Below are 238,258 nucleotides of genomic sequence, written 5' to 3'. Positions count from 1 at the left end.
GGCCGCAAACTGAGAGAGAGGAAGGTTTAATGAAACCTGGGGGTCCTGGTGCACTAGTTGCTGAAAGTAAGCACACAGGTGCAGCAAGCTTGCCATCATAGTGAGAGGATTTAAGTATAGGAACAGAGATGTCTTGCTGCAATTGTACAGGGCTTTGGTGAGATCTGGAATATTATGTTTGGTTTTGGTCTCATTATCAGAGGAAGGAAGTTCTTGCTATAGGGGGAGTACAGCAAAGACCTTCCAGATTAGTTCCTGGGATGGCAGGGACTGACATCAGAGGAGAGTCTGAGTTGATTAGATTGTATTCACTGGAGTTTGGAAGAATGAGGAGGATTTCATAGAAATCTATAAAATTCGAACAGGATTGTGTGTGCAAAATCATGTCTCAGTAACTTGATTGAGTTTTTTGAAGAAGTAACAAAGAGGATTATTGACAGCAGAGTGGTGGGTGTGATCTATATGCATTTCAGTGAGGCATTCGACAAAGTTCCTCATAATAGACTGATTAGCAAGATTTGATCACATGGAATACAGGGACAACTAGCCATTTGAATACAGAACTGTCTCAAAGGTAGGAGATGGGGGTGGTGATGGAGGGTTACTTTTCAGACTGGAGGCCAACAACCACTGGTGTGCCATGACAATCGGTGCTGGGTCCTCTACTTTTTGTCATTTATATAAATGATTTGGATGCGATCATAAGAGGTACAGTTAGTAAGTTTGCTGATGACATCAAAATTGGAGGTGTAGTGGACAGCGAAGAGGGTTACCTCAGATTACAACAGGATCTGGACCAGATGGGCCAATAGGCTGAGAAGTGGCAGATGGAGTTTAATTCAGATAAATGCGAGGTGCTGCATTTTGGGAAAGCAAATCTTAGCAGGACTTATACACTTAATGGTAAGGTCCTAGGGAGTGTTGCTGAACAAAGAGACCTTGGAGTGCAGGTTCATAGCTCCTTGAAAGAGGAGTTGCAGGTAGATAGGATAGTGAAGAAGGTGTTTGGTATGCTTTCCTTTATTGGTCAGAGTATTGAGTACAGGAGTTGGGACAAAATTTTGCAGCTGTACAGGCCACTTTTGGAATACTGTGTACAACTCTGGTCTCCCTGCTATCAAAAGGGTATTGTGAAACTTTAAAGGGTTCAGAAAAGATTTACGAGGATGTTGCCAGGGTTGGAGGATTTGAGCTACAGTGAGAGGCTGAATAGGGTGGGATTGTTTTCCCTGGAGCGTCAGAGGCTGAGGGGTGACCTTATAGAGGTTTACAAAATTATGAGAGGCATGGATAGGATAAATAGACAAAGTCATTTCCCTGAGGTGGGGAGTCCAGAACTAGAGGGCATAGGTTTAGGGTGAGAGGGGAAAGATATGAAAGGGGCAACTTTTTCACACAGAGGGTGGTACGTGTATGGAATGAGCTGCCAGAGGATGTAGTGGAGGCTGGTACAATTACAACATTTAAGAGGCATTTGGATGTGTATATGAATAGGAAGGGTTTGGAGGGATAGGGGCCGGGTGCTGGCAGGTGGGACTAGATTGAGTTGGGATATCTGGTCAACATGGACAGGTTGGACCATCTCTATGACTCTCTGACTCTATCTCTGGGACACTCGCACCAATCACCTCCCCCCCCACCCCCCCGTCCCATGGCTGAACATTTCAATTCCCCCTCCCATTCTGCCAAGGATGTGCAGATCTTGGGCCTCCTCCACTGCCACTCCCTCACCACCCGACGCCTCGAGGAAGAACGCCTCATCTTCTGCTCGGGACCTTCCAACCCCAGGGCATCAATGTGGACTTCACCAGTTTCCTCATTCCCACCCACCCCCCCCCCCCCCCCCCACACCTTATCCCAGATCCATACTTCCAACTCAGCACCGCCCTCATGACCTGTCCTACCTGTCCATCTTCCTTCCCACCTATCCACTCCACTTTCCTCTCCAACCTATCACCTTTACACCCACCTCCATACACCTATCTCATTCACAGCTACCTTCTCCCCAGTCCCACCTCCCTCCCATTTATCTCTCCATCCACCGAGGCTCCCAGCCTCATTCCTGATGAAGGGCTTTTGCCCAAAACATTGATTGTCATGTCCTGCTCCTCTGACGCTGCCTGACCTGCTGTGCTTTGTCTTGACTCTGATCTCCAGCATCTGCATCACCCACTTTCATCCCAGATGATGATGGTACTGAGCTGTCTGTAAGGTTATTGTACTTTCCTGAGATCTGGGCAACAAGACCTGACTGATCCCAGTTTAGACAGAGCTGCATTGGCTGGGAAATGCTGGGCATTTCCTGAAATTGTGAAATGCAACTCCGACATGTTTGTGAGGTGTTCTGTCTGTGATGTGAGCTCTGTAACACTCATCATCCACCAAGATTCTAAAAAAACAAGATTCTACAAAACATTTTAATGCATTCTTAGGTTCCTTCTCTGCTAAAATAAAATTACTTTGCAGCATAGGATCTCAAAAGAGATCGACTGCAGATAGTATGTTGAATCACAGAAAATCTAACAGTAAGAGCAGGGGGATGGATAGGTTGTCTTATTGGACAGATAATCCAAAAAGCAGAGAGCAGACATAGAAAACCTGACTGTGGATGTGTTACATGGGCAGGAAAGGTAAAGGGGTAAAAACAATGACTGCAGATGCTGGAAACCAGATTCTGGATTAGTGGTGCTGGAAGAGCACAGCAGTTCAGGCAGCATCCAAGTAGCTTCGAAATCAACGTTTCAGGCAAAAGCCCTTCATCAGGAATAAAGGCAGTGAGCCTGAAGGGTGGAGAGATAAGCTAGAGGAGGGTGGGGGTGGGGAGAAAGTAGCATAGAGTACAATGGGTGAGTTGGGGAGGGGATGAAGGTGATAGGTCAAGGAGGAGAGGGTGGAGTGGATAGGTGGAAAAGGAGATAGGCAGGTAGGACAAGTCCGGACAAGTTATGGGGACAGTTACTGAGCTGGAAGTTTAGAACTAGGGTGAGGTGGGGGAAGGGGAAATGAGGAAACTGTTGAAGTCCACATTGATGCCCTGGGGTTGAAGTGTTCCGAGGCGGAAGATGAGGCGTTCTTCCTCCAGGCGTCTGGTGATGAGGGAGCGGCGGTGAAGGAGGCCCAGGACCTCCATGTCCTCGGCAGAGTGGGAGGGGGAGTTGAAATGTTGGGCCACGGGGCGGTGTGGTTGATTGGTGCGGGTGTCCCAGAGATGATCCCTAAAGCGCTCTGCTAGGAGGCATCCAGTCTCCCCAATGTAGAGGAGACTGCATCAGGAGCAACGGATACAATAAATGATATTAGTGGATGTGCAGGTAAAACTTTGATGGATGTGGAAGGCTCCTTTAGGGCCTTGGATAGAGGTGATGGAGGAGGTGTGGGCACAGGTTTTACAGTTCCTGCGGTGGCAGGGGAAGGTGCCAGGGTTGGAGGGTGGGTCGTAGGGGGGTGTGGACCTGACCAGGTAGTCATGGAGGGAACAGTCTTTGCGGAAGGTGGAAAGGGGTGGGGAGGGAAATATATTCCTGGTGGTGGGGTCTTTTTGGAGGTGGCGGAAATGTCGGTGGATGATTTGGTTGATGCGAAGGTTTGTAGGGTGGAAGGTAAGCACCAGGGGCGTTCTGTCCTTGTTACGGTTGGAGGGGTGGGGTCTGAGGGCGGAGGTGCGGGATGTGGACGAGATGTGTTGGAGGGCATCTTTAACCACGTGGGAAGGGAAATTGCGGTCTCTAAAGAAGGAGGCTATCTGGTGGTGTGTTCATCCTCTCCCCCACTCACCCATTGTACTCTATGCTACTCTCTCCCCACCCCCACCCTTCTCTAGCTTATCTCTCCACGCTTCAGGCTCTCTGCCTTTATTCCTGATGAAGGGCTTTTGCCCGAAACGTCGATTTCGCTGCTCGTTGGATGCTGCCTGAACTGCTGTGATCTTCCAGCACCACTAATCCAGGAAAAGCAAAGGGCTCACTAACTGTGATCAGGCAGCGATTCTGCAGCTGGCACCTAGTCAGGGCTGTCAGGTGAGAGTCACTCAGGGCTGTCGGTGTTCTTCTCAGAGGAACCAGAGAATGTCTGCCCAGCCACAATATGCACAAACTGAGAAATAGTGGATAAATAGCAAGGAGAATCTTAATTTGTCCACAAAGTGGCAGCAGTTCTCAAAAGTAAGTAGTTAATCATTCCCACAGGCATTTGAGGATCAGTCTCTTATGACAATAACAAATCCTTTAATTACTTCCTCAAACATTTATACCTCCCATTTTCACACAGCTGACTTTCTTTGGGATACAGTTCCTGAAGAGGCTGACTCTCCCCGGTGCGATCTATATTGCACAGTGCAGTGGCTGGCGGAAGGATTTGGGAAACATTTAAGGACGAACAAAGGGTGCGGCGCTCCCTCAGCACTGACCCTCTGACAGTGCAGCACTCCCTCAGTACTGACCCTCCGACAGTGCAGCACTGCCTCAGCGCTGACCCTCCGACAGTGCGGTGCTCCCTCAGCACTGACCCTCTGACAGTGCGATGCTCCCTCAGCACTGACCCTCGACAGTGCGGCACTCCCTCAGTACTGACCCTCCGACAGTGCAGCACTCCCTCAGCGCTGATCCTCCGACAGTGCGGTGCTCCCTAAGCACTGACCCTCCGACAGTGCGGCACTCCCTCAGCACTGACCCTCTGACAGTGCAGCACTCCCTCAGCACTGACCACCTGACAGTGCGACACTCCCTCAGCACTGACCCTCTGACAGTGCGACACTCCCTCAGCACTGACCCTCTGACAGTGAGGTGCTACCTCAACTCTGACCCTCCGACAGTGCGGCACTCCCTCAGCGCTGACCCTCCAACAGTGCGGCACTCCATCAGCACTGACCCTCTGACAGTGCAGCACTCTCTCAGCGCTGACCCTCTGACAGTGCAGCACTCCCTCAGTACTGATCCTCCGACAGTGCGGCACTCCCTCAGCACTGACCCTCTGACAGGACAGCACTCCCTCAGCACTTACCCTCTGACAGTGCGGCACTCCCTCAGCGCTGACCCTCTGACAGTGCGGCGCACCCTCAGCATGATCCTCCGACAGTGCGGCACTCCCTCAGCACTGACCCTCGGACAGTGCGGTGCTCCCTAAGCACTGACCCTCCGACAGTGCGGCACTCCCTCATCACTGACCCTCCGACAGTGCAGCACTACCTCAGCACTGACCCTCTGACTGTGCGGCAGTCCCTCAGCGCTGACCCTCCGACAGTGCGGCACTCCCTCAGCACTGACACTCCGACAGTGCCTCACTCCCTCAGCACTGACCCTCTGACAGGACAGCACTCCCTCAGCACTGATCCTCCAACAGTGCGGCACTCCCTCAGCACTGATCCTCCAACAGTGCGATACTCCCTCAGCGCTGACCCTCTAACAGTGCAGCACTGCCTCAGCACTGACCCTCTGACAGTGCGGCACTCCCTCAGTGCTGACCCTCTGACAGTGCAGCACTCTCTCAGCGCTGACCCTCTGACAGTGCGGCACTCCCTCAGCACTGACCCTCCGACAGTGCAGCACTCCCTCAGCACTGATCCTCCGACAGTGCGGCACTCCCTCAGCGCTGACCATCCGACAGTGCAGCACTCCCTCAGCACTGACCCTCCGACAGTGCAGCACTCCCTCAGTACTGACCCTCTAACAGTGCGGCACTCCCTCAGCGCTGACCCTCTGACAAGGCGGCACTCCCTCAGCACTGACCCTCTGACAGGGCGGACTCACTCAGCGCTGACCCTCCGACAGTGCGGCACTCCATCAGCGCTGACCGTCTGACAGTGCGGCACTCCCTCAGCACTGACCCTCCGACAGTGCGGCACTCCCTCAGCACTGACCCTCTGACATGGCGGCACTCGCTCAGCACTGACCTTCTGACAGTGAGGTGCTACCTCAACTCTGACCCTCCGACAGTGCAGCACTCCCTCAGCACTGACCCTCTGACAGTGCGACACTCCCTCAGCACTGACCCTCTGACAGTGAGGTGCTACCTCAACTCTGACCCTCCGACAGTGCGGCACTCCCTCAGCGCTGACCCTCCAACAGTGCGGCACTCCATCAGCACTGACCCTCTGACAGTGCAGCACTCTCTGAGCGCTGACCCTCTGACAGTGCGGCACTCCCTCAGTACTGATCCTCCGACAGTGCGGCACTCCCTCAGCACTGACCCTCTGACAGGACAGCACTCCCTCAGCACTTACCCTCTGACAGTGCGGCACTCCCTCAGCGCTGACCCTCTGACAGTGCGGCGCACCCTCAGCATGATCCTCCGACAGTGCGGCACTCCCTCAGCACTGACCCTCGGACAGTGCGGTGCTCCCTAAGCACTGACCCTCCGACAGTGCGGCACTCCCTCATCACTGACCCTCCGACAGTGCAGCACTACCTCAGCACTGACCCTCTGACTGTGCGGCAGTCCCTCAGCGCTGACCCTCCGACAGTGCGGCACTCCCTCAGCACTGACACTCCGACAGTGCGGCACTCCCTCAGCACTGACCCTCTGACAGGACAGCACTCCCTCAGCACTGATCCTCCAACAGTGCGGCACTCCCTCAGCACTGATCCTCCAACAGTGCGATACTCCCTCAGCGCTGACCCTCTAACAGTGCAGCACTGCCTCAGCACTGACCCTCTGACAGTGCGGCACTCCCTCAGTGCTGACCCTCTGACAGTGCAGCACTCTCTCAGCGCTGACCCTCTGACAGTGCGGCACTCCCTCAGCACTGACCCTCCGACAGTGCAGCACTCCCTCAGCACTGATCCTCCGACAGTGCGGCACTCCCTCAGCGCTGACCATCCGACAGTGCAGCACTCCCTCAGCACTGACCCTCCGACAGTGCAGCACTCCCTCAGTACTGACCCTCTAACAGTGCGGCACTCCCTCAGCGCTGACCCTCTGACAAGGCGGCACTCCCTCAGCACTGACCCTCTGACAGGGCGGACTCACTCAGCGCTGACCCTCCGACAGTGCGGCACTCCCTCAGCACTGACCCTCTGACATGGCGGCACTCGCTCAGCACTGACCTTCTGACAGTGCAGCACTCCCTCAGCACTGACCCTCTGACAGTGCGGCAGTCCCTCAGCACTGACCCTCTGACCCTCAGCACAGACCCTCCGACAGTGCGGCACTCCCTCAGCACTGACCCTCTAACAGTGCGGCACTCCCTCAGCGCTGACCCTCTGACAGTGCGGCACTCCCTCAGCACTGACTCTCTGACAGTGCGGCACTCCCTCAGCACTGACCCTCTGACAGTGTGTCACTCCCTCAGCGCTGACCCTCTGACAGTGCGGCGCTCCCTCAGCACTGACTCTCTGACAGTGCGACACTCCCTAAGCACTGACCCTCCAACAGTGCGGCACTCCCTCAGCACTGACTCTCTGACAGTGCGACACTCCCTAAGCACTGAACCTCCAACAGTGCGATACTCCCTCAGCACTGACTCTCTGACAGTGCGACACTCCCTCAGCACTGACCCTCTGACAGTGAGGTGCTGCCTCAACTCTGACCCTCCGACAGTGCGGCACTCCCTCAGCGCTGACCCTCCAACAGTGCGGCATTCCATCAGCACTGACCCTCTGACAGTGCAGCACTCTCTCAGCACTGACCCTCTGACAGTGCGGCACTCCCTCAGCGCTGACCCTCCGACAGTGCAGCACTCCCTCAGCACTGATCCTCCAACAGTGCGATACTCCCTCAGCGCTGACCCTCTAACAGTGCAGCACTCCCTCAGCACTGACCCTCTGACAGTGCGGCACTCCCTCAGCGCTGACCCTCTGACACTGCAGCACTCCCTCAGCACTGACACTCTGACAGTGCGGCACTCCCTCAGCGCTGACCCTCCGACAGTGCAGCACTCCCTCAGCACTGATCCTCCAACAGTGCGATACTCCCTCAGCGCTGACCCTCTAACAGTGCAGCACTCCCTCAGCACTGACCCTCTGACAGTGCGGCACTCCCTCAGCGCTGACCCTCTGACACTGCAGCACTCCCTCAGCACTGACACTCTGACAGTGCGGCACTCCCTCAGCGCTTACCGTCCGACAGTGCGGCACTCCCTCAGCGCTGACCCTACAACAGTGCGGCGCTCCCTCAGCGCTGACCCTCTGACAGTGCAGCACTCCCTCAGCGCTGACCCTCTGACAGTGCGGTGCTCCCTAAGCACTGACCCTCCGACAGTGCAGCACTCCATCAGCATTGACCCTCCGACAGTGCGGCGCTCCGTCAGCGCTGACCCTCTGACACTGCAGCACTCCCTCAGCACTGACCCTCTGACAGTGCGGCACTCCCTCAGCGCTTACCCACCGACAGTGCGGCACTCCCTCAGCGCTGACCCTACAACAGTGCGGCGCTCCCTCAGCGCTGACCCTCTGACAGTGCAGCACTCCCTCAGCGCTGACCCTCTGACAGTGCGGTGCTCCCTAAGCACTGACCCTCCGACAGTGCAGCAATCCTTCAGCACTGACCCTCTGACAGTGCGGCACTCGCTCAGCGCTGACCCTACAACAGTGCGACGCTCCCTCAGCGCTGACCCTCTGACAGGGTAGCACTCCCTCAGCACTGACCCTCCGACAGTGCGGCACTCCCTCAGCGCTGACCCTCTGACAGTGCAGCACTCCCTCAGCACTGACCCTCCGACAGTGCAGCACTCCCTCAGCACTGACCTTCTGACAGTGCGGCACTCCATCAGCGCTGACCCTCCGACAGTGCGATACACCCTCAGCGCTGACCCTCCGACAGTGCAGCACTCCTTCAGCACTGACCCTCTGACAGTGCGCTGCTCCCCCAGCGCTGACTCTCCGACAGTGCAGCACTCCTTCAGCACTGACTCTCTGACTGTGTGGCCCTCCCTCAGCACTGACCCTCTGACAGTGCGACACTCCCTCAGCACTGACCCTCTGACAGTGAGGTGCTGCCTCAACTCTGACCCTCTGACAGTGAGGTGCTGCCTCAACTCTGACCCTCCGACAGTGCGGCACTCCCTCAGCGCTGACCCTCCAACAGTGCGGCACTCCATCAGCACTGATCCTCCGACAGTGCGGCACTCCCTCAGCGCTGACCCTCCAACAGTGCCCACTCCCTCAGCACTGACCCTCTGACAGTGCGGCCCTCCCTCAGCAGTGACCCTCCGACAGTGCAGCACTCCCTCAGCACTGACCCTCTGAGAGTGCGGCACTCCCTCAGCGCTGACGCTCCGACAGTGCAGCACTCCCTCAGCGCTGACCCTCTGACAGTGCAGCACTCCCTCAGCGCTGACCCTACAACAGTGCGGCACTCCCTCAGCACTGACCCTCTGACAGTGCGGCACTCCCACAGCACTGACCCTCCAACAGTGCGGCGCTCCCTCAGCACTGACCCTCCGACAGTGTGATACTCCCTCAGCGCTGACCCTCTAACAGTGCGGCGCTCCCTCAGCGCTGACCCTCTGACAGTCCGGCACTCCCACAGCACTGACCCTCCAACAGTGCGGCGCTCCCTCAGCACTGACCCTCTGACAGTGCGGCACTCCCTCAGCACTGACCCTCTGACCCTCAGCACTGACCCTCCGACAGTGCGGTACTCCCTCAGCGCAGACCCTCTGACAGTACAGCACTCCCTCAGCCCTGACCCTCTGACAGGACAGCACTCCCTCAGCACTGACCCTCCGACAGTGCAGCACTCCCTCAGCGCTGACCTTCTGACAGTGCGGCACTCCATCAGCGCTGACCCTCTGACAGTGCGACACTCCCTCAGCACTGACTCTCTGACAGTGAGGTGCTGCCTCAACTCTGACCCTCCGACAGTGCGCCAGTCCCTCAGCGCTGACCCTCCAACAGGACAGCACTCCCTCAGCACTGACCCTCTGACAGGACAGCACTCCCTCAGCACTGACCCTCTGACAGTGCGGCACTCCCTCAGCGCTGACCCTCTGACAGTGCGGCGCACCCTCAGCATGATCCTCCGAAAGTGCGGCGCTCCCTCAGCATGATCCTCCGACAGTGCGGCACTCCCTCAGCACTGACCCTCTGACAGTGCGATGCTCCCTAAGCACTGACCCTCCGGCAGTGCAGCACTCCCTCAGCACTGACCCTCTGACAGTGCGGCACTCCCTCAGCACTGACCCTCTGACAGTGCGACACTCCCTCAGCACTGACCCTCTGACAGTGAGGTGCTGCCTCAACTCTGACCCTCCGACAGTGCGGCATGCCCTCAGCGCTGACCCTCTGACAGTGCAGCCGTCCCTCAGCAGTGACCCTCCGACAGTGCAGCACTCCCTCAGCACTGACCCTCTGACAGTGCCCACTCCCTCAGCACTGACCCTCCGACAGTGCAGCACTCCCTCAGCACTGACCCTCTGACAGTGCGGTGCTCCCTCAGCACTGACCCTCTGACAGTGCGATGCTCCCTCAGCACTGACCCTCGACAGTTCGGCACTCCCTCAGTACTGACCCTCCGACAGTGCAGCACTCCCTCAGCGCTGATCCTCCGACAGTGCGGTGCTCCCTAAGCACTGACCCTCCGACAGTGCGGCACTCCCTCAGCACTGACCCTCTGACAGTGCAGCACTCCCTCAGCACTGACCACCTGACAGTGCGACACTCCCTCAGCACTGACCATCTGACAGTGCGACACTCCCTCAGCACTGACCCTCTGACAGTGAGGTGCTACCTCAACTCTGACCCTCCGACAGTGCGGCACTCCCTCAGCGCTGACCCTCCAACAGTGCGGCACTCCATCAGCACTGACCCTCTGACAGTGCAGCACTCTCTCAGCGCTGACCCTCTGACAGTGCGGCACTCCCTCAGCACTGACCCTCCGACAGTGCAGCACTCCCTCAGCACTGATCCTCCGACAGTGCGGCACTCCCTCAGCACTGACCCTCTGACAGGACAGCACTCCCTCAGCACTTACCCTCTGACAGTGCGGCACTCCCTCAGCGCTGACCCTCTGACAGTGCGGCGCACCCTCAGCATGATCCTCCGACAGTGCGGCACTCCCTCAGCACTGACCCTCGGACAGTGCGGTGCTCCCTAAGCACTGACCCTCCGACAGTGCGGCACTCCCTCATCACTGACCCTCCGACAGTGCAGCACTACCTCAGCGCTGACCCTCTGACAGTGCAGCACTCCCTCAGCGCTGACCCTCTGACAGTGCAGTGCTCCCTAAGCACTGACCCTCCGACAGTGCAGCAATCCTTCAGCACTGACCCTCCGACAGTGCGGCACTCCCTCAGCACTGACCACCTGACAGTGCGGCACTCCCTCAGTACTGACCCTCCGACAGTGCGGCAGTCCCTCAGCACTGACCATCTGACAGTGCGACACTCCCTCAGCACTGACCCTCTGACAGTGAGGTGCTACCTCAACTCTGACCCTCCGACAGTGCGGCACTCCCTCAGCGCTGACCCTCCAACAGTGCGGCACTCCATCAGCACTGACCCTCTGACAGTGCAGCACTCTCTCAGCGCTGACCCTCTGACAGTGCGGCACTCCCTCAGCACTGACCCTCCGACAGTGCAGCACTCCCTCAGCACTGATCCTCCGACAGTGCGGCACTCCCTCAGCACTGACCCTCTGACAGGACAGCACTCCCTCAGCACTTACCCTCTGACAGTGCGGCACTCCCTCAGTGCTGACCCTCTGACAGTGCGGCGCACCCTCAGCATGATCCTCCGACAGTGCGGCACTCCCTCAGCACTGACCCTCGGACAGTGCGGTGCTCCCTAAGCACTGACCCTCCGACAGTGCGGCACTCCCTCATCACTGACCCTCCGACAGTGCAGCACTACCTCAGCACTGACCCTCTGACTGTGCGGCAGTCCCTCAGCGCTGACCCTCCGACAGTGCGGCACTCCCTCAGCACTGACACTCCGACAGTGCCTCACTCCCTCAGCACTGACCCTCTGACAGGACAGCACTCCCTCAGCACTGATCCTCCAACAGTGCGGCACTCCCTCAGCACTGATCCTCCAACAGTGCGATACTCCCTCAGCGCTGACCCTCTAACAGTGCAGCACTGCCTCAGCACTGACCCTCTGACAGTGCGGCACTCCCTCAGCACTGACCCTCCGACAGTGCAGCACTCCCTCAGCACTGATCCTCCGACAGTGCGGCACTCCCTCAGCGCTGACCTTCCAACAGTGCGGCACTCCATCAGCACTGACTCTCTAACAGGACAGCACTCCCTCAGCACTGACCCTCTGACAGGACAGCACTCCCTCAGCACTGACCCTCTGACAGTGCGGCGCACCCTCAGCATGATCCTCCGACAGTGCGGCGCTCCCTCAGCATGATCCTCCGACAGTGCGGCACTCCCTCAGGGCTGGCCCTCTGACAGTGCGATGCTCCCTAAGCACTGACCCTCCGACAGTGCAGCACTCCCTCAGCACTGACCCTCTGACAGTGCGGCACTCCCTCAGCACTGACCATCTGACAGTGCGACACTCCCTCAGCACTGACCCTCTGACAGTGAGGTGCTGCCTCAACTCTGACCCTCTGACAGTGCGGCACGCCCTCAGCAGTGACCCTCCGACAGTGCAGCACTCCCTCAGCACTGACCCTCTGACAGTGCCCACTCCCTCAGCACTGATCCTCCAACAGTGCAGCACTCCCTCAGCACTGACCCTCTGACAGTGCGGCACGCCCTCAGCGCTGACCCTCCGACAGTGCAGCACTCCCTCAGCGCTGACCCTCTGACAGTGCAGCACTCCCTCAGCGCTGACCCTACAACAGTGCGGCACTCCCTCAGCACTGACCCTCTGACAGTGCGGCACGCCCTCAGCGCTGACCCTCTGACAGTGCAGCCCTCCCTCAGCAGTGACCCTCCGACAGTGCAGCACTCCCTCAGCACTGACCCTATGACAGTGCCCACTCCCTCAGCACTGACCCTCCGACAGTGCGGCGCTCCCTCAGCACTGACCCTCCGACAGTGCGGCGCTCCCTCAACACTGACCCTCTGACAGTGCGGCAGTCCCTCAGCACTGACCCTCTGACCCTCAGCACAGACCCTCCGACAGTGCGGCACTCCCTCAGCGCAGACCCTCTGACAAGGCGGCACTCCCTCAGCACTGACCCTCTAACAGTGCGGCACTCCCTCAGCGCTGACCCTCTGACAGTGCGGCACTCCCTCAGCACTGACTCTCTGACAGTGCGGCACTCCCTCAGCGCTGACCCTCCGACAGTGCAGCACTCCCTCAGCGCTGACCCTCTGACAGTGCGGCGCTCCCTCAGCACTGACTCTCTGACAGTGCGACACTCCCTCAGCACTGACCCTCCAACAGTGCGGCACTCCCTCAGCACTGACTCTCTGACAGTGCGACACTCCCTCAGCGCTGACCCTCCGACAGTGCGGTGCTCCCTCAGCACTGACCCTCTGACAGTGCGATGCTCCCTCAGCACTGACCCTCGACAGTGCGGCACTCCCTCAGTACTGACCCTCCGACAGTGCAGCACTCCCTCAGCGCTGATCCTCCGACAGTGCGGTGCTCCCTAAGCACTGACCCTCCGACAGTGCGGCACTCCCTCAGCACTGACCCTCTGACAGTGCAGCACTCCCTCAGCACTGACCACCTGACAGTGCGACACTCCCTCAGCACTGACCCTCTGACAGTGCGACACTCCCTCAGCACTGACCCTCTGACAGTGAGGTGCTACCTCAACTCTGACCCTCTGACAGTGCGGCACTCCCTCAGCGCTTACCCTCCGACAGTGCGGCACTCCCTCAGCGCTGACCCTACAACAGTGCGGCGCTCCCTCAGCGCTGACCCTCTGACAGTGCAGCACTCCCTCAGCGCTGACCCTCTGACAGTGCGGTGCTCCCTAAGCACTGACCCTCCGACAGTGCGGCACTCCCTCAGCACTGACCCTCCGACAGTGCGACAATCCTTCAGCACTGACCCTCTGACAGTGCAGCAATCCTTCAGCACTGACCCTCCGACAGTGCAGCAATCCTTCAGCACTGACCCTCTGACAGTGCAGCAATCCTTCAGCACTGACCCTCCGACAGTGCAGCACTCGCTCAGCGCTGACCCTACAACAGTGCGACGCTCCCTCAGCGCTGACCCTCTGACAGGGTAGCACTCCCTCAGCACTGACCCTCCGACAGTGCGGCACTCCCTCAGCGCTGACCCTCTGACAGTGCAGCACTCCCTCAGCACTGACCTTCTGACAGTGCGGCACTCCATCAGCGCTGACCCTCCGACAGTGCGATACACCCTCAGCGCTGACCCTCCGACAGTGCAGCACTCCTTCAGCACTGACCCTCTGACAGTGCGCTGCTCCCCCAGCGCTGACTCTCCGACAGTGCAGCACTCCTTCAGCACTGACTCTCTGACAGTGCGGCACTCGCTCAGCACTGACCCTCTGACAGTGCGACACTCCCTCAGCACTGACCCTCTGACAGTGAGGTGCTGCCTCAACTCTGACCCTCTGACAGTGAGGTGCTGCCTCAACTCTGACCCTCCGACAGTGCGGCACTCCCTCAGCGCTGACCTTCCAACAGTGCGGCACTCCATCAGCACTGATCCTCCGACAGTGCGGCACTCCCTCAGCGCTGACCCTCCAACAGTGCCCACTCCCTCAGCACTGACCTTCTGACAGTGCAGCACTCCCTCAGCACTGACCCTCTGACAGTGCGGCACTCCCTCAGCACTGACCCTCTGACAGTGCGACACTCCCTCAGCACTGACCCTCTGACAGTGAGGTGCTGCCTCAACTCTGACCCTCCGACAGTGCGGCATGCCCTCAGCGCTGACCCTCTGACAGTGCAGCCGTCCCTCAGCAGTGACCCACCGACAGTGCAGCACTCCCTCAGCACTGACCCTCTGACAGTGAGGTGCTACCTCAACTCTGACCCTCCGACAGTGCGGCACTCCCTCAGCGCTGACCCTCCAACAGTGCGGCACTCCATCAGCACTGACCCTCTGACAGTGCAGCACTCTCTCAGCGCTGACCCTCTGACAGTGCGGCACTCCCTCAGCACTGACCCTCCGACAGTGCAGCACTCCCTCAGCACTGATCCTCCGACAGTGCGGCACTCCCTCAGCACTGACCCTCTGACAGGACAGCACTCCCTCAGCACTTACCCTCTGACAGTGCGGCACTCCCTCAGTGCTGACCCTCTGACAGTGCGGCGCACCCTCAGCATGATCCTCCGACAGTGCGGCACTCCCTCAGCACTGACCCTCGGACAGTGCGGTGCTCCCTAAGCACTGACCCTCCGACAGTGCGGCACTCCCTCATCACTGACCCTCCGACAGTGCAGCACTACCTCAGCACTGACCCTCTGACTGTGCGGCAGTCCCTCAGCGCTGACCCTCCGACAGTGCGGCACTCCCTCAGCACTGACACTCCGACAGTGCCTCACTCCCTCAGCACTGACCCTCTGACAGGACAGCACTCCCTCAGCACTGATCCTCCAACAGTGCGGCACTCCCTCAGCACTGATCCTCCAACAGTGCGATACTCCCTCAGCGCTGACCCTCTAACAGTGCAGCACTGCCTCAGCACTGACCCTCTGACAGTGCGGCACTCCCTCAGCACTGACCCTCCGACAGTGCAGCACTCCCTCAGCACTGATCCTCCGACAGTGCGGCACTCCCTCAGCGCTGACCTTCCAACAGTGCGGCACTCCATCAGCACTGACTCTCTAACAGGACAGCACTCCCTCAGCACTGACCCTCTGACAGGACAGCACTCCCTCAGCACTGACCCTCTGACAGTGCGGCGCACCCTCAGCATGATCCTCCGACAGTGCGGCGCTCCCTCAGCATGATCCTCCGACAGTGCGGCACTCCCTCAGGGCTGGCCCTCTGACAGTGCGATGCTCCCTAAGCACTGACCCTCCGACAGTGCAGCACTCCCTCAGCACTGACCCTCTGACAGTGCGGCACTCCCTCAGCACTGACCATCTGACAGTGCGACACTCCCTCAGCACTGACCCTCTGACAGTGAGGTGCTGCCTCAACTCTGACCCTCTGACAGTGCGGCACGCCCTCAGCGCTGACCCTCTGACAGTGCGGCCCTCCCTCAGCAGTGACCCTCCGACAGTGCAGCACTCCCTCAGCACTGACCCTCTGACAGTGCCCACTCCCTCAGCACTGACCCTCCGACAGTGCAGCACTCCTCAGCACTGACCCTCTGACAGTGCGGCACGCCCTCAGCGCTGACCCTCCGACAGTGCAGCACTCCCTCAGCGCTGACCCTCTGACAGTGCAGCACTCCCTCAGCGCTGACCCTACAACAGTGCGGCACTCCCTCAGCACTGACCCTCTGACAGTGCGGCACGCCCTCAGCGCTGACCCTCTGACAGTGCGGCCCTCCCTCAGCAGTGACCCTCCGACAGTGCAGCACTCCCTCAGCACTGACCCTCTGACAGTGCCCACTCCCTCAGCACTGACCCTCCGACAGTGCGGCGCTCCCTCAGCACTGACCCTCCGACAGTGCGGCGCTCCCTCAACACTGACCCTCTGACAGTGCGGCAGTCCCTCAGCACTGACCCTCTGACCCTCAGCACAGACCCTCCGACAGTGCGGCACTCCCTCAGCGCAGACCCTCTGACAAGGCGGCACTCCCTCAGCACTGACCCTCTAACAGTGCGGCACTCCCTCAGCGCTGACCCTCTGACAGTGCGGCACTCCCTCAGCACTGACTCTCTGACAGTGCGGCACTCCCTCAGCGCTGACCCTCCGACAGTGCAGCACTCCCTCAGCGCTGACCCTCTGACAGTGCGGCGCTCCCTCAGCACTGACTCTCTGACAGTGCGACACTCCCTCAGCACTGACCCTCCAACAGTGCGGCACTCCCTCAGCACTGACTCTCTGACAGTGCGACACTCCCTCAGCGCTGACCCTCCGACAGTGCGGTGCTCCCTCAGCACTGACCCTCTGACAGTGCGATGCTCCCTCAGCACTGACCCTCGACAGTGCGGCACTCCCTCAGTACTGACCCTCCGACAGTGCAGCACTCCCTCAGCGCTGATCCTCCGACAGTGCGGTGCTCCCTAAGCACTGACCCTCCGACAGTGCGGCACTCCCTCAGCACTGACCCTCTGACAGTGCAGCACTCCCTCAGCACTGACCACCTGACAGTGCGACACTCCCTCAGCACTGACCCTCTGACAGTGCGACACTCCCTCAGCACTGACCCTCTGACAGTGAGGTGCTACCTCAACTCTGACCCTCTGACAGTGCGGCACTCCCTCAGCGCTTACCCTCCGACAGTGCGGCACTCCCTCCGCGCTGACCCTACAACAGTGCGGCGCTCCCTCAGCGCTGACCCTCTGACAGTGCAGCACTCCCTCAGCGCTGACCCTCTGACAGTGCGGTGCTCCCTAAGCACTGACCCTCCGACAGTGCGGCACTCCCTCAGCATTGACCCTCTGACAGTGCGGCGCTCCGTCAGCGCTGACCCTCTGACACTGCAGCACTCCCTCAGCACTGACCCTCTGACAGTGCGGCACTCCCTCAGCGCTTACCCACCGACAGTGCGGCACTCCCTCAGCGCTGACCCTACAACAGTGCGGCGCTCCCTCAGCGCTGACCCTCTGACAGTGCAGCACTCCCTCAGCGCTGACCCTCTGACAGTGCGGTGCTCCCTAAGCACTGACCCTCCGACAGTGCAGCAATCCTTCAGCACTGACCCTCCGACAGTGCAGCAATCCTTCAGCACTGACCCTCCGACAGTGCAGCACTCGCTCAGCGCTGACCCTACAACAGTGCGACGCTCCCTCAGCGCTGACCCTCTGACAGGGTAGCACTCCCTCAGCACTGACCCTCCGACAGTGCGGCACTCCCTCAGCGCTGACCCTCTGACAGTGCAGCACTCCCTCAGCACTGACCTTCTGACAGTGCGGCACTCCATCAGCGCTGACCCTCCGACAGTGCGATACACCCTCAGCGCTGACCCTCCGACAGTGCAGCACTCCTTCAGCACTGACTCTCTGACAGTGCGGCACTCGCTCAGCACTGACCCTCTGACAGTGCGACACTCCCTCAGCACTGACCCTCTGACAGTGAGGTGCTGCCTCAACTCTGACCCTCCGACAGTGCGGCACTCCCTCAGCGCTGACCTTCCAACAGTGCGGCACTCCATCAGCACTGATCCTCCGACAGTGCGGCACTCCCTCAGCACTGACCCTCCAACAGTGCCCACTCCCTCAGCACTGACCTTCTGACAGTGCAGCACTCCCTCAGCACTGACCCTCTGACAGTGCGGCACTCCCTCAGCACTGACCCTCTGACAGTGCGACACTCCCTCAGCACTGACCCTCTGACAGTGAGGTGCTGCCTCAACTCTGACCCTCCGACAGTGCGGCATGCCCTCAGCGCTGACCCTCTGACAGTGCAGCCGTCCCTCAGCAGTGACCCACCGACAGTGCAGCACTCCCTCAGCACTGACCCTCTGACAGTGCCCACTCCCTCAGCACTGACCCTCCGACAGTGCAGCACTCCCTCAGCACTGACCCTCTGACAGTGCGGCACGCCCTCAGCACTGACCCTCCGACAGTGCGGCACTCCCTCAGCACTGACCCTCCGACAGTGCAGCACTCCCTCAGCACTGACCCTCTGAGAGTGCGGCACTCCCTCAGCGCTGACCCTCCGACAGTGCAGCACTCCCTCAGCGCTGACCCTCCGACAGTGCAGAACTCCCTCAGCGCTGACCCTACAACAGTGCGGCACTCCCTCAGCACTGACCCTCTGACAGTGCGGCACTCCCACAGCACTGACCCTCCAACAGTGCGGCGCTCCCTCAGCACTGACCCTCCGACAATGTGATACTCCCTCAGCGCTGACCCTCTAACAGTGCGGCGCTCCCTCAGCGCTGACCCTCTGACAGTGCGGCACTCCCACAGCACTGACCCTCCAACAGTGCGGCACTCCCTCAGCACTGACCCTCCGACTGTGCGGCACTCCCTCAGCGCAGACCCTCTGACAAGGCGGCACTCCCTCAGCACTGACCCTCTAACAGTGCGGCACTCCCTCAGCGCTGACCCTCTGACAAGGCGGCACTCCCTCAGCACTGACCCTCTAACAGGGCGGACTCACTCAGCGCTGACCCTCCGACAGTGCGGCACTCCATCAGCACTGACCCTCTGACAGTGCGACACATCCCTCAGCGCTGACCCTCTGACAGTGCGGCACTCCCTCAGCACTGACCCTCCGACAGTGCGGCACTCCCTCAGTGCTGACCCTCCGACAGTGCAGCACTCCCTCAGCACTGACCTTCTGACAGTGCAGCACTCCCTCAGCACTGATCCTCTGACAGTGCGGCCCTCCCTCAGCAGTGACCCTCCGACAGTGCAGCACTCCCTCAGCACTGACCCTCTGACAGTGCGGCGCTCCCTCAGCAGTGACCCTCCAACAGTTCGGCGCTCCCTCAGCGCTGACCCTCCAACAGTGCGGCACTCCCTCAGCACTGGCCCTCCGACAGTGCGGCACTCCCTCAGCACTGACACTCCGACAGTGCGGCACTCCCTCAGCACTGACACTCTGACAGGACAGCACTCCCTCAGCACTTACCCTCTGACAGTGCGGCACTCCCTCAGCGCTGACCCTCTGACAGTGCGGCGCACCCTCAGCATGATCCTCCGACAGTGCTGCACTCCCTCAGCACTGACCCTCGGACAGTGCGATACTCCCTCAGCGCTGACCCTCTAACAGTGCAGCACTGCCTCAGCACTGACCCTCTGACAGTGCGGCACTCCCTCAGTGCTGACCCTCTGACAGTGACGCACTCCCTCAGCGCTGACCCTCTGACAGTGCGGCACTCCCTCAGCACTGACCCTCTGACAGGGCGGCACTCGCTCAGCACTGACCTTCTGACAGTGAGGTGCTACCTCAACTCTGACCCTCCGACAGTGCGGCACTCCCTCAGCGCTGACCCTCCAACAGTGCGGCACTCCCTCAGCACTGACCCTCTGACAGTGCGGCACTCCCTCAGCACTGACCCTACAACAGTGCGGCGCTCCCTCAGCGCTGACCCTCTGACAGTGCAGCACTCCCTCAGCGCTGACCCTCTGACAGTGCAGTGCTCCCTAAGCACTGACCCTCCGACAGTGCAGCAATCCTTCAGCACTGACCCTCCAACAGTGCGGCACTCCATCAGCACTGACCCTCTGACAGTGCAGCACTCTCTCAGCGCTGACCCTCTGACAGTGCGGCACTCCCTCAGCACTGACCCTCCGACAGTGCAGCACTCCCTCAGCACTGATCCTCCGACAGTGCGGCACTCCCTCAGCACTGACCCTCTGACAGGACAGCACTCCCTCAGCACTTACCCTCTGACAGTGCGGCACTCCCTCAGCGCTGACCCTCTGACAGTGCGGCGCACCCTCAGCATGATCCTCCGACAGTGCGGCACTCCCTCAGCACTGACCCTCGGACAGTGCGGTGCTCCCTAAGCACTGACCCTCCGACAGTGCGGCACTCCCTCATCACTGACCCTCCGACAGTGCAGCACGACCTCAGCACTGACTCTCTGACTGTGCGGCAGTCCCTCAGCGCTGACCCTCCGACAGTGCGGCACTCCCTCAGCACTGACACTCCGACAGTGCGGCACTCCCTCAGCACTGACCCTCTGACAGGACAGCACTCCCTCAGCACTGATCCTCCAACAGTGCGGCACTCCCTCAGCGCTGACCCTCCGACAGTGCGGCACTCCCTCAGCACTGACACTCCGACAGTGCAGCACTCTCTCAGCGCTGACCCTCTGACAGTGCGGCACTCCCTCAGCACTGACCCTCTGACAGGACAGCACTCCCTCAGCACTGATCCTCCAACAGTGCGATACTCCCTCAGCGCTGACCCTCTAACAGTGCAGCACTGCCTCAGCACTGACCCTCTGACAGTGCGGCACTCCCTCAGTGCTGACCCTCTGACAGTGCAGCACTCTCTCAGCGCTGACCCTCTGACAGTGCGGCACTCCCTCAGCACTGACCCTCCGACAGTGCAGCACTCCCTCAGTACTGATCCTCCGACAGTGCGGCACTCCCTCAGCACTGATCCTCCGACAGTGCGGCACTCCCTCAGCGCTGACCATCCGACAGTGCAGCACTCCCTCAGCACTGACCCTCCGACAGTGCAGCACTCCCTCAGTACTGACCCTCTAACAGTGCGGCACTCCCTCAGCACTGATCCTCCGACAGTGCGGCACTCCCTCAGCGCTGACCATCCGACAGTGCAGCACTCCCTCAGCACTGACCCTCCGACAGTGCAGCACTCCCTCAGTACTGACCCTCTGACAGTGCAGCACTCTCTCAGCGCTGACCCTCTGACAGTGCGGCACTCCCTCAGCACTGATCCTCCGACAGTGCGGCACTCCCTCAGCGCTGACCATCCGACAGTGCAGCACTCCCTCAGTACTGACCCTCTAACAGTGCGGCACTCCCTCAGCGCTGACCCTCTGACAAGGCGGCACTCCCTCAGCACTGACCCTCTGACAGGGCGGACTCACTCAGCGCTGACCCTCCGACAGTGCGGCACTCCATCAGCACTGACCCTCTGACAGTGCGGCACTCCCTCAGCACTGACCCTCTGACAGTGCGGCACTCCCTCAGCACTGACCCTCTGAGAGTGCGGCACTCCCTCAGCGCTGACCCTCCGACAGTGCAGCACTCCCTCAGCGCTGACCCTCCGACAGTGCAGAACTCCCTCAGCGCTGACCCTACAACAGTGCAGAACTCCCTCAGCGCTGACCCTACAACAGTGCGGCACTCCCTCAGCACTGACCCTCTGACAGTGCGGCACTCCCACAGCACTGACCCTCCAACAGTGCGGCGCTCCCTCAGCACTGACCCTCCGACAATGTGATACTCCCTCAGCGCTGACCCTCTAACAGTGCGGCGCTCCCTCAGCGCTGACCCTCTGACAGTGCGGCACTCCCACAGCACTGACCCTCCAACAGTGCGGCACTCCCTCAGCACTGACCCTCCGACTGTGCGGCACTCCCTCAGCGCAGACCCTCTGACAAGGCGGCACTCCCTCAGCACTGACCCTCTAACAGTGCGGCACTCCCTCAGCGCTGACCCTCTGACAAGGCGGCACTCCCTCAGCACTGACCCTCTAACAGGGCGGACTCACTCAGCGCTGACCCTCCGACAGTGCGGCACTCCATCAGCACTGACCCTCTGACAGTGCGACACATCCCTCAGCGCTGACCCTCTGACAGTGCGGCACTCCCTCAGCACTGACCCTCCGACAGTGCGGCACTCCCTCAGTGCTGACCCTCCGACAGTGCAGCACTCCCTCAGCACTGACCTTCTGACAGTGCAGCACTCCCTCAGCACTGATCCTCTGACAGTGCGGCCCTCCCTCAGCAGTGACCCTCCGACAGTGCAGCACTCCCTCAGCACTGACCCTCTGACAGTGCGGCGCTCCCTCAGCAGTGACCCTCCAACAGTTCGGCGCTCCCTCAGCGCTGACCCTCCAACAGTGCGGCACTCCCTCAGCACTGGCCCTCCGACAGTGCGGCACTCCCTCAGCACTGACACTCCGACAGTGCGGCACTCCCTCAGCACTGACACTCTGACAGGACAGCACTCCCTCAGCACTTACCCTCTGACAGTGCGGCACTCCCTCAGCGCTGACCCTCTGACAGTGCGGCGCACCCTCAGCATGATCCTCCGACAGTGCTGCACTCCCTCAGCACTGACCCTCGGACAGTGCGATACTCCCTCAGCGCTGACCCTCTAACAGTGCAGCACTGCCTCAGCACTGACCCTCTGACAGTGCGGCACTCCCTCAGTGCTGACCCTCTGACAGTGACGCACTCCCTCAGCGCTGACCCTCTGACAGTGCGGCACTCCCTCAGCACTGACCCTCTGACAGGGCGGCACTCGCTCAGCACTGACCTTCTGACAGTGAGGTGCTACCTCAACTCTGACCCTCCGACAGTGCGGCACTCCCTCAGCGCTGACCCTCCAACAGTGCGGCACTCCCTCAGCACTGACCCTCTGACAGTGCGGCACTCCCTCAGCACTGACCCTACAACAGTGCGGCGCTCCCTCAGCGCTGACCCTCTGACAGTGCAGCACTCCCTCAGCGCTGACCCTCTGACAGTGCAGTGCTCCCTAAGCACTGACCCTCCGACAGTGCAGCAATCCTTCAGCACTGACCCTCCGACAGTGCAGCACTCCCTCAGCGCTGACCCTCTGACAGTGCGGTGCTCCCTAAGCACTGACCCTCTGACAGTGCAGCAATCCTTCAGCACTGACCCTCCGACAGTGCGGCACTCCCTCAGCACTGACCCTCCGACAGTGCGGCACTCCCTCAGTACTGACCCTCCGACAGTGCGGCAGTCACTCAGCACTGACCATCTGACAGTGCGACACTCCCTCAGCACTGACCCTCTGACAGTGAGGTGCTACCTCAACTCTGACCCTCCGACAGTGCGGCACTCCCTCAGCGCTGACCCTCCAACAGTGCGGCACTCCATCAGCACTGACCCTCTGACAGTGCAGCACTCTCTCAGCGCTGACCCTCTGACAGTGCGGCACTCCCTCAGCACTGACCCTCCGACAGTGCAGCACTCCCTCAGCACTGATCCTCCGACAGTGCGGCACTCCCTCAGCACTGACACTCTGACAGGACAGCACTCCCTCAGCACTTACCCTCTGACAGTGCGGCACTCCCTCAGCGCTGACCCTCTGACAGTGCGGCGCACCCTCAGCATGATCCTCCGACAGTGCGGCACTCCCTCAGCACTGACCCTCGGACAGTGCGGTGCTCCCTAAGCACTGACCCTCCGACAGTGCGGCACTCCCTCATCACTGACCCTCCGACAGTGCAGCACGACCTCAGCACTGACTCTCTGACTGTGCGGCAGTCCCTCAGCGCTGACCCTCCGACAGTGCGGCACTCCCTCAGCACTGACACTCCGACAGTGCGGCACTCCCTCAGCACTGACCCTCTGACAGGACAGCACTCCCTCAGCACTGATCCTCCAACAGTGCGGCACTCCCTCAGCGCTGACCCTCCGACAGTGCGGCACTCCCTCAGCACTGACACTCCGACAGTGCAGCACTCTCTCAGCGCTGACCCTCTGACAGTGCGGCACTCCCTCAGCACTGACCCTCTGACAGGACAGCACTCCCTCAGCACTGATCCTCCAACAGTGCGATACTCCCTCAGCGCTGACCCTCTAACAGTGCAGCACTGCCTCAGCACTGACCCTCTGACAGTGCGGCACTCCCTCAGTGCTGACCCTCTGACAGTGCAGCACTCTCTCAGCGCTGACCCTCTGACAGTGCGGCACTCCCTCAGCACTGACCCTCCGACAGTGCAGCACTCCCTCAGTACTGATCCTCCGACAGTGCGGCACTCCCTCAGCACTGATCCTCCGACAGTGCGGCACTCCCTCAGCGCTGACCATCCGACAGTGCAGCACTCCCTCAGCACTGACCCTCCGACAGTGCAGCACTCCCTCAGTACTGACCCTCTAACAGTGCGGCACTCCCTCAGCACTGATCCTCCGACAGTGCGGCACTCCCTCAGCGCTGACCATCCGACAGTGCAGCACTCCCTCAGCACTGACCCTCCGACAGTGCAGCACTCCCTCAGTACTGACCCTCTGACAGTGCAGCACTCTCTCAGCGCTGACCCTCTGACAGTGCGGCACTCCCTCAGCACTGATCCTCCGACAGTGCGGCACTCCCTCAGCGCTGACCATCCGACAGTGCAGCACTCCCTCAGTACTGACCCTCTAACAGTGCGGCACTCCCTCAGCGCTGACCCTCTGACAAGGCGGCACTCCCTCAGCACTGACCCTCTGACAGGGCGGACTCACTCAGCGCTGACCCTCCGACAGTGCGGCACTCCATCAGCACTGACCCTCTGACAGTGCGGCACTCCCTCAGCACTGACCCTCTGACAGTGCGGCACTCCCTCAGCACTGACCCTCTGACATGGCGGCACTCGCTCAGCACTGACCTTCTGACAGTGAGGTGCTACCTCAACTCTGACCCTCCGACAGTGCGGCACTCCCTCAGCGCTTACCCTCCGACAGTGCGGCACTCCCTCAGCGCTGACCCTACAACATTGCGGCACTCCCTCAGCGCTGACCCTGTGACAGTGCAGCACTCCCTCAGCACTGACCCTCCGACAGTGCGGCACTCCCTCAGCACTGACCCTCCAACAGTGCAGCAATCCTTCAGCACTGACCCTCTGACAGTGCGGTGCTCCCTAAGCACTGACCCTCTGACAGTGCAGCAATCCTTCAGCATTGACCCTCCGACAGTGCGGCACTCCCTCAGCACTGACCCTCCGACAGTGCGGCACTCCCTCAGTACTGACCCTCCGACAGTGCGGCAGTCCCTCAGCACTGACCATCTGACAGTGCGACACTCCCTCAGCACTGACCCTCTGACAGTGAGGTGCTACCTCAACTCTGACCCTCCGACAGTGCGGCACTCCCTCAGCGCCGACCCTCCAACAGTGCGGCACTCCATCAGCACTGACCCTCTGACAGTGCAGCACTCTCTCAGCACTGACCCTCTGACAGTGCGGCACTCCCTCAGCACTGACCCTCCGACAGTGCGGCACTCCCTCAGCACTGACCCTCTGACAGTGCGGCACTCCCTTAGCACTGACCCTCTGACAGTGCGGCACTCCCTCAGCACTGACCCTCTGACAGTGCGGCACTTCCTCAGCGCTGACCCTCCGAGAGTGCGGCGCTCCCTCAGCACTGACCCTCTGACAGTGCGGCGCTCCCTTAGCGCTGACCCTCCAACAGTGCGGCACTCCCTCAGCACTGACCCTCCGATAGTGCAACACCCCCGCAGCACTGACCCTCCAACAGTGCAGCACTCCCTCAGCACTGACCCTCTGACAGTGCGACACATCCCTCAGCGCTGACCCTCTGACAGTGCAGCTCTCCCTCAACACTGACCCTCTGACAGTGCGGCACTCCCTCAGCACTGACCCTCTGACAAGGCGGCAGTCGCTCAGCACTGACCCTCTGACAGTGCGACACTCCCTCAGCCCTGACCCTCTGACAGTGCGACACTCCCTCAGCACTGACCCTCTGTCAGTGCGGCACTCCCCCAGCACTGACCTTCCAATAGTGCAGCACTTCCTCAGCACTGATCCTCCAACGGAGTGGCTCTCCCACAGCACTGACCCTCTGACACTGCGGTGCTCCCTGAGCACTGACCCTCCGACAGTGCAGCACTCCCTCAGCTCTGACCCTCTTACAGTGCGGCACTCCCTCAGCACTAACCCTCCTACAGTGCCCACTCCCTCAGCACTGACCTTCTGACAGTGCAGCACTCCCTCAGCACTGACCCTCCGACAGTGCGGCGCTCCCTCAGCAGTGACCCTCCAACAGTTCGGCGCTCCCTCAGCGCTGACCCTCTGACAGTGCGGCACTCCCTCAGCACTGACCCTCTGACAGTGCGGCACTCCCTCAGCACTGACACTCCAACAGTGCGGCACTCCCTCAGCGCTGACCCTCTGACAGTACAGCACTCCCTCAGCACTGACCCTCTGTCCGTGTGGCACTCCCTCAGCGCTGACCCTCCGATAGTGCTGCACTCCCTCATTACTGTGTCACATTGCTAAACATTGCTGAATGAACCTGAGATCTCTAAATTGTTCCACAACTTTCTGGTGATATTGCGAGGACCTGGGAGAAGGAGGATTTGGGACTATGAGGAGTTTGCTATGAAGGACAAAAGTTGAGTTGTATAGCGCTTATGTTTACCTTTGGATGTTCCAAAACAGTTTACAGATAAGACTGACTGTGATGATGCAAGAATTTGTGCACAGTAAGATCCCACAAACACCATGTGTAATTAAGCAATGGTCTATTTTTATTCTCTTGTTTGAGGGATAATTGCTTTATAACTTTGATCTTGGGACCTGGGTGTCACTCAGTTGTCATCCTCAGTTGCCCTTTGGAAGGTGGTATTGAGCTGTATTCTTGAACTGCTGTAAACCTTGTAGACAATACACACTGCTGTTCCTGAGCATCGGTGGTGGAGGGTGTGGGATGTTTGTGGAAATGGTGCCAATGGATATGACGGGACTACCTTACACTGAAAGACTGGAGCGACTGGGCTTGTATACGCTTGAGTTTAGAAGACTGAGAGGGGATCTGATTGAGACGTATAAGATTATTAAAGGATTGGACATTCTGGAGGCAGGAAACATGTTTCCGCTGATGGGTGAGTGCCGAACCAGAGGACACAGCTTAAAAATACAGGGTAGACCATTTAGGACAGAGATGAGGAGAAACTTCTTCACCCAGAGAGTGGTGGCTGTGTGGAATGCTCTGTCCCAGAGGGCAGTGGAGGCCCAGTCTCTGGATTCATTTAAGAAAGAGTTGGATAGAGCTCTCAAGGATAGTGGAGTCAAGGGTTATGGAGATAAGGCAGGAACAGGATACTGATTAAGGATGATCAGCCATGATCATATTGAATGGTGGTGCAGGCTCGAAGGGCAGAATGGCCTACTCCTGCACCTATTGTCTATTGTCTATCAAGCAGCTGCTTTGCCCTGGATGGTGTCGAGCTTCTTGAATGTTGTTGGAGCTGCACCTGTCCTGGCAAGTGGGGAGTATTCCATCTGATTTCTGACTCATGCCTTTGTAGTTTTGTTCATTAACCAGCTGGGTCAGGGTGTCATTCTTGCCTTGTTTCCCAGTTTCTTCTATTGGATTTATCAAAGGATTGCTCAGAGGGCCCAAATCTCAGGCCGGGGCAGGAGCTGACCGTCCATTCTGGCCCAGATTGTGTTGGGGCACTGAGGGGTGGGTAGCTGGGAGAGCTGTGACCACAGGAACATTTCCAGTTCCTTTGACTCAGGTAGTCGGGCAGAATTCCAAGCTATCAGGGTGACATCTGAATCGACATTGTTGGAGCTGGACAGACCACATTCCACAGTTAATGTTTCCATTCTGCTGTCACTATTGGAGCCGTGTTGTTCGGAACAGTCTGTGATTATATCTGCTCTCTCTTTATTACATTCTGTACCAGTCCTTTTGTCCAAGGTTGCTCCTTTCAGTAGTTTCTTTTGTTCCTTGCTGCCCCCTGGAGTTTCAGACATCTCCCCAGTGCCATTGCTTCTTCCCGTCCTGCTACTGACCACACAGACACCACTTTTCAGCGTACTATTTGACTCTAAGAGGCATCATTGCTGTATCTGATGTTGGGCCCTCACCAAATCTATACCAGTCCTTTGTAGGAAGGGAGTGTACACCCACTGGGAGCAGGAGCCTTGCAGTAAACTATTTGACGCTAACAGCCCCATTGTCTCACGCATCGCATAGAGTGTTAATGAATGTCGTGTTATGACCCATCTCTGAGCAATTTCCCCCAATTCCCTATATTCTAGATGCCCCAAATTGGTAAACTCTGGGCTGAGGAGGAATGAACCGGTTCCCCCTCTTTACTGACATCGCCCTGTTTGGCTGGTCACAGTGAGGCTCATTTAAAGACAGATTCCTTTCCTTCTGTTTACATTTCTCCCAAATCCAAATAAACTTGTGCTCAAAAAGGACCTGAGTTCACAAAAAAAGGGAGTTTACTAATTACTAAATGCAAGGAGTAATTGAATTGCACGTAAACCCAGACTGGAAACAAGCGTATAAAAAGTATATAAAAAGAAATATAAAAAGTAAAACAGAAACTGTACAGATCAGTTTCTGAATTGCTCATGAAGTTAAAATACAAAGACATCACAACTATTTGTGAAAACGCCAGCAGAGTTCAGGTTGCCAGTTGATCATGTGATCTCAAGATTCTTGGTTTGTTCGACTGATTGAAATTTTTTTGTCCCAATTCCTTCTGAACCAGCTGGCAGCAATTCGAGTGTGCAGCTTCCTCACCATCTGTTTTCCCTGCAATCCAAGGGTGTTTAAATGGCTGACACACTGGGGTGTCTGGCCATTAACACACACTGATTAATGCTGCAGTCAGTTTTTAACCCCAGTCCTATCTATTGTTGGAGAGTAAAGCAGATGTGTGCGAGAGGTGCATGTCTGCTGAGTGGCCAGGGACATTGGCAGAAGTGGGGACTGGAGATGCTGGAGATCAGAGTTGAGAGTGTGGTGCTGAAAAAGCACAGCAGGTCAGGCAGCATCTGAGGAGCAGGAAAAAAATCGACGTTTTGGGCAAAAGCCCTTCATCAGGAAGATTCAGATGCTGCCTGAACCTGCTGTGCTTTTCCAGCAACAGTCTAATCTTGGCCAGGGACATAGTCTGCCCCTCAATATCTGTTCTTATTAGACCTTTCCCTGTGTCACTGACCTTTCACAGATGTTACATTCCAAAGTGTCACATGCAATTTTTTCCAGACTGTCGCTGACTTTACTGGTGCAGGATTTCTCCTGTCATTGTTCTCTTTTAAAAAGACACACAGTTTAGGAATTAAAAGAGGGAAAAAAATGTCTATAAATACCTCAGGGTTCTGATACATCTTTGCAACCGTAGCTTTTGGCAGCATCAAAGAGTGTTTTTGTACAATCTCATTGGTTTGATATTTCCTTCAAAAAGGAAACAATTGCTGGGCCACGACAACAAATTGGAAAGCTCTTTCAGAGGGAGCCACAGGTTCAATGGGCTGAATGGCCCCCTGCTATGTTAAGTCATTGTTGAGCTGGTTATCCTGCGTCATCAAATGCTAATGTTCTTACTGAAATTTTCATCAACTCTACCCAAACCAGATCTTAGATTTGCTACACAATATGTAAATCACCACAGCTCCACTCTCTCTATGTAAATCTCCCAGCACGGTGGCTCAGTGGTTAGCACTGCTGCCTCACCGTACCAGGGACCCGAGTTCGATTCCAGCCTCAGGTGACTGTCTGTGTGGAGTTTGCACATTCTCCCAGTGTCTGAGTGGGTTTCTTCCGGGTGCTCCGGTTTCCTCCCACAATCCAAAGATGTGCAGGTTAGGGTGGATTTCTCATAGTGTTAAGAGATGAGTAGGTTAGGTGCATTAGTCAGGGGTAAATGTAGAGTAATAAGGTAGGGAAAAGGGTCTGGATGGGATACTCTTCAGAGAGTCAGTGTGGACTGGTTGGGGTGAGGGGCCTGTTTCCACACTGTAGAGATTCTATGATTCTTCACTGTCCCCGTGTAACTCTCACAGCTTCACTCTCCCCGTGTAATGTTCCCAGCTTTATTCTCCCCATGTAACTCTCATAGTTCAAAGATACAGACCTTTGAATTTGTCCATTCTCTTAAAATGATGGACTGAATGGCCTTTTCATGCACTGTAACAATTCTGAGATTATAAAACTATTAAACTATTAATTATATGACCAAAAGATTAGTCAGAAAATAGGTTTTCAGGGTCTCCCAAAGGTCGAAAGTAAGGGGAGAGGGGAGAGATGGAACAGGGAAGGGAGGGGAAGAGGGAGAGGGGGTGGGGGCAAGTAAGATGGGGAGAGGTGGAGAGAGAGAGAAGATGGAGGAAGGAGAAGATGGAGGGGTTGAATGGGAGGGTGAAGAGGGGGAGAGAAATGGAGAGAGTGAGAGGGAGAGGTGGAGGGAGGGAATTCCAGTGGTTGGAGCTGGGACAGTGGCCAAAGCTCCATCGATTGTGGGGGGAGACTCAAGAGGGAGGATACTCAAGAGGGCAGAAAATAAGGATTGTAGATATCTCAGAGGGCTATGGGGTTAAACAACTTACAACGATTGGGAGAGATTGTAAACAAAGATCAGAATTTTAAAATCAACACATTTTCTGACTGAGATTAGATTAAAGAGCACAGAGAGTGAGGGGAGGGGAAGGGACGGTAGAGTGAGAAGAGAGTTAGGGAGAGTGAGGAGAGGGCAGGGTGAGGTGAGGAATCTGTGAAGGAGGGTGAAAGGAGGATGAGAGGAGAGGACATTTTCAGTGGGTTTTGGGTTGTCTCTAGTTTGCGGAGTGTTGACTGTGGGATGGTGGCCAAACCTACAGGGAAGTTATTGTGTGGGAAAGAGTTTGAGGCATGTTCAGTGGGTGACTGTAGCTGGTCTGAGTAACAGTGTGAAAATAAGGTCAGAACCTCAGCTTGGGTTCGAATGTGACACTGTGATTATGTACAGTGTTCCTTTACCTCACCCTACAGACAGGGAGAATGAGGTAGCCAATAGTTAGATAACAGAGTGTTTATAATTCTCTGCTTCGTTTTGAGATCTCTGCCTGAGATCTCCCTGTCATTGTCACCAACGCCTGTAGCCCCAAGCTAGCATTCATTACCCATCTCCAATTGCCCAGAGGGCAATGAAGAGTGGGTCTGGAGTCACATGTAGGTAAAAACAATGACTGCAGATGCTGAAAACCAAATACTGGATTAGTGGTGCTGGAAGAGCACAGCAGTTCAGGCAGCATCCAACGAGCAGTGAAATCGATGTTTCGGGCAAAAGCCCTTCATCCTGATGAAGGGCTTTTGCCCGAAACGTCGATTTCGCTGCTCGTTGGATGCTGCCTGAACTGCTGTGCTCTTCCAGCACCACTAATCCAGTATGGAGTCACATGTAGGCCAGACCAGATAAGGATGGCAGATTCCCTTTCCTAAAGGACATTTGTGAACCAGATGGGTTTTTCTGACAATTGGTAGTGTTTTCTCAGCCATCGTTTCTCCCCCCAAATTTTTACTGAATTCAGATTTCACCAGTTGCTACAGTGGGGTTCAATCCCACTTTCCCAGTCCTTTAGTGTGGGTCGTAGATTACTATTCCAGCGAAGTTAACAAACAGCCACTATCTTCACACTGAGAAAAAAACTATTTTCTAATCAACCTGTTCAGAGATGTTATTATACATTGCAGAAGTAGGTGGGACTTAAACCCAGGCCTCCTGGCTTAGAGGTAGGGACATTACCATTGCACCAGAGGAGCCCACTGAATCATGGACCAAGGAAGAGAAATGTAATTTGGGTGCAAATCAGTCACTGTCCAATGACTGACAGAACCAACTCAGGAGGCAGACCGACCTCTGTCAGTTCCAGGAACGTTCCTCAGTAATTACACAGGAAATGATCACCACAGTATTCTCTGGAGTGGAATTCCCTCTCTGCTGAGAGGACGTGAACTGTAACTGGCTTTATTCCTGATGAAGGGCTTTTGCCCGAAACGTCGATTTCGAAGCTCCTTGGACACTGCCTGAACTGCTGTGCTCTTCCAGCACCACCAATCCAGAATCTGGTTTCCAGCATCTGCAGTCATTGTTTTTACCTCGTGAACTGTAACTCCCTGACAACCTGCTTTCAACAAAACAAATTCCTCCAGCACCTTGGCCAGAGGCTTAGAGTGAAAGAAACTGGATAGGCCCAGAATAGCACACTCAGGTACTTACAACCATGACACATCATTATTTGAATTTCAAAGCTGTCCTTTCTGACTGGAATACAAGCTCACAGCTAAACAGACACTGAGTACAGCACGGAGCCAACGGTACTGAATGAGGAGTTCTGTAAACTACATTATTTCACTTGGACAGGGGATTATGGTCTTGCTCAGTGGGACAATAAAACTGGAGAGGAAATGAGTACAATTGGCAAGGACACACTCATTTTAAACTGCATGTATCATCCTGTTCCCATCAAACACTCCCAACGCAGGGATAGTACGGGGTTACATACAGAGTAAAGCTCTCTCTACATTGTCCCCATCAAACAGTCCCAGGACAGGGACAGCGCAGGGTTAGATACAGAGTAAATCTCTCTCTACACTGTCTCCCATCAAACACTCCCAGGACAGGGACAGCATAGGGTTAGATACAGAGTAAAGTTCCCTCTACACTGTCCCCATCAAACACTCCCAGGGTAGGGACAGCACAGGGTTAGACACAGAGTAAAGCTCTCTCTACACTGTTCTCCATCAAACACTCCCAGGACAGGGACAGCATGGGGTTAGAACATAGAACATAGAACAGTACAGCACAGAACAGGTCCTTCAGCCCACGATGTGGTGCCAACCATTGATCCTCATGTAAAGTAAACCTAATGTACAAACCCTCAAATTTCTGTGACCATATGCATGTCCAACAGTCTCTTAAATGTCCCCAATGACCTTGTCTCCACAACTGCTGCTGGCAACGCATTGCATGCTCTCACAACTCTCTGTGTAAAGAACCCGCCTCTGACATCCCCTCTATACTTTCCTCCAACCAGCTCAAAACTATGACCCCTTGTGTTAGCCATATCTGCCCTGGGAAATAGTCTCTGGCTATCGACTCTATCTATGCCTCTCATTATCTTGTATACCTCAATTAGGTCCCCTCTCCTCCTCCTTTTCTCCAATGAAAAAAGTCCGAGCTCAGTCAACCTCTCCTCATAAGATAAGCCCTCCATTCCAGGCAGCATCCTGGTAAACCTCCTCTGAACCCTCTCCAAAGCATCCACATCTTTCCTATAATAGGGCGACCAGAACTGGACACAGTATTCCAAGTGTGGTCTAACCAAAGTTTTATAGAGCTGCAACAAGATCTCACAACTCTTAAACTCAATCTCCCTGTTAATGAAAGCCAAAACACCAAATGCTTTCTTAACAACCCTGTCCACTTGGTTGGCCATTTTAAGGGATCTATGTACCTGCACACCAAGATCCTGCTGTTCCTCCACACTGCCAAGAATCCTATCCTTAATCCTGTACTCAGCTTTCAAATTTGACCTTCCAAAATGCATCACCTCGCATTTATCCCAGGACAGAGACAGCATGGGGTTAGATACAATGTAAAGCTCTCTCTACACTATCCTCCATCAAACACTCCCAGGACAGGGACAGCACGGGGTTAGATACAGAGTAAAGCTCTCTCTACACTGTCCTCCATCAAACACTCGCAGGACAGGGACAGCATGGGATTAGATACAGAGTAAAGCTCCATCTACACTGTCCTCCATCACTTGCAGGACAGGGACAGCACGGGGTTATATACAGAGTAAAGCTACCTCTGCACTGTCCCCATCAAACACTCCCAGGACAGGGACAGTACGGGGTTAGATACAGAGTAAAGCTCCCTCTGCACTGTCCCCATCAAACACTCCCAGGACAGGGACAGTACGGGGTTAGATACAGAGTGAAGCTCCCTCTGCACTGTCCCCATCAAGCACTCCATGCATAGGGACAACATGGGATTAGATACAGAGTAAAGCTCTCTCTACACTGTCCTCCATCAAACACTTGCAGGACAGGGCCAGCACGGGGTTAGATACAGAGTAAAGCTTCCTCTACACTGTCCCCACCAAACACTCCCAAGACAGGGACAGCATTGGGTTAGATACAGGTAAAGCTCTCTCTACACTGTCCTCCATCAAACACTTCCAAGACAGGGACAGCATTGGGTTAGATACAGGTAAAGCTCTCTCTACACTGTCCCCAACAAACACTCCCAGGACAGGAACAGCACGGGGTTAGATACAGAGTAAAGCTCTCTCTACACTGTCCTCCATCAAACACTTCCAAGACAGGGACAGCATTGGGTTAGATACAGAGTAAAGCTCTCTCTACACTGTCCTCATCAAACACTCCCAGGACGGGGTTAGATACAGAGTGAAGCTATCTCTATACTATGCTGTCAGAGCTAGTACACATTGGGTGACCGGAGTTGTTAATTGGACTGTACTAACAATCACCATGTACTGTGTGGGCTGATGCCTCACTCCAGACAACATCACCAGAAAGTCTGTCTTCAGCTGGAGCTACCCGAACTGATGCATGGTGACAACTCCATCCTGAACCTTTCCCTGTGAGATACCTGTAAACACTGACATTGGGCTGGTTTGGGGATGAGCAGGGAAAATTCTGCCTGAAACATTTCTCCCTCAACATTCACATAAATGTACAATTCCTTTCAGTCTGTCATTGTAGAATCTTGCTTTGCACAGATTAGTTGGCCCAGTTCGTTATATTACAGCTATGACCACACTTTATAATGTCTAGGAGAGGCTGCAAGTACATTATGGAGTTTTGGTTTAATGGAAGTCACTAAATAAAGCATCCCAGGAGATACTCTGGGAAAGACCCTGTTCGGTGGGCAGACCATGGGAATGGGGTAGATTCTGGAGGAGGGGCAGATTCTGGGGAGGGGCAGATTCTGGGGGAGGGGCAGATTCTGGGAATGGAGTAGTTCCTGGGAATGGGGTAGACTCTGGAAATGGGGTAGACTCTCGGAATGGGGTCGATCCTGGGAATGGGGTCGATCCTGGGAATGGGGTAGACTCTCGGAATGGGGTCGATCCTGGGAATGGGGTCGATCCTGGGAATGGGGTAGACTCTGGTAATGGGGTCGATCCTGGGAATGGGGTCGATCCTGGGAATGGGGTAGACTCTGGGAATGTGGTCGATCCTGGGAATGGGGTCGATCCTGGGAATGGGGTAGACTCTCGGAATGGGGTCGATCCTGGGAATGGGGTCGATCCTGTTCCCAGTTGATTGATTCCAGAACAAGGCTTCAGTTTCAGGATAAGATTACAGCCGGATCACGGGATGACTGGGTGCTGATTGGTGGATTTACTGAGGTTGGGATCTGGGGGGGGATCTGGGGGGGATCAGTCGCCGATCTTTGATGAATGTTTGCTCTGTCCTGGGGATCTGGTCTCTCCGCCTGTGATTGGTTGTTTGACGGGGAGGGGGCGGATCCCGGGCTGAGGTTTTAAAGGGATCCAGCAGCGAACCCGGCTCCAGTGGAGCGGGGATCGACCCAGAGACACAGATACGATCTACCGGGACGGGCTGACCCAGACCCCAGACCCCAGACCCCAGACCCCGGACCCCGGACCCCGGACCCCGGACCCCGGACCCCGGACCGGGCGGACAGAGCGAACCCGGCTCCAGTGGAGCGGGGCATCGACCCGGAGACAGGGATCTACCGGGACGGGCTGACCCGGACCCAGGACCCCGCGGACAGAGCGATCCGGGATCCAGAGTCGATCCCACGATGACCGACACCCTCCGGACCAGCGGCCATTCGACCAGTCCATCCGGGGACAGCAGCCATTTCCGTAAGGTCAGTGGCCCGGGGATCGGGGGGATCCCGGGGTTTCGGGATTGAATCGTCTCCAGCCACTTTCCGGTAGATTCTGACCGACCGCACGGTCACTGCAATGATCCAGTCTGCCCCTGGGGGGGCCTGTCTGTGTCTCTCTCTGGGGGGGGGGGGGGTCTGTCTGTCTCTGGGGGGGGGGGGGGTCTGTCTGTCTCTGGGGGGGGGGGGGGGTCTGTCTGTCTCTGGGGGGGGGGGGGGGTCTGTCTGTCTCTGGGGGGGGGGGGTCTGTCTGTCTCTGGGGGGGGGGGGGGGTCTGTCTGTCTCTGGGGGGGGGGGGTCTGTCTGTCTCTGGGGGGGGGGGGGTCTGTCTGTCTCTGGGGGGGGGGTCTGTCTGTCTCTGGGGGGGGGGTCTGTCTGTCTGTCTCGGGGGGGGGGTCTGTCTGTCTCTGGCTGTGTGTCTCTCGGGGGGGGGGGGGTGTATCTCTCTCTTTCTCTGTGTGTGTCTCTCTCTCTGTCTGTCTGTCTGTCTGGGGGGGGGGGGGTGTTGGGGTGAGGGCCACTGCCTGTGCATTGTGATTGTATAAATGTGAAAGGGGTTGAGGGACGGTACCAGATAGAGATCAGGCAGTAAATAGGAGAGCTGAGTACTCATGTGCTGGAGAGAATTCTGAAGCAATTTTATGTGAGATTCTGAATCACAGTGAGGAAAGCTGAGTGTTTATTTATTAATGGTACATGTGAGCAGGGAACCATTTAATGTCCATCCCTAGTTGCCCTTGAGAAGGTGGTGGTGAGGTGTTCTCTTGAACTGCTGTAGTTTATTTGGTGTAGGTAGCCATGGAGAATCAGAGAGATCTATAGCACAGAAAAAGACCCTTCAGCCCATTGTACCTGCACCAGTCAATAACAAGTCAATCACCTCACTATTCTAATCTCATTGTTCAACAGTTTACCCATAACCTTGTACACTTTGGCATCACAAGTTCACATCTAAATACTATTTCAATGTTACATAGACCCAGAAAGCTGTTAGGGAGGGAATTCCATGATTTTGATCCAGTGACAGTGAAGAAACAGTGATATATTTCCAAGTCAGAACAGTGAGTGGTTTGAAGGGGGGCTGTTCCCATGTACCTGCTGTCCTTCCCCTTCTAGATGGAAGTGGTAGTGGGTTTGGAAGGTGCTGCCTGAGGATCTTTGGTGAGTTTCTTCAGTGCATCTTGTAGATGGTACACACTGCTGCTACTGAGTGTGGGTGGTGGAGGGACTGGATGTGTTACCAACCAAGCAGGCTGCTTTGTCCTGGATGGTATCAAGCTGCTTGATTGTCTGGATGGGTGCAGCTCCAATAAGTGGGAAGTATTCCATCATACTGTTGACTTGTGCCTGATTGATGGGGGTCAGGCTTTGGAGTGCCAGGGGGTGAGTTACTCACTACAGGATTCCTAGCCTCAGACCTGCTCTTGTAGCCACTGTGTTTACGTGGTGAGTCCAGTTGAGCTTTTGGTTAATGATCACCCCCAGGATGTTGACAGTGGGGGATTCAGTGATGGTAACACCATTAAATGTTGAGAGGTGGTGCTTAGATTGTCTCTCATTGGTGATGGTCATTGCCTGGCATTCGTGTGGTATGAATGTTACTTGCCACTTGTCGGCCCAAGCCTGGATATTGTCCAGATCTTGTTGCATTTGAACATGGACTGCTTCAGTATCTGAGGAGTTGTGAATGGTGCTGAACATTGTGCAATCATTCCCACCTCCTGATGGAGGGAAGGTCATTGAAGCAGCTGAAGATGGTTGGGTCTAGGACACTACCCTGAGGAACTCCTGCAGAGATGTCCTGGAGCTGAGATGACTGACCTCCAACAACCACAACCGTCTTCCCATTTGCCAAGTATGACTCTAACCACTGGAGAGCTTGCCCCCCGATACTCATTGATTCCCATTTTGCTTGGGCTCCTTGATGCCACATTGTCAGGTAGATGCCAGTATTGTAGCTGCACTGGAACAGCTTGGCTGGGTGGAGGGGCAGCAAGTCTCGCAGCTATGTCTTTAGGACCTGACCAGCTCGCTCTAGTTCTGCTGCCAAGCCCCCCTCAGTGATGAATGTTGAAATCCCCCACCCAGAGTACATTGTGTCGTTGCCACCCTCAGTGTTTACTCATAGCAAGGTTCAACATGGAGTATTGATGCATCAACTGAGGGAGGATGATACATGGTAATGAACAGGAGGTTTCTTTGCCCACGTTTAATCTGAAGCTATGAGACTTCATAGGAAGCAGAGTCAATGTTGAGGACTCCCGGGGCAGCTCCCTCCCACTATACCACAGTGCTACTGCCACCTCTACTGGGTCTGTCCTGACAGTGGAACAGGACATATCCAGGGATGGGGATGATGGGGTCTGGGATATTGTCTGAACAGTCTGATTCAGTGGATATGACTGTCAGAATATTGCTTCCTTAGTGACAAATTTCCAGTCCTGGCAACCTCCTCAATCTCCTCTGTATCTGTATAGTTTGTTGACACCCTTTCTGTGATGAGGTGACAATTCCAGCATAACCTCCTTGCGATATATTCAAAAGGTAAAATCGCCATGGGGAGAGAGAAAGAGACCAACCGACCCCTTCATGGGATAAACAGGCGGTTGGCAATGCCCTGCATCACAAACCAGCTGTCCAGCCATTTTTTAATAATACAACAAGATTTATCTTCCAAAACATCGTCATGACCTTCCCTGTGATCCTCAGGGATCTGTGGATATTTACTCCAGTCCCCTCACTTTCTCTCTGTTCATTTTGGATTTCTCTATCTGATTTGACCTTTCCGAATGCATCACCTTGCACTACTCCCAGCTGAACTCCATCTGCCACTTTTCTGTCCACCCAATTGATATCTTCCTGCAGTCTCCAGATTCTGTCCTCATTATTGACCATGCAGCCAGTCTTTGTGTCGTCTGCAAACTTCTTGATTATGTCAAAGTTATTAATAAATAGTACAAAAGGAGCAGATGTATTACGGAGCCCCAGTGAATGCCTCTTGAACCAGCCTTGCAGTTATTAAACACCACCAACCATTGCCTTTCATTCCCTGCCACTGCACTGATTCTCTATCCAGCTTGCTACACTCCCTTCGATCCCAACCCTGTTTTATTAATCAGTCTGTCATACAGGACTTTGTCAATTGTAAAAGTTGGGTAGGCATTATAAAATTGGAGTGTTTGGACTGTGATGTTGAAACTGTCTCCTCAGTCTGATTGGTTGAGGAGGAGTCACTAATTTCAGGTTGTTGTGGAGAGTTCCGAAGGCCATGGATTTGATGCTACTGTGTTAGTCTGTGTAACACCACAGAGAGCCAGGTCCCACAAAACATTTACACAGCTACAGGATCACAGATTTACATGCTGTCTGGATTCTGTAATTATGGGTTTTACTGTACATCAGTGTCTCACTCTCACTTACAGCTGACTGACAAAACTAAAGAGAGGGGATTGATATTAGGCCATGGAGAGGGTGGGGGATGGTGTTGAATAATTTAGTAAAGGGTTTGCCTCATTAGGTGAAGCTGTCTGGTTTATAAATCAGGGGTGGCCATTTGTTGATTGCTGGGATGGGGTGAAGTGGTGAATTGTATAATTAAAATGTATCACTGTTTAACAAGAGAGTGTGCAGTGTAATAGCAACCCTGTGTACATGAACGGCAATGGGAAGGTTGGGACTGCTGAGGCTGGATTGGCCAGTATTTTATTCCTGAGCTGCTGATGTTTAAACAGGTGACTCATTAGTTATCTAGAGTCAATACAGTTACTGCTTCTGTATCTGCAATGTTTAGTTTCTTTCTGAGCTCTCTGAACTGAGGCAATCGAAGGACTTAGAGGTACCTACTCAGCATCATCCCGCTTCTCCTTATCATTCACTCTCTCCCTTGGATACCTCAGGAAATCAGCCAGGGTTCCTGCTCCTGATCACTGTCCAGTGACTGACGACCGCGAAAACCGGGACAGGGAGGAAGATTGGATGAATGAAGCTGTTTCTCCCTGTTTGTGGGGCCCACAGGATTGGCTCTCCCTCTGTGAGCCAGAGTAAATAAGTGAAGATCATCAGGTATGCCCTGATGCTCCCGGTGCAGGGCCCAGTTGCCCTGAGGGTAATGGCTTGGCTACCAAGTTTCTGGGTATAAGTGGAGTTGTTGTGATGAACTGTTTAAGTTGTGTAAAATGTGACAAGGTTTGGGAGTAGGCCATTCAGCCTGTTGAGCCTGCTCCACCATTCATTATCAGCACGGCCTCTTTCTTGTATAAACTCAGTGACTTGGCCTCCATAGCCTTCCATGGGAGAACATTCCACAGATTCACTACCCTCTGAGTGTAGTAATGTTTCCTTGTCTCAGTGCGAAATCGCTTACCCCATATCCTGAGACTCTGACACCTGGTTGTAGATCCCACACCCTGGGGGGAAACTTCCTCCCTGTATCTAGTCTGTCCAGCCCTGTTAGAACATCAGATGTTTAACTCGATCCCCCTCATCCTCCAAAACTCTAGTGAATACAGGCCCAGTTAAACCACTCTCTCCTCGTAGGACATCCCTGGGTATCAGCCCAGTAGAAGCTTCACTGCACTTCCTCTGACAAGAATATCCTCTCTCGGAGAGAGAGGCCAAAACCGCATGCAGTATTCCAGGTGTGGTCTCGGCCAAGCCCTGTCTAACTGCAGTAAGACATTCCGGATTATTGAATTCGAATCCTGTAACAATGAAGGCTAACGTACCATTTGCCTTTCTAATTGCTTGCTGCACCTGCCTGTCTGCTTTAATTGGTTTACACAGACACCAAGATCCCTTTGTACATCCACATTTCCCGATGTACACCATTTAAATAACACTCTTCCTTTGTGTTTTCCACAATGAAGGATATAACATCACATTTAGCTGCTTGCCCATTCCCTCAGCTTGTCTCAATCTCTGTGAAGTCTCCTTGCATGCTCCTCCCAATCCTGCCCAGTTTCTGTTCTCAGCAAATTGGGAAAGGCTGCATTTGGTTCCCTGACCCAGGTCATTATTGTTTATTGTGAACAGCTGAGGCTGAAACACGGCCCTCACGAGTCAATGCCTGTCACCCTCAGGGAAACCTCCCATTTATTCTCATTCTCGGTTTCCTGTCTGTTTCCAGTTCTCAATCCGTGCTCATACATTACTCCCATCCCATGGACTTTTACCTTTACCCACTTCCCTCTGATGAGAAACCTTATCAAAACTCTTCGGAAACACCACACCCTCTGGCTGTCCCTTGTCTCGGTGACTAGTTACAGCCTCAAACAACACCAGTCAGTTTGTTCATCATGATTTGCCTTTCATAAATCCACGCTGACTTTGTCCAATCCCATTAGTGCTTTTCAAATTTTGTTATCACTTCTTTTATTGTAGACTCCAGCATTGTCCCCATTGATAGGCTAACTGGTCCGTCATTCTGTGTTTTCTCTCCCTCTATGAATTTTGGGGTTGTATTTTCCACCCTCCAATCTGTAGGAATTGCTCCAGAGTCTGTAGAATTTTGGAAAACGATCAGAAATGTATCCAATATTTTCCGGGCCCCTTCCTTTAGTACTCTGGGATGTACATTATTAGGCCTTGGTGATCTGTCAGCCTTCAATCCCATTCATTTCCCCAGCACCGTTTTCTGTCTTATACTCAGTTCCTTCAATTCCACTCACTTGAAGCCTTGCTTTAGTGCCTTGGTTTGTGGTACTTGGCTAGTTCACATTGTCTTGTTCTGACTTGTTCTATTACAGTGCTGTCTGTCTCTAGGGCAGCTCAGGGTGGGTGCTGAACATTGCCCAGGCCAGTGACACCCACATTCTGAGAAAGCATTAAAAAGAAACTTCTATGAACAAAAACCAAAACACTGGTGACTGGAAATTCAAAATGGAGGAAATGAGAGAACCCCCCCATCCTCGTCCATGGACCTAAGGGATCATTTTAAATCTGGCGAAGATTTTCCTGCACGTCCATCCATCTCACCTACTGCGTCTGTTACTCTTGATGTGGTCTCCTCTACATCAGGGACGCCAACTTGTGGAGAGGTTCAAGGAACAAACTCACCAAACAACCCCCCCCGCCCTGTGGCCAACCACTTCAGGCCCCACCGCGCTCCCCCACACACTCTCCCCAACGACAGGCTTCCTTCCCCGCCGAATCAAAGCCACTCACCAATTGGAGGAAGGACACCTCGTCTTTCGCCTTGGGACCTTTCAGCCACACTGCATCAACATCGACTTCACCAGTTTCCAAATCTCCCCTCCCCCTTCCTCATCCCAAATCCAACCCTCCAATTTGGCACTGCCCTCATGGCCTGTCCTACCTGTCCATCTTCCTTCCCACCGATCTGCTCCACCCTCCTCTCTGACCTATCACCTTCACCTCCCACTGTATCTATCACCTTCCCAGCTACCCCCCAACCCACCCCACCCTCCTATTTATCTCTGTCCTCTTCCCTCCCCTCCACCTTCCTGATGAAGGGCTTTTGCTCGAAATGTTGATTCTCCTGCTCCTGAGATGCTGCCTGACCTACCCTGCTTTTCCAACTTTACACCTTTTGACGCTGGAAATTCAAAATACAAACTAGGAGAAGCCCTTGTAGGTGTGAGCACTCCATCATTTGTGAAAGCTTCAACTCCCTACCCCTCCAATGTATTCAATGCCTTTGCCTTCACTACTGTCTAGGGAAGGGAGCTCCAAAGATGAGTCACTTTGAGAGAGAAAACAGCCTCCATTGCTGTTGTGGATGGAATGCCACTGAATTTTACACTGTGCATTGTCATTCAAGTCTCCCATTTCACCATCCACCATGACAAACCCCTTGGAACCTTAGCCTTTCCCCCTTTTTAAAACTAACAAGTGCATGTTTTTAATAACTGGATAAGGTTTTTTTAGATTACTTAGTGGAAACAGGCCCTTCGGCCCAACAAGTCCACACCGACCCACCGAAGCGCAACCCACCCAGACCTTGAACACTACACTCAGGATCAAACGGTGTCCAGTGGGATTGCCCGTAGTGTTAGGTGAAGGGGCAAATGTAGGGGAATGGATCTAGGTGGGTTGCGCTTTGGCGGGTCGGTGTGGACTTGTTGGGCCGAAGGGCCTGTTTCCACACTAAGTAATCTAATCTATGAACTGGGGATTCTACTGGAGGGTTGAGAGTTGCAGAATTTGAGATCCCGATTGCTGGGTTGGGACATTCCTGCAGTGACTTCACAAAACCCCTTTGTGTTGTGTCCTGAGACTCCCTACCAGCTTGGCCAACATGGGACACTATTCACACCCAGCTTTATTGACTCATGCAGTGAACAGTGGACCATAATGACTGCTTGCCTCATTCCAGCAGCTAGACCCAGGGTTCTCTTGTTTCTTCCGACTTCTGCATGGACTCTCTGAAGAGCACCTCACCCAGATGTACCACCTTATCCCTTTTACTGTGGCTAATCCACCCCTTGACTGAGGGAGTCAATAAAACAGGCCCCAGGCTTCCAGTGGGCCCTGAGTGAATACAATCAGAGTGCAAGGATTGAAGGAAAGGCTGATGAACTCTGGGAAAGCCTTACAATGCAACTCTAACCTGTGGGAGTTACAGTTCCCTGGTATTTGCTCCAGATTGGAGCTGGTTTTGTTTACCGAATAGGCTTTGTGATGGAGCAAACTCCACCCTGATGCAGAGGGTTGACACAGGGCCACAGGGAGTCTGGTTGCATGGCAGAGGGCGAAATCTCAGGATTTCCTCATGGCAATCCTGAGAGAGAATTCAGCCATGTCCTTGATGGCCAACTGGAGGGTCAGCAAAAAGGACGATCCTTCCCTCAGCCACATCAATATCTCCCATTCCTTTAACATACTAACAACTTCCAAAGACTTTACTAGACACTGTTTGATCCTGAGGGTATTTAAGACAAATGACCAAATGGTGGTCAGAGCGTATCTGTCGAATCGAAGGTTAACTGGGAGTTCATACAGTGCTGTACAAGTAGTTCCCATCAATAGAGTGAGGGCCAGGGAAAGGGCATGAGAGAGGGAGTGCGAGAGAACGAATGCGAGGGACAGAGTTTATGTTTATGACTGCTTTGAGCTGACGGCATTAATTGCTTTATGTACACAAAGGTGTGTGAGGGAGAGAGAAGCTTCTGGAATGTATATTAATCTACAATGATAACAGATTGTTACCATGGTTACATTAATACCAGGAATGTGTGATGAGGGGATTAGGGAGAAGGGTGAATTGAGTTTTTCCCATCTCCTTTAACAATATGCAATATTTATTCAGCTCCCTGTGGGTAACCCTCACCATGTTAGTGAGGGCTGTCTCCTGCTCACGGTGGGTAAGTGTGAGAGTGTGAACAGACATGTGTGCACACGTGTAAATAAGTGTGGGTGTGTGTAGGGGAGAGTGAGAGCATGAGTGTGTGGCTTTGTGGTAATAGCAGCTGCTGTCTGGGTCCCCTGGGTGGGATTTGGGACCCAGGGGATTACTATCTGTTGACGAAACTTGCATTTTTATAACATGTTTGTGATCTCCATCACTGCTCCACTCAAAGCTGTGTCCTCTCCAATCTAGGCCCAATACTCAGGAATCCCCTCCCTAACCCTCACTCTCCTCCTCAAGACACTCCCCACAACTAACTTTTATCAAGGTCTGGGCGATCAGCCCAAATATTTTGTTTTGTAATGCAGCGTGAGGCTTTTGCTTTGTAACATTCCTGTGACACACCTTGCGGGGTTTTGATATTAATCATGCTATACTACGTGCTGTTTGATGGTGTAAGTGAGATCTTGGCTGTGTAAGAGGTGTCAGTGTGTGTATGGGGTAGGGGGAGGGTGTTGGGGGTGTGAGGGGATTTGTGTTGGGAGGTTTAGGGAGTCATACAGTACAGAAACAGACCCTTCGGCTCAACGTGTCCATGCTGACCTGTTTCCCTAAATTGAACGAGTCCCACTTGCCTGTGTTTGGCCCATAGTGCTGTAAACCCTTCCTATTCATACACCTGTCAGATGTCATTTAAATATTGTAATTGAACTTGCATCTACTCCTGCCTCTAGCAGGCTCATTCCATACACGCATCACTCTCTGCGTGTAAAAAGTTGCCCCTTAGGTCCCTTTTAAATCTTTCCCCCCTCACCCTAAACCCATGCCCTCCGGTTTTGGACACCCCCACCCCAGGGAAAAGACCTTGGAGATTGATGGTATCACTGGGTGAAGGTGCCTCTGATTACCAGTGGAGCTGGTTATGGTGACAGAGTAACCTGTGAGGAAAATTCTCTTCTCCATCCTGCTGTTCACACTCAGCCCGTTTCTATCTGAAAATCCCCCTTTCAGAGATTCACAGAATTGCACAATACCGAGGAGGCTCTTCATCCCTTTGGATTGATTCTAGTTCTTTGAAGAAACTGGCTAATTAATCTCACTCCCGTCCACGTTCCCCTGCAGGTTTTCTGTTGAAAATTGATCCAGTATTAGTGTCAAAGCCCTTGAAACATGAGCCTGGGAGCAAACATTTTAAAGAGCAAGATTCGGGTCTTAGTCCAGTTCCTCTTAGTTTTACTGAAGGTGACGGGGGGGGGGGGTGTAGACCTGCCTCTTGTTGGGAGAGAGTCAGGACGCTGCCCCTATGTGGTATCATGACATCACATTAGACTGTTGGAATGTGTGACACAGGATGGTTTACCCTTTGCTACCTGCACCCTGTCATTGCAGTGCCGCACGTCAGAGGAGACAGTGAGTCACACCTCAATTGGCTCCTCCCTGCTCCTGGATAAGCTCTTCATGTTAATGATGACATTGAAGCTGAAACCAGCACAGCTTGTTCCTCTCTAAATATAAACCTCAAAGAGCTTTCCTTTCCATAATGTCGTTCACTCCCATTGAATGTAGGACATGCAGCACCAATTTGCACACAGCAGGGTCCCACATTCTGTAGATTCATACAGCATAGGAAAGGCCCTTCGGCCCATCAAGTCTGCACCAACATAACTGCCACTAAAGATGTGCTAATTTCAATTTCCTGCACTTGTCCCATATCTTTGAAGGTAAAAACAATGACTGCAGATGCTGGAAACCAGGTTCTGGATTAGTGGTGCTGGAAGAGCACAGCAGTTCAGGCAGCATCCAAGTAGCTTCGAAATCGACGTTTCAGGCAAAAGCCCTTCATCAGGAATAAAGGCAGTGAGCCTGAAGCGTGGAGAGATAAGCTAGAGGGTGGGTGGGGGTGGGGAGAAAATAGCATAGAGTTCAATGGGTGAGTGGGGGAGGGGATGAAGGTGATAGGTCAAGAAGGAGAGGGTGGAGTGGATAGGTGGAAAAGGAGATAGGCAGGTAGGACAAGTCCGGACAAGTCATGGGGACAGTTACTGAGCTGGAAGTTTAGAACTAGGGTGAGGTGGGCGAAGGGGAAATGAGGAAACTGTTGAAGTCCACATTGATGCCCTGGGGTTGGAGTGTTCCGAGGCAGAAGATGAGGTGTTCTTCCTCCAGGCGTCTGGTGGTGAGGGAGCGGGGGTGAAGGAGGCCTCCTTTAGAGGAGGACAGGTCCTCCTGGGAACAGATCCGGCAGAGGCAGAGAAATTGGGAATACGGGATGGCATTTTTGCGAGAGGTAGGGTGGGAAGAGGTGTAATCCAGGTAGCTCTGGGAGTGGATTTGTAAAAAGTGTCGTGTCAAGTCGGTTGTCATTAATGGAGATGGAGAGGTCCAGGAAGGGGAGGGAGGTGTCAGAGATGATCCAGGTAAATTTAAGGTCAGGGTGTTGGTGAAGTTGATGAATTGCTCAACTTCCTCGCTGGAGCACGAGGTGGCGCCAATGCAGTCATCAATGTAGCGGAGGAAGAGGTGGGGAGTGGTGCCGGTGTAATTACGGAAGATCAACTGCTCTACGTCGCCAACAAAGAGGCAGGCATAGAGCTGGGGGCCATACGCTGATTGATGATGTCACCCCCATGCTGATTGATGATGTCACTTCCGCCCCCATCATGGCCACTCCCACAACCACTTCCACCCCTCAATTCCTCACGCATCACACCTGACATCACTTCTGCCCCTCACATCATCGCTGATGCCACATGCTCAGTGATTCCCACCACCCCTCCTGCCGTGGTCACCACCACGTCCGCCCCCACCAGCGCCACTCACCTGCATTCTGCTGACATGCCCCCCACAGACCCCACTGTCACTATCCCCACCCCCCAGAACCCAGAGGGGAACACTACCCCCTGCTCATGACTCCACCCCCATTCCCCCCACCATCACACCCACTCCAGTTACAGGTTCCGCCCCCATTCCCAGCTCCACACCCACACCAGATCCCAGCTCTGCCAAGTTTTCACTATCCCCCCAGACCTCCCACTCACTGAGGACGAACGATCAGTCCTCAGCAAAGGACTCCCCTTCATCCCCCTCCGTCCACGCATCAATGAATTTAATACACGACGTGACATCGAACAATTCTTCCGTCGCCTCCGCCTCCGAGCTTTCACAATCAGGACTCCCGCCCACCTTCTGAGGACCCCTTCGCCCACCTCCAACACACTGCATCCACCTGGACACCCTGCGCTGGCCTATTACCTGCCCTCGACCTCTTCATTTCCAACTGCCGCCGAGACATTAACCGCCTCAACCTGTCGTCCCCCCTCCCCCACTCCAACCTCTCACCCTCACAACGCGCAGCCCTCCAATCCCTCTGCTCCAATCCCAACCTCACCATCAAGCCAGCGGATAAAGGGGGCGCAGTGGTCATCTGGCGCACTGACCTCTACACCGCTGAAGCCAAACGCCAACTCGAGGACACCTCTTCCAACTGCCCCCTCGACCATGACCCCCCCCCCATCACCAAACCATCATCTCCCAGACCATACAGAACCTCATCACCTCAGGAGATCTCCCACCCACAGCTTCCAACCTCATAGTCCGGGAACCCCGCACTGCCCGGTTCTACCTCCTTCCCAAGATCCACAAGCCTGACCACCCTGGCCGACCCATTGTCTCAGCATGCTCCTGCCCCACTGAACTCATCTCTACCTACCTCGACACTGTCCTAGCCCCCTAGTCCAGGAACTCCCCACATACGTTCGAGACACCACCCACACCCTCCACCTCCTCCAAGACTTCCGTTTTCCCTGGCCCCCAACGCCTTATCTTCACCATGGATATCCAATCCCTCTACACCTCCATCCGCCATGACCAGGGCCTCCAAGCCCTCAGTTTTTTCCTCTCCAGACGTCCCCAACAGTACCCTTCCACCGACACTCATTCATTTGGCCGAACTGGTCCTTACCGTTAACAATTTCTCCTTTGAATCCTCCCACTTCCTCCAGACCAAAGGTGTAGCCATGGGCACACGTATGGGCCCCAGCTATGCCTGTCTCTTTGTTGGCTATGTAGAGCAGTTGATCTTCCGTAATTACACCGGCACCACTCTCCACCTCTTCCTCCGCTACATTGACGACTGCATTGGCGCCACCTCGTGCACCCGTGAGGAGGTTGAGCAATTCATCAACTTCAACACATTCCACCCTGACCTTAAATTTACCTGGACCATCTCTGACACCTCCCTCCCCTTCCTAGACCTCTCCATCTCCATTAATGACGACCGACTTGACACTGACATTTTTTTACAAACCCACCAACTCCCACAGCTACCTGGATTACACCTCTTCCCACCCTACCTCTTGCAAAAATGCCATCCCGTATTCCCAATTCCTCCGCCTCTGCCAGATCTGCTCCCAGGAGGACCAGTTCCACCATAGGACACACCAGATGGCCTCCTTCTTTAGAGACCGCAATTTCCCTTCCCACCTGGTTAAAGATGCCCTCCAATGCATCTCATCTACATCCCGCACCTCCGCCCTCAGACCCCACCCCTCCAACTGTAACAAGGACAGAACGCCCCTGGTGCTCACCTTCCACCCTACCAATCTTCGCATAAACCAAATCATCCGCCGACATTTCCGCCACCTCCAAACAGACCCCACTACCAGGGATATATTTCCCTCCCCACCCCTTTCCGCCTTCCACAAAGACCGTTCCCTCCGTGACTACCTGGTCAGGTCCACGCCCCCAAACAACCCACCCTCCCATCCTGGCACATTCCCCTGCCACCGCAGGAACTGTAAAACCTGTGCCCACACCTCCTCCCTCTCCTCTATCCAAGGCCCTAAAGGAGCCTTCCACATCCATCAAAGTTTTACTTGCACATCCACTAATATCATTTATTGTGTCCGTTGCTCCCGATGCGGTCTCCTCTACATTGGGGAGACTGGGCGCCTCCTAGCAGAGCGCTCTTGGGAACATCTCCGGGACACCCGCACCAATCAACCAAACCGCCCCATGGCCCAACATTTCAACTCCCCCTCCCACTCTGCCGAGGACATGGAGGTCCTGGGCCTCCTTCACCCCCGCTCCCTCACCACCAGATGCCTGGAGGAAGAACGCCTCATTTTCTGCCTCGGAACACTTCAACCCCAGGGCATCAATGTGGACTTCAACAGCTTCCTCATTTCCCCTTCCCCCACCTCACCCTAGTTCTAAACTTCCAGCTCAGTAACTGTCCCCATAACTTGTCCGGACTTGTCCTACCTGCCTATCTTCTTTTCCACCTATCCACTCCACCCTCTCCTCCTTGACCTATCACCTTCATCTCTTTTTTCCCCCCCCCCCCCTCCCCCACTCACCCATTGAACTCTATGCTATTTTCTCCCCACCCCCACCCTCCTCTAGCTTATCTCTCCACGCTTCAGGCTCACTGCCTTTATTCCTGATGAAGGGCTTTTGCCCGAAACGTCGATTTCGAAGCTACTTGGATGCTGCCTGAACTGCTGTGCTCTTCCAGCACCACTAATCCAGAACCATATCTTTGAATGTTATGATATTTGAAATCCGAAGTCTGGTTGTAGTCCAGCAGGTTTATTTGAAAGCACATGTTTTTGGAGCACTGCTCCTTTGTTACGTGTTACAAAAAGTAAGGACTGTAATCTGGTGTCATGTGACTTCTGACTTTGTCCACCCCAGTCCAATACCAGCACCTGAACATCACAATATTTGAAATACTCATTCAAAAGCCTTCCACCCTCTCCTACCTTCCCAGGCAGTGCATTCCAGATTCCTGCCACCTGCTGAGTGAAAAGTTTTCTCCGAATCCCCTACCCCTTATCCTAAAACTATGCCCTCTTGTGATTGACCCCTCAACCAAGGGGAACAGCTGCTCTCTATCTATCCGATCATACACATCTCAATCATGTTTCCCCCTCTGTCGCTCTGTGCTAAACAAAATAATCCAAACCAATCCAAACCCATCTCGGGTGGTCGTATAGATCAGTTTCTCCATCCCAGGTACATCTTGGTGAACAAAACCAGAAATCGCTGGAAAACTTCATGTCTGGCAGCATCTGTGGAGAGAGATCAGAGTTAATGTTTCGAGTCTAGAACGCAGAGTTCTGAGGAAGTTCGAACTTTGATTTCTCTGCAGACCTGCTGAGCTTTTTCAGCAACTTCTGTTTTTTTTTTCTGATTTACAGCATCTGCACTTATTGTTTTTAATATCCTGGTGAACCTTCTCTAACCCCCTCTAGTGCTATCACATCCTTCCTGTAGGGAGGTGACCAGAACTGAACGCTGTCCTCCAGTTGTGGCCTAACCAACACTTTGTACAACTCTAACTTTCCCGGCTCGCTGTTATATTTTAACGCCAAGGCTGATGAAAGCAAGTGTCCCGTACGCCTTCATTATCCTATTCACATGCTTTGCTGACTTCACTCTAAGCTCCCTCTGGTGTCTAAGCTACCTAGTGTCCTGCCTTTCATTAAATACACCCTCATCTTGTTCCAAAGTGTATTACCTCACATTTATCAGGATTAAATACCATCTACCATTGGTCTGTCCATCCGACCAACCCACCTGTTTCTTCCTGTAACCCACAACCACCATCTTCATTATTAACCACTCCACCAATCTTGGTGTTATTTACTAACTTAACATTCCCCCCCCCCCCGTATCATATCTGTACATAACCAACAATAAGGGTCCTGGTGCGCTGCTCCTTGTGGTACACTGCTGACCCCAGTCTCCAGTCACACAAACAGCTGCCTACCACTCCCCTTTCTGTCCTATTGTTAAGCCAGTTCCTGATCCATCTCATTAGGTTTTCCTTAATTCCATCTGCTTGAACCTTCTCAACCAGTCTCCCATGTGGAACCTTATCAAAGGCTTTGCTGAAATCTGCATAAACTGCATCAGCTGTACTTACTTCATCCACACCGTTGATCACAGTTTCAAACCATTCTAACAAACTTATTAGACATGACCTCCCTCTGACAAAGTCATGTTGACTATCCCTAACTAATCCATGCTTCTCCAAGTACTTATTAATTTGCTCCTTCAGAATGTTCTCCAATTGTTTCCCTACCACTGACATGAGACTCATCGGTCTGTAATTTCCTGGTTCATCCCTACCACCCTCCTTGAATAGTGGAACCACATTAGCCATCCTGTCGTCTTCTGACACTTGACCTGTGTTGGAGCCAATGTAATTTCTACAGTGTGTTTCTGCCATCTGTTTGAGATATTAATATCAGCTGCAATGCTGGGGAAAGTGTGCCTGTGGTTTTGTTCAGTTGAGAAATCTTCAGATTATTGTCTGAGCTGAACGGCAGTAAGGAAACCCAGTGAGGGCAGTAGGCGTGCTCGCTCTCTCTCTCGAGGCCTACTCTGGGTAAGAGGAGGCCACTCAGCTCTTCAATACTACCCACCATTCAATAAGATCATCTCATCCATTTTCTTGTCATCTCTCCTTGTCCTTTTATTTCCTTTAATATTTTTCAGAAATATATACTTGGTTCATTAACTTGTAGAGTATGTTAAATATCTGTTCAGAATTGTTGTTTGAATGCAGTGTACTGTATTTAAAGTGTGTCTTTACAATGTGTATATCCGCTTTATGTTAAACTTTTTTGGGGGTGTACAGCCTGGGGGTTTTATAGAGATTTCAGTCCATCTATCCATAGCAGTGAGCTTTCCCCATGGCCTCTCAATGGGGAATGTGAAAGTTTGCACACTCTGTTAAGGACCGCTCGTTACACTGGGTGACCAGTGAGGTACAGACAGACTAAAGAGTCTTGCACTGAGTTGATAGTCCTCCAGTTGATTGTCTAAGTGTGCGTCACGGTGTGAACACACCGTATAGCACAGAGTCCCACGTCACTGTGTGAATACATCATATAGCACAGAGTCCCGTGCTCTAATTGTGCAGACAGATCTGACTGGGAGGCCCATTTATTTCTTCATCCATGCTGCTTCATTCTAGAACATTCTAACAAGCACAATGAGGCATTCTGCTGAATAACCTGGGACAATGTATACAGGATCTCCATCGTTGCCATTTCCCTTGGGGACATTCAGTGTGGATCAGAACTGGGTAGACATGTTGAAGATGTTAGCCCACACCTCCCTGATTCCTCTCTGTCCTATTGCCCCCTGCTCACTCACCAGCATTGTCGCCTGACCAAGGAATATCTTAATTTCAAAACTCTCAACCATGTTTTCATCTCTCTCTATTATCTCACCCCCTTTGTGTCTCTATAATCTCCTCCAGTGCCATAAATCTGAGGTCTCTGCATTCCTCAAATTCCAGCCTCCAGTGTATGTTTATTAGTCCCTCTCTTTCTTTCCCCGCCCCCCCCCCCCCCCCCCCCCCACTGCCTGGTCACCCTGAGCTCTCGAATCCCCTGCCTACACCCCCTTACCTCACTCACTTCCCACAGCAACTCTTCAAATCTTTCTCTTTGACCAAGCTTTTGGTCACCTGACTTAAAAACTCTTTGTTGCTCAATGTCAGACTTTGTCTTTTATTCCTGTTCAGCACTTTCGAGAGTTTCTGTAGAGTAAAGGTAATTTATTCATTCAAAGTATTGTCTTGAGTAGACTCAAATATATTATATTCAAGTTAAGAGGCATGACCTCATGACACCATCTTGGAAACCAACATTTGAAATATTATCCCTTTTGTTTTTCATGATTTGTCACATGTTTGGGTGTTTCATTTGACACTGATACCCTTTTGTGTTTTGTTTGATGGATGTAGTTGGGAAAGGGCTGCCTGACCAGAAACAGTGGGAGAAACAAATCTCTGAAAGGTTTTGCACAAAAGGTACGAAAGATGCCACAAGGATTGGTGCTGGGTCCACTGCTTTTTGTCATTTACGTTCACATCCAAATCATTTATATAAGAGGAATGTTCAGTATTGGAGGTGTAGTGGACAGCAAAACAGTTAACTCAGATTTCAAAGGGATCTTGATCAGATGGGCCAATGGGCTGGGAATGGCAGGTGAATTTTTATTTGGATAAATGTGAGGTGCTGCATGTTGGCAAGGCAAATCAGGGCAGCACTTGTACATGTAATGGTAAGGTCTTAGAGTGTTGCTGAACAAAGAGACCTTAGAGTGCAGGTTCATAGCTCCTTGGACGTAAAGTTGCAGGTAGATAGGGCAGTGAAGGAGGTAAAAACAATGACTAGATGCTGGAAACCAGAGTCTAGATTGGAATGGTGCTGGAAAAGCACAGCAGTTCAGGCAGCATCTAAGGAGCAGTAAAATTGATGTTTCGGGCAAAAGCACTGGTGTTCAGTACACTAGCCTTCATTGGTCAGTGCATTGAGTATAGACGTTGGGAGGCATGTAGCAGCTGTACAGGATGTTGGTGAGGCTGCTTTTAGTAGACTGTATATACATTTTTATGGATGTTGCTAGGATCAGAGGGTTTGAGCTACAAGGAGTCTGAAAGGGCTGGGGCTAAATACTCTGGAGCGTTGGAGGCTGAGGGGTGATTGTATTGGTCTATGTTCTAATACAACGCAGCACAGGCCCTATGGCCTTCAATGTTCCGCTGACCTGTGAAACCAATCTAAAGCCCATCTATCCTACACCATTCCATAATCATCCATATGTTTATGCAATGCCCAATTAAATGCCCTTAAAGTTGGCGAGTCTACTGCTGCAGGTAGAGGATTCCACGCCCCTATCACTGAGTAAAGAAACTACCTCTGATACCTGTCCTAGATATATATCACCCCTCAATTTAAAGCTATGACCCCTCATGCTAGCCATCACTTTCCAAGGAAAAAGGCTTTCACTATCCACCCTATCTAATCCTCTGATTACCTTGTATGTCTCTAAGTCACTGTCCACCTTCTCTCTAACAAAAACAGGCTCAAGTCCCTCAGTCTCTCCTCATAAGGCCTTCCCTCCATCCCAGGCTTCTGTATTTTCAACAATAGCCTACCGTGGAGAACCTTATCGAATGCCTTACTGAAATCTATATATACCACATCAACCACTTTACCCTCATCCACCTGTTTGGTCACCATCTCAAAGAACTCCATAAGGTTTGTGAGGCACTACCTACCCTTCACAAAACCAAATTGATGATCCCGAATCAAATTATTCCTTTCTCAATGATAAATCCTATATCTTATCTTATAACCCTTTCCAACACTTTACCCACAACCGAATAGAAATTTATAAAATCATGACCAGCATGGATAGGGTGAATAGCCAAGGTCTTTTCCCCAGGGCAGGAGAGTCTGAAACTAGACAGTATAGGTTTAAGGTGAGAGGGGAAAGATTTTAAAAGGGACCTAAAGGGGTAAATTTTTCATGCAGAGTGTGGTGCATATATGGAATGAGCTGCCAGAGGAAGTGATGGAGGCTGGTACAATTACAACATTTAAAAGGCATCTGGGTAGGTACATGAATCAGAAGGGTCTAGAGGGATATGGGCTAACTACTGGCAAATGGACTAGGTCAGATTGGGATATCTGGTCAGAGTGCAGGGAAACCGATCCTTCAGTCCAACCTTTCCACAGAGATCCTGGGACTCTATTTGAAAACCAGAAGTTTTACAAAGGTGTGGTGAAAAGACAGGCTTCCTCAGGTTTCTAGAACTTCAGGGTAATGTTATCCCAAGAATATTATTCCAGGACATGTTCGACCATCTCTCCAAATGTCTGTTGCAGACTGCAGTGACTTCCCTTCACTCATCTTCATTCTCAATGAAGCTAATTCCTTTGTTGCTGGACCTATTGCCTTTTGATCCTCTTGTGCCCAGACATTCCCAGTGTACAAGGACATGTGGATATTCTGGCAGAGTTGTAACCAGAAGTCAGCAGCATGCTGCCTCGCAGTCTGTTAGGCTTGACTTTGAGAGGCTCTTCAGGCAGTCAGTGTTCTCTCCTGGATCTTGTAACTGATGAGAGCAGGTGCCTACCTTCAATGACAGGTTCTATCTCCATGACGTTAACCACAAATAAATCGTTTTTCCACACGTATTCCCTACGTGTTGAGATTGCTGTGTGGTTGATGGAGTTTTGAAGTCTGGTTCCTTTCCTTCCCTCACTCTGTGGGGACAGCAGTGGGAGTCTGGCCAGTCGAGTTGGGGTTGTATCTGGGGGAGATAATGGCTGGTGCTAACAGGAACGTGGCCCTTCCTGCTTTGAATAGAAGGTCTTGGAGACTGTGCTGAGGGCAGTGTGTGAGCCCAGTGTGAGCTGCTCTGTGAAGGAGCATGGTGTTGGCACAGGGATATTCAGGAGGTTCCCTGGCCTTGTTTCAATTGAGAAGTGGATGGAGAGAACACTTCCTGAATTGTGGACAGGAAGGTGAAGCTTGCGTCTTGTTCACACATCTCTTCAGAACTGGGGCCCTGCAGGATGGATTCCTGCCAGTGATCCACTCTCAGCAAGCCAGGGATCTACCTGTAGGCCAGTGATCCCACTCTTTTTGTGCCAGCAATCCAGTTGGTGATCTGGTGATCCACTCTGAGCCAGCTCTCCTGTAGAAAGATGAGGTCAGTGTTGAGCCTTGTGTGTTATTGATGGCTGCAGCTTATCTCTGTCCCATGTACACAGCCCTGATGGACCAGCTCAACGATCAAGGAATTGGGACATCGCCTTTCTCTTGGGTTGTGTTGTCTGTTTGCTGACTGTGAATGATGCTCCTATATCACCGTGGGAATGGCCTGGTTTAGGATGGACCGAGACACAGGCTGAAAACTGACAGGGAGAGGCTCTGTGTGTGTGGCTCTCTCGCTCTCCCGCTAAATGTCTTCCTCTAGAGAGTGAGGAGCCTGTGGAATTCTGTCAGAGCTGGAGGCCAAAACATTGAATATTTGTCATGGTTATATATAATTATTAGTGTTAAAGGGTATTGGGGGTGTGGGGTGGTAAGCAGCAGCAGAGGACTGAGTTAGATGGTGAACCACTAATCTAATCTAATCTAATCATATTGAAGAGTAGAGTAGGATCAAAGGGCAAAATGGCCTACTCCTGCTCCTGTTTTCTATGACTTCTTCCACTGAGTTATAGAGATGTACAGCATGGAAACAGACCCTTCGGTACAACCCGTCCATGCCGACCAGATATCCCAACCCAATCTAGTCCCACCTGCCAGCACCGAGCCCATATCCCTCCAAACCCTTCCTATTCATATATCCATCCAAATGCCTCTGAAATGTTGCAATTGTACCAGCCTCCACCACTTCCTCTGGCAGCTCATTCCATACACGTACCACCCTCTGCGCGAAAAAGTTGCTCCTTAGGTCCTTTTTAGGTCTTTCCCCTCTCACCCTAAACCTATGCCCTCTAGTTCCGGACTCCCCATCCCAAGGGAAAAGACTTGTCTATTTATCCTATCCATGCCCCTCATGATTTTATAAACCTCTAAGGTCACCCCTCAGCCTCCAACACTCCAGGGAAAACAGCCCCAGCCTGTTCAGCCTCTCCCTATAATTCAAATCCTCCAACATAAATCTTTTCTAAACCCTTGCAAGTTTCACAATATCTTTCCAATAGGAAGGAGACCAGAATTGCATGCAATATTCCAACAATGGCCTAACCAATGTCCCGTACAGCCGCAACATGACCTCCCAACTCCTGAACTCAGTACTCTGACCAATAAAGGAAAGCATACCAAACAACTTCTTCACTATCCTATCTACCTGCGATTCCACTTTCAAGGAGCTATGAACCTGCACTCCAAGGTCTCTTTGTTCAGCAACACTCCCTAGGACCTTACCATTAAGTGTATAAGTCCTGCTAAGATTTGCTTTCCCAAAATGCAGCACCTGTCATTTATCTGAATTAAACTCCATCTGCCATTTCTCAGCCCATTGGCCTGCCTGGTCCAGATCCTGTTGTGATCTGAGGTAACTCTCTTCGCTGTCCACTACACCTCCAATTTCGGTGTCATCTGCAAACTTACTAACTGTACCTCTTATGCTCACATCCAAATCATTTATGTAAATGACAAAAAGTAGTGGACCCAGCACCGATCCTGTGGCACTCCACTGGTCACAGGCCTCCAGTCTGAAAAACAACCCTCCACCACCACCCTCTGTCTTCTACCTTTGAGCCAGTTCTGTATCCATATGGCTAGTTCTCCCTGTATTCCATGAGATCTAACCTTGCTAACCAGCTTCCCATGGGGAACCTTGCTGAACACTTTACTGAAGTCTAGATTTGGCCCAAAAGGTCTGCTGTTGCTGTTTGTGATTTGGTAACCTGCTTTGTCCTTGTACTCTAACTTGATGTTGTGGAGAGGACGGTCAGTGCGTTAGATTGTGAAGTATTGGATGTGCTTTTCTTTCTGCTTCCTGATGCCCCTAACCTTGGGGCTGGGTCCATTCAGTTACCTGTATGTGACCCAGGGGGTGTGGGGCCACAAACCTTACTGTTCTCTGGCCTTGCCGTAACCACTCTCTCTTCCTTTTTAATGTACCCTTTGCTCCCTTGGCTGTGAGCCCATGTACCACCTTGCCTTGTTTCAGGGCTGCAATCCATACGCTCAGACTGGGCGCAGCAAGCTGCAGAGCCAGAGAGTGACCCTCAATCAGCAGATCATTAAAGCCATGCGACTGAGAGCTGGAGCTGAGAACCTCCTTCGGTAAGTCCACTCTGTGTGTCCGGGTCTGTCTGTGTCTATCTGTCCCTTTTTTTTTCCTCTCCTCCCCCTTCCCTGGGGTCTGTCCAGTGATGTTTTGTCCTTTGATTTTTCGAAGGTGCAGGCACTGTGCCCTCAGTGAGAACATGAACACGTAGTTCCCCAGCTGGGAGTGTTCTCCTGGCTCCTGATCAAACATATCAAGAACTCTTCAGCTGTCCTGACCTGGCATCACTGTGCCAACCAACAGCAAAGAAGTAAATGCTTGTCCCTAAACCGAGGGACAGCAGCACAAATACTGTCCCTTAAAGCAGTTCCTGCAAAGTGAGGCTTTCTAGTTTGGTTTTTATCCTCCAGCAGTTAGCTTGCTATGGGTACAGTTTCCCCCAGGGGCTGTCCCTTCTCACTCGAGAAACACAACTCCGTCTCTTTGAAAACACGAGCAGGAGTAGACTATTTAGCCCACGTCTACTCTCAATGTCATAGTTTCATACAGCACGGAAACAGACCCTTCACTCCAACCCAACCATGCCACCAGATATTCTAAATAAATCGCGTCCCATTTGCCAGCAGTTGGGTCAATCCTTCTAAACCCTTCCTATTCATCAACCCGTCCAAATGCCTTTGTAATTGTACCCTCCTTCACCACCTCCAGGGAACATAGTCCCAGCCTATTCAGCCTCTCTTTCATAACGCAAACCCTCCAACCCTGACAACCTCTTTGTAAGTTCCTGCCTCAGGCAACTGACTGTGTGGAGTTTGCACATTCTCCCTGTGTCTGCGTGGGTTTCCTCCGGGTGCTCCGGTTTCCTTCCACAGTCCAAAAATGTGCAGGTCAGGTGAATTGGCCATGCTAAATTGTCCCGTCGTGTTAGGGGCAGGCGTAAATGTAGGGGAATGGGTATGGGTGGGTTACTCTTCGGCAGGTCGGTGTGGACTTGTTGGGTTGAAGGGCCTGTTTCGACACTAAGTAATCTAATCTAATCTTAAATCTTTTCTAAACCCTGTCAAGTTTAACAACGTCCTTCCTACAGAAGGACAACCAGAACTGAATGCAGTAATCCCAAAGTGTTCTAACAATGTCCTGTACAGTTCAGCATGACCTCCTGACTCCTAGACACAATGGTCTGACCAACAAGGCGGGGGGGGGGGGGGGGTAGTGTGGTTATACAGCCTGCAGCATGGAAACAGGCCATTCAGCTCGACCATCCACCTTCAGTTGTTATTGCTCTATTGGCACCCCCTTCTGGCTTTCTCCTCTAGATCTACCAAGAAAACCTCAATTCACTTCTCTCTCATTAATTTGTCTGGTTTCTCCTCCAATCCATCTACACTATTCACTCTGTGGACAGTGTGTGGACAGCAGCCATTCCAGCATTGATCCCTGAGGAATACCACTTCTGCCTGTTCACTGTCCAGTGATCCCTGATGAGCTCTCCTGGTATTTTCTATGCCTTCCCAATGGCAGCCTCTTCCACATTGCCCGGTCATGAGCCAGTGGCGATGTTTGACCTCTTTGAGGACATCCCTAAAGTGTTTCTGCTGTTCCTCGTAGGAGCCTCCTGTTGTGACCGAAATCCATGTTGAGCAATGGCCTCAGCAGTCTGGGGGCAGGAGTAAGAGCATCATCCCTTTCTGAGGGGAGTTGGTTTTGAGTGGTTAGCAGGTCGATGCTGGGAGGTGATGATGCTGTTGTGAGACTGCCTTTCACACCACTGGATTCGAACAATGAAAAGACACCCAATGGTGGCCCTTCTCCAGAGATTCCAGATGCCAGCTGTAGGCTGTCCAACTCTCTGAAGTCTATAGGAGAATCACTGCTGGTAAACTGTGACCTCAACCCACAAGAGGAACAGGCCATTCAGCCCATCGAGTCTGCTGTGCTATTCAGTAAGATCATGGCTGATCTGATCATTCCCAACCATTCTCCAGCCTTTTCCCCCACAGCCCTTGATTCCATTCATGATTAAAAGTCTGTCAGTTTTAGCCTTGTATTTATATTTATATAGGCAGGAATGTACTAATGACCCATCCTTCTCCTTTGTCTTGCCCAATGGTAGAAAGACCAAAGAAACAGCCTGTGTCTTTGAATGTTCTGTTCTGGTGGGTCATCAGAGGATTCAGGAGGAGTGGGCTGTATTGGAAATATCTTTCCAATGATTCCTGATGAAGGGCTTTTGCCTGAAACATCGATTTTCCTTTTCCTCTGATGCTGCCTGACCTGCTGTGTTTCTCCAGCACCACTCTAATCTTGGAAATATGTCTGATTTGGATGACCCCCCCAGCCCCATAGGTCCTGGGAGACTAACGAGGGCTGATGGGCTGTGAGGGTGTGGATGGGTAATGTCTATCTCACTACATTACCTGGAGCAGGCAGAGAGTGAGACGCCTCCTGATTCTGTGTCCACAGGGCGACTGACAACAGTAAGGTGCGGGAAACAGTGCTGTTGGAACTGAGCTTTGTCAATTCAAACTTGCAGCTGCTGAAGGAGGAACTCGAAGGATTAAACAGCTCTGTCGAAGTTTATCAGAATGAAAAGTGAGTTCTCAAAACTAACCAATGGGATAGGCTTCTGGGTGTGGGTGGGATAGGCTTCGGAGGGTCATTGTGGACTCAGTGCTACTCCACATTGTAGACCTTCTATTATCACCATGACCATTCCCATCACCCTCATCCCAGCTGCCTCTGCGGTTCTCTCGATGAGACATTCCTCCCAATGACTGGGGTCTGTCTAGGTGGCCTGTCTGGGGTCGGGGCTGGGGTATATCTGGGATGGGGGATGGAGTCTGTACAGAGTGCCCTGATTGAGACTGACAGGTGGTATTTTTGTGGCTCAGGCTCAAATCATTGTTACTTTTCTGGATTATCTTTAAGTAAGAATTGATCTTGGGCCATTCAGTCCCTCTCCCTGTCCTGTCCCAATCTCCATTGAATTCCTCTTCCTTCAGCCCTTCTTGCCTGAGTTTAAAGATGTACTTGTCCCTCAATCCTGGGACTAACGAGTTTCCTCAGGGTCTAATTCCCCCCACTATTAACATTCAGAAATTGAACTGGACTCACCACATAAACAGAGGCTGGGAATCCTGCAGCAAGTAACTCACCTCCTGACTCCCCAAAGCCTGTCCACCATCTACAAGGTGCAAGTCAGGAGTGGGATGGAATACTCCCCACCTGCTTGAATGGAAGCTCCAAAAACACTCAAGAAGCTTGACACCTTCTGGATCAAAGCAACCCACATGATTGGCACCACATCCACAAACACCCACTCCCTCCACCACCGATGCTCAGTAGCAGCAGTGTGTACCATCTACAAGATACACTGCAGAAACTCACCAAAGATCCTCAGGCAGCACCTTCCAAACCCATGGCCACTTCCATCTAGAAGGACAGGGACAGCAGGTACATGGGAACACCACCCCCTGCAAGCTTCCTTCCAAGCCACACTCAATCCTGACTTGGAAATATGTTACCGTCCCTTCAGCGTCGCTGGATCAAAATCCTGGAATTCCCTCCCTAATGATATTGTGGGTCAATCCACAGCACATGCACTGAAGCGGTTCAAGAAGGCAGTCACTCCCACCTTCTCAAGGGGCAACTAGGGACAGGCAATAAATGATGGGTCAGCTGCTGACAGCAACATCCTGTAATAAATTTTTAAAAGTCCTGACTCTAAAGGGTAGTCTAACTCCAAATTGCACACCGGGCTAATCTACTGACTCTGTCCTTTGTGGAAACTGAGGTTGAGTAGTAGGGAGGGAGAGGATTTGGGAGGAAAGGGATAGGAGGGTTTGTGAAGACATGGGAGAAGGAAGGGACTGCTAATAACTGACCACCTTTATAAGTGAGGGGTATTCACCAGGGTGAGGAATAAGACCTGAAGAGAGGCCCTTTTGCTGAGTGCCCTGAACAAATAGTGTCTGTGCCAGTCTCCCTGGCACCACACAGTGGAATGTACTGGCAGGATTCACTTCATGCCCATTCAGTGTAACTCAACCTTGTTCAAATCCATCAGATACTGTGATGAAAGCCCTCATTGTGTCCTGATCTCACCAACTCTGCCTGAATTTCACTAATCTCCGCGCAGCAAGATTTTCTCTTGTTCTCTTTCTCGCTGTCTCTCTTTTCAAGGTCGCTGCAGCCAGTTCCATCTCCGATCCTTTTCAGTAAATTTGTGTTTTGCTTCTGCTTCTGAAACTTTAACACTTTAAATCCTGTCCCCAAACCCAGGGAAATGCGAGCTGTTTAATATTAAAAATCCACCTTGTACCTGTTGGGCTTGGATTTGAATTAGTCTTTTCCCTATCCCTCCCTCATTTTGACATGCTGATTAATTGTACCCATGGGGTTATTTGATGACAAACAGTATTTTCTTTTGCGATTGGATGGACAGTGTAATCCTGCCTCACTGGGATACCAGCCACAATGTGCACTGTTTGGGTCAGGATTTGATTTCAGAGATTTGTAAACTGACTGTTGTACCCACTGTCAGGATTTGCCTGAGTGTGTCTGTGATTTTTTTTTTGCAGGGCTGCACTCTGTTTTCCACTCATCCCACTGGGACTGAAGGAGACAAAGGAAGTTGACTTTGTGACGCCTTTGAGGGTAAGGCGAGAGTTGCTTTGGCTGTCAAGGAGATAGTTTCCTAGGCAACCAAACTTCTATTTATCCTGGATTTCATATTGAAACTTCAAATTGGAGCTTGCATTTCCATAGCACCTTTTACCATCTTGGGGCATTCCGAAGAACTGATGTAAGATCTCAGTAGGAGTGCAGGAAATCAAGCATGTGATGTTAGTACAGCAAGATCCCACAAACAATATCATCTGACCTTCTTTAAAAAATAACTTTGTCTGTGTCACTGTGTGTCTGGTAACAGTTTGGATGGGGGAGAGCTCCCTACCTGGGATTATTTATGGCTATCTGAGGAAATGGACACATTTTAAAATTGAAACAAAGATCCCAGTCATCATGAACTGGTACATTTTCTAGTAAAGCTGGCAAAGCTTCTAGTACGTGCCAATGACTCTGCACCTTCCCCTCATTAGAATCCGTTTTGTTTTCTCTTTCCTATGGGTTTTCCTGCAAATTATTCTTAGTGCAAGACAAAAAGTTTTTAGAAAATGTCTTTTCTCCTCAACATTCCAGTTCTATACCAAATAACTATGATAAAGGTGATATATAAATGCAGGTGGTAGATGTTGAGGAATCCTGTTACTGTTTACTAAATGTCAATACTGGGCCTTGGAGGAACAGGAGCACTGAATCCGTGGGGTATTAGGGATGCCCCCAAGGACGCCTCCTGGGGCCCACAGTGTGACAGGGACACTCCACCCCCTCCCAGGGATGTGAGGGGTGAGGGGGACCCAAGGGGTAACAAGTGAATCCCATTCCTGTGATGTGCACAAAGTATTTGCTGCTGTCACAGACACACATCCATGAGATCCCTGCTTGTGACCAATTTGATTTCCTGGTCCATTTACATAGAAACAGGACCAGGCCATTCTGCCCCTTGAGACTGTTCCACCATTCAGTGAGATCATGGCTGATCGGTGGCCTAATGCCACACACCTGCCTGTGACCCATATCCCTGAACACCTCCACTTAACAAACCTGTATCTATCCCATATTTAAAACTAATAACGAATCCAGCATTCACTGCTGTTTGTGGAAGAGAGTTCCAAACCCCTCCTTGCCTTTTGTGTGTAGAAGTGCTTCCTAACATCTCTGTATTGGTCGGACCTTCATTCTCCGACTACGGGTTAGGTTTTTAATGGCACATTTTCAAAAATCACTGACACCTGTCTCTTAACTCAGTGAATTTTGGGTGATGGATGGAATTGGAAAAGGGGTGGGGGGAGGCATTTCTGGAAGAGAATAGGAACACGATGGTGGTGAAGCCCATGTTGTCCGTAAGTCTTCTGTGACTGGTGTCCTTCCTCATTTTTCTTGGATTTCACTCATGTGAGCTTGCATTTACTCTGTCAGCTCCTTATGCCCTCTCAGTGCTTTGTTTCTCATTCCCACAGGATTTCATTGAGGAACACTACGGTGATGATCCAGCAGAATATGAGGATAAGATCCTGGATCTTATGGACCTGCGACAGGTTAGGACTCCGATCATGGGAGAATTGGGTTGGCTCTTCCACGTATAAGGGAGACCTGTGCTAACTATTCAGAGGCGAGCCAGTGGTCTGTAATGTGTAGATGTTACCCCCTAATCCCAATGGAGCTGTGTGCAGTGGAAGGAGCAGGCCAGCCATGTGCTGGGGAGGCTGTGGTGCAGTGGGCTAGTAATCAAGAATTCCAGGCTCATGTTCTGGGGCCATAGGTTCGAAACCCATCCTGGCAGATTACGAAATTTGAATCCAGTAAAATGCTAGTCTAATGATGACCATGAAACTATTATCAATTGTCTGGAAAAGCTCCTCTGGTTCATTTTATATATTATATAAATTATATATTAATGATTTGGATGAGGGAACCGGGGGAATTCTAGCGAAGTTTGCCAATGATACGAAGTTAGGTGGACAGGCAGGTAGTACTGAGGAAGTGGGGAGGCTACAGAAGGATCTAGACAGGTTGGGAGAGTGGTCCAGGAAATGGCTGATGGAATTTAACGTGAGCAAGTGCGAGGTCTTGCACTTTGGCAAAAAGAATAAAAGCATGGACTACTTTCTAAATGGTGAGAAACTTAATAAAGCCAAAGCACAAAGGGATCTGGGAGTGCTAGTCGAGGATTCTCTAAAGGTAAACATGCAGGTTGAGTCTGTGATTAAGAAAGCGAATGCAATGTTGTCTCTTAAGAGGGTTGGAATATAAAAGCAGAGATGTACTACTAAGACTTTATAAAGCTCTGGTTAGGCCCCATTTGGAGTACTGTGTCCAGTTTTGGTCCCCACACCTCAGGAAGGACATACTGGCACTGGAGCGTGTCCAGCGGAGATTCACACGGATGATCCCTGGAATGACAGGTATAGCATATGAGGAACGGCTGAGGATACTGGGATTGTATTCGTTGGAGTTTAGAAGATTAAGGGGAGATCTAATAGAGACGTACAAAATAATACATGGCTTTGAAAAGGTGGATGCTAGGAAATTGTTTCCGTTAGACGAGGAGACTAGGACCCGTGGACACAGCCTTAGAATTAGAGGGGGTCATTTCAGAACAGAAATGCGGAGACATTTCTTCAGCCAGAGAGTGGTGGGCCTGTGGAATTAATTGCCACGGAGTGCAGTGGAAGCCGGGACGCTAAATGTCTTCAAGGCCGAGATTGATAGGTTCTTGTTGTCTAGAGGAATTAAGGGCTACGGGGAGAACGCTGGCAAGTGGAGCTGAAATGCGCATCAGCCATGATTGGATGGCGGAGTGGACTCGATGGGCCGAATGGCCTTACTTCCACTCCTATGTCTTATGGTCTTATTTAGGGAAGGAAGCTTTTACATGTGACTCCAGACCACAGCAATGTTGTTGACTCGTAACTGTTGGGCATGGGCAATAGACGCTGGCCTAGCCAGTGACACCCATATCCTGAAACGGAATCAAAATATCCTGGTCATCTCCCTGGAAATGTTTTTCAGTGACAGCAGGAAAGTCAAAAACATCAGAAAGAGGAGGTCAGTCAGCCTCCGTAACGTACTCCACCTTTCAATAAGTTTGGGGCAGTTCTAGTTATAGACTCAGCCCCATTTTCCTGTGTGCCTCCATATCCCTGAACTCCCCCAGCCACCAGGAATCTGGTGCGGTGGCTTTGAATATTCTCAATAATCCAGCAGCACCACCCACCCCACCACTGCGCGCACCAACCCCCCCCCCCCCCCCCACATGCAAGAGAATTCCAAATGCCTCCTCACATTCAGCTTAAATGGGAGATTGCATTCTTTGCCAGAGTCTCCCTAGTTCTAGATTCTTCCAGCTGGGTAAACATTTTCTCTGTCTAGCCCCTCAGAATCTTGTGTTTCCAAGAAGATCACATTGTATTGTTCCAAATAATGACTATGGCACCAACTAACTTCAGCCCACGTTGTAAGATGAGTCTATATCCCAGGAGTCAGCTGAGTGAACTTGCACTGAACTGTCTCAAATGCAAGTATATCTTTCTTTAAGAAAAGAGATTAAAACTCTATATAGTACTCCAAATGTAATCTCACCAAAGGCATTTCTCGTGCATTGAAGGACAGCATTTAGTTTACCTTACTAATTACTTGCTGTGCATGCAGACTAATGTCTAGTTGTGGTATAAGAACAGGCATTAGAGGTTTGTTGATGGTGATCTGTTGGAGGTCTCTTTTTGTCACCCATGTTCAGATTGGCTAATTCAGAAAGCTGGATTTTATTAGGAATCCTCTCGATGTGTCAAGACTGCATTGACTCAGAGGTACAGCACGGAAACCGAGCTTTCAGTCCACCCTGTCCATGCTGACCAGATATCCCAACCCAATCTAGTCCCACCTGCCAGCACCCGGCCCATATCCCTCCAAACCCTTCCTATTCATATACCCATCCAGATGCCTTTTAAATGCTGTAATTGTACCAGCCTCCACCACTTCCTCTGGCAGCTCATTCCATACACATACCACCCTCTGCATGAAAAAGTTGCCCCTTCGGTCTCTTGTATATCTTTCCCCTCTCACCCTAAACCCATGCCCTCTAGTTCTGGACTCCCCCCACCCCAGGGAAAAGACTTTGTCTATTTATCCCTATCCATGCCCCTCATGATTTTATAAACCTCCTATAAGGTCAACCTTCAGCCTCTGATGCTCCAGGGAAAACAGCCCCAGCCTGTTCAGCCCCTCCCTGTAGCTCAGATCCTCCAACCCTGGCAACATCCTTGTAAATCTTTTGAGTTGATTAGTGAGGAAACTATGTTGAAAATACAAACATTTCTCGGACTCTGAACAAAACTGCAAGGGGCAGTTGTCAGTTGACACTAAAGTCAGATGTCTGACAAAGTCAGGCAAGGCAACAGCATCTTTCACTTGCTGAAGGTCATTCAGGAAGCAGTTACATTGTTAACAATACAATTCCTCCTGAGTGCAAGGCCAGATATCATCAGCTCACTTTCATGTCTAATGGAGAAAGTGTGAGATTCTCTCGATTATTGTGAAAGGGCTAGCATGTGAATGGCTGGTGGAATGGCCTCCTGCTGAGCATAAAACTGACAGAGGTCTCTCCATGTGCTGGTGAAACCAGCACTAGGGTCCTTCAGTATGTGATGGTCTCAAATAAATCCAGTTGGAAAATCAGGAGCAACATCCACCTTCCCCCCCCCCCCCCCCCCCCCCCCCCCAGGGAGCAGAGAATGTAGGGGATACACAGTGATTGTGAGAGGTGGAGGTGAGTTGCATCGACTCATTGAAAGGGGAAGCTGGACAACCACGAGAAAGCACTTAATGGGAGAATTTACTGATGATGAGAGATTGAGCAGCATGAGGAGATTCAGGTGGAGTATTGGCCCCAGCACAGATCAGACAGGCCAAATGGCTGTACCTCTATGATAACTTTCTGTGGGGACAGCTGAATGTTCCCAACACTTAGATCCAGGTATCTCAGAATTGTTACAGCACAGGAAGAGGCTTTTCAGCCCATCCTACCTGTACTGACAGAACAGCACTTCTGAGTGCAGTATTTGAGTTGGAGAGGGGCTCTGGGGCTCCCTGTACTCAGTCTGCAGCTGCCTTATCCTAGACAGTGAGCTGGTTACCAATGTGAATGAGTTTATTCACTCAGGAGGGACAGGAAAGGCTCCTGCTCACTGAATGTGCCTGTGTGATATAGCATTGCTCCTGTATTGGTGTCTGATTGAAATCTGCCCTGTGTATCTCCAGGCTGTCCGCACTCCGAGTCGGAATGTCCTGGGTGTCGACTTGCTGATATCCTACTACAATCAGCTCAGCTTCTTGGAGAGTCGTTTCCTGCAGCCTAACAAACACCTGGGTGTCTTCTTCACCTGGTAATGAACCATGGCGGTGTCTCTCTCTCTCTCTCTCAATCCCCTCCCCCACACCCACTTCATTGAACATACATGTTAAACCTGTCTTTCCAGCCAGCTCAATGCTTGTCTTTAGCTTTGTTAATGAGAGTATTAGCATTTTGGGGCAGTTCTTTAACCACTTCTACATCTGATTAAGAATGTGCATTTATATTGTGTTCCACATGTGAACACCACATTCTAAGTGCGGTGGGTCTGTTGTGCTTTTCCAGCACCCCACACTCAACCCTAATCTCCAGCATCTGCAGTCCTCACTTTTGCTTATTCTAAGTGCAGCACTGAGGGAGCACTGCGCCATGTGGGAGGGTCAGCTATCTGTGCTTGGTGGGGGGTGTCTTGATCTGTACTTATCCCTTGAATAAAAACAGCTCCTCTATTGAGGTGCATTCCAGCAGTTCAAAAGGACAGGTCACTACCACCTTAAGGGCAACTAGAGACAGTCAATAAATGCTGGCCCAGCCAGTGACACCCACCTCCCACAAATAAATTTTAAAAATGCAGTGTTTTGATTAAGTCCTCCAGAGTACTGCTGTTGAGTTACAAGAGGTTTTGTGTCAAAGTCTTGTTTCTTTGATTGCTGTAAGATTTGAATTGTTTCCCCTCCCTGTGATTGTGATTGGACTGCTCTTCTTATTCCTAGGTATGACTCCTTTACTGGTGTGCCTGTATGCCAGCAACACCTCTCTCTGGAGAAGGCCAGCATTCTGTTTAATATTGCAGGCCTGTACACTCAGATTGGCACCCGCAGTGATCGCAAGACCCAGGCTGGTCTCGACAATTCCATTGATGCCTTTCAGAAAGCAGCAGGTCAGCATTCACACTGACCCTTCCCCCAACCCCTCACTCCCACATCCCAGACCCTCTTATCCTGGCATTTTCACCCAACCCACTTCGCTACTGACTTGGTAATTACCTACTTGGTAATTTCTGTTTATTCAGCAGGGTAAGGGTCACTCACTGTGTAACTGTACAGGGTCAGTGTTTATTCAGCAGGGTAAGGGTCACTCACTGTGTAACTGTACAGGGTCAGTGTTTGTACAGCAGGGTAAGGGTCACTCACTGTGTAACTGTACAGGGTCAGTGTTTATTCAGCAGGGTAAGGGTCACTCACTGTGTAACTGTACAGGGTCAGTGTTTATTCAGCAGGGTAAGGGTCACTCACTGTGTAACTGTACAGGGTCAGTGTTTATTCAGCAGGGTAAGGGTCACTCACTGTGTAACTGTACAGGGTCAGTGTTTGTACAGCAGGGTAAGGGTCACTCACTGTGTAACTGTACAGGGTCAGTGTTTATTCAGCAGGGTAAGGGTCACTCACTGTGTAACTGTACAGGGTCAGTGTTTGTACAGCAGGGTAAGGGTCACTCACTGTGTAACTGTACAGGGTCAGTGTTTATTCAGCAGGGTAAGGGTCACTCACTGTGTAACTGTACAGGGTCAGTGTTTATTCAGCAGGGTAAGGGTCACTCACTGTGTAACTGTACAGGGTCAGTGTTTGTACAGCAGGGTAAGGGTCACTCACTGTGTAACTGTACAGGGTCAGTGTTTATTCAGCAGGGTAAGGGTCACTCACTGTGTAACTGTACAGGGTCAGTGTTTGTACAGCAGGGTAAGGGTCACTCACTGTGTAACTGTACAGGGTCAGTGTTTATTCAGCAGGGTAAGGGTCACTCACTGTGTAACTGTACAGGGTCAGTGTTTGTACAGCAGGGTAAGGGTCACTCACTGTATCTCTGGTGTGAATTACCCCCAGTGATGATAGGTTTGTGTTAGCCATGGTAACTGAAGTGCGTGTGTTTGCCATGTTTATGATCCTGGGGAAAGTGGGGCAGCTGCTGTATATGATTCACCAACAAACCGTTCCAGGAATACTGTTGGGAAGAAGTCTGGTCCGTTTGGCTGTTTGTTTATAGACACAGGGCTGCTTGCTGTTCTCATGTGAAATATGAGGCAGCTGTGTGTGTAGCACCTGGGGTGGGATGTAGACAGACAGAAGCTGCTTCCTGTGCTCTCAGCTCTCCTCCAGATTTACACCCAGGCCTCTGAACTGAATGGAACTGACCAAGGTTCCAGTTCTTGATTTCCTCCAGTGACTAAGTGGAAGTCAGCAGCATGGAATAATCTGTGATACTGCCCTGGGAGTACCTTAGCACTCCGTTAGTAATGGAAGAACAAAGGAAGCCACTCAGCAGCCTCTTCAGTGGGTTACACTATTCAAGTGGATCCCAACTGATCTGTGTCTTGATCCACCCGGGGTTACATGATCTATGATCCCCTTGCCTCACAATTCCACGTTTATCTCAGGTTGAGATTCCCCTGTGATTACTGGACATGACTGCTTTCTTGAGGAGAGTTCCAAATCCTTTGCCCCTCTTTGTAAAGTGTGTTCCAAAAGGCTTGAGTCTTTTAAAAGCTGCTTTTGTTCCTGACCCCCTTCCCTCGTAGAAATCTTCCGTTCTCCCCCCCCCCCCCCCCCCCCCCCAACTCCTTCAGCCTTGCTCAAGAATTGAAGTCCAGCTCCAGCAAGCTATTAGGCAGGTGCTGTTCGAACTGCATGGAGGTGTCCAATGTCAGTGAAAAGAACTTGCTGCAAGTCCACAGGGCCTGAGACACAGTTACTGTCTCCCCACTTGAGTTATTTGCCATGAAGTGATTATAATCAAGATTCCTGTGATGAGGGGAAGTGGAGACAGTAGAATGGGTCTGTGCTGATTTTCTTCACTCATGATGTGGACATCACTGGCTGGGCTGACAATTATTACCTGTCCCTAGTTATACCTTGACAAGGTGGGGGTGAGCTGCAGTCCATGTGCTGTAACTAGACCCACAATGCCCATGTTTGTGGATGTGGTAACAGTGAAGTGGGCTGCTTTGTCCTGGATGGTGTCACGCTTTTTGTGTTGCTGGAGATGCACCCATTTCAGGTGAGTGAGGAATATTCCATCACACTCCTAACTTTTGCCTTGTAGATGGTGGATAGGCTTTGGAGAGTCAGGAGGTGTTATTCACTGCAGTATTCTTAGCTTCGGAGTTGCTTTTGTAACCACTGTTTGTGATGAGTCCAATTCAGTTTCTGGTCAATGGTAACCCCCAGGACTTTGATAGTGGGGGATTCAGAGATGGTAATGCCATTGAATGTCAAAGGGCAGTGGGCAGATTGTCTCTTACTGGCAATGATCCTTGCCTAGCATTTGTGAGACACAGATGTTACTCACATTTAAAAGAAATGAGAGGTAATCTCTTAGAAAAGTACAACTGTTTTAAGGCACTTGCTGGGGTACAGACAGTGAAGCTGTTTCCTTGGCTGGAGGCAGTAAGGGCACAGCTTTGGGACAGCATTCAGCAGGGTAGAAACGTCTGCACTTGATGTTATGAATCTTTGGAAATCTCTAAGCTTTGAGAGGACTGTGAATGCTCAGTCCTGATTGTGTGCAAATTGAGTCTGATGGACACTGAAGTTGAAGGATATGGAAAATTCAGCAACTGTGATGTGATGGAATGGTAAAGCAGGTTATTGAGTGGTAAGACAGACTGGTGATCCTGTGTCTTACATTGGACACACCTACATGCTGTATATTCAAGAGAAGTCACAACGCAGTGAGTTCCATTAACAAGAGGCTCTGCAAAAACTCTCCATAGTTTTGTTAGCTGTTGTCTGTTCAGTTCCTCTCTCTGGGTTATGTTATTTATCTTTGAGACAGTTAGGGGATTGTGGGACTGGATGAGGAAGAAGTGAACGGGTAGTGTGAGGCTCTGTCTGTGTGCTCCCTAGATCTCACCTACAGTCTTGACATCACTGTTTTCAGGGGTGCTGAATCACCTGAAGGAAACCTTCACTCACACCCCGAGTTTCGACATGAGCCCCTCAATGCAGAACATGCTGATCCGTTTGATGTTGGCCCAGGCTCAGGAGTGTGCCTTTGAGAAAATGGTTCTGCCTGGAATCCACAACCAGTTCTTCAACCTGCTGCGGGTAGCACAAGAAGCTGCCAAGGTAGGTGGCATTGTTCAGTTTATATCATTGGACAGGTAGTTATTTCCCATTGCTCCTGAAGATGGTGGTCAGCCATCTTGAATACAACTGGCAGCTCACAAACTGAGTCAGCCACATTACTCTGGGTCTGGAGTCACATGTAGGCCAGACCAGGGAAGGATGGCAGATTTCCTTCCCTGAAGGACATTAGTGACTCAGATTTCTCAATATTCTGTCATTAAATGGTCCCCATTAGGACTACTTTTATTCCAGATTGATTTTAATAAAAGCCATTTAAATTCTCCCAACTATTACAGGGGGATTTGAACTTCTGCACTGAGGACATTAACTAGATCTTGGGATTATTATTTATTCCTTTTTTTGGGAAATGGATGCCCATCCCTAAATGCCCAGAGGGTAGTTAAGAGTTTACCATGTTGCTGTGGGTCCAGAGTCCCATCTAGGCTAGAGCAGGCAATGATGTCCCTAAAAGGACATCAGTAAGCCAGACAACATTCAATAACAACTGACATTCCCAGATTGTTGTTGTATTCAGGTAATACCATTTGCTTCGATGGGATTGGAATCAGTGCTCCCAGAATTTTAGCCTGAGCCTCTGGATTACTGCCTCGCATTGCTCGGTTAGTAATGGGACTGCACTGTTTGCCAGGCTCCTCCCTACTCGATACTGCTTGGTGCTGATTTGCTGGGATGTGGGCATCGCTGGTTAGGCTAGCATTAATTGTCCATATCTAGTTGCCTGTAGGTATGTGTGTGGGAACACCCTCACGGGTGATCAGGAGCTGGCAGCAGGTAAGTGAAAAGTGATTAGGACAAACCGATATCCCAGAGTGTTGGCAATCAATGATGCATATCTGAAACACAGTTACTGTCATTTGGGGAACACTTCAGGTGAATTGCACACAACCAGAGTGATTGCTGATTTTGCAAATGGAGGTTTTTTCACAGATGGACTCAGTTAATGTTTTTGCTCTGGATTTTCTAGGTGTCTGACGTGTACAGCACTGTTCATCAGTCCATTACACAGGCTCCAATCAAGGAGCATGTCCCTTTAGCCTGGTCATACACTGTGCAGGTCAAGCTGGAACATTACAGAGCGCTGGCCCATTACTTTGTGGCTGTAGCAATGCTGGATCATCAGTGTGAGTACTGTGCACTGTCAGCTGGATGTGGGCACTGTGGCTGCTAAGAGAAAACAGCAATCGCTAGAGAAATTAGTCTGAGAGCATCTGTGCATGCAGTTCTGAAGAAGGGTCCCTTGACTCAAAACATTGACTCTGTTTCTCTCTCCACAGGTGCTGTCAGAGCTGCTGAGTTTCTCCAGTAATTTCTGTTTTTGTTTCCGATCTCCAGCATCTGCAGTTCTTTGTTTTATTTTAGTGGCTGGAAGGAGGCCAGCTGTAAATATTCACTTTCTGCAGTCAAATAGCCCGTCCATAACAACCATCACACAGAGGCAGCAGACTGGAAATCAAGGCCCACTGTTCCCAGAATCATCCAGGGCAATCAGCAACTGTTGCCCTGTCACTCCATTAGTGAAAACTCCTGATGAAGGGCTCTTGCATAAAGCATCGATTCTCCTGCTCCTCTGATGTTGCCTGATCTGCTGTGCTTTTCCACGACCACACTCTGGTCTCTAATCTCCAACATCTGCAGTCCTCACTTTCTCCTAGTTAAAACTCCAGCCTCTTCTAAAGCCCTTGTATAAGCACATGCTGATCGAACCACAAAAACATGGGTGTACTGGGCAGAGGGAACAACAGGGAAGGTAGTTCAGCATTCCCTGTCCACAGATTACTGAGGTGATCTTTTTGCTGACTAAGGAAGCTGTCTCTCCATTTCCTTTTCAAGGTTCTTTCCCTTGTTTGCAGGAGGCACAGGGTTACTGCTTCACACTAACAAATACCTCTGATTTATTCATTAAAATCACAGTTTACAGCATATGGTGAGGGGAAATAAAATGGCTCTCCTCAGACCTGAGATGGTGTTTACTGAGGAGAAAAAAATGGCAGCTTCCCTTATTAGGGTTAGAATCTCTACAGTGTTGAAACAGGCCCTTCGGCCCAACAAGTCCACACTGACCCTCCAAAGAGTATCTCGCCCAAACCCATTTACTCATGCACATAACTTATACATCCCTGAACACTTTGGGCAGTTTAGCATGGCCAATTCACTTAAGCTGCACATTGTTGGACTGAGGGAACCCATGCAGACAGAGGGAGAATGTGCAAACTCCACACAGTCCCCGAGGCTGGAATCGAACCTGGATCCCTGGTGCTGTGAGGTAGCATGCTAACTACTGAGCCACTGTGCTGCCCTTCTGGAGGTCTGATAGTTTCTAATGAAATGTTCACACCTACAAGCCATCCAGTTGCCTGGGAGCCAATCACCGTTGTCACCATTTCACAGACCAATCAGCTCCTTGTTGCTTACTGAATCTCCCTTTGTAACACAGCCCCTTGCTCCAGCTCTGCTTTGATGGGGAAGCAGTGTAAACTGCACTAACAGTCCATGTCAGGTTCCTTTTGAAAGGTACAGCAATCCTTCAGTATTCATTGGCTTTTAAAACAGTTCTTCTACTATTTCCATTCACAATCTGTAACACAAATATGAAAAGATACTGTATGTATGTAACTGTCAGTGTCGTATTTGTGTACAGTCTTGAGAGGGTGAGAATTAATCAATGTGTATTGCAAAGGATAATCTGTAGCTGTTCATTAGCAGTAACATGTCCACTGTGTTTGTGTTCTCTATTCCATGTTGTAGTATCATGTCCACTCTTGTTCTCTCCCCGTGTAGCGGTGCTGTGTTCACTGTCTTCATGTTCTCTCCCTGTGCCTGTTGTAGTGAATTCCCAGGATGACACTGACCAACAGGAGATGCTTCTCTACCAGCTCTATGATGCAATGCCTGATGGCCTCGCACCACTTTCCATTCTGAGAAGCAAAGAGGAACGTAAACGTGTAGGTAAGAAACAGCAGCCTTTAGTTCAGATATCCGTTTCCAGCACACTGGGTTCCGCCTGTAAGAATTGCTTGTTGAGAAGCTAATGGAATGGTTTTGAGAGAGTTTCTTACAGCAACACTTTCTAGAACCAACTGGAGGGCAGGTTATGTTAGACTTGGTGTTCTATAAAGTGACAACATTAATGACCTCAAAGAGAAGGCATCCCTTCAAGTTTGAGTGAGGTGGGTTTTGAGGGAAGTGTATCAGAACCAGAATGGTCTTGACAAGGTGCTTGTGGAAAGGATGTTTCTTTTTGTGGGTCAGTCCAGTCCACGACTAGGGGGCAGTGTTTTTAAATTAGGAATCACCTTTTTAGGACCGAACTGAGGGGAATTTGAGGGTTGAGAGACTTTGGAACTTTGTCTCGAAAGGTGATAGAACATTACAGTTTAGTACAGGCCATTTGGCTCTTGATGTTGCACCAACCTGTGAAATTAATCTGATGTCCATCTAACCTATACCATTCCATTATTATCCAAATGTACGTACAATGTCCAGTGAAATACCTTTTTAACGCTGGAGAGTCTACTACTGTTGCAAGCAGGCTGTACCATGTCCTTACTACTTAGTAAAGAAACTACCTCTGATATACCCTAACTCTATCGCACCTCAATTTAAAGCTATGTCCCTCATGTTAGCCCTCACTGTCCACCCTATCTAACCCTTTGATTATCTTATACGTTTCGATCAAGTCACCTCTCAACCTCCTCTGCAATGCAAACAGCCTTATGTCCCTCAACCTTTCCTCATAAGACCTTCCTTCCATACCAGGCAATGTCCTAGTAAATCTCCTCTGCACCCTTTCCAAAGCTTCCACATCCTTCCTATAATGCGGTGACCAGAACTGTACACAGTACTCTAGGTGTGGCCGCACCAGTGTCTTGTACAGCTGAAGCATGATCTTGTGGCTCCGAAACTCAATCCCCTTACCAATAAACACCATATGCCTTCTTAACAACCCTATCGACCTGGGTGGCGACTTTCGGGGTTTATGCACCTGGGCACCGAGATCTCTCTGCTCAGCTAAACTGCCAAGAATTGTACCATTAGCCCAGAATTCTGCATTCCTGTTACTACTTCTGAAATGAACTATCTTGCACATTTTCGGTATTAAGCTCCACTTGCCACTTCTCAGCCTAGATCTGTATCTTATCTATGTCCCTCTGTAACCCACAACACCCTTCAGCACTACCCACAACTCTGCCTACCTTAGTGTCATCTGCAAATTTAGTAACCCATCCTTCTACACCCACCTCCAGATCATTTATAAAAATGACAAACAGCAGTGGCCCCAAAACTGGTAACTGAGCTGCAGATGAATATTTCCCATCAACCATCACCCTCTGTCTTATTTCAGCTAGCCAATTTCTGATCCAAACTGCTAAATCACCTTCAATCCCGAAACACTGTTTTATGCAATAGGCAACCATGTGGAACCTTATCAAATGCCTTCCTGAAGTCTATATACACCACATCAACGGCTTTACTTTCATCCACCTGTTTTGTCACCTTCTCAAAGAACTCAAAGTTAGTGAGGCATGACCTACCCTTCTCAAAACTGTTGACTATCCCTAATCAAATTCTTCCTTTCTAGATGATTATAAATCTCTTAACCTTTTCCAACACCTTAGCCACAACCAAAGTAAGGCTCACTGGTCTATAATTACCAGGGTTGTCCCGACTCCCCTCCTTAAACAAGGGAACAACATCTGCTATCCTTCAGTCTTTTGGCACTAGTCCTGTAGACAATGACAAAGATCGAAGCCAAAGGCTCTGCAATCTCCTCCCTTATCCTCCGAGGATAAATCCCATCTGGCCCTGGGGTCTTATCTACTTCATAGATCTTCCAAAATTGCTAAAACCTCCTCTTTGTCAACCTCTGTCCCATCTAATCCTGTAGCCTGTATCACTATATTCTCACTAACATTGCCCTTTTCCAATGTGAATACTGACGAAACGTATTCGTTAAGCACTTCCCTGATGTCCTCCGATTCCACACACAACTTCCCACTACTATCTTTGACTAGAGTAAGATTAGAGCCAACCTTTTATTCCTGATAAAAGGCCTTAGGATTTTCCTTGATCCTATTCGCCAATAACTTCATGTCCCTTCCTGGCTCTTCTTAGCCCTCTCTTGCAATCTTTTCTTGCTAATTTATAACTCTCAAGCCCCCTAACTGAGCCTTCACTCCTCATCCTCACATAAGCCTTCCTCTTCCTCTTGACAACAGCTTCAACTTCTTGAGTAAACCATGGCTCCTTTTCTCGACAACTACCTCCCTGCCTAATAGGTGTATACTTATCAAGGACCTGCAGTAGTTGTTCCTTTGAATAAGCTCCACATTTCACGTGTGCCTATCTTCTGCAGTTTCCTTCCCCATCCTATGCATCCTAAATCTTGCCTAATCACATCATAATTGCCTTTCCCCAGTTGTACCTCTTTCCTTGTGTTATATACCTATCCCTGCCCATTGCTTTGTAAACGCAACTGAATTGTGGTGACTATCAAAGTGCTCACCTACCTCCAAATCTAACACCTGAACATCTTACCCAGTACCGAATCCAATATAGCCTCGTTCCTTGTTGGCCTGTCTACATACTGTCAGGAAACCCTCCTGCACACATTGAATAAAAACTGACTCATCTAAACTACTTGAAATTTTGTATTTCCAGTCAATGTTGGGGAACAACTACCCTGGGGAGGCAGGTCATTTAACATAGGTTGTGTTTCGTGTTAGGTGGCTAATTGAAGGTTGTGGGAGTAGATGGGAATGTGGAATTTGAAACACAAACACATCAGCTGTGATTTTCTCGAATAGTGAAGTGGACATGATGGGCCAAATAGTCAAATCCTAATCCTAATGTGTATATTTGAATGTGCGGGGTTAGAGGAAAGAAGCAGGAGAATGAACATCTTCCTCAGAACCATTCAGTGAGCCAGTGCAGACATTGTGGGCTAAATGGCCTCCTGCTGCTGTACTGTAACAGGTCTATAATTATTATTGCAAATTGGGAATTGTATTTAGAATGCAAATTTGAGAGAAAGTGTGAAGAAAGAATAAAGAGTATCCTGCACCCCTTCTGAGAATGAAGCTGCAGATAAATACAAGATAGCCTTCAGGATAATTTCAGGAAGACCCATCAAGGAAACTGAATAATTCTGACTGTAATGCCGACCCTCACCAGAAGCAGCCAGTCCTTCGTATCACAAAAACACCAGTTAACCATTCCCTAAGGCTCTCACCTATGAACCAAACTTACTCTTGGTTCAAGGTTGGTGTAAGGATTTGTAGCTAGTGTGCCAGCTGCAGTTGTGGAACTGACAGCTAGACTTCTCCGACCACTCAGATTCATGACAGCCCATAAACAGAGCCCTGGTCAGACAATAACTCATCAGGACAAAAGACCCAATATCCATCATGTGCAGGACAAACGTGGTGTACAAGATTCCACACAGAGATTGCACAAGACACAATATAGGACAAACAGGCAGAGAACTAGTGATCCACATCCATGAACATCAACTAGCCACTAAATGTCACAACTAGCTGTTCCTAGTAGCTATACACATAGATAAGGACCACTAATTTGACTGGGACAACACAACGATCATAGGACAGCCAGAGAATTCCTAGAAGCATGGCACTCTTCCATGGACTCTATCAATAAAGACATTGACCAAGAGTTAATATACTGACCACCGCAACAAACAACTGGAAACAGTGGGAACAAAACAAAATAAGTTCCAACAACCAAAGTCAGACTCACTAGTCTATCATTACCAGGGTTGTCTCTACTCCCCTTCTTGAACAAGGGAATAACATTTGCTATCCTCTGGTCTTCTGGCCCTATTCCTGTAGACAATGACGACATAAAGATCAAAGCCAAAGGCTCGCAATCTCCTCCCTGACTTCCCAGAGAATCCTAGGATAAATCCCATCTAGCCCAGGGGAATTAACTATTTTCACACTTTCCAGAATTGCTAACACCTCCTTGTGAACCTCAATCCCATCTAGTCCAGTAGTCTGTTTCTCCGTATTCTTCTCAACAACATTCTTTTCCCAGTGTGAATACTGACAAAAAGTATTCATTTATCACTTCCCCTATCTCCTCTGACTACACGCACAACTGTCCTTGATTGGCCCTAATCTTAGTCTTGTCATTCTTTTGTCCCTTATATTCCTATAGAAAGTTTTAGAGTTTTCCCTGATCTTTTACCAATGACTTTTCATGTCCCTACCTCGCTTGTCTTAGTTCTCTCTTCTGGTCTTTCCTGGCTACCCTGTCACTTTCAATCGCCCAACGAGCCTTCACATTTCACCCTAATATAAGCCACCTTCCTCTTGACAAGAGATTCAACTTCCTTGGTAAACCATGGCTCCTGCGCTTGACAACTTCCTGCCTGCCTGACCAGTACATACTTATCAAGGACACACAATAGCTGTTGCTTGAATAAGCTCCACATTTCAAGTGTGCCTATCCCCTGCAGTTTCCTTCCTTCCTCCCCCCCCCTCCTATGCATTCTAAATCTTGTCTAATCGCATCGTAATTGTCTTTGCCCCGCCTTTAACTCCTGCCCTCTGGTGTACACCTGTCCCTTTATATCGCTAAAGTAAACCTAACCAAATTGTGGTCACCATTACCGAAGTGCTCACTGACCTCCAAATCTAACACCTGGCCATGTTCCAAATTCCCCAGTCCCAAATCTAATGTGGCCGCGCCCCTTGTTGGCCTGTCTACATGCTGTGTCAGAAAATCCTCCTGCATACAATGGACAACCTGACCCATCTAAAGACTAATAGACTGGTCTGTTACGATAAGACCATAAGACACAGGAGTGGAAGTAAGGCCATTCGGCCCATCGAGTCCACTCCGCCATTCAATCGTGACTGGGCAATTCAACATTATATATCCATGCTGTACATCTCTATGACTCTATAAAATCAAGCAAAGCCCCAAAGGTATTTTCTGAAAACACCAAAAGCAAGATAATATGATGGAAAGGATAGAGTCAGCAAACAAAAAGCTAACATTTGTAGAGGTGGATGGTGTGGGAAAGCTCACTTGGCATCTCTTTCCATACAAGAGAGAGGGTGCAGACATTTTAATCAAGGAGAAGCTAGAAGTATTGATTGGTATAGACGCACAATCAGAGCAATTGTGAAAGGGCTCATTCTCTCTGAAAGTGAAGGGTAAGCAGGCATGATTACTTGAATGGCCTACTCCTGTTCCTGTTCATTATAGTAGAAGCTGTGACTAGTTTTCCAATAATCTCTGGTTACTGGTTTGGAGAATTGCTAACGTTATAGCATTGTTTAAAAAGATGGGTAGTATGAGTAATTGTAATCTAGTCCACCTAATGTGCGAGCTGGGAAAATTTCAGAGACACGGTCATTTAGACCAACAAGGGCAGCAGTGATTGGTGAAGGGAAGGAACGTTTTGGAGAGTAGTGCTGTGCAAGTGATACGGGTAACATGGTTTCTTGAGGCTTTTGATAAAATGCCACACAACAGATTGGTCAGAAAAGTTAAAACCAATGGCATCCAAGGACCAAGACTAAGTTGGTTTGCAGTCGTTTCATTCCCTTTCTAGGTGACATCCTCATTGCTGTGGACTCTCCTGCCTTACTTCAGTTGTGGGTAAAGAGTTGGAGAAGGTTAAAACAAATAGCATTTATAATAATCTTGAAAGGAATAAGTTGATTAGGGATAGTCAGCATGGTTTGGTGAAGGGTACGTCGTTGCCTCCCACATCTTACTGAAAAGGTCTTTGAGAAGGTGATCAAACAGGGGGATGAGGGTAAAGCCATTGAGGTGTATATAGATTTCAGTAAGGCGTTTGATAAGGTTTTGCAAGGTCGGCTTCTGCACCAAATACAGAGGCATGGGATTGGGGGGCATTTAGTGGTTTGGATCAGAAATTGGCTAGCTGAAAGAAGACAGAGGGTGGTAGAAGGATGGGTTTGTGGACGAGAATGGTCAGTAGAGTTGTGGATAGTGCCAAAGGATGTTGTAGGTTATAGAAGGACGTAGGTAAGCTGCAGAGCTGGGCCGAGAGGTAGCAAATGGAGTTTAATGCAGAAAAGTGAGAGGTGAATCACTTTGGAAGGAGTAACAGGAATGCAGAGTTCTGGGCAAATGGTAAGGTTCTTGGTAGTCTAGATGAGCAGAGGGATCTCTGTGTCCAGGTACATAGATCCTTTAAAGTTGCCACCCAGGTTGATAGGGCTGTTACGAAGGCGTACGGTGTGTTAGCTTTTATTAGTAGTGGGATCAAGTTTTGGAACCATGAGGTCCTACTGCAGCTGTACAAAATTCTAGTGCGGCTGCACTTGGGAGTATCGCATGCAGTTCTGGTCACTATTATAGGAAGGATGTGGAAGCTTTGGAAAGGGTTCAAAGGAGATTTATTTAGGATGTTGCCTGGTATCGAGGAAAGGTTGAGGGACTTGAGGCTGTCTTTGTTAGAGAAGGAGGTTGAGAAGTGATTTAATTGAGACATATAAGATAATTTAAAGGGTTAAATCGGGTGGACAGGGAGAGCCTTTTTCCTTGGATGGTGATGGCTAACATGAAATATAGCTTCAAACTGAGGGGTGATAGATACAGGACAGATGTCAGAGGTAGTTTCTTTACTCGGAGTAGCAGGGGCGTGGAACACACTGCCTGTAACAGTTGTAGACCCGCCAGATTTACAGGCGTTTAAGTGGTCATTGGGTAGGCATATGGACGAGAATGGAATAGTGCAGATTAGATGGGCTCCGGATTGGTTTCACAGAGTGGAACAACATTGCCAGCTGAAGGGTCTGTACTGTGCTTTAATGTTCTGGACCCTTCGGTCCAACTCCTCCATGCCAACCAGATATCCTAAATTAATCTAGTCCCATTTGCCAGCACTTGGCCCATATCCCTCTAAGCCCTTTCTATTCATATACCATCCAAATGCCTATTAAATGCTGTAGCTGTACCTGCCTCCACCACTTCCTCATTCCATACATGAACCACCCTCTGCATGGTAAAGTTGCCTCTTGAGTCCCTTTTTAAATCTGTGCCCTCTCTTATCTGGACTTCCCCAGCCCAGGGAAAAGCCTATCTATTTACCTTATCTATGCCCTCATGATTTTATAAGCCTCCTATAAGGTCACTCCACAGCCTCTGACGCTCCAGGGAAAACAGCCCCAGCCTGTTCAGCCTCTCCCTATAATCCTCCCTCAAATCCTCCAACCCTGGCAACATCCTTGTAAATCCTTTCAAGTTTCACAACATCCTTCCTGTCACAGGGAGACCAGAATTGAATACAATATTCTAAAGGTGTCTTGGACATCTGAGTATCTAGATTCTTAGGAATGTATTTGTTCTGAAGTGTCACTAAATCCTAGACTGTCTGCTACAGCTCTGATATTTCCCTTAAAAAGGAGAGTTTTAAAATCTTGAGTATTCTGATGAATGGACTAGTGGGTTGACAAAAATCCGGTTTCAGTCAAGGTGGGCTGGGAGATTTTCCTTTGTGTCTGCATTGAGGTCTTCCTCACAGATGTTCTGTGTTTACAGGGAAAGCACACTTAAGGAAGGCCATAATAGGCCATGAGGAAGCTATGAGAGTTCAAAATCTCTGCAAATCCCTAAAGAAGATAGAGATCCTACAGGAGATCTTGAGAGTATCTCACAAACGCTCACTCACCAAGTATTCTGAACATGAACAGGAGGATGACTTTGACATGCTGAATGCCCCCAATATAATCGGTAAGGTTCTGTCATCTCCCTGTGAGTCTCTCTTGCTAATTCATTACTCAATCATTGCTCTGCCATCTCTGATGATTGTGTGGTTTTGTTTCCTTGCTGCAGCCAAAAGTGATCGAAAGATTGAAATAGTGCAGCCTCAGTTCTCCAAGGTGAAAGTGGGGGATTTTTTCCACAAGCTGGTATGTATTCAAGGCTGGAGGAGGGAGACATGGGGAAAGGGGAAGTGACTGGGATTCAAGGGGAGACTGGGGAGCCAGGGTCGGGACAGAAGAAAGAGAAGATGGCTGAAAAGAGGATTGGAGCAGGGGTTGGGAAGAGATGTGGAGCAGGAATCTGGGTGGGGAGGTGGGGTGGGTGGGGAAAATAGAGATAGAGGGCAAGAGAGCAATCAGGGATCTTTGCGGGGTAATTATCTATCTGGGAGCAGGGATTGGGGTGGCGGGGGAGGGAGAACTGGGATCAGAGGTCTGAGGGGCAGGGACCAGGGTGTGTTTTGGGTGAGGAAATTGGGTTCAGATGGGTGCAGGGGGAATCAAAGACTGGAAGCATACATGCGTGTGTAACTCCCAAACTGCGCTCCACCATATCCAATGCTGAGAACATTCCTCAGTGTGAGGAGATGTGACCCATCCTCCATGATGGCTATCCTTTGCTTCCATAATGATTGGTAAAGATGACTGACTGGAGAGGGGGTGAGGCTTACAGGCTAAGCTCAGTTTTAGCCCCACATGTAGCAACCAATCCAGTGATAACTATTGGACAGAACCCAGGATTCCTGTCTAACACCCTCTCCATGAGCACACTGCAGCCCAGCAGAGCCAAGACGAAGCCATAACTTAGTGGGAAATCAGTATTATGTGAAAAATACTGAAACAGCCATTTGGCCTGACAGTTCAGTGCTGGTTGTGATGCCGTACTTCCATCCACGTGTGTTTTCAATGCGCTCTCTGCCATTTGCTGATTGCATCTCTACCTGTGTTTAGTGTCCCACACAGGCTGCTATTGACTGAGCTCCCAAATAGTGACCTGCCTTCCACTCTTCAACGGCTACCCTTCAGTTTGTCAAAATAAACAAGACCAACATTTCAAAGAGCAGGTTGTTGCCGATCAGGAACATCAGACAATTCAATGGGGTGCAGGGCTTGTCACACTGGGTAGAGGTTTAAGGGTTCTGGAGGGAGGTAAGGGGGCAGCTGCATGTTCTGATTCAGGGAGTCTGCTGATGATTAAACCAATTCCTCTCCAATTACTCAACGTTAGTCCTGTCCTTAGACTTCTTTGGACTTTGTCTTGGATGATGAGCTTCTTCAAAGTTGTTGGAGCTGCACCCATCTAGGCTTTGACAAGGTTCATGGTTTTATGTGACTTTGTAGCAGTTTGAAGTAACTAAATGGCTTCCCAGATCATTTCAGAGGACAGTTAAGAATTGACTGCAGTATTGAGAGTCTGGAGTTGTGCAGGACAGACCAGGAGGATGAGGAAAGGAAAATACCCTAACTGGCATTAGTGAACCAGATTAGTTATTAAGATGTTCAATAGCGGTTTCATCACCATTACACCAGTTTTTAATTCAAAGTTTATACTGAATCCACATGTCATCATCTGCCAGGTTGGGACTGAATTCCATGTGCCAGGTCTTTAGCCAAGCTGTCAAGATCATGTGTCCCATAACAATAACCAGCACAAAAACCAAATTACTGGAAAAACTGATCAGGTCTGGCAGTATCTATGGAAAGAAATCACAGTTAATGTTTTGGGTTGAGTGATTCTTGTTCAGAAATCACTCTGCCTGGAGTTCTGAGGAAGGGTCACTTGACCCAAAATGTTAACTCTGATGTCACTCCACAGATGCTGCCAGACCTGCTGAGCTTTTCCAGCAATTTGTTTTTCTCTTTTATAGCACCCATAGTTCTTTCAGTTTTAGACCATAACCAGCGCTCCTGGATGAACAGCCTCTTAGCTCCCCTGGGTCCAATACCCTACCTGAAGCCAAACATCCTATAGAGTGCCACTGGCACAGCGAATCACCTGGTTAGCCGTGTAATCCTATTACCAATTCAAGTAGCGTATTCAGTCAGTTTGTTGGGCGTGGTGTTAATCTGTGGCTGATTTACGTCTCAGGGGCCGATTGGTGTGTTCTCAGCAAAACAGAAGTGGACAGCGCCTCGTAAAATCCAGTTGACAGCTGGAGACAGAGATCATGGATTCACCCTGCAAGGGGAGTCAGCTGTACAGGTTACAAGCTTGGATCCGACCAGTGACGCTGCTGTGAGTAAAGCCTCCCCTTTCTCTGCTAAAATAACGCTGCTGTGTGAGTAAAACCCAGCTGTTTGTTTCTCAATCCCATCTCTCATCTTTAACCGTACCAGATGGAGTATTTGCCAACCCTCAGGGTCTGTGCTGAGCTGTTAGACAGCTCAGCTCCACATTCTGTCCAGGGACAATGAGCATATGGCACCGAATCAGTGACCTGATCACAGCAGGAAGCCAGAACTGGGGATACTGAGCTTACTTCCCCTTATCGAGACTGAGGCTTGCTCTCACTCTAATTACACTTCAGCAAGAATGTCCACAAGTGTAAGATGCAGGAATTTGAGAATACCCAAGAATCCAGTCAGTGGGCAGAGACAGCCTGGCACAGATTTCACAGGTTGATATTCTGACTCCCTCCTTTGTGCTTCCCCAACCCCCCTCCTCCTTGCCTGAGAAAGGTGTGAGCAGCTTTTTTTTTAAGTATTTTTATTGAGAAAACAAGATTTTAATTTTTTTGACAAAATTACAAAACCGTATAACCATCTTATGACAATAACAGTAAACAAACTACTACTCTGCTCCACAAACCACTTTGGGGGTGGGGAGGGGGGGTCCTATGAAAATTACAATTCAATAAATAACTAAAACAAAACTAAATTAAACCAAGGTAAATTAAATTACATTCAGTTAAGTTACCACACTCAGCGCAATCCCACTAAAGCTTCCCACCACCGGGAGTATCAGTAGGCAAACCTGTATTTGTTCAGTATTCTTCCCCCCAAGGGCCCCTGGCCTGCCAGACATAACCCTCATGACTACACAAAGGCTCTGGTCAATATAGCTGACAAGTCTGTATGTATATAATTCAGAAAGGGCCGCCAGGTCCTATAAAACAGTTCCGTTTTCTGGTGCACCATACTCGTGAGGAAGTCCATATAACTATAACTTCAGCTCTATAACTAACCTACGCACCCTGAGAGTCCCAGGGAATTTTCCTGAAATTGGAATGTTCTTCCTCGCACAGAATGAAAGAATATTAGAGTTTCTTCCCATGCACGTCCAAAGAAAACCCAAGAGAAGGGACACTGGATCTACCTTGACCTCAGTTCCTAAGACCTCTTCCAAAACACCTGCTATGGCACCCCAATACCTAAGAAGCTCATGGCATAACCACAAGCCATAAGTAGTGGTACCAACATCTTTTTATATTTGGGGCACAGTGGGGACAGTCCTTTCTTAAATTTCGCAAGCCACTACGGTGCCAAATGAGTCCTGCGGAGTACCTTCAGTTGCATAGCCTGCATCCTTTTACAATTCAAAATCTTCCTTACATTCTCCCAAATATCCTTCCATGTTTCTGACGAGATCTCCACCCCCAGTTCTTGAGTCCAGATTCTGCACAGTCTCTCTGTCCTTCTGGGCATTGCCTCCTAACAAGTGATAGCAGGTGCTGACTGAGAGAGCGCCTGTGGACTGAAGCACACTCCTTTCCATATCCAACTTATAGGGACTAACCATCAATGTCGTCATCTTCTGTATAAAGTCCCTAACCTGAAAGTAATGAAAGAGATCCCTCCTAGGTAGCTTGTATTTCTGGCTCAGCTGCTCGAAAGACATTATGACCTCCCGTCAAATAAATCTCCCAAACAGGAGGCTCCTCTCGACTACCAGAGCTTAAAGCCAGAATCCATCAATCCCAGCCAGAACCCGAACATTCCTACTATGGGAGTGAAAGGGGAAGCTTTTTTTTGTAAATTGCCCTCACCTTGTTGCATCATTCTCCATGCTTTAATAGTGTTAAGGACAATTGGATTTCTGCAATGGTCCATAACCATCCTCACCTTGTCCATAAACAACAAATTGAGGGGGCATTTTGCCTGAGAGGCTTCTATGTCCAGCCAGATTGATCACGGGTCAGGTCCACGCCCCCAAACAACCCACCCTCCCATCCTGGTACTTTCCCCTGCCACTGCAGGAACTGTAAAACCTGTGCCCACACCTCCTCCCTCACCTCTATCCAAGGCCCTAAAGGAGCCTTCCACATCCGTCAAAGTTTTACCTGCACATCCACTAATATCATTTATTGTATCCGTTGCTCCCGATGCGGTCTCCTCTACATTGGGGAGACTGGGTGCCTCCTAGCAGAGCGCTTTAGGGAGCATCTCCGGGACACCCGCACCAATCAACCGAACCGCCCCGTGGCCCAACATTTCAACTCCCCTTCCCACTCTGCCGAGGACAAGGAGGTCCTGGGCCTCCTTCACCGCCGCTCCCTCACCACCAGACGCCTGGAGGAAGAACGCCTCATCTTCCGCCTCGGAACACTTCAACCCAGGGCATCAATGTGGACTTCAACAGCTTCCTCAACTTCCCCTTCCCCCACCTCACCCTAGTTCTAAACTTCCAGCTCAGTAACTGTCCCCATGACTTGTCCGGACTTGTCCTACCTGCCTATCTTCTTTTCCACTTATCCACTCCACCCTCTCCTCCTTGACCTATCACCTTCATCCCCTCCCCCACTCACCCATTGAACTCTATGCTACTTTCTCCCCACCCCCACCCTCTTCTAGCTTATCTCTCCATGCTTCAGGCTCACTGCCTTTATTCCTGATTAAGGGCTTTTGCCCGAAACATCGATTTCGAAGCTACTTGGATGCTGCCTGAACTGTTGTGCTCTTCCAGCACCACTAATCCAGAATCTGGTTTCCAGCATCTGCAGTCATTGTTTTTACCAGATTGATCACAGGTCCTGGCAGGCACAGTCAGCCATCTAAGAAAATAGGGAACTCAATTGATATTTCTTAAAATCGAGGACATCCAAACCTCCCATGCCCTGTGAAAGCTGCTATTTGGCCAGCTTAAGAGGCTGCCTGTGGTGCCAGATGAAAGATCTGAGCTAACTGTAAAGCCTCCGTACTGCTTGCCTTAGCAGTAAATGGAGCATTCACATTGGATAAACTAGGAAGAACATCCATTTTAACCAGAGCTATTCTACCCAACCAAGATATTGGAAGATCCTCCCAGTGCTGAAGTTCCTGTGTTATCTTCTCTAGCAACTGCACAAAGTTAGTTTTATGTAATTGATCGAAGGCCGGGTGATAAAAATGTCTAAATATAAGAAACCTCCCTGTGATCACCTGAAAGGCAATCTGATTCCACCCCCAAGACCAGATATTCTAGGAAGGCTCCCCACAGGCATGGCCTCTGACTTCATAAAATTAATTATTTTTATTAATTTATTTTAATAAATTAACAAAATGGATTAATCACTTTTATTAAACAGGGCACAGAAATCATTGGATCAGTTAAAAAGAACATCATCTGCATAGAGGGTGATCTTTATGCCTAACTGATCCTACCTCGGGGCAATTATATCAGGGCCCCTCCAGATGGCCTCTGCCATTGGCTCAATCACCAATGTAAATAATAGCAGTGAGAAGGCACCCTTGTCTGCTGCCTCTGCCGATACTAAAATTGTCTGATCTTGTACCATTAGTGAGAACCGCTGCTTTTGGGTCACTATATAACACTGCCACCCACCTGGCAAAAACCCCTCCAAGACCAAACCCCTCCAGTACATAAGAGGTACGGTCACTCCACCCAGTCAAATGCTTTCCCTGTATCCAGGGAGACTACCAAGCCCGGAATCGACCCTTGCTGGCATGCCTGAACCATGTTTAATACTCTTCTAATATTATTAGTAGACCTGCGACCCTGAATAAAACCTGTCTGGCTTTCATTTACGACAAAGGGTAAAATCCTGTCCAACCTCGATGGCAGCATTTTTGACAGAATTTTAAAATCCATGTTCAGTAGCGATATGGGCCTATACAAAGTGCAATCCTCTCGTGCTTTCCCTTTCTTGAGAATAAGAGAAATATTTGCTTCTCTCAGAGATTGGGAGATAGTCTTGACTGTGTGTGAGTAGTTGTACGTATCCAACAGAGGCCCGGCCAGTGTGTCTATAAAGTCCTTGGAAAAACTCACTTTGGAGTCCATCTGAGCTGGGTGCTTTATCACTGTCTTATGTCTTGGATTGTCAGAGGGGCATTCAAAAGAAACACCTGCTCTGAAGTTACACCCTGAAGGTCCAGGGTCTTAAATGGCTCCATCTTTGCCAATTTGTCCTCAGTCCTCTGAGCTGTACTGGTCAGAGTAGGACTTCCTAAATGCTGCATTACATATTTCTGGCATCGCAAGTGTACTAGCACTCTCTGCTGAATGTGAGACATTGGGAGGGCATTCTTCTTTTTGGCCAGGTACGCTAGATATCTACCTGGTTTATCACCATGCTTGAATAACCTCTGTTTCGCAAAGGAGATTTCCCTCCTTGCTGTTTGGGTGAGCACAGCATTCAAAGTAGCCCTGAGGGCTATAATTTGCTGCAGTTTGGTTCCAGATGGCTAAGTTGCTTAAAGTCTCCCCCTATAATTGTACGACGTGCCCCATGGGCCATCAACCTGGAAAGCACATCTGTTAAAAATGAGGGGATGTGACAGGGGCAATATACATTCAAGATCCCATACTCTCTTCCATGTATTAAAGGTTTAAGAATCATAAACCACCCATATTCATTCTTAATTTGGTCTAACAGTTGAAATTGGAGATTGAATTAAAGGATGAGAAAAAACACCTGTCTGACCCCTCCCTGCTGTAACTTCAAGTGCTCCTTATTAGTTAAATGTGTTTCTTGCAGCAAGGCTACATTGACCGTTTCTTTTCTGAGGCTTGAAAGAATCATTTTTCCTTTAATTGGTGAATGACTTCCCTTTAATATTCCAGGTGCACCATTTAAACGAATGGGTAGCCATAGCTGTCTGAAACAGCCTGTGACCACCCCCCATCAAATCAAAACTTCTAACAGCTACTTCTACAACAGACCAACATATATCACAAATGAAAGGAGACTTTCCCCTTTGCCCACAAGGGGCGCTCACACTACCCACTAAACCCTCCATAGATTCTTCTAGCTGAAGCCCCAGACAACACAAAGCAAGAAAAAGTTACACCTATCTTAAAACAAAATAAAAAGTGGGCACTCAACCCCATCTTATCCATACTTCAACCCTAGGTACTCGTGATACAAAAAAAACCCAGTGGGAAAAAGAACAATTAGGACTCCCCAACATAGAAAAGAACCCGACAACCAGGAAAACCAGGCAAACTACAGAGAAAATCAAAGTAAACATTATTGTCCATGTTATTTGAGCCAGCCAGTCTAGTTTAAGGCAGCCAGGAGGTCCTTTGCCTTTCCTGGTGAGTCAAAATTAAACACAGAACCTCTGTGGCTGAAATGTAATATTGCCGGATATCTTTTGGAATACTGGACATTCAAGTCCTTCAAGTGCCTTTTTATCTCATCAAAGGCCTTCCTCTTGCGAACCACGACTGCAGAAAAGTCTTGGAAAAGCATAATTTGTGATCCTTTGTATATCAGAGCCTGTGGATCCTTCTGTAGTGCTCTCGAGGCTTCCAGCTTCATTTCATTATCCCTGTAATGCTTGAGTCACACTAGGACCCGCGCCCTCTGGTCCGGACCAGGCGTGCGCCCTCTGGTCCGGACCAGGCGTGCGCCCTCTGGTCCGGACCAGGCGTGCGCCCTCTGGTCCGGACCAGGCGTGCGCCCTCTGGTCCGGACCAGGCGTGCGCCCTCTGGTCCGGACCAGGCGTGCGCCCTCTGGTCCGGACCAGGCGTGCGCCCTCTGGTCCGGACCAGGCGTGCGCCCTCTGGTCCGGACCAGGCGTGCGCCCTCTGGTCCGGACCAGGCGTGCGCCCTCTGGTCCGGACCAGGCGTGCGCCCTCTGGTCCGGACCAGGCGTGCGCCCTCTGGTCCGGACCAGGCGTGCGCCCTCTGGTCCGGACCAGGCGTGCGCCCTCTGGTCCGGACCAGGCGTGCGCCCTCTGGTCCGGACCAGGCGTGCGCCCTCTGGTCCGGACCAGGCGTGCGCCCTCTGGTCCGGACCAGGCGTGCGCCCTCTGGTCCGGACCAGGCGTGCGCCCTCTGGTCCGGACCAGGCGTGCGCCCTCTGGTCCGGACCAGGCGTGCGCCCTCTGGTCCGGACCAGGCGTGCGCCCTCTGGTCCGGACCAGGCGTGCGCCCTCTGGTCCGGACCAGGCGTGCGCCCTCTGGTCCGGACCAGGCGTGCGCCCTCTGGTCCGGACCAGGCGTGCGCCCAATGTGCCCATTCAATCTGCACGTGGCCTACCTCAACTGCCAGCTTCAGAAACTGCGGGAGCCATTGCTCCAAGAAACTGATGAGCTTGGCCACCTTCCTCCTGTTCAGGGAGACCCTCCAGATAGATGTTCTTCCGACAGCCTCTATTTTCGAGGTCACCAACCTGCACTCCCAAGGCCTGTACTTGCTATTCCAGGGCATGGACCCGCCCACTGAGCATTCTGCTGCAGTTCATTGCTCCACCTCCATGATGCGCTGCCCGAGAGCTAGATCTCCTGCTCATGCTTCTGCAGCATGACTGAGATCAGTTCCAGCCTGGTCAGTGTTTCCTCCATCGCTGAATCGATCTTCTCTCGGAGTGTTCACAGGGGCTGACGCTGCGGCCGTGGATGTGTCCTGTACTGCAGGGGACTGCCCTGCTTGTTGCAATCCTCGCAGTCCCTTCTCTTTAGTCAATTTTCTCATTACTATTTTAAACTAACACCCAGCAATTCTGGGGATCAAAAACTAACCATTTCTACCACAGTGGGTAATAGAGGGAGGGTGAGTGCACCAGAGGGAGGGTTCTGGTGCAGAGCTCAGCAGGGCAGACCTACTGGATCGCCAGCTTGAATCCCCCCAGTGTGAGCAGCTTAATGGATCAGTTAGTATTTTGTGAAGGAGTTCTGACTCTCTCTCTCTCTTTCTGTTTTTAAGCGGTCAGGCCTGAAGGATGGAGATATCATTGTGTCTGTTGCAGGGAAGGACTGTAAATGGAGCTCGGTGAGTGAAGTGATTCAAATGCTGAAGGAAATGCCTGAAAATGGATTAGACATTCAGGTCATCAGCCCTCAAGGCCTGGAGACTGTGCAGCTGGTGAGTGACTGTGGGACATTCACAGATTCTGCTGGGACAGTGTAGTACAGGGATGAGCAAATCTAATGCTGTTGTTACACACTGGCAGTGCTAGTTTGTTTTGTTCAATATCTGTTAGGCAGAGCAGGTCCCATGCCCCTCGCTGGCTGGTTTTACCTCAGTAAAGTTTTCTGTTTAAGGAAATCCTGACTTGGTCCTCACTCCTCATTACTCTTCTCTGACTTGGCCATGTTCTCTTTGAGGCTGATTCTCTCTGGTACGCTTGTGCAGTGTAACTAACAAGCTGGTTAGTGAGTGTAGTGTCACTGTTTCCTAGATTGAGGAGAAGGGAAGTGAGACATGATTGAACTACAGGCTTGGATCAATATCTCATCGATAATCCTCTTCACTTTGAAATCACCTCTTGGGCACCTCAAATGAGCCGAGTTCCTTTTCACCCCTTTTTCCTCTTTGTGAACCATGCAGACCCCCAACTCCAACAATGAAAATGGAATAGTTGGAGTATGGGAAAAACCTCTGGCTGAACAGCTGCTCCTTTCCTGAGGTATTTTAGGTGCTGGAGGTGATTTCCTTGAATTCCAGGAGCAGCAATTACTGTTTCACATGCTGTTGCATTGTTTTGGAACTTGAGGAAAAAAAGTCAAAACAGCAGTTTTAAAAAGTACAGACAAAGGAAGCATATGGGGAGGTCAGTGCAGGAGAGAGAGAAAGAAACTGACACCAGTGAACTGCACTGTTGCTGCCTTTGCTGTTTGAATTCATGTATCACTGGACATTGGCGTGCGTTTGGGAAAATTAACAAAGTGAAATTCACAAATTATCTTGGAGGAACCTGTTTGGGTGAAGTTCACAGCACAGAAATGGATAAGTGCATAGTTTTAAGTGTGGCCTACAGAAGGTCTGCAGTAGTGAGTAGAGTGGGTTCGTTCTTGATTGGTTTTTTGGACACATGTCTCTTGATTAAACTTAAAATATAAGTTATAACTATTACTTTAACCTAGGGCAGTTTTTTGTATAGGAATAAGACTTAGTTTTTGGGTCTGTAGACTGTGAAGGAGCAAAAATAGCCTTTAGAGTGATATGCGCTTGTCAGATGTGGGAGTTTAAGGATAGTTTGTGTTACTGCGGATTATATCTGCAGTAAATGCTGTTGATTGAGAATCCTATCAGATCGAATGGATTGGTTGGAGAGACAGTTAGAAGCAATGAGGAATTTGCAAAGCAACAATGTGATGGATGGCAGTTATAGGAAGGGGGAAAAGTTGCAGATAGTCATATAAATGGGTTAACTCCAAGAAAGGTAAGAGAGGTAGGCAGGAGTCTTCTGTGGCTATCCCCATTTCAAACAAGTATGCTGTTTTGGAAAATGTAGGGGGTAATGGATTCTCAGGGGAACTAAGCATAAACAGCCAAGTTTCTGGTATTGAGACTGGCTCTAATGCAACAAGGAGTACGTCGGGTTCCAAGAGATCAATTGTGTTAGGGGGATTCTCTAGTCCAAGGTACAGACAGACGTTTCTGTGACCAGCAGTGAAAAAGCAGAATGGTGTTGCTTCCCTGGTGCCAGGATCAAGGATGTCTCTGAGAGGGTGCAGAATGTTCTCATGGGGGAGAGGGGCCAGCAAGAGGTCATTGTCCACACTGGAACCAACGGCATAGGAAGGGAGAAGGTTGAGATTATGAAGGGAGATTAGAGAGTTAGGCAGGAATTTAAAAAGAAGGTTCTCTAGTAGTAATATCTTGATTTATTCCTGGTGCTATGAGCTAGTGAGGGTGGAATAGGAGGATATAGCAGATAAATGCATGGCTGAGAAGCTGGTATATGAGAGAAGGATCATTTCTGGATCATTGGAATCTCTTTTGGGGTAGAAGTGACCTGTACAAGAAGGACTGATTGCACCTAAATCGGAAGGGGGCTAATGTACTGGCAGGGAGATTTGCTAGAACTGCTTGGGAGGATTTAAACTAGTAAGGTGGGGGGGGTGGGATCCAGGGGGATAGTGAGGAAAGAGATCGATCGGAGACTGGTACAATTGAGAACAGAAATGAGTCAAACAGTCAGGGCAGGCAGGGACAAGGTAGAGAACAAGATAGGAGTGATAAATTAAACTGCATCTATTTAAATGCAAGGGGCTTAACAGGAAAGGCAGATGAACTCAGGGCATGGTTAGGAACATGGGAATGGAATATTATAGCAATTACAGAAATATGGCTCAGGGATGGGCAGGACTGGCAGCTTAATGCTCCAGGATACAAATGCTACAGGAAGGATAGAAAGGGAGGCGAGAGGAGGGGAAGTGGTGTTTTTGATAAGGGATAGCATTACAGCTGTACTGAGGGAGGATATTCCTGAAAATACATCCAGGGAAGGTACTAGAGGTATACAAAATTGAGGGGCATAGATAGGATAAATAGACAAAGTCTTTTCCCTGGGGTGGGGAGTCCAGAACTGGAGGGCATAGGTTTAAGGGTGAGAGGGCAAAGATGTAAAAGACTTAAGGGGCAACTTTTTCATGCAGTGGGTGGTACATGTATGGAATGACCTGCCAGAGGAAGTGGTGGAGGCTGGTACAATTGCAACATTTGAGACATTTGGTTGGTTATATGACTAGGAAGGGTTTGGAGGGATATGGGCCGGGTGCTAGCAGGTGGGACTAGATTAGGTTGGGATATCTGCTTGGCATGGACGAGTTGGACCAAAGGGTCTGTTTCTGTGCTGTACATCTCTATGACTGAGTGAGTATTTATTAATTACTCCATGGGATGCTGGCATTATTGCCTGTCTGGATTATCTGTCTTTGGGGTGTAGGATCACCCTGGTGCTGTTAGGGAAGGGTATTACTGTGGTTGATGCAATGCTGGTCTGTTGGTGAGATTAGCTGAAGGGGCAAACAAGCTAAAGGGGCAATCGATCAGCAACTCAATGGATCATGAGCAATAGCCCTCGGGCACAGTGCAGCGTGGCCAGTGTTGGGCCCCCCTCTTGGGCACGGTGCTGGGTCCCGTGTGTCTGTGTGTGAGAGAGAGAGAGAGAGATTTGGAGGAGAAGAATGTAGGTGGCCAGTGGTGCAACAGTGTGGCCCAGTGCCAGCGAGTTCCTCCTCTTCTCCCCTCCCCTCCCAATTCCAGTTTTTATTCCACTGTACATTTAGTCTTACCGTGGTGCTGTTTTGCTGACTGGGGAGAGAACATTTGGTTCTCCTGTCTAGGCAATCAGACCAGGCCAGCTGACAAGACTGGGTGGCAACGTGTGGCTGGTTAAGACTGGAATGGAAATAGGGTTGGTACTGGCCTTGCCTTTTGTGATCTCAGTCTCTGCTCAACTCCTGACCCTGATTCTGTGCCAATGTTTTCCCAAGTGTAATGTAAATGAGTTTGAGATGTGGTTACAGTGTACAGGGATCAGTTGAACATGTCCTCAGCTGCCCTGCTTGGCCTCCTGTCAATAAAAACTTTGGGATCAAGGATTCCATCAAAAACAGTCTGGGTGTTAACTCAATGATTGCTAATATAGGTAGGACAGGTTGAGAAAAATAATTGTTCCTCTGGCGATAAACTCCTATGGCCAGGCTCGTGTTCCCTATAACCTCCAACCAGCTTCATTGCCTGTAGTATAATTGCTGTTGAAATTCAAAGTATTTCCATTTATTTATTCCAACAAACCCACTTTCTCTAAAGAAAATGAGCAGCAACATTGGAAATATTAGCCCAAGGAGGGAAATGTTAAAACTTTGTTTACAGGGGTTTATTATAAGTGACTGATTTCTGTTCAGATGTAACATCATTTATTCTTGCTGTGTACATTGCCTGATGGGGCCTGGAATTGAAGTTGCCTTGAATTGGTTTGAGTGGTCTCCGAAATCTCCAAGCAGACCATTGGGAGCTCAGTTGGTGCAGTCCTCTCTCCAGGATGTGTTCTGCTGGTGGTTACTCGGCTCTTTCTCGTCAACTTTAATTATTTGACCAACAACTTCTACAACACCTCTGTGTTAGTCAAAGGAGCTTCTACTGTCAAAATATCCAATTCATTAGAGGGACACTGTATTTTCTGCTGTAGCTAATCAATACAAATATTCACCTACAGGAATTACAAACTGTGGCAAAAAAGCGAGGGGAAAGAGTCCTCTAATCCTAGGGTAAGGGAATCCAAAATTAGAGGCCATAGGTTTAAGGTTAGGGGAAGGCCAGGTCATTGAGGATATTTTAGATGGAGATAGGTTCTTGATTGTCAAGGGGATCAAATGTCATGGCGGGGGAAAGCAAGAGAATGGGTTGGGAAACTGATCAGCCATGATTGAATGAATGGTGGAGCAGACTCTATGGGCCGAATGGCCTAATTTCAGCTCCTATGTCTTCTGGGAAAGATTTAAACAGGACCTGAGAGGGAACATTTTCATGTTGGTGCATGTATGGAATAAGCTACCAGAGGTGGTGATGGAGGCTGGTACAATTATAACATTTAAAAGACATCTGGATGGAAGAGGGATATGGGTCAAATGCTAGCAAACAGGATTACATCAGATTAGGATGTCTGGTCGGTGTGGATGAATTGGATTATTGGATATGTTTCTGTGCTGTATGACTCTGACCATATGAAAGCAGGGAATGTTCAGTTTTCCTCTAAATCCAGTTGAGTTTGTAACTCTGACTTATTCTCCTGTGACTTGCCACTGTTTCATTAGACACTTGCTAATTATGCAGAAAACTGGTTTGTTTTAGCCAATGGAAATGGTTTAGCAAATAGTTAGTGTCTTTCAAGCACAGACAGTATCTTGACTGGTTTTAGCAATTTTTGGACACTTTGCTAATTTGTTCATTTCTGATCTCAGCCCAAGTGTGCGACGTACAGTGGAGGGTTACCCAAAACCTATTCGTTGACGTGCCTGACTCTGGATGATGCAAAGAGCAGGAAAGGCAAGAAAGTGGTGAAGAAACTGTCATTCCTGAACTGGGGTGGTAAGAACACAAAGAAGACAGCAAGTACAGTCAGCCTTCCCTCGGCAGTAGATGATAGTCCCCAGCAAGTTTCCAACACAGAGACGTTAGATGGGAGCTGCCTGTACTGAGGGACCCTGCCTAGTGACTGGACTCTTGATTCTAACCCCTAACACAATGTAGACATCCTACCCAGCCTCTGCTCTCACTTGCACCAGAAGCCAGAAAATGAAGGCTTCAAGAATCATTGTCTGGACAAGCATCATTTAACTCCCACAAAGTGTCATCCTAGCAGATGCAGTATGTCTCCTGCTTGATGTTCAACTGCCTTAATCCCAACTCTTGCTATGCAGCTCACTGAATTTGAGTGACCAAAAGTATAACGCTCGTACAAATTTCAACAACTGATTACTTCCCAGAATGAACTTTATCTCTGCCATCCAATGTAACAGAGGTGTCCTAGTTCTTGCATGTGTATGTGTTTCTCTTTACATCCTGCTGCACCCTGTCTGATTGAAGCTTCCACTTGACATTATAGGATTGAGAAATGAGGAAGAGAGGGCAGGACACTTTGCTAACGCACTGTCCTCAGTAGACAGAAGTTCTGGTCATTGGTCAATTAACCTCCTGCTTGGTGCAAATCCCAGAAATGGGCTCCAAAGGGCCAAGATGAATTGACATCCCCTCTATCATCAAATTCAAGTCTTTTGAAGAATGAACAAGCAGCTGATTCCATTTAGAGATTCCAGTGTTTTGGATTGCTGAGGTTGTATGGCCAATACAATGCTTTGTTAGTTTATAAATACTGTCTACAGGGTAGATTTAAAATATTACTGTTTGATACTCAAATGAAAATTGTGCCTTAATTTAATAATTAGAATATAAATCTAAAAGTCTGATTTATTTTTGGGTACATATCTTTAACTATATTTTACTCTGGTCTATGTGGGTTTAACTTCAGGAAGTATTTGTACATTGTTGTGTACAGAGCTTGTCCTATATTTAACATAATCAAGATGTCAGATTTTCTTTCCACTGAGCTCTGCCCCTCCTGTCCCACTCTGCCTGTACTGTGGGATGGGGAACTCGGATCTGACCACGTCAGCCTGTAGGATAGGATCTATCCCCCTAGGAATGGCACTTTCTACCTGGTTAAACAGAAGTGCTATTGCCTATGAAATGAGGTGGTAATAAGTAGCTCTTCCAAATGAAGATTATTGCTGCTGTCCATGACAAACTGGTACCGCTCACCAGGATGCCATTTCTATTGAAACTCTGTCCTGCTGGTACAGCAATTATACCTTGTACAACACAGACACACTTCTGCAACTCTGTCTTCCAGCCATTGTTTTGTAATTGGATTATTTATGTTGTGATTTTTAAAAATCTCATTGTACAGATGTAATGTGTAGAAATTAAAGATCAAGTGTAAAACTGCTTGCCTGAATTTCTTGACTTGTAGACCAGAATGACAATCGGTAGCAACCAGACTCCAGAGGAACCAGGAGAAGGCTGCAGCCTCCGGCAATAATTCTGACCCTACTCGTCATGTTGTTTAAGGTCAAAGTCACATGATACCAGGTTATAGCCCAACTGGTTTATCTGAAATCAAGCTTTCAGTGCTACTCAAGCTTGTAATTTCAAATAACTTTTTGGACTATAACCTGGTGACATATGACTTCTGACCTTGTCTACCCCAGTCCAATAGCAGCACCTCTGTCACATATTAGTTAGACTTGGATAGTTCTGATTTGCTGGGTTCACAAGAGGTTTGAGTAACTGCCACAGAGCAGAAGAGACATTAGTCCAGAAGCTGATAGCAATCTGCAACTTGGAAGGGGAGTTGGAGCATTTAACAGGATTACACTAGAGGAAGCCCAGTAAACACTAATCTCCAGAAACTTTCAGCCACTTCATGGTCAGTTTAGTGACCAGATTCTCTCAGGAAGTAATGGAAACAGATAGCTCTGCTTCCAGCTGGCTGCATCCTTTGAACCCAGGCCACTGTCAGCCCCACCTCTATTTTCTAGATGGGAAAGACCTATATTTAATCACTTGCTGACATGTATGCTTTATCCCTGTAGCTATAAAGATGATTGATCAATATCATCAGGATCTGGTTATACATTCTAATAGTGAAAGAATTAAAATAATCTGGCTTAATTATACAAGGTTTTGCAATCACTAAAACAAACCAAGGAAGCTGCATGTATCTCATCTCCACTATTAATTCTGCTTCTCCCCCTGAATAGTTCCTGTTTGTTAGCAATATTTTGCTAAGTGTGAGAAATGTGCCTGTTCCTTTTCTTACCTGTCTTACAACAGAGGAAATAAAAACAGTCAATCAGAACATTTGGAAATGAACATAGTGACTAGTACAGAGAGTGGTCACTGTGAGACTCCTGGCCATAGAAGGCCTTAGCAGCTATGTCACTGAATGTTAAGACAGTGACAGATTAGTTCTTGCTTTAAAAGGTTGTTTCATTCATGAGATGTGGGTGTTGTTGGCTAGAGTAGTGTTCATTGCCCATCTGTGGGTCTGGAGTCACAGAGGCCAGTACAATAGTCTCATTCCCTAAAGGGCATTAGTGAATGAGATGGGTTTTCTTTTCCAACTGACAATTGCTTTCCTAGTCATCATTAGACTTTCAATTCTAGATTTTTGTTGATTCAAATTACATAATCTGCCATGGCAGGATTCAAACCTAGGACCCCAGACCCTTTTATGTGGGTTTCTGGATTAATAGTCCAACAATAATACTACCGGGCCTTGATTAGTAAGGGGATCAGAGGTTATAAGGAGAAGGCAGGAGAATAGAGTTGAGAAACACATCCACCCTGATCAAATGGCAGAACAGACTTGATGGGCAGAATGGCCAAATTTTGCTTCTATCTCTTATGGTCCTGAATATACAACTCAATGTGTCATTTGCAAGTTTTACTAGTTTACCTTCTAGGCAGTAGTCTCTTCATTTTTAAAAAATGCTTCTTTCATGAAGTGAATGACAGAGCAGCATTTATTACCCATCCTAATTGCCCTTGGACTGAGTGCCTTGTCCAGCTACTTCAGGGGCCACTTGAGTCAAACCACAGTGGGTGAGGATGGCAGGACTCCAGGTGAGTTTTTAAACACCATCTAATTGACTATGGTTTTATAGTGACCATAACTGAGACTAGCTTTCAATTCCAGACTGATTCAAGCTGCACCAATTGCCACATGTGCCTGGAACTTTAGCCTGGGCCTCTGTCATACTAGTCCAGTGCCATCACTGCTACATCATCATTGCCCTATCAAGATATTTAACTACTCTAACAGTTACAGTAAGACTAGGAAAACCTCTTGAGTTTTGAAGCAAATAGTGTCTGATAGAAAGCTGCAAGCTCCAGTTTAATTGTATCTGACCTGATGGAGTTTTATCCACAATGACAGAGCATAGGGAGTGAGAGGCATTGGAATTATTTTTAATTTGAGAATCTTTTGCACAAATGCATTTCCCAGTCAACACACTCTGAACATCTCTCCCAGGACACAACCCCTTATCTCTAAAATACCTGAGCACTGCAGCAGCCAGAACTGGTCTAAACTGGAGCGTATTCTCTGCATTAGTTCCGGAGTTCACCATTCTCTAATCCAAGTTAGATGTTAATTCTGAGCAAGGAGCATCACTGAAATGATTACTCACAGGATGTTGCAGGAGAATCTCCTGCAGCAGCTTCCTGTGATGCTGATCAACCTGGAGTATTGTATAGTGAGTTGGTTCACAGCTGGCAATGAGAGCAGCTCTTGAGTAACTCACTGACGTTGACAGTCTGTAAAGCCCAGGCATCCATTTGCTGGTGAGAAGAACCGAGTGATCTGCTGAGCTAGTGCCTGTCCTACCACTGCTTCCAGCTCCTGCGTACTGGCAACACTCAGTTGCTGGATACTGGGGAAGTGTTGCAGCAGACTCATAGCTTTGACTTTCCCGACTCCAGGGATCTGCTGGATGCTGGCCAGGATCCTAGCATCAGACAAATGAGTGTGTGCCCTGCGCTGGAAGGGATTGCGCCCCTGCTCCTTACTCTCCTCGTGAATCTGCAAGAAGACAGTGGGTGGGATTAGTTCACAAATGAGTGACAGCAATTGTTTCAAACAGATGGACTAGAATGAAAGAACTGTCATTTCTTTTGTAACCCTTGTGTCCTCAGGGCATCTCAATGTTTGACCCAAAACAGCCACTCATTTCAACATAAACCTTCTCTCATCCATCTTTGTCTAACTCAACCAGCATAACCCTCTTTTTCCTCAATCATTGTTCCTTTACCACACTGTTAAACACAACAGAAACTGTTGTTCCAGCATTCCACCTGAACAACTTAAGGGGAATTTAATTGTCTAGTTCTCTGCTGACCACTCACTCATGACCCAAGATCAAAACAGAGGGATGGACTTGTTTTTCTGGCAGTGAGGACCCATGATGGGCAATTGATGTGTAATTTTTGCTTCTGTTTTTAATCCTGTTTTTTTGTACACTAAGATGTACCCTGGAGAATGGTGACCTTGTACACTTTTCATTGTACTCCTGTATTTGAATTCACAAGACAATAAAACCTAAATCTAAAAAATGTTTTGGCATCTTAACCAAACATTGAATGAGTGCCAACACTTCTAGGCCATTGGAGTGAAGGTCAAGATGAGATTGAATCTCAGATGGAAACCACTTTGGCAGCAAAGACAATAGACTACACACAGCTTCACTTGCTCTGGTCTACCTAACAGCAGACTACTCGGAGACATTAGACTAGAGTAGCTACCTGTACGTGCACACATTGATCCTCCTGATGTTCACAAGGAAAAATGCCCTCATTAAGAAAACACCATTGACTGTCAGTTGACGATGCACTGCTATCGACACAGAACCTCAAAACCTAGCCCCTGAGCCACACAGCACACTCCACAAACTGATGACAGCCCCACTCTCAATGGCCCAGCTCCAGGTTGACTACAAACATCCCTGACCCCAATCTTGAAACTGACCAAAGCAGTTATGTCCAGGATTTTAATCTTTCACGGAAAATCCACACAACTCTCAACCTGAGGGTATAACGTGACCACTTGCTGCACAAGAGGACATGAGAAACAGCTCAAATTTGTGACAGTGGGTGCAAATGTTAGACTATCACCACACAACTGAACACATGTTGGAGAGATCAGTTCTGGTGGCACCACAACCATTCACAGTGTGGTAGCTGAATGTCGACTGGACTGTTAACCTCGATAGCAAATTGTTTCCCATGTTACTGTGGCATAGACTTGTCTGACAATGAGGTCATTCCTGTCAAAACGTGGACAACACAATAGACAATCTGTGCACAGCAAGCTCCCATGAAATAAATTACGTTAATCTGTTTCACTTGAGTGCGATGATGCGAGTCAAAAGAGAATATCATAGAACAAGTAAAGAAACATGACAAAATGACTGCTGCACCATCATCCTGCCATCATTTTACTCTCATTTCCACTATCACAGATCTCCCCTCTGTCTCTCGCTCTCTCCTTGCTGAAAAACAGTTACATTTTGAACTGGTTCTAGAGAGTTTGTTGATTTGTCAAAGAAAATTAGGCTGGGGCACTAATGACACACCCACATCCTGTGAATCCCTGAAAAGAAAGGAAATTTTAATTTGCGCTCCCTGTCCAAGATCTGCTGAGTATTTCATAACTTTTAAGAAATATTAGGGGAGGCAACCAAAAGGCTGGTTGAAGAGCTTTTAAGGAATGTCTTAAAAAAAGTGGAAAGAGAGTTTGTGAGAGAGAGAGGTTGGATGGAATTAAGAATCTGGGTTGAAAAGTGTGGTGCTGGAAAAGCACATCAGGCCAGCAGGCATCCGAGAAGCAGGAGAGTCAACGTTTTGGGCATAAGTCCATCATCAGGATCTGCTGTGCTTTTCCAGCGCCATACTTTTCAACTCTGTCCCTCCAGCATCTGCAGTCCTACTTTCTCCTATTAAGAATCTTGGGCCTAGGCAGCAGAAGACACAAACTAGAATGGTGAGGATAAACAGGATAGGGACGAAGAAGGGAGACTGGGATTGAAGGAAGGCATTAGAACAACGTGGCAGGCAGTTCTTACCAACTGGGCGAGGAGATGTGAGGCCTCCATCTGGTTGGCCACAGGCAACACAGTCATTCCCAGCTCTAACACCACAAACCTTTGCACTGCAGGGAAGTACTGCTCACTCAGTGGGCTTTTTTCCACCACAACGATTCCATTTAAAGTACTTGCCTGGAGTTAAAGATAAGAGATGCTGATAAAAATATTGACAAAATTAAACAGACCATTTACCCCTCAAATAATGAAGAACCTCTCACTCTGAGCATCATCCTTTGAATTGATCCTTTAGATATTCAAAAACCATTTTTATTTTCACATTCTGCCTCTCCAATATCCTCCCTCTCTTGCAGCCACTAACCTCTATAGAACTAATTCTCTAGTAGCAGGGTGATGATACGGATTGCTGTCGATAACAGCAGTCCATCATCCTGCCATCATTTATTACAGCAGAACAGGTAATCCACATGTCACCAAGTGAAATTCTAATCGATTTAAATTGAATAGGAGGGAAATGAGGTGAAATTGTACTGAACTTTGGTTTATCTGCAATTGGTGGAGCATATACTGATCTGGTCACCATTTCTTGAAAATGGATAGAGGCACTGGTGAGGATATAGACCTATTCATGAGGACGATATCAGAACTGCAAGGATGTACCTATTGTGACAGACAGTCGAGCTTTTTCTTGAAAAGGAAACGTTGAAAGGTGACCAAAAGCTTTGATAGAGTTGACACAGAAGCCATTAATCAATGATCACCAAATAATTAAACTGGGAATTCAGAAGAATTTTTTTCCCAAGAGAGCGGCGAGAATTTGAACTTGTTACCAGACAGACAATCAGTCACTTAACAGGACGGAGGGGAAGCAGAACAGTGCAGTCTCAGCTAAAGCTTCATAGACCTGGATGGGCCAAAGGATATCAATGTATTTTCCAGCAAAGGAGCCACTGCTGGCCAGGTGGGTATCAGTCTCTCCAAATTCTGGAGACTCTAAACAACGAAAATCTAATCCTTGCAGTTCAAATACACCCTCAATGTTGGTTTCAGTTTCATAACATTTCATAAAGTTGTGAATGCAGTAGCCATTCTAGACCAGGGGAGTTCCACAGCCAACATTAAGATCAATAAGTTTTACAGATGTTGACTGAGGGAGTAGTGTTGGCCTGGATACAGGAGGATTTCAGTGAATTAAAAACAGTCATTTGGTAGTATAGACACTACGAATTGCTGAAATCAGACATTTTGTTGAAAAGTTTTCCTCTTTCACTCAATCAGGACAATTTGCGAGAATGCCAATTCACAGTAAAGCTAAACATTTAGATTATTGAGAGGAGAATGTATTGCCAATACCAATCAGAGTCCAACTTGCTAATCAATCAGCACGGAAACAGACCCTTCGGTCCAACCCGTCCATGCCGTCTAGATATCCCAACCCAATCCAGTCCCACCTGCCAGCACTTGCCCATATCCCTCCAAACCCTTCCTATTCATATAGTCATCCAGATGCCTTTTAAATGTTGCAATTGTACCAGCCTCCACCACTTCCTCTGGCAGCTCATTTCATACACATACCACCCTCTGCATGAAAAGGTTGCCCCTTAGGTCTCTTTTATATCTTTCCCCTCTCACCCTAAACCTATGCCCTCTAGTTCTGGACTCCCTTTCCCAAGGAAAATACTTTGTCTATTTATCCTATCAATGCTCCTTATGATTTTATAAACCTCTATAAGGTCATCCCTCAGCCTCCAATGCTCCAGAGAAAAAAGCCCCAGCCTGTTCAGTCTCTCCTTATGATAGGGAGGAGACCAGAATTACACGCAATATTCCAACAGTGGCCTAACCAATGTCCTGTACAGCCACAACATGACCTCCCAACTCCTGTACTCAATAGACTGACCAATACAGGAAAGCATACCAAATGCCTTCTTCACTATCCTGTCTACCTGCAACTCCACTTTCAAGGAGCTATGAACTTGCACTCCAAGGTCTCTTTGTTCAGCAACACTCCCTAGGACCTTACCATTAAGTGTATAAGTCCTGCTAAGATTTGCTTTCCCAAAATTAATTCTAAATTAAACTCCATCTGCCACTTCTCAGCCCATTGGCCCATCTGGTCTAGATCCTGTTGTAACCTGAGGTAACCCTCTTTGCTGTCCACTACACCTCCAATTTTGGTGTCATCTGCAAACTTACTAACTGTACCTCTTAAACTCACATCCAAATCATTTATATAAATGACAAAAAGTAGTGGACTCGTCAGAGGCCTCCAGTTTGAAAAGCAACCCTCCACCGCCACCCTCTGTCTTCTACCTTTGAGCCAGTTCTGTATCCAAATGGTCAGTTCTCCCTGTGTTCCATGAGATCTAACCTTGCTCACCAGTCTCCCATGGGGAACCTTGTCAAATGCCTTACTGCAGTCCATATAGATCACATCTACTGCTCTGCCCTCATCAATCCTCTTTGTTTCTTCTTCAAAAAACTCAATCAAGTTTGACAGACATAATTTCCCATGCACAAAGCCATGTTGACAATTTCTAATCAGTTCTTGCCTTTCCAAATACATGTACTTTTGACATCAGACTCACCGGTCTATAGTTCCCTGGCTTGTCCTTACCACCTTTCTTAAACAGTGGCACCATGTTAGCCAACCTCCAGTCTTCCGGCACCTCAACTGTGACTATCGATGACACAAATATCTCAGCAAGAGCCCCAACAACCACTTCTCTAGCTTCCCACAGAGCTCTCGGGTACACCTGATCAGCTCCTGGGGATTTATCCACTTTTAACCATTTCAAGACATCCAGCACTTCCTCCTCTGTAATATGGACATTTTTCAAGATGTCACCATGTATTTCCCTACATTCTATACCTTCCATGTCCTTTTCCACAGTAAATACTGATGCAAAATACTCATTTAGTATCTCCCCCAACTCCTGCAGCTCCACACAAAGGCCGCCTTGCTGATCTTTGAGGGGCTCTATTCTCTCCCTAGTTACCCTTTTGTCCTTAATGTATTGTAAAAACCCTTTGGATTCTCCTTAACACTATTTGCAAAAGCTATCTCATGTCCCCTTTTTACCCTGATTTCCCTCTTAAATATATTCCTACTGCCTTTATACTCTAAGGATTCACTTGATCTATCCTGTCTATACCTGACATATGCTTCCTTCTTTCTCTTAATGAAACCCTCAATGTCTTTAGTCATCTAGCATTCCCTATACCTACCAGCCTTTCCTTTCACCCTGACAGGAATATAGTTCTCTGGACTCTCGTTATCTCATTTCTGAAGGCTTCCCATTTTCCAGTTGTCGCATTACCTGTGAACATCTATGCCCAATCAGCTTTTGAAAGTTCTTGCTGAATACCATAAAAATTGGTCTTTCTCCAATTTAAAACTTTAACTTTTAAATCTGGTCTATCCTCTTCCATCACTATTTTAAAGCTAATAGAATTATGGTCGCCAGCCCCAAAGTACTCCCCCACTGATACCTCAGTCACCTACCCTGCCTTATTTCCCAAGAGTAAGTCAAGTTTTGCACCTTCTTTAGTAGGTACATCCACATACTGAATCAGAAATTTTTCTTGTACATACTTAACAAATTCCTCTACATCTAAACCCTAACACTATGGCAGTCCCAGTCGATGTTTGGAAAGTTAAAATCCTCTACCATAATCATCCTATTAACTGAGATCTCCTCACAAATTTGTTTCTCAATTTCTCTCTGACTATTAGGGGGCCAATAACACAATCCCAATAAGATGATCATCCCTTTCTTATGGATGTAGGTTTGCTCACTGAAAAGTTCATTTCCAGATGTTTCGTTACCTTACTGGGTAACATTTCAGTGAAGCACTACTGAAAATTTCTGGCTTCTATTTATACGTTTGGGTTGATGATGTCATTTCCTGTGGTGAAGTCACTTCCTGTTCCTTTTCTCAGGGGGTGGTAGATGGGGTCTAACTCCATGTGTTTGTTGATAGAGTTCCAGTTGGAATGCCATGGTCCTAGGAATTCTCATGCGTCTGTCTGTACCTCGGACTAGAGAATCCCATAACACAATTGATCGCTTGGAAGCCGACGTACCCCTCATTGCATTAGAGCCAGTCTCAATACCAGAAACTTGGCTGCTCATGCTACATACCCTTGAGTGTCCATCATAACCTACATTTTCCAAAACAGCATACTTGTTTGAAATGGGGATAGCCACAGAAGACTCCAAAATGACTTGCCTACTTCGCTTATCTTTCCTAGAGTTAATCCATCTTTGTGACTGTATCTGTGACTCTCCCACCTTCCTATAACTGCCATCCATCACATCCCCTTGCTCTTGTAAATTCCTCATTGCCTCTCCCATCGATCCATTTGATCTGATAGGATTCGCAACCAACGGCATTTATTGCAAATATAATCCTCAGTAACCCGTAAACTCTCCCTAAACTCCCACATCCGACAAGAGCAGCATAACACTCTACTAAAGGACATTTTTGCTGCTTTCAATCTACGACCCAAAACATAACACTGTCTTATTCCTCTACAAAACACAGCTCCAGGTTAAATTATTACTTATGGCTTATATTTTAAGTTTAATCAAGAGACATAGTTTAATCAAACATATAATCAAGAAAGAACCCACTCTACTCACTACTGCAGACCTATTGTAAGGCCATGCTTAAAATCCACTTATCTGCTTCTGTGCTGTGACCTCTCCAAACAGGTTCCTCTAAGATCAGTTATGAATTTCACTGTTTTTTAATTTTTCCAGATGCAATCTGATGTCCAGCGATACATGAGTCCAACAGCAAAGGCAGTAACTGCTAACTCTGTTAGTTAGCAGTGTGGGTTCTTTCTCTCTCCTGCACTGACCTCACGATGTGCTTCCTTTGTCTGCTCCTCTCCCTTTTAAAACTGCTGTTGTTTTGACTTTTTTTTCCAAAGTTCCAAAACAATGCAACAGCATATAAAACAGTAATTGCTGCTCCTGGAATTCGAGGAAATCACCTCCAGCACCTAAAATACCTCAGGAAAGGAGCAGCTGTTACAGCCAGAAATTTTTCCCATCCTCCATCTTGGATTACCCAGAATCCCTATTTGCAAGGTGAAAAGCTTTTATAAAAGGTGACTTTTTTCAGCAATACTCAAATTAAAATGACTGGTGATAAATTCCTCCAGATTCTTTGGGATGCTGTCTATTTTTGTTAAGCTCCACATTATGTCATACCTACACAGAATCAGACCATACTCCCCACCTTCTCCATCAATCATAGATTTAGATGGGGAAAAGATGGGAGGAGGCTTGCATCGAGCATAAGCACCAGCATGGACTGATGGGCAGAATGGCTTGTTTCTATACCATATGTCCTACATAATCCTGTGAGTCAATGCTAGCTTTCTGTACAGCAATCCATATAGTCCCAAATCTCCATTCTATCACCACAGTCTTACAGGTTCATTTCCATGAAGTGCCCACTCAGTTTCCTTTTGAATCAATTTATCACATCCTCTACCATCCTGGGAGACAGCAAGTTCCAGATCATTACCACTTGCTTCTTAAAAAGGCTTTGCCTCACATCTCTCTGATATCCTTTGGTGGTGGTTGGGAAGGAGGGTTAATTGAATCCATTCTTTTGAGTTATAACAATGAGACCTAGAGAAATGAAACTGAACAAGCTACAGAGGCTACAAATCAGAAACAAAAACTGAAGTTGCTGGAAAAGCTCAGCAAGTCTGGCAGCATCAGTGGAGCAAAATCAGTGATAATATTTTGGGTCCAATGACACTTCCTCAGAGAAAATGAGTTGGGGTTTCAGCATTGGTCTATTTTAGAAATAAAAGTGTTGATGGGTTGAATGCTTCCTGTTCTTGTGTAACTCCAGGTGCAATCCCTGGGACACAGAGTTCCCAATTGGGGATTATTCCTGCTTCTCAGTGCAGGCATGTTGTGGTCAATTTTTACTTTTCCACTGCAGCCTGAACTGACATGCGGTGACCTTGCACAAGCCTTCAGTCCAAACCGAGCTGCTGGAAATGCCTGGTCAGTTTGCAAGGCATGGTATAATATTGGTATCAGAAATTGTGTCGAGTGCTGGGACACATCAGGTGCCTATTAGGTAAGTATCATGGTGCTCTCTCAGAATTTCCATCATTGTTTTGAAGGGAGTGTAAAGTAACAGGAAGGTCCATCTTGCATAATATCTGGCTCCAAACTTTTATCAATAGGGTTTGAGTGTAGGCTGAGCATCTTCTGGTCACAATGTGGTATTCAAGGATAACAGCCAAAGGAAGGAACAGGTAAATTTTCTCCACTGACCCATGTCTACTTAAAAGTAATATTTTAATTTTATTTAGAAAAAAATAGGTTTGAGAAATTTGGAACCGAAGTTAAATTGAACTCAATCAGTTTCACTGTGCAGGGAAGATCCCACCTACATACTTACATTTCGAAATCGGACAAGCTTCCTTTTATATGCATTTCCAGCCACAAGGTCTGCCTCAGAAACATACAAGACACACAGACGCTTGGAGATGTGGAAATCAACCAGACCCAAACCATCTTCAAAAATAACTGTAATCCGACCTACAAAGAAAGTATATCCAAAGGATGGCTGATTAGAAACAAAAACAGAAAATGCTGGAAAAGTTCAGCAGGTCTGGCAGCATGTGTGAAGAGGAATCAAAGTTAATATTTTGGATCCAGTGATGTTTCCTCAGAACTGATGGAAGCAAGGAAAATGTTGGTTTGTATGCTGAAGATAGGGTGGGAGGAGGGAGTAAGGAGTAAATGATAGGTGGGAATACAGCTCAAACAGAGGGAAGAAAGTTGGTTGATTAGGATCTGTCGACAATCAATTTATTTTGTGTGGTTTATTGTATGTTCAAGAGAGTCAACTTAGGAACATAGGAATGGGAGTAGGTCATTCAGTCCCTTCAGTTTGATCCACCATTCAATAAGATCATGACTGATCAGTGGCCCAACTCCACATACCTACCTTTGGTCCATTTCCCTGAAAGCTTTGCTTAAAGATAATCTGATTTAAAATACAATTGCAACATTTAAAAGGCACTTGGATGGGTATATGAACAGGAAGGGTTTGAAGGGATATGGGCTGGGTGCTGGCAGGTGGGACTAGATTGGGTTGGGATATCTGGTCAGCATGGACGGGTTGGACCGAGGGTGTGTTTCCATGCTGTACATCTCTACAACTCTATGAACAACTGATCCAGCAACCATTGCTCTTTGTGAAAGAGTGTTCCAAACGTGTATCTACCCACCTTTTATTTCAAACTCCAGCAAGTTTTGTTTGGTCCAAAGAGAACAAACGGGAAGACAGTGGCATATGTGTCAAGGATTGAAATGATAGTTTCACCTCAATATTTGGTCAAGGAAATATTGACTCAGAGCTTGATGTCAAATCATTAATCTGACAGCACAAAGTGATCTGTGGGGTCCAGAGGGTCTGTGGAGAGTAGGGCTGAATATCACACTGAACTACACTATCCCTGGAAAGGAAAGAGTGTCTGGATAAGGAAAAGGTTTGAACCAGACATTGTTAAGGACGTCTAGGGTAGGAGTGCTGTGATGAAGAGCAAAGTCAAGATTAGAGATAAATTTGCTGTGGGTAGACAGGTCAGATTGCAACACTGAAATATTCTCATACAGCTGGACAAGATGGCAGGGAACAAGAAGTGACGTGAGTGGCACAGGGAATTCCCAGAGGACAGAAAAAAAATCAATGCTACAGTCCCATTCATAGAGTAATAGAGATGTACAGCACAGAAACAGACCCTTCGATCCAATCCATCCATGCTGACCAGATATCCCAACCCAATCTAGACCCACCTGCCAGCACCCAGCCCATATCTCCAAACCCTTCCTATTCATATACCCATCCAGATGCCTTTTAAATGCAGCAATTGTACTAGTCTACACCACTTCCTCTCGCAGTTCATTCCATACACGACCCTAAACCTTACACAAGAGGTTATTTATGATGTTTGCCTGGAGTGTAGCTGTATAGTGACAGATCATTAGCTGATATTATGGCACATTTGGAATGTCACTAGACTAGCAATCCAAAGACCCAGACTAATGCTCTGGGCTCATGGGCCCAAATCCCACTATGGTAGCTAGTGAAATTTAAGTTCAATCAATGCATCTGTAAATTGAGAGCTGGTGTCAGGAAACCACAATCATAAAAGTCTCTCCACTTCAATAATGCCTTTCAGGGAGGGAAATCTGTCATCCTTACTTGATCTGATCTAACTGTGATTGCAGACCACAAAGAACATGATCAACCCTTCACTGATCTCTACTACAGTTCAGCGAGCCACTAGGTTCAAGGACAATCAGGGATGGGCAAAACTGTTCACCTTGTCAGTGACATCGACATTTCATGAAACGAAAGGAAACCAGAAACTGGACTAAAGTATTTATAATCATAGCACCAAATAGAATGGAAACAGACCCTTCAGTAAAGCGCATCCGCACTGACCAAACATCCCAATCTGACCTAGTCGCATTTGCCAGCATTTGGTCTATATTCCTCTAAACTCTTCCTACTCATATATCCAGATAACTTGTAAATGTTGTAATTGTACCCACCTCCAGCATGTCCTCTGGCAGCTCAATCCATACAGACACCACCTTCTCTGCATGCAAAAGCTATCCTTTAGGTCCCTTTTAAATTTTTCCCCTCTCACCACAAACCTATGCTATCTAGTTTTAGACTTCCCTACCCTGGGAAAAAGGCCTTGTCTATTTACCCTATCTGTGCCCCTCATGATTTTATAAATTTCTCCAAGATCAACCCACAGCCTCGAACACTCCGGTGAATTTTGAAACACAAAAATGTTGAACAAGACTTATCTTGTACCAACTTACCCTGAAAACCTTGAACGAGTTCTGAACCTCTCCATTTCTCATTCACAATGACATGTCCACTGGGGACTGCATTAGCTCCAGCACGGACTGGGGTGCTTGACATACTGGAACTCATTGAAATTTCCATCACTGCTCTTGAAATCTTATAACACACATCTCACATTCTGTTTTACCTGTCTGGAAAATAACCAGAAATCAAGTTCAATAGGTTTCAAAATTGTGTAAAAGCTCAAAATCTGGATAAATGGTTGCAAATAAACCAATCCCTTTTCTTTACCAACACTACACCAGTAGTATTCTTTACGTTTATTGCGAATCAAAGAGAGAGTGTCAATCAGTGAGAGTCAAACTGTTACAAGAACTCAGGAAAACGTAAACAGTGCACCAAGTACAATTCATTTCCCATTTTGCTAGACAATGATTCATGATGGGGGATCAAAGGTTATGGGAGAAAGCAAAAGAAAGGGGTTGAAAAATCAATCAGCCATGATTGAATGGTGGAGCAGATTCAATAGGCTGAATAGCCTAATTTCTCTCCTAGGTCTTATGGTCAGCCAAAAGAAGACAGGGGTCCCATAGAAACAAAGGATAGATTTGAGGTTAGTTTGATTTATCTGATTTGATTTATTTACCACCATGTATTGTTACAATATTCAGTGAAAAGTGTTGTATAGTGTCATCACTCTCAGGCACCATCTTAAAAAACAGAAAAATAAGCTAAAACATAGAATATAAAGGTAGAAAAATAAAGAAAAAGTCCTTCTTCTTAAGCACTTCACCATGCAATCTTTCCACGTGAAAAGTTTCACCACTCAGTTGAAAAACCTCTCAACCAATCTTTGTGAGTGATCTAATCTGCCTGTACTCTCGTTGTTCCTTCCTCAGAGTCCTGGAACTTTACCCCTTTTTCAAGTATTTATCTAATTTTCATCTAAAAATTACTAACGAGGCTAATTCCATTAATCTTGAAGGTAGGGCATTCCAGAATGCAGCAACTTGCAGCACAAAATGCTTCTGAGAATGATCTGGAGTCTGTCTCTGGGTAGTCTCTGAACTTATGTCATTATTATTGTGAGCAATGTTGGAGGAGCTTCAAAAGAGCTTTACTGAATTGATAAAGAGCTTGCCGTAGGAGGACTCGGGATCTACACTTGATGAAGTTAAGAAAAGGGGCAGAAATCAGATTACAATTGACAGAATTCTGAGAGGACATGGAGAAGGTGAGAGACACGGACCCGAGGGAGCAGCCTGAGAGTGAAGGGACCACCTTTGGAACTGACACGAGGGGAGGACCTTGTTCAGCCAGAGGGTGGTGATTGTGTGAGAGACATGACTCTAGGACAGAGACAGATGGACGCTGCTGTGCTCTTCCAGCACCACTGATCCAGAGACAGATAGGCTGATGGTCAGGAAGGGCCGCAGGGGAATGGGCCTGACACACAGCAGCCATGAGCGGATGGCGGAGCAGACCCAATAGATTCTACCCCCATATTTAAAAACAAACACCTCTTCATACTGAATATGTAAAGGCTGACCGAACTTCCAAATCCGTTATGAACTCTCACCTCAGACTCAGCTCCCGCCGAGCGCACTCATTGGACAGGACCACGCGGGCAGCGATTGGCTAGAAAGCGTCTCCCGCTCGTGAGTGGGCCACTGGATAGCGCGGCCTGATTGGTCCGCAAGTCAGCGACATGCCTGGCCAATCACGTGAAACATTGGTATCACGTGACGGCTTCGGGACCGGGGGGGTGGATCATGGGGCGGGGCGTAGCTGAAGGACGGGTCACGGGGAAAGGACGTGGCTGAGCTTGGAATGGGCGGATCGGTGGAGGGGCCCGCAATGTGGGGGCGGGGTCTCAAATCCATAGGCGGGGCATCGGGGGCATGAACGGAGTCTCGGGGCCGGGGCGGGTCTCGGTTTGAGGGGGCGTGGCTCGGGTGCGTGGTCATGGTGAAGGGGGCGTGGCTCGGGTGCGTGGTCATGGTGCATGGGGCGTGGCTCGGACGCGTAGCCATGGTGAAGGGGGCGGGGCTCGCGGCTGGGGCGGGGCTCGGGAAGGGGTGGAGCCTGGCTCGGGGCGGGGCGGGGCCTAGGCACGGGCCGGGAGGCCGGGCTTGTCGGGACATGTCAAAGGGACGGCGGCAATGCCACTGGAAGAGGCTTCACCCCGGAGGGCTCTCCCCAAACTACACCAATGGTTACTCGACTACAGCAGCCGGCACCGTCTGGACTCCGTCAGCCGGAGTGAGTAAGAGAGAGGGCCCGGATACTGGTACCGTCTGGGCCCTGGTACTCCCTCAGCGCTGACCCACCGACAGTGCAGCACTCCCTCAGCACTGACCCTCCGACAGTGCGGCGCTCCCTCAGCACTGACCCTCCGACAGTGCGGCACTCCCTCAGCACTGACCCTCCGACAGTGCGGCACTCCCTCAGCACTGACCCTCTGACAGTGCAGCACTCCCTCAGCACTGACCCTCCGACAGTGCAGCACTCCCTCAGTACTGACCCTCTGACAGTGCGGCACTCCCTCAGCACTGACCCTCCGACAGTGCGGCACTCCCTCAGCACTGACCCTCCGACAGTGCGGCGCTCCCTCAGCACTGACCCTCCGACAGTGCAGCACTCCCTCAGCACTGACCCTCCGACAGTGCAGCACTCCCTCAGTACTGACTCTCCGACAGTGCGGCACGCCCTCAGCACTGACCCTCCGACAGTGCGGCACTCCCTCAGCACTGACCCTCCGACAGTGCAGCACTCCCTCAGTACTGACTCTCCGACAGTGCAGCACTCCCTCAGTACTGACTCTCCGACAGTGCGGCACTCCCTCAGTACTGACCCTCCGACAGTGCAGCACTCCCTCAGTACTGACTCTCCGACAGTGCAGCACTCCCTCAGCACTGACCCTCCGACAGTGCGGCACTCCCTCAGTACTGACCCTCCGACAGTGCAGCACTCCCTCAGTACTGACCCTCCGACAGTGCGGCACTCCCTCAGCACTGACCCTCCGACAGTGCGGCACTCCCTCAGTACTGACCCTCCGACAGTGCAGCACTCCCTCAGTACTGACTCTCCGACAGTGCAGCACTCCCTCAGTACTGACTCTCCGACAGTGCGGCACTCCCTCAGTACTGACCCTCCGACAGTGCAGCACTCCCTCAGTACTGACTCTCCGACAGTGCGGCACTCCCTCAGCACTGACCCTCTGACAGTGCGGCACTCCCTCAGCACTGACCCTCCGACAGTGCGGCACTCCCTCAGCACTGACCCTCCGACAGTGCGGCACTCCCTCAGCACTGACCCTCTGACAGTGCGGCACTCCCTCAGCACTGACCCTCCGACAGTGCCCACTCCCTCAGCACTGACCCTCCGACAGTGCGGCACTCCCTCAGCACTGACCCTCCGACAGTGCCCACTCCCTCAGCACTGACCCTCTGACAGGACAGCACTCCCTCAGCACTGACCCTCTGACAGTGCCCACTCCCTCAGCGCTGACCCTCCGACAGTGCGGCACTCCCTCAGTACTGACCCTCTGACAGTGCGACACTCCCTCAGCACTGACCCTCCGACAGTGCGGCACTCCCTCAGCACTGACCCTCTGACAGGACAGCACTCCCTCAGCACTGACCCTCTGACAGTGCGGCACTCCCTCAGCACTGACCCTCTGACAGTGCGGCACTCCCTCAGCACTGACCCTCTGACAGTGCGGCACTCCCTCAGCACTGACCCTCCGACAGTGCCCACTCCCTCAGTACTGACCCTCCGACAGTGCGGCACTCCCTCAGCACTGACCCTCCGACAGTGCGGCACTCCCTCAGCACTGACCCTCCGACAGTGCGGCACTCCCTCAGCACTGACCCTCCGACAGTGCGGCACTCCCTCAGCACTGACCCTCCGACAGTGCGGCACTCCCTCAGCACTGACCCTCCGACAGTGCGGCACTCCCTCAGCACTGACCCTCCGACAGTGCGGCACTCCCTCAGCACTGACCCTCCGACAGTGCGGCACTCCCTCAGCACTGACCCTCTGACAGTGCGGCACTCCCTCAGCACTGACCCTCCGACAGTGCCCACTCCCTCAGCGCTGACCCTCCGACAGTGCCCACTCCCTCAGCACTGACCCTCCGACAGTGCCCACTCCCTCAGCGCTGACCCTCCGACAGTGCCCACTCCCTCAGCACTGACCCTCCGACAGTGCCCACTCCCTCAGCACTGACCCTCTGACAGTGCCCACTCCCTCAGCGCTGACCCTCCGACAGTGCCCACTCCCTCAGCACTGACCCTCCGACAGTGCGGCACTCCCTCAGCACTGACCCTCCGACAGTGCCCACTCCCTCAGCACTGACCCTCCGACAGTGCCCACTCCCTCAGCGCTGACCCTCCGACAGTGCCCACTCCCTCAGCACTGACCCTCCGACAGTGCGGCACTCCCTCAGCACTGACCCTCTGACAGTGCGGCACTCCCTCAACACTGACCCTCCGACAGTGCGGCACTCCCTCAGCACTGACCCCCCGACAGTGCGGCACTCCCTCAGCACTGACCCTCCGACAGTGCGGCACTCCCTCAGCACTGACCCTCCGACAGTGCGGCACTCCCTCAGCACTGACCCTCCGAACGTGCGGCACTCCCTCAGTACTGACCCTCTGACAGTGCGACACTCTCTCAGCACTGAACCTCCGACAGTGCGGCACTCCCTCAGCACTGACCCCCCGACAGTGCGGCACTCCCTCAGCACTGAACCTCCGACAGTGCGGCACTCCCTCAGCACTGAACCTCCGACAGTGCGGCACTCCCTCAGCACTGACCCTCCGACAGTGCGGCACTCCCTCAGCACTGACCCTCCGACAGTGCGGCACTCCCTCAGCACTGACCCTCCGACAGTGCGGCACTCCCTCAGCACTGACCCTCCGACAGTGCGGCACTCCCTCAGCACTGACCCTCCGCCAGTGCCCACTCCCTCAGCACTGACCCTCCGCCAGTGCCCACTCCCTCAGCACTGACCCTCCGACAGTGCCCACTCCCTCAGCACTGACCCTCCGACAGTGCCCACTCCCTCAGCACTGACCCTCCGACAGTGCCCACTCCCTCAGCACTGACCCTCCGACAGTGCGGCACTCCCTCAGCACTGATCCTCCGACAGTGCCCACTCCCTCAGCACTGACCCTCCGACAGTGCGGCACTCCCTCAGCACTGACCCTCCGACAGTGCGGCACTCCCTCAGCACTGATCCTCCGACAGTGCGGCACTCCCTCAGCACTGACCCTCCGACAGTGCGGCACTCCCTCAGCACTGACCCTCCGACAGTGCCCACTCCCTCAGCACTGACCCTCTGACAGTGCCCACTCCGTCAGCACTGACCCTCCGACAGTGCGGCACTCCCTCAGCACTGACCCTCCGACAGTGCGGCGCTCCCTCAGCACTGACCCTCCGACAGTGCCCACTCCGTCAGCACTGACCCTCCGACAGTGCCCACTCCGTCAGCACTGACCCTCCGACAGTGCGGCACTCCCTCAGCACTGACCCTCCGACAGTGCGGCACTCCCTCAGCACTGACCCTCCGACAGTGCGGCACTCCCTCAGCACTGACCCTCCGCCAGTGCCCACTCCCTCAGCACTGACCCTCCGCCAGTGCCCACTCCCTCAGCACTGACCCTCCGACAGTGCCCACTCCCTCAGCACTGACCCTCCGACAGTGCCCACTCCCTCAGCACTGACCCTCCGACAGTGCCCACTCCCTCAGCACTGATCCTCCGACAGTGCGGCACTCCCTCAGCACTGATCCTCCGACAGTGCCCACTCCCTCAGCACTGACCCTCCGACAGTGCGGCACTCCCTCAGCACTGACCCTCCGACAGTGCGGCACTCCCTCAGCACTGACCCTCCGACAGTGCGGCACTCCCTCAGCACTGATCCTCCGACAGTGCGGCACTCCCTCAGCACTGACCCTCCGACAGTGCGGCACTCCCTCAGCACTGACCCTCCGACAGTGCCCACTCCCTCAGCACTGACCCTCTGACAGTGCCCACTCCGTCAGCACTGACCCTCCGACAGTGCGGCACTCCCTCAGCACTGACCCTCCGACAGTGCGGCGCTCCCTCAGCACTGACCCTCCGACAGTGCCCACTCCGTCAGCACTGACCCTCCGACAGTGCGGCACTCCCTCAGCACTGACCCTCCGACAGTGCGGCACTCCCTCAGCACTGACCCTCCGACAGTGCGGCACTCCCTCAGCACTGACCCTCCGACAGTGCCCACTCCCTCAGCACTGACCCTCCGACAGTGCCCACTCCGTCAGCACTGACCCTCCGACAGTGCCCACTCCCTCAGCACTGACCCTCCGACAGTGCGGCACTCCCTCAGCACTGACCCTCCGACAGTGCCCACTCCCTCAGTACTGACCCCCCGACAGTGCGGCGCTCCCTCAGCACTGACCCTCCGACAGTGCGGCACTCCCTCAGCACTGACCCTCCGACAGTGCCCACTCCCTCAGCACTGACCCTCCGACAGTGCCCACTCCCTCAGTACTGACCCCCCGACAGTGCGGCGCTCCCTCAGTACTGACCCCCCGACAGTGCGGCGCTCCCTCAGTACTGACCCCCCGACAGTGCCCACTCCCTCAGCGCTGACCCCCCGACAGTGCCCACTCCCTCAGCGCTGACCCCCCGACAGTGCGGCGCTCCCTCAGCGCTGACCCCCCGACAGTGCGGCGCTCCCTCAGCACTGACCCTCCGACAGTGCCCACTCCCTCAGTACTGACCCTCCGACAGTGCGGCGCTCCCTCAGCACTGACCCTCCGACAGTGCCCACTCCCTCAGCACTGACCCTCTGACAGTGCCCACTCCGTCAGCACTGACCCTCCGACAGTGCGGCACTCCCTCAGCACTGACCCTCCGACAGTGCGGCGCTCCCTCAGCACTGACCCTCCGACAGTGCCCACTCCGTCAGCACTGACCCTCCGACAGTGCCCACTCCGTCAGCACTGACCCTCCGACAGTGCGGCACTCCCTCAGCACTGACCCTCCGACAGTGCGGCACTCCCTCAGCACTGACCCTCCGACAGTGCGGCACTCCCTCAGCACTGACCCTCCGCCAGTGCCCACTCCCTCAGCACTGACCCTCCGCCAGTGCCCACTCCCTCAGCACTGACCCTCCGACAGTGCCCACTCCCTCAGCACTGACCCTCCGACAGTGCCCACTCCCTCAGCACTGACCCTCCGACAGTGCCCACTCCCTCAGCACTGACCCTCCGACAGTGCGGCACTCCCTCAGCACTGATCCTCCGACAGTGCCCACTCCCTCAGCACTGACCCTCCGACAGTGCGGCACTCCCTCAGCACTGACCCTCCGACAGTGCGGCACTCCCTCAGCACTGATCCTCCGACAGTGCGGCACTCCCTCAGCACTGACCCTCCGACAGTGCGGCACTCCCTCAGCACTGACCCTCCGACAGTGCCCACTCCCTCAGCACTGACCCTCTGACAGTGCCCACTCCGTCAGCACTGACCCTCCGACAGTGCGGCACTCCCTCAGCACTGACCCTCCGACAGTGCGGCGCTCCCTCAGCACTGACCCTCCGACAGTGCCCACTCCGTCAGCACTGACCCTCCGACAGTGCCCACTCCCTCAGCACTGACCCTCCGACAGTGCGGCACTCCCTCAGCACTGACCCTCCGACAGTGCGGCACTCCCTCAGCACTGACCCTCCGACAGTGCCCACTCCCTCAGCACTGACCCTCCGACAGTGCCCACTCCCTCAGCACTGACCCTCCGACAGTGCCCACTCCCTCAGCACTGACCCTCCGACAGTGCGGCACTCCCTCAGCACTGACCCTCCGACAGTGCCCACTCCCTCAGTACTGACCCCCCGACAGTGCGGCGCTCCCTCAGCACTGACCCTCCGACAGTGCGGCACTCCCTCAGCACTGACCCTCCGACAGTGCCCACTCCCTCAGCACTGACCCTCCGACAGTGCCCACTCCCTCAGTACTGACCCCCCGACAGTGCGGCGCTCCCTCAGTACTGACCCCCCGACAGTGCGGCGCTCCCTCAGTACTGACCCCCCGACAGTGCCCACTCCCTCAGCGCTGACCCCCCGACAGTGCCCACTCCCTCAGCGCTGACCCCCCGACAGTGCGGCGCTCCCTCAGCGCTGACCCCCCGACAGTGCGGCGCTCCCTCAGCACTGACCCTCCGACAGTGCCCACTCCCTCAGTACTGACCCTCCGACAGTGCGGCGCTCCCTCAGCACTGACCCTCCGACAGTGCCCACCCCCTCAGCACTGACCCTCCGACAGTGCGGCACTCCCTCAGCACTGACCCTCCGACAGTGCGGCACTCCCTCAGCACTGACCCTCCGACAGTGCCCACTCCCTCAGCACTGACCCTCCGACAGTGCGGCACTCCCTCAGCACTGACCCTCCGACAGTGTCCACTCCCTCAGCACTGACCCTCCGACAGTGCCCACTCCCTCAGCACTGACCCTCCGACAGTGCAGCACTCCCTCAGCACTGACCCTCCGACAGTGCGGCACTCCCTCAGCACTGACCCTCCGACAGTGCGGCACTCCCTCAGCACTGACCCTCCGACAGTGCGGCACTCCCTCAGCACTGACCCTCCGACAGTGCGGCACTCCCTCAGCACTGACCCTCCGACAGTGCAGCACTCCCTCAGCACTGACCCCCCGACAGTGCGGCACTCCCTCAGCACTGACCCTCCGACAGTGCGGCACTCCCTCAGCACTGACCCTCCGACAGTGCGGCACTCCCTCAGCACTGACCCTCCGACAGTGCCCACTCCCTCAGCACTGACCCTCCGACAGTGCGGCACTCCCTCAGCACTGACCCTCCGACAGTGTCCACTCCCTCAGCACTGACCCTCCGACAGTGCCCACTCCCTCAGCACTGACCCTCCGACAGTGCAGCACTCCCTCAGTACTGACCCTCCGACAGTGCGGCACTCCCTCAGCACTGACCCTCCGACAGTGCGGCACTCCCTCAGCACTGACCCTCCGACAGTGCGGCACTCCCTCAGCACTGACCCTCCGACAGTGCGGCACTCCCTCAGCACTGACCCTCCGACAGTGCAGCACTCCCTCAGCACTGACCCCCCGACAGTGCGGCACTCCCTCAGCACTGACCCTCCGACAGTGCGGCACTCCCTCAGCACTGACCCTCTGACAGTGCAGCACTCCCTCAGCACTGACCCCCCGACAGTGCGGCACTCCCTCAGCACTGACCCTCCGACAGTGCGGCACTCCCTCAGCACTGACCCTCTGACAGTGCCCACTCCCTCAGCACTGACCCTCCGACAGTGCGGCACTCCCTCAGCACTGACCCTCTGACAGTGCCCACTCCATCAGCACTGACCCTCCGACAGTGCGGCACTCCATCAGCACTGACCCTCCGACAGTGCCCACTCCCTCAGCACTGACCCTCCGACAGTGCGGTTCTCCCTCAGCGCTGACCCTCCGACAGTGCGGCGCTCCCTCAGCACTGACCCTCCGACAGTGCCCACTCCCTCAGCACTGACCCTCCGACAGTGCGGCACTCCGTCAGCACTGACCCTCCGACAGTGCCCACTCCCTCAGTACTGACCCTCCGACAGTGCGGCTCTCCCTCAGCGCTGACCCTCCGACAGTGCCCACTCCCTCAGCACGGACCCTCTGACAGTGCGGCACTCCCTCAGCACTGACCCTCCGACAGTGCCCACTCCCTCAGCACTGACCCTCCGACAGTGCCCACTCCCTCAGCACTGACCCTCCGACAGTGCGGCACTCCCTCAGCACTGACCCTCTGACAGTGCCCACTCCCTCAGCACGGACCCTCTGACAGTGCGGCACTCCCTCAGCACTGACCCTCCGACAGTGCCCACTCCCTCAGCACTGACCCTCCGACAGTGCCCACTCCCTCAGCACTGACCCTCCGACAGTGCGGCACTCCCTCAGCACTGACCCTCTGACAGTGCCCACTCCCTCAGCACTGACCCTCCGACAGTGCCCACTCCCTCAGCACTGACCCTCCGACAGTGCCCACTCCCTCAGCACTGACCCTCCGACAGTGCCCACTCCCTCAGCACTGACCCTCCGACAGTGCCCACTCCCTCAGCACTGACCCTCCGACAGTGCGGCACTCCCTCAGCACTGACCCTCCGACAGTGCGGCACTCCCACAGCACTGACCCTCTGACAGTGCGGCACTCCCTCAGCACTGACCCTCCGACAGTGCGGCACTCCCTCAGCACTGACCCTCCGACAGTGCGGCGCTCCCTCAGCACGGACCCTCCGACAGTGCGGCGCTCCCTCAGCACTGACCCTCCGACAGTGCAGCACTCCCTCAGCACTGACCCTCCGACAGTGCCCGCTCGCTCAGCACGGACCCTCCGACAGTGCGGCGCTCCCTCAGCACTGACCCTCCGACAGTGCGGGGCTCCCTCAGCACTGACCCTCCGACAGTGCGGCACTCCCTCAGCACTGACCCTCCGACAGTGCGGCACTCCCTCAGCACTGACCCTCCGACAGTGCGGCACTCCCTCAGCACTGACCCTCCGACAGTGCGGCACTCCCTCAGCACTGACCCTCCGACAGTGCGGCACTCCCTCAGCACTGACCCTCCGACAGTGCGGCTCTCCCTCAGCACTGACCCTCCGACAGTGCGGCACTCCCTCAGCACTGACCCTCCGACAGTGCCCGCTCCCTCAGTACTGACCCTCCGACAGTGCGGCACTCCCTCAGTACTGACCCTCCGACAGTGCGGCACTCCATCAGCACTGACCCTCCGACAGTGCGGCACTCCCTCAGCACTGACCCTCCGACAGTGCCCGCTCCCTCAGTACTGACCCTCCGACAGTGCGGCTCTCCCTCAGCACTGACCCTCCGACAGTGCGGCTCTCCCTCAGCACTGACCCTCCGACAGTGCGGCACTCCCTCAGCACTGACCCTCCGACAGTGCGGCACTCCCTCAGCACTGACCCTCCGACAGTGCCCGCTCCCTCAGTACTGACCCTCCGACAGTGCGGCACTCCCTCAGTACTGACCCTCCGACAGTGCGGCACTCCCTCAGCACTGACCCTCCGACAGTGCGGCACTCCCTCAGCACTGACCCTCCGACAGTGCGGCACTCCCTCAGCACTGACCCTCCGACAGTGCGGCACTCCCTCAGCACTGACCCTCCGACAGTGCGGTACTCCCTCAGCACTGACCCTCCGACAGTGCCCGCTCCCTCAGCACTGACCCTCCGACAGTGCCCGCTCCCTCAGCACTGACCCTCCGACAGTGCGGCACTCCCTCAGCACTGACCCTCCGACAGTGCGGCACTCCCTCAGCACTGACCCTCCGACAGTGTGGTACTCCCTCAGCACTGACCCTCCGACAGTGCCCGCTCCCTCAGCACTGACCCTCCGACAGTGCGGCACTCCCTCAGCACTGACCCTCCGACAGTGCGGCGCTCGTGCGGTGCTCCCTTGGCGCTGAGGATAAATTGACAAAGTATTTTCCCTGGGATCAGGGAGCCCAGAACTAGAGGGTATAGGTTTAGGGTGAGAGGGGAAAGATATAAAAGAGACCTAAGGGGTAACTTTTTCATGCAGAGGGTGGTACGTGTATGGAATGAGCTGCCAGAGGATGTGGTGGAGGCTGGTACAATTACAACATTTAAAGGGCATTTGGATGGGTATATGAATAGGAAGGGTTTGGAGGGATATGGACCAGGTGCTGGCAGGAGGGACTAGATTGGGTTGGGATAACTGGTCGGCATGGACGGGTTGGACCGAAGGGTCTGTTTCCGTGGTGTACATCTCTATGAGCCTCCAACAGCGCGGCACCCCCTCCGAGCTGACCCTGCGACACCACAGCGTGCTCTCGGCGCTGACCCTCTGATGGCACGGTGCTCCCCGGGCTTTTCTCTGGTTGAGTAATATGGGGACACTCTATCAGGATAGAGTTGAGGAATAATTCGTAAAGGGTTTGTTAATCCTGGAAGTGTCTCTGTACAGAGAGAGAGAGCTCTGATATTCCCTTGCTGCTGGCTGCATTAACCAGGTTAAGGTTGTCGTTACTGAAAATGTGTTGCTGGAAAAGCGCAGCAGGTCAGGCAGCATCCAAGAAGCAGGAGAATCGACGTTTCGGGCATCAGCCCTTCAGGAAGCCCTGAAGAAGAGCTGATGCCCAAAACGCTGATTCTCCTGCACCTTGGATGCTGCCTGACCTGCTGCGCTTTTCCAGCAACACATTTTCAGCTCTGATCTCCAGCATCTGCAGTCCTCTCTTTCTCCTCTAAGGTTTTTGTTAGTCTGGTTTGGTCCAAACTGAACCAAACAAACTGATAAAACCTTGCCTCTGCTCTTGAATGGATCGGCTTTTTGGACCTAGACTGATGTGAGGCACCCTGGGGTCAGTGAGGTAACGATTTCATCCAAGTCTAGTCACTAAAAGCTAAGAGTGTCCGACTGTTTCCTGCTAAATGAAGTCAGTCAGACATGTGCCTGTGATGTTTCTCTCTGTTCTGTCTTATTCCTGAATACCCGTAGCATTCCCTTTAACAAGAATTTTGTGGCAGGAATTATCATGCTTTTTAGTATTCAAAGTTAAGAAGATGTTTTTCCATAAACCTGTGTATTGACACAAAGCACATTATCTGCTGGGCTCTGTACTGCAGACATGAAAACTGCACAAGGAAAGTCTGAGCAAACCTGCAGCTAAGTAGATTTCCCCATCCCAGCCTCTGCAGCCTGAGTGTATTGAGCAGGCAAAATTGACGACTGCAGATGCTGGCGATCAGAGTCGAGAGTGTGGTGCTGGAAAAGCACAGCAGATCAGGCAGCATCCGAGGAGCAGGAAAATCAATGTTTCATTCCTGATGAAGGGCTTTTGCCCGAAATGTCAATTTTTCCTGCTGCGTGGATGCTGCCTGACCTGCTGTGCTTTTCCAGCACCAGACTCCTGAGTGTATTGAGTGATGAGTGAGGCTGGGTCCTAGATACCGCGATTGTAATTGTAACGATGCATATGGTTTTGAGTATGGAGAGCAAGTGACTGAGTGTTTCTGCTCTGAGTCACCCAGTACAGTGAATCCTGCTTATCAGTGAAGCTATAAACATTGTGCAGGACAAGATATCATCACCTGCGGTGACTCTTGTGATCGACTCACTTATCCACACTCTGGGTCACAGTTACATTTGATATGATGTTGAACTAACAAGAAGCAGCTTAGAATAGGAGGAAATAACTTGCTGATTTCCCACCACAGGAAGCATACTGTCTGTGTTACAGCAGAGACTGGAACCCTGGGTAGCAGGTGTATCAACAACTAGGTCCCTAGGTAACCCAGTCCCCCTGGTACCAACTTGGATGGTAATTGGAAGCTGTCTAAATGAGCAGCCTGGTTATTGAGGGTGGCCATTTATTGAGACTTTACTGAGCATTCTCCCAGGAGATGCTCTCGGTCTGTGTCTGCTTTCAGCAAACACTCAAGGGAACAGAATCTCCGTATTATCCCTATCCTGACCAGATGTAATGGATTTGAAATAACAAACTCATTTCCACTGCATTTACTACGTAACTGAAACAGAAAAATGCTGGAAATGCTCAGGCCTTCCAGCATCTGCAGAGAGAGAAGCAGAGTTAATATTTCAGGTCTGTGATCTTGCATCAGAAATGGGAACTGTGAGTGTGGTGACATATTTCATTGAGAATAGCTGCAGGGAAAATAAGAGCAAGGGAGGATCTGATTGGGCAATAGAGACACAATGGCAGAAGGGTTAATGTTGCAAGACAAAAGGAAATGGTAATCAGGGAAGTGCCGAAACAGAAAGGAAGGTCTAGGGGAGCTGTAAACAGTGATATCATTGATCCCAGGTTGGGAAACAAGTGGGAGCAACAGGAATGATGTCAAACTGTTGTCTCTGGAGGGCAGTAAAAGATCAAATTGAATGTTCCAGTGAAGGTTACTACAAACTGAGCACTAGACAATAGGTGCAGGAGTAGGCCATTCTGCCCTTCGATCCTGCACCACCATTCAATATGATCATGGCTGATCATCCTTGATCAGTATCCTGTTCCTTTATCTCCATAACCCTTGATTCCACTATCCTTGAGAGCTCTATCCAACTCTTTCTTAAATGAATCCAGAGACTGGGCCTCCACTGCCCTCTGGGGCAGAGCATTCCACACAGCCACCACTCTCTGGGTGAAGAAGTTTCTCCTCGTTTTTGTCCTAAATGGCCTACCCCTTATTTTTAAGCTGTGTCCTCCACTATACAGATCGCTGAAGGTGATGCTAACAATTTTTAATACTGTAACCTCCAACCTGCCTTTTAGAAGTGGATGTTAGTGGTGATTTTACTGTTCATGTTCATACCTCCCTTAGACCTTGCATTTAATATCTGTATTTATCCCATCACTATCTTCCTTTTAATCTCTTCCACTCTGTCCTGTCACAGAGACCAATGCAGAGCTGCCAGAACTATTGTGGAATTATTTGCTAATTGAAACATAGGGGCAGGCAGAGGCCATTCAGCTCTTTGAGCCTGCTCTGCTATTCACTACAATCATGGCTGATCATCTAAATCAATCCCCATATCCTTTGATCCCTCGAGTCCTAAAAACTATCTAACTCCCTCCTGAACACATTGTGTTTTGGCTTCGACTGCTGTCTGTGGCAGTGAATTCTACAGGCTCCCCACTCTCTGGGTGAAGACATGTCTCACCACAGTCCTAAGCAGCCTACCCTGTATCCTTAACTGTGACCCCTGGTTCTGGGATCCCTGGTCATTTGGAACATTCTTTCTGTTTTTACTGTGTCTAGTCCTGTTAGAATTTTATAGGTTGCTGTGAGATTCCCTCTCGTTCTTCTAAACTCCAATCAATATAATCCTAACAGTTACAGACTGTCCCTGTATGTCAGTCCCACCATCCCAGGAATCCGTCTAATAAACCTTTGCTGTGTCCATCACCAGAAGATAGTCAGGTGTCATGAGCTGTTCCTTTTCTCTTGCAGTTTGCCTCGAGGGAAGGGGTATTCATATCCCTGATTGTGGAGCTCTGCCTCTCCGAGTAGTCTCTGCTGCCTTATGGGACAGCGTGAGAAATGACCGCACTGAGCATTACGACAAAGTCCTGGATTTCGTGAACACCATCTGGGAACAGGCTGCAGGCCTGGTCTCTTACCGACATTACCTCAAACTCTGCATTGCGTTCAAAGCCAAGGTAGGTATGGTACTGGGCAAATTCCATTTCTTGCTGCTGGAATTATAAGGGAATGGTGGACACAAGCTGCAGATATTGCACCATATCAGGGAGGGGGTGGGGTGGGGGGGAGGTGGAGGGGAGGTGGGGAAGTGACCTTGGCTCCAAGAGACAATCACACTTCAGACCAGGTCATTTGGAATTAGGCTGTGATCAGGGACAGGCTGTGACTGTTGGTCAGAGAGGTCTGAGGACCCAGGGTAAAGTTGTCGGAGGGTCTCTGCTCCAACAATAGTCCAGCAGCTGTGAGGTTCTCTGAGATGCGCAGACTGTAGTGAGGATGAGAAAACTGACCGTGGTACTCTGGTACATGGAGCCATTTGAGCTGGGGAAGGACATAGGAATGTAGATGTGGTAGTGGGGGAGGGGGTGTGGTGTAATTTGGGGTTGTGGGTAGATGTGGGGGGTTGGTCGGTATAATTTTGGGATGGAAGGTAGACTTTGTTCTGTATAGCTGTGAGCAGGAGTCCTGGTGGCTAAACTGCCTGCCCAGTGCCATGGTTAAGGACATGTTCTTGGAGAGACAGACAGACAGATTCTGTAGACATTGTCCATGTTGGAACCAATTACATTGAGCAGAAGCACCTCTCTAAACCCCATCAAAGAATTTGAACAGCTAGGAGCTAAAGCAGAACCTCCAGAGTAATCCTCTGGATTGTGACTAAGCCAAGGGCAAACTGGCATTGGGTAAATAAAGTCAAGGAGTTAAAGATGGATGGGAAAGGAATGGGTTTCAGTTTATACGGCAGAGACACTGGAGCAGAAGACAGCAGTTCCAGTGAAGAGCTTTGTTTGAACCATACTGAGACCAGGATCCTGGTGAATCAAATAACTAGTGATGGACAGGTGATGGTCCTGAGGAGAATGCCAGGAGGGTGGCTGGTGCAGGAGAGAGGGAAAGACTAAGGAGGGAGGAACATGTAGGCTGACAAAACAAAAGGGTATGTAACACTGCAGGACATCTGAAGTGGGACAGGAAGGAACAGATTGTATATAAAACAACCTCTATTATCCAAACATCAATTATCCAAATTTATGATTATCCGAACAAGATCTCAAGGTCCTGTAAATGCTGCTTTTGTTTGCGATCAGATTAGTTATCTAAACAATCAGTTATCAGAACGAAATATACTCCACCTGTTTCATTTGGATAATCAAGGCTTTTCTGTGAACAGTGTAAAGCAGCAAATAGGGTCAAAGAAGGGAAGAATATTTAGAAGATTAACTTAATGGCTCTTTACTCAAATGCGTGTAATATCAGAACAAAATAAAGTAATTAATGGTGGTAAAACAGGTTAAATGGGTACAAGCTTAGCCATTACACAGGCACGGTTATAAGGAGGTTAGGCAGGAAGGAAACGGAGATGGGATGGAATAAGTACAGCAGCAAGAAGTGACATTGGAGCGGAAGGTGGAGAATCGATTTAGGTGAAGGCAAGGAATAACGAGAGAAGACTCTGGTGGGAGAGAGCTTGAGGAGAGGGAATAAATCCGGAGATAATGAGGATGTGCAACAAAGGCAGTACATTAATCATGGGGGACTTCCATCTTCACGATAGATTGAGATAGTCCGATTGGCAGTGGAAGTCAGCAGAATCTGTAGGGTATATTCAGGACAGTTTTGTAGAGTAGTATGGTGTGGATCCAAACAGGAATCAGGCTGTTTTGGACCTAGTGATGTGGAATGAGACAAGTATAATAAATGATCTCAAGGTAAAATATCCTGTAGAAAACAATGACCATAATATGGCAGCATTGAGTGTTTGGTTTGAGAGAGGGGGAGGTTACCAGGCTCCCTGGATGAATTGTCCCGTGATAATAGCATTAGGTTATCACCATGATGGTGGCTACCGAGGACTTAAAGCAGCAGGAGCCTTACAGCAGTACAGAATGTGCAAGGGGAAACTCCTAAAAGAAAGCAGAAGAGCAAAACGGGACATGTCTGAATAATGACAGGTAAAATAAGGGAAAGAATTTTAAGTTCAGATACAAAAAACAGGGATTGCTGGAAAAGCTCAGCGGGTCTTGTAGCAATCTATGGAGAGAAATCAGTGGTAACATTTTGGGTCAAGTGACCCTTCCTCAGAACAGACCGGCCCTGATGAAGGGTCACTGGATCTGAAACATTAACAGATTTCTCTCTCTAGATGCTGCCAGACCGGCTGAGCTCGGAATTACAGGAAAAGCTAGAATCAAAGAATCTATGATTCAAGTTTTTCCAGTAACTCCTGTTTTTGTTTGAGTTCTGGATCCACAGTGGTTTCGGTCTTTATGAAAGAACTAAATTATTTTACAATTATATTGAGGGAGAAAAGATGTTTTGGGGCAGAGGAGGGGCCATTGAGGATCACATTGGTAATTTGTGTGTGGAGCAGAGGACCTAAGTATGGTTATACATGAATACTGTGTCGGTGTTCACCAGTGAGAGGGATCTTGGTATAGAAGTCTGGGAGGAGATCATATATAATTTTTAAAAATTAGCAAAGATGGAGAGAGAGGAGCCTCTGAGTGGTATGGCAGGTATAAAGTGAGATAAATCTCCAGGACCCGAAGTAATGTATCCCGGTTATTGGGTGATATAACAGAAGAAATTAGGGCACTTGCAAAAGTGTTCTGTTCCTCTCTGATTTCAGGATGGGTGCCAGAGGACTGGAGATAGAAATGGTATTATTATAATAATCATGGGGAACTTTACAAAGGTGGACTGTGAAAATCAGGTTGGCTGTGGATCCCAGGAAAAGGAGTTTGTGGAATGTCTATGAGACGGTTTTGATGGAGCAGCTTGTGCTGGAGTCTACCAGGGAACAGGCAATTCTGGGTTTGGTGATGTGTAATGAAGGAGACTTAATTAGGGAGCTGGACAGAACCCCTGGAGGACAATGACCATAATATGATAGAATTCACTCTGCAGTTTGTGAGGGAGAAGCTGGAATCAGATGTAACGGGATTATAATTGAGTGCACGCGAGAAGCTGGCCAGAGTTGATTGGAAAGGGAGTCGAGCGGGGAAGACAATGGAGCAGCAATGGCTGGAGTTTCTGGGGGTAATTTGGGAGGCACAGCAGAAAATCATCATCCCAAGGAAGGGGAGGGGAAAACAGCCCTAAGTCTTGATCCCCATGGACACCAACGACATAGGTAGGAAGAGAGGTGGTGCGGATTTAAGGCAGAAGTTCAAGGAGCTCGGGTGGAAGCTTACAGCTCGGACAAAGTGTGTTGTTATCTCTGGTTTGTTGCCTGTGCCACATGCTAGTGAGGTCAGGAATAGGGAGAGAGAGGAGTTGAACACATGCTACAGGGATGGTGCAGGAAGGAGGGTTTCGGATACCTGGATAATTGGGGCACTTTCTGGGGTAGGTGGGCCCTCTACAAACAGCATGGTCTTTGCCTAAACCAGAGGAGTACCAATATCCTGAGGGAGGGGAGGGGAGTGTGGTGGGGGAGATCATTTGCTAATGCTCTTCGGTTGGGTTTAATCTAATTCAGCAGGGGAATGGGAACCTAAATGATGGTTTGAGTATAGAGGAGGTTGAGAGTAGGGAGGTCCAAAATAAGGTTTCAGGGTCGCAAGAGGGCACTGGCAAGCAAGACATCAGTTTGAAATGTCTGTTTCAACGCCAGGAGCATCTGGAATAAGGTGGGTGAACTTTCAGTGTGGGTTGGTACCTGGAACTTCGATATTGTGGCCCCCACTTCAGTGACATGGATAGAGCAGGGACAGGAATGGTTGTTGCAGGTTCTGGGATTTAGGTTTTTTCCGTAAGAACAGGGAAGGTGGTAAAAGAGTGTGGGGGTGGGGGTGGGAGGTGGCATTGTTAGTCAAGGACAGTATTACAGTGGCAGAAAGGACGTTTAAGGACTACTCTACTGAGGTAGTATGGGCTGAGATTAGAAACCGGAAAGAAGAGGTTTTCCTGATGGGAGTTTTTTGTAGGCCTCGGAATAGTTCCAGGGATGTAGATGTCACAAAGATGATTCTCAGTAGGAGCGAGAGTTAAAGGGTAGTTATGGCGGACTTCAACTTTCCAAATATTGACTGGGAATACCAGAATTCAAGTAGTTTAGATGGGTCCGTTTTTGTCCAATGTGTGTAGTAGGGTTTCCTGAAGAAATATAGACCAGGCAAAAACAAGGACTGCAGATGCTGGAAACCAGATTCTAGATTAGAGTGGTGCTGGAAAAGCACAGCAGGTCAGACAGCATCCGAGGAGCAGGAAAATCGACGTTTCGGGCAAAAGCCCTTCATCAGGAATCGAGACAAGCCAACAAGGGGCGAGACCACATTAGATTTGGTACTGGGTAATGAACCTGGCCAGATGTTAGATTTGGAGGCAGGTGAGCACTTTGGTGATAGTGACCACATCACTTTAGCGATGGAAAGGGACAGGTATATACTGCAGGACAAGAGCTACATCTGGAGGAAATGCAATTACGATGTGACTAGGCAAGATTTAGGATGCATAGGATGGGGAAGGAAACTGCAGGGGATGGACACAATAAAAATGTGGAGCTTATTCAAGGAAAAGCTACTGTGTGTCCCAGATAAGTATGTACCTGTCAGGCAGGGAGGAAGTTGTTGAGCATGGGAGCCGTGGTTTACTAAAGAAGTTGAATCTCTTGTCGAGAGGAAGAAGGCTTGTTAGGATAAAATGTGAAGACTCAGTTATGGTGATTGCAAGTTACAGGGTAGCCAGGAAAGACCTAAAGAGAGAGCTAAGCTGAGTGATGAGGGACATGGATAGGAAAACCCTAAAGCTTTCTATAGGTATATAAGAGACAAAAGAATGACTAGAGTAAGATTAGGGCCAATCAAGGACAGTAGTAGGAAGTTGCCTGATAAATCTGTTAGAATTCTTTCCGAAGTAATGAGCGAGTGAGATAAAGGAGAGTCAGTGGATGTGATCTATTTGGATTTCCAGAAGGCCTTTCTCAAGGTGCTGCACGGGAGGCTGCTAAATTAGAGAAGCTGACAGTCCTGTTCAAAAAGTGAGTATCTTTGCTCGGGGCTGGAAGCAAAATACATGCGTATGGCTCCAGACGGCTTTGGTGGTTCAGGGGCAGCCAGACCCCTGCTGTGATCTCTGGTCTCTGCCTGAGACTGGACAGGCATACAGTCATATACATAGAGAATCATTCCAATAGGGGACCTTTTAATCTTTGAATTCCCACTGCCTATAAACACTAGAATAAGCCAGTGAAACCGAACCTTTAACTTCCTAGGGTTCAAAAACTACATCAAAGGTCCTGGCATGGATAGAGGATCGTGTGACTGGCAGGAGGCAGAGAGTGGGGATAAAGGGGTCTTTTTCAGGATGGCAGACAATAACAGGGGTCAGTGTTGGGACCACAGCTAATCTTGATATACATTAATGATCTGGATGAAGGAACTGAGGACATTGTTGCTAAGCTTGCAGTTGGCATAAAAGGTGGAGGGACAGGAGTGTTGAGGAGGCTGCAGAAAGACATGGACAGGCTGGGAGGGTGGGCAAAGAAGTGGCACATAGAGAGTGTGAGATTATGAACTTTGGTCGGAAGAATAAAGGGATGGAATATTTTCAAAATGGGGAAAGGCTTCAGAAATCTGAAGCACAAAATCCTAGTTCAGGAATTTCTTGAGGTTAACAGGCAGGTTCATTTGGCGGTTAGGATGGCAAATGTAATGTAAATATTCATTTTGTTATGGATCAGGCCAGACCCCCTCAAAACATTTCAAGAAAGTAGCCCAGACCTTAATTCTGGTAGCTGTTTTAAGTGGATGTAACATATATACATCCCCAGGAGGGATGCAGATGGCCCAACCACTTAGTCTTAAACAAAACATAATTTATTTGCAAGATTACTGAATGAAATACAAACAAAAGAGAACAGAACATAAAATAACTTAGGTAAAAACAATGACAGCAGATGCTGGAAACCAGACTCTGGATTAGTGGTGCTAGAAGAGCACAGCAGTTCAGGCAGCATCCAAGGAGCTTCCTGATGAAGGGCTTTTGCCCGAAACGTCGATTTCGAAGCTCCTTGGATGCTGCCTGAACTGCTGTGCTCTTCCAGCACCACTAATCCAGAATATAAAATAACTTAACCTAGCTGAAACCCTGACAGATTCTTACAACTGAATGACGCTGTTCCAAATTCCTGCAACAATCCCTGTAAACACCCCTTGGCACCAAAGGTAAAATCAAACCCATTGTCTTACAGGAGAAATGTCAGGGAGATTCGGCATGGAGCTGTTTCTTTGATCAGCAGCCTCAAAACTGACTGACTGCTCTGACCAGCCAGACTGCTAAAACCCAAACCAAACCAAACCAAACCAGAGAGAAGCTGAGCTGGGAGAACTGGGCACTCCCCTTCAAATGTACAATTAAAACAAAACTTCAAAGCTTCCCCAAGACACTTTGGAGCCTGTGTCTTTACGACCATCCTAACAAAAAAATCAAGGACAACCTAACCTTATTAAAGGAGCAGCATTATCACAGTTTCGGGATATTCTGTTGAGGCTGTATAAGGGTCAGACTGCATATGGAATATTGTGAGCAATTTAGGGCCCTGTATCTAAGATGATGTGCTGGTGTTGGAGGGGATCCAGAGGAGGTTCACAAGAATGATCCTGGGAATGAAGGGCTTGTCATAATGGGAGTGGTTGAGAACTCTGGGTCTGGACGAGATAGAGTTAAGCAGAATGGGGGTGTGGGCTAGGGGCTGTGAGCTGAGTGTGTCCGACTGTAGAAAGGCTGATTGAATGGAGGGGAGATCTGCTCCAGTAATGAGCTTGTTCTGTTATTTAAATTGACTGTGCCTGAGCTATGTCCCCAGGTTAGCCTCAGTCTGAAGGGCTGGGTTGTGAAGCAGGCTGGTCTGGTGGGTTTGTCTGTTGTCTCTGTGATGAAAGACCTGCTGAGGCTTCTCTCTCCATTGCTCTCCCTGTACAGCTGCTGATGGAGATGTTTGTGAAACGACAGAGTTTGTTGGACATTCTTCAGACTCTCGAGCGATATTTCCCCAAAGTAGTTACAGCGGACCCTCAGGCAGTAAGTTGTGAATTGTTTTACACACTCGGCTGACCCTGTCCAATCCCAAGAGAATAGCCATCGATCCAGTGCAGCCTCTTGGGTGCTCTGTGTCTAGGCATTGACCTCATATTGACCACTTGCCCTTTCCCTGTGCAGACTTTACTGCTTGTTACACCAGAGGGATGGAATGGGGAGGAGGGAGTGCATGGGACAGGGAATGGATGGTGGCAAGGAATGGAGGGGGAAAGGGGGGGAGAGAGTGAGTCTGGGGGGCAGAAATGCTGATTGTGACATTATCCTGTTTCTGTTGCATTCCTGTGAAGACCTGGAGAGATATTCGGAAGGAGCGACAGTGCCGGCTGCAGTTTCGTAAACTGGTTCTACTTTTGGTCCGGGATGACGTTTACCGGGAACAGTTCCTGCAGGTACTAGCAGTAAACCAGCCTGAACTCTGACCCCTTCCCGGGGAGCAGGACAGTGGCTCGTCATTGGTGCACTCCTTGGCCCTGTCTGGACCAGGGGCTCCACTGGGGCTGAAGAACTGGAGCAGTTATGGTTTGCTCAGCTGCTTCCAGTAGAGTTTTTGTTGCATTTCTCTGGATGGTGTTCCTGCTGCCTACAATCTTCACCCTCTCCTGGTCGCTGACAGGCAGCCCCTGTTAGGGTTCGTGGCCCCTCATGGTGTGGTCATCAGTAGCTGGTTCTTTAACAGGGGACAGAGGGAGGTGCTGGCCCCTCTCATTTTCCATACACCTTCATAGTGTGGCTTCATGGCTGGTGACCGGCAATCCCAGCTTATTTCCTCTCCATAAACCGGGCCTTAACCCCATCCTCCTCACCCTCAACATATCATCACTTCACAGGATGAAACGAAAAGACTGAAGATCCATTTTAATACCTGTGTACCCACCGGTGTGTGTCCCTTTCTTGTAAATGCCTCCCACAGCATGGATTGAGCCCCCTGCCCACTGACAGTGTGGCCCTCCCTCGGTGCTGCTCTGATGTTCTCAGCTCTCCACGTCTCCCAGCTGGACACTGACTGACTGTCTAACCTGACTGCAGTGAAACAACTGCACGTGTTTTTGCAAAACTTGGATGGAGTTAGGTTGTAGGTGAAGAGGAATCCAGCACTGAATAAGGTGAAGGCTGTCAGTGAATCAACATGTATTTGTTTCACAGTTAAAGGGTGAATTTACGGGTTGGTTGTGAGGGTGGGGTGTTTGGTTAATGACCACCTCCTTGTTACAAAAATCATTCATGAACTGATCAGCTTTAGGAGGCCCGGCCCATGACACCATCACACCGCTGGGAGCTAAACAAACCGAGTGTGTCAGTTACACCTTACAATGGGAAGATGTCCCAGTCTCTAAAGGTCCCAATGGTGCTTCTGGGCCTGCTAACTTGTAGATGCATTTTGTGTCCATTCTCTGTGTGTCTGTGTTTGGGCGGCTAGGGCTGATCGGACCCCAATTAGTGATTGTTACCTGGTCTGTGCAGGATGAACTGGAGGAGGAATTTGGCAGCTTGTTCATGGCTTCGACTCGGAGACTGCTGTGGGAGTTCCTGGAGAGGTTGGAGAGCATCCTGCCTCAGCCAAGGATTGATCAGGTAATCAGGAACAGGCCGTTATTCACTCAAAGTTAAGCTGCTCAGTTTCCAACCAGTTATTTTCAGCTGCACTTCCCTAATTTTTTGTTTGATTTGGTTGTATGAATCTGTGTGGAGCAATTCTAGATAGCTGACAATGAAATATCCTCAGGCTACCCTTACACTGACACTACACACCGTTCATTCATTCTGACCTTGGGAGGGTTGTGAAGGAGTAATGTCACTGCATAACAATCCAGAGGCAAGAGTTCAAATCCCACCGCAGCAGCTCGACTGCTTCAATTCAATTAGTTAAAGAATTTGGGAATTACAAAGCTGGAGTCAGTAAGATGATCATGAAGCCACAAGATTGTCATTAAAAACTCACTTGCTTCACAACTGGCCTCTCGGGAAGGAAATCTGCCATCGTTACCTGGTCTTTTTAATCACTAGTGGAAATGTGGGCATCTCGAACGAGGGGGCACCGTTTCAGTGTAAGAGGTCTCTCAGTATGAAACTAAGGAGCAATTTCTCTCTCAAACACCATTTATGTTCAGCATTCTGGTCCTCGGCAGTGGATGGAAGCTGGTGTATCATATCAGACAGGAGAAAGTGAGGACTGCAGATGCTGGAGATCAGTCAAAATTTCTGGCACTGGAAAAGTACAGCCAATCAGGCAGCATCTGAGGAGCAGGAGAGTCGACGTTTTGAGCAGAAGCTGTTCTTCAGGAATGTTGGGGGAGGTTGGGTGTGGGTCAAGGAGGCTGAGAGATAAATTGGGAGTGGGGAAGGTAGCTGGGAATGCAATAGGTAGATTAAGGTGGTGGGTCTTGGTGATAAGTCAGACAGGAGGGTGGAGCAGATAGATGGGAAGGGAGATGGACAGTTGGACAGTTCAAGAGGGTGGTGCCAAGTTGGAGGGTTAGATCTGGGAGGGGGCGGGGGGGGAGGGGTGTGCTTTACATATTCAGCCTTGGAAATACCAGAAGTCACAGGGTATGAGGAATAGTTAGGTACAAGGTTGGGTTCAAGATCAGATCATCTGTGAATGTAATGAATGGTACACCAGGCTGCTGTTCCTTTGTCTTACCTTCACATCTCCAGTTGGTCATATTGATGTACGTGCTAGAGGGGGAGTAGCTCATCCACACAGCCCGTTGATGATAGCCCCTGGGCTATTTTTAATGCTGTCTCCTTTTCTGTTTGCCTCAACAGCTGCTGGCTGCTGGTGTCAATGTTGGAAGCCTGTCATTAACAGAACAGAGTCTCCTGTCCGTCCTGGTCAATCCCCCCACGTGTGTCTCTGATGTGCTGCTAACACTGATGCAACGACTCCAGGAACAGCGCAGCCAGAATCTAACCAGTGAGTTCTCTTTTACTATCTCCGTCCCCGCTCTCTGCAGGTGGGACAAACTCTCTTACTGGATCAATAATCCCAGGGTCATGAGTTCAAATCCCACCATGGCCAGTTGTTAGTTTGAAGATACTAGAAATAAAGATTTCACACTTTCATTCTGAAACTTAGAAAGGAACTGCTGTCCTTACCCAGTCTGGACAGGCTTGTGGTTCCAGTCTGAAAACACATGGTACACTCTTTAAATGCCCTTTGAAATGATCAAGCAGATCTCCCTGGTATATCTGTGGAGCAGCTTCCCCACCCCAACCCTGACACTTTGCACTGGAATAGAGACTCCCTACTCTCAGGTGGAAGAGCCAAAGGACCAAGAGAAAACGTTTCCCACTCCGAGTGTGATGGCTCTCTGGACTCAGTGCCTGAAACAGAGTTCTTAATATTTCAGTTGCAAATAAGGAATGAAACCAGATAGGGGACCACCTGGCATCAGTCTCAGCACTGGAAATGACAACAGCAGGAATAGCCCTGTTGACCCTGCAAAAGTCCTCTTTACTAACAATTTTAATGAGTGCCAGCAATAGGAGGCTGTTGTACAGATTAGTCAAACAACAGTCTGACATAGTCATGCTCAAGGAATCATACCTTAAGACAATGCCCCAGACACCACCATTACCATCCCTGTCTCACCAGGAGGGAGTTGGCCTTGGAGTTATCAACATTGTCTCAGACACCATGACATCTCATGGCTTCAGGTTAAACGTGGGCAATGAAACCTCTAGCTGATTACCATATAACACCCTCCCTCCGATGATGAATTGCGCCCTTTTGTATTGAACTACAGGAAGCAAGCTGGGTACACCACCACCTTCAAGTCCCCATCCAAACCACTCACCATTTTTACTTGCAAATATACTGCTGTACCCTCACTGTCACTGGGTCAAAATCCTGGAATTCCCTCCCTAATGGCACTGTGGGTCAACTCACAGCAGGTGGACAGTCGCAATTCAATAAGGCAGCTCACCACTACCTTCTCAAGTTGAAAAATGTGGTGCTGGAAAACACAGGCCAGGCAGCATTAAAGGAGCAGGAGAATCAACGTTTCGGGCATAAACCCTTCTTCAGGAATGAGGCTGGTGTGCCAAGCTGACTGAGATAAAGGATATGGGGGAGGGAATTTGGGGGAGGGGCGCTGGGAATACAATAGGTGGAAGGAGGTGAGGGTGATAGGCCGGAGAAGGGGGTGGGGGTTGGGAGAGGTCGGGAAGAAGATTACAGGTCAAGAAGGCGGTGCTGAATCTGGGGGTTGGGACTGAGAAAAGGTGGGGGGAGGGGAAATGAAGCTGGAGAAACTGTGTGGTTGGAGGGTTCCTAGGCGGAAGATGAGGCGCTCTTCCTCCATGCGTCATGTAGTCAGGGTCTGGCAATGGAGGAGGCCAAGGACCTGCATACCCTTGGAGTGGGAGGGGGAGTTAGTGTTCAGCCACGGGGCAGTTGGGTTGGTTGGTGCGGGTGTCCTAGAGGTGTTCTCTGAAACGTTCCGCAAGTAGGTGGCCTGTCTCCCCAGTATAGAGATGACCACATCGGGTGCAACGGATACAGTAAATGGTGTGTGTGGAGGTGCAGGTGAACCTTCTCGAGCAGCTAGGGACAGGCAATAAGTGGAGTCAAAATCCTGTTCTCACATTGAGAATACCCTCCATGTTGTGTGGCATGATCACAGCGAAATGCGACAGACTTCAAACAGATTTATCAACTCCCAGGCTGGGTGTCCATGAGACACTGTGGGCCATCAACAGCAGCAGAATTGTACTCCAACCCAATCTGTAACCTCATGGCCCGGCATATCCCCCATTCAACCATTACCATCAAACCAGGGGATCAACCCTGGTTCAATGCCTAAAAACGAAGTGTCAGCCTAGTGAGGCCACCAAATAGGACTACTTGCCAAACAGCATAAGCAGCAAATGATAGACAGAGCTTAGCGATTCCACAACCAATGGATCAGATCTAAGCTCTGCAGTCCTGCCACATCCAGTTGTGAATGGTGGTGAACAATTAAACAACTCACTGGAAGAGGAGGTGGCTCCAAAAATATCCCCATCCTCATTGATGGAAGAGCCCAGTACATCAGAGCAAATGATAAGGCTGAAGCTTTCACAGCAATCTTCAGCCAGATGTGCTGAGTGGATAATCCATCTCTGCCTCCTCCAGTAGTCCTCAGCATTACAGATAACAATCTTCAGCCAATTTGATTCACTCCACATTGTAGTGATTGTAATGAGGTCAGCCAGGTGGACCTCATAGCATTAGTTCTGTTATTGTTAATGTGGTCCAATAAGGGAGCCCTGGCTGACAGTGGCTTTGCTGGTAGTCTAGTGGTAAGGATTCTGTGCTTTCACCACTGTGGGTTGAGTTTGATTCCTGGTCAGGGAATGATTTAGAGGTGCTGGTGTTGGACTGGGGTGTACGTTGTTAAAAATCGCACGACAGTTTTACTTGGAAACACTAGCTTTCGGAGTGCTGTTCCTTCATCAGGGGATTGTGGAGTATAAGGTTGTAAAAACAGGAGTGTAAGTGGGCCTGGGGAGGGTAGGTCCGTACGCAGGGTAGCCAGAGAATGGATGGCTGACGACTGTCCTGCAGGAAGGCTAGTGAAGGACGATCTGATCAGTATGTGGTGTGGACGGGTGTCGGGTGTATGTTTTATAGCTGTATTGATTGCACTGTCTTGTCTGTATTTGTTACTGTTACCTTTGACTGAAAGTGGGATTTGAGGTTTGTCCTCACTTCCCTGAAAACTGGTTGAACGGTGGGGTTTGGGGTTTGGGGTTTGGCTTTTCTGCCCCTTCCCATTTTTGTGAACTGCTGTTCTCTGTTTATTGTTAATGGTATTTTGTACTGTTTAATAAAACAGGAGTGTCAGAAACCCTGTCACTCCGAGCTGGATCAGTGTCAAAGATCCTCTCCAGGTAAATAAAGGGTGACTTGGTAATGTGATACTGGCCTCAGGGGGTGTTATTTGACATGCAATATCTGGAAATGGTTGGAGGTCCTGACAACATTCTAGCAATAATACTGAAGACATACTCCAGAACTTGTTCCCATACAGTAATGCTGGAAAAGCACAGCAGGTCAGGCAGCATCCAAGGAGCAGGAGAATTGACGTTTCGGGCATGAGCCCTTCTTCAGGAATGAGGAAGGTGTGCCAAGCAGGCTAAGATAAAAGTGTAGGGAGGAGGGGTGTTGGAAATGCAATAGGTGGAAGGAGGTGAGGGTGATAGACCGGAGTGGGGGTGGGGGCGGAGAGGTCAGGAAGATGATTGCAGGTTAGGAAGGTGGTGCTGAGTTCGAGGGTTGGGACTGAGACAAGGTGGGGAGAGGGGAAATGGGGAAACTGGAGAAATTGGAGTTCATCCCTTGTGGTTGGAGGGTTCCTTGGCGGAAGGTGAGGCGCTCTTCCTCCAGCCGTCGTGTTGCTATAGTCTGGCGACATCGCCAAATGTGTTTAACAGGAACAGAGAATGCTGTGTAAATACGATGGGTCTGGCAACAAGTGACAAGAAAAAAATACAATAAATGTTGAGTCTTGTGACCCTTCGCTATGTGTCTGCAGTATTCCTTATGTTTGATTTCCAGCGTCCACACTTGTGTGCCTATTCCCACATTTGACGAGATGCAATTCGAAAACAGTGCTGACTTGATGGAACATGTTTACTGTCTTTTAGATCTCAACTGGAGTAACTGTGAGATACTGTTTGGAATTCCGATGACCAGCTCCCCATTACACAGTGTCCAGAGTACATGCCACTGCACTGAAGCAGAACAAAAACCTGGGGAAGCCCAGGAGAATGGAGAAGGAAATTCTCAGCCATCCTGTGGCAATATAAAACATCAGGAAGAGAAGGTAACAGAGCAGTGGCTGGGAATTTTACATCCTGAAATAGCAAATGAAGTTGAAGAAACTGTGAACTGGACAGAGATGAGAGGAAATCGCACTGAAGTTGGCGTGAGGTTGGACAGCCTGAGAAATGGACAAGGAGTTGCCACAGAGAGGGGGGACCACAGGAAGTGCCCTTCCCCTTTGGCTCACAGTCAAGGGCTGGTCTTCTCTGCTCTCCATTTTGACCAGTCATGTAATGAACAGTTTGAGGATTGTATGAGGAAGTTGTCCCCTCCCAACCCACTCCAATCTCAAGTTATCAGTACCAGCCCAGTCCCAGTGTGCCCCTCAATCCAGACCCAGGCCAATAAACCTCTGTCTCAACCAGTCACCTCCACAGGACTGGGGTTAAATGCTGACTTTTGTCCTGGTGCATCCGATTCCAGCACATCATCACCTTTCCAAGTACACAGTGACTACTCTCCTGATTCAGGATCACTGTCACTAAACCAGCCTGGACAAAATGGCATTGATCTGCAGGCCCTGACAGCAGCCCCAATCTCACCAGCAGTACAAGCAGCACTTTTACATTCTCCCTTGTTTCAACCCAAGATATTCCTGCTCAGACTAACCACTGACCAGAATGCCCAACCATCAGTATCCAACAGACTGAGTTCACAGGGGAACAGTTCGTATGGAGATGGGGGCCATTACCAGCTCAGTGAGGCAGATAATTGCACAGGACATAATGCACGCACCTTACCTTGGTCGCTCCGTAAAAGACCTCTGCAGACTCCTAATAATCAGATGCTGTTGTACAACAGCTTCAACAGAAGCCTACTCTTCTCTAGTGAGGAGTCATCTCAATCTGATAACAGTGACTCTGAATACCTCCCCCTATGACAGACAGATAAAACATCCAGGCAGATGGAATAGATGCCAGAAGAGAAACTCAGTCAGGCAAACAATTGGGGCCAAATAAACAGATCATTGTTTGTTTTAAAAGGTTTGTTATAAAGGGGAAGGAGTTGTGTCACAGTTGTACAAATCTTTTGAGTAATCTGTACAAGTCTGTGCACTGCACCTTGGTATGACCGTTTGGCCTTCGAAGGGGTGCAGTCAAGATTCAAGATTCCAAGCCTCTAAAAGCTAAATTCTGAGGAGGCATTATTAAACTAGTCATTTATTCCCTAGAATAGATAAGGTTAAGAGTGTTTTGACTGGAGTATTCCATTAATAGTGTAGCTAAGTAAACTGATGGGAGCCTTGGATTAAGGAATATGTCCCTAAAATCAGCATTAGCTCCTCAGGAGTGTAGTGAAGGAACATTCACCCACAGGATGAGGAAATGTGAAAGGTGCTGTTTCAGAGCAGTTGATTCTAGCTCAGCTAATTTTAAATCTGTAATTTTGCTTGTCAAGGACAATAAGGAATGTGGAGTTAATGCAGGATGATTGCAGTTAGGATACAGATCAGCTGTGATCACAATGGGCTGAGCAGATTGAATGGGTTTCTCTTGTTTGTGTCCAACTCCCCTGAAGGGTGAAAACACCAATACCTTTGTGCCTCATTTCTCTGCAGCTGGTTACTGGACCAAGCAGAAAGAAGTTGCACCCCCACTGCAGGTGTCACACTGACTGTAACACGTGTATAAATTACAACTGCAAATGTCCTGGTATCTGATTAAAATCAGTGAATCTCTCAGCCCGTTGTCTGTGCCAACTCTGAAAGAACTATTCAGTTAATCCTACTCCCTTGCTCTTTACCAAAAAATCTGCAAAATTTTCCCTTCAAGTATTTACCTAATCCCTTCAATTAATTTCCATGATGATGATGTCCATGTCCATCATAATGATGACATCACTTGTATTTAAACCTGACTTTTGAATAAGTTCAGAGTCATGTGAACAGACAAACGAGGAGTTGGCTGCTGCATTCAATAAGGTCATGGCCAATCTAATTACAGTCCTAACTATCCCTGATTAAACTTTCACCCACTTTGCTTATCGAAAATCTATCTCCTGCTATCCTAAAAATATGCAAGGATTCTGCTTCTGCCACATTTTGGAATTCACTTCCTCAAAAGACATTCGACCCTTTGAGAGAGTTTCTGTTAATTTCTGCCCTAAATGGGTGACTCCTTATTTTTAAAGAGTGATCCCTATTTCTAGATTCTCCCAAAAGAGGAAATCTCCTCCTTTTCACATGTTGCTGTACAGATACATCAATCTTTCTGTTAGCTTTCTGAACAGGGCAGCTCAGTTTATTCTAAATGAAGATGGGGACAGTATTAATCATGAGTTATTTATTGTGTTTCTGGGGTTTTCACGACAGGAACCTGTTGCCATTGTATTTATGGGTCTTGCTTTAAGAGACTGTGGACAACTATTTATTAATGGATCACAAGTCAAATACTGAGGAACTTCATCTTTTTATTCCAGTGATTGATTATGGTCTCGATGTTTGTTATAAAACTGAACTACAGTTGAAATGTTAACATTTTGTAATTGTTTTACTAAATTATTGCGTACAAAAACCTGATCAGTCTTTTGTCAACTCCATCCTTGCAACAAATTCATCCATTTAATTCTACTGCTATTACCTAAACAAGTTGTTTCACAGCTTGTACTATTTTTGGTTATTTTCCCTTTGTCCAGAACCTCCCATCCATATTAACACTGACAGATATACCCTCTCTGGTTGTTTGCTTTTACTGACACCAAAGGGCAGAGCTGAAGTAGCTCAGTCAGGACAGCATTACACTGAAGATCTAACGGCTGTTGACCTAATACTGGCCTAGACCCAGGCACTGACTGGTCATGGAATCCCAAGAGTGTGTTAGCAGGCCATCTGGACCCTCACATTCACACCAACCCTCCAAAGAACATTCTACCCAGACCCACCCCACTACCCTATCCCTGTAACCCTACATTTCCGATTGCAAATCCACCTAACCTGTGCATCTTTGGACTGTTGGAGGAAACTGGAGGAACCCGTGCAGACATTGGGAGAATATACAAATTCCACATAAATAGTTGCCAGAAGGTGAAATTGAACCTGGGGCTGGCAGTGTGAGGCAGCAGTGCTAACCACTGAGCTGCCCCAAGACTGGTAATTGAATTTAACAAGATCTCACTGATACTAGAGGGCATAGGTTTAGGGTGAGAGGGGAAAGATATAAAAGAGACCTAAGGGGCAACTATTTCACAGAGTGGTACATGTGTGGAATGAGCTGCCAGAGGAAGTGGTGGAGGCTGGTACAATTACAACATTTAAGAGGCATCTAGATGGTTATAGGAATAGGAAGGGTTTGGAGGGATATGGGCCGGGTGCTGGCAGGTGGGACTAGATTGGGTTGGGATAACTGGTCAGCATGGACGTGTTGGACTGAAGGGTCTGTTTCCATGCTGTACATCTCTATGACTCTTGGATAAAGGGTACTTGTGATGCAGTGGTAGTGCCCTATTGCTGAGGTAGGGGATTTAGGCACTCCTGCTCCAGAAATATGGCTGAGCAGGCTCATTAGAGGAAAGTGTCTTCTTCCTCAGCATGGATTTTAAGGCTCCTGTGTCAGTGGTAGTAATCTTACCTCTGACCTGGGAGCCCCAGATTCAAGACCATCCTACTGCAGTGGTATGCAATGTTACCTCTGGACAGGTTGATTAGAAAATCTCACCGATGCACAGTACAGTCTGCTGCTCCCAGACCTGTTCTCCATATCACAGCAGCCTTACAAAGAACATTATAACACAGAAACAGGCCCTTCAGCCCTCCAAGCCTGTCCAAACGAGATCCTCTATCTAAACCTGCTGCCTATTTTATAACGATCTGTATCCCTCTGCTCCCTGCCCATTCATATATTTGTCTAGATATATCTTAAATAACGCTATCGTTCCCACTCCTACCACCTCATCTGGTAACACATTCCAGGCACCCACCACCCTCTGTAAAGAACTTTCCACGCATATCTCCCCTAAACTTTTGAACTTGTGACCCCGAATAATTGAGTCCTCTACTCTGGTGGAAAAACCTTTCTTGCTATCCACCATCTATATGTCTCATGATTTCGTAAACCTCAACTTCTGTCTTTCTAATGAAAATAATCCTAATCTACTCAACCTCTCCTCATAGCTAACACCCTCCATACCAGGCAACATCCTGGTGAACCTCCTCTGCACCCTGTTCAAAGCATCCACATCCTTTTGGTAATGTGGCAACCAGAACTGTACACAGTATTCCAAATGTGGCCGAACCAAAGTCTTATACAACTGTAACATGACCTGCCAACTCTTGTACTCAATACCCCATCCAATGAAGGAAAGCATGCCATATGCCTCCTTGACCACTTTAGCGGTGTGTGTTACCACCTTCAGGGAACAATGGACCTGAACACCCAGGTCTCTTTACCTTGCCCAATGTTCATCCAGAAGTCATCACCTACACTCACACAAGAATGATGTGTTTATCCACCTCTACTGTAGAATTGTAACAGGGACGGAAGCTGTATTCTGGGAACCTGTGCCCTAGGAAAGGCATAGAATTTCACCAGTGTAAAAACAAAACAAAATTAACTTCTATAATCCAGCATTTTACAGACCTTTGTAGCCATGGCTCAGTAAACCATCAGTCAATGAAGGTAAGCATGCAGGTACAGCAGGTAGTGAAGAAGGCTAATAGCATGCTGGCCTTCATAACAAGAGGGATTGAGTATAGAAGCAAAGAGGTCCTTCTGCAGCTGTACAGGGCCCTGGTGAGACCGCACCTGGAATATTGTATGCAGTTTTGGTCTCCAAATTTGAGGAAAGACATTCTGGCTATTGAGAGAGTGCAGCGTAGGTTCACGAGGTCAATTCCTGGAATGGCGGGACTATCTTACGCTGAAAGATTGGAGCGATTGGGCTTGTATACGCTTGAGTTTAGAAGGCTGAGAGGGGATCTGAGATTGGGACGTGTAAGATTATTAAAGGGTTGGACACTCTGGAGGCAGGAAGCATGTTTCCGCTAATGGGCGAGTCCCGAGTCAGAGGACACAGTTTAAAAGTAAGGGGTAGGCCACTTAGAACAGAGTTGAGGAGAAACTTCTTCACCCAGAGAGTGGTGGGTGTGTGGAATGCTCTGCCCCAGAGGGCAGTGGAGGCCCAGTCTCTGGATACTTTCAAGAAAGAGTTGGATAGAGCTCTTAAGGATAATGGAATCAAGGGTTATGGGGATAAGGCAGGACAGGATACTGATTGTGGATGATCAGCCATGATCAAAATGAATGATGGTGCTGGCTCGATGGGCAGAATGGCCTACTCCTGCACCTGTTGTCTATAATAGAAATTCAAGCCAATATTTCCAGTGTCCACGGTACTATTAGGAGGATGTGTTTTCCTGATGTCTTGGCTAATATCTATTTCTACCATCACTAACACAGTTTACATGGTCAGGATCACATTGCTGTTGGGAGGAGCTTGCCATGTACAAATCAGTGATTGCAGTTTCAACATTATCCTTCCAAATAAGGAACTTACTTAATTATAAAGCATTTAAGATGTTGAGATTGTGAAAGCTGCTATGTAAATTTAGGCACTCTGTTCTGAATTTAGAGTTTGTTGGGAGCTCACTGTCTGGAATGAAGGTGCACATTGCAATGAAAAGCCACACCATGGAGAACCATAGAGGACAGGATTAGGGGGAGGCCATTCAAATGTGGTCAAGGCTGATCATCAAGCTCATTACCACCATTGCGCCCTCTTCTTCGCTCCCTGCACCAACACAAACAATGTCACTTCATCCCTTTTAGCCACAAAAAATATACACCTATCTCCTTGAAAACACACAGTTTTAGTCTCAACCACTTTCTGTAGAAGTGGATCCACAGGTTCACCACTCCCTGGATGAATACATTTCATTTCAGTCCTAACAGGTTTACCCTTTATCCTTAAACCATGGGCCCTCGTTCTGGATTCTCCCACCATCAGGAATATCTAACCTGTCTAGACCTGTTAGAATTTTATAGGGTTTCTGACATCCTCCTCACAACTCGTCCTTCCTTCCAGCTTTGTGACATATGCAAATTGAGTAATGATGTTTATTGTGATTAACTTGGGCCCTCGTACTGTTCCTCGCAGTACCTTGCTAGTCACTATCTGCTGTTCAGGAAAAGATACATTTATTTTGACTTTGTTTCCTGTCTGCTAACCAATTTTCTATCCATCTCAATACTACCCCAATTCCATGAGCTTTAATTTTACACACTGCTCACACACAACTGTACTCTGTACATCCTTGAAGAATTCCAGTAGATTTGTCAAGGCTGACTTCCTTTTTGTAAATCCATGCTGACTGGGTCTGTATCTACCACCATTTTCTAAGTGCTCTGCTATAAACTCCTTGATGATTAGACTCCAGCATCTTTCCCACGACTGATATCAGACGCACTGGTCTATAATTCCTTGTTTTCTCTCCACCTCCCTTTTTAAATAGTGAGGTTACATTAGTTTCCCTTCAATCTGTAGGAATTGTTAAGAGTCTAAAGAGTCTTGGAAGATGACCAACATATTCACTATTTCCAGGACTATTTCCTTATGTACTCTGGGATGTGGAGGTACCAGGCCCAGTCCCATTAATTTCCACAACACCATTTCTCTAAGGCAGATTTGCTTCCGTTTATCCCTCTCTCAACCCTGTCTTCCCCAACATTTTTGGTATGTTATTCATGTCCTCCTTTGTGAACACAGAAATGAGGTATGAATTCAATTTGTCAGCTATTGCTTTGTTGCCCCATGATAAAATTCCTCCCTTTCTGACTATAAGGGATTTTTATTAGTTTCCACCAATACACATACTTTTACATTTAGTTCTTGCATTCCCCACAAGCTTACTCTTATACTTTATTTTCTCCTTCTTAATCAATTCCATTGGTGTTTCTTTGCTGCATTTTAAATCGTTCCCAATCCTCAGGTCTGTTGTTTATTCTTGCCAATATGTATGTCTTTTTTGCACCTATTCCTACCTCTAACCTCTCTCTTAAGCTATGATTTGCCTACAGTTCTCTTTGCGTTCTTGCATCAGATTGGAATAAACAAGTTCATCCATTCACTCTTTTAATGTTTGTTGTTGTTTCTCCACTGTCATTCTTTCAGTAACTTGGTCCAAGCCATCAGAACCAACTCAGAAGTAATAGCTTCCCGTATTAATATTCTTCCTATATTGTCAGTGATGAGGGGGACTGTAGAGAAAGTCGGGTGAGGACAGTATAAGCTCACAGTCAGGCTGACAGGTACACACAGTGCGTATATTATTGTTTGATAAATTTTGTTAGAATATCCACACAGTGGAAATGGTTCTAATTTGGTTACCTCGAACTAGTATGCCAAAGTTTACATATGCCAAATTTGTCTGTCACCATCCAATTCTGTGCAGGGTTTCCAGTAATGACTGGATTTGGGGTTTGATTTTATGGTGCACTTACTTTCAGAGGTTAAAACAGAGAAACAGTCCATTTTCTCATGGCTGCCCATCAGCTGACAGTTCTCCCAGTTACCTGTGCTGCAGACAGTGTTCAGAGAAATCAATAAGAAAAATAAATTACTCTCAAAATCTTAACAGCAGTTCAACATGAGAGAAATGGAAATTTATTCAAAGTTTTGCAGAATTGCAATTTATCACACCCACAACTGGCACATGGATACAACAGTCATTTCAAACACGTTATTCCACAGAAAGACTAGTTGATGACAACTCTGTTTGATGTTTAAGACAAGTTTGTATTGTTCCTGTTGGGCTGAGTCTGGGTAACACACACAATGTTGCAGATCCTTGGATCACTTTCTTGGATCAAACCATCTCCCTTGAACAGGAGTCTGATTGGACAGGATCAAAGGATCACAGAATTCTTCCAACACAGGAGACTGCCATTCAGTCTATCATGTCTGTGCTGGCCCTCTGTGGGAGCACTTTAGGTCTTGTTATTGTCCTGCCATTACTCTGCACATTTTTACTTTTCCAAAAACAATCCAATTCTATCTTGAATTCCTTGACTGTCCCTGCCACCACCACACTCTCAGGCAGTGCATCATAGATCTGAACTGCTTTCTTCATGAGAACGTTTCGATCAGGCTGCTTTGTTCTCTGTACTCTGCTTTTGTGACTTTGCAAATGGGAGTTGGTGCTAATTTGCCAGGTTTTCTAAGTTCTTTTCTAGGGCAGTACCATGTCTAAATGTAGGACCATCTGAGACTTTGTCCACAAAGGCACAGTGAAATCTTCTGGCACCGATGCCAATATGAAGCAGCAGTGTGCTTTTTTTAAAAATTGATTTGTGGGACTTGGCTGTCGCTGGCTGGCCAGCGATGATAGCCCATCCCGATCAGCCGTTGAGGAGGTGGTGGTGAGCTGCCTTCTTGAATCGTTGCAGTCCACTTGCTGTGGGTTGACCCACAATGCCAGTAAGGAGGGAATTCCAGGATTTTGTCCCAACAACTGTGAAGAAAGTCAGGATGATGAGTGGCTTGGAGAGGAACTTGCAGGTGGTGGTGTTCTCAAGTACCGGCTATCCTTGTCCTTCTAGATGGAAGTGGTTGTGGGTTTGGAAGCTGCTGTCTAAGGATCTTTGGTGAATTTCTGCAGTGCACCTTGTAGATGGTACACACTGCTGCTACTGAGCACCAGTGGTGGAGAGAGTAGATGTTTGTGGATGTGGTACCAATCAAGTGTGCTGTTTTGACCTGGGTGGTATCAAGCTTCTTGAATGTTGTTGGAGCTGCACCCATTCCAGGCAATGGGGAGTATACCATCACACTCCTGATTTGTCCCTTGTAGGTGGTGGACAGACTTTAGGGTGTCAAGAGGTGAGTTACTCGCTGCAGTATCCCTAGTGTCTGACCTGGTCTTGTAGCCACTGTGTTTATGTGGTGAGTCCGTTTGAGTTTCTGGTCAATGGTAACCCCAAGGATGTAGACAATGGGGGGAATTCAGTGATGGTAATACCCATTGAATGTCAAGAGGCGGTGGTTAGAGTGTCTCTTATTGGTGATGGTCATTGTATGACATTTGTGTGGTGTGAAAGTTACTTGCGACTTGTCAGCCCAAGCCTGGATATTGTCCAGATCTTGTTGCATTTGAACATGGACTGCTTCAGTATCTGAGGAGTTGTGAATGGTGCTGAACACTGTGCCAATCATTGGTGAAAATCCCCACTTTTGACCTTTATGACAGACAGAAGGTTGTCAATGAAGCAGATGAAGAATGTTAGCCTGAGGGACTCCAGCAGAGATGTCCTGGAGCTGAGATAACTGACCCTCCACAACCACAACCATTTTCCTCTGTGCCAGGTATGACTCTAACCAGCAGTTTGCCCCTGATACCCATTGATTCCAGTTTTGCCAGGGCTCCTTGATGTCAAGGGCTGTCCCTGTCCCTGTCCCCTCCCCTCTGGAATCCAGCTCCTTTGTCCATGTTTGACCCAAGGCTGGAATGAGGTCAGGAGCTGAGTGACCCTGGGGGAACCCAAACGGGGTGTCACTGAGCAGGTTATTGCTGAGCAGGTGCTGCTTGATAGCCCTGTTGGTGACCCCTTCCATCACTTTACTGAGGATGGAGAGTAGCCTGATTGGGAAGTAATTAGCCGGGTTGGATTTGTCCTGCTTTTTATGTACAGGACATACCTGGGCAGTTTTTCTCATTGTCAGGTAGATGCCTGTGTTGTAACTGTACTGGAACAGCTGGTCTAGGGGAGAGGCAAGTTCTGGAGCACACGTTCTCAGTAGTATTGCTGGAATATTATCAGGGCCAATTCCCTTTGGAGTATCTAGTGCCTCCTGCTGTTTCTTGATATCACATGGAGTGAATCAAATTGGCTAGATACTGGAGTCTGTGATGCTGGGGACCACTGGAGGAGTCCAAGATGGATCATCCACTCAGCACTCTGGCTGAAGATTGTTGTGAATACATCAGCCTTCTCTTTTGCCCTGATGTGCTGGGCTCCTTCATCATGAAGGTTGGGGATATTTGTGGAGCATCCTCCTCCAGTGAGTTGTTTAATCGTCCACCAACATTCACGACTGGATGTGGAAGGACTGCACAGCTTAGATCTGATCCATTGGTTGTGGATGGCTTAGCTCAGTCTAGCACTTGCTGTTTATGCCATTTGGATGCAAGTCATCCTGTTTGGTAGCTTCACCAGGTTTACACCTCATTTTTAGGTATGTCTGATTAGAGGGTGGAAGGTTGGCAGAAATTACCATCCATTTTGTGGCAGAAACTTTCAATCAAACTACACTTATTTTTAAAATGTGATTGTGGCTTTCTTTCTTGTTGCCTGGTGTTCCTGACCACAAGCCATCAAACAGAAACTCCAAGTCACAGATCCAGATGACATACTTATAATTATGAGAAAGTGAGGACTGCAGATGCTGGAGATCAGAGCTGAAAAAGATTCCTGACGAAGGGCTTATGCCAGAAACGTCGATTCTCCTGCTCCTTGGATGCTGCCTGACCTGCTGCGCTTTTCCAGCAACACATTTTTCAGCTCATACTTATAATTACACCATGAGGCTTCTACCCTGGTAACTTAGTTCATTAGTTTTTGTTGCAAGAGGAATTGAAGAGACTGTATTAAAGTTTGACACTGTGGCCTAGTGTTAACTCTCGCTACTGGGAGCGTTCAGTCATAGCTAGCCTGAGACACCGACCGGTGCTTAGTACAAGGATATTGTCTTATACTCATCTCCACAGGTAGACAAAGCTATTGCCAGAAACCAGCCAAGCATATTTGAATCTGGCTCTGAGTGGTCCATGAAAACACCAGAGAGGTATCAGTTCCCCCACATGACACTACAGACCAGTGACACACAGTAGCAGCAAACCTCCAGCCTGGTGATGTAAAGAGCTGCCTAAATACATACAGATCACAGTAACAGCAGCTTAGTAAAGAACATTGACCTTCAGCTTAGTCCTGAAACTATACCATTAAACAGAGATAATTCTTCCCATTTATAGCACAGTAATGATTTGTTTAAAAAGGTGACAAAAGCTTAAAATTCCTGGCTCAATATTTGTCATTTCTGTTTTGTGTGATGTGTTTTGGAAATGACGCTCTCCGATTTCCTTCAGAGTCAGTATGGTGCTGACAGACAGAAGAAGCATGTACATAGACACCAACCAGTTCATGGAACAGGGATGCTGTTTAAGCTGCTCCTGGTTCCAAACTCCCGCCGCTGTTTGGAGGAAATCTGGCACTGATTGGTCATTCTATAAAACTGGGTTGTATTTGAGAAGAGGTGTGCAGAGTACAGTATTACTGAGCTGCATTATATATGGTGCAGGAGTGGAATCTGTTTACCCAGAAGGGGGTCACCCCAGTCTCTTGTTCAATATAAAATCATCAACAATAATCCGCTCTGGACTCTCAGAGCGGAAAGAAAACAGACAACACATCAAGCCTCTCACATTTGAAACATAAGGATATGTTGAATTAAACAACATTAGTTACAGAAAACAGCACTTAGATACTGATATAGAAATGTAATCATTACATGACAGATATCAATACATCAAACAGAATAGGCAGCAAGTTAAACAATGAGGAGATGGGTTCGTAAACCTCTGATCTGCAGCAGCCTGAGGAAACAAGGTGGGACGGACAACAATCATCCAGGGACAGTGGCTGATTCTTTTAAGGCAGGACAAGTTAGGCAGTTTGTGTTCTGAGGAAGGGTCACTGGACTTGAAACGTTAACTCTTTCTCTGTCCACAGATGCTGCAAACCTGCTGAGTTTCTCCAGCAGTTTTGGTTTTTATTACAGGCAGGATTAGGGTAGGGATGGTTATCAAGGAATTTAGGAGTCTCTTATTAAATACAAGGACTGAAAAAGTACTGTAAGCTATACCCTTTCAGGTCTTCAGTATTCATATCAATGTCACTGAGTGACAGATCATCACTTAAATATTGAAAATGGAGCATGAGATTTTGGAGCTTATGTCTTACTGCGTTGTGAAACTGCAGTCTCAGTTGCCAACTGGATGCAAGGAAAACTGAATATAACAGTCTGCAAATGCTCCAAGCAGTATGTGGTACAGGTATAGTGACTATGTACTAGAAGAGAGGGGTCCTGGGACTTGACAGTGGAAGAAATTAATCGTTTCTCCTCCAAAATCCCTCTGTTCAAGAAGACTGTTAGAAAACATGGCTCTATGTTTGGCTCCTATACCCAAAAAGAACGCAGGTAATTCCTGACAAACAAAACATCACAAACACAACACACACACAAACAACCTTAAAGTAAAGCAGAAACCTGGAGATACAGACAGCGGCAGTGCAGGGTAGATATCCTCTATGGCATTGCACAGGCCGATGTGCCAACATGCTCCTCACAACCTTTACAGCTTTACTATAAAAAGGTTTGCACCATCCTATTCCTGAAGAAGATGAAATGCTGTGAAATTATGGCTACTAGACACATTGCGGATCCAATACTGCTCATCGTAACTCACATTAAATAGATACACACTTAGTTTCTGAAATGGTCGATTGTGTCTGTCTGCCAGCAGAATACACAATAAATAACTTGGGGCATACAGCAGAATAGGACAATCGCTATAAAGCAAGTCAGACGCATTGGCACATCCACCCCATGTAACCACACTAACTGCAACAAGCTCACTGTCAAAGTTGTTAGTGGTGCACAAAGTCAAGTTGGAGGACATAAGCTATCAGCTGCTATCGCTGTTCAAGATTGTTCCTCATTCCAATGCTTCACTCCACTGTCGTCATCTGTTCAATGTGGTCACAAAGCAACTGGTACTGCTCTGCAAAATTCAAAATACACAAAATTGGTTAAACCAAAACTGTACTCATCAAACATGTTCAGGGCAGGTAGACCATGGGATCAGATGAAAGTAAAGCTCTCTCTACATTGTCCCCATCAAGCACACCAAGGATAGGTACAGCACATGATTAGATACAGAGTACAGCTCCTCTACCTTGTTCCCAAACGCACACCGGGACAGGGAAAGCATGGGGTTAGATCAAAATAAATCTATCTCTTTTAAATTGAAAGTAATGTTCCTTCAACACTGTTCCCATCAAGCACACCCAGGACAGGTACAGTGCAGGGTCAGATACAGAGTAAAGCATTCTCGATATTTTCCATGATGTGGAGGTGCCAGTGTGGGAATAGGGCAGACAAAGCCAGAAGCCACCTGTTGACACTCGCAATTATTGGAATGATCTCCACACCATCTGAAGAAGCAGCAGCGCTCCAAAACATGATGATTTCAAATATAGTAAAGCTGTTGGACTATATCTTCCTGTCATGTGAATTTTGACTCTATCCAAATACCCCAATATTAGCATTCAACTGCCATATATACCTGATGTTCATAATTCAGAGCAAAGAAACTTTCCTCACAGCAGTCTGAATGGCCTCCAGGTTCAAAGCTGGAAGGAAAGCCATGTAGCCCCAGTGAGAATCAGACCAGGCCCGTGTAGCCCCAGTGAGAATCAGACCAGGCCCGTGTGGCCCCAGTGAGAATCAGACCAGGCCCGTGTAGCCCCAGTGAGAATCAGACCAGGCCCGTGTAGCCCCAGTGAGAATCAGACCAGGCCCGTGTGGCCCCAGTGAGAATCAGACCAGGCCCGTGTGGTCCCAGTGAGAATCAGACCAGACACATGTAGCCCCAGTGAGAATCAGACCAGGCCCGTGTGGCCCCAGTGAGAATCAGACCAGGCCCGTGTGGCCCCAGTGAGAATTAGACCAGGCCCGTGTGGTCCCAGTGAGAATCAGACCAGGCCCGTGTGGTCCCAGTGAGAATCAGACCAGACCCATGTAGCCCCAGTGAGAATCAGACCAGGCCCGTGTGGCCCCAGTGAGAATCAGACCAGGCCCGTGTGGCCCCAGTGAGAATCAGACCAGGCCCGTGTGGCCCCAGTGAGAATCAGACCAGGCCCGTGTGGTCCCAGTGAGAATCAGACCAGGCCCGTGTGGACCCAGTGAGAATCAGACCAGGCCCGTGTGGACCCAGTGAGAATCAGACCAGACCCGTGTAGCCCCAGTGAGAATCAGACCAGGCCCGTGTGGCCCCAGTGAGAATCAGACCAGGCCCGTGTGGCCCCAGTGAGAATCAGACCAGGCCCGTGTGGTCCCAGTGAGAATTAGACCAGGCCCGTGTGGTCCCAGTGAGAATCAGACCAGGCCCGTGTGGACCCAGTGAGAATTAGACCAGGCCCGTGTGGCCCCAGTGAGAATTAGACCAGGCCCGTGTGGCCCCAGTGAGAATTAGACCAGGCCCGTGTGGCCCCAGTGAGAATTAGACCAGGCCCGTGTGGTCCCAGTGAGAACCAGACCAGGACCGTGTGGACCCAGTGAGAATCAGACCAGGCCCCTGTGGTCCCAGTGAGAATCAGACCAGGCCCGTGTGGTCCCAGTGAGAATCAGACCAGGCCCGTGTGGTCCCAGTGAGAATCAGACCAGGCCCGTGTGGACCCAGTGAGAATTAGACCAGGCCCGTGTGGCCCCAGTGAGAATTAGACCAGGCCCGTGTGGCCCCAGTGAGAATTAGACCAGGCCCGTGTGGCCCCAGTGAGAATTAGACCAGGCCCGTGTGGTCCCAGTGAGAACCAGACCAGGACCGTGTGGACCCAGTGAGAATCAGACCAGGCCCGTGTGGTCCCAGTGAGAATCAGACCAGGCCCGTGTGGCCCCAGTGAGAATTAGACCAGGCCCGTGTGGCCCCAGTGAGAATTAGACCAGGCCCGTGTGGCCCCAGTGAGAATTAGACCAGGCCCGTGTGGTCCCAGTGAGAACCAGACCAGGACCGTGTGGACCCAGTGAGAATCAGACCAGGCCCCTGTGGTCCCAGTGAGAATCAGACCAGGCCCGTGTGGTCCCAGTGAGAATCAGACCAGGCCCGTGTGGTCCCAGTGAGAATCAGACCAGGCCCGTGTGGTCCCATTGAGAATCAGACCAGGCCCGTGTGGACCCAGTGAGAATCAGACCAGGCCCGTGTGGACCCAGTGAGAATCAGACCAGGCCCGTGTGGTCCCAGTGAGAACCAGACCAGGCCCGTGTGGACCCAGTGAGAATCAGACCAGGCCAGTGTGGACCCAGTGAGAATCAGACCAGGCCCGTGTGGACCCAGTGAGAATCAGACCAGGCCCGTGTGGACCCAGTGAGAATCAGACCAGGTCCATGTGGTCCCAGTGAGAATCAGACCAGACCCATGTGGACCCAGTGAGAAACCAGGCCTGTGTAGCCCCAGTGAGAATCAGACCAGGCCCGTGTGGTCCCAGTGAGAATCAGACCAGGCTTCAGGCCCTTCCTGCCTCATTCCTCTCACCTTGGTTCAGGTTCCCAATTACTGATTGCTTCTTCAGGAAGTCGCTGCACAGTTTCTTGCTCAGTCCAAAAGCCAACATGTTGTGTGTGAAGGTCCTGAGGAAAAACAACCAAAGACATACAGTCATATGGCAAGGAAATAGACCCTTGGTCTAACTTGTCCGGGCTGACCAGATACCCTCAGCTGATCAAGTCCCATGTGCCAGCATTTGGCCCATATGCTTCTAAACCCTCCTATTCAGGTGGCCATCCTGATGCACCAGCCTCCACCACTTCCTCTGCCAGCTCATTCCATACATGTGCACATGTCTCTCATGTCCCTTTTAAATCTCTACCCCCACCCCCCACCTCACTTTAAACCCATGCATTCTAGTTTTGAACTCCCCTACCCAGGGGGAAAAATCCTTATCTATTGATCCTATCCATGCCCCTCATGATTTTATAAACCTCTACAAGGTCACCCCTCAACCTCCGAAGTTCCAGGGGCAAAAACACAAGCCTCTCCCTGTAGTCCAAACCCTCTAATCGCGGTAAGATCCTGGATCAACATTATCTAAAGCAGCAGGGATTTACCTCCGAGTCTGGTGCACAATCTCCCAGCCCCCACAATAATTGGCTGTTTAATACCACACCACACCGCCCCCCCTCCACCCCCACCCCCCAGCATGGTCTCACGTTCACTACCCTCTAAATCCCACAGGCAGCTCTTACCCAAGTTGTCCGAAGGCAATATTCTCATTGAAGCGATGGCTGTCATCGCGCTCCTCTGGAGTCATGTGACACCATTTTTCCCTGTTAGGGCAGGATTAATACGTTAAATATAGTGTTAACCTGGTGCATGTGTGTGCAAAAGAGGGAGTGAGACAGGGGACAAAGGGAGTGAGAGAGCAAGAGAGGGGGAGTGTGTGTGGGGGTGTGAAACAGCACAAATTCCCTGAACCAGTTTTCCCAGGGCTAAATAAGAAACCCAGTGTAGGCAGGACACTGGTTAACCCTCCACATCCACACACTTGCTGCTTTTCCCACTGCTGAGAAAATCCAACTGCAAAACAGCTGAAGGATTAATGGATAAACTGCATTAGGACTTTTCCAGCAATGTTTGTGAATCAGGAGGAGACAAGAATTCTCCCAGAGCCCAACCCTTCTTCTTAGTTTGCTTCCCCACCCTGATTGTGACCTCCTTTCCTATAACTAGGTGAGACTGACCCTTGCCTTCATCAAACCAGTGTCGTTCCTTCACTCCCTCCCTCTGGAATGTCGGGTTCAGAATGCAGCCTCCTGTCACTGATAATTATTGGGTCAATTTAGTCACCTGCTTGGTGAAACATGGGAAAGGAAAATGACAAGAACCACTCATTGAACTCAATTAGATGGTCAAGTACTCAATTTTCCAAATCCTTCCCCCTAACTGTCCCAATCTATTCTGCCATCCCCCCCACACTGGACTTTAAACAGCAATATATTATTAACTGTTCCTAGGTCAAGCTTGTCAGTTAAATTCTCTCAGTATTTGAGCAGGTACAGTGTCACTGGACAATCCAGTGGGAACTCCAGGCTCCATCATTGCCTGGTATTCAGTGAACCAATTACAGTCATGGCAAACCAGGAGCAGGAGGAGCAGTTAATGACCTGTAGATCCAGCTCTGGATGACCACTGAGTGGTCTGCAGCAGTGCACTGAATACCACACACTGTCATTCAGTGCACTAACACTCTGGAACACAGTGCTGTTTCTCCAGCTTCCCCGAATGGTTACACATTCCCACATTAGCTCCTTCTCCAGGTCCCTTTTACAAATGACAAGGAGAAAAATTACACCCACGTGCTAAGTGTGAACGTTAAGCCAGGCCCCGAGGATACTCTGTGGTGCAGTGACCTTGTTCCTAGTTGTGGCCAGACAGTCTGGGTTTGACTCCCATTTGCGGTTGAGATGGTGTCAGACATGTTGATTTAAAATGATTTTTAAAGCAGGACCAGTCTCCTACCTGGTTGTTGGTGATCTCTTCTTGCGCTCACAGTGAACTGCATCAAAGAAGGCAGCATTCCAAAACCTCAGGGTGTGCCTGCCATGTAGCAGAGAACACAGTCAGTCCACACAGGTCACACACTACTCCCCTGTCCCTGTCACAGGGATTGGAACAGAAATTGGCCCTAGCTTCTAAAGTGCCAGACGGCTTTGCAGGGTTGACAGGGCTGTTTTTCCCACCGTCATTTCCAGTACCAGGTGATCCATCCAATTTCATTAGATTCCTAATTTCAAGATTCGAACCCAAGACTTCAGAAACAAGCCCCAGCTGTCAGGCTTAATAGCCAAGCAATAGTACTACTGAGCCATTGCCTCATCCGGTGGGATTTCCTTCCCTGATGCACTGCAGTGCCTGGAGCTCAGCCTCCAGCTGTAACTGTCAGCTGAGCTTCCTCAAACCACTAAGATTTGCTGCAGACAGAATTGAAAAGTGTGGTGCTGGAAAAGCACAGCTGCTCAGGCAGCATCCGGCAGGAGAGTCAACATTTCAAACACAAGCCCTTTATCAGGAATCCTGAGGAAGGGCTTATGCTCGAAACGTCGATTCTCCTGCTCCTCGGATGCTGCCTGAGCAGCTGTGCTTTTCCAGCACCACACTTTCTGACTCTGATCTCTAGCATCTGCAGTCCTCACTTTCTCCTCCTTAATTTCAGATTGTATATCTGAATTTACTGAAACATTAGGAAAGAAGATTACCAGATAGGCTGCAGCTTGAGGTGTGTGTACAGGTAGATCTTCTTTCCTTGTCTGTCCTCGAAACATTCCATTCTGACTGAGGGCAGTGGAAACAAAAGTACATCATCACTCTCTAGAGGCTGGATCCAGGTAAAAACATAAGAAATATACGTAGGCCATTCAGCCCCTCAGGCATGGCCCATTGTTCAAGAATATGGCTGATCTTCTCCCTCAGGTCCAGCTTTGCACCATACGCCATGAGTCTTAGTGTCAATCTGACACGATATACAATTTGTATTCATTATACATTATTAATGAAATGAAACTTGCTCAGCCTCTTCCGGAGGCCAATAAAGCACAGCAGTTGTTATTCAAGCATATGGCCAAAAGCCTGGTTAAAAGTCTCTATTTTAAATAATCAATGGCTCAGCGTCCACAGCTCACATCAATAAAAACTGCTGATTGCAAACATATTAGGAGGTCCCTCAGCCCCTCAAGCTGCACCATTCAATAAGACTGTAACTGATCTCACTTCCCCACATTCTCACTCACCCTGCAATAACTTCTCATCACTTTATCTATCATGAATCTATGTTGAATATTTTAAAGCAATTCTGCTTTCATCACCTTTTCAGGAAGTGTGTTCAAAAGTCTCACAAACCTCAGAGACAAAACATTCTCATCTGTCCTAAATGGGACATGTCTCACTTTTAAACAGCCATTCCCTAGTTCTAGATTCTCTCATAACAGAAAATATCCTTTCATCATGCACCCTGTCAGGACCCCTCAGAATCTTAGCCAGTCACCTCTTGTTCTTCAAAACACCACGGAATATATACCTAACCCATCCAACCATTTCCTGAGGGAAAACCCACTCATTCCAGGTATTGGTCCAGCAAACCTTCTCTGAACTGCCTCCAATCATTTTCATCCTGCCTTAAATAATGTGACCAATCTTGGCCAATATACCCCAAGTACGATCTCACCAATGCCCTGTATAACTCAAGGGTATTTCCTCCATACTCCCCTCACAATAAACAATACCATTGTTAATTTTCCTGATTATTTGTTGTATCTTCATGATAACCTATTGTGATTCATGCACTTGAAAACCCAGATCCTTCTGTACCTCAGATCTCTGCAGAATGTTGCCAGGAATAGAGGGCTTGAGTTAGAGGGAGAGGCTGAAAGGCTGGGGCTGTTTTCCCTGGAGCGTCGGAGGCTGAGGAGTGACCTTAGAAAGGTTTATAAAATTATGAGGGGCACGGATAGGGTGAATAACCAAGGTCTTTTTCCCAGGATAAGGGAGTCCAAAACTAGAAGGCATAGGTTTAAGGAGAAAAGGGAAAGGTTTAAAAGGGACTTGAGGGACAACTTTTCCACGCAGAGGGTGGTGCGTGTATGGAATGAGTTGCCAGAGGAAATGGAGGAGGCTAGTACAATTACAACATTTAAAAGGCATCTAGATGGATACATGAATAGGAAACGTTTAGAGAGATATGGACCAAATGCTGGCAAATGGGACTAGGTCAGATTGGGATGTGTGGTTGACAGATAAGTTGAACCAAAGAGTCTATTTCCGTATAGCTCGATGACTCTCATCATTTGAATAATATGCTTTTTTAAAAATTCTTCCTGCCAAAACAGACAATTCCACAATTTCTCATATTTGTCAGATCTTTGTTTAATCACTTAACCTATCTAAAACACTTTGTAGCATATTTAACTCCTTTGCACAATTTATTTCTTACCTATTTGTGTGTCATTAGCAAACGTAGAAAGTATACCTTCGGTCCCTTCAGTCAAATCATCTATAAAGATTGCAAGCTGAGTCTTTCTCCCCATCCCAACCCCACACTGATTCCTGGGGCAAACCACTCATTACAGCTAGCCAACCCGAAAATTAACTATGTAGGCATGCTACTTCCTGACTCCTGTACTCCTGTCCTGTGACCTTCTACCCGCCTCATCTATAGCCACACTCCCCTTTATCGCTCACCTAATCAGAAAGACCTCCCTCTCTAACATGTCAGCATCTGTTGCTCCAATCCAGATCGACATCTCCATGCCAAAGTTGCAAACATGTGCTGTGGATCACATTGGCATGCAGATGCCCCCACATGCTGCAGCGTTGATACATTACTTGACTTGTCAATTCCAGTATGTTTTAAGGAACTTATTATTTTATTCAATTTTTAAAATATACTTTACTCACCTTATAACCGGTTCCTTTAAAATAATTTTAAAATCTTAGAAACAGACCATAACCAATTCCCAGATACAGCCAGTTTGTTCCTCTGAAGTACAATAAGAACCAGTTTCTACAGGATAAAAAAGTTTGAAAAAAAAGTGCCTTGTTTCCCTCTCCCCCTAGCTCTCTCTTATTTATCAGTTCCCAACACTATATTGTATTGATTTAAATACTGAGTTAGCTCAGTCTCAGTTATTACTGGTCATGGAGTAACTGCAATTGCTCTCAAATAGAGAGTTTGTACGTCCATGCTTAAGCCTACATGACACTTACAATTTAAATAGTAAATTACCATTAGACATTAAATGTGAAATACAAGAAAAATCAGACATTTAGATTGAATTTAAGAATTCCCTTACTTACCCAACCCCCACACTCCACTCAAAGTTGTGTTCAATGCCTTTGAATAGATCAATAATAGATCTGAATTGACTTGAGTAGAATCACACCAAAACTCAATAAAAATTTCTATCATATGATCACTCTTCTAACTAATTTCTCAAGATTAGATCCAAAATAGTCCTTTTCCTAGTTGATACCTCAAGGTTTTGATGTAATTGACTCAAGTCAAGTCAATTCAGATCTAACACTGATTTATTCAAAAGTAATAAGTGCTGGGAGTTGGGTGAGTAAGGGATATCTTAAATTCAGTCTCAACTTTTCATTGTCCATCTATTTCACATTTAATGTCTAATGGTAATTTACTATTTAAATTCTAAATATCATAGGCTTAAGCATGGACGTACAAACTCTCTATTTGAGAGCAATTGCAGTTATTCCATGACCAGTAATAACTGAGACTGAGTTAACTCAGTAACCGTATTTAAATCAATACAATATAGTTTTTTTTAATTCCCAGCACTACCTTTAGTGCATTTATTGAATTCATCCCCCAACATGATCATTGTGAACTTGATTTTGCTGATCAGTAGGAACAGGAATAGGCCATTCAGCCTCTTGAGTGTGATATCTATTATGTTTTTTGTACTGTTCTTGTTACAGGTACCTTTAATTTTCTGATTTATATTCTGCTCAACACTAAAGTATTTTCTGGAGGTGGGGGGAGGAGGGATTTATAAAATTGTTTCAGACCTTTGTTCATTCTTAGTTCCACCCAAAGTCAGATAATTACATTTTCTTTCTCCATACTGTCTTTATTGTATTTTTTTGTTATCAGGGTTAGACCCCCCCTTGTTCAAACAAGAAAGTCATGCATCTCATCTCCATAACTGCTATTAGGTCATCCCATTAGTTTAAATCTATGTTATCAGATCATCTATTTCGTTCCAAACAAAGTATACCTTTCGCTTTCTAATTTTCCCTGATGTTAGCCTATTCACTGATGTATCATTATGTGTTAAGCTCTCTGTCATATGATCACTCTGATTGATTTACTGATTTTCACCCAAAACATTACTGCTCTATAACAAGCCTCAACAATTCTTATGATTTCTTCTGAATGTACCTGTCCTGAATTCTCTAAAACTATACTCCTCCTCACTTCATCAGTTTAAAAATCCTACATTTTGCCCCACTGAACCTTGCCAGTTCAGATGAAACCACTTCATGTCCAGTTTCCTCTTTTCCCAGTTTTGGCTCCAATGCCCCTAAATTAAATTCCCCGTAACTCCGATTTTCCTGACAACAGTTTTCAACCAAAAGGGCATCTTTTAACACTGACACCAAGGAGACAATGCGAGCTGTGCACCTCCAGTTCACAATACAATGAACAATATCTATTCTCTCATGATACTGCACATTATTATTGCCCTTTCAAATGGGCTCCTGTACCACAGTGTCATGGACACTGCAAACTTTGTCCAGAACCATACAGGAAGCAAGAACCTTATATTTGTTGACAGTCAACATCAATACTTACCCGAGGCAGCCCTAACATCATAATGATACAGCATAGGAGTCCATTCAGCCCAACGTCTCTGTGCAAGCTCTGTGAACGAACTATCCAGTTAATCCAGTATTACCTGTTCTTTCCTCACAGCCCTGCAAACCTTTCCTATTTGAGGATTAAGTTTTCAATTCTCTTGTGAAAGTTATTGTTGAATCTGTTTCCATTGCTTTAAGCCATGTTCCGGATCACAGCATACTCTGTGAAGAAAAGCTAACCTCCTCTTCCTGAAATTGTTTTGCTCATAACCCTAATTTGTGTCCCCAATTGCCAACTCTCCCGCCACTGGAAACAGTTTATTTATTCTATAAAAACTACTACATTTTGATTGTCTCAGTTAAATTATTCCATAATCCTTTCAGTCGGGGCTCCTGAGTCTTTTTTCACAATACAGCTCCCCAAGTTAGGGAGCTTGCCATTTCCATCCCTTTGTCCACAGTACATCTTGATGGTTTACAAGTCATCTGCTGTCAGTGCAATCTTTGTGGACTCACAAAGGAACCACACTATTGTACTACAGACCATACACCTAAAGAAAAGCAGCTGAACCTGGAACCTGAAGCACTCTAAGAGAAAGTCCTCATGGAAGCCACTTACCATTCTCACTGGACTTCTCCCGAGTCTGGTTTTGCGTGTCTCTGGAATATAAGGGATACACAAGTGACTTAGTGGCTATGGCCTTGAATCTTCCCTTTCACCACTTACACACAGGAACATTGAAATAACATTCAGCTGTCAGCGACCTCGTTCAGTTCCTAAGATCAGAAAGCCTGCCTGTGGTTGTGAACATACCTGGACCAAACATGGACACACCTTTCACAGGTCAGAAATTCAATACTGAAGAAATTCCTCTCAGTTCCATTCGCCATGAAACATTACTGTTTTAAGTTCTTGCACCCAATATAATCCCATAAGGAACAGAGACTGACAGGATTGATTTATGGCCATATCTAAAAGACAGCTCTGTGACAATGTAGCACACGTGCCAGACAGACACAGATTAACAATGAAGCTATGGAATCAGAACGTTCACTTAAAGCCAAGAGGCTGAAGAACGGAGCATAGCTGATGTAGTGGTAATGCAAAATGCAAATGCACAGCAGCGGAGATATCATACATCCGTGCCCTGGGCTAACTTCCTGGATCAATTACAGATGAGCTACATTTTCAACATCACGCTGATCAAGCACGTTAAATTGAAAACACAATTCAGCTGCTTTGTGACTGCAGGAATACACAAAAGGCACATTCACTCCTCAGTGCCGCGGTGGAATGAGAAATACTCACTCATTCTTCAGCTTCAGCTTCTTCTCCAGACCCCCAAAGAAACCCTTCACATTTTCAGTGTTTTTCAGCAGTAATGCAGCAAGATCTCTTTTCTCTGTCAGCCAGCTGTTGCCAGCTTTCACACTGGAGTCATCCACCTTTGCCTTCAGGTTTGACACATTTGGATAGGATTTGCCTGAAGAGCAGAAAGACAAAATTAATGGTACACAGCTACTGAGAGGATTGAACAGTGCAAGGGCTGGGTGAGAAACACAGAATTCCTAAAGTGCAGAAAGAGGCCATTTGGCCCATCATGTTCGCACCGACCATCCAAAAAGCATCCCAGCCAGACCCAGTCGTCTACTCCATCCCTGTAACTCCTCAGTTCCCATGGCCAATCCACCTAAGCCTGCACATCTTTGGGCTGTGGTAGGAAACCAGAGGACCTGGAGGAAATTCTCCTAAATCTTCCCTGGTCGAAGGAGAACAATCCCAATCCATTTAACTAAACGTCCATGGCATTATTCCAGTCAACCTTGTTGCTGTCTCTCCAAGGCATCGTCATCCTTCTCTAAAGCTGGGCCCCAGAATTGGACAATATCATCTCTCTGGGGGCTAGCCAGAGTTTTATCGACACTCAGATAACTGCCTTGTTCACACAATTTGTGTCTTTGTTGATGAAGATTCCCACATATCTTTTTAACAGTTTTCTCGACTTGCCTTGCAACCTTGAAAATTTGTGAACAGAGAACACCATTGAGAAATACCAAGGGACAAAAAAACTGGGCTGGTATATAGCCCACCAAACTATGTTAATTATGTTGAGAATGGCATTAAACAGAAAATCAGAGATGTGCGTGGTAAGTGAACACCATATTTATGGGTGACTTTAATCAGTGTCTAGATTGAATGAATAATCTTAGTGGGACTTATACACTTAACGGTAAGGTCCTAGGGAGTGTTGTTGAACAAAGAGATCTTGGAGTGCAGGTTCATAGCTCCTTGAAAGTGGAGTCGCAGGTAGATAGGATAATGAAGAAGGCTTTTGGTATGCTTTTCTTTATTGGTCAGAGCATTGAGTACAGGAGTTGGGAGGGCATGTTGCAACTGTACAGGTCATTGGTTAGGCCATTTTTGGAATATTGTGTGCAATTCTGGTCTCCTTCCTATCAGAAAGATGTTATGAAACTTGAAAGGGTTCAGAAAAGATTTACAAGGATATTGTCAGGGTTGGAGGGTTTGACCTATAGGGAGAAGCTGAATAGGCTGGGACTGTTTTCCCTGGAGTGTCAGAGGCTGAGGGGTGACCTTATAGAGGTTTATAAAATCATGAGGGGGCAGGGATAGGGTAAACAGACAAGGTCTTTTCCCTGGTGTCGGGGAGTCCAGAACTAGAAGGCACAGATTTAGGGTGAGAGGGGAAAGATTTAGAAGAGACCTAAGGGGCAACTTTTTCACACAGAGGGTGGTACATGTATGGAATGAGCTGCCAGAGGAAGTGGTACAATTGCAACATTTAAAAGGCATCTGGATGACTATATGAATAGGAAGGGTTTGGAGGGATATGGGCTAGTGTTGGCAGGTGGGACTAGATTGGGTTGGGATATCTGGTCAGCATGGACGGGTTGGACCGAAGGGTCTGTTTCCATGCTGTACATCTCTATGACTCTATGACTCATAATACTGTAGTGTATACAGAATGGATTTTTGGACCAATAAGTTGAGGAATCAATTAGAGAAGAGGCCATCCTAGACAGAGTACTATGCAATGAGGAAAGAATAATTGGTAATGGAGTTGTGACAGAGCCCTTGGGGATGAATGACCACAATATGATAACATTCCTCATGAAAGTGGAGAGTGAGGTAGTTAATTCTGAGACTAGTGTCTTGACTCTTATTAAGGGAAACTATGATGGTATGAGGTGTGAGTTGGCTATGATGAATTGGGAAATATTACTGACAGTGAATAGGCAATGACAACATTCAAAGAGTGAATAGGTGAACTACAAAAACTGTTTACTTCTGTCAGGGTCAAGACTGCAAAGGGAACAGTGGCCAAACTATAACTTACGAGGGAAGTTCAAGGCATCATTAAATTCCAAATAGAAGCATACAAACTGGCAAGGAAAAACAACTGATCTGATCATTGCAAACAGTTCAGAAGTTAGCAGGTGGACTAAGGGATTAAGAAAGGGAAAAGAGAGTATGAGAGTAAGTTTGCGAGGAATCAGGAACTGGCTGTTAAAGTTTCTATAGACATCTTAAGAAAAAAAGACTGGTGAAAGCTAACATAGGTCCCTTACAGTCAGAAAGGCTGGAGTTTATAACAGAGAACAAAGAAATAGCTGACAAATTAAATTCATACTTCACTTCTGTGTTCACAAAGGAGAACACAAATAATATACAGAAGTGATGCAAAATACAGGGTTTAGTGAGGGAAGAAATGAAGGAAATTGGTCTGAGTAGAGAAATGGTATGGTAGAAATAGATGGGAGTGAAGGCTGATAAATCACCTGGGCCTGGTAATCCACATCCCAGAGTACCTCAGGCAGTAGCCCCAGGAATAGTGAACACACTGGGGGGGGGAGCTTTTTCAAGATTCTTTAGACTCTGGTACAATTCTTACAAATTGGGAGGGGAGCTAATGTAACCCCCATTATTTAAAAAGGGAGGTAGAGAGAAAACAGGAAATTATAGACCAGTGAGCCTGACGTCAGCAATGGAGAAGCTGCCAGAGTCCATTATCAAGGGGTCTATAGCAGAGCACTTAGAAAACAGTTGTAGATACAGACACAATCAGCATCGATTTATAAAAGATAAATCACCCTTGACAAATCTACTGGAATTCTTCAAGGATGTACCCAGTGAAGATGATTGGGAGCCAGGGGATGTAGTTTATTTGGACTTTCAGAGGCTTTTAGCAAAGTCCCACATAAGAGATTAATGTGTAAAGTTAAAGCACAGAGGACTCACATGGATAGAAAACTGGTTAGCAGGCAGGAAACAAAGAGGAGAAATAGATTGATCTTTTTCTGAATGGCAGTGTCTAGTGGGGTCCCACAGGAATTGGTACTACCCCAGCTATTCACAATAAACATTAGTGATTTACGTGATGGAACTGAATGCAATATCTCAAAATTTGAAGATAACACAAAGCTGGATGGGAGGGTGAGCTGTGAGGAGGATGCAGAGTTGTCTCAGTGTGATTTGGATCGGTAGAGTGAATGGGCAATTGCATGGCAGATGCAGTCAAATGTGAGATAGGAGGGCAGATATTATCTGGATGGCTGTAAATTGAGAGAGGGAAATGTTCAATGAGATCTGGATGTCATTACGCACCAGTCACTGAATGTGAGTGGCAAGGTGCAGCAGACAGACAAGGAGGAAAACTGAATTGGCCTTCACAGCGAGAGGATTGGAGTATAGAAACAAGGAGATCTTGCTGCAATTATACAGGGCTTTGGTGAGGCTCAGCTGGAATCTCGTGTGCAGTTGTGGTCTCCTTGTGAGAGGAAGGATGTTCTTGCTGTAGAGGGAGTGCAGCGAAGGTTTACCAAACTGATCTTGGGATGGCAGGACTGATGCATGAGAAGATGTTGAGTCAGTTAAAATTCTTTTATTTACTCATTTTATGGGACGTGGCTTCACTGGCTGGCCAGCCTTTAATACCCGTCCCTAGTTGCCCTTGGAGAAAGCGATGGTGAGCTGCCTTCTTGAACTGCTGCAGTCCACCTTTTGAAGGTTGACTCACAATGCCATTAGGGAGGGAATTCCAGTATTCACTGGGATTTAGAGGATTAAGGAGGATCTCAAAGAAACCTGTAAAATTCTAACAGGACTAGACAGATTAGACGCATGTTCCTGATGTTGGGGGAAGTCAGAACCAGGGGCCATGGTTTAAGGATAAGGGATGAACCTTTTTGGACTGAGGAGGAGAAATGTCTTCACCCAGAGAATGATGATCCTGTGGAATTCACTATCACACAAAGTGGTTGAGCCCAAAACATTGTTTGTTTTCAAGAGGAGGTAGACATAGGTCTGATGGCTAAAAGGGTCTACAACGGTTTATGTTCATTCCTGCAGCCACTTTATAAAAGCCCCCACTATTTTATATTCTCTCTCCTTATTCCTCCTACCCAAACAAAGTACATAACTTCTCTGTATTACATTTCATCTGTCATAGGTCTAATTTCATCTGTTCATCTACCTCTCATGGAATCCATTATGTCCAATTTTGCAAATTGTGTCTTTGCTCCAAATTTTAAATTGACATGTCAAAAATAACAGTTCTCTTAAAAGAGAAGGCAGTTAACAGGAAATCTGATAGAAGCTTTGAAAATCATCAGGGGTAGTATAGATAGGCAGAAACTTCCCACTTGCAAAAGGATCAGGAACAAGAGGGTCAAGATTTAAAGTGATTTGCAAAAGAAGATAATGTGCTGTGAGAAAAATATTTTTTCCACAGCAAATGCCTCGGATCTGGAACGCACTGCTTGGTACAGTGGTCATGGGAGGTTCAATTGAGGCATTCAAGAGAAACTTAGATGATTGATTAAATAGAAATAATGTGAAATGGTAAAGACAAAATGTAGAAGAAGGGCACTAAGTCACAATGTTCATTTGGTGAGGCTGTATAGCTGTGATGGGCCAAATGGCCTCCTGTGCTGTGCTGTGATTCGGTGGTCCCACTACTGGGAAACATCAGTGTATGCTTCCCACCAATGTGCAAAATTGAGAGAGAACATTCCATGCAAGCAATGGAGAAAGCTCTACTATTGATTTCAGCAGCGATAAAGTGGTAAAACTTCAAGGTCCCCCCCACCCCCAAACTGCCCTGTGGCCCTGACCACTAATCCTGTAATTGTATGAAACTGGCAGAAAGCCATTTCTCTAAAACCAAGTCTCGTGTTACTAACATTAGTGTGATCCAGCAGGAACTGCTGTTTCCACTCACCTATGTAATAGAAGGTAAAGCACATTGTCATCAGGTTCTTGGCAGGACCAAAGTCATCCATTTGGTAGCACCTGTAATGACAGCACTGGAACCTGGACCATATTCACATAATTTACAAAAGATTTATACGTTCTGCATACCACATTAAAAATATTCCCATACTCAAAGAAAGAAAAAAATCACAACATTTAAATATTTAAGCATAATATCTGCTGATGAAAAATGCAACAAAGAAATAAGAATAAAGAGATGAGAAAGATTGTGATTAGTAAGAAAAGACACTTGATAATCAGAAATCTTAACGAGTAATTCAGAAAATCACTTCTGTTTTGTATAGAACTGAGAGTTGGCCCATATGGCAGGTAGAGATTAACTTGCTAAATCATGTTGAACTGTGAGTTTGGAGGAGAATGGAAAGAATCAGTTGGACAGAAATTGTAACAAGTAAAGAAATGCTGTGGAGCGTAAACAAACCAAGAAACTTTCTGAACATAGTTCAGAACAGACAGTGTGTGGCTAGGACACACATCTTAGTCAGAAACTATTTAGAGAGAAATGTTATGAAGAACAGATTTGTTGGAAAGAGAGGAAGGAAGAGAAACTAATGCTGAAAATTGAAGAAAGTTATTGGCAAACGATAGAAGACAAAGGATGGAGAGACATGGGAGATGATGATTCAAAGGTCTGCCTTTTGGCAGGGCAGACACGATGATACTACTGGATCAGTTTCAGCTAGAGTATTGTGTCCAATTCTTAGCACCACACTTTAGGAAGCATATGAAGCATTATGAGAGTGCAAAAAAGATTCATAAGAATAGTTACATGGAGAAAAGACTTCAGTTACATGGATAGACTGGAGAGGTTAGTGCTGTTCTCTTTAGAGAAGATTAAAAGAACATGTCACTGCAGAACACAGACTGCTCAAAAGTGGCATTTCTGAACCCGGCAGAATCACGGAGTCATTCAGCACAACTGCAGCCCCATAACTTATTTAAAACTTGACTACAGTTTTTCTTAGATTGGTACATGGAAAGAGAATGCCTGTGGCCTGCACAGAAGTAGTAAAAGCAATACTCACTCAAACAGAACAACAGCAAAAGACTGCACCAGTCGGTAGAAAGCATACTCAGAGATACATTTGGAATGGCACCGCTGCAATAAGAAAAGAGCTTCCTCTCAGTAAATAATCACAGGGTTTTATTACAGTCTTCATCTTCCACAATTCTGTACGTCACACATTTTGCATTTGCCCAGGTAAGGCCTGTCTAAGAGTTAGTCGATTTGTCTCTGCAGAGACATTGCCTGATTTGTTGAGTTTTGCTTTTTACAAGCATCAGATACTTTTAGAGCACTTTACAGTCTGAGAAGTCCAAAGTGTGGACATTATTGAAATGTAGCAAATGTAGCACACAGCAAGCTACCACAAACAGAAACGGGATAATGACGAGAGAATCTGTTTTTGTGGTGTCAGGTGAGAAATAACTATCAGCCAGTAGCAAAATTTAAGGCAGGAGCATCTCCAGTGTGTCCCAAATGTAAAATAGAGGTGGGCACTCTTGTACGTTGCCTATGGACCTGTCATAAGATCCGTAGATACTGGACTAAAGTAGTAAGTACCCTGACAGAAATTTTAGGAACGGAAATTAAAGTGGACCCTGTATCTCTCCTTTTGGGCTTTTCGAACTTACCCTCCCTGGATATGTACGGGAAGAGACTATTTTCTATTCTTTTTTTCTGTGCAAGGAAAAATATTTTGGTGAACTGGGTGGCTGAGGGCCCCCCTGGACTTTCAAATTGGCACAGATTAATTATGGAATGAATTCCCCTTGACTTCCTTACAAATGTGGTGCACCAAAAGACCGAATTATTTCATAAAATATAGCAGCCCTTGAATTATATGAATACAGATATTTCAGCTATCCTAACAAGGGCTTTTATTTAATTGAGATTACGAACCTGGCTGGTCCGGGGCCCCTTGGGAGAGGAATCCTACACGGATACGGGTTTTGTTACATTTGATGTTAACACATTCCGAGCATGTATCTCACTACCCAATTTCTGTGTTATCCGTTTTTTTTTCTTCTTTCTCTTATTTGAATAATGTAAGAGACTTAAATATACACTCGGGTTAGTTGTAGGTTAGATTAGTAGTTAGTTGAGTTTGTTTTTTTTCTTTCTCAGTATTTTTCTTTTGTTAAATTTTGGTTATTATATATTTAAGATTTAATTGTATATCAATGTTTGTACTTGAGAGTTTTGTTTATTTTTGTAAACTTGTAAAAATATTCAATTTCTAATAAAAATATCTATAAAAAAAACTATCAACCAGCAAAGTAGAGAAAATCCCACTGTTCTTCCAAATAGTTCCATGGGATCTTTTACATCAACCTAAGCTGGAAGATGGAGTTTCAGTTTAAAGTCTCATCAATAAGATGGTACCTCTGAGAGTACAGAGAGTACAGTATTGTACTCAGGAGGACCAATTGACCTGTATGTTAAGGCATTGCCTCTTACTTTGGCTGTTTATCCTGAGCCCCTTAAGGGAGGCTTTTTGTGAAAATTTGTAGGACAGCCTATAGGAGACTTAGCCTCTTTGTTCTAATCATGATCATGTGTACTCCTCACAATCCGCATCGTTTTGTGAAGAGCCCAAACTCTGGTCAAACTATCCTGCCTTTTATTTCATATGATAAAAACTGGTCAACTCTGAGAACACTGTAGCGTCAGCATCACTCTTGTGCTCAAATTTGAACCAAGAGGTGAGAATGTTACCAACTCAGCCAGAGATTGAATTATCCTAGGATCCTCTGGGAAGCTAGGGAGGAGATAGCGGAGCCATTGGCCTTGATTTTTATGTCGTCGTTGTCTACAGGAATAGTGCCAGAAGACTGGAGGATAGCGAATGTGGTTCCCTTGTTCAAGAAGGGGAGCAGGGATAGCCCGAGTAACTATAGGCCAGTGAGTCTCACTTCTGTTGTGGGCAAAGTCTTAGAGAGAATTGTAAGGGATAGGATTTATGAACATCTGGATAGGAATAATGTGATCAAGGATAGTCAGCATGGTTTTGTGAAGGGCAGGTCGTGCCTCACAAACCTTATTGAATTCTTTGAGAAGGTGACTAAGGAAGTGGACGAGGGTAAAGCAGTAGATGTGGTGTATATGGATTTTAGCAAGGCATTCGATAAGGTACCCCATGGCAGGCTAATGCAAAAACTATGGAGGTATGGCATTGAGGGTGCATTACAGGTTTGGATTAGGAATTGGCTGGCTGGAAGGAGACAGAGGGTAGTAGTTGATGGTATAGGTTCATCTTGGAGCGCAGTTACTAGCGGTGTTCCACAAGGATCTGTTTTGGGACCATTGCTGTTTGTCATTTTTATAAATGACCTGGAGGAGGGGCTTGAAGGCTGGGTGAGCAAGTTTGCGGATGACACAAAAGTCGGTGGAGTTGTGGACAGCGAAGAAGGATGTGGCAGGTTACAGCGGGATATAGATAAGTTGCAGAGCTGGGCAGTAAAGTGGCAAATGGAATTCAATGTAGCTAAGTGTGAAGTCATTCACTTTGGTAGGAGTAACAAGAAGATGGATTACTGGGCTAATGGTAGACTACTTGGTAGTGTGGATCTTGGTGTCCATGTACACAGATCTTTGAAAGTTGCCACCCAGGTAAATAGTGCGGTGAAGAAGGCATATGGTGTACTGGGCTTTATTGGTAGAGGAATTGAGTTCCGGAGTCCTGAGGTCATGTTGCAGTTGTATAAGACTCTGGTGCGGCCTCATCTGGAGTATTGTGTGCAGTTTTGGTCGCCATACTATAGGAAGGATGTGGAGGCACTGGAACGGGTGCAGAGGAGGTTTACCAGGATGTTGCCTGGTATGGTAGGAAGATCATATGAGGAAAGGCTGAGGCACTTGGGGCTGATCTCATTGGAGAAAAGAAGGTTTAGGGGTGACTTGATAGAGGTGTACAAGATGATTAGGGGTTTAGATAGGGTTGACAGTGAGAACCTTTTTCCGCATATGGAGTCAGCTGTTACTAGGGGAAACAGCTTTAAATTAAGGGGTGGTAGGTATAGGACAGATGTTAGGGGTAGATTTTTTACTCAGCGGGTTGTAAGTTCACGGAATGCCCTGCCAGTAGCAGTGGTGAACTCTCCCTCTTTATGGTCATTTAAGCGGGCATTGGATAGGCATATGGAGGTTATTGGGCTAGTGTAGGTTAGGTAGGCTTCGGTCGGCGCAACATGGAGGGCCGAAGGGCCTGTACTGCGCTGTATTTTTCTATGTTCTATGTTCTAGATGGTACTTTCCAGTATTTGCTCCTCTTATTTGAGAAGATAATGTTTATTCCTTTGCTCTGTAACCGGTTCAGTGTTGGCCGACGTTTCAGTTTCTATTGCCTGTTATCACTGTCAATGGTCAGAGCAAACAACATGTCATGCCCATGAGTACACCACCTTTAGATTGCTGATGATGCAATACCAGAATTGGCAACTAGAGGCCCTCAGTCAGCCATGGTAATCTCTCAAAACAGGAGAGTCACTCAACTCTAAACGTTAACTCTATTTTCTTCCCATAGATGCTGCCAGACCTGCTGAGTTTCTCCAGCAATTTCTGCTTTTCTTTCAGTTCTGTGTTTTATTTTAATAGCAATCTCACAACCTGCATTGTAGGAAAAGGCCATTCAGCCCAACTAATCCATGTCAACCATTAACTTCCCCATAAGTAACTATCCAAAGGGCATTGAACTGCCCTATGTTGTTTATCATAGGGGTAATGGAATATAAGAGGAATGTTTTGGTACAGTTGTACATGGCATTGGTGACAGGATTAACCTTAGGGTTAATGAATACCTCTGGAGTATTATTCGGTTTTAATCTCCTTATTTAAAAAGGGATATAATTGCATTGGAAATAGTTCAGGGAAGGTTCACTCTTCCCAATAACTGGATTGCAGGGCAGTTAGAAGATCATAAGCTATCAGAGCAGAATTAGGCCATTCAGCCCTTCAAGTTTACTCTGCCATTTGATCATGGGTGAAATGTTTCTCAAACCTATTTCCCTGCCTTCTCCCTGTAAGGAGAAAGTGAGGACTGCAGATGCTGCAGATCAGAATCAAGAGTGTGATGCTAGAAAAGCACAGCAGGTCAGGCAGCATCCGAGGAGCAGGAGAATTTCGGGCATAAGTCCTTCATCATCGCCCCGATGAAGGGTTTATACCTGAAACGTCGATTCTCCTGCTCCTCGGATGCTGCCTGATCTGCTGTGCTTTTCCAGCACCATTCTTCTGCCTGTAATCTTTGATCCTTTTACTGATCAAGAACATATCTATCTCTGTCTTAAATATGCTCAATAATGTGTATCTTATGAGGAAAGTTTAGGCAGATTGGGCCAGTATCCATTGGACTTCAGAGGACAAGACATAGAGTCATAGAGATGAACAGCACAGAAACAGACCCCTCAGTCCAACCCGTCCATGCCAACCAGTTATCCCAACCCAATCTAGTCCCACCTGCCAGCACCAGGCCCATATCCCTCCAAACCCTTCCTATTCATATACCCATCCAAATGCCTCTTAAATGTTACAAATGTACCAGCCGCCACCACATCCTCTGGCAGTTCATTCCATTCACGCACTACCTTCTGCATGAAAAAGTTGCCCCTCAAGTCTCTTTTATATCTTTCCCCTCTCACCCCAAACCTATGCCCTCTGGTTCTGGGCTCCCCGATCCCAGGGAAAAGACTTTGTCTATTTATCCTATCCATGCCCCTCATAATTTTGTAAACCTCTATAAGGTCACCTTTCAGCCTCCGACGCTCCAGGGAAAACAGCCCCAGCATATTCAAACTCTCCTTATAGCTCAGATCTTCCGACCCTGGCAACATCCTTATTCTTAGACATAATCTTATGGAAACATACAAGATGCTGAGGGAACCTGACAGGATGGCTGTTTTCCTATGACTGAGAGATAATAAGACATGGGAGCTGAAGCAAGCCATTCTGTTCAGCAAGTCCACTCCTCCATTCAGTGAGATCATGGCTGATGTGATAATCCTCAACTCCACTTTTCTGCCTTCTCCCCATAACCTTTGATTCCTTTATTGATTAAAAATCTGCCTATCTCAGCCTTAAAAAAAACTTAATGACCCAGCCTCAACATCCCACTGCAATGAAGAAGTCCACAGATTCAATACCATCAGAGAAGAAAATTCTCAACGGTCTTAAATGGGTGACCCCTTATTCTGAGGTTAAATCCCCTGGTCCCAGACTATCCCAGAAGAGGAAATAACCTTTCCACATCTACTCTGTCAAGTCTCCGAAGAATCTTTCTTCAATAAGGATGAGTGGAGATCTGACTGAAATGTCTAAACTTCTAACATGGCTCAATAGACTTGAAGCAAGGAAGATGTTTTCCCTGGTGGAGGAGTCGAGAACAAAGGTCACAATGTTAGGATTTGGGGTAGGCTTAAGATGAGGCAACATTCTGGTCTCCTTCCTGTTGGAAGGATGTTGTGAAACTTGGAAGAGTTCAAAAAAGATTTACAAGGATGTTGCCAGGGTTGGAGGGTTTGAGTTATAGGGAGAGGCTGAATAGACTCGGGCTGGTTTCCCTGGAGCGTCGGAGGCTGAGGACCTTATAGAGGTTTATAAAATCATGAGGGGCGTGGATAGGGTAAATATACAAAGTCTTATCCATGGGGCAGGGGAGTCCAGAGCTAGAGGGCACATGCTTAGGGTGAGAGGGAAAAAATTTAGGGACAGCGTTTTCATGTGGAGGGTGGGGCATATATTAAATGAGCTGCCAGAGGAAGTGGTGGAGGCTGGCACAATTACAACATTTAAAAGGCATCTGGATGTGTACATGAATAGAAAGGATTTAGAGGGATATTGGCCAGGTGCTGGCAGGTGGGACTAGATTGGGTTAGGATATGTGGTCCGCATGGGCGAGTTGAACCGAAGGGCCTGTTTCCATGCTGAACATGTCTATGACTATGTTAGTGAACCTGTGGTACAGTGGCTCAGTGGTTAGCACTGCTGCCTCACAGCACCAGGGACCCGGCAGCAGTCACTGAGTTATATCAACAAAAGAGATTTTAAAGGCCTCACGGGTTGGGGGAGACAGCAGGAATGTGACTTTGAGACACAGGATCAGCCATGACCATATTACATGGTACAAAGGGTCAGATGGTATAACCTAGCTCCTAGTTTCTATATAGTAAGGTCACCTCTCATTCTGCTAAACTCCAATGAGTACAGAGTAGGAGAAAATGAGGACTGCACATTCTGGAGTGTGATGCTGGAAAAGCACCATAGATCAGACAGCATTCGAGGAGCAGGAAAATCGATGTTTCGTGCATAAGCCCTTCATCAGGAATGGGCTTGTGGCCTGGGATCTGAGAGATAAATGGGAGGGGGTTGGGCTGGGGGAGGTAGCTGGGAATGTGATAGGTGGATGAAGGTGGTAGATTGGAGAGGAGGGTGGAGCGGATAGGTGGGAAGGAATATGAACAGTTCAAGAGGGCAGTGCTGTCTTGGAGGCTTGGGACTGGGATAAGGTTGGGGGGGGCGGGGGCGGGGGCGGGGGCGGGGGCGGGGGCGGGGGAGGTGGATGAAGAAACTGGTGAAGTCCACATTAATCCTGTGTGGTTGCAGGATCCCATGGCGGAAGATGAGGTATTCTACCTCCAGGCATCGGGTGGTTAGGGATTGGCGATGGAGGAGGCCCAGGCCCTGCATGTCCTTGGTGGAGTGGGAGGGGGGGTTAACATGTTTGACCATGGGCCAGTAGGGTTGGTTGGAGTGAGTGTCCCAGAGATCATTCTCCGAAACAATCTGCAAGTTGGTGTCCTGTCTCCCTAATGCACAGAAGACCATATCGTGTGCAATGGATACATTAGATGACGTGTGGGGAAGTACAGGTAAAATTGTGTCTGGTGTGTAAGGACCCTTCGGAGCCTTGGACAGAGGTGGGAGGTGGTGGACCTGACACGGGTGTCGAGGAGGGAATGGTCTCTCCGAAATGCGGACAGGGGTGGGGTGGGAAATATATTTCTGGTGGTGGGGTCTGTTTGTAGATAGCAGACATGGCAGAGGATGATGCGATGCATCAGGAGATTGGAGGTTGGTGAGGTGGAAGGTGAGGAGCGGGGGGGGGGGGGGGGGGGGTCTGTTCTTGTTGCATTGGGAGGGGTGGGATTCAAAGGCAGAGGTGCAGGAAATGGAGGAGATGTGCCCTGTCGACCACTTGGGGGAGAAATTGAAATCTTTAGGATGTTCTTTGGTGGAATTGGTCATCCTGGGAGCAGATGCAGTGGAGGCAGAAGAATTGGGAATAAGGGATGGCATTTTTACTGGAGACAGGGTGGGAGGAGGTGTAGTCCCAGTAGCTGTGGGAGTTGTGGGTTTGTAGTAAATGTCTGTAGTTAGTTGGTTGCCGGAGATGGAGATGGAGAGGTCCAGGAAGGGAAGTGAGCCACTACCCATTTGGTTTGGAGGAAGTGGGAGGATTGGAAGGAGAAGTTGTTAAGGGTGAGGACCAGTTCAGCCAGGCAAATGAGTGTGCCAGTAGAAGGTTACTGGCTAGGACAGCGGGAGAGGAAGAAATGGAGGACTTGGAGGCCTTCATCGTGGCAGACTGATGTGTACACGGACTGGATGTCCATGGTGAAGATAAGGCATTGGGGGCCAGGGACACCAAAAGTCATGGAGGAGGTGAAGGCTGTGGGTGTGTCCGAGCATAGGTGGGGGAGTTCACGGACAAAGGGGGAACAGGACAGTGTCAAGGTCAGTAGAGATGAGTTCGGTGGGACAGGAGCAGGCTGAGAACAATGGGTCGACCAGGGCAGTCAGGTTTGTGAATCTTCAGAGGGAGGTAGAATCGGGTAATGTGGAGTTCACAGACAATGAGGATGGAGGCTGTGGGTGGGAGATCCCCAGAGGTGGTGAGGTTGTGGATGGTCTGGGAGGTGATGGTTTGGTGATGGGAGGTGAGGTCATAGAACATAGAACATTAGAGCGCAGTACAGGCCCTTCGGCCCTCGATGTTGCACCACCCTGTGAAACCAATCTGAAGCCCATCTAACCTACACTATTCTATTCTCGTCCATATGCCTATCCAATGACTATTTAAATGCTCTTAAAGTTGGCTAGTCTACAAGTATTCTTGATGAAAGGCTTTTGCCCAAAATGTCGATTTTCCTGCTCCTCGGATGCTGCCTGACCTGCTTTTCCAGCACCACTCTAATCCAGACTCTAGTTTCCAGCATCTGCAGTCCTTGTTTTTACAACTATTGTAGGCAGGACGTTCTACGCCCCTACTACTCTGAGTAAAGAAACTACCTCTGACATCTGTCCTATATCTATCACCCTTCAATTTAAAGCTATGATTCCTCATACTATCCATCACCATCCGAGGAAAAAGGCTTTCACTGTCCACCCGATCTAACTCACTAATTATCTTGTATGTCTCAATTAAGTCACCTTCTTCTCTCTAACGCAAACAGCCTCAAGTCCCTCAGCCTTTCCTCATAAGACCTTCCCTCCACACCAGGCAACATCCTAGTAAATCTCCTCTGAACCCTTTCCAAAGCTTCCACATCTTTCTTATAATAGTGACCAGAACTGCATGCAATACACACCAGAGTTTGGTACAGCTGCAGCATGACCTCATGGTTCGGAAACTCGACCCCTCCACTAATAAAAACTAACACGCTTAACAGCCCTATCAACCTGGGTGGCAACTTTGAGGGATCTATGTACACGGACACCGAGAACTCTCTGCTAATCTACACTACCATTCCTGTTACTCCTTCCAAAGTGAATCACCTTACACTTTTCTGCATTAAACTCCATTTGCCACTTCTCAGCCCAGCTCTGCAGCTTATTTATGTCCTTCTGTAACCAACATCCTTCAGAACTATGCAAAACTCCACCGACCTTAATGTCATCCTCAAATTTACTGACCCATCTTTCTATGCCCTCATCCAGGTCATTTATAAAAATAACAAACAGCAGTGACCCCAAAACCAATCCTGTGGTACCCCACTAGTAACTGAACTCCAGGATGAACATTTCCCATTAACCACCACCCTCTGTCTTCTTTCAGCTAGCCAATTTCTGATCCAAACCGCTAAATCACCCTCAATCCCATGCCTCTGTATTTTGTGCAATAGCTTATCGTGGGGAACCTTATCAAATGCCTTATTGAAATCCAAATATACCACATCAACCACTTTCCCTTCATCCACCTGTTTGGTCACCTTCCCAAAGAACTCAACAAAGTTTGTTAGGCACTACCTACCCTTCACAAAACCGTATTGACTATCTCTAATCAACTTATTCCTATACAGACAATTATAAATCCTATCTCTAATAACCCTTTCCAACACTTTACCCACAACAGAAGTAAGGCTCACTGGTCCATAATTACCATGGCTGTCTCTACTCCCCTTCTTGAACAAGGGAATAACGTTTCCTATCCTCCAGTCTTCTGGCCCTATTCCTGTAGATAATGATGACATAAAGATCAAAGCCAAAGGCTCTGCAATCTCCTCCATGGCTTCCTAGAGAATCTTAGGATAAATCCCATCCTCGGCCCAGGGGCTTTACCTATTTTCACACTTTCCAGAATTTCTAACTCCTCCTCCTTGTGAACCTCAATCCCATCTAGTCTCATTGCCTGTATCTCTGTATTCTCCTTGACAACATTGTCCTTTTTCCAGTGTGAATATTGACAAAGAATATTCATTTAGCGCTTCCCTTATCTCCTCTGACTACATGCACAACTTCCCACTACTGTCGTTTATTGATCCTAATCTTATTCTAGTCACTCTTTTATCCCAAATATACCTATAGAAAGCTTTAGGGATATCCCCGATCCTATCTGCGAACAACTTCTCACGTCCTCTCCTCACTCAGCTTAGTTCTCTCTTTAGGTCTTTCCTGGCTGCCCTGTAACTCTCAATTGCCCTAAATGAGCCTTTACATGTCATCCTAACATTAGCCCTTCTTCTTCCTCTTGACAAGAAGTTTAACTTCCTTAGTAAACCGGTCGTGATTGAGGGGGCAGTAGGAGTAGGTGTCTGTGAGTTGGCGCCTGGCTTCAGTAGTGGAGAGGTCAGTGCGCCAAACTACCACCGCTCCCTGGTGATGTTGGGATTGGAACGGGGGGAGTGAAGGGCTGTGCGTTGCAAAGGGTGGGTGGTTGGAGTGGGTGAGGGAGGGTGGACAGGTTGAGGTAGTCTATGCCACGGCAGCAGTTGGAAATAAAGAGATTGAGGGCAGTGAACAGGGCAGCACGGGGTGTCCAGGTGGATGGAGTGTGTTGGAGACAGCAGAAAGGGTTCCTTGGAGGGTATGTGGGTGTCTTGATGGAAAAGGTTGGCTCAGAGGCGGAGTGGTCACGTTGGAACCTTGAACATTTCTTCCACCACCTCCCCAGACCTCCCCCTCACTGAGGATGAACATTCAGTCCTCAGCAAAGACCTTACTTTCATCCCACTACACTCCCGGATTAATGAGTTTGTCTTGTGTTGCGACCTTGAACATTTCTTCCGCTGCATCTGCCTCCGAGCCCACTTTTTCCATCAAGACTCCCACTCACTCTCTGAGGAGCCCTTCTCCCAACTCCAACACACCCTATCCACCTGGACACCCCATGCCAACCTGTTACCTGCCCTTGACCTCTTCATTAGTAAAGGGAGGTCATGCCTGACAACCTGTTGGAATTTTTTGAAGAGGTAACAAGTAGGTTAGACCAGTGGATGTGGTCTATCTGGACTTTCAAAAGGCCTTTGATAAGGTGCCACACGGGAGGCTGCTGAGCAAGGTGAGGGCCCATGGTGTTCGAGGTGAGCTGCTGGGATGGATTGAGGATTGGCTATCTAACAGAAGGCAGAGAGTTGGGATAAAAGGTTCTTTTTCAGAATGGCAGCCGGTGACGAGCGGTGTCCCGCAGGGTTCGGTGCTGGGCCACAGCTGTTCGCATTATATATTAATGATTTGGATGAGGGAACCGGGGACATTCTAGCGAAGTTTGCCGATGATACGAAGTTAGGTGGACAGGCAGGTAGTACTGAGGAAGTGGGGAGGCTACAGAAGGATCTAGACAGGTTGGGAGAGTGGTCCAGGAAATGGCTGATGGAATTTAACGTGAGCAAGTGCGAGGTCTTGCACTTTGGCAAAAAGAATAAAAGCATGGACTACTTTCTAAATGGTGAGAAACTTAATAAAGCCAAAGCACAAAGGGATCTGGGAGTGCTAGTCGAGGATTCTCTAAAGGTAAACATGCAGGTTGAGTCTGTGATTAAGAAAGCGAATGCAATGTTGTCTCTTATCTCAAGAGGGTTGGAATATAAAAGCAGAGATGTACTACTAAGACTTTATAAAGCTCTGGTTAGGCCCCATTTGGAGTACTGTGTCCAGTTTTGGTCCCCACACCTCAGGAAGGACATACTGGCACTGGAACGTGTCCAGCGGAGATTCACACGGATGATCCCTGGAATGACAGGTCTAGCATATGAGGAACGGCTGAGGATACTGGGATTGTATTCGTTGGAGTTTAGAAGATTAAGGGGAGATCTAATAGAGACGTACAAAATAATACATGGCTTTGAAAAGGTGGATGCTAGGAAATTGTTTCTGTTAGACGAGGAGACTAGGACCCGTGGACACAGCCTTAGAATTAGAGGGGGTCATTTCAGAACGGAAATGCGGAGACATTTCTTCAGCCAGAGAGTGGTGGGCCTGTGGAATTCATTGCCGTGGAGTGCAGTTGAAGCCGGGACGCTAAATGTCTTCAAGGCCGAGATTGATAGGTTCTTGTTGTCTGGTGGAATTAAGGGCTACGGGGAGAACGCTGGCAAGTAGAGCTGAAATGCGCATCAGCCATGATTGAATGGCGGAGTGGACTCGATGGGCCGAATGGCCTTACTTCCACTCCTATGTCTTATGGTCTTATTTCTAACTGTTACCGTGATATAGGCCGCCATAACCCGTCCAAGCCCCTCCCCCACTCCAACCTCCCACCTTCACTACGCGCAACTCTCCACTCCCTCCACTCCAACACCAACATCAAACCAGCAGACCCGGGGTGGGGGGTGGGGGGTAGCGGGAGCACTGCGGTAGTTTGGCACACCTCTACACAGCTGAAGCCAGGTGCCGACTCACAGACACTTCCTCTTACTCCCCCCTTGACCATGACCTCACCTCCCAAACCATCCACAACCTCAACCTCATCACCTCTGGGGATCTCCCACTCACAGCCTATAACCTCAGCTCGAATTCATGTTGCTTGTCTGGGACAACACTACTATTATAGGGCAAGCCAAACAGAGAACAGCCAGGGAATTCCTAGAGGCATGGCACTCATCCACAGACTCTATCAACAAACACATCGACCTGGACCCAATATACCGGCCACTGCAGCAGACAGCTCGAACTGACAACCGGAAGCGGCAGAGACAGGCCACTATAAATACCGGAGGAAACAGCACAGAAGTGCTTCACAGGAGGCTCCCAAGCACTGAGGATGTCACCTAGACAGGGGATGAAACGTTTGCAAGACAAATTCCCAGCTCGGCGAACAGAACCACAACATAAATCACAATAAAACTAGCATCCAAATTCACCCCTCATTCCTCTCAACGCTACTGAATATAGTTTTAACTGATCCATTCCCCTGCAATACATTAGTCCTGCCATCTCAGGAAACAGTCTGGTAAACCTCGTCTGCACTCCCTAATAGCTACAACATCATTCCTCAGATAGGAGATCAAAACTGCACATAATACTCCAAACGTGGTCCTACCAGTGCCCTGTACAGTTGCAACATGACATCCCTGCTCCTGTACTTGAATCCTCTCACAATGAAGGCCACCACACCATTTGCCCTCTTCACCACCTGCTGCTCCTATGTGTGTTTACTTCATCAGACTGGTGTAAAGGTCACTCAGGTCTCATCACTCAGCCCCTTTCTCAACCCATCACCATTCAGTAATAATGCTCTGACCTGTTTTTGCTATCAAAATGGAGAACCTCACATTTATTACACCCACTGCTTCCCCTTCGTCTATCCTGCTTGTTATCTCCTCAAAGAATTTCAATATATTTGTCAGGCATGATTTCCTCTTCATGAAGCCATGATGACTCTGCTTGATGATATTATAGTAGCTAAATGATCTGCTATTATATCCTTTATCATAGAGCAGAGGATACAGTTTCAAAATCACAGGTATCTCATTTAAGATAGCGACGAAGTGGAATTTTTCTCTTAGATTGTTGTGTATCTTTGATACTCTCTGCTCAGAGAGTGGGGGGCAGATTCATTGAATATTTTTAAGATTGGGTGGATAGAATCTTGTAAAGCAACCATGTACAAGATTATCGAGGTAGATCGGAATGACCTTATTGAATGGTGGAGCAGATCTGAGGACAAAGTGCTCCTAATTTGTATGTTCATATAATTACATTTACATTGGGTTGAACAATTTTAGATCATAGTATATGCCCAAATTGTTTTTTAGAACACAGAGCAGTACAGCACAGTTCATGCACGTTGGCCCTCAATGTTGTGCCGACCATTTATCCTACTCTAATATCAAACTAACCCACATACCATTCATTTTACTATCATCCATGTGCCTACCTAAGAGTTGCTTAAATGTCCCTAATTCTCCGACTCTATAACCATCGCTGGCAGTGCATTCCACGCACCCACTACTTTCTGAGTAAGGAACCTACCTCTTACATCTCCCCTAAACCTTCCTCCAATCACCTTAAAATTGTGCCCCCTTGTGATAGCCATTTCTGCCCTGGGGAAAAGTCTCTGACTATCCACTCTATCTAAGCCTCTCATCATCTTGTATCTCTCTATAAAGGTGCCTCTGACCCTTCTTTGCTCCAATGAGAAAAGCCTTAGCTCCATCAGTCTTTTCTTCATAAGACATGTCCTCCAGTCCAGGTACATCATGGTTAATCTCCTCTGCAGCCTCTCTGAAGCTTCCACATCCTTCTTATAATGAAGCGGTCAGAACTGAACAGAATATTCCAACTGTGGTCTAACCAGGATTCTATACCGCTGCAGCATTACCTCACTGTTATTAAACCCAATCCCCCTGCTAACGAAAGCCAACACACCATATGCCTTCTTATCAACCCTATCAGCCTGGGTGGCAACTTTGAGGCATCTATGTACATAGACCCCAAGATCCCTCTGTTCTTCCACACTGCAAGAATCCTGTGTTTAACCCTGTATTCTGCATTCAAATTTGACCTTCCAAAATGAATTTCTTTGCTGATTATTTGTTCCTACTGCTTCTCTTTTCTATTTTTGGATGTCAGTGATTCAGGATTCTGCTTTTCACATCTCCTCTCCACACTCCTTTTCATTTCTTTAACTTCTTGACCCATTACCACTCCCTTTGGCCCTGACACGTCAGTCCCTCATGCACTCCACTTGACTTACACTTTCATTTTCTTTTTGCTTCCCTCCCTCCTCTCACTTCAACTTACTCAGAATTTATTGCATTGCTACCTTTTTCTAATTCTGATGAAAATCTCAGCTCTGAGATGCTAACTATATCTCTCTGTCCACAGATCTACTAGATCTGTCGAGTAAACCTGCCACTGTCTGTTTCATATTAAATCAAGTGATTGAAAAGGATATTGGACATGCAGATCCGATTATCAAAAGTGGTTCACCATGGGTACAACCCATATTTCAGGAAAGCAAATGGCCAACACTTATTCCAGTGTATATTGTGTTACCACTTGTATTAGCTTCAGAATAAATCACCTGCCCCAAGGGTGGTGACTAAGTCCCCACTATTCCACCAGAGGCTATGCAATTGCCTAAAAATCATTATAATCAGTAATTTCGCAAGTTGCCCCATCCTTATTCGCACCTGGGCACTAACGTATTTTGCAAACCACTCTCTGCCTTGGCTGTTTTCCTCAGAACAGAGTTCCCCAAATCGAGCTTTCTCCTCCTGGTCAATTTCTTGCCTGCAACATGAGAATGGGACAAGAGTTAGTTTTGATAGAAATCATTATCTGAGACAATTTCCTTGCTTTCTCCTCCTGCATCACCCTGCTCTCTCCTCCATTCTGGTCCCTTGCACCATATTTCACAGTCCTATGTCTTGTTTGAAACTTAGTTGACACCATAAATTGGAAGTGGGGATGTTTGCTGATGATTGCATAAGGTACAGCATCATTTGCAAATCCTCAGATACAGCCTGTGTCCAAATGTCCAAATGAACAATTTCCAGGTTTGGGCTGACAATTCGCAAAAAATATTCGCTACACATAAATGCCAGGAAATGACCATCTTCAACAAGACAGAATCTAACCATTGCCCCCTGGCATTCAAAGGCTTTACCATAACTGAATTCCCCGCTTCTCTATTGACCAATGGGGACCATATAAACACTGTGGTTATACAAGCAGATCAGAAGATAGGAATCCTGCAGCAAGTAACTCACTTCCTGAGTTATTCAAAGCCTGTCTACCATCTGCAAAGCACAAGTGTAGAGTGTAATGGAATACTTCCCAATTGAGTGGATGGGTGCAGCTCCAACAACATTCAAAACGCTCAACACCATCCAGAACAAAGCAACCCATTCGATGAACACCATATTCAGCACTGGCGCAAAGAGTGTGTAATGGGAGCCATCTACAGTAGACTTGTCTGATTGGCAGCCCTTGGGTAACAGAGCTGCCCAAGGGGTCCTATCCTTGGCCATCCAGAATTCCAAAGACAGGATGCAGAAGTGGAAAATTCTGTACAGAGATGCTGTCCAATCAGAGGCTGTTTGTCTTCTGCAATTCCAGACTGCCTGGTGATTGCACCAGCAGCAACTACAGGAGAGAAACAGCCTCTGATTGGAAAAGTGCAAACAGGAACAGTTTTGTTGAACCCAAAGGCTATACATTAGGAACAGTGAAAGACCACAACAGGAAGCTCTGAGCCAGGGCAAGTCGACCCTCTCTCCTTCCAGTACAACTGCCTCTCTGCTGAAGGAGGCAGACAAAAGGCAGAGAGTAGTGCCTGGTGCCAGCATGTGTAAGTAAATGAGGGAGGGGGGCGTGAGTGAAAATGACAGAACAGAAAGTAAAGTGACAAGAAAGGGTGAATGTAGGTATATATATATATATATATATATAGAGAGAGAGAGAGAGAGAGAGAGAGAGCGGGCAAAGGGTGTAGAGAGAGGTATAGACAGCCGTACAGAGAGAGAATTATGGAGACAGGGAGCGGGAGAAGGAAGGTGGGAAGGGAGAAACAGTGGAAGGATTGGGGCAGGGAGAGAGTAACAGCAAAGGAAAGATTTAGAAAGAGGAAGTGTCAGGGAGAGAGGGGATGACAGTGAGCAAGGGAGTGAAAGGGAAAGTGAAAAGAAATGAAGGGGAAGGAGTGAGGGAGTGAGAAGGAGTGTGTAAAGGATGAAAAGGAAGAGTGTGGAGGATGGAATGAGATGGAGAACATGAATGATAGAAGAAGCTCTCCCTCTGTTCACTTGTATTCCTACATAGTTTATGTCCTCTGCAAACCAAGATACATGACTCTCTGTCTCTTTATCCAAGTCATTCCTATACATCGAGGCCCCAGCACCGATTCTTACATCATCCTACTATTTAATGTCTAATTTATTCCTACACTCTGTATCTAACCCTCTATCCATAATATATGACCCCAAGGAGTCTCATCTTTTGTAGTCACCTTCTATGTGGCATTTTATGTTTTGAAAATCCAAGTATATCACATCTACTGATCATCCTTTATCTATCTTATCAGTTATATTCCTGAATTTAATATGTTTGTTAAAGAACATTTTCTTTTTGTAAAACCAATGTGACTTACTCTAATTATAATATGCTTTTCTAAGTGCATTCTTAAGACCTCCTTAATAATGGATTCCATCACTTGGCTGATACTGATGTCAGGCTAATGGGCCAGCAGTTACCTGTTTACCCCCTCCCTCCCTCCTGTTCGGAATAACAGTGTTACATTCACAAAATAACTGTAATGAAGAAAATAATTAGATTAAAAAGTGATAAATCCCCAGACCAAATATAATCTTCCACGGTTCTCTCCTCAGAAACCAATCCTTGAGGCTGAGAAATTGGACATGCTCAAGAAAGGTGAGAATGAGAAACCAGGGAATTCTGGAGCAGCTAGCTGAGTGTATCATGTCACAAAATTACTGGTGTCAATATATAAGGATGGAGAACTGAACATCTAGAAGATTTTCAGCTGTTCAGAGACATCAGGATAGACTTGAAAATGGTGAGCTTCAAAAAACTATGACATTGCTGTGAAGCACTCGGAATGTCCTGCAATTCTGATATGAAAGCAAATTTTTAAATTCTTCCAAACTGTAGCCAACTGAACGTTGATGGGAAACCATGGGACTGGACAGTGTCCTGGATACTGCAGGGAGATCAATCAGCATGGAACTGGACACTGTCCTGGAAACAGTGCAGGGAGATCAATCAGCATGGGACTGGACACTGTCCTGGAAACAGTGCAGGGAGATCAATCAGCATGGGACTGGACACTGTCCTGGAAACAGTGCAGGGAGATCAATCAGCATGGGACTGGACACTGTCCTGGAAACAGTGCAGGGAGATCAATCAGCATGGGACTGGACAGGGTCCTGGAAACAGTGTAGGGAGATCAATCAGCATGGGACTGGACAGGGTCCTGGAAACAGTGCAGGGAGATCAATCAGCATGGGACTGGACACTGTCCTGGAAACAGTGTAGGGAGATCAATCAGCATGGGACTGGACACTGTCCTGGAAACAGTGCAGGGAGATCAATCAGCATGGGACTGGACACTGTCCTGGAAACAGTGTAGGGAGATCAATCAGCATGGGACTGGACACTGTCCTGGAAACAGTGTAGGGAGATCAATCAGCATGGGACTGGACACTGTCCTGGAAACAGTGCAGGGAGATCAATCAGCATGGGACTGGACACTGTCCTGGAAACAGTGTAGGGAGATCAATCAGCATGGGACTGGACACTGTCCTGGAAACAGTGTAGGGAGATCAATCAGCATGGGACTGGACACTGTCCTGGAAACAGTGTAGGGAGATCAATCAGCATGGGACTGGACACTGTCCTGGAAACAGTGCAGGGAGATCAATCAGCATGGGACTGGACACTGTCCTGGAAACAGTGTAGGGAGATCAATCAGCATGGGACTGGACAGGGTCCTGGAAACAGTGCAGGGAGATCAATCAGCATGGGACTGGACACTGTCCTGGAAACAGTGCAGGGAGATCAATCAGCATGGGACTGGACACTGTCCTGGAAACAGTGCAGGGAGATCAATCAGCATGGGACTGGACACTGTCCTGGAAACAGTGTAGGGAGATCAATCAGCATGGGACTGGACACTGTCCTGGAAACAGTGTAGGGAGATCAATCAGCATGGGACTGGACAGGGTCCTGGAAACAGTGTAGGGAGATCAATCAGCATGGGACTGGACACTGTCCTGGAAACAGTGTAGGGAGATCAATCAGCATGGGACTGGACACTGTCCTGGAAACAGTGTAGGGAGATCAATCAGCATGGGACTGGACACTGTCCTGGAAACAGTGCAGGGAGATCAATCAGCATGGGACTGGACACTGTCCTGGAAACAGTGCAGGGAGATCAATCAGCATGGGACTGGACACTGTCCTGGAAACAGTGCAGGGAGATCAATCAGCATGGGACTGGACACTGTCCTGGAAACAGTGCAGGGAGATCAATCAGCATGGGACTGGACACTGTCCTGGAAACAGTGCAGGGAGATCAATCAGCATGGGACTGGACAGGGTCCTGGAAACAGTGCGGGGAGAGTTTTCACCCAGAGTTTTCACAAGAACAAACCACCTGATGAAGGAGCAGCGCTCGGAAAGCTAGTGCTTCCAATTAAACCTGTTGGAGTATAACGGGTGTTGTGTGATTTTTAACAAAGCAAAACAAGCCAGTGATCAAGGGAATAGGATAGGAGGGATGGAATGAACATGTAAAGCTCTAGTACTCCAGAACCCAGACTTGGAACATTTCCTTTTGCTTCCCTTTGTTTTAATTCAGAATGTGGACATTGCCAGCTGGACTGGCTTTTATTGCCCATCCCTAATTGCCCAGACGATAGTTAAGAATTAACCATATTGCTGTGGGTCTGAAGTCTCACATGTTTGTCAGACCAGGTAAGGGCTGCAGTTCCATCCCTGAAGTACATTAATGAATGAGATGGGTTTTTCTGACAATCAACAATGGTTTCATGATCATTGTTACAATCTTAATTCTGATATTTATTGAATTTAAGTTCTACCATTTATGATGGCAATATTCAGATATGGGCCCCCAGAATGTTACTTCAGTCTCTGGATTAATAATCTAGCAATAATACCACTTGGCCATAACTCCTCTTCATGAGAAGATTATAGAGCAAACTGACCTGTTGATATGCTAAACTAACACACTCTGAAAGATATCAAGGAAAATCTACTATTGTTACCTATTACTGGTGACCTTTTTATTATTAATTACCATCTAGCTGACAGTTTTCTTGGTATTTTATCCCCATTCTCATGGGAGGTAATGCAGGAACTGTAAAACACGTGTTAGGCCACAGCTGGGTTATTGAGTGCAGTCTCATCACCATATTACAGGAAAGACATAATTGCTCAGTAAGGAAAAATAGTGAGAATATTGCTGTGGCTTGAAACTTACATGTATGAGAGAAGACGGGACAGGCGAGGGTTGACTAGGATTTCTTCAGAATACAAGCAGCAGCTCAAGGGTGACTCAGGCAAAGTGTACAACCTAATGAGGGGCTTGGATAGGAAAGACCTGCTTCCCTTAGCAGAGAGATCAATTTCCAGACGACACAGTTTTCAGGTGATGAGGAGGAGGATTAAAGGAGACACAAGGAATATGTTTTTCATCGAGAGGGTGGTGGACGTCTGGAATTCACTGTCCAGTTTGATGGTTGAGGTGGAAACCCTCAATTTATTGAAAAAGAACTTGCTTCAGCATCAGAAGCAGACCAGGGCAGGAAAGTGTAATTAGAACAGGTGGCCAGTTTCTTTTTCAGCTGATGCAGACATGATGAGCTGAATGTCCTTTTTCTGTGTGGTTACATTACTGTGTTTTTTTTTGAGGATATATTTAATTAGCTATCAATAGTTCATCCAAGTAACTATCCTCAATGTGTCAGACTAAACAGTGAGTATCAGCAAACTACTTTGTCACTTGTACACAACCAGCAACAGTCAATTGGTAGACTACCTCCAGAAATTTCTACTTTTACATCAGGAGCATAGTCTGGTTTTCCTAAATTGGTTGAGGTCAGCTGCTTTAAAAAACTAAAGCAAACCAAGCATCTGCTGGTTTCCATGTTTCAGTTACGTTGAGCTTTTGGAGGAGATAAAAATACATTTTTAATTATGAATGGGGTGAAGTTTTGAATTATTAAAGGTGCTACATTGACCATGCCAGAACCAAGAAAATTCTACAATGCTGCGGTGCTACAAATAGCCAAGCTCAGCTCTCATTCTATGCTTACCTTCCACTGAAGATTTTTTCAACATATCTCCTCATGAATTCTCTGCGTTCTAATGCTGCCTCATCAACCAACACCGAGTCTGCACTTTGACGTGAAGAAAAGGATTCATTCGATGAAGCTCTCCTGGAAGTGTCCCAGGTTGTGTTTGTTGGTGAATCCTCCAGACCATTGTCACTATCAGCAGAGTCAGTGTCATCACTCTCGGTCCTGCCCGTCCTTTTGCTGCGCCCATTGCTGATGACTTTGGTTAAACAAAGTGACTCATCCTTGATCATATCGGAATCAAGACCTTCAAGATTCCCAAGGGGAACATCCTGGGTACTCATTCTGTATAACACAACAATTGTGGGCTTTACATCAAGTTCCAAATGGTTCCAGTAGTCTGTTATTCCATCCAGCAGCATGGACCTCCATTGTACAGCAGCATTCGCTCCATGGTCAGCCTGCAAGCATATGAAAATACAGATTCTGCAGCTGAACAAAACCATATAGAGTTAAATTGGAGAACATGGTTTGTATCAGTTTTCTCAGCTGATGTGATGACATTATCTTAAATAAGGTAGCTTGTGATTATCAAATTAAGCACTTTCTATTTCAGAAATCTAGAGCAGTATAATGTGGCTTAGATGCAAGGTAAAGCTTCCTCTACACAGTCTCCATAAAACATTCCCAGGACAGAGACAGCAACGGGTTACATACAGAGTGAAGCTCACTCTGCACTGACCTCATCAAACACTCTCAGTTTAGATAAAGAGTAAGGTTCTCACTACAATGTGACAATGTTAGATGAGCTAGGTTTAGCTTAGTCCTGCAGACACATCTCCGTTAAGAGTTTGAATCATGGAACAGTTACAGCACAGAAGGAGGCCATTCGGCTCAATATATCTAAGCCAATTCTCTGCCTCAGCCACTTAGTCAGTTCTAAGAAAGGTCAAGGGCACATTCTATTTAAAAATAGAAAATACTGGAGAAACTCAGTAGGTCAGGCAGCATCTGTGCAGAGTCAGTTAATATTTTGAGTCCAAAATTACTCTTCTAAAGTCTATTTAACTGAAACCAAGAAACAAAACATGTACCATCACATCTGAGTGCATTCTATCAGCTAGTGAGAAAGACACAGATGAAGAAATTTTCAGGGAACTCAGACAAAAGTGTAAAAATACAGTCTTTATAATGGAGGATTTGAAGTTTTTTTTTATTTGTGAGGGCATTGCTGGCTAGGCCAGCATTTATTACCCATCCCTAATTGCCCAGTAGGCAGTTCAGAGTCATCCATGTTGCAGTGGGTCTGGAGTCACATGTAGGCCAGACCAGGTAAGACTGGCAGTTTTCTTCCCTAAAGGACATTAGTGAACAAGATCGGTTTTTTTGACAATCAACAAAGGTTTCTCATTACTAGACTCTTAATTCCAGATTTTTCTTCTATTGAATTCAAATTCCACCATCTGCCATAGCAGGATTTGAATCTGGGCTTCCAGGAGATTACTGGAGTCTCTGGATTAACAGGAGAAAGTGAGGACTGCAGATGCTGGAGATCAGAGCTGAAAATGTGTTGCTGGAAAAGCGCAGCAGGTCAGGCAGCATCCAAGGAGCAGGAGAATCGACATTTCGGGCATGAGCCCTTCTTCAGGAATAAGGAGTGTGCGCCAAGCAGGCTAAGATAAAGGTAGGGAGAGGGACTTGGGGGAGGGGCGTTAGAAATGCGATAGGTGGGAGGTGGTTAAGGTGAGGGTGATAGGCCGGAGTGGGGGTGGGGGCGGAGAGGTCAGGAAGAAGATTGCAGGTTAGGAAGGCGGTGCTGAGTTTGAGGATTGGGAGAAATCTGAGTTCATCCCTTGTGGTTGGAGGGTTCCTAGGCGGCCCTCCAACCACAAGGGATGAACTCAGATTTCTCCCAACCCTCGAACTCAGCACCACCTTCCTAACCTGCAATCTTCTTCCTGACCTCTCCGCCCCCACCTCCACTCCGGCCTATCACCCTCGCCTTTACCTCCTTCCACCTATCGCATTTCCAACACCCCTCCCCCAAATCCCTCCTCCCTACCTTTATCTTAGGTGCTTGGCACACTTTCCTCATTCCTGAAGAAGGGCTCATGCCCGAAACGTTGATTCTCCTGTTCCTTGGATGGTGCCTGACCTGCTGCACTTTTCCAGCAACACATTTTCAGCTCTCTGGATTAACAGTCCAGTGATAATACCACCACGTCATTGGCTCCCCCAATTATCCTAATATAGATCAGGGTTGTAATGGTATAGAAAGTGAAGAGAGACAAGAGTTTCTGAACTGTTCAGGAGAATTTTCGACATCCATATATTACCAGTCCAACAAGGAAGGTGGTACTGCTGGAATGAAAGCATAACTTCTGGAGGAACTCATTAGGTCTGCTCAACAGGGCTGGCAGCACCTGTTCAGCCATGAATTTCTCTCGTACTTCCTGTTTTATTCCAGATCTCCAGCATCCACAGTACTTTGGTTGGATTTAAGGCACTGCTGGATCCAGTTATAGGGAATTAGGTGGAACAAGTAGAGCAAGTGTCAGTGGGAACATTAAGAGGGCAGTGATCATTGTATTGTAACATTTAGATTAACTTTGGGAAAGATCAAAGTGGCAATCTGGAGCACCAATTAGAGGAGGATCAATGGATTTACATCTTGTTTGAATTATACTCTTAATTTTCTATTTCCCTGCCTCATTCATCCTGCCAAAATTAAGACTTCACACTTCGCTGCATTCTTTGATTCGAGTTAGAAATCACACGACACCAGGTTATAGTCCAACAGGCTTATTTTGAAGCACTAGCTTTCAGAGCACTGCCCCTTCATCAGGTAGCTGTGAAGCAGGATCATAAGACACAGAATTTATAGCAAAAAACCATCCTTTGGTTAGCCGATAACCTAATGGTTCTATCACTAGACCATTAATAAAGAGATCCAGGTAATATTCTGGAAACCTGGGTTCAAATTCCGCTTTGGTACATGGTGGAATTTGAATTGAATAATAATCAATTTGCCTTCCTCGCCTGATCTGGCCTACATGTAAACTCCAGATCCACAGCAATGTGGCTGACTTTGAACTGCCCACTGGACAATTAGGGATTGGGCAATAAATACTGGACCAGCCAGTAACACCCTCACCTCTTGAATGAATAAAAAATATTCTTCTGCCATGTGTGCATGCGCTCCACCAGCTTGTCTATGTTCTGCTGAAGACTATCACAATTATCCCCTCAGTTCGTAGATACTTTCAAGTTTGACTCTATCACTGATACAAAACAGGAAAAGCAGTGATCCTAACACTGGACCTTAGGGAACCTCAATATAAGGTTTCTTTCAATCAGAAAACAACGACTCAACACAACTCTCTGGTTCCTGTCACTCAGCCAGCTTTGTTCCCAGACTGCCCTTTTATTCCACAGTATGAGACTTTCCTGGCACTTAATCAAATATATTTTGGAAGTCAGTCTACAGATCAACTATGCTACTCATTTTAACCCTTTCAGTTACCTTAACTACTCAAGTTAGTTAAAACAATTTGCCTTTGCTGAATAAATGCTAGCTTTCCTAAATTAAATCAAGACTTGAACAAGAGTATAACTTTTGCAATTCTAAGTCCTCTAGTATCTCCCACATCAAAGGAAGATGAGAAAATTAAGACCACAAATTCCACCCTTACTTCCCTCAGTATCATCAGATGTACAGTTCAGGTTGTGGTAACTCTTTAATTTTAAATATACCCAGGCTTTCTAGTAGCTCTGATGTTGGGCTAACTGCCTCTAAACTCCTGTTTGCTCTCCCTCTCTTGAAAAGCAGTGTTACATTTGCCAACTCTCAAACATTTTCTGTTCACAAATCTAAGGAATTAGGAAAGTCATAGCCACAGAGCAAGTGGCTTCTAGCTCTTGTTTTTTATAAACTATCAGCTTTTAATCTTTTAAATTTCTATATTCCTTTTCCTCTAATAATATTAATTACCTTAATTTCCTCCCTCTTTGTTGCCCTGGGTTACCCTGTATGAAGCAACATGTTTCCTCTACAGTAAGTCAGAAATTAAATACTTGTTCAATGCCTGCGCCATTTCCTCTTCATCTGCTGTAATTGCAGTCTCTCCTTTTAAGGAACAAATATTTAGTTTAGCAAATAGCTTAAAGCACCTGGGAAAATTTCAGAATGTCACAAGTGCTTTACAAATATACACTCTTGTAATATTGGACAGATAAGTGCTAAAAGATGATTCTTTGAAAGTGGCGAGAACAGAATAACAGCAGGAAGTCGCTTTTGGCTACACTCCCAGTTGTGATACAGAGATACCAAAGAATGGACTTAACCCAAATGACTCAGTGGTTCAGTAATTCTCAGATGTGTAACCTAGTTTAGCCTGTTGGACAGTTTCATACCCACAAAGTAGAGAGAAAACCATACATGCCTATTCATATTGTTTATCCAACAAAATCTTTGTAAATATTGTGTCTTGCCCTAAATGCAGATTTCTGCAGCTCTTAAAGAGAAAGTAAGGGGATGAATCAAATAACTCTACTATCCTTGAGTCACCAGAGAGCATCTGGCAAAGTGTTACATACGTGGGCTCTCCAAGTTTTGTCCATTTTTAACTATTCAGTTCAGCTCTTGCACAACTCCCAGAATGATGCAATTCTCTAACTCTCCTTAACTGGTCACAAAACTTCAGTCAGTGATACTTGCTGTTTTCAAAGCTAAAGCTTGCTGGTGATTGAATTATACTCACCAATGTTCAGTCCTAGGAATCACTAATTGGTTTTCTAAAGTGATGAGCTACAGAGACAAAACTTTGATCATAGATACACAGTGAAAGGTAATAAGTACTGTAGACACACAGACAAGATGGTAAAAGAGGGTGAGGTGTGGCATTGTTGGTCAAGGACAGTATTATAGTTGCAGAAAGGATGTTTGGGGACTCGTCAACTGAGGTAGTATGGGCTGAGGTTAGAAACAGGAAAGGAGAGGTCACCCTGTTGGGAGTTTTCTACAGGCCTCCGAATAGCTCCAGAGATGTAGAGGAAAGGATAGCAAAGACGATTCTCGATAGGAGTGAGAGAGACAGGGTAGCTGTCATGGGGGACTTCAACTATCCAAATATTTACTGGGAACACTATAGTACGAGTACTATAGATAGGTCAGTTTTTGTCCAGTGTGTGCAGGAGGGCTTCCTGACACAGTATGTAGACAGGCCAACAAGGGGCGAAGCCACTTTAGATTTGGTACTGGGTAACGAAACCCGACCAGGTGTTAGACTTGGAAGTAGGTGAGCACTTTGGTGATAGTGATCACAATTCTGTTATGTTTACTTTAGTGATAGAAAGGGATAGGTGTAGACCACTGGGCAAGAGTTACAGCTGGGGGAAAGGCAATTACGATGCGATTAGGCAAGATTTAGGAAGCATAGGATGGGGAAGGAAACTGCAGGGGATGGACACATTAAAAATATGGAGCTTATTCAAGGAAAAGCTCCTGTGTGTCCCAGATAAGTATGTACCTGTCAGGCAGGGAGGAAGCTGTAGAGCGCGGGAGCCGTGGTTTATGAAGGAAGTGGAATCTCTGGTCAAGAGGAAGAAGAAGGCTTATGTTTAGATGATATGTGAAGGCTCAGTTAGGGAGGTTGAGAGTTACAAGGTAGCCAGGAAAGACCTAAAGAGGGAGCTCAGAAGAGCCAGGAGGAGACATAAGAAGTTGTTGGCGGATAGGATCAGGGTAAACCCTAAGGCTTTCTATAGGTATTTAAGGAGTAAAAGAATGACGAGAGTAAGATTAGGGCCAATCAAGGATAGTAGTGGGAAGTGGTGTGTGGAATCAGGGGAGATAGGGGAAGCACTAAATGAATATTTTTCGACAGTATTCACTCTAGAAAATGACAATGTTGTCGAGGAGAATACTGAGATACAGACTACTAGACTAGGTGGGATTGAGGTTCACAAGGAAGAGATATTAGAAATCCTGCAGAGTGTGAAAATAGATAAGTCCCCTGGGACCGGACGGGATTTATCCCAGGATCCTCTGGGAAGCCAGGGAGGAGATTGCCGAGCTTTGGCACTGATCTTTAAATCGTCATTGTCTATAGGAATAGTGCCAGAAGACTGGAGGAAAGCAAATTTAGATTAAATTAGATTAGATTACATTACATTACAGTGTCGAAACAGGCCCTTCGGCCCAACATGTCCACACCGACCCACCGAAGCACAACCCACTCCTACCCCGACATTTATCCCTCACCTAACACCACGGGCAATTTTAGCGTGGCCAATTCACCTGACCTGCACATCTTTGTGACTGTGGGAGGAAACCGGAGCACCCGGAGGAAACCCACGCAGACACGGGGAGAACATGCAAACTCCACACAGTCAGTCGCCTGAGGCGGGAATTGAACCCGGGTCTCCGGTGCTATGAGGCAGCAGCGCTAACCACTGTGCCACCGTGCCGCCCACAAATGTGGTTGCCCTGTTCAAGAAGGGGAGTAGAGACAACCCTGGTAATTATAGACCAGTGAGCCTTACTTCAGTTGTTGGTAAAGTATTGGAAAAGGTTATAAGAAATAGGATTTATAATCATCTAGAAAAGAAGAATTTGATTAGGGATAGTCAGCACGGTTTTGTGAAGGGTAGGTTATGCCTCACAAACCTTATTGAGTTCTTTGAGAAGGTGACCAAACAGGTAGATGAGAGTAAACCAGTTGATGTGGTGTATATGGATTTCAGCAAGGCGTTCGATAAGGTTCCCCACAGTAGGCTATTGTACAAAATGCGCAGGAATGGGATTGTGGGAGATGTAGCAGTTTGGATCAGTAATTGGCTTGCTGAAAGAAGACAGAGGGTGGTGATTGATGGGAAATGTTCAGCCTGGAGTCCAGTTACCAGTGGTGTACTGCAAGGGTCAGTGTTGGGTCTACTGCTGTTCGTCATTTTTATAAACGACCTGGATGAGGGCATAGAAGGGTGGGTTAGTAAATTTGCAGACGACACTAAGGTCGGTGGAGTTGTGGATAGTGACGAAGATAAGCTGCAGAACTGGGCTGAGAGGTGGCAAATGGAGTTTAATGCGGCCAAGTGTGAGGTGATTCACTTTGGTCGGAGTAACTGGAATGCAAAGTACTGGGCTAATGGTAAGATTCTTGGTAGTCTAGATGAGCAGAGAGATCTCGGTGTGCATGTATACAGATTCTTGAAAGTTGCCACCCAGGTTGACAGGGTTGTTAAGAAGGCATAGTGTTTTAGCTTTTATTAATAGAGGGATTGAGTTCCGGAACCATGAGGTTATGCTGCAGCTGTACAAAACTCTGGTGCAGCCACACTTGGAGTACTGTGTACAGTTCTGGTCACCGCATTATAAGGATGTGGAAGCTTTGGAAAGGGTGCAGAGGAGATTTACTAGGATGTTGCCTGGTATGGAGGGAAGGTCTTATGAGGAAAGGCTGTGGGACTTGAGGCTGTTTTCGTTAGAGAGAAGAAGGTTGAGAGGTAACTTAATAGAGACATATAAGATAATCAGAGGGTTCGACAGGGTGGACAGGGAGAGTCTTTTTCCAAGTATGGGGACGGTGAGCATGAGGGGGCATAGCTTTAAATTGAGGGGTGATAGATTTAGGACAGATATCAGAGGTAGTTTCTTTACTCAGAGAGTAGTAAGGGTATGGAATGTTTTGCCTGCAACGGTAGTAGATTCACCAATAAGTACATTTAAGTCGTCATTGGACAAGTATATGGACGTACATGGAATAGTGTAGGTAAGATGGGCTTCCGATTGGTATGACAGGTCGGTGCAACATCGAGGGCCGAAGGGCCTGTACTGCGCAGTAATGATTAGATTAGATTAGATTACTTACAGTGTGGAAACAGGCCCTTCGGCCCAACAAGTCCACACCGCCCCGCCGAAGCGTAACCCACCCATACCCCTACATACCCACCCATACCCCTACATCTACATCTACCCCTTACCTAACACTACGGGCAATTTAGCATGGCTAATTCACCTGACCTGCACATCTTTGGACTGTGGGAGGAAACCGGAGCACCCGGAGGAAACCCTCGCAGACACGGGGAGAATGTGCAAACTCCACACAGTCAGTCGCCTGAGGAGGGAATTGAACCCGGGTCTCTGGCGCTGTGAGGCAGCAGTGCTAACCACTGTGCCACCATGCCGCCGCCAACATGTTCTATGTTCATGTTGGAAAATCTACGTTTGGTTGCAGAATACAATTCCAGATGCATAATTATAGCAGGTATATTCATAGAATCCCTACAATGTGGAAGCAGGCTATTTGGCCCATTGAGTCCACACTAACCCATTGAAGATCATCCCACCCAAACCCATTGCCCTACCCGAGCACTGTAACTCTGCATTTCCCGTGGGTAATCCACCTGACTACACATCTTTGGAATGTGGAAGGAAACCAGAGCACCCAGAGAAAACCCACGCCGATACTGTAAGAACGAGCAAACTCCACACAGACAGTTGCCTGAGGGTGGAATCGAGCCCACGTCCCTGGCGCTGTGAGGCAACAGTGCTAAGCAAAAAGATTTAAAATTTCTCAATCAACTATGGGTTCAAAATGCTACCTTGCTATTGAAGAAGTTTGGTTTTGAAATACAACTGCCTACAGCACCTCTTTCAGATTTGTCCTCCCAGAGTATTGCTGTGCTTTGCATTCAGTGCATGAACATGCAGTGATGGCATTCAGCAGAATCAGTTCCTAATGCACTTCTCCAGTTGAAAAACACTTTTCAAAGGTTTATTACATGTGGGACTTTGGCATTGTTGGCTGGCTAGCTAGCTTTTATTGTCCCAGATGCAAGTCCTCATTTAAAGTCCCAATTAACATTGTTTTGCTTTAACATCAATAAGTTAATGGGACCTGTAATCTCGCGGAGAGTTCTGAAATTTGCTTGAACAACATTTCCCAAGTGACTGGCACAGCACACAAAACTATGGGCCAAATGCTGGAAAATGGGGTTAGAATAGTTAGCTGGTTGTTTTTGACCAGCACAGACTCAATGGACCAAAGGCCTTTTTCTGTTTTGTACACCTCCATGACTATAGAATCACAGAATCCTTGCAGTGCTGAATGAGGCCAATCAGCCCATTGAACCTGCACCCATCCTCTGAAGTACATCCCACCCAGATCCCAGCCCTCACTCTATCCCAGTAATCCTACATTTATCATGCTTAATCCACCTAATATGCACATCTTTGGTTTGTAGGAAGAAACCAGAGCACCCAAAGTAAACCCATGGAGACATGGGGAGAACACGCTGCCTCCACATATAGTCAGTCCTTACACTGTGAGGCAGCAGTGCTAACCACCCACACTGTGTTTAAGAGAAATCTCTGGAAAGCAGTAACAAAATGCAAGATGCAGAAACAAAACTGTGAGGCTGAGGGCCAATGCAAGTTTTCTCTCCCTGAGATAGAAATTCATTAGTGAGAATCAGCTTGCCAAAGAAGGACTTTTCCACGTGAACAATCTCTCACAGCTCACATTGATAACTGGCAGCAGCGCAAACAGAGAGAGAGGTTAATTTGCCTTCTCCCCACCGCCCATTAAATTAGATTGGCTCCAGCAAGCAGTACTGAAAGTAAAGTCTTTCAGCCTGCGGTCAGGCTGTTCCACATAACCTGACCTTGAAAGAAAACTAATTAGTGATAATGGATAGAGCTCAGTCAAAAGCACAGCCTGTCCTCAAACAAGTACGCAAGGAGCAACTAACCTCTTATATAAACAAAACCGTTGCATGCTGTACAACATTGCTATTATGTTAAAAGCATTGCAGGAAAACCATAAGGAACAACACTGACAAACACTGAAATTAGTCAGTGAAAATCTGCAGTACCAAAGAGCTAACATAGACTGGAACAACCCAAGAAAATGCCTTCACCACTGTAAACTACTTTCAAATACCTGATCATTTCACCAATATGTTCTCAGCCAGCATTATACACTCATCATTCCTCAGCATTTTCACAACAGTTTTGTTCTAAAAGGCTTTTAAAAAATTCAGCTGAGTTTTCCAGAGACCAACAAACATCAGAAGATAATCTCCTTAATGAAGGACAAATTCTAACACCAGCAAGACAGACACAAACGCCCAACACCAGTGTGTTCACCTAACACAAAACTTGTCATCTGCAGATTACTTCTATGATACTAAAATGAAATGTTAATGCTAAACTTAAACAATCTTGTTTGTATTTGCAAAGGTCTCCAAGGCTTTTTTTTATTCATGTGATGTGGCCATTGCTAGCTGGGCCAGAATTTACTGCCCTCTCTCATTGCCTTTGAGAAGGTAATGATGAGTTGCCTTCTTTGAAACGCTGCAGTCTAGGGGATATAGAGACGTATAAATTGCTGTGAGGGAGGGAGTGCCAGGGTTTTGACACAGTGACACTGAAGGAATGATACATTCGCAATTCATGATGGTGCAAGACTCAGAGGGAAACTTCTAAGATGATAGTGCTCCCATGCACCTACTGTTGATGTTAGAGATTGAGTTTAGAAGTTGAAGCAGCCTTGGTGAGTGACTGTAGTACATTTCTTTAGTGTCCTGTTGAAATGTAGAGATCACAAATTCCCTAGGTTGTAACACAGTTCACTGATGGGAGAAATGGCAGCTACAGCTAACTCCAATGCCAGAGTTAAAGAGGACAAAATCTGCTAAACCTCCCTTTCTTATCAGGATCAACTGGAGCCTTGCTGGAGATAAGTTGTTGGTCAGAGGTTCCTGGTCAGAGATCTTTGCTACAAAAGGTTATCAAGTGACAGGAAAAAAAAAGATAGGTAAATGAAGTTGAAGCATAGACCAGTTATGTTCTCACAAACTGCAAAACAGACTGGAGATGCTGAATGGCATCCCATTTTGTGCACTGGATAAAAGGTGATAATTGGTTTGAACTGGCATGGTTGGAAGGCCCCTCGAGATTCATTCCAGTCAAATAATCAACCAAAAGAATTACACCGTGTGGGCAAGAGACCTGGGATGAGGATAAGGAAGTGAAAGGCTACTATGAAACTATTGTCTAGAGAGGCAAAGAGGGTGGGAAAAAAATGTACTGAAAACCTAGTGGTTTGCTGCATTATACAATAGAGTGAAGCAGCTGAGCAGTTTCTTACCCACTGGCAGCTGCAAAATTACCAACTTTCAACAACTTTCTCAATCCTATCTATGATTTTTGATAACTGTGCACACGACAACCCAGCAATGTTACACAGACAATGAGGCACAAATTTACAAACAGAACAATAAACAGGTTAAAATACACACCCTACATAATAAAGAATAACTTCAGCAGAGTCCTCACAGAAGTTAAATGATAGTTATGCCTCAGTGTGCAGGCTGGACCTGGAGTTCCGCTGTTCTTCTCTTGCTACACACACTGTTTCACTTCAAAGGTTCTTCTCAAAATCCAAACAACTCGAATGAGCTTCGAGGCGAACAAGTCTCTTGCTTTTAGAATGGGAGGAGTCTGACGAAATTACAAGGTTGGGAAAGATTGGGGGAAGGAAGGTCACTAATCTATCCTAACAAAGAGTTTGTATTACTTAATGAACCTTTTCTGAGCTTCATGGTTCCAAGGACAATGTTTTTAAAAGCTTCAAACATCTTTTAAGAACTGCAATCCCTCTGATGTGTGACTGCATTATAAGTAAGGATAAACTCTGGTCAGCAAAGGGTTGGGCAAAGTACAATATTGCTATCGTACTGATGAAAAAAACCCAGCTTCCTTTGTGTACAGATTCCCACAGAAATTATGCTGGACTTACTCTCCACAAAAGAAAAACTTTTAAATATACACTTCTCTTTAACACTACATCTGATATATCTACATCATCATTAGCCACGGTTGAGGTCCTGGAAGACTAGAGGGTTGCGAATGTTGTGCCCTTATTCAAACAGGGTTGCAAAGAAAAGCCTGGGAACTATAGACCAGTAAGCCTAACATCTGTGGTAGTAAGTTACTTGAGAAGACTCTGAGGCACGAGACATGCGTGTATTTGGAAAGACAGGGTTTGATTTGGGGCAGTCAGCATGGCTTTGTGAGTGGGAGAACATGCCTCACAAACTTGTTAAGAGTTCTTTAATGAAATGACCAAGCAGGTTGATGAGGGCAGGATTTCACACAAGTGGTACACAAACAGAGGGACTTCATCAGGAAGTCCTTGAAACCTGATTTGGATGAGAGCATAAGAGGTATAGTTAGTAAGTTTGCAGATGACACCAAAATTGGAGGTGTAGTGGACAGCAAAGAGGGTTACATCTCAGTCCCAACCCTCGGATTCAGCACCGCCTTCTTGACCTGCAATCTTCTTCCCGACCTCTCTACCCCCAACCCCTCTCCGGGGTTCCCAACGGCCCTCCCCCAAGTCCTTAATAACTACCTTTTATCTTAGCCTGCTTGGCACACCCTCCTCATTCCTGAAGAAGGGCTTTTGCCCAAAACGTCGAATCTCCTACTCCTTTGATGTTGCCTGACCTGCTGCACTTTTCCAGCAACACATTTTTAAGGGTCTCCAGCATCTGCAGTCCTCACTTTCTCTACTGAAGACCCTCACCAGAGTACATGCTGGGCCATTTCCTCCCACACTGCTTCCTCTAATTGGAGTCCACATGGACAAATACAGATTCATTAGCCACATCAATAATTTTTGAAATGAATTGAATTGAATTTATTGTCACATGTACCAAGGCACATGAAAAGCTTTGTCTTGCAAGCAATACAGGCAGATCACAGAGTTAAGTAGCATAGATAGTAAATAATAGGTAAACAGCAAAACAAAAACACAGGTAAAGGCGAATATTAAGAGCTTGAGAGTCCATTCAGTATTTTAACAACAGTAGGGTAGAAACTGTTTCGAAACTGGCTGGTGCGTGTACCTTCTCCCCAATGGTAGAGGTTGTAGAAAAACATTGCCAGGGTGGGATGGATCTTTGAGAATGCTGGCGGCCTTTCCTTGACAGCGGGCCTGGTAGATGGATTCTAGAGATGGGAGGTTGGCCTTTGTGATTGTCCAGGCCGAGTTCACCACTCTCTGTAACCATCTCCGATCTTGAATGGTACAGTTGCCATACCAGGTAGTGATACATTCAGACAGAATGCTTTCGATGGTGCACTTATAAAAGTTGGCAAGGGTATTCACTGTCATGCCAAATTTCCTCAGCTGCCTGAGGAAGAAGTGACGTTGTTGGGCCTTTGCAACTAGTGTGTCCACGTGAAAAGGCCAAGAAAGCTTGTTGTGGATTACCACTCCCAGGAGCTTGACACTCTCTATTGCTCTCAATTCCATGAGTCTCCACCTTAGTTAAAGTCTTTTATGTGAAACTTTATCAAATGCCTTTGGGAGTCAACATAAACAACATCCGTAGACATTCCCCAGTCCACCATCTTAGTCATGACTTCAAAAGATTTAGAGAGATTTGTCAGGCACAAATTACCAGTCATGATTTCATGCTGGCTTTTCCTGATTGACTGAAAACGTTTGAGGTGTTCAGTTCCATGATTCTTGATAAACGACTCCAAAACTTTCACCACCACAGATGCTATGCTAACTGGTCTGTAATTCCCTGGTTTTCCTCTGAAAAAGCGAAATGACAAGCCAACAATTGCCACCATTTTCTTTTGAGCTAGGTATGACTCCAGCCAGTGGAATGCTTTCCCCAATCTCTATTTATCTTCAAATATTGCTACAGTCTCTTGATGTCACACTATATCAAATGCTCTCTTGTCAAGCACAGTTTTTCTCTCCTCATCTCTTTTGTCCATTTTAGAACTATTATCTTTATAATACACTCTGAGGACAAGTGGTTCAAGCAGCCCCCAAACGGAACTTCAGTGAGCAGATTATGGTGTGCAAGTACCAGTTAGTAGTTATATTAGAACAGTTTGGCTAGAGGTATAGCTAGTTCTGGAGCAATACAGCCAAATATTGTCAGAGCTCACAGATGTTGCTGTGGTTCTCACTGCTTGCTACCCGCAGATCTGTCTGGATACTTGTGAGGTTAGCTCCACACCCCACCTTTTCTTTCACCATTTACTCATCCACTGATCGTATACACAGTCCTTCACATTAGTAGGAAAGTTACATTAGAGCAGTATTCATGTGTTTTGTTATATCGTTGATACCCATGTGGGCCACGACAACTGGATTTTTCCTGTCTCACTCCAAGTTCCTTTGCAATCCAAATGAGATATCTCGAACTTGGGCACCAGGCAGGCAACAGTCTGTGGGACTCTCAATCCTGGTCACAGATAGCAGTCTCTATTCCCCTGACTATACTATCCCCACTTTCAACTATATTTTCCCTTCCTCCCTCCTCTTCAATTGTTTCCTGTACTACTGTGCTATGGTCAGTTTGCTCATCCTCCTTACAGCTCAGCTTTTGTCCACAGGAAGCTCGAATCTCAAACCTGTCAGACACTATCACGGATTGAAGCTACTCCTTAAGGTTGATTCAGCACTCCTCCTGGATCTCTCAGTCGCCCCCACCTCACAGTCACACCCTCCTGTCCCTGATCACTGACTGAATTTGAGGGAGTTAATCTAAGAAATGTGACTGCCTCCTGAAACAGTGTCCAGGAAACTTTCTCCCTCCTTGATGTGTTGCAGTGTTCAAAGTTCAGACTCCAGCTCATCAGCTCCGAGCTGGAGTTCCTCAAGCAATCAACATTTACTCCAGGTGAGGTCCATCAGCTCCCATATCATGCAGGTACAATATATCGCCTGGTCCAGTATTTCTATTTTATTTACTTAGTTCTTAATTTATTTCATGAAAAATTTCTTACTTGTCTGCTGGTTTGTAATCTGTAAATATTTCCCCTAGAACTAGGACTCTGCTCCCTGCCCCACAATTGGATCCTCAACGTCCTGACCTAGACAGCAATCAGCAAGATAGGTGACAATACCTCCTCCACAATAATTCTCAACACCAGTGACCTGCAAGGCTGCATACTCAGCCCCTTACTATACTCCTTATCCACTCATGACTGTGTGGACAAATTCAGCTCTAAATCCATTTACAAATTTGGTGATGACACCACCATAGTGGGTCAGATCTCAAACAACACAACAGAGTTCAGGAATGAGTAAAGAGCTTCATGACATGACATAAGGACAACAATCTCTCCCTCAATGACAGCTAATGAAGGAGCTGGACATCAAATTCCAGAAACAGAGTGGAGGACATGGCCCTGTCTCTATCAACAATGTGGAGGTGGAGATGGTTGACAGCTTCGAGTTCCCTGGAGTAAAGATCACCGACAATCTGTGCTGATCCATCCACATCGATGTTATAGTTAAGAATGCACACCAACATGTCTACATATCCGGATGTATGACAGCTTGGTATGACAACTGCTCTGCGCAAGATTGCAAGAAATTACAGAGTTGTGATTGCAGCCCAGTCCGTCACTAAACCAGCCTTCCTCCCACTGACTCTGTCCATGCTTCCCATTGCCTCCGGAAAGCAGCCAACATAATCAAAGATCCTTCCCTCCCCCGGTTATACACTTTTCCATTAGGCAGAAGGTACAAAAGTTTGAAAAAACATACCAACAGATTCAAGAACAGCATTTTTCTCCAGTATTGTCAGACTTTGAATGGACCTTTTGTATATTAATGTTGATTTGATTTATTTAATCTATTTAATATTGTTACTTGTACTTAGATACAGTGGAAAGTGTATATTGTCACCATGCTCCAGCGCGATCTTGGATTACATAATAAATTAATGAATAAATTAGTGAATAAATTTTACGAATATTAAAATTGATATTACTGAAACTGAAACAGCTTCAAAAATTCATGTTTCCCTCTTGGCGGACTTCACCCTCTCTGCTCATCCAGTCAGCCCCATCTGACATTGTCCCTGAGGTCCTGGCAAAGTTCACCTTTTCTGCTGCCACTGTGATGGAGACAATCACACTGTGCAGGTCCCGCACCTCCTCTGACGCTTGACATCAACCTACGAGAGCCCCTGGTTCCCAGTCAACTAACAGGTCCTGGCTTGTCTTCAGACACTGGCACCGAGGTGGAGTGGGAATGAGGTTATGCAGGGCCCCAGCCTCCTGCAGGAGGATACTGCAGGAAAACAAAACCAAAAGCAAAAGTGACTAAGCTACTGAGCTGGAAAGACAACAAGGAAGTTTTCTGGATGTGGCAGAACCCACGGCATCAGCCCATTAGCAGACGAGGCCTGCGCTCAGGTTTCAAATGTTACCGTCCCCACCATGCAATCCTGGAATTCTTCTTAAGGCCCTTAACCGCCAGTTTGGGATATCTTTTAATATGCTGTCTAACTCCAACGTGAGTCTATACTCCACACCAAGAAAAAAACTCACAAAATTATTTAACAGCAACCTCTCACTGCACTTTCTCTGCAGCTGTAACACTATATTTTACATTCTGTTCTATTACCCTGATGTATTTATGTAAGGTTTGATTTGCTTGGATAGCAACACTTTTTGCATGTAACAATAATAAATCAAATCAAATATTTACCTTCAACCCAAAAGTAACCTATAAAGATAGCTAAATTAGCAGCTATTATCAACCAATGAACAAAGAACAGTACAATTCAGAAACAAGCCCCTCTGCCCACCAAGACTGCACCATCAGGTGATACTGTTCTAAGCTAAAAACCTTCTGCCTTTATACAGTCAGTGTCCTTCTATTCCCTCCCTATTCATTTATCTGTCAAGATGCCTCTTACATATTGCCACCTGTTATCCCCACCTCTAGCACCTCTTCCAGCAACACATTCCAGAGATTTACCACCCTCTGCGTAAAAGACTTGCCTGCAGCATATGAGATAGACAATGTTGGCCAAATCAATCTGCTGCGTATATGGTGGGTGGTTTCCTTATGTGATTCGGCCAACATTCCCTGCAGCATATGACATAGACAATGATGCCCGAGGCTTGGTACATTGGCGTGACCAAGCAGACACTAACAAAGAACAAATGGACACCAGGCAACAATTGCCAGACAGGGATGTTCCCACCCAGTCAGGGAACACTTCAGCAGTCAAGGACATTCAGCCTCAGATCTTCGGGTGACCGACCTCCAAGGTGGACTTTGGAACACCTAACAAACAATGGCTGAGCAGAGGCTGATAGCCAAGTTCCGTATCCGCAAGGATGGCCTCAACCAGAACCCTGGGTTCATGTCACACTGCAGGTGACACCACCACATACACACACACACAAGTCTACAAGATGAATTTGCATTTGCAGAACTTTAATTGCAGATACATTCTATTTTGCTCAAAATCTACAGGCAGTCAATCCATGTAACATCTTATAAATTCCTACTTTGGAAACAGAATTATTCTGACTCAAGATGGGAGTACAGACAGACTCTAACCTCACACCTTTAATGCATTGTCTGAGCGAGACATCACCTTTTTTTATATAAAACCTTATCTCGAGAAGGTGATTTGAAAGAAGTTCTAGAGATGATGAACAGTCAGAGGTTGTGGTTCACAATGGTAACAACAACTTAGGTAGGAAGAGGGATGAGGTACTGAATACAAATTTTGAGGTTAAGAAGTTAAAAAGGACTTCAAACAGAGTGATCTCAGGATTACTTGCAGTGAGCATAGGAATAGGAGGACTGATTGATTAAGGACATACTGGGGCACTGATGTCAGAGGGAGGATATCACATTACCGAGACATTCAAATCTGTACTGGAGCTGGGAATCTGCAATGTTTTGGAGCAATTTCTAGAGCAATTTGTCAAGGAACTGACTATAGTATAGGCTACTGTAGATCAAATACTATGTGATGTAAAAGGAATAATTAATAGTCTTGCTGTAAGAACACCTTAAGGCCTGACAAACCTGTTGGAGTTCTTTGAAGAGGTGACAAGCAGGTTAGACCGGGGAAACCCAGTGGATGTGGTCTACCTAGACTTCCAAAAGGCCTTTGATAAGGTGCCACATGGGAGGCTGCTGAGCAAGGTGAGGGCCCACGGTGTTCGAGGTGAGCTACTGGTATGGATTGAGGATTGGCTGTCTGACAAAAGGCAGAGAGTTGGGATAAAAGGTTCTTTTTCGGAATGGCAGCCGGTGACAAGCAGTGTCCCGCAGGGTTCAGTGTTGGGGCCGCAGCTGTTCACATTATATATTAATGATCTGGATGAAGGGACTGGGGGCATTCTAGCGAGGTTTGCCGATGATATGAAGTTAGGTGGACAGGCAGGTAGTACTGAGGAAGTGGGGAGGCTGCAGAAGGATCTAGACAGTTTGGGAGAGTGGTCCAGGAAATGGCTGATGGAATTCAATGTGTGCAAATGTGAGGTCTTGCACTTTGGAAAAAAGAATAAAAGCATGGACTACTTTCTAAACGGTGGGAAAATTCGTAAAGCCAAAGTACAAAGGGATCTGGGAGTGCTAGTTGAGGATTCTCTAAAGGTAAATATGCAGGTTGAGTCTGTGATTAAGAAAGCGAATGCAATGTTGTCATTTATCTCAAGAGGGTTGGAATATAAAAGCACCTTTGTGCTACTGAGACTTTATAAAGCTCTGGTTAGGCCCCATTTGGAGTACTGTGTCCAGTTTTGGGCCCCACACCTCAGGAAGGACATACTGGCACTGGAGCGTGTCCAGCGGAGATTCACACGGATGATCCCTGGAATGGTAGGTCTAACATATGAGGAACGGCTGAGGAGCCTGGGATTGTATTCGTTGGAGTTTAGAAGATTAAGGGGAGATCTAATAGAGACGTACAAGATAATACATGGCTTGGAAAGGGTGGATGCTAGGAAATTGTTTCCGTTCGGCGAGGAGACTAGGACCCATGGACACAGCCTTAGAATTAGAGGGGGTAAATTCAGAACAGAAATGCGGAGACATTTCTTCAGCCAGAGAGTGGTGGGCCTGTGGAATTCATTGCCGCAGAGTGCAGTGGAGGCCGGGACGCTATATGTCTTCAAGGCAGAGATTGATAAATTCTTGATGTCACAAGGAATTAAGGGCTACGGGGAGAATGCGGGTAAGTGGAGTTGAAATGCCCATCAGCCATGATTGAATGGCGGAGTGGACTTGATGGGCCGAATGGCCTTACTTCCGCTCCTATGTCTTATGGACCACAATATGACAGATGTTTACATTATATTTGAAGTGAGTAGTTCAATCTGAAGTCAGGATGTTAAATTTCAACAAAGGAAATTATGAAGGCATGAGGGCCAAATAGGCTGAGGTGAACTGGGACAATACATTAAAAAGCATGAGACTACAGAGGCAATGGATAGTTTTTGAAGGCTTATTGACTACACAGTCTAACAACAATATAGTGCTCCAAAGTCCAAAAACTCAAAAGTTCAGGTTTGTACAAGATTAAAAGAAACGGTCCATGAAGTTGCCAGAAGGTATGAGTAACCTGAGGATTTTAGAACACAGCAAAAGGAAGACCAAGAAACTGACAAAAATATGAATAAAATATTAATGTTTTAATGTTTTCTTAGTTTACAACGTAGCACCTTTTATAGGTACATAAAATGGCGATGTTTGTTTAAGATAAATATGAGTCCAATACAGGCAGTCAGCAGAATTTATAACAGGCAAGAGAAAAATGCTTTTGCTAAATAATTATCTTGTGTCTGTCGTTACCTAAATGATAGAAGAAATCCTGCAGAACTAGCGATCGAATGCACGAGTGAACATGAGATGGTGAAGGATTTGAGGAGGGGTAAGAAAGCTGATTTGGACAGTTCAATGATGCTTTACAGAAATTAGTGGTGCTTTAGGGAAATTAGTGGCCTGAAGATGGAAAAGTCCCTGGAACCTGACATTCTACGGCCCAAGTATTGAAGGATGTAGCTATGGAGATAGTGAATGCATTGATGATTTTCTTCCACAATCTCATAGATTCTGGAATGTTTGCTGCACAAAGGAAGGCTGCAAATGGCACCTAATTCAAAGGTGGGGGCGGGCTGGTGGGGAGAGCAAATTTATAAGGCTCTACAGACCTGTTAGATTTTACAATAATAGTAGGGAAATGTTACAATCTAGATAAATGACCCACTCCGGTGTTAGCAGGCTCAGACTATAGTGCATTCCAAGAATCAGTCCCAAATGTTCTCAAATGTTACATTGCATATCAATGACTTGGAGATAGGGACTAAATGTAATATCTCCAAATTTGCGGATGACACAAAGCTTAGTGTAATTGTGTGCTGTGCGGAAGACACAAAGTGGCTTAAAGGAGATTTGGATAGACTATTAATTGACCAAGAACTTAGCAGATGAAATATAATGTGGAAAATGTGAGATTATCCATTTTGGTAGAAATAACTAATGCACAGAGTATTCTTTGAAGGTTAAGGGATTAGAGAGAGTAATATATAAAGAGACCTAGATGTCCCTGTCAATAAGTCATCAAAGACTAACATGCAGACACAGAAAGCTATTAAGCTGACTACGTGGAATACTAGCCTCATTGGAAGAAGATTTGGACAGAGAATTAACAAAGTCTTGCTTCAATTCTTAGAGTCACAAAGATGTACAGCACAGAAACAGATCCGTCGATCCAACTCGCCCATGCCAACCAGATATCCTAACCTAATCTAGTCCCATTTGCCAACACTTAAGACTATAAGACATAGGAGTGGAAGTAAGGCCCATCGAGTCCACTCCACCATTCAATCAAGGCTGATGGGCATTTCAACTCCACTTACCCGCATTCTCCCCGTAGCCCTTAATTCCTTGTGACATCAAGAATTTATCAATCTCTGCCTCGAAGACATTTAGCGTCCCAGCCTCCACTGCATTCTGCGGCAATGAATTCCACAGGCCCACCACTCTCTGGCTGAAGAAATGTCTCCGCATTTCTGTTCTGAATTTACCCCCTCTAATTCTAAGGCTATGTCCATGGGTCCTAGTCTCCCTGCCTAACGGAAACAATTTCCTAGCGTCCACCCTTTCCAAGCCATGTATTATCTTGTAAGTTTCTATTAGATCTCCCCTTCTAAACTCCAATGAATACAATCCCAGGATCCTCATATGTTAGACCTACCATTCCAGGGATCATCCGTGTGAATCTCCGCTGGACACGCTCCAGTGCCAGTATGTCCTTCCTGAGGTGTGGGGCCCAAAACTGGACACAGTACTCCAAATGGGGCCTAACCAGAGCTTTATAAAGTCTCAGTAGCACAATGGTGCTTTTATATTCCAACCCTCTTGAGATAAATTGCATTTGCTTTCTTAATCACAGACTCAACCCGCATGTTTACCTTTAGAGAATCCTTGACTAGCACTCCCAGATCCCTTTGTACTTTGGCGTTACGAATTTTCTCACCGTTTAGAAAGTAGTCCATGCTTGTATTCTTTTTTCCAAAGAGCAAGACCTCACATTTGCACACATTGAATTCCATAAGCCATTTCCTGGACCACTCTCCCAAACTGTCTAGATCCTTCTGCAGCCTCCCCACTTCCTCAGTACTACCTGCCTGTCCACCTAACTTCATATCATCGGCAAACTTCGCTAGAATGCCCCCAGTCCCTTCATCCAGATCATTAATATATAATGTGAACAGCTGTGGCCCCAACACTGAACCCTGCGGGACACCGCTTGTCACCGGCTGCCATTCCGAAAAAGAACCTTTTATCCCAACTCTCTGCCTTCTGTCAGACAGCCAATCCTCAATCCATCCCAGTAGCTCACCTCGAACACCATGGGCCCTCACCTTGCTCAGCAGCCTCCTGTGTGGCACCTTATCAAAGGCCTTTTGGAAGTCTAGGTAGACCACATCCACTGGGTTTCCCCAGTCTAACCTACTTGTCACCTCTTCAAAGAACTCCAACAGGTTTGTCAGGCACGATCTCCCTTACTAAATCCATGTTGACTTGTTCTAATTCGACCCTGCTCTTCCAAGAATTTAGAAACCTCATCCTTAATGATGGATTCTAGAATTTTACCAAAACTGAGGTTAGGCTAATTGGCCTATAATTTTACATCTTTTGTCTTGATCTTTTCTTGAACAGGGGTTACAACAGCGATCTTCCAATTATCCAGGACTTTCCCTGACTCCAGTTACTTTTGAAAGATCTCAACCAACGCCTCCGCTATTTCCTCAGCCACCTCCCTCAAAACTCTAGGATGTAGCCCATCGGGGCCAGGAGATTTATCAATTTTATGACCTTTTAGCTTTTCTAGCACTTTCTCTTTTGTAATGGCAACCATACTCAACTCAGCCCCTGACTCCCTTTAATTGTTGGGATATTGCTCATGTCTTCCACTGTGAAAACTGATGCAAAGTACTTATTAAGTTCTCCTGCTATTTCCTTATCACTAGCCTTCCAACATCAGTTTGAAGTGGCCCAATGTCTACTTTTGCCTGTCGTTTGTTTCTTATGTATTGAAAGAAACTTTTACTATCATTTCTAATATTATTGGCTAGCCTACCTTCATATTTGATCCTCCCCTTCCTTATTTCTCTCTTTGTTATACTCTGTTTGTTTTTGTAGCCTTCCCAATCTTCTGATTTCCCAGTACTCTTGGTCACTTTATAGGATCTCTCTTTTTCTTTAATACATTTCCTGACTTCCTTTGTCAGCCATGACGATCTAATCCCTCCCCGGATAATCTTTCTTAGGGATGAACCTCTGTACAGTGTCCTCAATTATACCCACGAACTCCTGTCATTTTTGCTCTACTGTCTTCCCCGCTAGGTTCTGCTGCCAGTCTATTTTCATCTGTTCCTCTCTCATGCCCTCATAATTACCTTTATTTAACTGTAACACCATTACATCCGATTTTGCCTTCTCTCTTTCAAACTGCAGACTGAACTCTACCATATTATGATCGCTGCTTCCTAAGTGTTCCCTTACTTTAAGATTTTTTATAAAGTCTGGTTCATTGCAAAGCACTAGGTCCAGAATAGCCTGCTCCCTTGTGGGCTCCATGACAAACTGTTCCAAAAAGCCATCCTGTAAGCATTCCATGAATTCCCTTTCTTTGGATCCACTGGCAACATTACTTACCCAGTCCACCTGCATATTGAAGTCTCCCATGATCACCGTGACCTTGCCTTTCTGACATGCCTTCTCTATTTCCCGGTACATGTTGCGTCCCTGGTCCTGACCACTGTTAGAAGGTCTGTACATAACTCCCATTATGGTTTTTTTGCCTTTGTGGTTCCTCAATTCCACCCACACAGACTCCACATCATCCGATGCTGTCATTCAGTGCCATAGATTTAATTTTGTTCTGTACTAACAAGGCAACCCCACCCCCTCTGCCCACCTCCCTGTCTTTTCGATAAGTTGAAAATCCTTGGATGTTTAACTGCCAGTCCTGACTCCCCTGCAACCACGTCTCTGTGATGCCTACCACATCATAATCATTCACGATGATCTGTGCCATTAGTTCACCTGCTTTGTACGAATGCTACGAGCAATCAGGTAAAGTGCCTTAATGCTAACTTTCTTACCATTAGAGATATTGGCAGTCATAAGATGTCCTAAGTTATCCTTCCTTTTTGCTGCATTCCCTTCTTTTTGTCTGCCTCAAGTTTAGATCCGCCTGCACACATGCTATCCTTCTGCTTATCTTTCCATTTAACTCCATACTCCCTGTCGCTTTCACTTTCCCTTCCCCCCAACTCAGAAGTTTAAAGTCCTACTGACCACCCTATTTATCCTCTTTGCTAGAACATTGGTACCTGATCGGTTCAGGTGGTCCCTCTCACCTAAACCTATGCCCTCCAGTTCTGGACTCCCCCACCCCATGGAAAAGACTTTGCCTATTTATTCTATGCTTGTCCGTCATGATTTTATAAAACTCTATACGGCCACGTCTCAGCCTCCGACACTCCAGGGAAAACAGCCCCAACCTATTCAGCCTCAAATCCTCCAATCCTGCAACATCCTTCTAAATCTTTTCTGAACCCTTTCAGGTTTCACAAAATCCTTCTGATAGGAAGCAGACTAAAATTGCATGCAATATTCCAAAAGTGGCCGAACCAATGTCCTGTATAGAACATAGAACATAGAACAATACAGCGCAGTACAGGCCCTTCGGCCCTCGATGTTGCGCCGATCAAAGCCCACCTAACCTACACTAACCCACTATCCTCCATATACCTATCCAATGCCCGCTTAAATACCCATAAAGAGGGAGAGTCCACTACTGCTACTGGCAGGGCATTCCATGATCTTACGACTCGCTGAGTGAAGAACCTACCCCTAACATCAGTCCTATATCTACCCCCCCTTAATTTAAAGCTATGCCCCCTTGTAATAGCTGACTCCATACGTGGAAAAAGGTTCTCAGTGTCAACCCTATCTAACCCCCTAATCATCTTGTACACCTCTATCAAATCACCCCTAAACCTTCTTTTCTCCAAAGAAAACAACCCCAAGTGCCTCAGCCTTTCCTCATAGGATCTTCCTACCATACCAGGCAACATCCTGGTAAACTTCCTCTGCACCCGTTCCAGTGCCTCCACATCCTTCCTATAGTATGGCGACCAAAACTGCACACAATATTCCAGATGCGGCCGCACCAGAGTCTTATACAACTGCAGCATGACCTCAGGACTCCGGAACTCAATTCCTCTACCAATAAAAGCCAGTACGCCATATGCCTTCTTCACTGCACTATTTACCTGGGTGGCAACTTTCAGAGATCTGTGTACATGGACACCAAGATCCCTCTGCTCTTCCACACTACCAAGTAGTCTACCATTAGCCCAGTAATCCATCTTTTTATTACTCTTACCAAAGTGAATCACTTCACACTTAGCTACATTGAACTCCATTTGCCACCTTTCTGCCCAGCTCTGCAGCTTCTCTATATCCCGCTGTAACCTGCCATATCCTTCCTCACTGTCTACAACTCCTCCGACTTTCGTATCATCCGCAAACTTGCTCACCCAACCTTCTAACCCTTCCTCCAGGTCATTTATAAAAATTACAAACAGCAATGGTCCCAAAACAGATCCTTGCGGAACACCACTAGTGACGGCACTCCAAGATGAACCTTTGCCATCAACTACTACCCTCTGTCTTCTTCCAGAGAGCCAATTCCTAATCCAAACCTCCAACTCACCCTCAATGCCATATCTCTGTATTTTCTGCAGTAGCCTACCATGGGGGACCTTATCAAACGCCTTACTAAAATCCATATATACCACATCTACCGCTTTCCCCTCATCTACCTCCTTCGTCACCTTCTCAAAGAATTCAATAAGGTTTGTGAGGCACGACCTGCCCTTCACAAAACCATGCTGACTATCCTTGATCACATCATTCTTATCCAGATGTGCATAAATCCTATCCCTTACAATTCTCTCTAAGACTTTGCCCACAACAGAAGTGAGACTCACTGGCCTATAGTTACTAGGATTATCCCTACTCCCCTTCTTGAACAAGGGAACCACGTTTGCTAGCCTCCAGTCCTCTGGCACTACTCCTGTAGACAAAGAGGACACAAAAATCAAGGCCAATGGCTCTGCAATCTCTTCCCTTGCTTCCCAGAGAATCCTAGGATAAATGCAATCAGGCCCAGGGGACTTATCTATTTTCACCCTTGCCAGAATTTCCAACACCTCTTCTCTACATATCTCAAAGCCATCCATTCTACTTATTCGTGCCTCAGTATTCATATCGACAACAATGTCCTGTTCCTGAGTGAATACTGACGAAAAGTATTCATTCAGTGCCTCCCCAATCTCTTCAGCCTCCACACGCAACTTCCCATTACTATCCTTGATTGGACCTATTCCTTCCCTAGTCATTCTTTTATTCCTAACATACCTATAGAAAGCCTTAGGGTTTTCCCTAATCCTACCAACTAAGGACCTTTCATGTCCCCTCCTTGCTGCTCTTAGCTCTCTCTTCAGGTCCTTCCGGGCTACCTTATAACTCTCAATCGCCCCTATTGAACCTTCACGCCTCATCTTTACAAAGGCCGCCCTCTTCCATTTAACAAGGGATTCCAATTTCTTATTAAACCACGGCTCCCTCACACGACCCTTTCCTCCCTGCCTGATAGGTACGTACTTATCAAGGACACTCAATAGTTGCTCCTTGAACAAGTTCCACATATCAATTACGCTCTTGCCTTGGAATCTACTTTTCCAATCCACACATCCTAAGTCATGCCTCAACGCATCATAATTTCCCTGCCCCCAGCTATAACTCTTGCCCTGTAGTACACACTTATCCCTCTCCATCACTAGACTAAAAATCACCGAATTGTGGTCACTGTCCCCAAAGTGCTCACCTACCTCTAGTTCTAATACCTGGCCTGGTTCGTAACCCAGAACCAAATCCAGTATGGCCTCACCTCTTGTTGGCTTATCTACATATTGCGTCAGGAAACTCTCCTGCACACATTGCACAAACACTGACCCATCTAACGAACTTGAGCTATAGCTTTCCCAATCAATATCAGGAAAGTTAAAGTCTCCCATAACAATCACCCTATTACTGTCACTCTTCTCCTGAATCATCTTCGCAATCCTTTCTTCAACGATTCTAGGACTATTAGGAGGCCTGTAAAAGACTCCTAACAGGGTGACCTCACCTCTCCTATTCCTAACCTCAACCCAAACTACCTCAGATGGCAAATCTTCATCCATCTTCCTTTCCACCGCTGTAATACTATCTTTGACAAGCAAAGCCACACCCCCCCCTCTTTTACCCCCACCTCTGACCCTACTAAAACATTTAAACCCTGGAACCTGCAACAGCCAATCCTGTCCCTGATCTAGCCATGTCTCCGTAATAGCCACAACATCGAAGTCCCAGGTACCAACCCACGCTGCGAGTTCACCTACCTTATTTCGTATACTTCTGGCATTAAAGTATACACACTTCAAGCCACTCTTCTGTTTACAGGCACCATCCTTTAAGATTGATGCCATATTCCTACCCTCCCTACACTCCAGGTCCTGCACCCTAAAGCTACAGTCTGGGTTCCCATGCCCCTGCAGAGTTAGTTTAAACCCCCCCCAAGAGCACTAGCAAACCTCCCCCCAAGGATACTGGTGCCCCTCAGGTTCAGGTGCAGACCATCCTGTCTATAGAGGTCCCACCTTCCCCAGAAAGAACCCCAGTTATCCAAGTACCGAAATCCCTCCCTCCTGCACCATCCCTGTAGCCACGCATTTAACTGTTCTCTCTCCCTATTCCTCGACTCTCTATCACGTGGCACGGGTAACAAACCAGAGACAACAACTCTGTTCGTTCTAACTCTGAGCTTCCAACCTAGCTCCCTAAAAGCCTGTCTAACATTCTCAGCACTCCTACCTATGTCATTGGTGCCAATATGGACCACGACTTCAGGCTGCTCCCCCTCCCCCTTAAGGACCCGGAAAACACGATCAGAGACATCACGTACCCTTGCACCTGGGAGGCAACATACCAAACGTGAGTCTCTCTCGTTCCCACAAAACCGCCTATCTGTGCCCCGAACTATCGAGTCCCCAATTATTATTGCTCTGCTCTTCTCCACCCTTCCCTTCTGAGTAGCGGGGACAGGCTCCGTGCCAGAGGCCTGAGCCCCGTTACTTACCCCTGGTAAGTCGTCCCCCCCACAAGTATCCAAAACGGTATACTTGTTCTTGAGGGGAACGACCACAGGGGGTCCCTGCACTGGCTGCTTCCTCCCAGTCCCCCTCACTGTCACCCATCTATCTGCCATCTTTGGAGTTACTACTTCCCTATAGCTCCGATCTATGACCCCCTCTGCCTCCCGAATGATCCGAAGTTCATCCAACTCCAGCTCCAGTTCCCTAACACGGTCTTGGAGGAGCTGGAGATGGGTGCACTTCCTGCAAGTGTAATCAGCAGGGATGTCCATGGCATCCCTCACCTCATACATGTTGCAGGAGGAACATTGCACTGCCTTCACTGCCATCCCTCTAAAGCTAACCTTTATTTAAAAAAACTGGGTCTAAAGAATACAACAAGCAAAATTCGGCACTTACCTCCTTACTGCAACGGATCTTATTATTAGGTTAGAGGAGGAGGGCGGGTGGGAGGCACTACCTCCGTAGTGCCTCGGGTTCTTCAGCTGCGCGCTTTTAAAGGGGAAACAAACCTACCCAGGTAAGCTTACGCTCTACCTGCTTCCGGGTCTCGGCTGCCTCTCTGGTCGTCGTCACTTCCCCCTACTGCTCCCGCTCTTTCTGTGAAGAGAGAGTGAAAAAAACCACCGCTGCCCGCTACCGGTAAGTACTTTTAAAACAAACAGTCTTACCTTAGCTGCTGCTCGCACTCAAAATAGCTACAACATGACCTCCCAACTCCTATAATCAATACTGTGAGCAATAAAGGAAAGCATACCAAACGCCTTCTTCACTATCCTATCTACCTGTGATTCTACTTTCAAGGAACTATGAACCTGCACTCCAAGGTCTCTTTGTTCAGCAACACTCCCTAGGACCTTACCATATGTGTATAAGTCCTGCTTTGATTTGCTTTCCCAAAATGCAGCACCACGCATTTATCTAAATTAAACTCCATCCACCACTCCGCAACCTGGTCCATCTGATTAAGATCCCATTGTAATCTGAAGTAACCTTTTTTGCTGTCCATTACACCTCCAATTTTGGTGTCATCTGCAAACTTACTAACTATACCTCCTATGTTCACATCCAAATCATTTATCTAAATAACCCCACATTTAGAATCGCCCACAGTTATAATCAAACCCTGTCCCTGGTGTTTTGAGGCAGCAATGCTAACCACTGTGCTGCCATGATGCCTTAAATGTTCATCTGACTTGTTTCGGGGATGGTGGAAATGTAATCTGAAGAGATCCTTGATTTTCAAAAAATGAGAGGTGATCTCATTGAAACGTGCAAAGTACATAAAGGGATAAACAGGAGATTGCAGATGAGTTGTTTCCCCCAATTGGGTAGTCTAGAACCAGAGGTTCAATTTAAAAACAAGGGAATTGACACTTAGATCCAAGATGAAGAAATTGTTTTTTATAGTCATTAGTCAGAGGATGGTAAATCTTTGGGATTTTCTAATCCTGAGGGCTAATTTGAGATTAACGACTTTTCTTCTAAAACCTATCTCCTATCATTTCCACAATATCAAAAGCAAGTAGCAGTAGCTATAAGTCAGTGGAAACTCAACAACTCCCTGAGGTAATCTACTGTAGTCCCTACGAGAATTAAATTACATTAATCTAATGTTGCTAATATTCCCAAACAGGGGAGGAAAACATCAAGCTGTTTAACAACTTTCACACAACGACTAGGGACTGTTAGCAGTCTGTCACATTACACAGCAGATGTAACCTACAATGGTATATATTTGCAATATTTTACAAGACACCACTGCAGCTTCTGACAGATTTTAAGTTCAGGGTGAAACTGTAATACAGGCACATTTTAAATCCAACCAGAGAATGACAGTCATAGAGGTCGACAGAACAAAAAAGGGCCCTTTGGCCCACCAATTCTGTGCCAGTCAAAAACAACAACCTCATATTCTAATCCCATATTCCAGCACCTGGCCATAGTCTTGTATGCTTTGACGTTACAACTGCACATAAATATATCAAAATACATCTGAAATGTTATGAGGTTTTCTTCCTCTCAACGACCCTCTGAAACAGCCTAGCTAGCCACTTAATTGTATCAATCGCGATGACACAACCAGACAGACCACCTGGCATCGACCTTGATTCCAGAAAAGACAAAACGGCAAAAAACAACCGCGTCGACCCTGCAAATTCCTCTTTACTAACATCTGGGGAATAGTGTCAAACTGAGGAGAGCTGTCTCAGTCTAGTCCGGCAACATCCTGACATTGTCATACTCACAGAATCAGACTTTACAGGCAATGTCCCAGATACCTTTATCACCATCCATGAGTATGTCCTGGTCTACCAGCAGAGGTAGCAGCACAGTGTACACAGTTGGGAATTTTTTGCCCTTGGTGTTCTCAACATTGAGTCTGGATCTCATGAAGTCTCGTGACTTCTGGTTAAACCTGGAGAAAGTGAAGACTGCAGATGCTGGAGATCAGAGTTGAAAAGTGTGATGCTAGAAAAGTACAGAAGGTCGGGCAGCATCCGAGGAGCAGGAGAATTGATGTCAATCCTGATAAAGGGCTTATGCCTGAAACATTGATTCGCCTGGTCCTTGGATGTTGTGCTTTTCCAGTGCGACATTTTTCAATTCAGGTTAACCTGGCCAAGGAAACATCCTGTCCTCCCTCAGCTGATGAATCAGTTCTTCTCCACATTGAACAACACTTTGATGAAACACCAAGGGTGACAAATGCTCAAAATGCTCTCTGGGTGGGGGATTTCAATGTCCACAACCAAGAGTGGCTCGGCAGCATGATTGATAATACAGCTGATCAGATCCTAATGACATAAGTGCTAGATTGTGTCTGCTGCAGGCAGTAAGGGAAACAAGAGGGAAAAACATACTTGACCTCATCCTCACCAACCTGCCTGCCACAGATGCATCTGTTCATGACAGTATTGATAAGAGTGAACACTGCACAGTCCTTGTGGAGACAAAGTCCCACCTTCACATTTAGAATACCCTCCATCGTGTTGTGTGGTACTATCACCGTACTAAATGGAACACACATCGTACAGATTTAGCAACTCAAGACTAGGCATCCATGAGGAGCGGTGGGCCATCAAAAGCAGCAGAATTGTACTCTAGCACAATCCGCAACTTCATGGCCTGGCATGTCCCCAACTAAACCATTACCATCAAGCCAAGGGATCAACCCTGATTCAATGGACAATGCAGGAGGGCATGCCAAGAACAGCACCAGGAATCCCGAAAATGAGGTGTCAACCTGGTGAAGCTACGAAACAGTACTACTTAAATACCAAACACCATAATCAGCACAGCAATTTTACAATTAATGGATCATATCTAAGCTTGGCAGTCCTGCCACATTCAGTTGTGAATAGTGGTGGACAACTAAACAATTCACTGGAGGTGGCAGCTCTACAAATATCCCCATTTTCTACGATGTAAGTGCTCAGCACATCAGTGCAAAAGAGAAGGTTGAAGCTTTCATAGCAATCTTCAGGCAGAAGTGTCGAATGGACCATCCATCTCGGCCTCCTCCTATGGTCTCCAGCATCACAGATATCAGTCTTCAGCCAATTTGATTCACCATGTGATATTGAGAAATGGTTGGAGACACTGGCTACTACAAAGGCTATGGGACCTGACAATGTTCTGGCAACATTACTGAAGACATGCTCTAGAAACTGTGGCATCAAGGAACCCAAGCAAGACTGGAACCAATGGTCATTCACCCAGGGTGGCATGGTGGCTCAGTTGTTACCACTGCTGCCTCACAGTGCTAGAGACACGGGTTTGTTTCCAACCTTGGGTGAATGTCTATGTGGTAGCAGCACAAGAGGTCATCAATATAAGATAGTCACTCAGAAATCCAATAGGAAATTCAAATGAAGCCTCTTCACCCATAGCAGAGGAAATGTGGAGCTTTATACCAGAGGGAGTGGTTAAACAAATGGTAAAGGCGAAACTAGACAAACACAACAAGGAAATAAATGGTTATAATGGTAAATTAGAACAAGAAAGGATGGAGATGCTGTTGCAGGTGGAATGTGAGTTTGTTTTAGGTAGCTGGCATTTGCTATTACCTATGGAATCTGTCCCAGCAACACAAGGAAATGAAAGGAAAGGGTGTGATTATTTTGCAATTCTCTACCACAGGGGAATGAGGAAGTTCTATTATTCCACATGTTCAGGACAGAAACTGATGGGCTTCTAGAGACTAATATCATCAAGGGATATAGAGGTAGTGCAGGAAAGTGGCATCGAGATTCATCATCAGCTGTGGTCTAATTGAATGGCAGAATAGAACATGGTTAATGGGCTGAATGGTCTACTCATGCTCACAGTAGTTGTTCATACAGAGTTGGTAGAGTTCAACAAACTCATTAAATGGTCTATGGGTCAGAATAAAAATCAAGAAGATATAGAGAAAGCAGCTGATTGGGAAGCATTTCCTTCTATGCTTGAACTAGAGAGGAGGCAATAGCCTAGTGGTATTATTACTGGACTGTTAATCCAGAGACCCAGGTAACATTCTTAGGTTCCAGGTTCAAATCCTGCCACAGCGGATGGTGGCATTTGAATTCAGTAAAAATTTGGAATTAAGAGTCTAACGATGACCATGAATCCATTGACAATTGTCGGAAAAATCCACCTAGTTCACTAATGCCCTTTAGGAAAGGAAACTGCCATCCTTACCTGGTCTGGCCTACAAGAGATTCCAGACCCACAGCAATGTGGTTGACTCTTAACAGCCCTGTGGGCAATTAGAAATGGGCAATAAATACTGATCCAGCCAGTGGTGTCTACATTCTGTTAATGAATAAAGAAATAAGATTTTAAAGTACCAAGCTGCTGCAGCTCGCAAACTACACAATCATAACCTTCATGTGCTGAACTTGGAGGGCTCTGGAACAGATCACCATGCTGACTGCTCTGGAGTTGATCCTTTCCTTCCCCAGCCCAAGGTGTTAAGAACAACTGCCCTGTATTCTTCCTCCCTGTCACCACCCCAGACATAGCCCCACCCCAGCCCAACTACATGACAAGAGTAACGAACAGGTAATATACATGTCACTAAGCAGAACACGTCAGCAGAATCAGACAGGCAGAAAATTAGTAGGAAAATAAACAATACCGGTGTAACAACTTTTGGCAGTCAGGAGCAGGATATCTGCCCTCAAATTCCACACCCAAAGCTTAAGCTACAAAGTTTAAACTATAACATAAATACCTACAGGCTAAATTTAACTAGCTATATACTTGTATCTGGTCTGGCAACTGGGTATATCACGTACAACATATCGTTGAGAAAAAAACTTTTTTTAACGTATTTTCTAATCAACCTGTTCAGAGATGTTATTACATCTCCCTCTGAGGGAGCTGGCATAGTACACGAGAAAGGAACGGGCCTCTCACTGTGCTTTCTATCATTCTCTGCTATTCATAGAATCCCGACAGTGTGGAAACAGGCCCCTCGCCCCAACACGTTCACACCGACTCTCCAAAGAGTATCCAACCCAGACCCATTTCCCTGACCTTATTACTCTATATTTACCCCTGACTAATGCACCTAACCTACACATCTCTGAACACTATGGGCAGTTTAGCATGGCCAATTCACCTAACCTGCACATCTTTGGATTATGGGAGGAAACCGAAGCACCCGGAGGAAACCCAAGCAAACACGGGGAGAATGTGTAAACTCCACACAGTCACCCAAGGCTGGAATTGAACCCGGGTCCCTGGCGCTGTGAGGCAGCACTTTTTTTGCACCTTCCTATCTTAAAGAATGTAAGCTATTATGGCAGATATTTTTAAAAAGTCTTTTATGGAACAAGTGGGACCTCACCTTGGTTTTCTGACTCAAAGGTAGGGATACTACCACTGCACCATGATTTTATCATGCATTTATATTAACACAGTAACATCGACAGCAGCTGGGAATGTATAAAGTCTACGCAAACTGCAGTTTTTGGACATATCAGATCTGATTAATTCCTTCACAAAAAAACTGATATTAAGCTGTTTGTCAAGGACATGGTTTTTGCATCATATAATCCACACCATTGCTATCTGCTGCCACGGTAGATTCTGTGTTACATTAAGGCCATCAAGCCACCTGTTCAACAGAGGTTGACATCAACATTGATTTCTTAGGGTCTTGTGGCTTAGGAGTAAAGGCCCTACTTCAAGGCCATATAGGTACGGGTTTAAGTCCCACCCAGCCCAGAGGTGTGTTATAACCTGTCCATTCTGGAACCTTCCACCTCCCCCCACTTCCTTCTGACTCCATCCTCTCCCCTAACCCACTCTCCCTCCTGACCTTCTGCTCTCCAATGCTGCAATAATTTTTGAGCCTGAACTCTCCCATGTCCTAGCCCCCTACCCGGATCACCAGGCTTTATTATCACATAGTGTATAATGGCAGACTATCTATTGTTAGCCACTAACAGTCTCCATTAACAGCTACTCCTAGCCAGATCATTATCTACTCCTTTGTCTGTCCAACTATTCTTTTCTCTCTTTGGGCTCCATTCCCACCAATCATTTACTCACTACTCCCTCCCCCCAAGAGACAGTGAGGTCTGCAGATGCTGGAGATCAGAGTCGAGAGTATGTTGCTGGAAAAGCAGAGCAGGTCAGGCAGCATCCGAGGAGCAGGAGAGTTGACGTTTTGAGCCAGAACCCTTCATCAGGAATGAAAGGCTCCAGCCCGAAACAACGATTCTCCTGCTCCTTGGATGCTGCCTGACCTGCTCTGCTTTTCCAGCAACACACTCCCTCCTCCCACCCTAACTTCTGCACATAAACTGACATTTTCCTAGCTACTATCAGTTCTGAGGAAGGGTCAGTGGACCTATATGTTAACTCTGATTCCTCTTCAGATGCTGCCAGGCCTACTGAGCTTTTCCTGCAACTTCTGTTTTTGTTTCTATAACTATTGAATTCGATATAGGAGTTCAGAAGTTGCAGGGTTCCCAAGCTGAAAATGAGGTGTTCTTTTTTCCAGCTTCCACTTGACCTTCGCTGGAGCACGTTGGCCGGGAAACAGGTTGGTGTGTTGGAATGGCAGGCAACCAGAAGCTCAGGATTATGTGCGTGGACAGAATGTAGATGTTCTGCAAAGTGATTACCCATTCTGAGTTTTGTCACACCAACGTAGAGATGACCATATTGTGAGCAGCAAATAGACTAGATTGTGATTTCTCTGCACTTCTCTCAGTTTCACCTGGAAGACGCATCTGGAGCCTTGGAGAGTGAGGAGTTTGCTGCTGAGTTTTTCCAGCAATTTCCAAATCTGTTTCTGACTTCCATCATTCACAGTTGCTTTTTATTTAGTGAAGTAACATGCCTGGTTCACACACCTGCTGACATATTCATATTGGAAATACATAAAGAATGCTGCCAGACACATCAAACACGGCAAGCAGTATGTTCGAACATGGACTTTAGTAAGGCGTTTGATAAGGTTCCCCATGGTTGGCTTATGAAGAAGATGAAGTCACATGGGGTCCAGGATGTTCTAGCTAGTTGGATAAAGAACTGGTTTTGCAACAGGAAACAGAAAGTAGTAGTGGAAGGGAGCTTCTCAAAATGGAGACCTGTGACCAGTGATGTCCCACGGGGATCCATGCTGGGACCACTGTTGCTTATGACACACAGAAATGATTTGGAGGAAGGTGTAGGTTGCCTCATTAGCAAGTTTGCAGATGACACTAAGATTGGTGGAATAGCAGATAGTGAAGGGGACTGTCAAAAAATATAGCAAAATATAGATTGATTGGAGAATTGGGCAGAGAAATGGCAGACGGAGTTTAATCCGGACAAACGAGAGGTGATGCATTTTGGAAGATGCAATTCCAGAACAAACTATACAGTAAACAGAACAGTCCTGGGGAAAATTAATGTACAGAGAGATCTGGGTGTTCAGGTCCATTGTACCCTGAAGGTGGCAATGCAGGTCAGTGGAGTGGTCAAGGTGGCATATTGCATGCTTTCCTTCATCAGACAGGGCATTAAGTACAAGAATTGGCAAGTCATGTTACAATTATATAAGACTTTGGTTCGGACATATTTGGAATATTCCATACAGTTCTGGTCACCATGTTACCAAAAGAATGTGGATGCTTTGGAGAGGGTGCAGAGGAGGTTCACTAGGATGTTGCCTGTTATGGAGGGTGCTAGCTATGAGGACAGGTTGAGTAGATTAGGATTATTTTCATTGGAAAGGGGGAGGTTGAGGGCGGAAACCTGATTGAAGCCTACAAAATCATGAGAGGTATAGACAGGGTGGATAGCAAGAAACCTTTTCCCAGAGTGGGGGATTCAATTACTTAGGGTCACGAGTTCAAAGTGAGAGGGGAAACGTTTAGGAAAGATATACTTGGAAAATTCTTTATGCAGAGGGTGGTGGGTGCCTGGAATGCGTTACCAGCGAAGGTGGTAGGGGCAGGATTGATAGCGTCATTTAAGATGTATCTAGACAGATACATGAATGGGCAGGGAGCAAAGGGATAGAGACCCTTAGAAAACAGATGGCAGGTTTAGATAGAAGATCTGGACTGGCGCGGGTTTGAAGGGCCGAAGGGCCTGTTCCTGTGTTGTATTGTTTTTGTTCTTTGTTCTATAGTAGTCAGCACAATGGGATTGAAAACACATTGGCCAATTATGTGTTGTGAAAAGGCACAAGTTCTTTGAGCATGCAGGGATTCCTGTTCATGTTCTGTTGCACATTATTTCCACATGTTGAATAACTGTGATGTGTGTCTGGGACATTGGTAGGTCACCTTTTCTATTTCAGTAAAGTTTTACTTCATTTCATTGCACTTTTTTGATTGACTGTATAATTGAATCACTTTTCCATGATGGTTAATGGTATCCCTCTGCTTTTATTGCATCCACCTTAAACCTGTTGGCCTTGCTGGCGTAGAGTTCCACAGGTATTGATTGTTCACCTAAAAGGACACATTTGGTAAATTAAGCTACATGCTGAATAGTAGCAGGTTAAGCTAACCATAGACAGCATCACAGATGATCTTCATCCAGGTTTAGACTGGTGTCTGTGCACATGGCAGGGGTTTTTGAATAATGACTAAGAGTGGCAACCTTTTACCTTTGACAGTGATTTCTGCTGTTCTATTTAGGACAGACATTTTCTATTTAAATACTGTAATCTACTGCCTGCTGTCAGTTATAAAAATTGTATCTAAGTGGTGTGAAGGCATTATATGAAATGACCTTGCAGTTTTCTATTTTCCAAAAGACATTTCTGACAGCTTTTCAGGTTTTTAATATGAGATTTTTTAAGATAATGTGATCAAGAAACATAACAGTCACTGCCTCTAACAACTAATGCTTTTCTGAATATTTCACCTGTACCTCTTCAATACCCCAAAGAGAATTGAAGAAACCCCTGTTGACACCGGGCCAGACATACATCAGAACACTGTCTTCCGTTACAACAGGATGATGAGACTTGATATCGATCAGACTTGCTCAATTACATTTCACCAACTCATCTCCACAAACAAATGCAAAACAAAGAAATTTCCTCATTTCCTACAAGTGAGCCATCTTTCTTGATTTAGAAGACAATTTATAAGGATTCTCCTGCACTTTTAACGGTGTCCATTTCAGCAAAAGCTTAATGCTCTTTCAACTCCCATTAAAAAACAAAACAGTCTGTTTTCCCCTTTTCCCCAAAAGTCTCACTGCCTGCGTTTGAGATTTTTCCATTTTTATTGTTTAAAGCCAACAAGAAAATGGCCCCAATCTTTATTGCTGAAAGTTTGGAACCAGTAACTCTCCAATAGTAGACTTGGAGGTCCGGTGTTGGACTGGGATGGACAAAGTTAAACATCACACAACACCAGGTTATTGTCCAACAGGTTTATTTGCCGCCGCACAACCACCTGATGAAGGAGTGGTGCTCAAAAAGCTAGTGCTTCCAGACAAACCTGCTGGACTATAACCTGGTGTTGTATGATTTTTAACTTTGTCCAATAGCAGAGGCTGAGTAGGCTGGGCTTTTATCCTTGGAGCATTGAAGGCTGAGGGATGACCTTATGGAGCTTTATAAAATCATGAGAGGCATGGATAGGATGAATAGCCAAGGTCTTTTTCCTAGAGTAGGAGAATCCAGAACTAGAGGACATAGGTTTAAGGTGAGAGGGCAAAGGATTTAAAAGGAACCTGAGGAGCAACTATGGCATGGAGAGGATGGTGCGAATGGAACAAGCTGCCAGAGAAGGTGGTGAAGGCTGGTACAATTACAACATTTAAAAGACATCTGCATGTGTACATGAGTAGGAAGGGTTTAGAGGGATACGGGAAACATGCTGACAAATAGGATTAGATCAGTTTAGGATACCTGAACAGCATGGGCGGGTTGGACTGATGGATCTTTTTGCATGTGACCTTACTGGGGCTTGATTCTATGACCTGCTGAGTTTCTCCAGCACTTGGTGTTTGTTATTTCAGATTTCAAGCATCCAGGGTATTTTGCATTTGTTAATAGACCGGAATCTCTGTGGTGTATACAGAATGTAACTACCCAGCCATGAGGTATGCCATGCCTGTACCAGTGAAGGTGGTGGATTCCAGTCAGGACCAGGGCCCGATTCAAGAACCAGATGCAGTTCGGTTCAGGGAGCATTCTGATTTAGGTCTGGTTCATGGACTAGGGTCTAGTCTAATCCAGGACTGGGGTCCTGTTCGGGGACAGGGGTCCGGTCTGATCCGGGACTGGGATCCGGTCTGAACCGGGACTGGGGTCCGGTCTGATCCAGGACTGGGGTCCGGATCAGGGACAGGGGTCCGGTCCGATCCGGGACTGGGGTCCGGTCCGATCCGGGACTGGGGTCCGGTCCGATCCGGGACTGGGGTGGGACCGATCCGGGACTGGGGTCCGGACCGATCCGGGACTGGGGTCCGGTCCGATCCGGGACTGGGGTCCGGTCCGATCCGGGACTGGGGTCCGGTCCGATCCGGGACTGGGGTCCGGTCCGATCCGGGACTGGGGTCCGGTCCGATCCGGGACTGGGGTCCGGTCCGATCCGGGACTGGGGTCCGGCCTGGCCCGGGACTGGGGTCCGGTCTGGCCCGGGACTGGGGTCCGGTCTGATCCGGGACTGGGGTCCGGATCGGGGACCGGGGTCCGGTCTGATCCGGGACAGGGGTCCGGTCTGATCCGGGACTGGGGAACGGTTCGGGGACAGGGGTCCGGTCTGATCCGGGACTGGGGTCCGGTCTGATCCGGGACTGGGGTCCGGTCTGATCCGGGACTGGGGTGCGGTCCGATCCGGGACTGGGGTGCGGTTCGGGGACAGGGGTCCGGTCAGATCCGGGACAGGGGTCCGGTCTGATCCGGGACTGGGGTCCGGTTCGGGGACAGGGGTCCGGTCAGATCCGGGACTGGGGAACGGTTCGGGGACAGGGGTCCGGTCAGATCCGGGACTGGGGTCCGGTCTGATCCGGGACTGGGGAACGGTTCGGGGACAGGGGTCCGGTCTGATCCGGGACTGGGGAACGGTTCGGGGACAGGGGTCCGGTCAGATCCGGGACTGGGGTCCGGTCTGATCCGGGACTGGGGAACGGTTCGGGGACAGGGGTCCGGTCTGATCCGGGACTGGGGTCCGCTCTGACCCGGGACTGGGGTCCGCTCTGACCCGGGACTGGGGTCCGCTCTGACCCGGGACTGGGGTCCGCTCTGACCCGGGACTGGGGTCCGCTCTGACCCGGGACTGGGGTCCGCTCTGACCCGGGACTGGGGAACGGTTCGGGGACAGGGGTCCGGTCCGATCCGGGACAGGGGAACGGTTCGGGGACAGGGGTCCGGTCTGATCCGGGACTGGGGTCCGCTCTGACCCGGGACTGGGGTCCGCTCTGACCCGGGACTGGGGTCCGGTTCGGGGACAGGGGTCCGGTCTGACCCGGGACAGGGGTCCGGTCTGACCCGGGACTGGGGTCCGCTCTGACCCGGGACTGGGGTCCGCTCTGACCCGGGACTGGGGTCCGGTTCGGGGACAGGGGTCCGGTCTGACCCGGGACAGGGGTCCGGTCTGACCCGGGACAGGGGTCCGCTCTGACCCGGGACTGGGGTCCGCTCTGACCCGGGACTGGGGTCCGCTCTGACCCGGGACTGGGGTCCGCTCTGACCCGGGACTGGGGTCCGGATTATTTCAATGCTAAAACTCCGGGCTGTATTTCAAGTGGAGTCTGTGCCCCCTCCCTCGGTCGCCCCGGCCCCCCCGGTCCCCGGTCCCCCGCCCCCGGCCCCCCCGGTCCCCGGTCCCCCGCCCCCGGCCCCCGGTCCCCGGCCCCCCGCCCCGCGGTCCCCGGTCCCCGCTCCGGGACACACGGCAGTTCCCTCCCAGCCCGACGCGCTGCAGCCCGCTGCCGGGACCGAGCCCTCTCACCGCAACTTGTGTCCACTCCGTCCCGGGTCGGGTCGGGTCGGCTCAGGCTCAGGCTCAGGCTCCGCACTGCCCTCTGCCCATCTAGGCCCCCGTTTCCACGGTAACCGGCCCGATCTCCCCCAGACCCCCCCACCCCCGGACTGTCTCCACCGCGTCCGCAGCCACCGCGCCTGCGCTCTCCGGAGGGACGGCGAGGGAGAAATGCGCATGCTCTGAGCCTGGGTTAGGTCCTGCTGCCTGACAGAATGGCCAATACCACTGAAGGAGCAAGATCTATCTGTTTGCAGCACAATCTTTACTCTGGAATTAATTTTGCTGCAAAGGTACTTAAGGATTTAGATGCTAAGATTTTCATGATACTGCACAGAATGAGGCCATTCAGCCCATTATGTCGATACTTCACCCCTTTCTTCAAAGTCTTATATATGTTTTTTTTGTAAATATTTAACCAATTCTCTTTTCAAAGTTGTCATGACCTTCCGGCTTATTCGTGATTTAAGAAAAACATCATTTATCTTGCACTTCTCATGCCCACAGGATGTCCAATACACCTTACAGCCAGTAAAGTGCTTCTGAAATAGGGAACACAGCATTCACATTGTGATAATGATCAGATAATATTTTATGAAGTTAATTGAGGGATACGTAATGTCCAGAACACCAAGACAATTCTCCTGCCCATCTTTGGGATTTTTACATTTACCCAAGGCTGTTGATGGCTTTCAAATTACTGTCTCCTCTTAAAAAAGGACAATGTCTACAACAGAGCTGCAAATTCTCAATAGTGGGATGTCCATCTTGAACACACAACATTATAATTTAGAGTAAAGAATGCTACCAACTGAGCCATAGCTGACAGAACAAAGATGAAAGACTTTTGCCTGAAACATTGATTCTCCTTGTCAGATGCTGCCTGACCTGCTATGCTTTTCCAGCAACACACTCCCAACAGCAGAACAAAGATCATGACAACTGACTGAGTAAATACAAAACAGGATCTAAAATAAAAGCAACGTGCTGGAGAAACTCAGCAAGTCATAGAGTCATACAGATGTACAGCACGGAATATGAGGAGTTCCTCCTCCAGGCATCGGATGGTAATGGTTTGGTGGTGAAGGGGGCCCAGGACCTGCATGCCCTTGACGGAGTGGGAGGGGGAGTTGAAGTGTTCACCTACGGGGTGGTGGGGTTGGTGGGTGCGGGTGTCCCAGAAATGTTCTCTGAAATGATCCGCAAGAAGGCGTCCTGTCTCCCAGATGTAGAGGAGACCACACCAGGTGCAACGGATGCAGTAGATGACATTGGTAGAGGTACAGGTAAATTTCTGATGGAATCTATCTACTTCTGACCAATAAAGGAAAGCATATCAAATGCCTTCTTCACTATCCTATCTACCTGCGACTCTATTTGCAAGGAACTATGAACTTGCACTCCAAGGTCTCTTTGTTAAGCAACACTCCCCAGGACCTTACCATTAAGTGTATAAATTCTGCAAAGATTTGCTTTCCCAAAATGCAGCACCTCACATTTATCTAAATTGAACTCCATCTGCCACTCCTCAGCCCATTGGCCCATTTGATCAAGGTCCCATTGTATTCCAAAGTAACTTTCTTCACTGTCCACTACACCTCCAATTTTGGTGTCATCTGCAAATTTACAAATTACACCTCTTATGCTCCCATCCCACTCATGTATATAAATGATGAAAAGTAGTGGACCCAGCACCGATCCTTATGGCACTCCACTGGTCACAGGCCTCCAGTCTGAAAAACAACCCTCCACCACCACACTCTGTCTTCTACCTTTGAGCCAGTTCTATATCCAAATGGCCAGTTCTCCCTGTATTCCATGAGATCTAACCTTGCTAACTAGTCTCCCATGGGGAACCTTGTCGAACGCCTCTCTGAAGTCAACATAAATCACGTCTACCACTCTGCCCTCCTCAATTCTCTTTGTTACTTCTTGAAAAAACTCAATCAAGTTTGTGAGACATGATTTCCCACATACCAAGCCACGTTGACTATCCCTAATCAGTCCTTGCCTTTCCAAATACATGTACATCCTGTCCCTCAGGATTCCTTCCAACAACTTGCCCACCACCGACGTCAGGCTCACTGGTCTATAGTTCCCTGGCTTGTCCTTACCATCTTTCTTAAACAGTGGCACCACGTTAATCAATCTCCAGTCTTCCAATACCTCACCTGTGACTATCAATGATACAAGTATCTCAGCAAAGGGCCCAGCAATCACTTCCCTAGCCTCCCACAGAATTCTAGGGTACACCTAGGGTGCACTCATAGAGATGTATAGCATGGAAACAGACCCTTTGGTCCAACCCGTCCATGCCAACGAGATATCCCAACCCAATCTAGTCCCACCTGCCAGCACCCGGCCCATATCCCTCCAAACCCTTCCTATTCATATACCCATCCAAATGCCTCTGAAATGTTGCAATTGTACCAGCCACCACCACTTCCTCTGGCAGCTCATACCATAGATGTACCACCCTCTGTGTGAAAAAGTTGCCCGTTAGGTCTCTTTTATATCTTTCCCCTCTCACCCTAAACCTATGCTCTCTAGCTCTGGACTCCCTAACACCAGGGAAAAGATTTTGCCTATTTACCCTATCCATGCCCCTCATAATTTTGTAAACCTCTATAAGGTCACCCCTCAGCCTCCGATGCTCCAGGGAAAACAGCCCCAGCCTGTTCAGCCTCTCCCTGTAGCTCAAATCCTCCAACCCTGGCAATGTCCTTGTAAAACCTTTCTGAACCCTTTCAAGTTTCACAACATCTTTCTGATAGGAAGGAGACCAGAATTGCTCACAATATTCCAACAGTGGCCTAACCAATGTCCTGTACAACAGCAACATGACCTCCCAACTCCTGTACTCGGCACTCTGACCAATAAAGGAAAGCATACCAAACGCCTTCTTCACTATCTTATCTACCTGTGACTCCACTTTCAAGGAACTATGAACCTGCAATCCAAGGTCTCTTTGTTCAGCAACACTCCCTTGGACCTTACCATTAAGTGTATAAATCCTGCTAAGATTTGCTTTCCCAAAATGCAGCACCTCGCATTTATCTGAATTAAACTCCATCTGGGGAGTTATTCACTTTTATACATTTTAAGACATCCAACATTTCCTCCTCTGTAATATGGACATTTTGCAAGATGTCACCATCTATTTCCCTACAGTCTATATCTTCCATATCCTTTTCCACAGTAAATACTGATGCAAAATATTCGTTTAGTATCTACCCCATTTTCTGCAGCTCCACACAAAGGCCACCTTGCTGATCTTTGAGGGGTCCTATTCTCTCCCTAGTTATCCTTTTGATTTAATGTATTTGTAAAAGCCCTTTGGATTCTCCTTAACCCTATTTGCCAAAGCTATCTCATGTCCCTTTTTGCCCTCCTGATTTCCCTCTTGAATATACTCCTATTGTCTTTATACTCTTCTAAGGATTCACTCAATCTATCCTGTCTATACCTGATATATGCTTCCTTATTTTTCTTAACCAAACCCTCAATTTCAAAGTTTGTGAGAAGATTTGTAGCTCGGGTGCTCGTTGTTGTGGTTCTGTTTGCCGAGCCGGGAATTTGTGTTGCAGACGTTTCATCCCCTGTCTAGGTGACATCCTCAGTGCTTGGGAGCCTCCTGTGAAGCGCTTCTGTGCTGTTTCCTCCGGCATTTATAGTGGTTTGTCTCTGCTGCTTCCGGGTGTCAGTTCCAGCTGTCCGCTGCAGTGGCCGGTATATTGGGTCCAGATCGATGTTAACCCTCAATTTCTTTAGTTATCCAGCATTCCCCATACCTAGCAGCCATTCCTTCCCCCACCTCCCAAACAGGAATATACTTTCTCTGGATTCTTGTTATCTCAGTTCTGAAGGCCTCCCTTTTTCCAGCCGCCCCTTTACCTGCGAACATCTGCTCCCAATCAGCTTTTGTAAGTTCTTTCCTAATACCATAAAAATTGGCCTTTCTCCAATTTAGAACTTCAACTTTTAGATCTGGTCTATCCTTTTCCACCACTATTTTAAATCTAATAGAATTATGGTCGCTGGCCCCAAAGTGCTCCCCCACTGACACCTCACTCACTTGCCCTGCCTTATTTCCCAAGAGTAGGTCAGGTTTTGCACCTTCTCTAGTAGGTACATCCGCATACTGAATCAGAAAATTTCCTTGTACACACTTAATAAACTCCTTTCCATCTGAACCCATAACACCATGGCAGTCCCAGTCTATGTTTAGAAAGTTAAAATCCCCTACCATAACCACCCTATTATTCTCACCGATAACTGAAATCTCCTTGCAAATTTGTTTCTCAATTTTCCACTGACTATTAGCGGGTCTACAATGCAATCCCAATAAGGTGATCATCCCTTTCTTATCTCTCAGTTCCACTCAAATAACTTCTCTGGATGTATTTCTGGGAATATCTTCCCTCAGCGCAGCTGTAATGCTATCCCTTATCAAAAACACCACTCCCTCTCCTCTCTTGCCTCCCTTTGTGCCCTTCTGGTAGCATTAGTATCCTGGAACATTAAGGTGCCAGTCCTGTCCATCTCTGAGCCATGTTTCTGTAATTGCTATGATATCCCAGTCCCATGTTCCTAACCATGCCCTGAGTTCATCTCCCTTCCCTGTTTGGCCTCTTGCATTGAAATAAATGCAGTTTAATTTATTAGTCCTACCTTGTCCCTGCCTGCTCTGACTGTTTGACTCACTTCTGTTCTCAACTGTACCAGTCTCAGATTGATCTCTTTCCTCACTATCTCCTTGGGTAACTGGGAATATGGAATTCAAAATCCAAGCACATTAGCCATGACAGTATCAGGAGCAGGCTGAAGCCAGTGGTCTATGTCTGCTCCTATTTTGTATGTTCATATAAATTTTGAAAGTTATGAACTTTCTTTTGAACTAAGTAGAGAATTGAACAAATAGTCGATTTTGGATGGTAGAGAAAGTGGGAAGGAGGAAGCAGAGCACAAAGGAAGGTCATGGTTTTCCTTAGAGGGAAGGTTGTGAATTGTTTCACCCAGAGAATGGTGACACTGTGGAATTTGCTGCTACAGGAAACTGCTGAGTCCAAAAATTTAAGATTTTTAAGAAAGATGTGGACATAGTTTGTAAGACTAAAGAGGATAAAAGAGGAAAGCAGGAACAGAATATGAGTTGGATGATCAGCCATGATTACATTGAATGGCAGTCATGATCTGGAGATGCTGGTGTTGGACTGGAGTGTGCAAAGTTAAACATCATACAACACTGGGTTATAGTCTAACAGGTTTATCAGGTAGTTGATGAAGGAGCACCACTCCGAAAGCTAGTGCATCCAAATAAACCTGTTGGAGTATAACCTGGTGTTGTGTGATGTTTAACGTTGAATGGCAGAGCAGGCTTGAAAGACTGAAGAATCTACTCCTGTTCCTGTACTCTATATTCCTAAGAACTGGAAGATAAAGTTCATGGTCTGCAAAGTAACTCAATGGAAATTAAGTGCTGTTCCTCCAGCTTATGTTGGGCTTCATTGGAATCTGCACCAGACCAAGAGCAGGAATGTGAGTACGAGAGCAATGTGGTGTATTGAAATGCAAGCAACCAGAAGGTCAAGTTCATTGTTGAAGGCAAAGCTGAGGTGTTCAACAAAGCAATGACCCTGCTTACATTTCATCTCCCAATGTGAGGCCGTAACACACAGCAACAGAAATAGGCCAATTCAGCCCAACATGTCTGCTCCACCATTCAATAAGATCAGGACTTCATCTGATAATCCTCAACTTCACTTTTCTGCCTTTCCCCCATAATCCTTTATTCCCTTTCCTGCTGATCTTATAGCCTTGAATATAATTAATGATTTAGCCTAAGGGGAAGGCGATGGCTTAGTGGTGTTATTGGTGGACTATTACTCTAGAAAGACAAAAGTGAGGACTGCAGATGCTGGAGATTAGAGTCGAGAGTGCGGTGCTGGAAAAGCACAACAGGTCAGGCAGCATCCGAGGAGCAGGAGAATCAATGTTTCAGGCAAAATCCCACTCTCTCGACTCTATTACTCCAGAAACTCAACTAATGTTCTGGGGACCTGGGTTCAAATTCTACCACGGCAGATGGTGGAATTTGAATTCAATAAATATCTGGAATTAAGAATCTATTGATGACCATGAAAGCATTGCTGATTGTCAGAAAAACCCATCTGGCTCACTAATGTCCTTCAGTGAAGGAAATCTGTCATAGATTAGATTAGATTAGATTAGATTACTTACAGTGTGGAAACAGGCACTTCGGCCCAACAAGTCCACACCGCCCCGCCGAAGCGTACTCACCCATACCCCTACGTCTACATCAACCCCTTACCTAACACTACGGGCAATTTAGCATGGCCAATTCACCTGACCTGCACATCTTTGGACTGTGGGAGGAAACCGGAGCACCCGGAGGAAACCCACGCAGACACAGGGAGAACGTGCAAACTCCACACAGTCAGTCGCCTGGTCTGGCCTACATAGCAATGTGGTTGACTCTCAACCTCTCTTTGAAATGGGGAGGAGAGCATTCCTAATGAATGGCTTATGCCCAAAATGTTGACTCTCCTGCTCTTTGGATACTGCCTGACCTGCTATACTTTTCAAGCACCATCCTTTTTGACTCTGCCCTCTGAAATGGCCTAACAAGCTACTCAGTTCAAAGACAACCAAGGGTAGGCAATAAATGCTGGCTAGCCAGTGATGCCCGCATCCCACAGGTGAATGAAGAAAAGCCTCCACAGTCCCCTGCCATAAAGAAGTCTGCTGATTCAATTGCCAAGCAATAATCGTCTCCAATAAGAGATTATCTAATTATTGCCACTTGACATTCAATGGTCTTACCATCACTGAATCCTCTACTGTCAACATACGTGGGCTTACCATTGACAGAAACTTAACTGGATTTACCACATAAACACAGTGGTGGCAAGAATGGGCGGCACGGTGGCACAGTGGTTAGCACTGCTGCCTCACAGCACCAGAGACCTGGGTTCAATTCCTGCCTCAGGCGACTGTCTGTGTGGAGTTTGCACATTCTCCCCGTGTCTGCGTGGGTTTCCTCTGGGTGCTCCGCCCGGAGGAGCAAGAGTCCAAAGATGTGCAGGTTAGGTGAATTGGCCACGCTAAATTGCCCATAGTGTTAGGTGAAGGGGTATATGTAGAGGAATGAGTCTGGGTGGGTTGCGTTTGGCAGGTCGGTGTGGACTTGTTGGGCTGAAGGGCCTGTTTCCATACTGTAAGTAAGTAATCTGGACAGAACAAGCCAGAGGCTAGAAATACTGCAGGAGTTAATTCACCTCCTGACTCACCAGAGGTATCCATAATCTACAAGGCACAAGTCAGGAGTGGGATAGAATACTCCCCACTGGATGGGTGCAGTTCCAACAACACTCAAGACACTTGGTACCATCCAGGACAAAGCAGCCAGCTTGGTTGGCACCACATCCATAAGCATCCCCTCCCTC

At 47.9% G+C, this 238,258-nt stretch overlaps 3 protein-coding genes across 9 annotated transcripts; 2 read left to right on the top strand and 1 right to left on the bottom strand.

Moving 5' to 3' along the window:
- The first annotated feature begins 35,676 nt into the window (after positions 1-35,676).
- Positions 35,677-98,237, top strand: rhpn2 (rhophilin, Rho GTPase binding protein 2). The gene is made up of 15 exons (XM_072595775.1): positions 35,677-35,919; positions 57,741-57,856; positions 60,264-60,392; positions 62,381-62,456; positions 63,881-63,958; positions 67,680-67,804; positions 68,484-68,650; positions 71,647-71,834; positions 72,820-72,976; positions 74,682-74,801; positions 82,392-82,583; positions 82,686-82,762; positions 84,705-84,851; positions 91,710-91,868; positions 96,698-98,237. The coding sequence occupies exons 1-15, from the start codon at positions 35,851-35,853 to the stop codon at positions 96,932-96,934; spliced, it is 2,037 nt and encodes a 678-aa protein (XP_072451876.1). The 5' UTR covers positions 35,677-35,850; the 3' UTR covers positions 96,935-98,237.
- kiaa0513 (KIAA0513 ortholog) lies at positions 49,853-223,155 on the bottom strand. Of its 6 annotated transcripts, XM_072595780.1 has the most exons (14): positions 191,885-191,917; positions 190,809-191,251; positions 185,145-185,244; positions 170,321-170,394; positions 169,243-169,313; positions 164,310-164,484; positions 163,620-163,660; positions 158,887-158,962; positions 158,150-158,227; positions 156,877-156,957; positions 156,167-156,261; positions 109,334-109,473; positions 102,917-103,069; positions 99,231-100,878 (listed from the first exon to the last, which is right to left on the bottom strand). In XM_072595780.1, exons 1-14 carry the CDS (start codon positions 191,900-191,902, stop codon positions 100,597-100,599), a joined length of 1,827 nt encoding a protein of 608 aa, XP_072451881.1. In that variant the 5' UTR covers positions 191,903-191,917; the 3' UTR covers positions 99,231-100,596. The 6 variants fall into 6 exon arrangements, 4 of the variants coding, with proteins under 4 accessions (XP_072451879.1, XP_072451881.1, XP_072451878.1 ...); XM_072595777.1 differs by lacking the exons at positions 99,231-100,878; positions 102,917-103,069; positions 109,334-109,473; positions 191,885-191,917 and adding exons at positions 148,442-153,637; positions 223,042-223,155; XM_072595776.1 differs by lacking the exons at positions 99,231-100,878; positions 102,917-103,069; positions 109,334-109,473 and adding an exon at positions 148,442-153,637.
- Positions 113,872-145,579, top strand: LOC140496250 (uncharacterized). Of its 2 annotated transcripts, XM_072595773.1 has the most exons (7): positions 113,872-114,025; positions 126,768-126,976; positions 133,944-134,042; positions 134,348-134,449; positions 135,522-135,632; positions 136,827-136,974; positions 140,691-145,578. In XM_072595773.1, the coding sequence occupies exons 1-7, from the start codon at positions 113,926-113,928 to the stop codon at positions 141,746-141,748; spliced, it is 1,827 nt and encodes a 608-aa protein (XP_072451874.1). In that variant the 5' UTR covers positions 113,872-113,925; the 3' UTR covers positions 141,749-145,578. The 2 variants fall into 2 exon arrangements, with proteins under 2 accessions (XP_072451874.1, XP_072451875.1); XM_072595774.1 differs by lacking the exon at positions 133,944-134,042 and having other exon boundaries at positions 140,691-145,579.
- Positions 223,156-238,258: the final 15,103 nt, after the last annotated feature.

Source organism: Chiloscyllium punctatum, chromosome 26, assembly GCF_047496795.1.
Source record: "Chiloscyllium punctatum isolate Juve2018m chromosome 26, sChiPun1.3, whole genome shotgun sequence".
Classification (NCBI taxonomy): Eukaryota; Metazoa; Chordata; class Chondrichthyes; order Orectolobiformes; family Hemiscylliidae; genus Chiloscyllium; species Chiloscyllium punctatum.
This window is presented reverse-complemented; position numbering and strand designations above follow the sequence as displayed.

Bases quoted from the DNA above. Each gene is read 5' to 3' on its own strand.
- rhpn2 (XM_072595775.1), top strand. From the start codon at position 35,851: ATGACCGACACCCTCCGGACCAGCGGCCATTCGACCAGTCCATCCGGG. The intron at 67,805-68,483 runs GTAATGAACCAT...TCTTATTCCTAG, and splicing joins CTGGGTGTCTTCTTCACCTG to GTATGACTCCTTTACTGGTG. The intron at 68,651-71,646 runs GTCAGCATTCAC...CACTGTTTTCAG, and splicing joins TGCCTTTCAGAAAGCAGCAG to GGGTGCTGAATCACCTGAAG.
- LOC140496250 (XM_072595773.1), top strand. From the start codon at position 113,926: ATGCCACTGGAAGAGGCTTCACCCCGGAGGGCTCTCCCCAAACTACAC. The intron at 126,977-133,943 runs GTAGGTATGGTA...CTCCCTGTACAG, and splicing joins GCATTGCGTTCAAAGCCAAG to CTGCTGATGGAGATGTTTGT. The intron at 136,975-140,690 runs GTGAGTTCTCTT...ACTGTCTTTTAG, and splicing joins GCGCAGCCAGAATCTAACCA to ATCTCAACTGGAGTAACTGT.
- kiaa0513 (XM_072595780.1), bottom strand. The intron at 156,958-158,149 runs GTAGGAGACTGG...CTGCCCTAACAG, and splicing joins AAGAGATCACCAACAACCAG to GGAAAAATGGTGTCACATGA. The intron at 100,879-102,916 runs GTAAGAACTGCC...GTCTTCTTGCAG, and splicing joins CACATCTCCTCGCCCAGTTG to ATTCACGAGGAGAGTAAGGA.